Below are 281,903 nucleotides of genomic sequence, written 5' to 3' on the forward strand. Positions count from 1 at the left end.
CTCTGATTCACTGAATCAGGCAGGAGAAAGACCATCCAGTTCCAGGTCATTGTTGTGTGTAAATACTCGAACACACTTTAGACGCATGCTAAGGAGACGCAGGATAAAAAGCCTGTCCTTGAATTATTGGCGCACATACACATAGCTAACCTTCTACAAAGTCATGTTAACGTTTTTCTGACATGATTAAGTTTGAATGACAATGACTTACTCATTCCTTTATTTGATTGCGCTCTCTCTCTCTCTATCACACACACACTTTAACATTTTAGTTAAAACACATTTAAAATTGTACAGCATCTAAAGGATGGAACATACAAAAGCTTTTTTTTAAAGACAAGAAATATTGTATTAATGAATTTAATAAAACATTTAACAGACTGTTTTAAATTTGGAAACATTTAATATTACGAAGAGAAAACACTTACCGTATATAATGTAATTGATAGAATATTATACTATCATTTATATAATTTCAAAATTAATTTGATATATTTGTATATATTACATATTTGATTCAGTTAAACTACCTTGATTTAAATTGAATCGGTTGTTCCATGAATTTAGACAATAATTTTAAGAAAGACAAGCAATCCATATCATCTGAACACCCTGACTAAATCAGGAAATAAGAAAAAATGCCAGGAAAAGGTTCAATTTCTCTTTCTTCTTTGTCCTTAATGAAAATCCAATTAGTGACAGAAGAAACCATGATCCATTGAGTGAATCCAACAAGACGTTCATCAAGAGGAAAACAGAACAGAAGACAACAATTATTCCATATCTACTGTCCAAAGTCAAATTCCTTCCCCACATGAAAGCATTCATCCTTCTGTATATCTGGGAAGCACAGAGCTCTAAATGAACTGACATGTACCAGGGCTTATATAGAATATTTAGTGAAAATAGTGTTGAGAGACAACAAACACTTTAGTATAATGAACTGTTCTGTGTTATTTCCCCCCTAAAATATTTGACATGTCAACATGACAAAAACAAAACTCCTTGAGTGTTAAGAGGCATTTGGCCCCAACTCTGCTGGCTGCCTGCTGGTTTCAAACATCATGGCTGTTTATTAGTTTCAACAGCTAACAGTTGAGATGTTTCATAAGCAAATATAATGTCCCACAGATCCCTCACCATATCCTTGAGAATCAGGCTTATGGTTGATGTTGGATCTTCAAACCCTGATATTCATCTAATCGTTCGTTCTGATCATTGCATGGTTAGTAATCTGGTTTGAATGACACGCACATGTAAGCCATTGTGACATCCTTGGTGTATGTCATTTGCTCCCCCTAGTGCTTAAAAGAGTGCAGTGCCTGTGTAATTCAGTAATTGCTCAGAAGAGGGTGGGTCAATCAAAATAATGTTTAGCATCATGGTAAAACAGATTTGCCTTATCTAGGATTATAAGCGTTTCCTGACATCTTCTTGTCACTGTAAATATTCAAATAAATGTTGCATCAACAAGAACAGTCAGCTAAATTCTCATTCGCTTTGTCATGTTGTTGTCATACCTGAGAGGAAACTACCTGTTTACTTCAACAAAAGGGAACTGATACCAAGTACTCTGTTCAGACTAATCGGTTATACAGTAGCCTACTTGGAGAAAGCAATCTGTTAGCATTCCTGTTAGCATAGCGAATGTGTGACTCTCGGAAGGAAGTACACAACCTGCTTTTTGCTGTCTTTACTCATGGTTGCTCATTCCAAATAGAGGATACTATCAAATTTATGTCAGAGGAAATAAATGCTATTTGATGTGTAGTCATGATATTTACCAACATGGTCTAACTGAACCATAAACCTTGGCTGAATTTGAAATCGCCCCTACCCTCATTCACTATTCCCTACCTATTCCAGTAATATAGTCCACTTGAAGGAGTGAATGGAAACAAGTGAGCAAATTCACACACTGAGTGCGGTGGCATTTTCTTGTAAGACGCTGGAATTCATTCGACGTGACACTCACACTTACAGTGTATGGGTAGCCTATTTTCTAGCGTGAACACTATTGAGGTGCATTATGGGATTGAATAAGTACACGCAATAATGTCTGCTATGGTTTCAGACACCACTACAAATGCCTGTTCCTTCAAATAGTGCACTATGTAAGGGTATTGGGGCAATTTCGGAGCGCTTGGTTCCGACAAGCATGTGAAAAACTCAAAACGCTTAAGAAAGCACAGAATTAACAGATTATTTTGTAGTTTTATCAATATTCTCTGGAAAAAAGTACATGATTATGATTTATTCGACCATAAAATGTATTTGTAGCTCTGGGATTTAACTCACTTTGCGTGAAATTCAATTAAATGAACCTATCAAGCCATCAGGAGAAAGTCTAACTTACTGACTAAGAGAGATAAACTTAAGCCACATTTTAGAAACAGATCTCTTATCGATACTTTTTTACAATTTTTTTTTTTACAATTTACTATTTAACAAAGTATTTTGTGCAAATCCAAATGGGAAGACTTTCTTATCTTACATGTTATGTCTTCACCCATACATGTGACCTTTAAATGATCCAACAATGTCATGAGTCCAGAAGCATGTATGCACTGATGCATGCTCATCAGGCTGGTTTCCTCACTCTAGTGCACTGACTTAGCCTAAGGTAAGATGTGGCCACCACATGCAGCATTCATCAACATACACCAACATGCCTCCACAGTGATGGGGCTGGAAAGGACTTTCCTATGGAAATAAATGGTGTGCTTCTCCTAGACACTGGAGATGTCAAATAGATTCATGCTGTTGGGCTGTCTCTGAGCCCTTTTCCCTCATTTACACTCACTAATTTACATTAGGCATGCAATGTGCCTGCAATAAAGATAAATTAGCTTCCTGGGGGGGGGGGTTCTACTATGGAAGTCAATGGTGCCAAAGAACTGTTTGGTTCCAATCGTTCTTCAAAATATCTTCCTTTGTGTTCAGCAGAAGAAAGAAACTCATACAGGTTTGCAACAATTTGAGGGTGAGTCAATAGTGACAGAATTTTCATTTTTGGGTGGAGTATCCCTTTAATTGTGTATTATTTATATGACTACTTTATTTAATCACAAATCCCTAATTTATCATACAGTAGCCAAGCAAACAGATAAATTAATAAAAATAAATAAATTGTTAATAAGCAAAAAAAAAAAAATGAGAATGATGAATGAGAACAAAAGAGATATTAAAAATGTAAGTCATTGGCTTTTTACAAGAGAAGGTTGCAAATTCCAAGAGTTTACATTTTACCATCCAAAACCAAAAAACGGGGGTCCTAACAAGACCATGCTACAATCACTATGGGGGGCTATACACTGCCTCATTATGGGGCTATGGAGTTTAGCAAAAGCATTAGTCATGGTTAATGCAACATATGCCATTAGAACTAGAAAGGATTTAAAAGGAGAGAAATACAGCAAGAGAGAGACCCAGAGAACTGCAGTATTTCACTAGGGAGAAAATAGTGTTTTAAACTGTCAACAAAATGGACCAGTTTATGTTCTTTTAACCTTGACTTGTGGTTGCCAGGCTACTGTCTCGTACTCCAATGACCTGGCCTGTAGCGTACGGTTTAAGGGATAGGAAACAGCTAGTATGTGGAGAATACAGATGTGTACAGGGCAGAAACATGTAAATGAAGCTGGTGTGCTTGATAGCGAGGGGAAAAGCAAGGGGGAGAAATAGCGTATTTGTATGCAGGTGGTTGCACTGTAAAAAATATATATATATTATGTATACATTATTCGGTGGATAAGTAATTAATTGATAAGTAATTTATTAAACCATTAAGAAGAAAATCAAAGGAAGCCCATTATGTATAGAAATATAGGCTATTAAACAAAATATATATATTGTAAACAGTAAATTCATATTGCTAATAGCAGAGAGCAAATCCAGTTCATTTGCATGTTCTAAAATTAAAGCTTTGCATTATGTCGGCCAATTACATTATTCACCAGAGAGAGAAATAATGCAGCACTAATGAATGTGTCAAGTGTGCCCAAGTTCTGCTGCACCTTTCCAGCTGTTTTAACATCACACACTACCACCAGCACACTGGTGCCGAAATCCCACAGCCCTTCTCTAGTTACTGATGTTTTATTCATTTCATTCTCTCTGTAGGTAAATTCATTTTCTTTGTCCATTACAAAGGAACTCTGACATTGACACTTTCAACACATCCTTTAGCTATTTGTTTGCTTTATGTCTGAAGATGTTTTAAAGGTTTAGAGTTTCTTGTGTGGTGTGATTGCATATTATGCCTAAAATAATTAGTTTTTTACTATATAGTATTAGGCACATGACAGCAGAAATAATGAGTAAAGAGAAGGAAAGGATAATGGAGAAAAACCACTGGGCGGTTTCAGTGCACATAATAAATAAGTGGAGGGGTTGTTTGTTTACACTGATGCAAAATTCCACTTACCTGTCCTCATTGAATGTGGATATGGGGACGTCTCCTCATCAGCTTCTCTGAGGAATCCTGATTGGCCAGTTCAGCTCTTCTGTCACCATGTGGTTGAGTGACGTTGATATCAGTTTATTGTTTATTTATTCAGGATGTGTGTCAACTGCTATAAAAGGAAAGAAAAGAGTCAGGTCCACACTCCACAACTGAAATGGACATCTAAATATACAATATTTACTAGTAGCTCACCCTCCCACAGCCATGTCTGTTCTTACACAATTCCAGTGGATAAGTGGATAATCCTAACCTCTAGAATATCATATTTTGTTTTTTGTTTTTTTTTCCTTCGAAATACTACAGATCAAAATATATAATATAATTTTAATTTATTTAATGAGGTCAGAAAATGATGTCATGCGCCCCTAAAAATCCCTTAGGGACGAGTCTGGCTTATACCAAATCGTGCTAATGCCATGTGCTCATCTTCATCCCTATGGTTGGCATGCAGACAAGGAACACTCTCTTTCCTTGCTGAAAACCGAACACTAGAGTATGTCCTGCCCGTGAGAGAGTAAATGAGAGCGACAGAGTAATAAAAAATAGAGGGAGAGAGGGAGAGAGGGAGAGGGGGGGGGGGGGGGGGGGAGAGAGAAAGAGAGACATTGAAAGAGAGAAAAGAGACAGGCACAGAATCTGCACATCCTCACAACCAGCACACCTTTATCGTTCACAATCGGACTCAAGACTGAACTAAGAAAGCAAAAAAGGTGAGTACAGCAAAATGTGCGTGCATGAGTGAGTGAGAATTTAATGTCTTTTAAATGAAAAAGTATAAAGAAAGCTACACAGTTAATATAAAGGTTCTTTTGCTGGATTCTTAAGAATCATTGCCCACTGTAGTCTACTTGAACTGGCTACTTATCAAAAAGGTTTTTTGAAGATTAAAGGTTTTTGGTCTTAGGTTCTTAAGATCAGAAAGAATATTGGTTTCCAGGTTCTTTAAAAAGCTTGAAACCATGCTGTAGATGATTTTCCAAAGAACTAGTAAATAAAAGTTATTTTTGAAACTTAAAGCCATGTCAATTATGTTTACTCGATTATAATTTACTCATCCTCGTGTCATTCCAACCCTGTATATCTTACTTTCTTCTGTGGAACATAAAAGAAAATATATTTAGAGAAAAATCTCAGTGTTGTTTGTCCATACAGTGGAAGTCAATGGGCTTCAATGTTGTTTGGTTACCAATGTTCTTCAAAATATCAGAAGTAATGCATACAGATTTGGAAAGACATGAGGGTGAGTAAATAATGACAGAATTTTCAAGGGTGAACTAACCCTTTAAAAAGATTCTTATGTGACATCAGGCTGTAAAAAAAAAACCTTATTTTGGGTCTTATCGGAGTCTTTATTTTAACAGCGTAGGCCAGGATATGAAAATTGAAAGAACTGAGCAAAACAAAATAAAAAAAATCAGGCAGACTGACCTTATATATTATAGTAACCGTCATGTAAATGGCAGGCTGGTGGATTTATCTGAATGAATGTAAGTCATGTGATGACAAATGAGGTCATTTCAATCTTCACTCTCATGTATGAGCTGTACTGTCATGCGGCTCTGTAATTATAAAACTGTCTGAGTGATCTACGAAAGTGCATGAAGAGGAGACCATTACTAGACCGGGTAGCATGTGAAGGTCTTCAGCTTCACAAAAATGGAAAGAGGACAGATTAAGGTAACGTGAATTAAAGAGAGCCTGAAAGGAGTGGTGGAGGAGGAGAGAAGGAACTACATGTTGGTAATCTGTCAACTGGATTGTGACGGGAACCAAGATGAGAGGAAATAGCTATTCATGTGCTGAGGTGATTGGTGGCGGTCATCTGATTTTCAACCATAAACCTCTCAGGCTCTAGGGTCGATCCAGGCATAAGTCACCGGCTCAGACAACACGCTGGTCTTAAGTTCTTCTGCTGGCACTCAATAGTCCACCAGTCCTAGCTTGATGTCTGCAGGTCTAATAGGGAGGATGACACAGGCCGTTCCTTCATCTAGGACACACCTGGTGCCTCTCGCTCACAGCTGAGCACAATTATCCTTGCAAATAAGCTAGCAAAGGCTGGGAGCTTTTTATACAGGTCTCACGTAAACAACAGCATCACAGGCAGTGTCGGTTCCTGAGCAGTGGAGGCGTCATTAGAGAAAGTTTCCTTTCACAGAAAACATCGGATTAGCACCAGAAGATAAACATTAATCCAAGAAGGAAACAAGGCTCTCCTGGAGGTAGAGAGCAGAGGTTATATAATTGGGCTTACTGATGCATCACCTGTGTGTCTCTGTGCTGTCAAACATTCATTTAGCCGTCGGTTTGAATCCTGCGCCTCTGTTGACAATCTTGTGTGGGCTTAGAGCCTGAGGATGCCGAGAGGAGTCCGCTTTAATCATGGCGAGCCGGTCAATCCGCAGGGGGATGATTAAAGCAGATCCACTGTCCCTCTCCGGCAGCTTTCCATCTGACAAAAATATAAATGGAAGAATGCCTAACTAAAAGGGATATGACTTTGACAGCAGTCTTTTTTGCTCATGTGTGTCCATCAAATTGATCTGTTGCTTGAGAAGTAACTCAAGGTTTGTTATTTACAAAGGTTCAAAGTTGCTCATAGTGCTAAATAATGAAGCCATTCCCAGGCCCAAATGGAATCAGTTTCATTTTGAATTTTTTTTGTTTAATTTTCTATGGAATTGAATGAAGGCCCATGGCTGCATCTGAATATGCTTACTTCCCTAATATAGTGGGTGTTAAAAGAGTAGTGTGTCCAAATTCATTACATTCATAAAATAGTAGGCAAAAACTACATGGATGACATACGGTCTCCGGTGAGATTATGCAGTGTTTATCCAATGGACTCTTTACGATCCCATGAGGTCATTAGAGATGATTTGTGAATGGCAGTGAGGCGACGCAACATAACAAATGTAATACGTCTAGATTACATTCATACTACTCACATTTTTACTATATAGAGCATAGTTTTTTAAGTCAAAAAGTAAATACTTAAGCTACACTGGCCAGTATGAAAGCTGTCTTGGACTGATACTGACACCTAAGTTTTGTCCCAAATGATGCACTATACTCTATGCACTATGTACTCAAACGTGTAGTGTATTAATTTTATAAGGTTATTTTGTCATTTAACACTGGAGTCTAATAGCCCCTCCCCCTCCGCTATGGAATTAAAGCAGCGACAGTTTAGTACATGAAGTGTCTAACATTCCACACTTTTTTTTCCTCTGGGTTTTTAAAGTCTATTTTTTTCTTTTTGGAATTTTCAGTGTGAACACACTTCTTGCACTATTAAACGAATATCGCATAAGTACGCAAATTGGGACGCAGAGGAATCCAGAGGAATCTTAAAAGAATGTATGGATAAGCAAGATGAAAAGATGGAGAGAAAACAGCATGGCAAGAGAGAGATATATAAGAAATAAGAAAATAGATCATATCACAGGAACTTCAAAAGTAACAAGTGTGGTAACAGGAAACAAAAGAGATGAAAGACAGAGATGTGAAATGTGATGTGAATTTGCAACAAGGAACAAGGAGAAATCAGCATTGTGATTGAAACTGTAAGGGAGGCAGTTGAGTGAGAGGAAGAGAGCGATTGGAAGAATGCAGCATGTCACAAGCCACGTGACATTGTTAATGACATTGATTTACAGGGAGCCAAGCAATGAGACTCATCTAAAAAACTACAGGTGCTATCATAGTGAAGGGTTGGGGTCAGAATCCCTTGCCTCTTCAATTTAACTATATGTATATCCTTTTTTATGATTACATTATTACTATAATAAGCACTAATCAAGTTATATAATCATTCCTATACGCAATAAATGATTCACATATAGTTTTTATTCATACTTCTGTTGAATGCACCTCTTTCCTGAATGTTGGGTGAAGGCCTATCTTTCATGAATGTCTTATGATGTCTGGGACTAATCTTCTGTGGCCCTGAGCAAGAACATTAAATACAGGCTTTTTGTCCGTATGTATACTAATGAGTGTGTTAAACTTAAAGAAAACCCTCATCATATGATCATGTTTCTCTGCTGACCCTATTAATGGGCAGGGGTCAATTTCTGTATGATTCTATGATTTGTTTTACTTCTTTCATACATATATCTCTCAAGAAGTAAAGTAATTGTTATTTCTTCTCTCTGAGGATGGAAGGTTTTATCAGTATGTTGCAGGTCTCATGACACGGGGTGGCTGGTCTCATGACGCTTTTCGATGGGCCCTCCGAGGTCATTACTGGATCTTCGTGACTTGGATGACAGCTATCTTGATTGATGTCAACGTACCCTTCTATCTATGTGTAATTGTTTAGGCTTTATGTCTTCTGAGCCAATCAGAAGTGAATGTTTATGTAATGTATGCCCTTGAAAACAGTATAACTGGTGTACGATTTTCATGTAAGGTAGAATTAGCTTGCGACCTCCTCGTGAGACTTTGACGCTGACTCTGCCAATTAAACTGCAAACTATTCTTCAGTAAATTTTACTCTTTGATTGAACATCACGACTCCTGGTCTTCTTTCATCATCTCTGGTCCTGGGTCTGAAACTGTTACCCCCCCTAACAGTTTGGTGGCGGATGCGCGGGCAATCATTCTGAGGTGACACCCCTGGCAAACCAACAAACAAGGTAGGAAGATTTATTATATTATAGGCTATAGGTCTGTCTGAATGGAAGAGATTTGAAGGGGAACGGAAGAGCTTCACTCCGATGAGGAGAGTGAAGATTAATTATACTGAAGGTTAAAGTATAAAAGGAAGTCGCTGATAGCATTGTTTAAAAATTTAACAAGAGCAGACAGCGCAAGCGAAGCGTGCTCTGTGGGGGCCCCACTGGGCATTGTTGATATAGCAACACCCCAGCAGAGTACGTCCCTGGATTGAAGGTCCAGGGCGCCGTGATCCTACTATATCTCTTCCATCTCAGAAAGGGGATCCCCGAATTTAGTGGATTAGGCAGTTAGGGACTGAGAAATTAGTTAGAAAAAAAAAATATATATATATATATATAGTAACAGAGACAGGGTTGTTTGCCAGGGATGCATCAAGAACGATCCCCTTAAATAAATTATGACCCAAATTGGCATGGATCAGAATATATGATCGGGAGTCGTGAGTGAAAAATACTTTGTGGTTTCTTTGTGTAGAAGTCCAGACTTGTCATTTAAAACATATTTTTCAATTCGCTGCTAAAACATTTTTGCTGCTAAGAACATTCTCTGTGGTGAGTTTCACCTGTGACCAACAATGACAGATAAAAAGGTTATCTCAATTTGTTCTGACCCAAGTGATGAGGCTGAAGAGAGTGCATGCTGTAAACAGCTCTTCTCTGATGCGCTCAAATCAAAAAAATACGCAGAACTGATTAAGAAAATGGTCAGCCAGGGTTTTGATGCTAATTGGGGAGTCACAGAACAGATTGACTGGCTGCAAAAAAAGAAAGAGGCTGACAGAGTGAAGTTTTTGTCCGTGTTTGCCTATTCATGGATTTGTAAAATGGGTGGAATTCCCTTAACCCCTGAAAAGGCAATCCCGAACATGATTAATGGTTGGAAGAGTTTAATTTCCCAACGTGACAGGATGGCTAAAATCCTTGGGAATGAAATAGGCAGTGATCTGTGTAGTTTGAGCAAAGGGCTTGAGGCATTGTGTGAAATGGCAGAAAAGGCTGTAAAAAAGGAGGAAGTTCCTACTCCCTCCGCCCCCTCTTTCCCTTCTCACTCTGTTCAGGCGGCTGCCGCTTCAGGCTCTGCCAGACAGACTGATAACCAAAATAGTGGGCCCTACGCTGAGGTACGCGGGCTGTTGAATGTGGCTGTTGCAACTCCCCCTCCCTACAGTTCAGAGATTCCTTCTGTGCAAGCAAAACAAACTAAATATAACTCTGGGGTCAAAAATCTTAATCTGACTCCCATGGAGGCATTTAAACCTAATGTTACTGCATCCGCCGCCCCGATTCGACACACGAACTGGGCCGGGTTGAATATTGAAATGGGTGCAGGATGTGAGGATGGTCAATGGGTCAGACTCACACCCACTGAGAAAAACAGTTTGCTTGCAGGGTTGGAACCTTTTAAGTTGTATAACCCAAACAAAAGTCTATGGGACAAGCTAGAGGCTGTTGCTAGGCAACAAAATCTAGGCATTGCTGATATCCAGTCGCTGGTCGAAGGGTTAGTTCCTTCTTCCAAATTAAGGGCTGTCCAGGGTGTGAACTTTTTCCCTCGGGTCCCTGCAAATTGGGGTGAGTTTTGTGTGGCTTATTCTGATTATAAAACAGCTGTGAAAGAATTGCTGGGTCGGGGTTCTTTTCCGTGGAGTAGTGTGACCCAGATTAAACAGAGAACCGGTGAAAGCCCGATAGAATATGTGGACCGGTTCCGTATTGCATATGAGACCTACTGTGCTGCTAATAACAATGATGAAGATTTTGATTCTGCTATAGTAATCGAATCAGCCACAGGCGGTCTGAATAAGCAATACAAAGATATGTTGATGAACAGTGCTGTTGATATCCAAATGTGGGCAGATTTGCTCCGTTGGTGCTCTGTGAGCTGGAGCCGTATGCAAGCATGCGATGCTGATACTGTGAGCACTGTGAAAGCGGCTGCTGTTTCAGTTGAAGGGGAGGCCCCTCCCCGCAATGATGTGACATGCTATAACTGTGATGAGTTAGGCCACACTTCCCGAACCTGTCCCAAGTCAGTTGCTAAATGTAGAAATTGTGGAAGGGAAGGTCACATTGCGAAACATTGCCGTAGACCCAAGAATAAAGGAAACGGGAAAAAGGGAGGTAACAAAAATAATGCTTCAAATGATAAACAAGAAGCTTCCCCATCTGTCACTCTGTCTCAAGCTGATCTTGCAAAGCTGAAACAGCTGATAGGTGGGGACTAGGGGTCAGCGGCCTCCGGTAATAGTAATTATGCTGACACCCGTCCATTCATAAACGCGTTGTTAGGAGGCCGGCAATGCATTGCTTTAATTGACACGGGTGCTACAGTATCGATTACTGATCTCGATCTTGAGATCACTTCTGAAACTTTGTATATAGAAGGCCTAAATGGCAAAAAGGTGTTTCACAAATCTGTTTCTGTTCCTCTAACCCTTTCTGATTCTGACAAAGTGTTCTGGACTGAGTTTTGGGTGGGGAAGAATACTGTGGGGACTATTATCGGTGTTGACATTCTAAAAGAACTCGAAGCTGATGTTTTGCTTTCAAAAGATAAGCTCGTGCTCGGCTGCAATGAAACAATTCGCTTATCTCACTCTGGCCCCCACCATGAGAGATGTGCAGTGGCTGAACCTGTTGGTTTCACTGAAACTCGTCCTGAGTGGAAGTTCATAATTTCAAAATTCCCAAAGGTATGGGCCAAAGACAAATATGATTGTGGTCTTGCACAGATCCAGCCACTGAGCATCCCAGGTCCTATGCATGTAGCCAAACGACAATATCCTTTGAAAAATGAAGCTAGGGAAGGAGCTGACATTGTTGTGGATGAGTTAAGTGAGCGGGGAATAATCATTCCATGTTCCTCTCCCACTAATTCTCCAATGTGGCCTGTCAGAAAAGCGGACGGATCTTGGCGTTTGACGATTGACTATACTTCTTTGAATTCAATTTCTGAGAAAGTACACCCTCTGGTGGCCAACCCCGCAACTATCCTTCATGAAATAGGAGCTGAACATTGTTATTTTACTGCTCTTGATATTTCTAACGGTTTTTGGACTTGTCCCTTAGCCAAGGAGGACCAAGGGAAATTTGCTTTTACCAGCAGGGGTCGCCAATGGACCTGGAGTCGGCTTCCACAAGGCTTCTGCAACAGCCCCACCTTGTTTCATCAGGTACTAGCATCCTTCATCGATCCGGTAAGAAAACAAATTGAAAATGACGGATCGGTTGTCCTGCAATATGTGGATGACATACTGATTGCTAGTCCAACTAAGTTCAAACATTTGACTGCTGTCCAAACTGTTTTGAATGCCCTCCAAAACGGGGGATTCAAAGTGAATTTGAAGAAAGCACAGCTAGCTTTGCCTGAAGTGACTTATCTTGGACAGATTGTTGGGGTGCATGGCAGACGCATCACCCCTGAACGAGTTAAAGCTATCATTGAACTTCCAAAGCCACATACTGTCACTGGTCTAAGGCAAGTAATGGGTCTTTTGAATTACTGCCGCCAGTATGTCTGTGAATACACTGAACTTTCTAAACCACTCACAGAGGCACTGAAAGGAGGAAAACCTGGAGCAGATCTGATCGAGTGGACCGAGGAGATGGAGGAGGCTTTTGTGAGTATCAAAGAAACTCTTGCTTCCTCCCCAGCACTGCGACATGCTGATGCAACCAGACCGTTCCATCTGTGGACCTGGGTGGGAAACAGATCCTACTCTGCTGCCCTGGGTCAAAAGGTTCCAGGAAGAAGTTCGTATGGAATGGTAGGCTACTATTCTACTCCTATTCCTGTTTCCATGGCAGGACAACATCCATGTCTGCTGATATGTGATTGTGCCGAGTGGGCAGTGAAAACCACAGAGAACATTGTGACACATCAAAAGGTGATTCTGCACTCCAGACACCAGATTTTGAAACTGCTAACAAACACTCGTTTAGGATCTATTTCTAACCAAAGAAGAGCTAAATGGGAAGCCACTCTTTTGAGTAAAAATGTGGGGATACAAATTGACATTGAGACTGCTATAAACCCTGCCTCCTTGCTTCCAGACGAAGGAACTGTCCATAACTGCGCACGGCTGATTGACACAGACAGCCAAAGCCCACTCCAGTCTGAGCCCCTTTCCGATGCCATGAGTTTGTTTGTGGATGGTTCCAGCTTTCATGAACAGGGGAAACGATTCACCGGCTGGGCTGTCGTAAATGAACATGGTGAAACTGTTGACTGTGGTTCTCTTTCAGGGGGAGGGGCTCAAGTGGCAGAGCTGGTTGCTTTAACCCGAGCATTACAGCACAGCAAAGGGAGACGCGTCAATATCTACACGGACAGTCGTTATGCCTTCGGTACGGTTCATGACTTCGGCCCGGTTTGGAGACGCAGGGGATTTCTAACCACGGCTGGTCTCCCCATCTCTCATCAGCACCAGGTAAAAGAATTGATGGCTGCATGTGATCTCCCTGCAGCAGGAGCTGTTATCAAAATCACGGGACACTCCACTGACAGTTCTCCAGAGGCCAAAGGGAATCAAGCGGCTGATACTGCTGCCAGAGAGGCTGCAAAATTGACTGAGACATGCGTGAGTGTGCTGGCTTTTGCTCCCCAGGAGAGTGAACCCTCTAGAGACATTTTTGAACTTTATTCAGAGGATGACCCTGAAGAGATAGAGCAATGGACAAAATTAGGTGCAAAGAAAAATACAGAAGGATTATGGAAATTCAATGACCGTTTTGTTTGTCCTGTTTCTGCTCGAACTGAACTAATGTCTCTGTATCATGGTTTGGCACATGCTGGTCCTGAGAATTTACATGCAATGATTTCAAAAACCTGGTGGTGGCCAAAGCTGAGAGCTTCTTGCAATGACTTTTGTAAAAGATGCTTAGTATGTCTTAAAGTGAATTCCCCAGCAAAGCTAAAGATTCCTTTAGGACATGCCCCTCGACCTCAGGGGCCATGGACCCACCTTCAAATTGATTTCATAGGTCCCCTGCCCCCTAGTGGAGGCTTTTCATACATTCTGATGATTGTTGATTTGTTTTCCAGATGGGTGGAGGCGTTTCCTCTGAAAAACTGCACCGCAGACGCAACTGCAAAAATTCTGTTGAATGAAGTTTTCCCCAGATGGGGTTTACCATTGCACATTGACTCAGATCAGGGCACACACTTCACGGGGAAGGTAATGAAGAATGTGATGAAATTGATGGGAGTGAAACAACACTTCCACATACCGTTTCGTCCTCAGTCTAGTGGTTCTGTCGAGCGTTCTAATCGGACGATTAAAACTTCATTGAGAAAGAGATTGTTGGAGTGGGGGAAGGGATGGCACTCTGCTATCCCAACCATTCTTTTAAGTATGAGAGCCAGCCCGAACAAAACTACTCAGATCAGTCCCTTTGAGATAATGACAGGTCGCTACATGCGACTGCCCTGGGACGCTCCTCTGCAACATGAGGGACCGTCAGGGCCTTTGAAAGATGCTCTGCAAAATTATCTGAAGGCTTTGGATAACTGTTTAAAAGACACCAGGGTTAGTGTCAGTATCCGACAAGCAGAGAAAGATAACACTGAGCAAAAAGACATGCCTGCGTTGCCTGAGATAGGTGACAGTGTAATGTTGCAAAGGGAGATAATCTCTCCTCTGGGTCCGAAATTTGATGGACCTTACCAAGTTCTGTTGACTACTAATACATCTGTTTTACTCGACAGAGGTGTGTTGGGTACAGTATGGAGACATTGGTCACAGGTGAAACCACTTGAGAGGTGTTGCAACCAGAATACCACCACATAATAACATGATAAATCGTACCTCTTCAATATCTGTCGTATGTGATTTTTCTAAATTCTGGCATTACTGTTTTATCATTTACAGATGGCTGAGCCAGACGACTTATTGAAGCTGCTAATTCTGCAAGAAGAAGTGCGTAATGAGAAGCGACGGAAAATGAGACGGGCTTTTGTTAGATTAGTACTCCCGCTCTCTTTTGTATGTTTAATCCTAATCGCTTTGTCATTTCTACTGTGGATACAGATTTCCATTTGGACCGGTCGATTCCATGCTTTTGCGACTAATTGGGATTGTGAAGAAACTGACAACCGTCCATCCTGGGTACAATACCCATGCCTAAATTCAACTGAGGGTCTAAATTTGATTTCGACTATGTATCAGAAGGTAAACGATAGATGCTATCGGTTGGACGGAAATGAGTCAGTGACCTATTGGCTTGGTCACTCCCCAAATTATCCCGGTAATACCCTCATTATGCAAAAAGGTCGTTGGGTGAGAGATGGAGGTGTTTATGTTTATGAACCGCATTTTAGCTCCATGAGTTGGATTCCAGACAGCATAGCCCATGAAAACCACACTGCCTGCTCCAAACGGATGAATATGGCTAATAGTTATCTGTTGAAACCCATGAAGAATGAGAATAGAGCAGGGCGGAAGAAGCGTCAGACCGTAGCATTAGGGGATTCCCACATGATTTTAGGAGGGAAACCAGTGAAACTTCCCCTTTATCCTAGTGCACCTGACCCTCGACACATAATGTCATATTACCTGCCCAAAGCTAAAGCTGAATTAGGTTCCAATCAGGTTGTCAAAGATGTGGTCCAAAGTTACATACATAGCAACATTGTTGTGAGAGAAGAACCAGGTTCAGACTTGTATCAACAGATCCTGAAGGATAAGGATTCGATGAGATGGAAAGTGTTAGTTCCCACGAGGGTTCACATGGTCCGATGGGACGTAGACAGGTCTTATGGTGCTGTTTGTGATCGATTCGGACGAATCGATAAGACTGATAAAAAGAATTTCGACCTTAATGGCAGTAAAAATGGTTTGCCTTTTGTCAATGCTTTTTCTCTCTCTTGGCCCAAGTATACTAGGTTTGATGATCCGTGGAAGGAGACAGTACAGGTGGAACGTTGTTTAGGTGAAAACATTCAACAATGGTTTGTTAAAACCTTTCCTCCAGGTGATGTTAAGAAATGTAAAACGATGTCGGAAAAACTCACAGGTGTAAAGGTGATGGAAGTGCCTATGGAAGTATGTAATTCCTCTTTTGTTAAGACAGGATACACTTGGACTAGTTTGTATGACGTGTTGCATCAGTACGAGCTCGTTAGGAGCTTTGCTAATAAAACGGCTCTTAAAATGGATCAATTGCATGATTATTTAGAAGGGAAATGTTACAGCCCTACCTCCATGGCTTATAATGTGACTGCCTGGATGCACCTTCATGTGCTTAAATTGACGATTGAATTGATGTATACTAGAATAAAGACTCGTCTGGTACCAGTGAAATATGAGGAGTTATTGTGGGATAATTATCAACCATTCCAGGTGAGGATGTGGCCTCAGTTAAAGGATGTTGCCATAGGGGATGAGTGGTTTGATAGGGAAAAACAATTTCGGCAGTTTTTGGGTCCGATCCAGTTGCATGACGAGTATAACATTTCTCCCAAGAACTGTGCTAGACATAGGTGGACGCATCCCTTGGGTCCCACGTGGCGTCCAGTGGATCAGAGTCAAGATGGTAATGGAGCGGAGGGTTCCCTTTGTGTTACTGAATTGAAGCAAGAAACTGAATATTTTCCCCAGGTAAAGGCCCAGGAAGCTCAGCAGAAATACATTACAGCTTTCCTTGAGCAGGTAAAGACGACTGATCCATTTGCAGGTTATGAGTATTTGAATTCTGCCTGGTTTAAGTCCAAGGGAACTTCTCTTATGTCGGACTCTGAAGCACCATCTGCTATTGCGGTGGCTTTTGTTTTGGCTTTTTCGGTTGGTGCTATATTCACAGATATGGCAGAAACTGTAGAAGAATATGTGGAAGAAGCTTGGGATGATTTGGTGACAGCATCGGAAGATCTAGTCATGGGATTTGTGCACTACGTGCTGTATGCTGTGGGAGCCCTTGTGGGGGTGATGTTCCTCTGTTTGTGTATTTGGTTGTGTGTTCGTTTTTGTTTCTCCTATCTGTGCAGGACTGCATGCAGAAATCTGAATCCTGCTGAGGAGGAAAAGAGACTGCTGATGCTCACGACCCACCTGAGGGACAAATTGGATCAAAACAACATTGAAGCCCTGATGTGAGTGGAAGGTGGGAGAGCCTCTTAACGGGGACTGGACTTTTTAGTATCCAGCATGTCCGTGACGAGGTGAAGAGACAAGTGTGACCCGTCAGGGAAGCATGCGTCACCACTCCCCCTCTCCGTAGTGGCCTCACTTGATAGACCAGACGTGGCGGTATTGGACCACACATCGGTCTAAAACGGGGGACTGAAGGGTTGGGGTCAGAATCCCTTGCCTCTTCAATTTAACTATATGTATATCCTTTTTTATGATTACATTATTACTATAATAAGCACTAATCAAGTTATATAATCATTCCTATACGCAATAAATGATTCACATATAGTTTTTATTCATACTTCTGTTGAATGCACCTCTTTCCTGAATGTTGGGTGAAGGCCTATCTTTCATGAATGTCTTATGATGTCTGGGACTAATCTTCTGTGGCCCTGAGCAAGAACATTAAATACAGGCTTTTTGTCCGTATGTATACTAATGAGTGTGTTAAACTTAAAGAAAACCCTCATCATATGATCATGTTTCTCTGCTGACCCTATTAATGGGCAGGGGTCAATTTCTGTATGATTCTATGATTTGTTTTACTTCTTTCATACATATATCTCTCAAGAAGTAAAGTAATTGTTATTTCTTCTCTCTGAGGATGGAAGGTTTTATCAGTATGTTGCAGGTCTCATGACACGGGGTGGCTGGTCTCATGACGCTTTTCGATGGGCCCTCCGAGGTCATTACTGGATCTTCGTGACTTGGATGACAGCTATCTTGATTGATGTCAACGTACCCTTCTATCTATGTGTAATTGTTTAGGCTTTATGTCTTCTGAGCCAATCAGAAGTGAATGTTTATGTAATGTATGCCCTTGAAAACAGTATAACTGGTGTACGATTTTCATGTAAGGTAGAATTAGCTTGCGACCTCCTCGTGAGACTTTGACGCTGACTCTGCCAATTAAACTGCAAACTATTCTTCAGTAAATTTTACTCTTTGATTGAACATCACGACTCCTGGTCTTCTTTCATCATCTCTGGTCCTGGGTCTGAAACTGTTACCCCCCCTAACAATAGGCATCTGACACAGCTGTGCACATGTATATGAGAGTGAGAGAGAGAGTGAGAGAGAGTGAGAGAGAGAGAGAGAGAGAGAGAGAGAGAGAGAGAGAGAGAGAGAGAGAGAGAGAGAGAGAGAGAGAGAGAGAGAGAGAGAGAGAGAGAGAGAGAGAGAGAGAGAGAGAGAGAGAGAGAGAGAGAGAGAGAGAGAGAGAGATACTGGGGGGAGGTTGGGGAAATGGGGGAGGCAGAGAGAGAGAATATTCTCAGAGCCATTCAAGTGACGAGTGTGAGGGAAGCCATGCTTGGACGGAGACACACTGCGTGCTGAGAGACCAAGAAACAATAAGAGATTTAGAAGAAGACATAGAAAACCCAAGATTCATTTAAGGATTGAAAACATCTTTATCCACCTGAATCAATTTTACAGGTACACCAACAGAGAAAGGGACCAAGAAGAAGAGTGAAGGGTAAAGTCACAATAATTTGCATCTCAGATCTCCACAGGAAACTGCTGTCATTGTGATGTTCATGCAGCATGACACAGTAGATGGGGACAGCTGATGGATGGAGGGATGAGGTGGAAGTGGAGAAGAATAATTGAAGATGGGAAAAAGAAAGAATATGTAGTGGGAGTGATGATATGAGTGGCATGCCAAAGAAGATGGAATACTGTTTACATTCTGAAGAATATATTTGATAGTTTTTGCATCTGGCAGATCATATGTGATTTTAAATTAATGCAATAGTGAGTGCTAGTGGAAAAGCTGGAAAAAATATGTGAAATTGTTAAAACATGGTATCTTGAGATTTGTACTCTGTCACACCTCTGGGCGCAAAATGTCTATTTTATGTGACTCATTTAGTAATAGACACTGACATTTTGAAAGATTGCTCTAATCTAAAAGAATCCATTGAAAAAAAAGAGAAAGAGGGAGAGAGACAGAAAGAAACAGTGCTTGGATATGTGTTTAATTAACTAATTTTAATTGCATTCAACAATTTATTAATATACCATTAATAGTTAATAGACTATTGTATTAATTAATACTGCAGAAATATATTGCAGACAGGGTTCCCAGTCCCACAATCAATGAAAATCTGGAATTTTTTTTAACATGGCTGGGAAATTCATTAAAATTTCTATATTGAATACGTTTTTCCTCAAAGAAATGTTTGAATCATCAGCAAACTGCTGTTGAGTTATTTTCAAGGGGTCATGAACTGCATTATTTTATAGTGTTATCTGGGGTGCACTTATAATGTTAGTATGATTTTTACATCAAAAATTGTCATAATTTAGAAATTAAAGGCATTTTTCCTACCCTGATTTTAGCCCTCTGATTTGAAATCTGTTTTAAGGGGCGTGTCTGTTGTGAGACTTCAGTGTAAACGCCCACTGCTGTGATTGGCTAACATCATTGCATATGAAATAGCTAATAAGTATTAGCTTACATGTGGAATTCTCTCGAAAACTATTAGCACGGTTTTACTATTACAGTTCTCGAGGTTTACTATTCGTGAAAAGTGTTGATTATAGCATTATATTTAGATCTAGCATCATGTAGATCGTGGCATGAAAGGTTGCAGTGGATGAGCATTGTAACTTTTTGAATGCATGCATGCAGCGATCTCGTCATTGTAACTCGATTTCTGCACACTAACGAATGCTTCCATCATAACTAACTGTGCAAACACAATGTAAAAAAGAGATTTTTTGATTCTAACGGGAGTTTTGGCGAGAGTCCAGAACACTCGCGCTGTTTGATTGACAGTTCCAGCGATTGTAAAGGGGTCGTTCTTTGATCGCTTTCTATATATAATTTAATATTTTCATCCTAAAGAGAAACAAGGTGAAGTTGACCGTATAGTCACTGGTTTGATTTACTGGCAATAAACGATTTTGAGACAAAAACATCTGATTGTAGGCCTATATGAATTATTCAGAAATTAATAATTCATGAATTGACGAATTGATTAGACATGTAACGTTACACATACTCCGTACATATCAAACGATCTGTAACAAAGCAATAGTGACACATTATAGCTTTTTTACTCACATACAGAAGTGTGATTCGCCGCTGCTGTCGGATCCAATGGGCTAGAAGGCAAAGCATATTTTTTTTAATTTCAGGTTCTCTGCAAATCCAATGCAGCTACTGTGTTTTTCCACAACCTGACAATGCACAACATTTTGCACTCTTCAAAGCCATGTAATCGCGTCATTTACCAACTACTACTTGTCGTGCTCTAATCAGTGGGGGGGCTACTGAACTTTAGGGTTCGTGATGTCACCAACCCGGAAAAAAGCTTGTTGTAGTCCATACCAGCCGTTTGTTGTAGTTCTTAAAGTCCCCGTGAACCGGAAGTTGCGAACGACTTTTCTCCAGTGTTGTGACGTATTTCCGGGAGAAACGGAAATGAGGCAAAATAGTGGGCGTGGCTTTATTTCCAACTAGCACCTGATTGGATCTAGAAAAGTAGGTGTTTTCATTCAGCCTGTCTACTGTCCGTTGGAGGGTCGTGGTTAGACTATCCCTTATCTACTGCCTTGCTTGATTTGAGTGTACTGTGCTATTTTTATTTTACCTTTTTGTGCTTGATACTTGTATCCCCTGTACTTTTTGTTCATTAAATAATAATAATAATAAAAAAAAAATTTTTTTTTAAAAGGGTCGTGGTTACGGATGTTAAGCAGACACCCAAACCGTCAAACCTACAGGGAAGGTCCTCCAATGCAGAGGGGAGGGGAAATTTCAGATTTTGATTAAAGATTACAAAGCCAAAACATTTTTTTGTGTGGATTGACTTGCATGGATGAATTGTTCACCACAAAACGATCAATTTAGGCAAACAAAGTAAGTATGGTCAATTTTGAATTCATGGGGACTTTAAAAATCGGTTTCTGTAAAAGAAAATAACTCCCTTTGCATTGACCTTTGAGCGTCGTATACTGTAACATTGCAGATGTTGTTTATGCTCAAACAGCAACATTACACACTAAATAAAGTTTACAAAGACTGAGTTTCACTTGGTAAGCTGGATGAAAGGCTTAAAGCCGCACTTCTTAGTTTTCCGGGCATAATTTTTATATAAAATCTCATGTAGCAAATGTGTAGCAATTTAAAGAAGCAAATGTGGAATACAACGACGCAATTAAAAGATCTTATTATCTAATTTGTATAATCCCTGGAGAAAACAGTGTGTGGGGTGACAAAAGAGGGCCTTCGGAGCGACTGGTCTCTCAGTTCTTGATAGAGATGATTTTAACAAAACTTTTTTCTTAAATCCTCTTCACAGCCACTGCTCATTCGTATCACATTATCACAGAATGCTGCTCTATCTTCTGTTCTGGGCGAGTCTATTTCTGTTGATTACAAACGGGTGAGTAAAGAGATAAACATCTGGCACATTGAGACTAAGAATCATCGGCCATCCACATTGTTAACATTTCTCCCTGTCTCCCAGTGAAAGAGGATTCTATGGGAATCAGTATGGTGAGTGGAATGATTCACAACTGCAGCCCACCATACAGAAGCTGATGAAAGGCTACAATCGATACCTAAGGCCAAACTTTAACCGTGAGGACCAGCTGCAGCTGATTAAATATAGATTGAGAATTAAAACATGGATAATACAAACACATTTCTTTGTTCCCACAGAGGGGCCTGTTGAAATTGGAATGAGTTTGGATATTGCCAGCATTGATGCCATCTCTGAGATTAACATGGTAGGGCTACTATTCATGTTTATAACCTCACCTGTAAACTTTCTTGAAGACTAATGGGATTCTGTTCTGTTCACATACTGATAGGACTACACAGCCACTATTTTCCTAAGACAACGATGGCAAGATTCCCGACTGATATTCCCTGGAAATGAAAGTCTGAGTCTGGATGGACGGCTGGTTTCTTTGCTGTGGATCCCCGATACGTTCATCCCTGATTCTAAGCGTTCCTTCCTCCATGATGTCACTGTGGAGAACCGCCTGATCCGCATCTTCAGCAATGGCACCGTGCTCTACGCTCTCCGGTTAACACTGAATCTGAATTTACAACTTCTTACCCAAGGCTGCTGAACAGCTGCACCAGGCAGCTGTATGTGCGTCTGGGGAACCTTCCTACTGAAACGGTTCAATCAATATTCCTCCTTATCTCCACAGCATTACAGCAACCATCGCCTGCAACATGGACCTCACCAAGTATCCTATGGATAGACAAGAGTGTACTTTGCAATTAGAAAGCTGTAAGTGTTTTCACTCTAAACAATCAGATGTAAATGACTTCTACTAATGTTATTTGATGGATTATTCAAGAGCAGGCTGTGCAAACCCTTAAACCTGAATGTGTGTGCATGCATGTTCAGGGGGCTATAATTTACAGGATGTGGTGTTTTACTGGACCCGAGGGAATGACTCAGTGAAGGGGTTAGACACACTGCGTCTGGCCCAGTACAGTGTAGAGAGCTACTACACAACCGTATCTGAAGCTGTGTATGAAACAGGTATAAACATCTAATTTCATTATGAATATCTTGGCCACTTTTATATTTTATTTTACTGAAAAGAACCAGTCAGCCAGTCTTCTAATACATGTCTTTTTCCTAAGCGGCTTACGGCGCAATCATGGTTTACACAGTGTCCCAAAAAAGAATTTGGACACTTAAGCCTGACCTAAAGATGCATGAATGTCACTGCATTAGATAACAAAAGATCATCCAAATTCGTTTATTTATTTATTAAGAAAATAGCACAAGCACATATTTCAAGCAAAATATTGCACAAAAATAGGTTTTAGGTTTCAAATGATTCAGAAAAAGTATAACATATTTTGTCTGCAGATGCCGCTTGGTTTGATATTTTGACACCCTCAATATAATTACTCACCCTCAAGTTGTTTCAAACCTGTATGAATTTCTTTCTTCTGCTGAACACAAAAGAAGATATTTCGAAGAATGTCGGTAACCAAACAGTTGATGGGCCACATTGACTTCCATAGTATTTTTTATTTTCCATACTATGGAAGTCAATGGGGCCCTGGGCCTGTTTGGTTAGACATTCTTCAAATTCTTCTTTTGTGTTCAGCAGAAGAAAGAAATTCATACAGATCTGGAAACGTCTTGAGGGTGAGTAAATTATGACAGAAGATTCATTTTTGGGTAGGACTATCCTAACCAAAAGAAAGGACTATCTCTTTAAAATGTACTGATAATCAACATGATAAATAGAAAGCAAAAACACCCTAATGTACATTACGGATAACAAAAATAAGCCGAAACAAAACTCTTTAAATAAAATATAATCACAAGTGTCATACAAGGACTACTAGGAATGGCCCTTTTACTGTTTTTCACTGAAAATTATATGGTAATTATATGGTAATTCATACATTTTACAGCATTTTACATATAATACAATTATAAACCATGTACAGTTTTCACCATATATAAGGTAATTTGCAGTTAACAAATTAACCATTAACCAACGTACTATTTTATAGTATTTTTCTGTAAATATTTTTTTTTAAAATGTACAGTGTATGAATCACCTGCAGTATTCTGCATCTGTTGCAGGTTTTTACCCGAAGCTAGTGCTCCACTTCGCTTTGCGCAGAAATGTGCTGTTCTTCATTCTGGAGACGTATGTGCCCTCAACATTGCTGGTGGTTCTGTCATGGGTGTCTTTCTGGATCAGTCAGTCCTCCGTACCAGCTCGCACCTGCATCGGCCAGTGATTCCAAGAGTTTATTACTCTAGCAAACATGTGCTATAAAACATTTCTAGATCAAATGAACTAAATATTCTCTACCAAATCTATTTATTTGACAGGGGTGACCACAGTTCTTACCATGACCACACTAATGATGGGTGCCAGGACCTCACTTCCTAATGCCAACTGCTTCATTAAGGCTATTGACGTCTATCTCGGCATCTGTTTCACCTTCATCTTTGGTGCTCTGCTGGAATATGCCTGCGCTCATTTCTGCACCATGCAGCACCAGACCATTGTAGATGTGCAAAGGGTGAGAAACCTGTGGATAGTGCTTAAATATGACTTCTTTTTTATTGTTACAACTAATTAATTACCTTTTTAAACTAACTTTTCATAGGAACTACTCAGAGAATTTGAGGAGTCAAATGGTACGACTCACTTGGTCAATTCAATGTCACCAAAAAAGATGCAGACGGTAGACTCCACTCAGCAGGAGACGCCAGAGCAATCTGTGGCATGTGAAGGGGATGAGGCAGTGGACAAGACACAAGAGAAGGGGTGCGGTTTATCCTCTGTAAAGCAAATGTCTCACCGAGCAGCATCCATGATGAGTGTCGAGAATCCTCACAACATCGACAGACACTCAAGGACACTGTTCCCTATGGCATTTCTCCTCGTCAATATCTTCTACTGGCTCTATTACCTTTTGTTCTAACGGACTGAAAACTCGACCTCCTATCTCCTTAAACAAAGTATTACTCAAATGACTGAAAAAGTGAAAAGACTGTTGACTACCCATCAACTCCAGGTTGAATAGTGCCCTATAACACTGAGCTGGGCTTGTACATGGTTCACTGTTGCATTGAAGCAAGTGTTTCTATGCAACAGTGAAAATGAAGATTACATGAACACACATAAATCACAATAGGGACACATCTGCAATAGGACACAAAGAAGGACGCTGTTGTAGTATCCAGTCTTATTTCTTAAAGGGGTTCTATTATGCTTTTTTCCCACTTTTACAACTTTATTCAGTGTGTAATGTTGCTGTTTGAGCATTAAAAAGATCTGCAAGGTTACAAAGCTCAAAGTCCACTCCAAAGGGAGATCTTTTACTTAACAGAATCCCCTTTACAAGAACTACAACGAATGGCTCGTTTGGACTACAACACGATTTTTCCTGATCTTATGAAGTCATAATGTTCTCATGTTATTCATTTAAATAATCCCCGCCCACGGAATACCCAAAAAAGGGGACGAGGCCTGGCTGAGCTCCATTAGATAAGACAGTGTTGTCGCTACAGTATGTCAAAGAGACATTGTTTTTTTCCATTTCCTTCCTAAGGCTGACAAACTTACTTGAAACACTGTTCCTGAACATTATAACCCCAACGATTATCTGTGCGCTGCACAGTTTATGGAAAACAGCTTGTTTTTTTTGTAAGACGGTTCACCGCTCCTTAGGTACATTTTGTGATTAGTTACTGTTTGTTAATTTTCCGACAAATATCTCGATTAAATGGTGGATAGCATCGTATCTATAATGTATAAGAAAAAACAAATCGCATAATAGAAAAAATATACCACTCTGAAACGTCCTGTGAAACCCGTGCTTGCAAAGTATGTGCATGAAATCCGTTCTGCATGTTCGTTAACATTGTCAGGGTCTGAATCGGGCTTGAATTGGTTTGAATTTGACGCCATCCTCAATATTTACACTAGAGAAGAACTTGCAGTTATGGAGGGGCAGGACATTTCCCGAACACGCACTAAGTGCTGTCAATCAGAACACACTTGGCCAGCTAACCAATCACAGCACATTTCGTATTTCGGAAGAAAGGGCTTCATCGAAATCGGCATGTTCGAGCCACATTGGGGAGAGAGGTGATGTAATAATGTAAATTAGGCCTATGTGAAAAATAATACGTTTTTTGAACATTCAAGCATGAAAGTATATTCTACACAGCACCCCAAAAACAAAATCAAGACTTCGTAAAAGGGCATAATAGGACCCCTTTAAGCAATTGCCTTTACATTGCTGATTTATAAGGTTTCAATGGTTCTTCTTCTTGCTTTGCTAGGGAAATGCAATGCGCTGTAGGGAAGTTGTAAACTTCATAAGCAATGAATGAATGAGCATATTAAATGCCATAAGTAAAACCAATAATGGTCAATGTATGCATGTATGTACTGTGGGGTCCATAAGTTTGATTCCATATTGTAAAACTAAAATTCAAATCTGGAAATAAAGTTTTAATTTAAAAAAAGGAAAAAATAAACTTTTTAAGGTGAAATATATCAAAAATATTTAAGATTCTGCAATGTTTCTAGGGCACAATTCAAACTTACAATTCAAACAACAATTTAACTTATATGTTTCATATACTAGTATATAACCGAAGCTATAGATTGTGAAATTAAACATTTCTCGTTCTTAGTGTTTTTTTAGTTAGCTTAAATAGTAGCATAGCATAAAGCTATCCGAAATGATTAGAGATAACGTTTTTTTCACCCTCGACGATATTTGTCGATAAAAACTTCGATAACAAATATGATACAAGCATAATTCTTTTTAAGAATTAATTATGACATGGCATGCTTGTAATTACAAATATATAGTATGCCTTATCGCTTAATAACAAATTAACAATGTCGCAAAACATACCTAAAAATGCAATTTCTTTCACTTAAACTATATAAATAATCAGGATAAAAATAAAATATTATTACATGAATTAAAGTTTGATTGACTATATTAAGAATCCTAAGCTGGGACTCATCACTTCGCTGGGATCTCTACTTCACCACACCGCCACATAGGCACCGCCACCGTTTCACTGTTCATCTATGACTCCATTGCTTTACTCAGTCAAGCCATTAGGTGGCACTGTCGCGCTAAAGCAATAAACTAAGAGCATCGTCTGGTCAAAGAGGGAAATCCATCAGCCAATGAGGAAGCTGGTTGCCTTTTAAAACTCAGCCGGGAAATTCAGAACCAAAACAAACGACTTTTTTTTGCTCGTGTACGGAGGATAAGAATAATACAGATAAAAGGTAGGTACTCAACACCGTCTCGGTAGAGGTTGTATTTCGACTGGTATGATTTAGATTTTAGAAAGACTAAAGGTTAGTTCAACTGGCGATATATATATTGATATCACTTTTAATAATACAACGTAAAACGAAATTGCCCAAGATTAACTGTTTTGTTACAAATCACAAACGGCATTATTTCAACCGAACAAGTTGCTTTTGATTGTCTTGCTGTTAAGTGAGTGTAGTTTGTATCTTGAAGCTGCAGTGTTTCTTTAACGTTAATCTGTCTCTGTCAACGCTGTGCAAAGCAACAGACATGGACACCATGATTTACCTGGATCAGGAGAACGGCAGACTGACCACTCCATCCATCAAATCTCGCCCGAACAGACTGCACTCAGCTCCAGGTCAGTACCAATGCTCAGACACCAAAATTCATTTTGTACCAGAACCATATGATAAATGGGTGTCAATAATTTACTAGTATAACATTTTCAGATCAGTGCTTGAGAACACCTCTGTCAGGAAAGGCGCGTCTCGGAGCTCCTCTGCAATCCACCCGAAAAGCTTTGGGAGTCATAAATAAGGTTGTTGCCACCCCAGCAGCCACTTATAAAGCAGAGGAGAAAACCAAACCTGCAGAGGCCAAGGTTGGTTCTTGAGATTATGATGGCTTCTTTCCTACATCGACAACTGTATTGTAATCATTTGTACGTTGATTAACGTTAAATGCATATTTCATCATCAGTGTAAGGTGCTTGCTCAGCCTGCTGGTGAGGAGTTGCCAGAGATTGAGAAGTGCTTCCCGTACAATCCAAGCGGTAGGCCTGTCTGCTACTTTATGGCTTTGGAACTGAACTCTCTTGGTGTCAGGCAGCTGTTGATGATTCTGTCCTGTGTTAATTGTGTAGAGTTTGAGACCTACAGTGTTCCAGATGAAGTCTACCTCAGTGGTTTCTCTCTGGCTGGTTTGGCTAAACCGACGTGGCCGGCTGCTTCACTTGCTGTGGAAGAGCTTATTATGGATCAGTGTTTGCCACTCTCACCTTTAAAGATGCCCAGTGGTAATGACTAGGCCTATAGTTTGAAGCAGTTTAAACTTTAAATGCAAAACGTGTTTATGCTCCATTAAGCTTGTTAATTCTTTGTTCTCTCATGCAGCAGTGGAATATGCTGATGAAATGGAGGCCTTCCTACAGACGATAAATGAGCTGACTGTTGACTTGCCCCCTGAGTGTGAATTTTAAATTTATTTTTTTTGAATTGTGAACGTTGTACATTCAATTTTTTTGTTTTTAACTGTTATTAAACTTTTTATAAAATTAATGTTCAAAGGGATCTTTTAATCTGACTCTAAGGTTTTGTTTTTTGAAATTGTCTAATATTGAGAGCTTTTTCTCTCAATCACCAATGTTCAGATCTCAGTAAAGGAGTCATTTCATTCATTAAACATATATTAATTGACAATCAACCTGTGATATTTTTGTGACTTATAAGGAAATGTCAGGTTCTGCAATGGCTTTTATTGGCTTCCTGGATTTTTCCATATTCAAGTGGAATAGGTGCTCTCAGGATATACAGTGTATATTATACACTATAGTGTTAACACTTTACAATGAGGTCTCAGTTAACATGAACGAATGAGAAATGTGTTAATGTTAGCTAATAAAATTGTTTGTTAGTTCAGTGCATTTATATTAACAGATAATTTCGATTTTTAATGCATTTGTAAATGTGGAAGTTAACATTAACTAAAATTAATTATGCGGAAGTATTGTTAATGTTAACAATGAATCCTTATTGTAAAGTGTTACCACATATGCATGCATATTTTATTTAGTGGCTTTTCAATGCCCAGTTCTTAGAAACTAGGACAGTTCTCTTCTTTTGGCTGGCTTGTATAAAGTCTCGCAGTAAAACAGTTTTTATTTCCAACTGATAATTCTTTTGCAAGTCTATAACTGACATGGGAGCAAAGATACATTTTGTCTTTATTAAAAGAATATTCCCATCTCCATGTCTAAAGACATTTAAAGTGCAAATGTTACTCACATTAAAAGGTGGTAAAGAAATGGGGGAGGGATACAAACATGAGTATCAGATACTATGAAGCTAGATTTAAAAAGAATGTTAAAAAAAATATATACAATTTTCAAATGTACACTGTTATTAGCACCACTTGGTTAAGAGCTGGAATTACCCTAGAAATATGAGCAATGGAGTGAAAAAAAAACCTGTACAAATCCGTTACCATGCCTCTTTTAAATTAAAGAGTTTTTAAAGTGGATTGTCTCACATGCATTACCATCCTCTGCTTCTTTTACAACTTAACCACAATTCTTTCTTTCACTTTCAACTGACAAACTTATTTCATCATACCCTCTCAATCCTTCAACACTGATGCCATTTTATGCTTGTCACATGGAACTTCACAAGACACATGAAGAGGACATCATTTGGCTGCAAAGTATTATAATAGAGCTGGTGCTTTGTCATTCTAACTCCACTGTAAAGTTATAAAAGTGGCAGTCACCATAGAGTTGCATATACAGCAGTCTGTTGGTGCAAGTCCTCATATTAATCGTGAAGTCTTCCTGATCAGCAGTTTCTCTAAGTCCCCTTCTTAGATTCCCATTCCTGGTTAAAAACAAAGCATTAATGTTTAAGTTACTCACACATACGGGCCTATTCGGCAACATACAGTATAAGATCTTATTAGCAGGACCCTAAAGTGATCGATGAAACTCATAAGAGACTGACTAATTAGAAATGGACTAAATGCTTTAATGTGATCCCTATTGATGCAGCAAGCTGTTCTGTTTGTATTATCTGCCTTTTGATGCATTGCACTGGATAATGTTGTGACCACTGATGTGTTTACCTTGGCTTTCTGCATAACATTTCCCTTTGTGGATGCATAGATGGAGGGAGGTCGCTTACGCATTTCAGAGGCGCAGTTGACAGGGAGAACCGACTCAATATACTGAGTCTCCGTCCTTTGAGTCTTTGAGGAAAGAAAGAAGCATATTTAACATCAGACAATCCTTTTGATTAAACTATTCGTTCTAATATTTGCCCAGTACCTTGTTTGTAGGTTTAGACTCTGTAGGCGTACTAGGCGCCTCCATTTCTCCACCAGCCAGAGATTTCTTCAGGTTCTCCTTCACCTGCGTGAGCCTGAGCTCTAGATCCACACGCTCACCCTCTTTCACCCGGCAGCTGTCCTCCAACTGGACGACACGCTCCTCTAAAGCCAACCTCTGCTTATCTGCACAACAATAGATCATTACATTTACATACGTGTTTCTGGCTGATCCATTTTGACCACATAGACATAAGGACACTAGTTGAGTAAGAGGAAAAAAATCACTACAACTGTAGTAGGGCTGCACAAAATGGGGGGGGGAAATGCAATTTAAAATGTGATATGTTTTTTTTTTTTTTAAAGAGCACCAATTTTGCTGTACTTGTGTGTAGGTGTTGCACAATTTGGTAAAAAAAAATCATCATCTTTATTTTATTTTAAAATCTACAATTCTAATTCTAGTCTCAATTTATTTGCGATTTGATAGTCGCACAAAGCCATATCGCACATTTAGTTTTATTTTGATTAATCAGTTAGCCCTATATAGCTGTATCATTAGAATAAATCAAATGTTCTGTGTTATGTTAATGGAGCTGGTAGTACCCTCTCAGCGAATAGTTTATTACACTATGAATCATCTAAATATGTATACATTGTAAAAAAAAAGACAAAAGGACATGTATCACATGACTGAATAAAAAATTGAAGTTAAACTGAAGAAGCAAGCATTAAACACCTATTTTGCTAGTAAAAGTGGCCCTAAATTCACTTCTTTTGAAACCAAACCAACTACTGTGGAATAGTACCTCTGTATTATCGCATAAAATAGAGAGGAAAGATTTCTTTCTCACCCGTTGCACCTTTCATTTTCTCCTTTGCCTCTCGTTTCTTCTTCCGCAGTGAGACTAGTGCACTTCTGATACTGTCTATTTCTGTCTCCAGGTCTTCTTTTTCTTTCAAGAAGCGGCGTGCATCCTCCTGTGCCCGCGTTTTCCCATACCTCCCGTATTGATTTGCATCTGAAATGTCAAGTAAAGTTCAAAGATCAGACCCTAGAAGTCTGCGGGAAGGTGGCAAAGCTCTTAGCACTTATTTGGTGAGAGAATGAGTGTGAAAATGCAGAGCCGTAGATCAAACCAAAATGTCTAAAGCTCAGGTTACATTATTCTGACTGCTTTTGATGTGACAGCGCGAGAACTTTTCAAAATGGCCAAAATAAGGTTAAGCAGTCAGCAGGCTGCTAATAAAAACTTAAAACCATCTATTCTTTATGTTAAAGAGAACGCTGGATCTAACAGCTGTGTTTGTTATAAGCACAACCAGCACAGTGCAGAGTGTGACGGGACTCACTGGAGCCGTGGCGCTTTAGGGTGATTTGTGGACTGGGCTTTCCTGTGTCACTGCTGGAGAAAGAAGAACGACGCTTCGTTTGTGCTCCTCCCCTAAACCTCTCATGTCCCTGCTGAAGAAAAGAAGTGTACCAGGTCAGATATTGTCTATATAAACAACTGTACTGCATGCTGCTTCATATGGGTCAATCCACAAAATGAATGCCATTTCTGTTCTCATATACCCAATCTGTAACAAATGATTCACAATGAATAGCTGATGCTAATTGCGTTTTTATAAACATGCCAATAAAATCCACAAACTGTGGAAAAAAAGTTAAATAAATGGTAGCATTCTGTCTTTATGCGCATCCATCCATCATAAAAATAATCCATATGACTCCAGTGGGTTAATAAATACATCCTGAAGCGAAGCAATGGGTTTTTGGCCGTAAGTGCGTTCACGAGAGAGTCGAGTTCCGGCGGAAGGATGACCTCTGACATGATGTATGATGTAGGACTTATGATGTAGGACGTAAGACTTATGACATAGGATGTATTACGTAGAATGTATAACATTGGTCTTATAACGTAGTATGACGTAGGACTTATGACGTAGGAGTTATGATGTATTGTAGGACATAGGATGTATGACGTAGGACCTTTGACATAGGAGTTATGACATAGGATGTATCCATAGGATGTATGACGTAGGCATAGCATAAGCTTAGATGAGAATTGATGAACCCTGAAGCGAAGAGGATAGAGCAAAACAAAATGGTGGTTACGAATTAGAAGTCTTGTAATTACAAAAAAATGTAGGAGGATTTTGAAATAAGAAAAGAGGAGCTACGTCCTACGTCGGATCAGAGGTCCCCCTTCTGCAGGAACTCGACTCTATCGTGATCACGCGTACGGCCGTTGCCAGAAGTCAGTATAGTTTGTAAAGTTTTAAATATGGATATTTTTCTTACAAAAACCCATGCTTCACTTAAGAAGGCATTTATTAACCCACTAGAGTCGAATAGATTACTTTTATGATGGATGTATATGCTTTTTGAGCTTCAAAAACTAGGGCACTATACAATGCAATTACAAAGCTGGGAAGAGCCAGGATATTATTTAATACAACTCCAATTGTGTTCGGCTTAAAGAAGAAAGTCATAAACACCTAGGATGGCTTGAGGTTGAGTAAATTATGGGATAATTTCTTTCTTTTTTTCCCCATAATTTTACTGTTTGGCTTGAGATGCAGTATTACAATATTGCACAATGCAATATGACATTTTAAACAGAATGATACAAAAACTACTGAAGGAGATTTATTTATTTATTTTAATCAGAATTGTTTTTGTTGCTTTTTAAAAAATGCAATTTAAAAAATCTCCTGAAGTAAGGAGATTTTAGAAAAAATTACTTTTTTTAGTATAGTGTGTGCCCTGATCACACAAGTTGAGGCACGCACAGATGGAGAGAACTGATGTTTCTGTGCGGGTGTCCGAAGGTTCAGCACAGGTTTAACAAGCCACTCGGAGGCCAGAGGCCATGACGACTGAACCTGCTATAACCCCTGATTACTGCAGAGTCAGCACACACTTCTCATCTTTCATTAAAGACCAGTCAGGGCACATGGATATAAAGAAGACTTTTCTTCAAACAAAGAAAAAAAAAAGATTTAAAAAATAAGACAATGACTCCACTCATGAGTGTTGTTTACACTTAATGTTTGTGTATGATGCATGCACACGAGTGTTGTGAATTTCTTCAATAATTTCTTATGTGAGACCACAAACCTCTATGGCTTCAAAAGGGACCTCATCATATGTTCGTGAATCTGTGGAGGTTGCCCATCTAAATAAACAGGAAAAGAAATAAGAACAGTTAAGGTAGTCAAAACAACAAGATGACCCAATCTATAACTCCACCCCTCACCACATTAACCCTTAACTCACAGGAAAGAGTGACGGGCAGCCGTGCGGATGTTGGCGATAGTTTCCACATCTACATAGTCATAATGTAGGGACTCGGGGTCGGCAGAGGAACCAGTTTCTGCCAACAGGACTCCCAGCCAGCGGCCCATGTCCTCCGAACAACTCGCCTAACACAACAAACACAAGCAAGAACAAACATGAGCTGCAATCACAAAAAGAGCCAGACACACACACACACACACGAAGATTATAAAATAGACTGTATGGACAGCATTTAATCATCAGACATGATAAAAGAGTATTAAAGAATGAAAAAAACATAACATTTAAAGATAGTAGTGTTAGTTATTGTTAACTAAAACTTAGACCATTAAAAATCTTTTTTTTTCCATTGAAATTAATATATATATATATATATATATATATATTATGAAAAACTTAAACTTAAAGGGATAGTTCACCCAAAAATGAAAATTCTGTCAGTAATTACCATAGACTGTAAAAAAATATGGACAAAGCGTCTGTGACGTCACCCATAGACTTTCTGAAGAACGGTTTTGAGGCTGTTTATGGGGGGTATGGGCGGTGCCATCTTGGAAAATCGTACGATATTTCAAATACAAATGTTCAGAAAGGATACAGAGGTGGTATGATGTGTTGTGTCAGATCATGGCCGAGACGTCAAATTTCAGGAATTCCACTCGGCGCAGCCCGTTATCAGCTGTCAATCACGTGCTTATTTGTCATACATTTTATATCTAAATACGATCTAAACTACCGAGTTAGAAAAAAATTCACCCCCCTCACAGTTGTCAGGCACTCGGGACCTATCCAAAAATACAATAAAAGTCCATGGGACCAACATGTAAACATATAAATTTATGCTGTGAAAACGGACATTTTAACATGCGGTCTATGGATATTTGCTCCCTTTTGGGACCTCCCTCTAGCGGATTTTCGATGTATTGCAGTTTTTCGCACTTCTAGGTAGGCTTCATTTTTCAGATTAGAATGTTGCCGCTTGGTAATTACTCACCCTCATGTTGTTCCAGCCCCGTAAGACTTTCGGGAGAGAATACTTTTTGTGATGCGTGTGACGTACATCACAGAAGTGCTGCGCTGTTACACTACGTGAACTACGTGAGGCCCACAGAGAAGGAAATTAATAGTTGAATAAAGTTGTTATTTTTATTTGGTTTTTGCGCACAAAAAGTATTCTCTTGATAAACTTAAGATTGAGCCACTGTAGTCACTCGGACTATTTTAACAATGTCTTTCATAACTTTTGGGCCGGCCAGTTTCGATCCCTTAAAGCTGCAGTGGGGAGTTTTGAGAAAACATTGACTTAGCCTGAAAATTTGAACAAGCACAACTTACAGGTCCCACCCCCTTGCTCTCTGCTGCGCTACAGCCCTCCCTCCACAGCTCGTCCTCCACAGCGGAGCCTGTCGTGAACGCGCAGGCTAGTAAACAGGGCCACCGATAACAGCGGATAAAAAGTTATATGGCACATTCACTAATAGGAACTAAACGTCAACAATATGCTTTACATTGACTATGGCCTGCCCATACTTTGACTACAAACTTGGTCCTCAAATCATTATGTATTTTGCAATACATGTAACTTTATAACTTGCACTCTTTTTATAAGTTATAAATAGCTAGTAAGATAATGTTAATATAACGGTAACTAACGTTACAGTATGTAAGTAATTATTCTAGCTATATATAATGCCAGATAAGGTGTGCTAGTACATTATTTCAGCAACATGACAAGCCAGTGAATTAGCAGGTTTCAATTGTTGCTTAGCAGAGTGCGTGACATTTTATCTACATGTTATGCGGCTAGAGTTTTGACACCGAGTCAATGGGCTCTGTGTAATTCTTTCTTTTTCGCTTGTTTATCGTCATCGGTATTTTTCCTTTTACCTTTTTGTTTTATGAGCAGGTGTCACTCGAGAAATTGGCAGTTTAGGTTGTTTCTCCGTCATAAGCACAGCCGCAGCTCGCCGGCAATCTTGAGTTTGAACGACGGTACGCGCTCGCCCTGTGCAAGAGAGGGGTGTGATCAGCGCGTACACGAGCGTGATTGACAGTGCTAAGACATTCCTCCTGGCTCTGATTGGTTGTTTCGGACCGGGAGCGTGTATTTCTGCAAATGGCTATAGGACCACTAGGAGGAGCCAGAAGAGTTTGATTTTTTCACAGAGTATCTGTCTCATATTCTACTGTCAGGACATAATGACAGTTTCAACAAATATGTAAAAAATATTTTTTACAAAAGTTACCTACAGCAGCTTTAAGAAGCCTATGGAGGAGTGATCCAGCTCTCAGATTTAATCAAAAATATCTTAATTTGTGTTCCGAAGATGAACGAAAGTCTGGAAAGGTTGGAACAACATGAGGGTGAGTAATTACTGTGAACTATCCCTTCAAATGAATATTAAAGTTGAATAACTAAAACTAAAAATTCAATAAAAATAAAGTCAAACATAAATATTAAAAAATAATAATAAAAATGATAAAAGACAACAAAAAATAACAAAAAATGTGGTCAAATTAAAATACAATTATAAAAATAAAAGCTAATCAAAATATAAATAAATACTGTAATAGTATTTAAATAATACTACTAATCCAATATTAAATTAAGCTATTAAATTAAATATTTAATTTAAGCTATTAAATTAAATATTTATTTATTATTTTTTTTAATTAATTTGTATCAGTTGATTATATATATTTAATTGTGCATGGTAATTTCTATTTAGATTACATTTGCTGTCATCGGGCATTCACTTAAAGTTAATCTTTAAAAATATCCAATAACACTGTTCAATAATCTTTTTCAAATCTCAGGTTAAATCAACATTTTTTATAGTGTATATTATAAATAGTATGATGCCTATATTCACCTGTAGCATTTCAAGTTATTTGTTTTGGTTTTTAGTGTTTTATTTTTATTTATTTATTTATTTATTTATTTAGACAAAATGGTATAGAATAGTATAGTATTTTAATATCAGCAATAAAAAAAATGGTCGGCCAGACAGAATTTTAATATCGGTTCATTCTTATAGTATAGATTGAGAGATGTCAATGAATGATGGTGAGAGAAGAGGAAGGAACACAGATCAAACCCGCACAAACACCAAGACTAAATTTGCATGTAGCTAACCACTAGAATATAGCTCTATGGAGGATTGCTGTGAAAGCTTCACTACCTCTAAAGCTGCCAGCTCTGCACCTCCTTTCAGTATCCTCAGGGCGAAGGGGTGTTTGGGCCCGAGGCCTGGGACAACCTCACAGCCCTTCAGAGCCACAGCGGTGTGGGGGACTCGCTGTTCTGCTTTCTCGTGGTAAAGGTAAAGAGATCCGGCCCGCACACGACACCAGTGTTCCCTCCAGCACTGATTCAACAGCACTCCCACATAACCTAACACACACACACACAGAAAGAATTACAGCAATTATTACAGTACGCCCACTTCTGTTTCATGGTGTAGATTTATTCCACTTCACTGTCTGAGATCAAACGCTAAGAAAGAAAAGTTGAAAATAACAGGTGGAGAGAGTCATGGGTATTGTAATATGAGAGGAGAAAGGGGAGAGAGAAAGATGTGTCTCGTACCACACCGGGGATCCTGGTCGAGAGACATGCGGGCGTCTCCTGGCAGTGGAGGCTTTCTTTTGGAGAAACTGATAATTCTTGTGATCTTTCTTCCTGCAGCTCGGCTTACGGTGCCCGTTAGCTCTGACAGTCCACCTCGCTTGGGTTTACCTGTAAACACACAAACACAGGTTTGATGGTAGAATGAAATTACATGGAAAGATATGTGTGGTCTACAGACACACAATCTGCAGGAATTAGGCCAAAGCTATTAAAGACTTTCACTGGTCCAAACAATTATAATCACAAACAATCCACATCCTGCATAAAGGCTTCCTGCTTGTTAACAGAGTACCTATGACAAAGGAAAAAAGGATGAATAAAGTGTGTGTGTGTGTGTGTGTGTGTGTGTGTGTGTGTGTGTGTGTGTGAGAGTGAGAGTGAGAGTGAGAGTGAGAGTGAGAGTGAGAGTGAGAGTGAGAGTGAGAGTGAGAGTGAGAGTGAGAGTGAGAGTGAGAGAGAGAGAGAGAGAGAGAGAGAGAGAGAGAGATACAAAATTTTGAAATTCAGAAGACATTGTGAGTGTTTCTTGCCAATGAAAACCTTGCAGGCACAATTATATTGGTGTTTTGAGTGGTTGCCAGGGTGTTGTTATGCAGTTTCTAAAGGTGTTATGGGTTTTTCGAGCATTGCTATGAAGGGTGTTTTGACCCTGGGTGGTAGTCAGGATGTTGTTATTCAATTGCTAAAGTGTTCTAACTGTATGGTTTTCAACATGTTTCTAGGTGGCTGCAAGGGTGTTTTGGGTTGTTGCCAGAGTGTTTCTATGTGGTTTATTAGGCATTCTGATCGGCTTAATACATTGCTATGTGGTTATTATGGTGTTTTGGGTGATTGCCAGGGTGTTACTATACAGTTTCTATGGCATTCTGAGTAGTTTTAGGGTGTTTTTGGGTGGTTGCCAGGGTGTTGCTATGTGATAGCCAAGGCATACTGAGTGGTTTTTGACATGTTGCTCTGGGGTTCCTAGGGTGTTTTGGGCAGTTACCAGGGTGTTGATAGCCCAACCCTAAATCTACAAGACATTCTGGTCTATAGAAATTATTCTGGTCCCTCTTTCCTTGTATAGTGTGAGTGTAAAAAACACTGCAAGATGAATTACTTTTATTGTTTTACTTTAGTGGTTTGTTTAAAAAATATTATTAATAATAATGATGATTGCCTTAACAAACACCACTAATAAACATAAAGATAGAAGAACTGTGAGTGGGATTAGAAAAAAAAAACAGGAAGAAAATCTTTGGATTCTAAGGTGTAATCAGAGAAGACCAGCGGGGCAGAACTGAAGATCTCACCATTTTCCCGGCTGTCACGAGCACTTTCTCCACTTGGCACACTGTCAGAATCTGAGGTTTGCTTCTCTGCAGAACACCACTACAGGGACAACAGCACAGCCAGATCAGCAACTAAATACGCCAAATTTGTAAATATACACATCCATAACTATTAGTTGACTAATGCTGTACAATAGGATATGGAGATTATTAAAAATAATCCTGAATAAACCCTGAATTGGTCTAGATTCAGGGTGTTGGACAGCTACAGCAGCAGAGTTCAGACAGGAAACACACTCCCAGTGCAGTCTACCTCTCACAACCGACTGCTAAATTCAGATAAAATGTGTTTCCTGACATACAATCACACATCACTACATTCCCATTGATTCTGCCTCTCACAACAGGTCTCTTAAACTCAGCACATTATTTACAGCTGCTCTGACAGAATTGACCACCCTCAGCTTGACGCCTTTTAATTAAAGCAGATGGAGAGCGAGCCAAGAACATTTCAAACGCTGTCAGTCTGTTTACACACACACACAGACAGCACAGCACTCACAGCAGCACTGGGGATGTAATTACAAACAATGATAGAGGACAGAGACAAATCCATTTGGAGTTATCTGCACTACTGTTCAAAAGTTGGAGGTCGGTACGATTTTTTAATGTTGGCTGCATTTTTTAATAATGCTGCATTGATTTGATCAAACATACAGTACAACTAGTAATTTTGTAAATCATTATTATAATTTCAAATATATGTTTTCTAAAATAAATTTAAAATGTAATTTATTCCTGTGATGGCAAAGCTGATTTTTCAGCAGCCATTGCTCCAGTCTTCAGTGTCAAATGATACTTAGAATAAGTACTTAAAACCATTAATAAAATGTACCGTGTACCATGGCAATACTATGTTTTTAAAATACTTTTTGTAAGGAAATGTCGAGAGGTATTCATCTTACGTGTTGTATGTGGGATTATTTTCCTGAAAAAGTCACAGAAAGACCACTTTATACAGAATGAGCGTATCCCCAAAAGTTCGTTATTGGCACACTTCATATGTCAGTAATGAAGATGAGATGCACAGGAGTCATGAATAAGACAAATGTGTGCTGGGATCTCACCTTATCCATTTCAATCTTCCTAGGAATCATGGGAGATGATGGGCTTTCCAACCCATTCCCCTGGCCTGTAACGTCACGCACCACCTGCAACCACACAAAGATACACACACATAAGCGTTTCCTACGCGTGTAATCACACAGGGGGTCCCTTTTACAAAAGCCATTTTCCTCTTGTGCAATATTGATTCTGGCAGCCGATACATCCATTGTGTGTATGCATAATGGATGGATACCCAATCGTGCAAGAAAGTGAGGGACTGTGTTTACTTGGAGCCATTTCTCGGCCTGCTCCTTGCTCTGCACGGCCAACACCAGCGCCTCTCCACCGGGAAGGGAGAATCGGAGCTCGTGTTTCTTCCTCCGGCCGTCTTTGGGCACGTAGATGACAGTGCACAGGCTGAGTGGTATATCCGTGTAGGGCGACTGGTCTTTAGAGCTTTTATAACACTATAAAACAAGATTCAGGGGTTTACATGATAGCATCAGGAAAAATCAAGGCTCATTTTTATCTCTCAGGGCTTTTTCCAGCTCACCTGGAGTCTGTTTTCACGAATGACAGTGAGCTGTTTGGCCCACTGGCCGAAGCGTTTTTTCCTTAGTAGGAAGGCACAGATATGGCAGTCTCTCACCGGGGCCATGGAGTTCTCCTCTGAGGGCCACTGGTGTGTCAAACGCTGGCCTTTCTCTTCCTCTTCCTCGTCATATGACTCATAAGAACTGCTTAAGGCATCCGAGTCATTATCTGTGGGAGGAGTAATGTCATACTAATACTACTAAGAAGAAATGACATCACTATTTATAGCATCAGGGTTCCCCCGCTTACAGGAGTTCTTGCGTCGTCCGTTCACTTGCGTTGTTGGGTAATTGTTCTCAGCATCTTCGTAATATCCATCTTCAATGGAATTAGGAGGGCTGGAGCTGCCTGTTGATATAAGAGAAATGTGCAGTGCCATACAGTATATTTAAAATAGGCTGTGTGGAAAAACATTTAACATGCTCTCCCTAATCTTTGCGAAGCAATCATAATATCTGAAGTGTTTTTTTTTTGTGTTTTTTTTACCTGTAGTGCAAAAAAAAAAAAAAAACAGTTGACCTCTTAAAAGTAGACAAAGTAGAATCCCAAATTTGCATGGCAATGCACTAATTAGCAATCCTCTGCAAAGTGAAATGTAGATGAGCGAGAACTCCCATCTCTCTTAGCATCTTCTTGCTGAATTGCTTGAATGCACTGCAGTCTGTTTTAGCATCATTATTAGAATTGCCATTGCTTTATTACAAGTGTAAAAACTTTTAGAGAGAGTGTTTTCTTTTTAAAAATATCCAAAACTTGGATATTTCTATTAATTTAAATTGAAATAAAGGGGCAACTATCTTTGTGGTAGTACTCGAGACCTGACTCGGTCTCTAAGACATCGAGACTATATTTTCATGCTTTTGGTCTTGTCATGGATTCGTTTGGACTTAGTCTTGACTCGGACTCCACCGTCCTCTGCCGGTCTTCTTGACTACAACACTGATAGATGATAAGCGAACTTAATTAGCCTACAGAAGCCTACAGCAATCCCTCTCTTGGCTGACTGTCTCTATATCTAGCACCAACAAACATTTGCCAAAAAAAAGTCTTTATGAAATTTGTGAATTTGCAAAGTTTAGAGTTTACCAAACTGAAACTTTGAAATGGAACAAAATGCGAAACTTCTTTACATAAGCTTGTGTTTTTGGTCACCTGCATTTCTCTGCATTTAATTGGAAGTCAATGGAATGAATTTGACCCCATTTGCCTTCCTAATTCCTTGATCAAAATGTATTAATTTGTTCTGAATTGACTTTTACCACCGATGTCACTTGTAACGATGTAATGTTAACCAATAGCTATTTAAACACCGTTTTTGTAACTTTAAATTGAGCATAGCTCCATTCTGGAAAGTAGCACCCACTTTTTACAATCCAATAATTTCATAATGGATAAAATAAATACTTTTTCTTGTTGAATATACTGTAATGTTTCATTAAAAAATGTGTCCTATTATGGAAGTAAAATGGGTTGAGAACTACAGTACAATTAACTTTGACATCAAATGGTTCCCGTAGTGACAAGATCTATCGTCAACACTCGGACTCTGGAAATAACAAAAAGTTGTAACTCAGTCACTCTACAAGTTATTTTGTCTATAGGAATTTATATAGACCATGTCATGTTTCCATACAACGGACATACAGCAATAAGACTCACTGCGGCTGGTTATATATTCTGGCATCTTTCCAGGGCTGAGTGGCACGGCCTCTTCATAGTAATCCTCTGGAGGTGGTGTGTTGGGCAGGGGGGGAGGCGAGCCCGTTGAGCTCTGGTCAAAAAAATGTGGCACACACAATGACTTACTCCATCTGTCTGCCCCATCACATTAATTCACACTTAACATCTGCTTTTCAGTGAGTCCTCACAATATCACAAAGTTATGTGGCTCCATTCCACCACTCTGCAATTTACTCCAATAACAAATGATATGTGACCGCTGCATCCAATCAAAAGCCAAACCCACATGCCACATGGATGACGGTTGAATAAAAGTCAGATACTGGCCATGCAGGACTATTGTGCTATGATGGCATACAAACACACTGACACACACAATGAAAAATCTGACTGCTGGAAGAGTGTGCTCTCTTAATAATAGGCTCTATGGGGACCTCGGCGAAGGGCTGACGGTGACGTGACTAAAAGATAACGGCCTGACCCTGAAAGTGCAATGCAGCTGGAAAGAGAAGAGCAGGTTTCACTGCAGAACGATTAATCTTCCAGCCGTATCTCATCGTGGCAGAGCACAGCCCTCATTACACACTGACATCAGGGTTTATGATGTACTATATATTAGCGTTAGGTCTCAGGAGCGGAGCATTGTGCGTAATCCTCTGAGGGAAGATTTCTTACTGGCTTGGAGACACAGTGGTCGGTCTGGTTTGTCTCTGGCTCTTTCTTTTGATCCTCCATTTCAACTTTCAGGTCCCCAAGGTCACAATCTGTATAAATGTCCAAACACATTTATAAGCATAATACAATGGAGTGAACAGTGTTGAGAGATGTAAATCTCATTTACACTCCCCACTTACCGAATGTATCAAAAAGAGATTCGACAAAGCTGGTTCCGTTTCTGTACACGGAGGTGTTCATGTACATATAGTCTTTTCCAGTGACTGCAAAGAACAAGTATGAGAAAAGAGAAAACATATGTAAGTAGGACAACTGCCAAAAGCTTTTTCAGTCTCATTTATGAGAGAAACAAGGTTGATGTTTATCCCTCTGGTCTTGTCACTGTCTAAATTGCCTTAAGCATATTTTTATTGGTTCTCTGTAAGACTGATGTTTTCTGAGTTATTTTGCAATATATGTGCAGTTCCCTGCTGGACAAAAAAAACAGGTCATAGCTTAATGTAGTCAATCTGACTAAAAGGCTTATCCGAGGTGGTCTACCAGATCTAACTAAGCTAATCAAAATGGTCTACAATAGGGATGAATTTTCCTGTATAAATCCTAAACTCAGCAAAAAGGTGTCTCTCTAACAAATTGATTGGACATCAATGGCCTTCAAGGTCAACCGGCTGGTGGTCCAACCACTAAACCCAGCTTGGACCAGATAATAGCCATTATAAAAACTGATTTTAGATATACCTGAGGGCTGAAGTTGTCTGAGAAGGTTTTTCACAGCCGTTTTCTTCTCTTCTGTAGCACAGCTCAGGGTCTCATGGTCCAACAGCTTCAACAGGACACTCAACTCCGTCACCAAAAGCTCCATTGCTAAAGGTCAAAACTTAGGGTTAGAGGTCGATAAAGACCAAATACAATTGTCAGTGTTTGTCATAATAGCAGATTAATTAGATCAACCATCAACACCTCAGCATGAGCAAGCAAATGAAAACAAGTGTCAGTTGCAGTGGCTTTTGGTCAATGACGTGACACTCATTTTGTTAATTTTTTGAATACATTAAAAAATACAATACACACATATAGTGACTTGTCTACACATCTTTTAAAATTATCATCTTTTTATTTCCTAATTAAGGTCCATTTAGATATTTTCTTTGGTGGGGGAAAAAGGTAGAAAATGTCATCTAGAATGATTCTAACGCTAGATCCATTATTTTTTTCTTAAATATAGTATAAACCTTTTTAAACCATATGCAAACCTAAGAATTTTACAACCCTAATCTGAGATTTTCAACAACAAAAATTCACTTAAAAAAATTCACATAACATACATATGGACACTTTGTCAGTGACCCTTTTTAGAAGAGGGGATAGCAGGCTTGAGATCAACTCTGGTCTTCGTCATCAATCATCCATCTCTGACTCTCAAAAGCTGGGATGACTGAATCAAAAAGGCTAGATGCACAGCTTTTTGTAACTTTATATTCCACAGAGTGTCTTCAGTATGGACACACATCTCAGCGGACAATATGAGTTATGGGCAGGAGGGATGATGACAGGTCAGCAGGATTATAGATTGGAACAGGTTTGGAGCTCAAAACTTCACGCTGGGACTCTCAAGCTCTCATCCAGGTCTCTGTGGGATGGAAACCTCCCTGCTGGTGAAACCAAAAACCCCTGTGTAGAATCAAATACGTACCCTCTGATCTGTGGTGAGCTTCCCATCCTACCTAGCAATCTCACAGAGAGCATCAGAGGAGGGTCCAAACCCAATAAATACATTCATAGCCTGACATCTAAACTCCCCTAAGACAAGTTAAGACAGTGGGTTAACCTCTGGTCTCTTACGTCTAGATTATGCAGAGGAAAGGGCTCAATGACATTGCCGCTAGTCTGCGTGTGGAGCTTTAATCTGAAGGAGGTGGGCTGACATCCCTAGGATATCTCACCAGATATTGCCTCCCACAAACTGCAAAGTTCAAACGGTGTTACACACCAGCTAAACCACATTTTCTCTCCCAAAACCATTACTAATGAGCCGCTACTAATGCTGACTCTATGAGTTTGAGCTAATGCACAGTCAGCAAATTAGTAAAAACATGCAACCAAAAATCTGGACTGCAAGTACGTTTTGAAGAATAAAAAAGCAAAGCATGAAACAATATAAAACAGATTGTCAGCGACACTAGGCAGTGTGTGCCCTGGCAGGAGGTTTGCTAATGTGGAAGGATTCTGACTGTTTTGTTCAAGGAAAGTAATCAAGCCATGTGAACACCTCCTGCCCCAGTGGACATGAGCTCATGAGCAACACTGGGACCACAGTGGTCACAAGCAGAAGGCTGGAAAGAGAGGGAGTAAACAGGGCTGATCATCCATGTCCATCACACAGCTGGACAATTTGGCTTGGACAGAGGGTCAGCTGAGCCAAAGTATCCACCTCAGGGCCTGTGGGCTTAGTACTGATATTAACAGGTGTGGTGGGTCAAGACTCTACTTCATATGTCAGATACTCCATGAGTAATAAATACTAAAATATGGAATTCTTTCAAAAGCAGAGAGAGAAAATGCTGAAATGACAAAAAAGATAGCGAAAGACATGATTCCTGCTGCAGACCAGCTAACTTGAATCGCTGATAATATTTTATATGCTCTCGTTCAAATGTCTTTGGTACAGTATGGTATACTCTGGTCTTCAGTCTCACGTGATCCTTCAGAAATCATTCTAATATGCTGATTTGGTGCTCATGAATCATTTCGTATTATTATCAAAGTTGAAAACGGTTGTGCTGCTTAAAATGTTTGTAGAAACCAGTTTTCTTCAGGATTTTTTGATGAAGAGAAATTTCATAAAAACGACATTTATTTAAAGGGTTAGTTCACCCAAAAATGAAAATTCTGTCAGTAATTAATTACTCACCCTCATGTTGTTCCAACCCCGTAAGACTTTCGTTCATCTTCGGAACACAAATTAAGATATTTTTGATTAAATCTGAGAGCTGGCTCTCTCCTCCATGGCTTCTTAAGGGATTGAAACTGGCCGGCCCAAAAGTTATGAAAGACATTGTTAAAATAGTCAGAGTGACTACAGTGGCTCAATCTTAAGTTTATCAAGCGACGAGAATACTTTTTGTGCACAAAAAAACAAACAAAAATAACGACTTTATTCAACTATTCATTTCCTTCTCTGTGGGGCTCGAGATTTAACGTAGTGAAACTACGCAAAGCTTCTAGGCTGTACATCACACGCATCACACACATGACCAGCGTCGGCCAATAGTGAGCCTACGTGTGACGTACAACACAGAAGCTTTGCGTAGTTTCACTACGTGAAATCTCACGGCCCACAGAGAAGGAAATGAATAGTTAAATAAAGTCGTTATTTTTGTTTGTTTTTTTGTGCACAAAAAGTATTCTCGTCGCTTGATAAACTTAAGATTGAGCCACGGTAGTCACTCGGACTATTTTAACGATGTCTTTCATAACTTTTGGGCCGGCCAGTTTCGATCCCTTAAGAAGCCTATGGAGGAGTGATCCAGCTCTCAGATTTAATAAAAAAATATCTTAATTTGTGTTCCGAAGATGAACGAAAGTCTTACAGGGTTGGAACAACATGAGGGTGAGTAATTACTGACAGAATTTTCATTTTTGGGTGAACTAACCCTTTAAAATAGAAATGTAAATGTAAAAGTCTCGTTTACTGTCACTTTGGTTCAATTTAATGCATTCTTGCTGAATGAAGGTATTCATTTTTTATTCCCTATTAAGACCATAGTTTTCCAGTTTTATATCTACACTCCAGTTCGGAATTGAAGTTGGTCCAAACTGTATGAAATATACTGACATAAACAAGCTTTGGAGTTCTCAAGTATAGAAAAATGTGTGATGGTATAGTTAGAGAAGATACCAGAGTATTTCAGCCTCACGGCTATAGTCCCTCTCTTTTTTCCCCGTGCTTCGCTCATAAACGGCCACCACCCTCTTCCACATCCCCCTGAGAAACGTTAATGAATGATGTGCTTCTAGTCAGATTGTGCTGTGGTCCAGAAAATGTCAAAACGCTTCAGGATCACATCTCTCCATGGGGAAGGTGAGGAGTTTAAAAGCCACAAAGAAACACAAATACTCAAATTCACACAAACACATTCTTACACCCACAAGCACAGAAATTACTCATCTGAAATTTGGGTCAGCGTACTGCTGCTTTGACAAGAGTGTTTTTTCTTCTTCTTTGATTCACCACAGTTGCAAAACCTTTGTTATTGACTAATGTTCTGCAAAACATCTCACTTCCTTTCATCGTGTCCCCAGCTGCCTTACAGGCACTCCCACCGGTGTGTAAGTCTGAGTGTTTTGCTATTCAGACTTGTTGACACAAGACCCCTGCGATCACAAAAAGCCTGAGTTTAACTTTACGTGTTGGCCTCACCATGACCTTCTCCAGGAGACACGGGTAGCAACTAAAGTGGCACAATGCTTGCAAGTGTCCCAGATAAGCTACACTTGTGCCCACTTGGCAAATTATTTGAAGAATGTAGTGTTAAAACCAGCTGTGTGAAAAACATAAGCAGTTCAATTTGAAGAGCAGGGCAAGAATGAGCATCAAGATAGTAAGGGCCAGATTCACTAACAACTTGCACCAGCACAAACCCTCTTTTGACGTTAATAAACTACTGTCGGGATTTACTAAAGACACGCAGTGAAAAAACAGCACTTAAAAGGCGTGGACAGGGTTATTTTTGTGGCTGACCTTATTGCATATGCATTTGTAGGAGTTTACCTTTTAGACGCAAAATTTATGGGAGGAGAGTGTTTAAATGAATCACGCAAGGTGATTAACAAATGTTTGTGCTTGTCAATTTACTGGTATTTAATTATTTAACGCCCCAAAAAAGCTGGTCTTAAACCAGACACTAATTTGCACTACTCTTGGTAGATTATGTTGGTCATTATAGAAATGATCCGGCTGGGTCTGTGTTCTTTAATTTGTACGTTGTCAGTAGATCAAACGCAGAACTTTCCACTCCCACCTGCGATTTTTGGGAATTGCGCTTTCACACTAATTTGCCGTTTAGTAAATATGGCCCTAAATGTGTTGCTATTTTGTGAAGTAAAGTTACAGGAAATGTAACCAGGCTGGTGATCTAATTTTTTAATAGTAACAACAAATGAAGCAACACAAATAATTACATAATAAGGTTCATTAAACCATAGAAACACTTGTTAACAGGTGCCATCAGTTGTTCTCAGTTGTTCTCAGTTCTCAGTCGTTCACAGACCAATTGTCATATAAATATGCTGTATCTAAAACATGCCTCACATGTGCAGCACTTATTGTGTTTGATGTATTTTCTATAAAGAACACAAGAGTCAGGTGAAACTACAAATACGATTTGGAAATCTTAATGAGGGCAGTTAGGACCATCTTAAACCAACATGAGCGCAGCGGAGCATACATGATTCCTACAGAGATACACTCTTACATGAGATCAAACATATTTGCGCTTCTCTTTATCTTGAGCTGCACCTGTGGAGGGTCATTTCTAAAGCCAAGCACAACACGGGACAACGTTCCCACTCCCCTCCAGAGAGCAGCACATGTGGTCCTCTCTGATAATACCACATCAAAACAGCGTAGTGAGAACACAGAAATCCACACCGGCGCTCAAGTCCTCCAGGTTCTCCTGATGGCATGGGTGTACGATGCTTTCTTTTGGATCAACCCCTTGCGAGGTGTTTTCATCTCTGTCTTCGAGATCTCGCAGGCAAATCAGAGTCGATACTCTATTATTCTTTCTCGCTCACTTGAAAGCACTTTACTGACAGTCGTATTGTTTCAACATATTCTAAAAGCCATGTCGAGGAATGTGAAATTGGCGTTGAAAGCTGTGTTTGTAGAGGACAACGGGGCGGTTTCCCAGAACTGCACCAGTGCTTTAGCACTCAGCACCTCACACATTGCCGCAAAGCGAGGAAACATTCCTCACCTCATTAAAAGTGCAGCCAAAGCACTTTAAGATGCCTACCAGAGATAGTAATGTATACTCTATTGTGAAAACCACAGCACTCCTCGACAAAGCTCTAAACACCTTGGTGAAATCTTATTTTACAAGCGTATTTTGCTTAGACAACAAATACAACACCTGTTACAAACTTGTACGGATAATTTTATGAGTGATGCAACTAGATTTACTCGTAAAGCAATATAAAAACTCTACAACTAAAATGCCTAAAGCTACAACTGCTGATGGATTTATTATGCTAAATTCAAGTTGGAATAACTACATTTACTCAAACTAATCAATACGTTTCACTTTAGCTTGTACGGAAATCGTGAAAGCTATTCAATAATGCAATTATCTAGTTCCCAAGCAAATAAAAGACAAACAGGCGAGTGACAAAACACCTACCAGAAACAGCTGCTGAGGAGGAGACAGCCAGGCCCACCATCTCCTTTCCAGAGACAGCTAGATGTAGAGAGTCATACACTGAACAAGTCACAGCAATCCATCAGCTGATAAACGGACTAATTCAAGGTGCATTTCCTTCTTATTTATCACGTTCTTTCCTGTGTCCAGATTAAAAGTGACTAAGGGATAGCAGGGGAATTTATCCTCCCTTTCTGGTCTGTTGGTGTGTGTGTGTGTGTGTGTGGGGGTGGGGTGCTTACTGATGACTGTGTGTCTGAAGTAAGGGGAGGCACCAAGTCCTGATCTAATCCGGTGGGGTTCTATAGCACCTGGGACAGGCCTTGAGTAAATACACACATCCATCCCCCACAGGGGAGAGTATGGAGATAAACAGTTTTATTGCCATATACGAGCATCTATGGCTATTTTCATGGCAAGATTGATGTATTTTAAAAGAAACAAATAGTGGGAACATATATTAGTCTTAAAAATTAACAACTGACAAACAACTTACAGTATTATAACAGACATTATATAGGATTTTTCAATTCAATATTTAATAAAAAAAATATTTCAGGATTATTCTTGTGAAATATTTTTAAAAACTTTAGTGTATAAAAAAAATTGCCTAGTGGCATTTAAACCAGTACATTCCAACAAAATATGTTTTAGAGGAGTCTGACAAAAATGTTGGTGGTACATCTTTTTTCAATAAAAATAAATAAGTAAGTCTGGAATGACCAATTTGGATTGATTTTCAAGGACAGAGAGATTAGTTCCTTGTCTCTTCAGACCAACCTAAAAATGTATATTTTAAAACTTTTGTCATCCTAATAAAACAGTGGTGTGTAATGGAGCGCAGCAGAGCAACATCAAGAATATTAAATATATTCTATGGATGTAGACGTTTATAGGTCCCCCTGAGTGTCCTTGGTGGTTACGGCCCTGCTTCATATAGCTTATTATTTACCATTTTTTGTATACATAGGCAATAAGTTTTAATTTTGTAGAGTAAAGTTCATGTCAAAATATGAGCAATTATAAACATGTGAATTCAGTTTTTCCACAGGATAAAAATCTGAAAAGCATTTGCCTTTTAATCTCATAGCTCTCTAAACAAAACGAAAGTTTTTTTTTTTTTTTTGGGCACTAATAGCCCTTCCCAGTCTGCCACTGGTCGAAAATACATTGGCTTAGTCCCGGCGATCTATTTTCCATTAAAAAAATTCACGTTGTTGATTGAGCCAAGTAGCTTTATTGGGTCGGTTATGAAGATGAGAGTTTTGGGGAGAACCTAGCTTAGTTGTCTCATATAGGAATAACTTATTATTTTTATTAACATTATACACTCACCGGCCACTTTATTAGGTACACCTGTCCAACTGCTCGTTAACACTTAATTTCTAAGCAGCCAATCACATGGCGGCAACTCAGTGCATTTAGGCATGTAGACATGGTCAAGACAATCTCCTGCAGTTCAAACCGAGCATCAGTATGGGGAAGAAAGGTGATTTGAGTGACTTTGAACGTGGCATGATTGTTGGTGCCAGAAGGGCTGGTCTGAGTATTTCAGAAACTGCTAATCTACTGGGATTTTCACGCACAACCATCTCTAGGGTTTACAGAGAATGGTCCGAAAAAGAAAAAACATCCAGTGAGCGGCAGTTCTGTGGGCGGAAATGCCTTGTTGATGCCAGAGGTCAGAGGAGAATGGCCAGACTGGTTCGAGCTGATAGAAGGGCAACAGTGACTGAAATAACCACTCGTTACAACCGAGGTATGCAGCAAAGCATTTGTGAAGCCACAACACGCACAACCTTGAGGCGGATGGGCTACAACAGCAGAAGACTCCACCGGGTACCACTCATCTCCACTACAAATAGGAAAAAGAGGCTACAATTTGCAAGAGCTCACCAAAATTGAACAGTTAAAGACTGGAAAAATGTTGCCTGGTCTGATGAGTCTCGATTTCTGTTGAGACATTCAGATGTTAGAGTCAGAATTTGGCGTAAACAGAATGAGAACATGGAACCATCATGCCTTGTTACCACTGTGCAGGCTGGTGGTGGTGGTGTAATGGTGTGGGGGATGTTTTCCTGGCACACTTTAGGCCCCTTAGTGCCAATTGGGCATCTTTTAAATGCCACGGCCTACCTGAGCATTGTTTCTGACCATGTCCATCCCTTTATGGCCACCATGTACCCATCCTCTGATGGCTACTTCCACCATGTCACAAAGCTCTAATCATTTCAAATTGGTTTCTTGAACATGACAATGAGTTCACTGTACTAAAATGGCCTCCACAGTCACCAGATCTCAACCCAATAGAGCATCTTTGGGATGTGGTGGAACGGGAGATTCGCATCATGGATGTGCAGCCGACAAATCTGCGGCAACTGTGTGATGCCATCATGTCAATATGGACCAAACTCCCTGAGGAATGCTTCCAGCACCTTGTTGAATCTATGCCACGAAGAATTGAGGCAGTTCTGAAGGCAAAAGGGGGTCCAACCCGTTACTAGCATGGGGTACCTAATAAAGTGGCCGGTGAGTGTATATTATTATCACTTTTCAAATTGACAATTTTTTTTTCTATTCCTATTTACCTATTCATTAACCTTTTTACAATATTTTTTTTTTTTAAAGATGAGATGACATATTAATTTCAAATGAATTGATTATTTTATTTTTAAGTCCATTAAACTGGGATAGACAAAAAGTATTATTACATCTAAAACCTGCATTTAGATCCTTCACTGATTTGTATCTGTTGATCTGCTCTGTCTACCTGAAGTCATTTCTAAGTGAACAGGGTGTATCTACTCCCTAGTCCCTACCCTATGTTACAGTGCCCCTAGAGACTGTGTAGTTACACACAAAGGAGGCATTCTGCCAGTGTGCTCAAGTGAAGAGATGGGAGTCTAGTTCTCTTCATTGTGTTCACCCATCCAGAGAGGAGTCGGGTGCTGACATGCACAGACACACATCACCACATGTTCACAGTGACGATATTCAAAGCCACAGGCAAAACCTAAGACCACTCGGCAGGATCTGACATGTTGAATAGCTCAAAACCCACTCACGCACACGTGTGCGCCTTTTTCAAAAAACACAGATAAGCAGGTAGTATCAGCAGTTCTATCTCCTCGCCGCTGAAAGCGGACACTTCTCTGACATTTCCCAGTTGACAGTTCCTGAGGGCATGTTACGTCTTGCGAGACAGATGAGATGCTGAAGGTTTGTGTAGTTAAACTGCAGGCCTGTTGCTAGACAGCCTCGAGACAAGAGAAGCCATTCATCTGTGCTTTAAGTTATCAGATGATACATTCAAACCACAAGTATTATACTTAAGTGTGTTCATTATAATAGCTCTATTGATTCAGCCGTCTATACTAATGATCCTTCTCAGCATTTAGATGTTTGCAAAGGCAAGTATCACTATGACCTTGTTTACACGTGGTATTAAGAAAATCAGTGCTAAATAAAGGTAGCCTATATACGTGGGTCACAATGTGTCAATCTGATGACTGAAACCACATAAAGATTGAGTCATAAACGCATCACATTTTATATATATATAAATAAAACTATTGTTCACTGCTCTGAAACTCCAATTTGGAGAAGTGCATTTATACACATGCATAAGACTTCAAATAATTTCTTCAATATAACTGATATCAAAAAGCAGCAACACAGATCAAGAAATTCAGTTAATACAGATACCGCACTAAAATAACTGAGAAATTAGCTTGAAATATCACACTTTTTGCTTTGATTACAATTCATGTACACTACCGTTCAAAAGTTTGGGGTCCGTTTTTTTATTTTTTATTATTACTTCTACTGAGCAAATATGGATTAAGTATTTAAATTTAAATAAAATGTATATGATTGCAACCAGCAAATCTCCATATTACAATGATTTCTGAAGGATCATGTGACACTGAAGACTGGAGAAATGATGCTGAAAATGCAGCCATCACAGGAATAAATTGGATTTTAAAATATATTAAGATAGAAAACAGGTACTTTAATATTTCACAATATTACCATATTACTGCATTTATCAAATAATAAGCCTTGGTGAGGCAAAAATACTTCTTTACTACATACTACTTATAATATAATATAATATAATACAAATATACTTCAATACTACAATTATTAAACAACTTTTAAATGTTAATGCCGAACTTGTCACTCACTTTTTGTGAGTGAAACACCTTAGCAACTACATAGCAACACCCTGGCAACCAGAGGTGTAATGTCCAGGGGCCTCATTTATAAAACTTTGCGTAGGATTTGCGTCAGAAGTGGCGTACGGATGAAACATAGGACGTGCGTACGCATAGAAATATTCGGATTTATAAAACCGTGCGCACGCACATCCTACGTATTTTTCCCTTAATAAATCACAATCAATTCTAAATGTAACGCAGCTTTTGCGGCTTCATGTCACGCCCATAGTTGCCCATAAATAGTCCGTGAAACGCCCACAAGTTAATATTCAACGATTGCGAAATCGTGGCAAACATAGAGAGGAAATCAAAAAAACTTAACTTCATTCAATGTGAAGTAGAAGTTATCGTTGGCGAGGTGGAAAAGAGGAGAACAAATTTTGTTTGGAGGGCACAGTGTGGGCATTAGCCTACTAATGCCAAAAAGGCACTTGAGTGGCAAAAGGTTGCAGACGCCGTAAATGCTGTAGCCTCACAACCTCGGACTGTGGCCGAAATAAAAAAGAAATGACAAGCTACAGATGTCGGTTATAATCTACTTGGAAATGGGAAATAGTTCAGCGCAAATGTAATTTCTTGCAGCTTTCTGAATGGTTGAGACATACGTCATACGTTATTTTATCAAAAATAAAACAAACTAAAGGCATATGCATGAAATACCTGCATGAATACCATGATTCCGTAGCTGATAAAGACATTTTTACTATGAAAACAACTTTCCCCAGTGGACAAATAATACATCTATCTATTTATCTATCTATCTCTCCCTAATTATCTATCTATCTGACTGACTATCTAGCTATATCTGCTCCGCCAGACGGACACATTGGCGAGAATATCAGTTTTGTACATTATTTCGTTCTGTTTACCATCTTATTTATGAGGATGAATTGTATAACATGCCAATATTATTGCAGAACATATTTCACTTTTCTTTTTGCAAATATGTGTTAATTTGCATTTCTGTTGCAGATCGATCAAACGGGTGTTCGTGTAGGCTGTTAATTGTAATACTTGCTTTGTGACGTCTTCGTGTTATTTAGGAGAGGAAGTATTGCCATTTATTTTACACAACGGTCTACAGTTTCACACACTTTCACGTGTTTCTTCCATCTGCCGACGGTGTCGCCATTTCTCATTTCACCCGTTTTTGTGCGTACGCCTGGGTCAGAGCTTGCGTGAAGGACCGCACATTTTACCGTCAAGTTTGCTTTTTATAAATACCAATTATTGCGTAGAGAGCGGCGTACGCCTTCTTTTGTGCGTACGCAACGTTTATAAATGAGGCCCCAGGTTCAGAAAGTAAGTCCTCCTCAGTATTTTGTTCCAATCACCTGGATTTGCTAATTAGCACAGTTTTCAGCCAGGAGATAGAACTAATTAGTGAAATCAGCTGCCTGAGTTTATGGGTGGAATAAACATTTGGCAGGACTTTTACTTTCTGACCCCTGGACTTTACACCTCTGCTGGCAACCACCCAAGACACCTTAGCATAGGCAACCCTCCCATTTGATGCAAAGTCTTTAGCAGATTCTTATGTGGGTTCATTATGTAGCCTTTATCACAAAGACCTCTAGTTTCTCAGGTAAGTCAACATGTCCTTTTTCACTTTCAAAGAGCTGAATGAATGCCAGAGAAGATCATATCATTGCTAACACCCAGTGACAAGGTCTGACAGAACTCTGCAGACGGTTGTCTGGCTGAGAAACAAGAGACAATAATACAGTGACGAAGCACTCTGACCTTTGACCTTTTCAAAGACACACACATGGAGCCCTTACTGTCACACTGAAAACACAAATCTGGTTGTAAATACATCTGCCAATACATACAGTACATGCAACAGCTACAATTCTTCCATAATAAATAACGTACGTTGGAGGGCATTACGAGAATGCCTCTCATTCCCTCTCGAATATAGCTTGTAAGATGACACAAAGGCAAAACGCTCCCAAAGTCAATACCAGGGGAGGCCCTTATAACACAAACCACCCAGCTGTTATCAAATATGGATATCATGTGGTGTAACAGATGTTTGCGCAGTTTCAGGATGTTTTATTTCCCCCACCGATCTGATGTGCCACCTTGCGTGATCAAAAATGGACTCAGTGGAGATATGTACTGTGATGTCTCAAATCTAAATCATTCTTGTTCATAACTTAAGAATTTATAACAGTAGACAGATTGTCACTGGAATGTGAAGTAGGCCCTACATCATGAAAATTGCTGTGACTCATAAAGGTGAAGGAATAAACAATCTTATCTCGATCTAACTGAATCGATGCTAACATCGGGGGGCCTGGATGGAGTGACAAATCAGCGATCCTCTCCTAACCACATTCAGCAATGAAAATCTCCCTCAGAATTCCAGGCATTCTCAGGTCATCAGTGTCCAAAACTCCACAGGGGAAGGGAGCAAGTTCGTGCACACATATAATGATGATGTCACACTAGAATTCCCACAATGAGAGATAACAAACACAAAACCTCATTTGTTTGGACACCTTGGAATATTGATGTTTGCATGAGACGCCTCTGGTCTGATGGGATGCCGTGGTTGGAAGTACATATTTGAGTGCATGCCACAAATGACAGAGCCTGTTAACAACAGTTACAGTGCTTGTCAAATGTTACAGTCGGACACACACACACGCACCCATCCATCTGTTAACACATACTACACTGTTTCTCTCAAATTCAGACAAAAGAAAACAAATCATAAAAAACAAATAATAAGATTCAGAAGAGTGTGGCAGGGGCTTACTGATAAAAGGCATTATGGAATTTTTTTTTTTTCCAATAAGACCACAGACTGACATGTAATATTAAATCAAATTCTGAGACAGTATTTTGCTCATCACTATTTACATTCATTGTACAACTTCCTATCCAGGTTGGTTTGTTATTTCCCCCCTAACATTTCTTATTCTGTGGAGCACAAAAGAAGATGTTTAAGAATGTGCAACTTGCTCTTTTCTATGCAATTACAATAAATGGGGACTGAAGCATCAGAGCTCCAAAAAGGATACCAAAGTTTTTTGAAGCTTAGCTTTGTGTGACAAACAGACTGAAATCAAAGGCAAAATTAGTGGGCTGCAAACCGCTGTGACAGGGTCATTTAACCCGTGATGAAACAAAAGCAGCAGCAGATCTTTTCTTCCATAATGTGACAAGCATTCTGAATGGACTTGGTTCTAATCATTGGTTGTTAACTGAATGGAGGCAGGTCCGAATAAAAGCTTGCCGTCGGGGGGATTTAAGTGGACTAAATGATTGGAGAAGTCTGGCATACTTTACCATAGAGAAGTTTGTTGTTTTGCCGGAAGATCGAGTTACGACATTTTTATTAAAAAAATTATTAGGTCAAAACAGATTTTTTTTAAATTAAGGGATATACATGGATGAATCGTTCACCATAACATCCATAACACAATTGTCAGGATACAGGCACAGAGACAGAGGTAAGTGAATTCAAACGTGAGTTTATTTACAGTGAATCAAGTGCAAAGGTGAGAAGCAACATTCAGGTGAAGATTTGCTGATGATCGCTATGTGCAGGGCAGATTCCAGGTGAGCATATCCTCCTTAAGTTAGTTGAATTCAAGCAATCACAGTTCATTAATACTTGTCTTTTTCTCTTTCAGGTGTGACCACGGGCAAGTTGAACTCAGCGGGAATACCGGACACTCAGATGAATACCAGATCTCGGGAAACATGGAATCAGACAGGACTTCTGGAGATAGCAGGACAAGGACACAGAGGTTAGTATTTCACAGGTGAGTATACGTTACTTGGTGGTTTCAGGATGATTCAGAGACTTCGGGAGACAATGGGTTATGGTCTATTCCTGTTGGAGGCTTGACAAAGACTGAAGTATCCGTGAGTGTTTTATTGAGCTGGGTGATGAGGTAATTGATGGTGCACAGGTGTGTGTGATTAATACTCTGGGGAGAGTGATCTCTGAGTGGTGGATGGAAATGAGTCTGATTGATTCCTGACATTACCCCCCCACCTCCAGCGTCCGCGCCAGCGGACCCAGGACCCCGACGTCGTGGGGGTCTACCTCGAGGTCGTGGAGCAGGTCTTTCAGGATGTTGTTCATGGAAGTCAGTGAGTAGCATGGGATCGAGGATGTCCTTACGAGGTACCCAACACCTCTCCTCTGGTCCATAATTCTCCCAGTCTACCAGGTATTCGAGTTGACCACCCCGACGTCGGGAGTCCAAGATCCCTCTTACAGCAAAGATGGATTCAGCTTCAATGGGGAGTACTGGGGGATTATCATCTTGAGCCAGATCTGTAGAGGGAACAGGGACAGGTGAATGATGAGGTTTCAGAAGGGAGACATGAAATGAGGGGTGGATGCGATACTGGGCCGGCAGACGGAGCTGGTAGGTAACTGGGTTAATTTGTTTTACTATGGGAAATGGACCAATATATCTTGGACTTAGCTTGCGACAAGGTAGTCTCAGACGGATGTCTCTGGTTGAAAGCCAAACCAGCTGCCCAGGTTGGTATTCGGGGGCGTTACGACGATGAGCGTCAGCAAAGCGACGTTGGCGGTTCAGAGCTTGTTGGAGATGTCGATGAGCTTGATTCCATACCCTCTCACTGTTCTGGAACCAGGAGTTGACTGCAGGGACTTCTGATGGTTCTCCGGACCATGGGAATAATGGTGGTTGGTAACCCAGAACACATTGGAACGGTGTTAGATTTGTGGAGGTTTGTCGAAGGGAATTTTGAGCATAATCTGCCCATACGAGATATCTGCTCCAGAGATGTTGATTAGCATGGCAGAAGGTACGGAGGAAACGGCTGACATCCTGGATCTTACGTTCCGCCTGACCATTCACCTGTGGGTGGTACCCTGAAGTTAGACTTACGGTTACATTCATTAGTGCAAAAAAGGCTCGCCACACCTTGGAGATGAATTGTGGTCCCCTGTCTGACACAATGTCCTCCGGGATGCCGAAATTCCGGAAGACATGCTCCATTAACAATTCGGCGGTTACGAATGCCGTGGGTAAGTTCTTCAGAGGAATCAATTTGCAAGCTTTAGAAAAGCGATCGATGGCTACCAGGATACAGGTATACTCCTCTGAGGGCGGAAGGTCAGTTACAAAGTCAACCCCAATGTGTGACCAGGGTCGTTGTGGAACAGGTAAGGGCATGAGCTTTCCAGTGGGTAAGTGACGGGGGTTTTTGTTCATGGCACAAAGAATACATCCTTGGATAAAGGTCTTGATATCACATAACATGTTGGGCCACCAGTAGCGAATCTGGAGAGTGGAGCAGGTTTTGTTTATTCCAGGATGACCAGTACCAACCGATGAATGTGCTGAGGAGATTAGAGAGGTGCGAAACTCTTCGGGTACGTAGATCTTTCCGGTCGGACACTCTGGAGGACCTGGTTGGTGTTGGGACAATTCCAACAGTTGTTCGTTTAAGTCCCACTGAATGGGATTGACAAACATCTTTTCAGGTAAGATATTCTCAGGTTCTTCGTGGTGAGCTTCGGAGGCATGAAGACGAGACAGGGCATCTGCTCGGACGTTCTTCAAACCAGGGCGATAGGAGATCTGAAAATGGAAACGAGTAAAAAAGAGTGCCCATCTGGCCTGGCATGGATTAAGTCGCTTTGCTTCCTTCAAGTACTGGAGATTCTTGTGGTCAGTGAGAACCAGAAATGGATGTTTGGCGCCTTCTAACCAGTGTCTCCATTCTTCAAGAGCAAGCTTAACCGCCAGGAGTTCCCGATTGCCAATATCATAGTTTACCTCTGCAGGAGATAACTTGTGAGAGAAGAATGCACACGGCATAGGTTTGGGTGATGAGTTTGAATACTGTGATAACACAGCTCCTACTCCGGTAGTAGAGGCATCAACTTCAACAATGAACATTTCTTCGGGATTCGGATGTTGGAGTAATGGAGCTGTGGTGAATGCTGTCTTGAGAGACTGAAAGGCGTGTTCCGCCTCAATGGTCCAGAGAAGTGTCTTTGGTTTTCCCTTGAGGAGAGATGTCAGAGGAGCAGTTAGCAGGCTGTATTGGTGTATAAACCTCCGATAGAAATGTGCAAATCCAAGGAATCGTTGCAATTCCTTAACAGACTGCGGAGTGGGCCAGAAAGTTATTGCCTTGGTTTTGCGATCATCCATCTCCACTCCTCTTTCACTGAGTTGTTAACCGAGGAACTCGACTGAGGTTTGGTGAAAGGAACACTTCTCTGCTTTCAGGAACAGGGAGAATTCACGTAGCCGTTGGAGTACTTGAGAGACATGTCGTTGATGTTCCACTGGGTCCTTGGAGTAGATTAAGATATCGTCGATGTAGATTATTACAAACTGATTCAGGTAATCCCGAAAAACTTCATCCATGAAACTTTGGAAGACTGAAGGGGCGTTTACCAGACCATATGGCATAACGAGATATTCGTAATGGCCTGCTGGAGTGATGAATGCAGTCTTCCACTCATCGCCCTCTCGAATTCGAATGAGGTTATATGCACTTCTCAAATCCAGTTTGGTGAATATCTTGGCTTCTCGAAGTTGTTCAAGAGATGGGGGGACCAGCGGGAGTGGGTAACTGAACTTCACGGTTATCTGATTCAAGGCTCTATAGTCTATACATGGGCGTAGACCCCCATCCTTCTTGGGGACAAAGAAAAAACTGGCAGCAGCAGGTGATGTGGAAGAGCGGATATAACCCTGTTTCAGAGCCTCTCCAATGTACTGTTGCATGGCTTCTTGTTCAGGGATAGACAGGGAGTAGATTCGTCCCTTGGGGATGGATTCTCCGGGAATCAGATTTATGGCACAATCCCAGGCTCGATGAGGTGGTAACTTTGCAGCCTCGACAGGATTGAACACATCTGAAAACTGAGAGTAACATGAAGGGATGGACACCGACAGGTTTTCTACGGGGCTTTCAATGGAGGTTGAGTTCACTGGAATGGTGTCGGGTAAGTTAGCAATGGACGAGACCGAGAGTTCAGCATTCATGGAAGCGCACTTACAACCCCACTTCAATATCTTGCCAGATTTCCAGTTGATATTTGGTTGATGTCGTATAAGCCATGGACGGCCGAGGATTATATCAGTCTGACTATTCTCTAGTACGAAAGGTTCAAATAATTCATGGTGTGTGTCTTCTATACAGAGTATAACAGGTTTAATCTGAGACGTGACGTACCCCTGATTGATGGTTTCACCAGTCACTGCATGGATGGAGTACGGTTTGGTGGTGGCTGATTTCTTGAGCTGGAGTTTCTGACAGAGCTTTCCGGAGATGAAGTCTCCTGCCGATCCGGAGTCCACAATGGCTGTAGCAGAGACATGGAAAGTCGGGGATTTAAGGATCACTGATATCGTTAACGGGGCCGACACCGAGATGGACGTAAAGACAGAACTTATAAGCATTCTAGGGGGTCGTGACGGGCATGACTGAAGAAAATGTCCTCCCACTCCACAATACAGGCATAACCTTAATTCTCGACGTCGAGAGCGTTCAGCTGGAGACAGTCGGTAAGTATCCACCTGCATCTTCTCTACAACTGGTTCGGATGAACATTCAGCGGGGTTCTGAGATGGTAAGCTAGTGGGTTGTTGAACTTCGCGATAGCAGCCTTGAGATCGTTGATGCACACGGAGAGCTTGCTGTATAAACTTCTCAATACCCATGTTGTCGTCATATATCGCAAGTTGAAGGCGAAGAGCAGGATTCAAGCCACGTCGGTAGACAGAGATGAGCGCCTTTTCGTTCCAACCACTTGCGGAGGCTAGAGTGCGGAACTCCAATGAGTACTCAGAAACAGACTTCTTGCCTTGATGCAATTGTAACAGTTTATCGCTGACGGAGGAGTCATCAACTGGTCGCCCGAAAACTTCCTTGAAATGGCTTACAAACTCCTGCACAGACGAAGTAACAGAGGATTCCTGCAGCCACAATGTTTCAGCCCATCTTAATGCAGCTCCCGATAACTGTTGAATTATAAATGCAATCTTCGACCTTTCTGTGGGATACAACTGGACCTGCTGTTCCAAAGCGAGCGAACACTGTAGTAGGAACCCGTTGCAATCTTCTGCCCGGCCGGAGAATGGCGCTGGACAAGAAGTTGGATTCGCGAAACAGATCAGAGAGGAAGCGGAGCTAGTGGAAGTACTGACCGTCGGCTGACTGGAATTCACCACATCGGCTGCAGGTTGTACCGGATTATCACCATGACTGGTAGATTCCATCGCGCTGTTTCTTTCCTTTTTTGGTCAAGCCTTCTGTCAGGATACAGGCACAGAGACAGAGGTAAGTGAATTCAAACGTGAGTTTATTTACAGTGAATCAAGTGCAAAGGTGAGAAGCAACATTCAGGTGAAGATTTGCTGATGATCGCTATGTGCAGGGCAGATTCCAGGTGAGCATATCCTCCTTAAGTTAGTTGAATTCAAGCAATCACAGTTCATTAATACTTGTCTTTTTCTCTTTCAGGTGTGACCACGGGCAAGTTGAACTCAGTGGGAATACCGGACACTCAGATGAATACCAGATCTCGGGAAACATGGAATCAGACAGGACTTCTGGAGATAGCAGGACAAGGACACAGAGGTTAGTATTTCACAGGTGAGTATACGTTACTTGGTGGTTTCAGGATGATTCAGAGACTTCGGGAGACAATGGGTTATGGTCTATTCCTGTTGGAGGCTTGACAAAGACTGAAGTATCTGTGAGTGTTTTATTGAGCTGGGTGATGAGGTAATTGATGGTGCACAGGTGTGTGTGATTAATACTCTGGGGAGAGTGATCTCTGAGTGGTGGATGGAAATGAGTCTGATTGATTCCTGACAACAATAAAACATAGGGTGAAATTTAATTTTATGCCGACTTTATGCGAATGAGTTCAACTTGAGAACCTGATCAGTTTAATTCATGAACAAATCACTGGTTTTGTAAACCAGATCAAATGATTAATTGAAAAGATCTGACTTCAAAAAAGATTTGTGAATGTATCAGTCATCATTATTTCTTTCATGAACAGTCCATTGTCCACAGAATAGGAAGTCCTGCCCTAAACCCATGCAGTCCATCCAAGTTGATCAAGACCTTTACATGTCAGACTGCTCAAACAAACAGATTCACATAGTTTACACTCTGGGAAATCAACCGGATGACTTACTTCTAGTTGTCTCTTTACATTACGCTTGACAAGAGGAAGCAAGTTAACATAAAAAACTGCAAACATAGTTCACCTGAAAATTAAATTTCTGTCATAATTTACTCGCCCTCATGTCATTCCAAACCTGTATGACTTTAGTTCTTCTGCAGAACACAAACAAAGAAAATATTTTGAAGAATGTTGGTAACCAAAGCGTTTTGTGACTTGTGTAGGAAAAGAAAAAATCTTCTTTCATGTTCCACAGAAGAAGAAGAAAAGTCAAACAGGTTTGGAATGATTTGAGAGTGAGGAAATGATGACAAAATTTTCATTTTTAGATGAACTATCCCTTTAACTGTCCATATCTGAAACTATATCCACAATATAGAAGTAAATAACAAATTCTGCCCACTTATCACTGCACCTTAAACCACACACACACACACACACACACACACACACACTCACACACACAGAAGTAGCAGGTGAACATGTGGAACAGTTTAGCCTATAATTCGCTCTGAGATCTGACTCATATACCGTCTTAAATCCTGTGCACATTTGTGTGGAAAAAGGGAAATTACATGTCACTCCTGCTGCTTTATGATAGATGAGAACATGCTTTAGGTTATCATAAAATGAAGCAGTGCACACACACAGTCATAAAGCTGATATCCAATTGAAGGCAAATCGGCATCCTCTTACTCACAATCTCTTGTTTCCAAAGCTTTCAGCATTCCCTTAATGTATTTTTCTAGCTAGAAAATTCAAAAATGAACTCTGTTTTGTTTATAGACCAGCTGTCAAAATGCAATTATTGTATATCATATACAGAAACATTAACGCCAAACCCCCCTGGCCGGTTCACACTAAAGCATGTATATGGATAAATAGCTTCAAGAAAAACAATCTTGCACAATTCAGAGCCTTCAAAACACTCATTGAGGACACTAAATGCAAAGAGATGCAAAACATGAGAGCCCATCTTTAATGTTGCAGTGCTTTGGGGGGGGGGGGGGGGGGGGGGGGGGGGAAGCAGCCGGGGCCTCCCTCAGGTCACAGTGCTTCTTCTATCTACACACAGCGGCAGAGTTATGAAGCCTGAAACTCCCACTCACCTGCTTAAGCATTAACTAGCTTTGAAAGCAAGATTTTGGCTCGGTGGGGAGCAGGAAGCTTTTGTGTTAACACTCCCCTTCGCTCCTCTTTGTAAACCCTTTTGCCTGGGGTTCCTCAGTGCCAGGCCTCTGTTTATGTATGTTTTGTACTGTGTAAGCATGAGAGGTACACATAACGCCATATTTCATGGAAAATAGGATGTGTAGGCTGGGCCTACCTACAACCCTTGTTTTATTGTAGCAAAAGTGTTTGATATTAGGGATGTGACTGAGGAAATTTTCCCACCGGTTAATCGACGTGGGACAACACTGGTTCCCTCTTTTCCACCTTGCTTTTAAATAGCTTTGGAATGCTAGAGCGGGCGTGCAAATTTTACTTGATTTACTCGAATTAGCAGCAATTTGCAGGCGGCAATTTCTTGAATGGTGGGTTCATTATTATTCATAATGAAAAACACAACATCTAGAAAAACACAAGTAACCTTTTTTGCAGGTTCCCTATTAGCATTGGGATTAAATCCAAAATATTGCCTAATAGGCGCTTTTACATTTCGCTTTTGTGTGTGTGTGTGTGTCTTGTCAGTCAGCTCGCCTCACTCTCGTCACGTGATAAATAAAATCAGACTCCTGCTGCGGATCTGTGCTGCGAGTCCTGTGACTCTCGTTTGGCTCACCCTGAATTTTATTTATAGTTTAAATCTATTATAGATTTAACAACGATACAAGTTTAACAGGTTTTTAGCGAGAATTATGTCAAATTAATTACCATAGATTACCCTATAATTTATGGTAATAACATATTATATTTAACAAGACAGTACATACAACAGTAAAACGTTATATAAAAGTATGAGGATGTGAAACAAATCAATGAGGTGGAAAAAAGTCATTAAAATTAGGTAATTAAAATAATATTTTACTTGAGAAGTAATGTATATTAGAATTTTACCTTAGTATAACGACAGTATACTAGGGTAGAAAAGGAGATGTAAAGCTGATTTTTTATGACCTGTTGATGCAAAAATCATTGACTAACATGACTACTGAACTTCAGGGGGGGAAAAGTTCAACAAAACTGTCAAACTTAGCCCCTTTAAAACAGTGCTCGCTGATTCTGCACTACAGGAGTGAATGCAGTAGAGACTGATATCAAATCAAATTTGGTTTGAGAGTAAGCAGGGCCCGAAACAGGAGCATATGAGGTGTCTGTAGAATCAAAAAGGGGAGCCAAGATAATAATCATGATGTCTCAGCATCTGTTTCCACATGAAGACCTATAGGCACTCTTACACTTTCGCCAACAAAGTAGCAGCAACTCCTGAGGTTTGAAATCTGGTCACAATTGAGGTCAGTGTCTCTAATCTCTTTTTATTATGGTCTGTGCCTCTGTTTAATATCAGCTAGAGAAAAGGAGCAGAGGGAAATCCCCCAACGGCCCATCTGAGGTCATCTGAGCCATGGAGACCTGGCACAAACAGTGAGTGGAAGCAGCAAGTAAATGAGTAAGGCAGGTGGTGGAACTCTCACCAGTATAAAGCACACTGTCCCTAGAGCCACGGGGTGAGCTGAAGGAGTCAGGAGTGGTATAAGATGTGGAAATGAGAGCCGCTGACTTTAATACAGCCGGGTCGTGAAGGTCAGCACCCCAGAAAAAGCTGGGACACCAAACCCTCACCATATGGCACGAAGAGGGTGAGTCAGCCCATCTCCAATACAAAGAATGCCTTCAGTCCTGCCAGCCTAATCCATATTGCTTATCGCCCAAAAGCCCCCATGATTTCACTCTGCAGCTATGCCTTATTTCAGCCCTCATTTTTTTTTTTTTTTTTTTTTTTACAGTAAAAAGATGTAGTGTTTCGCTGACACTATTAAGACTGTGCAGGCCTCGGCGCTATTGTGGCCACTGAAAGACTGGCTGCTTTGTCTAGGAATCTTCATGGAGGAGATATTAATTGGAGTGTGTGTCTGTGTGTGTGTGGGGGGGACTTCCAAGAGTTAGGGCAAAAAGAGAAGACTTCCAAGAGTTAGGGCAAAACTCTGACCTCTCACCTCTCTCTATCTGACAACAGGGAGACACAGAGCTGAGAAGCTTGGGTGGGGCACTGATACCATTGCACTGCTACAAAACCTAGTGAGGAGTAGAGGCAGCATTTTAATATATATATTTTTTATATTGAATGCACATTCCTATTGTAACTCCTGTTGAAAAGGTATATGATGGTAATCTAAAATGTAAGAATAAGAAATAAGCACAACTAATTAAATAAAATCTGTAATTTACAGTACTGTTCAAAAGTTTGGGGTCCGTAAGATTTCTTTTTGTTTAAAGAAATTATTATTTTATGCAACAATGACATACTACATTGATCAAAAGTGACAGTAAAGGCATTTACATTGTTAAAAAAATCTATTTCAAATAAATCTTGTGAAATTTGTATTATTTTTTATTTATTTATCAGTTTCCACAAAAGTATTAATCAGCAGAAAGAACTCTATTAAATTCAATTACGTGGCAACTCTCGATGCGCTTTACATAAGGGGTGCTATTTGTGTAGGTTGTTGCCTATGTAGACCGTTTATAAGTCACTTATGAAAAGGCAATCGCATTAGACAGGAAGGCAGCTCACTTAGTTTTGGAACAGCATTCAGTAGTACCAATGCAAATTCCTAAGCAAGCGAAAAGCAAATCCATAAAAAAGCGATAGATTTACAGTAACACAGTCAGCAAGATTTAGCTTCAGATTCACAAGCTACAAATCAGGTTTTGTAGGTTGCTACTGTGTTACTCTGCTTTGATTAACAGTCATTTTCTCTGAACCATGTAGTAGATAAATCAAGCTTGTCACGCCAACACCACCTGCACCTGTATGAAGATGTGCATGGTTAACAAATACAGTCTGGGCAGATAACTTAAGGTGCATGTCCAACTTTCACAGTATATTGAGTACATGTACATTGCCAGATGAGACCATTACATGTGGTGTGCAGAAAGTTTCCTAACGCTGTCAAAAGGTGTCACTGTGGCAACCTCAGAACTTTACAAGTTCGCCATGGAAATCAGTGACTGGAACCTGCACTATGATTACCTGGGGTCTTGTTAAAGACCTTAAATACGGACACAGAACTTGTTAAACGCTTCCTTTATGATGCATGAGAGTTTGGTGGGTGTGCATTGTGTCCATTCCAGGGTTGAGATGTCATTGGCAAGAAGGCAGATGATGCTCATGGAGATTGAATGGGTGGTCCGAGACGTAAAACGGTCAAAGCAAACAAAGATGTTTCTAAGCCAAGTCAATTCTGTAATCACAAAAGCATGCATGCTGTGCATTTCCCCTAGTCAGGGCTCAGGTTGAAGTCGACGGCTGACAGACGATCACAGTATCGCACTAAAGCCTGCTTAGCTATATCCATGTATACAAAAGTGGAATTCCCGTAAGCTGGAGGGAACAGATTGCTTTGTACCGACTTGCAACCATGACATACAACAATCAAGGCCAGACCAGGCTTGCAGATTCTACACGAACACTGTTACTATTCATTTTGCTGATCTCAAGAACTCGGTAGTGCAAATTCATGTTTCATTATAAGATTTACAAGACAAATGATCTTTGTTCTTGACACTCCTAAGCTCTTCCACATGCTCATAGTCTGAAGGAAACAATAATCATGATTCAGTGCAGCGTCTTACATGAAGAGACAATCCCACATACTCAACGAGTCAATGGGGAGAGGTAGAGTCCCCTTCACGCCTACCTGATTCTCTTAAAGCATCTTATTCTCTGTTTACGCACAGTCTACTCTCAGAACTATCCAAAGTCTAATGATTCACATTAGAGCAAATGACTTAACCAGTTAAAAACACACCCAATCTAATAATTGAACTAAACTGACCACATCAATAAAAAGTGAAAAAGTCACAGAAACATCTTTTCAAACTCAAAACTTGACAATGAAAGTGGCCTAAAAAGAATAGTTCACCCTCAAGTCATTCCAGACCTGTATAACTTTCTTTATTCTGCTATATTCTTTCTGCAATATTTTGAAGAATGTTTTGACTGTTTTTGTTCATTAAAAAATCAGTAGGGACCAAAACAATATTGGACCCCCATTGTATAGACCAAAAAAAAATAAAAAAATCTTATTTTGTGTTCCACAAAAGAAAGCAAGTCAATACAGATTTGAATCGACATGAGAGTGAATAAATGAGGACAGAATCAGAATTATAATTTTACTGGGTGAACAATCCATTTAAAACCAAATTAATATGTCCAAATGAACCTTATAACCGACTGAACAACAACAACATGAAAATCTTCACATTCCCATACACCAAGGAGACATTCAGCAACAACATGGGTTAAAAATAGTGACAGAAACAACATTCTTGCTCTGAAGGGGATGTCTGCTGGATGCACTTTTTTCCTTTCCTCCATCCCTTGGGTTTGTGTAAACACTCACATTCTGATAGATCAGAAATATGGCAGGGAATGGGGAAGAACTTCTCTGTATCTTGTAAACAGAAACAGTAACAGCAACTGATGGCACGGCCTTCGCCTTCAGCAAACAGATAAGGTAGGTGGTTCAGAAACACACCTGTGGATAGCTAACCTAACAGGGTGGCAAAAAGCAATACTGCTGGAGATGGACTCAATGTCTCAGGAGAAAGTGGAAGAGAAGAGAGTTGCCATACGTTGTTTAAATGCAAACTGAGGTGCTCTGCTCTGTAATTATGTTTACCTGGTAGTTGTCCCTGTTTTCAAGTGCGTAAAGTTGTGCGTTTTATGATCCTATACAAAATCCCAGATGGCTAAGGAATTGTGTTTTACCTTTTTTGGATTCATTAACTTTGGGTCTAGACAAGATTTGAACATGAGACCAACTAATCTTTCCTTTTATCTTTGATATGTTGTGTAAACTCAATCTTAGGTGGATGACTGGGGTTTAACTTTGCTGGGAGCAGCATTGGGGGGGTATCTGTACATGTACAGCAATCTGTCTCTCCGGACTACTGCCTGACCAGACACAGCAAGTTTGTTCTGAGAGAGCCAGCAGGATTCATCTCATTGTATCAGTGAAGGGGAAATATATATATATATAAATATATATATATACACACTCACCTATATGATTATTAGGAACACCTGTTCAATTTCTCATTAATGCAATTATCTAATCAACCAATCATATGGCAGTTGCTTCAATGCATTTAGGGGTGTGGTCCTGGTCAAGACAATTTCCTGAACTCCAAACTGAATGTCAGAATGGGAAAGAAAGGTGATTTAAGCAATTTTGAGCGTGGCATGGTTGTTGGTGCCAGACGGGCCGGTCTGAGTATTTCACAATCTGCTCAGTTACTGGGATTTTCACGCACAACCATTTCTAGGGTTTACAAAGAATGGTGTGAAAAGGGAAAAACATCCAGTATGCGGCAGTCCTGTGGGCAAAAATGCCTTGTTAATGCTAGAGGTCAGAGGAGAATGGGCCGACTGATTCAAGCTGATAGAAGAGCAACTTTGACTGAAATAACCACTCGTTACAACGAGGTATGCAGCAAAGCATTTGTGAAGCCACAACACGCACAACCTTGAGGCTTGGAGGCTACAACAGCAGAAGACCCCACCGGGTACCACTCATCTCCACTACAAATAGGAAAAAGAGGCTACAATTTGCAAGAGCTCACCAAAATTGGACAGTTGAAGACTGGAAAAATGTTGCTTGGTCTGATGAGTCTCGATTTCTGTTGAGACATTCAGATGGTACAACAGAATGAGAACATGGATCCATCATGCCTTGTTACCACTGTGCAGGCTGGTGGTGGTGGTGTAATGGTGTGGGGGATATTTTCTTGGCACACTTTAGGCCCCTTAGTGCCAATTGGGCATCGTTTAAATGCCACGGCCTGCCTGAGCATTGTTTCTGACCATGTCCATCCCTTTATGGCCACCATGTACCCATCCTCTGATGGCTACTTCCAGCAGGATAATGCACCATGTCAAAAAGCTCAAATCATTTCAAATTGGTTTCTTGAACATGACAATGAGTTCACTGTACTAAAATGGCCCCCACAGTCACCAGATCTCAACCCAACAGAGCATATTTGGGATGTGGTGGAACGGGAGCTTCGTGCCCTGGATGTGCATCCCACAAATCTCCATCAACTGCAAGATGCTATCCTATCAATATGGGCCAACATTTCTAAAGAATGCTTTCAGCACATTGTTGAATCAATGCCACGTAGAATTAAGGCAGTTCTGAAGGCGAAAGGGGGTCAAACACAGTATTAGTATGGTGTTCCTAATAATCCTTTAGGTGAGTGTATATATATATATATATATATATATATATATATATATATATATACTCAAAAAATAATTAATTGGATGAACATGATTTAATCATGCCACCTATATTCCATCTAAACAAACCAAGTTAAAGGAGCTGTATGTAAGATTGTGGCCACAACTGGTACTGCAATCACTTTCAAATTACTGTAGAGTGGTGTAGATAGGCTGCAGGATCCATGAGGAACGTGACGAGCTGCAGCTGCGGTAATTAGAGCAGAGCTGGCAACCCGGATGCCGCAACACTACTTGACTTCGTGATTGGTAGATAGGTGGAGGGTGAAGCATCAGACCAAAACACAACATGTGAACAACAACATCAGTTGAGGGCTGCAACTGCACTTTTTAAATGACAATATCCTGGCCGGACTACTGTTGTCAGTGATATAAGTATTTGAAATGTACATGATTTCTTAATGTCTAGTGACATTTCAGGGTCATTTTATCAATTAATTGAAATACATTTCTTACATACAGCTCCTTTAAGTCAGACAACCTTTATCATGTTATTTGAACACAAAATAGATGCGTTGGTTAAACATGATATTAACATTTCCATTAAACTCATTTGCATCTTTTTTGAGTTATATGTTCATTATTAGTTAATTTAGTGAGATTACTTTTGATTGTTGCTATTTGCTAGCAGCAGCACATATGAGCATCTTAAATGCTAAAATTTACACGCTCCTTCAACCAAATCAGCAGAAAATAACTGAAATCAGTCCACAGCCAAACAAAATGCTCCACTCTTCTCCACCATGGTAACCGACTGTAATTTAAAAGGTTCTAATAATTCCAATGTAATTGAACATTAGACACAATTACACACTATCAAGTCTTCCCCTTTTCTAATTTTCTCAAAAAATATAAAATAACACTTAATTTTAACATTTATTCTCTCTTAATTCAACCATATGCAAAGCATGCTGGGAACTAACAAGCACCGCCCAGTTTCAGTTTATGCAACACAAATCAATCATGTAATCACATGTAATACATATAGTTAAACAGATTGAACACAATCAAATTAAGTTAGGGCAAAATGGCAGTTGGCGTCGCACTATACTGCACCATCTGGATGTAAGAATTTTTTACTTAACATAAATGGTTTGTGTTTAGACAATGCGTTAGGATTTTGTACTTTGTACAGTTGAGACATAATTATGTTGACATTACTAGAAAAAAAAAATTTCAAGTAAAAAAACAATTATTATAAGTAAACTGAATATAAATATATTATGTAAAGTGCACAACCTTCCTCGTTCATTTTTTTGAGTGACAAGAGCCAACACCACAAGCAAAAAGCAGTGCTCTTATTCTTGCACCATGCCAAAACAGCAACTTTTAAAACAGTAGGACTTTCAGGAGATCAAGAGAAGTACTACCGCCTCACCATAGGGGTCCTGTTAGAACACAGCTCCTTATAAAGAGACTTCACTTATTATTATAAACAAAGAAGCAAGAGTAAAGATCTGAGAGCCCTGGTCAAAGAGAAATTGAAAACTAAACCTTGCTACAAGCCTCTGAATCACTATGCCACCCACTGAAGGCTTATGTTCCAGGTGTATAGTTTCTCCTGAACTTTTGAAGTTGAGGGTCTGTATGATATAGATCAACATTACGTTGAAAACAGTAGATTCTTGTGGAACATAAATGATGAGAAACATTACACGAGAGATACAGCAGCTGCTCAAAGCCGGATTTTGATGATGTAGGCCAGGGGTTTTCAATCCTAGATGCCATGGACCCCCAAATATTATTATCTTGGTGCGATTTTTTTAGAATTTTTTTTTTAATCACTACAGCCTATTACTGTGCTGTAAGCCTACTGTAGATGTATTAGCCTATTTATTTAATTTATTTTAATTAATTTATTTTAATCAATTAATTAATTTATTTTAATCAATGTTTTATTTTATTCAATTTATTCAAATTTTTACACTGTTTTTCTTTAGACTTTTTCACGGACCACCCGCACTCCCTTGCGGACCCCTGGACCCCAGTTTGAAAATCCCTGATGTAGGCTACATCTGTCAAAGTAAAAAATAAGGCACTGCAGGGGAGCTGATGGGAATAGTAACAGGAATTTAACGAATCGTTTATTTTGTAAAAATTAGTTTCAACGAATCGGTTCAAAAACAGATTCACCCATTCCTTTACCAAGAAGTAGCCTATTATATCATTGTCATTACATTCCATATCACATTTGCTGCTTATGAAAAACATAGCCTATATTCAACCCAACTCTAAAAATATCAGACAATCAAGTAGGGTATGCTAGTCATTTTTTCTATCGACTCTTTTTCGGCTATTAAAATAGCCTCACTTATTTTTCGCATTCTCGCATAAGTAACATTCTCGGTTCACTAAAAATACTTCCCCGACTATCATGAATTGTACATATCAGATATTAATCAGTAAGTGAGAGTGAACTACTGACTGACTCGACAACTGCTCTGAGCGATTCAGTTCGATTAATGAACAAATCGCCCAGCAATTCGCTTAGTGAACGGGTTCAATTGATTTATAGAAAAAGATCCGACTCAAAAGAATGATTCGTTCACGAGTCAAACATCGCTAACATGGAAACAGGGACGCGGTTTATGCAGTGCACCTTCAATAACAAATGTTAAACAATGTTAAATGTTATATTTGCGCTCTCAAAACATTGATAAAAATGTATGTGTGCAACAACAGGGACAGTCACGTCCTTGCATGAGATGCGGAGTAGAAGTAAACCATTTTATCTAAAACAAACAGTTTAAACTATCTAGCGTCAATAGGTTGGGTTTAGGTAAACAAACTATTTATTTTTTAACAGTCATTTTACTCACGTTTGCTGTTTATTTCCATATCAGAAGAATTAAACAGAATCCCTTGACGTGTTGGAAACGCACATTTCTACCCGTGCACCCTTCGATGTGAAGGCTACTTAAGTGACACACACACACACACACACACACACACTAACTGCATTGAAAGATTCTCAATGAAGTTACAGAGACAGACTTCCCTCCATTATCCTGCTGGGTCCTAGTGCTGCCTCAGACCGGGTTTGATGACAGACTGCCCACTTCTTTCTTTTACTGTCTATGAGTGCCACCCATCACAAAATACAGCAGTTTTACACAAGAAAACAAACTTTTATTGCAATATAAGATGTACATAGTCTGTTGAAACTGACAGATAAATAAAGTTAGCAAGGTAGCAGTAATTATTTTAAAAAAAGAATCAAAAATATGGTTATACTCTAGCTCTCTTCCTTTGAAATTAATAGAACACTTCATAACAATCTATTGGGCAAACAGGCTGTAAACACTACACACAAAGGCAGAAAACATGATGGTTTCACCTGCTTGTCAGTGAGGTACAACACTACTGTCAGTATCCCTTGGCATTAAAGACCCAATGGTTACTGTTAGGTCCTAATCAAGGTTACAGTTTGTTATTTGTCACTTGCTTCAATGGTGCGGTAAAGTGTATTTCCATCAAACAATTGATGAGTGTGAACATGTTATCCCTGTCATTGGCCATACAATCCATGTTTACTCCCCCTGCATTCATTTTATTACCAAATCAGGTGACGTTTTCGCCCTGGTATGATTAAAAAAATATAATAAACCCACTTAAGGTATCACAGCATTTCCTGATCCATCCTAACAGGAGCAATGAAAGTAAACTGCCCTAACCTAAACAACAGAAATATTTTATTAAGAGCAAAACATCTGAAAAAAAAAAGAGAAAAACATTGCACCAAAATTCTTTCCTAGTATGTTTTGTCTTTATCATCTGTATCAAACACAAGCCATATTTATATCTACCATCACAATATGTATGTTTCATCATAATTAGTCAAATAATCCTAGTCTTCTTGTGAGAGAGGTGTACATTCAGTATTCGTTACCCCTTGGAAATGACCTGAACAAAGAACAGCACTGTAGTGCTCCATTTCATCTGCTAACTTCACAAATAACAGTCAGACTTTGGTATTCATTGTCAAGCAACTCATCGCTGATTTCAGTCCAACTAAGCTTATGTAGAATAACAGTGAAATAAAAAGAACTGAAAAATATTATTTTATAACCTTTAAAATTAAATATTACTTAATTATGTACTTAATGGATGTCAGATGAATCATCCACTTTCATAATATAGCTGTATTAATCATATTTACATTCTGTTCACTCACTTTGCTGGTGCATACATTAATAGAGAACATAAGGCAAAATTCTAATTCCTAATTCCTTATTTTTGTCATTCAGAAACAAAACACCACTTTACACTCAAGTAAAAACCAAAATGTTCCCACCATTCTGTTTTTTTTTTTTCTTTCTTTGTCAGGTATTCTAGTCTGTCTGATCATTTATATGCCTCTGTCACAAAGGACAGTTGCACAATTTGTAGGTACAGTCCAGGCATGACTGTATGTCTGAGACACAGGATGTGTTTGTTTAGTTAGACTGGAACAGGTATTCAGGTCTCTGTGTGTGTGTGTGACAAGAACGCTAGAACAGCCGGGCTTGTTTCTTCATCTCATTCCTCTTCCACAGTGCCAGACGGTCAAACTCTACCATCGTCATCCCAAACACTTCATAGAACTCCTCAGGGGAAAGATGCCGCTAAAATGAAAAGGAAACTCAATTTTTGTAAGCAATCATTAAATATTGTTAAATCTTTACATACATACACACACACCTTTGATTCTTTGATGAACAATTTATTTGAAATAGAAACCTTTTGTAGCATTACAAATGCTTTTATTATGACTTTTGATCAATTGAATGCATCCTTAATTTCTTATCTTTTGAACATTAGTGTATTCATAAAATATGTATATTTATAATTTAATATATTCTAATTATTATATATTATTATTACAAACAAAATGTTTTAGTTTACCTCCAATCTGGCCCGATCCACATCCTTTGGCACCCTGTTACGCCCCCTAGTGGTCACAATAAGTGCTTCGTATGGGTAGACCTGTAGCGAAAGTTAGCGATGCATTTTTAGAATTAACTTTAAAATACAGCATAAACATTTAAACTCATATGTATTTATATACAAATAAACATCCTAATTTTCTAAGATAATCTATAGATTTCATAATGGAAAGCTAACTAAGCAGCAGACTGCATTGGTGGACCTCCTTTTCCTCTCGCTTACAACAGTGAAAGGAAATCACAGAGCCTCTCTGGCACAGTAGCTGAAACTGAGACAGGAAGCGGCACCAAGCAGAACAATATAGTTCCTGACCAACCAAGAGCAAAGGGGTCAGACAAACCCCTGCCCTCTCCATGGCCCCTGCAGTCTCCAAGTCACTCAGAGCCGGCTGGGGAATTATACAGTGGCCTTATGACCTGGAAGCACTAATTTCTCCATCCTCCAGTTTCCACATACTTTGACCAGCAGGACGTTGCTTTGACCCACGAGGGTTCATTAGACCGACCGAGTTGACAGTGGGCTAATGTTTCAGAGGTGCCTTTTAGTGTCTCTCCGGGCCCTCTTTAATCCTCTGGTAATGTTGAATCATTATTCTTACCTTGTATTCTGTAAAAAAAAAAAAAAAAAAAAAAAAAAAAAAACTTTTATAGTCAGAACTAATTTCTGTAAAAAAAAAATACTCCCAAATATGTCAACAAAATCATCATTAAAAAAGCTCCTTTACTTACCTCTGATTCCCCAGTCGACTTCACTGCCACTGTCATACTGATAGTAGTCTGCACTCTGTGGCTGGAAAACAAACAAACAAATAGTGGCTAAGGATTTAATTGACATCTCCAACCCAACTGCTTTTTGCTGCTCTGTCCATTCAGTTACTGAATATTAATATAAATATAATGTTAAAAAATAAACAAGCAACGAACAAAAGATTCAAGTAAATGGTAACTTACCCTTTGCAATCCATTCCTTCCATATCCTGGCAAAGAGGCTGACTTGGCTATGTAGTCTTCAAATAATAATAATAATAATAATAAATAAACATAAATAAATAAACGTAAATGTGTAAAACAACCTCAGCATAGGAGATTTTTTTTTAGGAAAGGACAAAATTTAAGCCTGTTAAATTTTGACTGCCTTGTCCAATAGTGCACAGAAGAGGGCGCTAGTAACCAGGCTAAAATCTGTGTTGCAAATATTTATCAGTTATTTTATGCAGACACTTTTATACAAAGCAAATTAACTACAGAGACATTCCTCCTGGGGTTAAAAGCCGTGCCAGAATATTATGAGAATTATAAATCTTGCCAATGGGATACGAGCACCCAGTGTTATAGGACCTTAATATCTTTGTAATCTTGTGTATATAATAAAACTAAACACCACAACTTTTAATTTTCTCATCCCTGACTTTGTTAAATCCAAAAGCAGGACATACTTTAATTTTTAATAAAAAAAACTTTCCATCATATATATATATATATACATATTTTTGAATAGTGATACTGAAAGACCTCAAGAGTTACTCACCATTCTCCGCTGCAAAGTTTGTTCGAGGAGCTGAAGAAAAGAGGGGAAAAAACATTATAATCTCTTTAGTATTTTGATGATCAGTTTTCTGTTAATATGAAGTGCAAATCACTAATTTGGGTCAAATAAAGCCATACAGCAATACAATAGCAGTACACTGTAAGTAACATCTCCCCTTAAACTATCTGACATGTACATTATAGCGTTGAATGAGCTAAATATGCAGTTATTGATATATTTTGTGTTGTGTTTAGACTGAAACTGAGCTCCTTATGTCTGTCATAAGGTCAGACTTCTGTCTCTGAGTCCCTTGAGATTTGGGAACACTGAAAGAACCATTGGAAAAGTATCAAAACTGTCAACAAATAGAGCAGAGAGCAATCTGCTCAGCAGCCACACAGAAACACGGCACATCAAAGTGTTCAATGAGCCTGAAGTGTTGATGAAAGCAAAAAAGCCATGGCAGTGAATAGAAAAGGTAAAAAGAGAGAAAAGGATACAGCAGGGGAAACAAGAGGAAATGATGATGAAAAATGCGTACCCTTCTCTCGCTAAAAAAAAAAAATTCAAAAAGCAAGAGGCCGAAATATACAGCAACTGAAGGAAAATGCTGATGGTGTTTACCATCAGATTCCGCAGCATTAGGTGTTCGTTACCTGCTTGTCTTAACCTTCCATGACTTCACTATCTGTAATCCAGTCTATTATCTCAGATGTATAAATTGGATCTACAATGTCACCCCAAAACTTCCCCTGATTTATTTTTATGTTCTGTACAGTAAATGCCACCCATTTCTATTCATGAATAAAAGACAAGGAACACCAGCACGGGCTGCACCAGGCATTGTGAAGGGTAGCGATGGATATGGGGGAGGGCAAAGCAGGAATAGCAGAGCCAGATCCATGTATGGAAAGAGGAGGAAAACAGGGAACTAAAGAGAGGGAGGGGATGAAGGGAAAATTCCAGATGCTTTGTGCACTTCCCCATGAGATACACAGAAATAGAATTAAAGAGAGCTGCCTGCTCACATGCACATCAGGAGGGATGGAGAAAGAGGAATAGGCAAGATAGAAAAGAGCAGGAGTGAAAGGTTGGTTGCAATGCGAAGAAAAACTATTAAGCGAAGATGGATACAGTTACCAACCCCATTTATCAAATAAACATGGAGAATATTTCACTATGATGCATGAAAATGTATATATTATTTACTTACATACAAGTAAATATTGTGTAAAATCATGTTTGTAAATCATGTCAATTTAATTTTAGCTAGAGATGCACTGACATTAATATTTTGTCTAAATAAATTCACTATAAAATGCACAAATTTTATTCAAAAATGAATATTCATTTTGTCATTTGCAACAGATTACATTTAACAATGTTATTAAATTATTGTTGTTCATTAAGATTAACTTTAAGCAGTATTCGATAAATGGCAAAGATTATATAAATGTAAAATTAAGCAAAATCAGCATGTCAAATCAAATGAAAATGTATTAATAAAGCACAATAAAAACAATTGACCACAGTGCTGTACAAAACCTTGCTAAAAAGACATAGAATTAAATATAAACAGTTTTGACCGCAATGCAAAAAGAAGGAGGAGAGTATCAATTATTTACATGTGCAAATAAATATCGAATATATGCTGATTTAAATTCAATATTGACTATTACCAATAAATTTAAAATCTCTAATATTGGGCAATAACCAATGATAACAATATATATTGCATCCCTAGTTTCAGCAACTTTGTGTATATCTCATTTGCAATTACTATATATATTAGGGCAGGCAATAGATTAAAAAATTTAAGCACTCTTATCTTATTTAACACGTTATCTTATTTTCACGAGTTCCTTTGCCCATATAATCTTTAAGCTAATAAGGTTAAGCGTATTTGGCTTGCTGTCCACAGTGGAGGTGCTCGAGGAAGCAGCTTCAACTGGAGCTTAGATATACCCCCCAGTGGGACTACTAATGCTTGGATGATGAGTATGGTAGCAAGATGCCTAAATTATGTTGGTGGAGTTTCGGAGGTGGAGGGATGCCAAAACAGCTGATGCCAGAGCAAGGTGAGAGATCTGCTTATATGCTTCGGCGGATAATTGAAAGATTAGATCGGTTCACTCCTCCCGAAATTGCGTTGTGAATTTCACTAATTTTATCATCAGATTGTAGGGTGATTCTCTCAAAACTGCATTTTCTGCAAGCCTTTTTCAAGGTAATTGTAGGTGTCTTTCCCCCCCAAAAAGGACACCTACAGGAGACTAGAAAAGGGCACCAACAAATAACCAAATGATATAAGGAGTCCATATAATTCATACATTTATGCACACCAAAGCTCCCGTGAAAAAAAAAACCATTACAGAGAAAAAACATTTCAGAATTCACAGCAACCCTTGACCTGACTGCATATACCTACTACAGTACACAGATCCATTTAGAATTACAAAAAACACAGCAACAATTACAAAAAACACAGCAACATACACATGACAAATCACAACATTATCCTAAATGTGTGTGGAAACAACATGAATGTACTGAAATGTGTCTGTGCCTAAATACAATGAATGTGCGATCAGTGCATCATTATATGGTTTGTTTGCACATCAATATAATGGACTAAAGCTGCACTAGCTAGAAACTGTACTAGCTAACCACTGGTTTGCTTTAGCCTAGAAACAGCCTAGAAACATAGTTTGCGTATCATCTGGTTATACAGCGGTATAATGTTTTGAAGTGTCGTTCAGTCTGTATTTCACACAGCGCGATGCGTGAGGGCTCACACTCTTCAGAAACAATTGCAGAATATGACATTTTTAAATCAAAACACACTGGAATGAATAATTCACTGAAAACACAACGGGAGACTATTTTCTCTCTGCAATCTGATATAATCAGCCTGTTTTTCTTTACATTTGCGTTGTTTTGGACTGATTGTTTGAATGAATTTGCTTACTGGATGACTGGACTGAAAACTTTCCTGGAGTTTAGTGGCTTAAAATGATCTGATCACAAGAATAGAAGCGAAATTGTTAAATCTGATTGCAGACATAGAGGCAAAATGGTTAAATTGTTTGAATATAAATTTCTGCCTAATGTGATAAACTCCCGATTTCTCGTAAATGATGTTAATGATGCAATTTCACACGCTTCAGTAATTTATTTGCGCTAAATTATATTAACGCGTTAAGGATTTTAAATGAATCGCATAACGTTGACAGCCCTAAAACAGGTTGTCAGGTATAGAAAGGTCACAGTGAGACTAAGAAAGAACAAGAACAGGTGCATGGCACTGCATCGGCTGTAATAGTTGTTGTTTTTTGCTGTGTCTGCAACTATTCCTGAAAACCCTCAGAATTCCCCCTCCCAGCATCACAGTCCTGTATCAGTACGCTGGCTGTCACTGTTGACTCAAGCCTGCCTTCACTGTAAAGCGTTCCAGAGCTCCACTGCTTTAATTAGATGGCTCAGTGCCACGACTTCATTGACCACTATGCTAAATAATGACAGCCATACTGAAGGCAAGCAAAGCAACTCCCATTCTGCATGACAGCACACCGCACCTGTTGCTGTCATGCATTTTCCCCAGAGCAGAATGTGGAAAGGGAAAAGGTTATCTTAAACATACACAAACGGTAGGTTTGGTTTTGAAGGATCAAATATATTGACCAATAAGATATGCCACACTCAGGCTACGCTCTGTTTCTGATGACACTACTGCAACCCCCTCCGAACACACCTCTCTATAATCTGCGATTTGTACAGCAGCTCTAGAGGAGCACTTACAGCCGTTAACTGTGTTGTTGTGGCCCATGCTGTGCAACATCTCCCTGCTCCCACTGCGGGAGTTCCGTGCACTGCCCCAGGGGTCGTTGTCATAGGAACCGGAGCGGGCTTTCATCTCCTCCTTCAGGATCATCCTTCCGATACCACCCTGAATCTGAGACACACACAGAGAGAGAGAGAGAGAGAGAGAGAGAGAGAGAGAGAGAGGAAGAAGGAAACAAAAGAAATAATGAGTGAGCATCCTGTGATATTAAGAGATCAGATGCTTATTGGCTGCATTTCAAAAATGGTTAAAGGTGCAGTAAGCGATTTCTGAGAAACATTGTTGATATTTGAACTCGACACCCAAACAAGCAGACCCCTCCCTTCATTGCTCCACCCCTAGAATAACAAACATGCTATGCTTCACAGGCAACCACTATCAGCCGGTATGGATGAATAAGCTGTGATTCAGCAAACAACAGCATACTTTGGTTCTGTGAAGAAGAAAAAACAATGTTACTCATGTATCAAACAGAAACAAAGCAACCACCGTTTTCAGGCCTTCCCACTCTCCGTCTTTCCAGTGCTCCGTGAATCAGCCCAATCGACTTCATTTTTCTCCTATTTACACAGCTAGGACAGTGTACGTACATAATATTTTTTGAGCACACACACAGAACAGACATGTAGCAAATATTCACAAAATTGTTTTAGGTGTTCATTTAAATGTTCAACAGCGATTCTCAGAAATCTCTTACTGCACCTTTAAATGAGACCGATGCTATAACTTGGCAGACTGCTGATAATCAAAACTAGGTGAGGTTTATCTAAATAAGAGCGGAAGCTTTAATTACTAGTTAGAGTGCAAAGAATAATACTGTGAAAATAAAGAGACAGAGTGCTTTGGTGGCTTACTCTTTGAAGGCCGTGACTCCAGCCATCCTCTTCTCCACCTGATGAGTACCTTCTACGAGGAGCACGTAAAGCTGAGGAGGATAAAGATTGAGAAAGTGAGAGTGAGAAAGAGAAAATTAAGATGAAGCATAAAACAGAATAGTTTAAACGTCTAAAGGGAGTCACACGGCATATTATTGACTGATAGCAAAAATACGCTATAAAATATATATGTAATCTTTCATAAAATTTTAACCTTGCATCCTTCAAATCTGCAAGTAATTTTTTGGCTCAAATTTAGTATGGGATTCCAACACAAAAAATAAGAAAAAAGGGAAAAATTAAACCACATGTGATCCTTTGGTCAAAAACTGAAAATGCATATATTCATGATTGCGATATAACACAGCTAATAATAACACAGCCCTTAAGTGTTTTATATTGTCCCAAATTGTATTGATAGCGTAATGTAATATGTGCAAAAATAAATGTTAAAGAACTCACAAAAGCAAAAGACACAACAAAAGCAAAAAGTGCATATTTTCCTGGTTAATATCAATAACTTTAAGCATATTATAAAATCTCACACATTTTATGACTGCTTCTGTATTATTTTGTATTTAGTTAACGAACAGTAGTATACAGTACATTTTATTTTTTACTATGTGAGGGGAAAATCTTAGAAAATGGCAAATGTAAATTCATACATTTACAAAAAGAAAAACTATTTAAAGCACAATAAATGGTAACAAATGTTGCTACTTCAAAAATGGTTTATGCATTTTTTTAAATTGCTCTTTGTATAAAACAACTGAAAAAAAAAATGAGTTTGTTGTATTTGTTTAGATGTTCTTCACAAAGTCTAGTTTCATAAACTGTGCAATTAATAATGCATTATTTAGTAAAAAAGACCTCCTAAAAAAGGATTTCAAAAGAAAGATAGGTCCCACTTTATACTGTGTCTTAAACTATTATGTACTAAAACTTAAATTAATAATTTGATACAATGCACTTATTGTGTACATATACATGTTTTACATTGTACTTATATTTAAAAAAATACCTGCATGTAATTACAGCTGTAATTGCACCTTTGAGCCTTCCTTTACCCCTTAACCCACCCTTAAACCTAACCATACCACCAAACCTGTCCTAACCTTCCCTGTATCCTACCTCAAAGTGTTTTTCAATACAATATGAACACAAAAAGTACATTGTACCCATTTTTATTTATTTTATGTAAGTACATAGTAGTTCAGGACACCTAATATAGTGTGACAGAAAGATTTTTAACATTCATTCTCTAATCTCTACAATGTGTTTATGGCTATCAGGGACTATAGGATCTTTACTGACATCCCTGTATGTGTAAACATTTAGCATGATTGTGGCTGCCAATTGGAAAGCGCTGTGATGCCAGTGAACTGAACGCATAGGACATTATGAATATATGTGTCACCTACATTTAGGAGAGCTGGTGTAATGGTAGTAATCAGACTCTGAGTGCTGGTAGTGTTCAGGCGAGTAGGCTGATGAGAACTTGGAGGATTGGAGAATGTCTTCACTGGTCTTGCTCTTAGTTGCTGGATTGCATTGATTGTCTGTGGGGAAGAGTATGTCAGGATCACAACTTTGGAAAAGCCTGTGATATAACAGCACATAGCAGTACAATCAGGCCCACTTTAAACCTAACATTAGTATGCGTTTTCAGTGATCACACAATAAACAGGTGTAAGAGCATCCAAGACGCTCTGTGATCATGAAAATGACCAACTTTTGTCAGGTCCTGCAATCTGATCACTTGATTTAATGACCAATATTTAATTAATCACTGAACTGCATTTGGAATCTCGTGAAATGCATATTTTCATGTGGCAATTTAAAACTTTTTTTTAGTTAAACCTATTTTCTTCACTTCTAATCCATCCTTTACTGGTGAAATGTTTCTAATAGGCAAACACAGTAGACCAGATACCTTATTTTCCGTCCAAAAATAGCTAAACTAATACTATATTGCGTGTTATTGTTTGTCAAAAAAACATAAAATTGCATTTTGAATTATCCCTCAATGTTTTAAAAATTCAGCAACATTTTCCATTTTGTGCAGTATATTATAGTATATTTGATCTATGTTTAATCACAGTACAGATTTAATGGAGTGGAATACAATTCGCCTAAAAATATCTAGATATATGAAACATGTTAATGCTAGGTGTTAAGGTGGGCTCAGAAAGAAAGAAAGAAAGAAATAAAGAAGCTACAACATTCACATATAACAGCTCTGAAGGAAACACAATCCACAACACTCAATGTAAAGCATCTGCATTCAGAAACATTTGATGTTGAATAAGCACACAAAAAAACACTCTAAAACTACTCATGTGAGAGTCTTGTATTATCAAAAACTACACATATATTGATATATTGCCTTATACATCTAAAGCAAAACCAGTCAGAAACTGCACTGAACTCCCATCCATATAAAACACACACACAAGAAGATTCAACACAAATACAGAAGCACAGGCCTCGCACAATATTACCAATCCTGAATGGAAAAGACGGAAAGGAACTAGAGATCGAACAAACACATAACCAAAAACGGAGACAGACAGATGTGCACAGGGAGAGAATACTTACAGAGTGAATGGTGAACGAGGAAAGTAGAGGTGGAGGGAATCGTATTTAAGGTGGTAAAGGGAAGAAAAAGAAAAAAAACAAGGGAAAAAAAGAATAAGGGAGGAAATATTTGCGTCCCAAAGATTCTTCAGTGAGAATTTAAGTTTGGTACCCATATGGCAGAGACGCAAATGATCTGCATGACAACAGTACGCCTCTCTTCTGCACAAACACAGCTAGACATCCACAACAATAAAACACATTTCACTTACAGATGCAGATCCACCATATGGGTAGCAAATTAGCCCTTGTAAAGTGTTCGTTACAGGCTTGTGATACAAGGATAAACACAAATACACACTTAACACACATATGTAAACTGAGCCAACAAGCTGTCAGAGATGGTTCTGACCTTTCTTAGAGAAAACTTGATAGACTGTGCAAGTATCTGAGCTGGCCAGTAAATACATCTACAGTATTAGTGCAGCTCTGTGCAAAGCTCTGAAACAAATTCCTCTCCCTTACGCACTCTAGATCTCTGTGGTTGTATATTGTGATAATTGGCAGGCCTACACAGAATCTGTGCCAGAAGCTTTGAAGTACTCGAACGGCATCATTCACAAAGTTCTATACATCCCCTGGCCCTTGTGTGTTTGTCTTTTAAATCTTTTAGCTAATTTGATGCTGTCAGGAACAATGTCTAGTGCGCACTGCTCGATTTAACATCATTTCCTATGCTTAAATTTATTCCACAAATTTCACAGATTTTACCCCCCCCAAAAAAGGTAATTTTTTGTAGTGAGGTGAAAACGTTGCAATGGCAAAAACCTAAACTGTTGAGCCCAGATAAAATCCTTAATGTTGATCACTGTATTATCCATGATAATTGGTTTAGGTATGAAATTTGATTTTTTTAAAATAAGATTAATCATAAATAAGAATCATAATTAATCATTTGGAAAATTGCACAAGCCTGTAATGCACATACATACTGAATATACACATACAAATACACACACAGAGACATGCAGTAAAGGGAAAGATGTACAGTACTATTACTATTGTTTAGTTAAAGGGGTTTGAGTTCATGGCATTTTGAGGAGAAACTAACCAACATGCTTGACAAAAAGGTGTGAGATTGTAAATTTATGAATTAACAGACAGAGATATGCACATAAACAACCAACTTTTAAAGGATTTGGCACCAGATGTAGTCCATAAGGTCTAGTCTATTAGACTGCCAAGTCCCTACAACATTCAATGTGCTGTCAACTGTAAGAGAAACAATATGGCTGCCGCCTGAATTCTGTGAATTAGCAGAGTAGGTCATGTTTAGACATTTAATAATAATAATAATTCGTTACATTTATATAGCGCGTTTTCTGAGTACTCAAAGCTCTTTACATGGAAGGGGGAATCTCCTCAACCACCACCAATGTGCAGCATCCACCTGGATGATGCGACAGCAGCCATATTGCGCCAGAACGCCCACCACACACCAGCTTACTGGTGGAGAGGAGACAGTGATGAAGCCAATCAGTATATGGGGATGATTAGGAGGCCATGATGGACTGAGGCCACAGGGCAAATTGGGCCAGGATGCCGGGATTACACCCCTACTCTTTTTCGAAGGACATCCTGGGATTTTTAATGACCACTGAGAGTCAGGACCTCGGTTTAATGTCTCATCCGAAGGACATTTATACTTGCTCATTTCATGCTTAAACAGGTTTACTTTCCTAACAGCGGTTTCTCAACAGGGTTGAGCTCAACTTAGCATTCAGTGGGGCTTCTCTGTGGCATCTAATGCGGCCACTTGATCTAAAGCAGAGGGGGGACATGGCAAGCTTTAATCATGCCTCAGCAAGCCTCATCCTTTTTTCATCACCCCCCATGTGGAAGGAAGGATGCGCTCGAGTCAGTTCTACATTCTTCTGGCATGCAAGCAACGGAAAGCGGGATGCACTCTAATACTTGAGCAAAGGAGACAACTTCTTATCTCGTTCCACCTGACATACAGTTGCAGGGGGAAAAAGTATGTGAATCCTTTTGAGTTGCATGGATATCTGTATATTGCTCATACAATTTGATCTGATCCACAAATAAGTCACAACAGTAGAGAAACACAGTCAGCTTAAACAAACAGACAACATTTCTCATGTGCAGGTCTGATCTGCAATTATAGAAAACATTTGACTGATATTATTGCTGCAGCTTTTTATATATAAGTGCTCACATACTTTTTCCATCTTGCTCTGATTCAATGAAGAACGTATAATAGTTTGTGGATTATTTGTTTTTTTAAAAAAAAGCAGACTGTATTCATCTATTGTTATGATTTAGCTAAAGATCAGAACAATTTCAAAGACCAATTTATTCACAAACCTAGTTTAATCCAAAATGTTCACATACCTTTTCTTGCAACTGTATTAGGCAACTTCTAAAACATGATGTACCATGGTCTATACTTAGTTTGTGCCCGCCAAATCCTATATGAGTGCTTTTTCTTCCACATTTGCAAACTAATTTATTAAAGGCTTTTGTATTAAAGAGAGTGCTGGAGGAGAGCTATGGAGGACACTAACACTAATCAGACACATCTTTCCCATGAGCCCACACTGCCTCAGGACTAAGCATGAGGGAAAACAGGCTGGGGCAGGCCGAGCACACTATACCATGTCTCTTATAGATGGGAGGCTTCCTGTAGATGTTGGGATCCCCTGTGGCTGAGAAGAAAGGAAGAGATTAGAAATAAAATGGAGGAGAAGTAAGTGACAGGCAGAAGACAGCAAAGTAAACTAGGCAGGAAATGTTTTTTGTACTTCCTCTTCACGCTTCCTGGGACCTTTAGGGTAAGGTGAAGGAGAGTGGAATGGTTGAGGAGAACACAAAAAAAGGTACAAAAATGGAGTAGCCATACTATAGATGTATAGTATAGATAGATTCAAAAAGTTACAGAGACTTTGATCCATTAATGAGATTTTAATTTATATTCAAATATACTGCTGGATGAATATGAAAGTGATGATAGCAGCCAATGAGGTGAATGTTGAGGCCTGGCCTACCTGGCACATGGAAATGCTTGGGAGCTTGGATTGTGGTGGGAGTGCTGGACCGGGCATCTAGCTGACTGTAATAGGGTGAACTTCTGCCACTCTCAGTGCCTGCAGCAAGCCCCAGCCAATGACAGTAACAGAACCAGAGCATGAGTGCACACTTCCTGTGCGCCCTAACCACACACACACTCAATCATCAGATCAATGATCCAAGATTAGCCAGGCAGGGACAGTATGCATTTCAAAACAGAGAAAAAGACATACTGTGCCAGACAGACGGGTGCATAGGATGTAGGTGGAATGGTGGGACACGCCCCCTAATAACAGTCAAAAATGTCCCCCGCAAAAAGCCAATATAGCTTTGTTTTTTGTTAAAAGTCAACATGAAATAAAAATCTCTTACTGTGGTCTTGCTGTATATGATTCATTCAGCTTAATCGTTTAAAAAAATTTTTGGGGTGACTCTTGTTGCCCCCTCCAATTAATTCAACAACTTGAAGATGCAGTCATTTTCAGTTGGACAAAATCCTGTCTTCCCCACATTTCCAATGTTGTTAATATTAACTAAAAAATGTAAATGTTGCATTGGCAACTAGCAGAAATAGGTTTAAGAACTAAAATGACTAAAACTGAAATAAAAAGTAAAAAGAATTGAAAAAAAAAAACAGTTTGAAAAAATGACAAAAACTTAAAATGAAAAGTGAAAAAATAAAACCAATTCAAAACATTAATAAATACTATAACAATATATAAATACTATTAAAATAACTCTTTTTTTCACTAAATGTCCCATTTCACTTCTCAATATTATTTCATGTTGACATAATAATCAATACTCACTATCAGTCATGCTATGTCCTTGCTATGTAGCTGCAAACCACACTTTTAAGTATTTAGAAGGCAAAGCAAGATATATATATAGTATATTTTCCAATATACTGGGTATTCAGTATAGTTCTCAAGCCATTCCTGCTGAAAACACCAGCTTAGACCAGTATGCTGGTTCAAGCTGTGCTGGTCCACTATCCATGTTGTTTATCAGCAAGAAATGTTGGTCATCTTGCATAGTCTCTCTGATGAAGCTGGAAGCTGGTTGACAGGAATGAGAGTGTATTTTCTGTACTGCTGTGAGCTTGGCAGAAGGAACTCACCGTATCTGTAGTAGTGCTGTGGAGAGCGAGGCATGATGGGAGACATGCCCTGCCTGCTGTAGGTGGGGGAGTCTATGTACCCTGGACTGGAGGATCTTCTCAGCCTCATGTCCATACCGTCATACATGTCCTATTCACATAAGATGTCATTATTCATAACTCTGATTGTGAGAACCACTCATTTTCATTTGCTCAGTGACCAATATTCCAATCAACTTTCATACTTTTAGTAGGACTGTCAATTTAACACACTTAACACAATTATGTGCTAAATTTACATCCGACAGATTAATAATTTGGTTGCAAAACATATTGCTGTTGACTCAGACTCAGTGATCGGCTTATGTCCAACGATATGGAAATAAACAATACAGTGGCAAGAATAAGTATGTGAACCCCTCAAAAATACCTTGATTTCTACATTGATCATTCATAAATGTGGTCTGATCTTAAAACACAATCTGACTAAACTAATAACAACAATAAAGTTGTACCTTTACAGGTGCTCTGCCCTTTAAATAAAGACACACAAAGCTTGGTTACTAACAAATCTGTTTTTCTCAAGAAAGATTCGTTAGTGTACCATGCCTTGATCCCAAAAGATTTATTTTAAAATGCAATACAGAGATGCACAATGCTAGAAAAGGCTACGAAAGCATTGATAAAGACCTGGGTGTTCATAAATCCACAGTGAGACAAATGTAGAAAATTCTGGACAGTTGCTCCCTAGGAGCAGGCATCCTGAAAAGATAACATTTTTAAGAAGGGTTTTCTGCTAAAGGAGATTCTACAAGTTACTAAATTAAAGGGTTCACTTACTGTGTGAATGATCACTAAAGGTATTCAATAAAAATGTGAAAAGTACAATTGTTTGTGTGTAATTAGCTGGGTCAGATTTTGGGTTATTCTGTGTTTGTCTATAATTAAATTCAATTAAATAACACAATTTATGAGTAATCAATGCAGAAATACAGATAGGGTTCACAAACGTATTCCTGCCACTGTATAATGATTTTCAGACACTTTTTGTAATGTCTATTGAATGATTTACACGTCTGCCACAAAAACATCCAAATTATTTTAATCTGAGGGCTTTTCTCAGCATATACTGATATATGCAATTAATTTTTATTAAATTTGTAATTGATTGACAGCCCTAATTTATTAAAAAATTAAAAATTAAATATTTAATATTATATATATATATATATTTTTTTTTTAACAGTAAATTGGAGTAAAAAAAACGTCTACCTGAGAATAAGGGGAGAGTGTGCCCAAAGACTGTGAAGACAAAAAAGAAGGGGGAGAGTCAGAATAACAGTAAATCAGAGATAAACCTTCGGTCTCTTCCTCCATGACATCTGATGCGTGAGGGAAGTGAGAAGAACAAGAGGACGGAGGTGAAGGAGTCACTGTGGTCTGAACAATCTACTTTGTATTTCCTGTAGAACTCAACATTTTCTACTTAGCAAGGAAGAATTGAATGGATAGTTCACCCAGAAATAAAGATCCTGTCATCATTTGCTCATGTCATGTCGTGGTCATCATCCACTTCCATGTAGAGGAAAGAACAGCATTGACAATTGACATTCTGTTAAACATCTCCTTTTGCGTCCCCTAAACATCATACAGGTTTGGAACAACATGAGTGTTATTGAATGATAGAACTGTCATTTTTGGATGAACTATCCCTTTAAGCGACCACATAAACCGCTAGAATTTTTCAGAGAGCTTTCCAAAAAGCAAACTAAAGCAAGAAGGCTCAACCAAAAGCACTCATATTCACTATTAATAGTGGGAGAATGCACAAACATAGTTATAGCAAACAAAAGCATACAGCCAGCCAACGGATGCGACATAGCTGAAAAACTCAAAGCAAAGCTATGCTAAGCTCAACTAGGACCAGGCCAGTAGACCCGGTGACAGGGGGAGACATGCTAAAAGTAGACTCAGAGTGGCTCTAGTGGTCCTGTAGGGCAGTACCTCCCCATAGCTGAGACGCTCTAGCCTGTCATCGGAGCAGTATCTCTGACTGGGCTCATAGGACCAGAAGTCTGGCCTCTGCACTTCATAAATGGCTTTAACCTTAGGCAGTGCTGCCAAGTCTTTGTAATCAAGGATCTCGTTCTCCATTTTTGCCTAAGGAGAGGGACAAAGGACAGATACACACACTCACACGTCAAACACAATAAGCAGGCCTGCAAAAAACAGCAATCATGACAGGCGACGACAACACCAACAACACAATTAAGTGTGGGAATGAGCCTGCGGCACAGTTTGCACATTTACAAAACCACTTTAAAGCAAGTGCTGTTAGGATACAATTGAGCTCATGACTGAAATTGTAATATAGCACATAAATGCTACAAAAATGTTATGATGCTTATCATATTGTCTCTAAGGTGTAGAGCAAGTAGACATTTAGAAATTAAAATGTACCCTATCTATTGTCTAAATGCATGTTATAGATGTTACTGTGAACAATTCATCCATGTGGTCCATTCATTTTGTTTTTATTGACTTATTGTTAATTGAAAACATCACACCTGGACCTTCTGGTAAAAAAAATTACATACAGTACTACTTATTTACCCTCATCTTTTTTTTATTATTCTACATACAATGAAAATCAATGGGGTCCAAAGGTGTTTGGACAAAACAGTTGAAATTTTAAACATTTTATTCTCTATTCAGTAGAATAAAGAAAGTCATTTAGGTTTGGAACAACATGAGGTTGAGTAAATGATGACACATTTTCATATTTGGGTGAACTATAAATTTGGAATGAAGCTTACTTTATTTACCTCCAATCCCAGATAGTGTTTTAAGGTTTTCTATCTTATACATGTCATTCTCACGCTTGACCTTAAGCAGATTATGGACCTGCAGGGCTTGACAGCACATATGCTTACACTGCATTACGCATACATCAATCACTCACAGAACAAAGGTTACACACTCGGGCCAGCCTTCACTTCCACATGTGATGTCAATGACCACACCACTGCAGAACGCACACAAACACATTATGAACAAGCAAATAAACTCAAGCACAAGAGTCATCCATCTTGGGGTGGCCAATAATACTTACATTTGTGCATTTGACAGATGCTTTAGTTTTATCCAAAGCAACCTTTAGTGCATTCAAGTTATGCATTTTATAAGTACATGCATTCTCTGGAAATTAAACCTATAACTTTTGTGTTCCAAGTGCCATGATCTACTGGTTGAGCAAACACATTAATCTTCATGGCACTTTACACTACCGTTCAATCATTTGGGTTTGGTAAGACTTTTTAAATGTTATTTATTTGATCAAAAATAGAGTAAAAATATTAATATTGTGAAATATTATTTACAATTTAAAATAAATATTTTCTATGGGAATATATTTAAAATGTAATTTATGTGATGATGGCTAAGCTGAATTTTCAGCATCATTGCTCCAGTCTTCAGTGTCACATGATCCTTCAAAAATCATGCTAATATGCTGATTTAGTGCTCAAGAAACATTTCTTATCAATTATTATCAATGTTAAAGTCCCCCTGTGGTGAAAATCAAGATTTTAATCTTGTTTATGTCTGTTGTATTTTTAATATGCTTTAAGACAAACAATGCGCAAATTCATGAGTCAGCACCATTGCTGAGTATTTTCTCCTTAAAACTGCAGTGAAAAAAGACAGTCTCAAAATCGCTGGTGTTTCTGACGTCACAAACTAACTTGTAACCAATCACGCCAACGTTTGATCGTGAATGAGTTGATCTCTGAGTGGGGGCGGGGCTAAATGAGGTAAGTATGTAGAGCAGGGGTGCCCAACCCTGCTCCTGCCGATCGACTGTCCTGCACAGTTTATCTCCAACCCTAACTAAACACACCTGCCTTTAATTTTCAAGTGAGCCTGAAGACCTTAATTGATTGCTTCAGGTGTGTTTGATTAGGGTTGGAGATGAACTGTGCAGGACAGTCGATCGGCAGGAGCAGGGTTGGGCACACCTGATGTAGAGGGTTCAAGGGGAAAAAAAACGTTTAAATATGTAATTTTGGTGATCAAAGATGAGTTTTAAGGGATAAAATTATTGACCACAGGGGGACTTTAAAAAACAGATGTGATTTTTTTTTTAAACCATGATAAAAAATTTTTTTTCCAGGATTGAATAGAAAGTTCAAAAGGACAGTTGAAATAGAAATCATTTGCAACATTGCAAATGTCTTTACTGTCACTTTAAGTAATTGAATGTTTGATGAATAAAAGTATTAAGTTCCTTAAAGGTCCCCTGACATGAAATTGTCACTTTCTGAGTTTTTTTTAACATTAATATGAGTTCCCCTAGCCTGTATATGGTCCCCCAGTGGCTAGAAATTTCAATCGGTGTAAACCGAGCTTTGGCTATCTTTCTCTGCCTTTGAGAAAATGAAAGCTCAGACGGGCTGATCTTGAATCTGCGGTTACCTCCCCTTTCTCTGCTTTGCCCGCCCAGAGAATATGGCTCGCCCATGAGAAAATGAGCTAGTTTTTCCTCGAGAGATATCACGGCTTGCAAACAAGCGAAGCATGGCAGTTGATCAGTGTTCGGATGTTCAAATGAACACAAAAGTATTTTTTAGTTCCTTCATTCGAGCCTCTGAAGAAACAATGGGTTCATTTTATTTTCTCTGGAAATGCGCCGACACAACTTCCCAAAGTTTTGTATGGTCCAAACATTTCACCGACGACTGTTTCCTCAACTTGGGCCAATACAGAGCAGGCCTCGATGAACGTCTGAAAATAAATCGATCGAGCTACCAAGCAGCAATTTCTGATGTGTAGCCTAATTGTTCAAGTTCAGACAGGTAATCTTTCTCTCAAAATTGTTCAATACTGTTTATGCATAAGTCAAGCCAGTGACTAAAATATCAACTTCACATCGTTTCTTTTAGTAGGATGAAAATAATCTTATTTAAATTGTGAACAAATTATACAGAAAGCGATCAAAGAACAATCTTTCCAGTTCCACACAGCGAGAGTTTATCTGGACAACTCATTATGAAATCAATGACGCACGTTACACTGCACAACGAAGCTCTTACTGTGTGTACATCATCGTGTTTGCATTGGTGAAAGCATTAGAGAGAGAGCAGAAACTGCGTTGCAAAGTTAAGATCTTCAGTCTCGCGATCAACAGACTGTTGCTTGCTCAATGCTCATCACGGCAACATTTTATGTGATGGGAATAGATCTAAATACTTTAAAAACTTCTCACGATTCGTTAATCTCGATAGCTGTAATAGTAAAAACGTATAATAGCTGTTAGTAAAAGTATTCGAGAGAGTTTCACATGTAATAAGTAGTTCCCTTTCGAGGGAACTCGAACTGCGTCGGTGACGACACTAGGGGAACGCCCTTCAGCGTAGCACGTCTGAATTTATGAATGAAACCGAATCCAATCCTATTGGCGTTGCGTGATGACGTAGCGTGTGACGGCATAAGCGGATGTGTACAAAAGCACGCCGGCACACAGAAAATGTCAGCTTTTTGCTATTCAGCAAGCGCTCTGTGTTGTGGTGAAATCAGTTTGTCCTATTTGGTGTTGTTTGTCTCAGTTCTGATTTATTGTGAGAATGAGTGAGCAGTTTAAAAATTGTGTGTTCCCGTGCCCTCGCTTTATCACGGCTGGGGACACACATGAGATGTGTGTGGCTTGTTTAGGAATGCAGCACGCCCAAGCAGCTCTCGAGGGGGCTGCTTGCGGCCACTGTGATTCTCTTTCTATGAGAGTGCTGCGTTCCCGTCTGGCTTTATTTTCTGAGGATGGCCAGATGCGCGCTCCCCGCGGTTCAGGTCCCGCATCTGCCGAGGCGATGCGGCGGCTTAGATCGTGGGGTTCGCAAAGGGAGCTTTCAGAGGGGATCGGGACTGCCGAGGCACTTTCCCAATCCTCATCTGAAAGCTCAGATTCCCCTATCCCCCGTTCGGGAGCCCGCTCCGCGGCTTCTCCCGTTCGGGATGTAGACCCAGTGCTGCAGCTGTCTGATTCTGAGGAATTAGATGTGCTCAGCGTCGTGGAGGGGGATCTGCATGAAGCACACACACACACACAAACTGCGCCCAGCTATAATGAGCTTTTGGAGGTAGTGACACGGGCTGTGACTAAACTGCATATTAGTTGGCCACAGGAGAGGCAGGAAGAGCAAGTCAGAAGTAAACTCGACGAGCGCTTCCTGCAGCACCGTGCACATCCTCCACGCCGGTCTCTACCATTCTTCCCGGATTTACACAACGAGTTGTGTAAATCCTGGAACAGGCCCTTTTCAGCGCGCCTGTCTAACCCCCCGATGTTGAACTATAGTGACATTATGGGGGTTAGAGAGAATGGTTATGGAACGATGCCTCGGGTTGAGGAAGCTTTAGCCAGTTACCTCTCACCCGATCTTGCATCGTCCCTTAAGACACCGGCGCTGCCCTCCAAGCCATGTCGCACTACATCTGCGTTGGTGGGCAGAGCCTATATGGCGGGTTGGGCTGGTGCGAGCCTGCACACGATGGCCATTCTGCAGGCGTACCAGGCCGACCTCTTAAAAGACATGGACCAGGGCGAGGGTCCTACTATGGAGGATATTGCCGAGCTTCGTAAAGCCACAGACTTGTCTCTCCGGGTTACCAAGGAGACGGCCCGCGCCATCGGCCGCTCCATGTCAGCTCTGGTAACCACGGAGAGGCATCTGTGGCTTAATCTCTCTGGCATCAAGGAGAAGGACAGGGCTTTTCTTCTTGATGCACCCATTTGTACCTCTGGTCTGTTCGGCGAGGCGGTTAATGCTGTCGTCGACAGATTTCAGGACACTAAAAAGCAGAGTGAAGCGTTTAGGCAATATCTCCCTCGCCGGTCGAGGTCTAGGAAGTCGGCTGCTAGAGTGTCAAAACAGCCACAGCCGTCATCCAGCTCCTATCGCCAGGGCCAAAGAGGGAGTGTCGCTTCTAGAGGTCCCCCTCAAGCAGCTTGGGACCCTAGGCAGCGCTCTCACCCACAGCCTTCTGGAAGGACGGATCTGAGGACCGTCATCCAGTCCAGGAAGGCGAAGGGAAAGAGGTCCTAACTCCTGTGGGACCTCCAAGGGCCGCCCCCCCCGAGAGAGAGCGACCGAGGTCCCCTCTCTCGTCGGGCCCTCAGGAAGCTGGCGTCAGTATCCCGCCGTCTCTGACGCATCGGGACGCGCCAGCTTCCAGCGAGCACACGCTGTCTTTTCTGCCCCAAAGGCTTGCAGTCAGACAGCGTTCGCGCTCGCACACTGTGGGTCGTTGTCGGTTTTCCCCTGCCGGTCTTCCGCTTCAGGGTGCCGCCAAGGGCTTACACAAAACACTGGACACCAGCCCCGAGGGGCTGGTTCCCTTGGTGAATTTCGCAGAGGCATGGCAAAACCTCACGAATATTTCTCCATGGGTCCTGCGCACTGTGGAAATTGGGTACAGACTACAGTTCCAGGTCCGCCCACCAAAATTCAACGGGGTGGTCTGGACGTTAGTGCGCCCAGAGCAGGGTCTGGTGTTGGGACAGGAAGTCAACTCGCTGCTAGAAAAAGGGGCCATAGAGCGTGTTCCCCCACTAGTCAGAGAGTCCGGGTTCTACAGCCGGTACTTCATAGTTCCAAAGAAGGATGGAGGGTTGCGTCCAATTTTAGATCTGAGGCATCTGAATCGGTCTCTGAGGAGATTCAGGTTCAAAATGCTCACTATTCCCATTATCGTGAGTCAAATCCAATCCGAGGATTGGTTTGTCACGATAGATCTAAAAGACGCCTACTTCCACATCTCCATCCTTCCATCTCACAGGAGGTTCCTAAGGTTTGCTTTCGGGGGCGAAGCTTACCAATATCGGGTTCTTCCGTTCGGCCTAGCACTCTCCCCTCGCACCTTTACCAAGTGTATGAATGCAGCTCTAGCACCCCTGAGGCTCGAGGGCATCAGGGTGCTCAATTACATCGACGACTGGTTAATACTGGCACAGTCGAGAGAGCTGGTGATTCGGCATCGAGATGTCGTCCTCGCCCACATCCAGAGCCTGAGGTTGAGACTCAACACGAAGAAGACCGTGTTGACACCAGCCCAGAGAACCACGTTCGGATCGAGTCTATCCTGACCTCAGTGTCCAGGATGAAGCTAGGCCAGGCCGTCACTGTCAAACACTTTCAGAGAGTGTTGGGTCTAATGGCAGCAGCGTCCAGCGTGATACCTTCTGGCCTGCTGCACATGAGAGCCCTGCAGTGGTGGTTAAGAGCCAAGGGGTTTTCCCCGAGGGGAAATCCATTCCGCTTGATAAGGGTTACGCGCAGATGCCTTCGTTCCCTATCAATTTGGAAGAAGCCTTGGTTCTTGTCCCAGGGTCCCAGGCTGGGAGCGTCGTGTCACCGGATATCTATTTCGACAGACGCCTCCCTCACGGGCTGGGGCGCGGTCATGGACGGCCGTTTTACGAGAGGTCTCTGGCAGGACCAACATTCCTCTTGGCACATAAATTGCCTAGAAATGTTGGCGGTGTTCCGGGCTCTGAAGAGCTTTCTGCCAGACCTCCATGGTCGCCATGTCCTAGTAAGATCCGACAACATGTCGGTGGTATCTTACTTAAATCATCAGGGGGGTCTGAGGTCGCGCCCTCTGTGCAGACTGGCGCATCAGATCCTCCTGTGGTCCCAGCGGAGACTGTCGTCTCTCAGGGCGATGTATGTCCCGGGGGACCAGAACCAGGGAGCAGACATGCTGTCGAGGCAGGGGCTGAGGCCCGGGGAATGGAGACTCCACCCCGAGGTGGTGGAGTTAATATGCGAGAGGTTTGGCCCAGTGGAAGTGGACCTATTTGCGTCTCGAGAGACGACACACTGCCCACTGTGGTTCTCCCTCACACATCTAGCCCCGCTGGGGTTGGATGCCATTGTGCAGACGTGGCCGAGGCTGCGTCTGTACGCCTTTCCCCCAATCGCTCTGCTCCCAGCAGTTCTGGAGAGGGTCCGTCAGGACGGAGTCAGCCTACTATTAGTAGCCCCGTTTTGGCCGGCCCGAGTATGGTTCTCGGACATCATCTTGCTTTTGGCAGGCCCGCCATGGCAGATCCCTCTGAGGAGGGACCTGTTGTCTCAGGCGGGGGGCTCAGTTCTCCACCCTCGGCCCGAGCTGTGGAAACTGTGGGTCTGGCCCCTGAGGGGGCACAGTACCTAGAAGCCGGCCTGTCAGCAGAAGTAGTTGAGACTATACTAACTTCCAGAGCTCCCTCCACGAGGAAATTATACGGCCTTAAGTGGAATGTATTTTCCATTTGGTGCAGAGAGCGTGATTTGGACCCAGTTAACTGCCCAGTGGCTTCAGTACTGGAGTTTCTCCAAGACCGCTTTTCTGCCGGGCTTACCCCGTCCACACTCAAGGTTTATGTGGCTGCCATTGCGGCTTTCCACGCTCCTCTGAGTGATGGTCCTCTGGGGAGGCATCACCTGGTCGTCCGTTTCCTCCGTGGAGCCTGGAGGATGAGACCTGCGACTCGCACCAGGGTTCCCTCTTGGGACCTGGCAGTGGTGCTCGAAGGGCTGGCCGAGGCCCCCTTCGAACCATTGGAGTCGGCTGAGGCCAAGAACCTTTCATTTAAGGTGGTCTTTTTGTTGGCTATTACTTCTCTGAGGAGGGTAGGAGATCTCCAGGCGCTCTCTATTTCCAATGAGTGCTTGGAGTTTGCTCCCGGCAACATTAAGGCTATCCTTCACCCCAGGCCTGGCTATTTGCCCAAGGTGCCATCTAATGGGGCACGGCCTTTGGTTCTGCAGGCATTTCATCCTCCGCCTCATGTGACGGCGGATGAGGAGAGACTTCATCTGCTCTGCCCTGTCAGAGCACTTCAGTATTACATCCAGAAGTCCTCCTCATGGCGGAAGTCGGACCAGTTGCTGGTGTGTTTTGGGTCTCCCAAGAAGGGGCTTCCCGCCTCTAAGCAGACCATCAGCAACTGGATCGTTCAGACTATTTCCCTGGCCTATCAGGTGCGCAATTTGCCTTCACCTATGGCCGTGAGGGCTCACTCCACCAGAGGCATGGCGTCCTCTAGAGCCCTCCTTTCAGGGGTTTCCATACATGACATATGTGAGGCGGCTGGCTGGGCCACTCCGCACACATTCATGAGGTTTTACAGTCTGGACCTTCCCTCTACACCCGGTGCACGAGTGCTTTCGTCCTAAGTTGTGCCTGAAGACAGCTTCACACTAGGATGAGCGGGGTTCGTTGTGGCATAGTGGGTATCTCGTTCCCCTAGTGTCGTCACCGACGCAGTTCGAGTTCCCTCGAAAGGGAACGTCTCGGGTTACGTATGTAACCCTTGTTCCCTGAGAAAGGGAACGAGACACTGCGTCGGTTCGCCACGCCTCACCCTGCTTAGAGCACTTGCTTCATAGCAAAAGCTGACATTTTCTGTGTGCCGGCGTGCTTTTGTACACATCCGCTTATGCCGTCACACGCTACGTCATCACGCAACGCCAATAGGATTGGATTCGGTTTCATTCATAAATTCAGACGTGCTACGCTGAAGGGCGTTCCCCTAGTGTCGTCACCGACGCAGTGTCTCGTTCCCTTTCTCAGGGAACAAGGGTTACATACGTAACCCGAGACGCTATTTCATATGCAAGCATGTCAGCCAATCACAGCAGTGGCCGGCTACACTGAATCCCAGAGCAGACACGCCCCTACAAACAGAGCGTTCAAATCAGAGGCTAAAATCAGGCTAGAAAAAATGCCTTTTATTTCTAAATTATGACTATTTTTGATCTAAAAAACACTAACATTATAAGGGCAACCCAGGAAACATATAAAATAATAAAATAACCAAACTTTTGAATGGTAGTGTATGTCAAACATCAGTGTTAACATTAAAAGAATAGTTCACTCAAAAAACGGATGTTCTGTCATAATTTATATAATCAATTTCGATCTGTTTCTCATACAAATCTATAGTACGGCTTCAGAAGATTTGGAATATAGGTCACGGTTTTAATGACTGTGTTTTTGCATTCTATTTGAAGCTTGAAAGAAACCCCATTAAATGACCAACTGCATTTTGCCAAATTTCCACAGAAGAAAATGCACTCATACTGATTTGGATCGACATGAGGGTGAGTGAATGATGACAGAATTACAATTTTGGGTGAACTGTACTTTTAACTTGCACATTAACATGTACACATTATGCCAATTTTTTTATTTTATTTACAGCTCTACCACCATCATTTAGTTGACATTTAGATGAGCTGGACAGTGGATACTTACACAGATGACTCTGCTGGGTGAACTAATGCTGGAGCCTGGGGGAGAGATGGAGGTTTCTGATGTGCGTCTGAGCTGTAAAATAAAATAAGGAAGAAATCACCAGAGCTTCAGAGTAAGATCTGAAGGCATTTTGAAATTCAGTCTGTATTTGTTAAAAAGAAGGGGGGAAAACTCACTCTCAGTTTCCTCTCTGCTCGAGATGACTGTTTACACACAGGATGCCACACTTCTGAACCTGAGACACAGAACCAAACAAATAAGAAGAGAACATTAGCTAGAGTACAGAAAAATTCTTAAACAAGACACCTTAAGATTACTTTATTTAAAAAATAAAAAGAAGGTTTTAGAAGATTTAACCATGTGGATTTCAGTTGCACGTACACTACAGTTCAAAAGTTTGGGATCAGTAAGATTTTTTTTAAATACATTAATGCATTTATTCAGGAAGGATGCAATAAATTAATCAAAAGTGACAGTAAAGACTTTACATTGTAGCAAAACATTTCTACGTCAAATAAATTCTGGTCTTTTGAACTTTTTATTAATCAAATAACCCTGAAAAAATGTACCACTGTTTCCACAAAAAAGCAACTGTTTTCAACATTGATAATAATAAAATGATGAAATTCAGCTTTGTATTTCTGACCAAATAAATGCAGCCAACATTTAAAATATATTTTGATATTATATATATATATATATATATTATTTTGTGCTTTTAAAAAAACAATTTGAGTAGGCACTGACACCATGTCCTCCCTGAAGAAAATGTCTGTAATGTATATGCACAATGAGATTTTTAATCTCTATAGTTTGGACTGCCTAAGGCCTGCCAGCCAATCACATCACTCCTGACTTCACAGGTGAGTCTGAGATTTGGAAGCATATGGATAACTCAAGCTAAGGCAAATACATTTAATGTAATCTCAGGAGAATAAAGGCCATTCATTCAAATGTGGCATTTCAATTTCAGATTGATGGGTTTTTTAATCCGATGCTCCGTCTCTGTCTAGCTCATTCTCTCCAGTTTTCATTCACTACATATCTCTCTCTCTTTTTGCATGATAAAGTAATGCGCTGATGCCTGGATCTGCTGACTTTTAAATACATTTACCTCGAGGCGTGTTCGCTAGCCTGTAACACTCTTACACATTTCAGCGCTGAATGTGAAACAGAACAGACAAACTGTGTAGAAAGACCTGCGGCGCATTCTAATGTCCACCAGCCACTAGCACTAGAAGTCATATGAGCGATCACACAGGGAAATCTACTGAATGGGGCATTAAGATAGATCAACATGAGCCTCTGTGACTCTTTGAGGAATAATATCAGTTTCTTTATTAAAGGAGAACTCCGGCGCAAAATGAACCTTTGGTCCTATTACGCATTGTTACCTAGTCAACCGTTCCCTGAGATTTGTTTTCATGATTATCGAATGTAAATAGTTTTATCTCTAAAAACAGTTTAGCCTATAAAGCTAGTATAACGGTAGTACATTGGGCATAGATCAATGACAAATAAAAATCGCTTGTTAATACCACTAACAAGGCTCAAAATAGCCCCACACTAACACGGTAGCATAATGAGGGTCCCTACCTTCAAACCGAAGCATTGAGAACGTTGTCAGTGTCCAGACAGTTTAATAAGAAGATATTTTTTACATACAGTCAACTTCACGTATACAGACAGGAGCCATCTTTGAAAAAGAGTCTCTACCAGTTGATCTACGAACGCCGATCCAAGTGCGCTGGTGAGATGTGAACGAGCTATAAGTTGTGATAAGGTGAGTGCGAACAGCAGGCTTGGATCGGCGTTCGTAGATCGACTGGTAGAGACTCTTTTTCAAAGATGGCTCCTGTCTGTATACGCGAAGTTGACTGTATGTAAAAAATATCTTCTTATTAAACTGTCTGGACACTGACAAAGTTCTCAATGCTTCGGTTTGAAGGTAGGGACCCTCATTATGCTACCGTGTTAGTGTGGGGCTATTTTGAGCCTTGTTAGTGGTATTAACAAGCGATTTTTATTTGTCATTGATCTATGCCCAATATACTACTGTTATACTAGCTTTATAGGCTAAACTGTTTTTAGAGATAAAACTATTTACATTCGATAATCATGAAAACAAATCTCAGATAACGGTTGACTAGGTAACAATGTGTAATTAGACCAAAGGTTCATTTTGCGCCGGAGTTCTCCTTTAAGGTCTTCCCAATACAGCCTTTATCTCCCACATAAATCTTGCATACAGTTCATGATGTTCTGGAAATGCAGCTAAATATGACAGATTGTCATGTAATGTTCTAAAAGAGCTCTTTTATTAGAAAAGACCTCATCTGTCCTGTCACAAGGATGAACTAGGACTATCCCACAGGAAAGACAGATCTCAAATGAGATATTATTTTTAATAAAGTAAAGTTACTTGACTTTTTTTTTTAAACCTTTTAACTTTTAATATACGTTTCATGTAGTGTTTTAGATGAAGTCTTGTTTGTAGGTGGTCAAATTTAGTTTGACCACCTGTGGTTGACAATCAGCATTTTCTGAAAGTTAAGCAACTTTCACTGGCCATTAGTTAAATTAAAAAAAGTCCTTATTTGGAAGAGTTTCAAGCCCCGTTTTGCACCCTATTCATGGAAAGTGCCAGCTGTTGGCCTTTGTAACCTCTCCTCACCTGTGAGATACATCTCCTCTCCTTCTGTAAACATCATCTGACACCGGGCACAGCGAGCACAAGTGGGGTGGTAGTGCTTCCCACCAGCCTGGACAGAGAAAGAAAGTGACAAAATGTCAGAGGATAGAGGATTTTAAAATAACACGTACAAGCACATAAAAGCTCCACCTACGGAACCCATTATCGTGAGCGCAATAAACACAGTAAACACATGCTCGTCTCAACAGTGACTTTTACTATTACTATACCGTATTAAGCAACAGAGCACTCCTCCTTTATTGCTGTTTTAATACTGTTCAAGACTCATTTAAGCTCCACAGACGTTTAATGACTCTCTTGCTCACCATACACACTTTTAAAGCTTACAGAGATCCTTCAGTGCCAAAAATCAGTAATTGAGAGAACGGTTCCTCTGGGACATATAAAACTGGAACTGGAAAAAAACTGGAACTGCAGAGAATGAACACAATTTATTTTTATTTTTTACATTTACAATGTTTCTTTAGAGTTAGTTGAGAAAAGGGGACAAAATGAGATCAAGATGATGCCCCCAAAGTCAAGTCAAGTCACCTTTATTTATATAGCTTTTTACAATACAGATTGTTTTAAAGCAGCTTTACAGTGATAACAGGAAAACTATGCAACAAAGTTTGTTTCAACTGTACATCAAATCTAAAAGAAATATTTATGTATTATGATTATAATTAGGCGTAAGTTCCAGTCCCTGAATCTGATTGGTCGAGCAGCGTTCAGTGTATGTAAAGTTTGTATTTACATTGTTATGGCAGTAGGTGGAGACAAGTGAAAGTCTTTATGAGTGATTAATTTAATCAGATTTGTTCAAAAAAATGATTCATTCAGGAACAACACATGTAACTGTCTTTATGAACGAGTCACCGATTTGTTTAAAGCTGATTAATTGGAAATTATTCAGAAATGAATAATGTGAGTGTCTTTATGAATGAGTCACTGAATCAGCTTGACAATTTGTTCAGCTAAAGCAATCAGCTAAAAAAACTATTTGTTCATTCGGGTTCACACTGATTCATTCAGGAACAAAACGTTCATTTAATAATTGAATCAATTGAAATTCATGCAAAACTGATTAATTTAGTAATGAAAATATGTGACTGTCTTTATGAATGAGTAACTGAATAAGTCACTCAAAAGATTCATTCAAAACGCAGATTCCTTCAGGAACAAAACATGTGACTCTCTTTATGAGTAAGTCATTTAATTCATTCTCTCAATTGATTTGTTAATTTATTCAGATTCATTGAGAAATGACTGTCTTTATGAATTAGTCAAATTAGTCAACTCAAATGATTTGTTCAAAAACACTGATTCTTTCAGGGACTACTGTGTGTTGCTCAGAGACACAGTAATTATTCTGTGGCTTCATTTGGAACTATTTACATTAGAAGAACCAAAGCAGAAAAATGAACAGCACATGATGCATCTAAAATGCAAGTAGTCTTTAGGCTAGTATGACAAATATTGCAAATACACCAAATGTTGTCTCATTGGGAAGTCCAGAGAAAAAAGGGGTGTATTGGAGAGGAGGCACAGAGCAGGTGGCAAGAGAAGGCCAGTTTATGAGTTAGAGACAGTGTATGCTGTCATTGCTCCAGGAATCAGCAAGCTGTCAGTTTCTAAGTTCTCAGAGGCATGTGATATCACTAGGTGTCTCCCAAGGGGAATGAGTGCAAATCAAACAGGCAGATAAAGATAAATCAGCCTGTGTCCCACTAGCTATAAATAACCTGACTTGAGCTCTCGCTGGAACACCGAGCACTTCACACCAGCCACTCTGACAGGGATCAGAGCAAAGAGAGCGACAGGAATGAGTTAGTTTGTGTGAGTGCACAATCTCACACAAATTCTTTTCAAATGTGTGTGTATTAGCATTAAGCTTCATCAGCTTTGGAACTCTCGGCTGGAAAATTATCTCCTTTCTTATTTGTATGTAAACTACCTCATCATGTTTCTCTTCCCCTGTGACAGTCACATTACTCAAAGTCTCTCTCTCCCTCGCTCTCTGTCTCCCTCTCCAACTCCATGACTCTACGACCCTGTTCAGAAGTGTCACAGAAAATAGCAAATCAACAAAAGATAGGGTGCCAGGTGTACCTGCCAAAAGAATCATTCTTGCTTATGAAGCATCAAAGGCCAGCATATTAGTCCATTACTCTGAAGGACGAGCAACCGGGGAGGTAAACTGGCTCTTCATTAACTCCATCATTTATTCTCACAGTAACTACCCATTGAAACAGTAGTGGTAAAATCTATCTGTCTCTCTGTCTGTCTATCTGTCTATCTAGTAAGCAGTGCTTGTCCATAAAAAAATAACTTGCTCAGAATTTGCGAATTTGGTTTCAACCATGTTGCTAAAGAGTCAATGAGGTTGCTAAGGTGTTGTGAGTGGTTGCTAGGGTGTTGACTACGCCATGTTAGGAGGGAGAAACTGTAGGTTTGATCATAGCATCAAGTCCATAGCTCAAACGATAAGCTACTATATGGTAGTAGGCGTATATAACTTTTAGGAGGAAGCTATAAATATCAGAAACAATAAGAGTGATGCTTGCCTCACTTTTTTATTCTCTCAAAGCCTTCTCTACTCGTCTCTCCAAGGTGTATTCTTTGCCTTCTGTTAACCATAAAAGTTGAAAGTGTTTTGAGAGAAAAAATATGTATATCTAAGGGAAGAGTGCTTCAAATGGTGGTTTTATTCCCTGTCTGTCTGGGCTTCTTTATCCATCTCCTCATATTTAGCCCTTGATCTTTTTATAACGGAGGCTTCTTGCCAGGCCCACTTGATGGATCAATTCATGTTCAGTTCAGGTATAACAAACGCAATCGCTGTCTATTCAGCAGAGTTCTGAGTCAAAAACAATCAAAGACGAGTCGCTCATCACAAAGAACCAGTCAATTGCTCAGGTCCAGTGTTTTCTACAGGATTTCCACAAAGGTATAACAGGTGTGTGTGGGCATGAATGAAACTTCCATGACATTTCTAATACATTTTTTTAATATGTTTTAGAGAGAGGTCTTTTATGCTAATCAAGGCTGCATTGATTGAAAAGTACAGAAACAATAATATTGTTAAATATTATTACAATTTAAAATAACCATTTTCTATTTTAATATTGCAATATGTCATTTATTCCTGTGATGGTAAAGCTCAATTTTCAGCAGCCTTTTCTCAGGATACTTTGAAGAATAGAAAGAATTTATTTGAAATAGAAATCTTTTGTAGCATTATAAATGTCTATATACTGTCACTTTTGATCAATTTAATGTGTCAATGTTGAATAAAATAATTAACCCCAGACTTTTGAATGGCAGTGTAATATTACGCAGGGTAATGTCGTAGAGTCTAGGTTGGGGGTCTGTTGGACACTGGTCTAATGGCTGGATGTAAGTAGGCAGGATGTAGACTCACCTCCAGCACACGTCCACTGATGTATCTGTTGCATGTTTCACACTTTATCCCAAACTGGGCATGGTAGTCTGACTCACAGTAAGGAATGCCGTCTCTGCATGCAAAATAAGACTCACATGAATGAACAAATTCTTATACGGTTACCAAAAATACAACACAGGTGTGTAGGTTTTACAAAACCAGAAAACTATGAACTTGTAGACTTTTTTATTAATGTTTTAAATCTTTCTTGAGCACCTCAAAATCGGAGTGACACAAAAGTCCGTAACAGGAGCAGCTGCTTATCAGTAAATCAAGTATGTATATATACATCCACATTACTTGTCAAAAGTTTGGGGTTGGTAAGATTTTTGAAAGAAGTCACTTATGCTCACCAAGGCTGTATTTATTTGATCAAAAATACAGCAAAAACAGTAATATTGAGAAATACTGTTACAATTGAAAATAACTGTTTTATATTTCAATATATTTTAAAATGTAATTTATTTCAGGCCTATTTTGAAGGCCTAGTATTGGAACTGAATGTTTAAATATTAGTGATTCAATATAGAGTTGGATGTGGTTTTAAAAATGAGAAACAGGCTGCTTTGTGCAACACTATAGGTCTCATTCATGAAACATTCGTCAATATACGAGTAAATATGAGAGTGATTTGCACGTAAAGAGACCTTCCCGAAAACTCATCTCCTGATTCACAAATACTTCGTAAACGTCAGATGTGATAGTGAAATGTGTGTGTGTGTTAATGAATTCCAATCAGTTGTAAATGGGACGCGCGTGCACGCTCATTCTCAATTACCATAAATCCCGCCCATTAAATCCGACTGACAACTATATATGGGCATCATATTATGACACCAAACAAAGGATTTCAACATGTCTTCTCAAAAACGAATGAAAAATAAAAGTTTTATTATCAGAAGTTCATTCAAAACACCACATTTTATTTTCAAGCGTAGGCTACATAGTGGCGTATCAGGTACTAAAAAAAGGAAGCTTGGCAGCATATTAGAGATGCAGTTAATGGAGTTTCATCTGTTAATCAAACAGTCCCAGAAGTAAAAAGAAAAACCGTATGTAATTACTATATATAATATTTTTTTCAAAATGCTGTGTAAATATGTACCTGATTGAGGTGAATTAAAATGCAGCCTTAGTTATTAATGAGCAAAACGTTCGGATGTTAAACTCACTATTTACGCGTGGCTGGGAGCGGGTGTAGATTTCTTTTCGTATTTGGAAAATACGAACATTTTAATGAATCCGAAAATTTACGCCAGAACCACTTTACACACGATTTACACAAAAATTCGTTCCGCTCGTGTTTCATGAATGAGACCCAATGTGTGTAATGTTTAGGTTGAAAGTAAGCCAATAGGTCAACAGAAGCAGTGGTCACTCACTTGCTGATGTACTCCCCGGTCAGGACCAGGCCACAGGTCTGACACCTGAAGCAGCTGACGTGCCACTGTTTCTCTAACGCCAGCAGAGATTGACCCTGTTTGATCTCCTCCTTACAACCTGCACAGTCTAAAAAGAGTCATGACTCATGAGGAGGGGAAGAGAGGTTATATAATGGACTTTAGGCTCATACGTCTTTCCTGTGTCCTGTCGGACTTGACAGGTTTATAAAAAGCATATGAGATACATATCAACAATTGTTATAAAGATTAGGTTTAGTTTAAAAAAAACATATATACACATACTTTCTTGAGCTGTGTAGGCTGTGTAGGGCAGCATGATGTATGCCTGTAACAGGATTTTGAGCACTAAAAGGTCAGTCCATCATTTATTTTTATTTGGAAGATGTTCAGCTATGTTTAGAGTGTTTGTATCCTAACCCACAGCTCAGATTTCTTCAGTTTACCTGTCTGATCAATCAGATCAATCTTTAGACATAGACAGGTATTACAGAACGCTTTCACACTTCTATTGCAACCATTTCTTTCCTCCGTTTCCCTGTAGAAGCTGTGGCTGCATAAACTGCTTAGACTAGTCTTAAAAGATAGTCATCGTAATTTTTTTCTTCAAGACTGGTCATAACGTTTTGTATTTAAGAAGGTTAAATAAAAATCTAGATTGGTTTAATTTGAATCTGAATAGTAGGACTGATTACCTTTTGGCTAATTGCTAGTTAAAGCAGTTCTTAAGACACAGTCTTTACATAGTGGTTATGATTATGCAACCAGCTCCTAAAGTTAATTTTGATAATTATTTTTGTTGTAACCATCATCTGAAAATGTAGTATTATATTGATTTCTATAATTTTATCAAAATTTTAATTTAATTGTTTTTAACATTTTTATTTAAGAACGAAAAAATGAAGGAACACCTGGAATATTTCATATTAAATCAGTTTCTGATGTTTTCGTTACAGTAGGTGACATGGCAAAAATGGGACCATTCATTAAAACCAAAGAAGTTAAATTATTTAAAATGATTATGTTACTACACTATTATGTTGACTTAATTGTGTGATAAAAGAAAAGTAATACCGATTCCCATCTTTAAAAAAAACATTAACATTTCATCCAATTCATAAAATGGGAAAGACTGCATAGCAGAAATGTCCCAGGCATGTTCAGACTCTCTACATTTGTTCAACCAAAGAGCAAACATAGACACAAAGCTCAGACGCTCTTCACCTCTGGCCTTTATAAAACATCACAGCGTTCTGCCTCTGTTTACCCAGACACTACACAGACTCTAATCTGTTGAACAGGGGTCTGTCCTCTCCCCTCAGAGACATGCAGGCCAATACAGCATTATGGAGGGTTATAGCTCCTGGGCCTTTTTAGAAATAAGTCTGCAGAAAACACTCAAGAAATTGAAAATAACGAATGAATACACACACGCGCACACACGTTGTGTTTTCATGTTTTATGGGGATGTACTGTATATTATATCCACTTACACTAACCCTACTCCTTAACCTACCCATCACAGAAAACTGTCTGCATTTTTACATTTTCAAAAAAACTTCACTTAGTAAGATTTATAAGCTGATTTCCTCATGGGGACCAAAACATTTACTTTGTGGGTATATTTTGTCCCCATAATGTGGGGTTTATCAGGCCACACACACACACGTGGACCACATGTTATGCAAATGTTTAAATTGAGGGAAGAGACTTACGACTGGGCCCATGGATTTTGATTGGCTCATTGGAATTAACCAGCTTGAGGGAACATTGCTGACAGACACATTCTTTACCCCTGAACGTCACTCTGTCCCCGATTGGAAAAGGTTTCCTAGAGAGGGAAACACAAACAGATAACATGTTATTAAACATAGCACACACACATAGGTGAACCATAGCCTAAAAGTAATCCCGATAAATAAATAAAAAATTATCACATAAATCCGGAACGCTTACAATGAAGACTAACTTTCATAGTAGAGAAAAGTATTGGCAGGTTCCCACAATGTAGGCAAAACTTATCTACACACACTCCACCAAATTGCTATAGCCTACATTGCAAGATTTAGGTTTCAGGGCACATTCAATTTATCAAAAGTGACAGTAAAGACAAAGACATTTACAGTGTTACAAAAATCTATTTCAAATAAATGCTGTTGTTTTGAACTTTCAATTTATCGAAGAAATCCACTTAAAGGGGCACTTGGCAACTATTTCAACTTAATAAAACCGTTTATTTGAATGGTTCAATAACCTGTTCTGGAGAGAATGGTGACTTGCCCCGCTCCCCCCAGCGTCCCCAGGCGAAAACCAACCAACCTTGCAACATCGGGACAGGCAACCTGTAACCCGTGTTTTTCCAACCTTGTACCCGTGGAAGTGCACTGGAACGGCAGTCAAACCCGTGACTTCCCACCCGTGAACTCGTACTAGATCGATGTACTCCCAGTTACGAGCTCTGACGTCACATAGCCCGCGAAACCATACAAAACAACAATGGCAGCCAGTACGGATGCAGTGTTTCTGCAGGCGGTACACAGTGAGAATACTCTTTAGGACAATATAACGTTGCAGTCAAATTAATAATAATATAATGATAATAATACACGCACGATTATGTATTACAATGTTACTTATGTGTCTGAAACAATAAGTATGTATATTGCGCTCAGGTAGTTTGTCGTGACTGGCCTGGAACGCTACAAAGTCGTGAGTCGTGGTTTGAAGTCGTGATTTCCGTGCTCAAAAACCTGCCTGGAACGCAACATAACGTCCCGGTAAGTTGGAAATAGAAGTCTTGTGAGAAGCGAGAACGAGCGAGAAACAAAAACTGCTTTATGGCAATTCTACATAATTCTATGATACTGTGTATGATGTTTTACCCACTCGGTAGACATAGCTCCACACGATAAAGTTGGCCGGCTCCGATAATAACAAATGCACATGAGCAGCGGGAGGAAGGTGCCGCAAGTGAGTTTTTTTATGACAGTGTTGTGAAAATATACGCCGCACAGGTGTAGGGGGAGCTCGATGAGAAAACATGCGACAACAAAAGTGAAAATCAGCGAAGAAATGACTAGAGTTGCCAAGTGCCCCTTTAAGAAAAATGTATCCTGGTTCCACAAACAATATTAAGCAACAGAACTGTTTCAACATTCATAATAATAAGAAATGTTCCTTGAGAACCAAATCAGCATATTAGAATGATTAATAAGGATCATGTGACATTGAAGACGAGTTATGATGCTGAAAATTCAGCTTTACCGTCACAGGAATAAATTACATTTTAAAATATGCAAAAAGAAAACGGGTAGGCTATTATTTTAAATTGTAATAGCATAATGACTGTTTTACCGTATTTCTGGTCAAATTAATGCAGCCTTGGATAGCAACAGAGACTCTTTAAAACAAAAAAATCTTACTGACCCCAAATTTGAAACTGAAGCATAAATGTCTTGTAATGAAAATCCTGTATGGTCATTGACAGGTATGGTAATGGCAGCCAAACAAATAAGGATTTACAAATAATAAAGAGCAGAACAGTGGATTCAGGTAACATTAAACCCCAAATAGAGTTGAAGAAGGCTTCATTACCCACAAAGCATCAAGCACAGACCAGAGCCGGCCTGTAATGACGACCCAGCTCTCACTAATGCTGTCTTCCCTTCAGACACAAAAAACAAGCATCACTGAAATAAAGGGTCAAAGTGACTGGTATTACATACTGTAATGACTTAAAATGTATGAGTAATGGGGTATATAAGGAAGGACAAGGTGGGATCTCTCCTCATTTTAGTTTTTCTGGTGAGCAACATTGCTTTGCTGATCCACCAAAAAGTCCAGTATAATCCAACCTGGACCATCTGGAAATTCATTGTAGTTTAAGATGGTCTTTGGGCTATTCCTCACCATTCTTCCTAATCTTTTACCAAAGGCCACTGCAAACGAAGAACAAGGCCATGTTCCACTGTATACATAAGCTTAGATCCTGTTTATGGTGAATAGATTATGCTTTATGTTGATAAACGCATGTGTCTCTTTAGAGCACATGACCGCATGTCTCATGACAGCTCGCATAATCCATTGTGTCCACAGCACTACTTTATCTGCTTAGAAATCAGCATGACTGGAAGCTTCTACACTACGAGACAAATCCTATTACAGTAGACTTTTCCACTACTAATGCAGCAATTATGAAACAATCAGGGCTTGACATTAACACCCGCCAACCCGCCAAATGCGGGTGGATTTTGCTCGTGGCGGGTAACACAGTCACTTCAACTAGCCACTTTGGCGGGTTGAATAATTGTAGTCTTTTCAAAAGGCATCTGAAGCGCACTGGCTGCGTGGCGTGCGCGTCTCCGCTGCGTGGTGTGTCCGTTTTTATTTCGACTCCCATGTTAACAGGTTAGAACTTGCACACTGCCTGCGTGACGCGCGTCTCGAGCCGCGCCGAAAACGCGTGCATGCTAGAAAAAAAACCGACGCCTATTTCTCACGCGACACGCAAGCCTGTTGGAAGCGTTTCCAGGCTAAATAGAATAGGAAAATATGTCATGTTGACACGAACACATATTAATAAATGGCATTTTTATGTTTGAAAGTCCATAGGTTTTGGCAAATGCAGATATAATTTAAAAAAAATCAAATATTGCACCTGTCAATACAGAACGAAATATTCTTATAGCCTATTTTGCCGTCTATGCTGCAACGCCCGAATCCCGAGATAGCCCTCCATGTACGTTACCAGCAGACACCAGTCAGACACGTTTCTGCTGTGCAAAGACACAGAAAACGCAACTTGTAACAACGAATTTCCCATCGGGGCTCAATAAAGTAATTCTGATTCTGATATTTTCAGTGTTTCTAATGCTAAAGGTTTTTTCAGTTTAGTTTTTTATATTTTTTATTAATCTTCTACATCCATGCACCACTTTTATTATGCAATAAGAAGCTATGTCTTCATCTTAATACATGGTTTTATAGGAGCTTTAAAGGAGCTTTACACACAACCTTATCAGAGCTAATGATAATGACCTGTATTGTTATACCTAGTCTTGATTTGCGTGTGTACAGTGGTTTTACATTTAAAAGGGTTGTAAATCTAGTTCAAGTAAATTTTAGCACGCCATAGTCAACTTTAATCAGGTAATTTCACAACAACAAAAATGTGGCTAGTAAAAATGCTGTGTGGCTAGTAACTTTGGAAAACCACTAGCCACATTGGCTAGTGAGCAAAAAAGTTAATGTCAAGCCCTGGAAACAATCCATTTACATTAAACCATGACCTTAGAGGAACACCGGCTCTGCCACTTTAAAAGATTACAGAACAGGTCCTTTAAAAACAGATCCTGTATTATTTCTGTCACACTGCCACTGTCTACGGTATATTAATCCGTTTTAAATTTACTAAGAACACAAAGAGTTTTTATTTTTATTATTATTAAATTAAAGATTAATGCAAATGTCAAGATGATATACAATTAAAGTCCCACTCCGATCATATTTTGAGCTATTTTTAAACATTCCCAGTGGTCTTTAAATTATGATTATGCCATTTTTAGCCAAAATCACAAAACTTGTGCCATTTTCTGGGACTTCGCTTCAGCAGAGCGGCAGTATCTCATTAGCAATTCGCCTCTGCGTTGTGGGCGGAGCCGTTAGCACGGAGACGACCCTCCCCCTGCCCGTTGCTGAGAGCTCTGTCTCTCCCGCTAGCTTACACCCCCAATACCGGTGGGGCAACAGTATTATATGCACGTTAATTATTATTATCCGAAGTTAATCAAAGTTATCACCGATCATTATTTCACTCCAAGACGTCGCGTGTGGAGACGCCCAGTGGAGTTACTACGTCACAACTCCAGTCTATTTTAGCCGGCATTTTAGCGTCTGCTACTGATTCACAGCCATTTGAATGTAGAAATACTCAGAAATACAACTTTGAGCTTATTTTTCTCAAGATATGTCCTCTAACATCAGAAAAATACCACAAGAACATGTTAACACCTAGAAAAACATTATTTTCATCGGAGTGGGTCTTTAAGCACTTTTGGTTTTCAACTGGAAATTTAGCATTTGTGTACCTTAATACTGCATGGTGCAGTGTTACATTTGTACATAAACACACAAACCAACACACTGTTCACTGGGCTATGTGAAGTATGGCATGACAAACTCCTCCAGTATTGAGACCACACAAAAAGATGTCTTTGAAATCGACAGGGAAGTGGGCAGACAACAAAAGCACTTACAAAGCCTGTGTCAGACACATGGGTGGAATAATTCCTTTAGTTTCTCCAGTGTTTCAGTATAGCCGGAGCTAGGGCCGTCACGATATCAGATTTTTCACCTCACGGTTATCGTAGCCAAAAAAATTCACGGTAACGATATATCATGATATCTAAAGAAACCTAAAGAAATCTAAACAAACAATGTTATCAGTCAAATTAATCTTTACTTTTTTTTTTTTTTTGTGTGTTTTGCTTTCTTTTTTTAGCCAATGAATCACACTATTGCATACTCTGTTTTTTTCTGGCTTCTTTGACACTGCCTAAGAAATAACCAGGGGAGTGTAAATACTGTCAAGTTCAACAGTAGGCTATTATAAATAAACTTTAACAACACAACTAATACCTTAACCTGTTATAAAGGCATACCCAAATTAAAATACATAGTTCATAAACCCTTTAGATTTCAAACATTGTGGACTCAAACATTTGGCAGCTTGCTGTCATAACTTCAGAGTTAATTAAATCAATGATAAAATTCTGAGATTTATGGAACATTTTTAAGACCATGCTATGTAAATTCATTTAGAGGAGACTAAAATGCTAACTGTTTTTAGTTTAGCACAGTGTCAAAGTACAATTTATGAGAATAACAGCATGTTTTACTTTAAAATCGCTTTATAGAGTCAGTCAAGTGATTGAAATAACTTAACTGATGTAGCTCCTTATCACAAAATGAGGCAGAAATTATATGATTTTATAGCATTCTATACAGTGATAAAGGCTATGTTAGCATTGCATTTTAAATACTTACGAAAATAACCAAGATGGCTTGAAAAACACAGATAACCCGTACTGTTACAAATTGTGTTGTAGTCGAGTCACCAACTGTCGGGTCCGAGTCGAGTCTCGAGTCCCAGTGTTCGAGTCCGAGTCCAAGTCCGAGTCACCAAAGAAGAGTCCGAGTCGAGTCACCATTACCTGAGTTCAAGTCCGAGTCGAGTCTCGAGTCCCGTGTTCGAGTCCGAGTCGAAATTATATACACTTAAGCCAAATCAAGCTACATTTTTCAGGCACTCTTTTTTGCAGCTAGAAATGTGTATGATATCACTAGAATTGCCTTTGACCTTAGTTCAAATCATTGTGAACTAGCTGTGGCACGATTATTTATTTAATTGTTTAAATACATTTTTGGATGATCAGTCAACTGGAATGGATAAAGAAAACAAAAAAGAAAGCCTAATTGGACAGAGGAGGAGAAATGCATTCTTCTTGACGAATATGGTAAAAGAAAAACAATTTTTAAATTTTGAAAAGTAAACTAAATCCCAATGTAACTGTGGCAAAAAAAAAAAAGTTAGAACTACAAACACGAATGAAAAGTGTTCAAAAACTACAGACATGGAGGACGCGCGAGTCCGACGGTTATGTAGAGAGGTTTAGATAAAGGGGTTTGAGTTATTAATTATCAGTATCTAACCTGACGAAAATGTATTTATTCAATGTTGTCCACATTATATTGCATCTGCAGCAGCATTGTGAACTTTTGCAAAGATACGTTTAGCCATTAAAGGCACACTGTGGAACTTTTCAACCTTTATAATATATTACCAAAACCCATTGAGATGGTACATCGACTTACAATAGGTTGAATGACACGTCTGCCGAAGCCTGAAGGTGTCTGTTTCGCTTTTCCTAGCACTATGTAACTTCGGGGTTCGGGTAGGAACCCGAGCACAAAAAGAACTACAAAATTTGACCGCTTTACGGCATACGTCACTTCCCCCACCACCCACAACTTCCTCAGATTCTGACGTGAGTGCTCAACTCGCGTTTGATTCATAGACAGTAAAAGAAATGGACAGAGCGATCTCATTGGAACTCAGTTGAGACAGTTGAAGCCCACTTTTAGCGATTTTTGAGAACTTCTGTTCCTGACGCGCAGACTCAGACCGACTCAAACTAAGCTTGATGACGTGAGCAACCTGTCTGACAGACGTTAATCTTCTAGTAGCTGTGCGTGAAAACTGCCAACGTTAATCTTGCAGAGACGGGGAACTTGAGCAAAGAGTTCTTTGGCGTGAGTGAGCAGGAGTAAGAATTCCGTTGCTTTTATGGACTCATTATCTATGGGCTTCTCCCTTGACGGGACGTCCCCCCGATTGCCTGCGAGCTTCTCCTCCTGTCTGTACGGTAATTTCTGTACAGCGCGACAGAGAGTCGAGTGGTTATGACGCAATCGTTAGCCTATTTTTACTAAATCTGTTTCTACGGGGCCATAGTGTAACATAGAAGGTAATGGAGCCCTTTATACATTGTCGTGTTTCTTTAGAAATAAATAATGGACAAATGGAGTCTTTAAACGCCTCAGATGTAAAGTTATTCGCTGTCAAAGTGACGCAAAAATGAATGGGAGTCAATGGAAATGCTAACGCAAGTGAAGTTCTGCTACAACATGGCGGCACCCGTCCGGCTTCAACTTCCGGTCGATGGATTACCCCCTTGGTTTGATTGCCGTCTGTATGTTTTCGTCATGGCCGAACCAACAGCTACAAGGAAGAAGGCAAAGGTTTTGTCAGAGGACACTAAAAAAAAGTGTCCAGGCATAGTGACAAATGAAAAGCCAGGACGAGGATCACCATTGGTCCAGCGTTCGCTCGCTGGCGTGAGCTACAGGAGGAGGATGGGTGCCCGACCGATGCTAACGCTTGCCTGCACACAAATGCCGTTTCCAAGGTGACACAGATAAATCAAATAAGCAGTGTAGTATTTTCTGGTATTCCGGCCACAGCCGATGGTGTTATGAGTGTAATAAAATGCCCACAGCCCATTGTTCATTTCTACACACAAACACAGCCCGCCACAGTGCAGGGCTCGCACAAATAAAATCGACTCATGTCAAATGTACATTAAATGTAGTGAACGTTCCCACGACTCAGTGCCCACAAACACTACACACAACATGTCCCACGGTTTCTGTAAAACGAAACCAACACACATAAGTTACAGTCAGCTCAGGCCGACGGTGATTTTAGTGCAGTAAATGTGCCCGGCCCGCCGTCCCGCGCCCACATTCACTCACAGACATGTTAGCACTAAGCCGCTCGCTCTCTCTCAGCAGACTGCTATAAGGGAATCGAGCGCGGCCAGGCTGCCCGCCTCAAACACTGCAAGCACACACAATCTAAAGACACGGGAAGCTGACCCACTGTCTATGGGCGGACCGGTTGACTTTTTGTTGACTTTTGCGACAGTGCTGCGGAGCTTGTGGCCTCTAGGGACGCTAGACGTGAAAGTTACAGGTCGAGCGCCACTAGTGGCCAAAAGTTCCGCAGTGTGCCTTTAACTTTTAAATGCATTATTATATTCAAATTCCAAACACATGAGGAGAGTCTCCGCATGAAAGACCCATGACTGGCAGATGAACGTGCGACAACAATTCTCTCCGAAATGGTAAGAAGTTATATTAGATTGAATGGAGGATTTTAACTGTGACGAGATGATTGACAGGGCAGTTTACGGTGATAGGATGCACGCGACAGATCTGTCCGTTAAAGATGACGAAGTAGTATGTCCCAAAGCTTGCCTACTCTTTTGCTACACACTCAAAAGTATGTACTTTTTCTTCACAAAAAGAGTACATACTTTTAGGGCGTAGTATAAGTAGGCGAATTGGGACGCAGCACAGGACTCGAGTACTCCATCACTGGACAATAGTGTGTTAATTCTCTGGATTTCCTGGAACATCAAATGATTTAATAATTAATTAATTAATACAGTTTAATAATTCTATGGGTCTCACTTGTAGACTTTCTGCGCGAGGGCGCCCTCCGGTGTCGAGTATGAATGAAACAAGTTACATGAGAGTTTAACGCTCCATAATGCTCACATCTAGCCTAGAAATCTAGACGCACCCTAGCGGCAGCGAAAATTATTTCGCAGCCAGTGTGGTCTAGCAACTCTCCATAGGCTTTTGAGCTGTAAAAACCAAAAACTGGCCAGGCCAATCACATCGTGTATACTAGAGTCGGCGGGCGGGCTTAACACAATGACGGCACAGTTCATGACGTTCCTCCGCGTGATTTCCATAGGTGATTTTCCTGCTACTTGAAAACAATGAAGATGCAGCGGTCTTTCGAATCGGCTTTGGCCGTGACTCTGGAGGACTTGGAGTTAAGAGAACGTCACTTAAGTCATTCTTAAAAAAGGAAGATGTGTTCGGAGTTTTACCGACCTGATACGGCAAAAGTTTAATATATCAATTAGCTCCGCTGGTGGAAAAACGCATGGGACTCACTCATCCACAACCGTTCGTTGCTCTGGTTGGTTGTAGCGCTATCCTATTGCGTGCAGAGGGATTTTGAAAGGTAACCGTTTATCCCGCGGCCCGCCCCTCGGATTGAGGTATGTCAATGGAGAGTTCCTAGACCTAACATCTTGATGTAGGTCTGGCATGCTAGGCTAGCTCACATCGCCCTATTTTGGATAATAATAATACAACAAAAATATTCCTCTCTAAAGAGATTTGAAGTAAACATCCATAAGTTTTTATCCAAATGAGCACACTAAATGCCTCAAGGGATGTAAATATAACAAAACACAGAAAGGCGTCAGCAGTTGACAGGTTAATGTAACATTTCCAGTTACAGGACTAGCAAAATATTTGTGGCAGGATGATGGACGCGGAAGTGGGTGAACAGGTTGGTGGTGTCCCCTTTTGTGCTCACTGTTGATCGGCAAGTCCTGCAGACTGGGGTGTCTATCAAGTAATTTTCTCTAAATCCAAAGAACTACCATAATGGCGAGCTTACTTTATTTGAAGTGTGGGCAATTGGAGAGTCTTATCAGACGACATGATTTATGACAGATGGCAGCGTTAAGGTGTTGTACTTTGGTATGTCAAACAGGTACTGCCGCTGGATTATTTACTTGTCATATTATCATATGAGTACTATTCATTTAAAATATAACGGTTGTCGCAATATATTGTTGTCACACCCTTAAGATATCGATATTTCATGTTTTGAATATCACGGTTATCGTCAATACCGGTAGCGCATCACCCCTAGCTGGAGCCAATAAGAGCAGGGTCTCGGGATTTACTCTTACTTTTTCATTTCCTTCATTCTCTCTGTCTCTGTATTTTAGGCCTCCTCTTTCACACAACCTACTTCATTCTAAATTTGTATGTGAAAACTGTGTGGGCTTCCTCGTGAGGCTCTGTGCGTGTCTTTCCGTGCAGTCTTTACGCGACCTTGGCATTACCGCCACATCACACTCCCTCCAGACACACACACAGCATTGTCAGCTTTTCCTGCTCTTTAAAAATTTACAGTTTTCGTGCTTTGCTGCTTTTATTCTGTCCACGAACACAATATTCCGACTCTTTCAGGACAGAACAATTATGCACTCCAGTTTAAGAAATTTCTGAAATTCTTAAAATAATTTATAAATTTATTAATATTAATATTTTTGTATTGATAACAAGTAAAATATGTATAAAAGGAAAAAATACTAATCAAGATGGATTTCATTAAGACCTCTTTTTCGACAATATGAAACTTCATTTTTCCATTTTTTTGTACAATTTTGCAAAGTAAATGTATGTATGGTGTACAGAAAATATTTTTTTTGCAGTTAAATAAATGTAAAACAATCAAGCATCCCTCCATCTTTTGTAAACTGCAACAGTTCCTTAAAAATAAAAATTAAAGGCCTATAATGCCATACAGAAATATGAGTTGTACTGGCATCAAAGTATTCAATATATTGCTAAGGGCTGTAACATGACTTATGAATGATCACTGACAGCACTACTGGGACGGTAGCCCACTAAATCTAGAGTTTGGTCTCCACACAGATGGTCTAAATATTAAATGTAACATAATCTAGCTCTCCCGTTGACTGTTTACTTCTTGGTCAGGCCAATAAATGTTTAGGTTACTCCTGCCAAGAGCATCCCATAGGGCCATTTAGTAGCCCAATTGGCAACGCAGTCCAACAAAGCAATCCCAGTCCTCCGTGAAAATGCTTTTTCCTACCCACATAAATTCATCGAGCGGTGTGCTCTCTTTTGGTGTGCTAATGAACTAAAAGAGGAGAGGAGAAGTTATTTAGTGGAACTAATTTCCTGAAGATCAGAACAGACCAAACACACTGTAATTACAAATGGGACATAAACAGCTAAACTAACAGCTCTCCAGCAAATTCACTACAGCCCAGCAATGTGTTCAGAAAAGCTCAAGAAAGAATAAAAAAGGAGAGGAAAAAGCATATAAGAGAGAGAGGAGAGAGCAGTCATCCAATACCAAAACAGTACAGTAAATGTAGAAAATATCATGTTGTACCAAACTGATTCAAATAACAGTGTGTCAGTGTTGGGCAGACAGATAATAGGTCCCCGCAGGGGTGTCTTACAGTACCTCTTATTTTCTTGCTCGTCTGTCTGAGAACAGGCCGTACATGAAGGACAAAAGATGGTGCTTTTCCGCCGCTGCCTTTAACTTTATCTGCTCCTTTCATTTTGTGAGGCAAATATTCACCGCAGCAGCTTCTCCATTTACATTTTTTCTCCCTTCTCTGCTTACTTTCTGGGCACTATTGCATATTTTGAGCCCCAAACCTCAAATTTCTTCCGCATGGAATCATGTTACAATATCCTGCTCAGTTCTGCATTGATCGGTCCTTCTCCACTTGTGGTATTATACTCTCTAGAGCAATTAGTCAAGAGAAGTGAAGATGCCTACACACAGGGTCCAAAATAAACACCCGCCAAGTTGCAAATTCAAGTAAAAGTTTGCTTTGACGAGTACATTAAAGTAAGTTGAAACATAATGCATGCATTAAATCACAAGAACTATAGTCTGACCCTGCTTTTTTAATATCTGACATGAGTCAATCAAATTAAAGACATACAAATCATCTGCTAAAGATAAATGACCATCAGAAATACGGAAAAAAAATATGATGAGCAAAATCACAATGCAAATTTTCTCACTATTTGGAAGGTTAATTAAAAGTTTTACTTTTACTGGACTGAAAGCGAGAGAATGTGGCATAAGAACTCAAGAGTTCACCTTTGCCTTCCCACTTTTTTCATGTGGTCCATCTAACCCTTTAAATTAAGTTAAACCGAAGACATTCCTTAAGTCTAAACTCTTTTTCTTGTCACAGACTTCGAATTTCTTTCAAGGCTAATGATATAAATACCAGCTGTCTTGGAACGTCGCTTGGCTGATGAAATTAGAAGACCGGAAGTAAATGTGGTATAATTGCTTAGTTTATAGATGAGTGGGGGTGCATATAGATGTCAACGGGTGATTTAATGAGTTTCAGTCTTCAGCACATTAGTAAATGAGCATCATTTACTGTACCAGCATCCCACCAGAGCTCCCTCAAGTTTAATCTGTCTGAAGGATTCATTTCCAAAATGGCATGTTAGTAGTCTATGTAGTAGAGGGCTCACCTGCACACACTGCAGACGAAACACTGTGGATGATATGTGCGACCCAGTGCAGAGACCACCTCCCCTGAGATAAAGTCCCCACAGCTGTCACACTTCGTGCCGTACAGGCGCTGGTAGTCTGCTGTGCAGATGTACTCGCCACTCTTCTGGAAGAATCCGGAATGTGCCAAATCACAGCCACACACTGGCAGAAAGAGAGAGAGACAGGAATAGAAATCAACATGAGATCATTGCCATGGCATTTATAGTATAGAAAGTAACAGGGAGAAACAGAGGGAATGGGATTAAGGATGTTGCAAGCCAGGATTGAACTTGTCTTGCCAATATAAGCACCACGGCTCAACACTTGATATACCATATTTATAGGCCTTGATTTAACACAGACAAAAAAAAAAAAAATGTTTGTTTTTAAGACTAGATTGATTTTTGAACCTAGTTTCAAGTACAGAACCAATTAGACTTTATTAAGACCTCATTTTGTGGTGCACCAAGCCATAGTCAGATGTTCTTCCTTCTACTAAAGCTAAAGACACTAAGCTGAATATGATCATCAGGTCTTGTGACAACTTGACAAGTCACACACTTGTGGAGTTCATGCAGTGGAGTTCGAGTACCTCTGTCATTAAAGCAAATGAGGGGCAAACCAAATATTATAACATTCTGAAATGTACATTTTAGCTGACGTTTTCGATCATATTGTTGATTGATTGATTGCTGATTATAAAACTTTAATGAAAAAAAAAATTTAAAGTATTTTTACTATTGGTCCATTTTTGGGACCCCGCTGTCACTCTACTCTACACTGTAGAGAGAGAGAGAGAGAGAGAGAGAGAGAGAGAGAGAGAGAGAGAGAGAGAGAGAGAGAGAGAGAGAGAGAGAGAGAGAGAGAGAGAGAGAGAGAGAGAGAGAGAGAGAGAGAGAGAGAGAGAGAGAGAGAGAGAGAGAGAGAATTGATTGCATGATCTGAACTAAAGATGGCTTGGCTGCTTTGACGTGCTCACTTACAGGAAGTGCTGCATTAAGAGGAGCAGTGTGAAAATGATTTGTACTGTAATGCCTTACGTGCGGTAGCATGGACTGAAAACAAGGGGTATCATGAAAGTAAAAACAGGTTACGCAGTAAAAATGAAAAGTGTTGTAGCTATAACACACTATTATTATTACAGCACATACAAATAATTCAACCTACAAACCCAAACTGAAGATATAAAACCTCTACAATGTAGGAATTTTATATCTCTCAGTGTCATCCCGTTGGGGTTTTACCAATAATTAGGTGATAATGGGAAATAGATTACAGTTTGAGGTACATTTTCCTGAGGAACCATATATTAGCACCTTGAAATGAATCCATACATGCAAACTAACATGAAAGCAGTTATCAAAAAGTGAAAAAAACAAAGAAAAAAAAACAGTTAAATAAAAAACTTGATATGTGCGTGTGTGTGTGTGCCTTGAATATTTTTAACAAGATTTTAGGATAAAAAAACATTTTAAATATTAATATATAGAACGTCTGCCAAATTCAGAAAAAAGATAAATAAATAAATAATGTCAGCCAATATAACTCAGACACACACACACACACACACACACACATGATTTCCATTACACGAGAGTAGATGTTAAAACTTCATGCTGATTTGTACTCGGCTTTCGCCAAGATAAGCAAAACTAAGACGTAGCTTTACAGTAAACTATGCTTCTCCATCCATTTACGCTTCTTTCCATATGGTGGTGTGACTCCCCTTCTGTCCGGCGTTAACGGCTGCAGTGTACTTGGCGCGTCAGCACACGCGACGGCTGCAACTACAGGACCAGCACGACAACCGTCTGGATTGAGCAGAGTAGGGGACATCTCTAGGGTCTTCAAGTGGGCACCTTCCGTCCTCAGTGTTTCGTCGACTAGCCCACGACACCTCAAGAGGGCTCGACAGTGACTCTGGCGTCCCAGAGTCACCCCCCTCCGTCCCCCACTCAACTCAGTCCAGCTTACTGACCTCTACATCCCTCCTGCTGCTGAGACCTAACCACAATCTCACAATCTCTCCGCAACCCGACCATACGCGCCAACCCGTTTGACTAAGGCTGTCGAGCCCCACTGGTGCGTTAATATGCAGTTTCAGTGGACAACGGTTCCGTATGGCATACCACCTACCGCAAAACACAATATCTGCCCAACCACCCGTCATTCACGCAATATCCACAGGAACGTATACAAATAAACCAACATACTCTTCAAGTTTTCAAGAATTCTACGAAACCGTAGCGTGGCGGCCTGCACACAGCCAGCTAGAATCTTTCCGTCTCAACCACAGCCAGTTGCTGCTCCTTTCTGCTGCTTCAGATAAGTTCTTTACTGTGCGACGCTACTCTTGGCCGCTGAATCCGATGTCTCTGAGGAACCGGGTTGTAGAGTGTGCCACAAAACCTCGACAACCCACTTCCACTGGATAAACCTGGACTCTCCATCCTCACTGTTCTGCTTCAGTGGCCAGATGAGCATACCGCAGTTTCTTCCTCTCATATGCCTCATCTATCGCATCCTCCCATGGCACTGTTAACTCTATCAGTTGAACAATGCGTGCTGATCCAGACCACAAAACAATATCTGGTCGTAGGTTAGTGGTGGCAATCTCAGGTGGAAAAATAAGCCGTTGATCAAGATCAGCCAGCATCTTCCAGTCCCTAGCAGCTTCCAGTTGTCCTGGGCGAGAATTGGTGTTAACACCTTTTCTTGGTGGTTGCTCGCCTGGGCGGAGGAATATTGTCTTCTGCGTGTAATGTCTTGCTAGAACAGGTGGCAACTTATTGGTCATGTTACGCTTGCCTTCTAATGCTAAAGCCATACATCGCAGTACTTGGTCATGGCGCCAAGTAAACCGACCTTGGCTTAGAGCCACCTTACATCCTGTCAAAATGTGCCTTAATGTGGCAGGTGATGAACACAAAGGACAAGATGGATCCTCTCCTACCCAGAGGTTTAGGTTCTGCGGTGATGGGAGAACATCATATGTTGACCTAATAAGGAAACTGATCCTACTCTCTTCCATTGACCAAAGGTCTTGCCAGCCCATCTTACGTTGTTCCACACTCTCTCATCTCATCCACTCTCCCTGCTTGGCCTGGGAAAGGGCCTTTATACACCTCATCCTCTCCTCCTGCTTACGCACCTCGTTGACTACCAGCTTCCTCCTTTGAGCTGGGCCTGCCTTGTGCCATTTAGGAGGAGCTAAACTGAGCCCAAAACCCCCTCTTCCATGCTGTACCTGTCCCACGATATCCCCAATTTGAAGGGCAGCCTTTGCCTCTACTACAGATTTCTTTGCTGACCACTTTCTACCAGTTTTTAACACAGGGGCTGCCTCCCTTACACATTTGTCGCGTGACTCTACTAAGGTCATTTCCAGTCTGACCTTGGCACACTTAAACTCCTCGGTTAACGCAGAGACTGGCAGCTGCAATATTCCTTTACTATAAAGTCCCACTCTGCTGAGGCAGCGTGGAACTCCCAACCATTTCCTGATGTATGAACTTATCAACGCTTCCAGCTTATCCACTGTTGTCAAAGAAACGTCGTACACGGTCAGTGGCCACAGCAACCTCGGCAGTAGACCAAACTGAAAGCACCAGAGTTTTAGCTTGCCAGGTAGAACACAGCTGTTTATGCTCTTCAACCCTTCCACTGCTTGTTGTCTAACTTCTCCCACCCGAGCTGTGTCCTTTAGATCCCCATCGTACCATCTCCCAAGACTCTTCACTGGCTTCTCAGAAACTGTTGGTATTGCCTCACCATTAATGAAGAATGTTTTATCTACTACCTTTCCTTTAACTCTCGAGATGCTCCTTGATTTAGAGGGCTTAAATTGCATTCGTGCCCATTCAATATTATCTGTTAACTTCCCCAATAACCGATTAGTGCAGGCTACTGTTGTAGTCATGGTTGTCATGTCATCCATGTATGCTCTGATTGGTGGTAGTTGCATCCCAGAAGCCAAGCGCTCTCCTCCTACTACCCATCTTGATGCCCTAATGATTACTTCCATCGCCATGGTAAAAGTCAGTGGAGAAATGGTGCATCCTGCCATTATTCCAACCTCTAGGCATTGCCATGCAGTGCTGAATTTTGGAGTTGAGAAACTGAATTGCAAATCTCCAAAATAGGCTTTCACTAAATTTGTTATTGACATTGGTACTCTGAAAAAATCAAATGCTGCCCAAAGAAGCTCATGTGGCACTGAACCATATGCATTAGCCAAATCCAGGAATGTCACATGGAGTTCCTTCCTCTCCTTTTTAGCTGACTGAATTCGTTGCCAGATAACATTGATGTGTTCTAAGCATCCTGAGAACCCTGGAATGCCCGCTTTTTGAACTGAGGTGTCAATGAAGCCATTCTTTAACAGGTAGGTGGACAATCTCTGGGCAATAATGCTGAAGAAAATCTTACCCTCAACGTTTAATAGTGAAATAGGACGAAACTGACTGATGCTTGTAGCATCTTTTTCTTTAGGTATAAAGACTCCACCTGCTCTGGGCCATGCTCTGGGTACAACCTGTTTTTCCCATGCCACTTTTATCAATTTCCACAGAATTCGCAGAACTCCTGAAGCACTCTTGTACACTCTGTACGGAACTCCATTAGGCCCTGGAGATGATGAATCCCTTGCCTTTCTCATAGCCTGCTCTACCTCTTTCCACTTAGGTGCACAGACCTCCATTTGGTATTCTGGTGGGTTGATAGGTGGTATGTCTGATGGAATTGACATAGGCTCATGCCTTTTTGCATCTGTATGCGTGTCCTCCAAATATCTCTCTAGCTCAATCCTAGATGTTTTTAAAGTGCCATTCTTCTCACTGGTGAATAACTTCTTTACGAATTTGAATGGGTCTTTATAGAAATTAGCCCTCGCACGTTCCTTCTTTTTGTAGTTTTTCCGTAGGCGCTCAGCTCTGCGTAATGTTGCCAGCTTATCTTTTATGGCCCTTTGTAAGAGATTGAGTCCCTCCTTCTGACTTTGTTCTGCTCTTTTCCATTGCTTCCTCAGCTGTCTCCTTTCTCTAACTAACCCTTCAATTTTCTGCTGCCGTCTAGACATTCCAGTAGTTTGTACTTTTTCCTTCCTTTTTTCCACACCAAACCTCTCGCTTCCATATGCGTAAATGATGTCCCCAAATTTATCCAGCTTCTTTTCAACTGTACCAGTTAATCTTTCCAATGCAAAGCATAGATCTGTGTTTACCGTGTCCCATGCAGTTTTCTCACAAGCTCTTGGCCATCTAACTTCCAGGTCTATGCCCGTTGAGGTTCTTTTCTCTCTTAGCCTGACCGGGTTCACAAGTATGACTATGTTCATCACTAACTGTGCAAGCCCTCCTTCCGTCAATGACAGGGGTGCTGATATCCTGCGAGCTGTGGTTTGCTTCCTGTCGCTGGATTTCATTCGACTGACTTGACTGACTTCGTAAGAAGTACTGATCAATGCGAGGCCCTTGTCCCTTCTCCCTCAAGCATTTCATTTTCCCTTGATGAACCTTCAAACCCCTGACCGTTGTCGCCTTGCTCCAGCCACAGACACAAACTTGGAGTTCAATGACTTTACTAACTGCAGATCTTGAACTAGTCTTACTCTCCATACTCATATCCATTTCCATTCCTAAGTCGTTAACCATGTTGTCCAACATTGAGTAATCTTCCGCCCCCGCTCTCGCAGACTCTAGGGGTATTTTTCTCTTTAATTCCTTGGGCGGGTGTGTCCAGCATCCTGTAAACATGGAGCTGGATACTGCCGACAAGGGTAGCTAACCCTTACCAGCCCCATTGGGGTCTCTTTCCTCCTGTCAGCTGTCTCTCCAGGCTGTCACAAGGTCTTTCCCTTGTTGCCAGCAGCACTATTCACCGCAGTCACTGGATGTATCCAGATCTTCATGATTTCCATTACACGAGAGTAGATGTTAAAACTATATATATAATCAGAAACGTTAATAACAACAACCAAAAATGAAGGTACATGGCCAAATAATTTTTGTATTTATCGACACATACTAGAAGTATTAATACCTTTCTAAGCGTCTTCTTATGGTGACAGATATACGTAAGTCTTTAACCCCTGGGTGAGATGTGACACTGTTGCAAGTGCATGACCATTTCAGCATGCATGCATGCCTGTGAATCTCCCTGATCTCAGCAGGACTCAAATGGCACACTGTTACCACATGATACACACACGTTCAAACGTACACACACACACACACACACACACACACACACACACACACACACACACATGCACACAGTCCCCCAGCCCTCAGCATCCATCATCCTTGCAATGACAGATGTGATTGGCTCATTGAATTGGCAATGATTGCCTTTTGCAAAATGTGTCACCGTACTGTAAATCATTAATTCAAAGTCAAATGTCCTCATAAGTCATTTGTATGTCTTCTTAGTCCTGTATTCTAAGGCACAAGGATTGAAGGACCTTCTGCTGAGAAACTCAAGCAGGTCATTTAGAGAAATAACGGTAAATTGTGAGATGAAATCTGATGCTCGCTGATTATGATAAGGCCTGTGTGATTCTCATTGGTTGGCTTCTGATTGAAAGAACCCATGCAGGAGTGAAAATACTTTCTCAAAGCGCTTATCTGTCCTGATGATATCACTATGTCATTGAACTGCTGCTGTAACACTGAATAGCTGCAAGAGTTGGGCAATTTTATATATACAAAATATATATCTGCAATGATTTAGCTGGGAATGTAACATTATACAACATTGTGAATTTCATGCACTTTTGATTTGCCCATCAATTTCCCAAAAGGCCATGTCATCACACTATATATTTATTTATAATATATATATTTTAAACTCTTACAATAATATATAATTTTTAATAATATACAGTATGTAGATTGTCATGTATTGTAGGACTGCACTAGGCACTAGGACTGCAGCGAAATCTTCACTGTGGTCCAGCAGCTTCAACAGAACTGGGATTTCAACGGTCTTTGGCAGTGTAACCACATGTGCAGGGAAATTATAGCCCTGCTGTGAATGTCTGTGTGTAAGATAGACACTGTGCCAGGCAGCTGCATTTCAGACAACCACAAAACAATGGCATGTTGCTTCAAATGGCCCAACTGGATTGAAACCCTGCAATAAAAGAGAAAACTCTGGAGCACATGACATTTGAAGCCTAATGGAAAATGAAAAAAAAGGAAAAGGCCTTTTCAACTCAAATAACTTCCAGAGACAGACATAATTAACATTTCCGCAAACTCTATAAAGCAGTGGCAAAAACGTATAGATAAGAAACTTCTCGTTCTCAAGTTGTTTTGTAACAGCTATTCATAATTTAAAGTAGTAATCTACATTTAAATGTTAGCTTCATTACAAGCTCTTCGCAAAACATAGCTAACGACTGAAGCTAATTAAAGGGGCAATATGTTCAACTACCTAATTATATCATTTAGAAATTAATCGTGTTTCTGGCACAAAAACAATGAGGATTTCTCAATTTGGGTGATAGCATTAGACTTGAACAGATATGTTTTCAAAATAAAAATATATTAAAGGGTTAGTTCACCCAAAAATGAAAATTCTGTCAGTAATTACTCACCCTCATGTTGTTCCAACCCCTTTCGTTCATCTTCGGAACACAAATTAAGATATTTTTGATTAAATCTGAGAGCTGGATCACTCCTCCATAGGCTTCTTAAGGGATCGAAACTGGCCGGCCGAAAAGTTATAAAAGACATCGTTAAAATAGTCTGAGTGACTACCGTGGCTCAATCTTAAGTTTATTAAGAAGCCTATGGAGGAGTGATCCAGCTCTCAGATTTAATCAATAATATCTTAATTTGTGTTCCGAAGATGAACGAAAGTCTTACAGGGTTGGAACAACATGAGGGTGAGTAATTACTGACAGAATTTTCATTTTTAGGTGAACTAACCCTTTAACAGAAAAATATAGTTAAGTTAGAAGTGCAACGAAGGTTCTTTTCTCTAATTGTCTCCTTTTCAAGCACAATATGTGCTACTTCTGACATGAATGTCAGAGAATAGCTGCCGGTTACTGAAACGAGGACTTGTTATTCCATCTATGATGCTGTTGGTTCATGGAGTTCCCAAACCGACAGCTCTTCACCGAGACATAGAAAACAGACATACACGCTGGGCCACGAGGTACTGAGAGAGGGTTCAGACTAAGAGGGTGAGACAGCATGAACTGAGACCCAGAGGGCCCGTGCTTTGTTCTGGAGCTGTGCCTGTATCCCTGACCACAAGACAATAATCCTGAGCTCAACAAGAGGGATGAGGAGGATGATGAAGCTCTTCGAGGTTCAGCGTGAACAATATAACCAGAGGCCTTTTAGAAAGAGATGAACCGGTCACTGCTGGTCCCTGCAGAGACGCTGAAAGGCCAGTTAGAGTAATGACGATGTTCTTGTGAATATTCGGATTTCACCGTGAGAGCACATTCACAGAGACTTCATTATATTTCTGTACCAGTGGATTGATTAACTGGTGGTATGCAAGACCAAAGTATTTAAGCCAGTTATATAAAATACAGAAATGAAAAATGCAGATGTGTCCCAAAGAGAGGATTCTTCCCTCTCAGAAAAAAAGTTCCAAAGCTGTCACTGGGGCAGTAGCCTAAGGTACAAAAGTGAAAAGCTAGATCAGTTTACCTAATTTACCCCTAAATTGTACATAATAGTACCTTAAAGGTACATATTACTAGTACTTTAAAGGGATACTCCACTTTTTTTGGAAATAGGCTCATTTTACAACTCCCCCAGAGTTAAACTGTTGAGTTTTACTGTTTTTGAATCCATTCAGCCAATCTCCGGTTCTGGCGGTACCACTTTTAGCATAGCTTAGCATACATCACTGAAGTGGACAAGACCATTAGCATTTCTAAAAAAAAATGACCAAAGAGTTTCGATATTTTTCCTATTTAAAACTTGACTCTTCTGTAGTTACATCGTGCACTAAGACCGACGGAAAATGTAAAGTTGCGATTTTCTAGGCTGATATGGCTAGGAACTATACTCTCATTCCTGCGTAATAATCAAGAAACTTCACTGCCGTACCATGAGTGCAGCAGGCGTAATGATATGACGCAGCGCCTGAAAATAGGCTACCTTCCGTCAACACAACGGAACTATTTTCAGGCACTGCGTCATATCATTACGCCTGCTGCACTCATGGTACGGCAGTAAAGTTTCTTGATTATTATGCAGGAATGAGAGTATAGTTCCTAGCCATATCAGCCTAGAAAATCGCAACTTTACATTTTCCGTCGGTCTTAGTGCACGATGTCACTAAAGAAGAGTCAAGTTTTAAATAGGAAAAATATCAAAACTCCTTGGTCATTTTTTTTTTAGAAATGCTAATGGTCTTGTCCACTTCAATGATGTATGCTAAGCTATGCTAAAAGTGGTACCGCCAGAACCGGAGATTGGCTGAATGGATTCAAAAACGGTAAACTCAACAGTTTAACTCTGGGGGAGTTGTAAAATGAGCCTATTTCCAAAAAAAGTGGAGTATCCCTTTAAAAGTATATATTAGAACATTAAGTGCACATATTAGTACTTTAAGTGTACATATGAGTACCTTTTAGCTTTTGTATCTTAGGGTACTGCCCCAGTGACAGCGTTGTACCTTTTTTTCTGACAGTGTTCCATACCAAACTTCCATATCTCCACAGGAGTGTGTTATGAGAATGAAAGAATGATAAAAAAAAACACACACACACACACACATGCACCAAAAATATAATTAAGCTAATGCATTCATGATTGACTGAAATGGATTGATCAGATCAATCTAAATGTTTTTTTTAAATGGACTGGTCAAATAATTAGTAAGGAACATTTCAGGTCTGATAAAAGGCGCACAGAATAGCAGTTCATTGGCTGAGAGATTGGTGGGAGGGACGTCCTCTTTCACAGTTGCCATAGGAAACCTAAACCTTCCACGGTTGCCCTAGAGACAGCAGGGTCCCATACAAAATGCCTGAGGTGTGAGACTGCTTATTTGTGTGGCTGTCCAAGTCACTTTTAGATAACAGACCATCTTCATGCCATATGGAAGGCATGACTTACTTCTAACAGTAAAGTGTACAGCAACATGGTGTAGTGTGGCTTCAGGATCCTGTTCTGAGGTAGGGTGTGTCTGCTCGGGCTGGTGTAAATTCACTAGGGGTTTTGATGGCTTGAAGTAACTTCGTTTAAATTAGGAGCAGATGGATAGTCAATGTAGCCCTCCTAAATATCATCTTAACCCAAAACTGAACGTTCACTTTATCAGATGATATTTGATAATATGAGTTTTTGTCAAAATGTATAATACATAAATAAATAAAATAGGTAAATTATTATTTTTTAAATAAGATCTAAAGGGTCTGCACAAAATTTGAGAGTGAAAAAATTCTTGCAATACAGACCAATTTGAATTTAATTGAAAATATTTCTCTTCAGGTTTATACATCTAACAGGATACACACATACATATTATGACGGGCCAAACAGAAAATAATTATATGTAAGTTTGTTATGAATATGTAAATGTAAATACGAATATATAGATACAAAATTGAATATTATAAGCCATATAAATGTAAATGCAAATATATAGTTATAAATCTGAAAATATATAATATAATATTATGCTATATGTATATTATATTTGTCTTAATTTGCACCCAAATATGCAAGGACGTGCTTTACACACTGCTCATTGCTCGTGAACACTGAACAATAGAGGAGAGACACACTAGCACTGATTCATTCGTGCTGTTTGTGAAATTACAGTCTGACAGCAAGATTTTAAATGATTGATTCGATCTTTTCATCTGGATTAATTCGTTTACTCATTTAACCTTCATTTATAAATTCAGGCTTATAAATACATATTCGGATTTGTCTCTATATATTTGGATTTACATTTATATTTACGAGTCACGACTATGTATGTATTTGCACAGCATGGATGTAAGGTCTTACGGATTTATGAATGCACCGCTCGTTTTAAAATCTTGCCAGTCTACTGATATTTGTGACATCCACTTCAAACATTACAATGCTCAATCGCTCATGTTAACTTCCTTAACTCTACAATAAGTAAATCCACTTCACCAGCTAATTACTCTTTGACAGCAATGCCATAGAAATATAAAGAGCTACAGCAAAAACGGAAGTTCAAACTAAAAAAAAAAAATTCTAAAGATGGCTGAGCAATTGTTTCTCTGCTGCATAAGGTCTATAGAAGCTGCTTTCAAGTCTCATCCATAGGCAGAGCGTGTGTAATGCTGGGCAAGGCTTAAGGCCCATTCTCACCAAGGACGAGAACTATAACAATAAAGATACAAAAAATCATTCTCAATATTAAAGAATAGCAGAGTTCACACCGCAGCTATAACGATAATGGCACAAAGAAACAATATCGTTGGAATCATTTTCAGAACAATTTTATCAAGCCGATGAAAGATAAAATCATTGACAGACGATTTTTGTCCAGTACTGAGTATAACAAACAAAGTGTAGACATTATGTAGGCTAAAGAGATTCACTCAGCTTCATTGATTATAGCGGAACTTGATCGCGATAAATTGAAATGAGTGACAGCTTTTTAGTGACTGCACGCTTTTCAAATTGGCATGCCATGACAAATCGATTCAAATCACGCATACAGCTTGCTTTTCTGTTTGAATTATAGTGGTTTGTGAACGTATAGCCGCTTTAATAACAAACAATTTATTGGAAGTGTTTATGCTGGGATGTTGTTGCTATAGGTGACGCGTAACTGAAAACTACACTGATGTGTTTTTAAAGAGGAAGCGCATCTCCTTAGCCTTACCCTGGAGTTGGTTCACCCTCCACCTATGGTCTCATCCTTTCTCTCTCTCTTTTTCTCTGTGTGTTGAGGCATTTGCTGCTCAGTACTGTGGTCATTAAAACCGAACTGATTAAGGACCAGCGGGGGGGATTGCTGATTATGTATTTATCAGCAGCCAACAGATGCAATTAAAATTCCCTTCTTCAGGACTATCCAGTACCCTAAAACCCAATTTACTTCCAATGACCCTTCTCATCTACTCAACCCTCCATCCCCCCCACACGTTTTACCTAATATTTTCATTTTATTTGCATCAAGTTGTACAATTACATTTTTCCATCTTCATTTGTCCGGCTTCATTTTGCAAACTTAAAAACAAAAGAAAAATTATGATGTTAAATGAATAAAAAACTAAATAAAATAAGCACAAAAGCTGCTGTCATTAAAAGAGGGACAAACCAAATACTAAGTATTTTTCTATTGAAAAAAAGGAAAGGAAAAAAAGGAATATACTGTATAAGTGTATATATACATACTGTACATACAGACTGCTGGACCTCTCTGTATATTTAAATTCACATATAAAACTGTGATCTATATTACTTATTTTACTATATTGTCATCATCTATTTAATTGTCAATTTATTGTGAATATGCCCAGTAATATGATATGATGGTCAGTATCCAGATTCATTCTCCATTTCACCTAAATGGCTTTGGAGATGATTAGGGTTGGGTTTTGGCTATCACTTGAATTTTAACGATCTGATTCAGCTTATCGATTCCGATTCTTATTGATTCCCAGTTTCGATTACAATAAGGTAAAAACATTTAGTCAAACATTTATATCAAACATATTTATTCTGTTTTGGCAAAACGTTTTATTGAAGCTGATTTCCATGAACAGAAATCAACAGCCTAAAGAACATTTTCCTATAGTTTTAACAAAAATACCACAGCAAAAACAACTTGAACTAATATACATTTCACACATTATTTAAGACAAGTAAACAGTAATACAAATAAAGAAACAAATTATTAATATCCCAAATAAATAAAACTGAAAAGTTCAGGTACAGAAATTGTAACCAAATGTAAAATAACACTGCATAGTTTTCTTTTTATAAATAAAATATTAGCCCTTATTAAAGTCACAAAGGTTATTCAGTCAAGATCAGTGAGTGATTTTCTTTTTCTTTTGTTCTTTGATTAACATTAATGTTTATTAGACTTTATTAGACTTGAAAATGGTTTGAAATTACATTAAAATGTGCACACAGGAATCAATAAGCGGAATTGAAATTGTAATTTTATTACAAGTAGGCTATCCGATTCCTGATCTTAAGTATACAATCCCAAAATTGGAATCAATTTTGGATTCCCAACCCTAGAGATGATGCTCTATGATTCACAGCTCAGCATGTGCCTCTGCCTATGACAATGGTCCCCTTGTCTTCCTGCCTATACCTGTCTGTGCCTCTTTCTACCTACTGTGTCGCTTCTCTCCAACCTTGCTGGAGCTAATGGGAAACTCATCAACTGTAATTAATGTGCTGTTTTGACTGAATGAAAGATGGAGTGAGAGTGTAGTGAGAGAAGAGGAAGTGATTAGTCCCCTCAGGGCCCTAACACGGCCCTCCACTGAGCAACCAGATGGTCTTTTGTGGAGTGAGTAACCACACGAAATCAAAGGAGTGACAACAAAGAAATTATGGATATGTTGATAATAGTTAAATAAATCCAAGGGGCTGAAGTTTCCTCAAAAGTGAGACTCAATGGCACTCCCACTTAAGTACTTATCTTCTGTAGTCTATTAGGGCATCATCTATTATTCCGAAGCATGAATAAAAATAAATAATGACACCGCATCAACAAAGTCCTACACATTCATGCTCATCATATCACTAACTAAATGTAAACGAGTCATAAAAACTGTCACTGCTATCCCATTTTCAAAAAATAAATATAATAAAAACTATACTTTTTATTCTGGCTAATCATCTTACAACTGTACATCAACACGATATGCGTCATCTATATCAAACCGGCCATTGCTATCTTTTTTTTTCCAATCAAATAATTGATAAAAAAGAAAAAAATTATTTATATTTTTATTATTTATATTTAATATTGGTATCTAATCATATGTAAATATTAGTAAAGTAACATTTCTACTTTAATTTGAAAAAAGTACAACCTGCTGATATATAAGAAATTGAACATAATACCTATGTAAAAATGAACTGTAAAAATGCTTTTGAGGCACCTGTGTTACCAAGTGATAAAATTCCTCCACTTGCACTCCATCGCATCTCTGCGATCAGTGTACATTATTCTTGCTTCCTGTTAAACCTCTAAACTTGATTTAAACAGACAGAAACAATGTTTTCAGCATGTCTTTGTTTCCATCTCTCCAAGGCTGTGTCTCTCCTTTAGCTGCTTTCATTAACCTACTAACCTCTCTGAAAAATGCCTAATGATGCAGGAGCCCTCCAAAGAGAGACAGTATTCATTCCTCCAATTCAAGCTTAACCTCTTTGAGATATTTTAATCTACACTGCTTTAGATGGAACTTTTATCTGACATGAGCCTATTTGGAAATTACAAAGTAAAACCCCTGTATTATTCACAGGTTGTAGAATGAATGCATATTAATTTATTCCAGATCAATATAGATGGTCCAATTTCCAGTCTGGGGTTTCTCTATGTTGACGTGCAGTAGGCTAATTCCTGACACCTTCTCTTGATCTCCAGGAACAACATAGGGAATTCAGTCTCTAATACTGCCACTGTCCTTCCATCTGTAGGAGAATGTCTCCCCAGCAACTATCGCATGGGCTTAATGATTGGACGGGCATACGTTGCCATAGTTACGTGAAGCTCCCATCCTGCTCAGTCTTCCTCCTCCAGCGGCTGACAACTCAGGAAGAGAGGGGCTCCACACAACACATATTGTAACTGACCCTTTTATCAACCCCATCACAGCTGCTTTACAGTACACAACTACAGCAATTTGATGTTTAGAGCATCTGCTGTCTGGGTTCTGTCACTTCTGTCTAGTCTATTTCTTGGTTTTGTGACAGAGCCCTGACACTCCTGTTTTGTCTTGCCTGTGCCTTGTTTCATATGCTTTCATGTCATGTTTTGTCTTGTGCTGTGTTGCATGCAGCTTGTGTTTATCACTGGCAGCATGCTTTCATGTTGTCATGTTTTGTGTGAACACGTGGCTTATGAGTGTTCTCATTAACTGCATGTTCATGTCTTGTTTTGTTGGGGCACATGGCTGGTGATTCTGTTTACTGGCCATGTGCTCATGTGTTTGTCAAGTTTGGTGGATTGTCATGTGTTTCCTTGTGCCATGTGCTCTCCTGTCATTGTATAGCCCCTCCCATCTTGTTACCTGATTATTAGTTAATTTGCCCCACCTGTGTTTTCAGTCCTGTGCTGGATCGTTGTTTAATGTAACCTCTTGAGTCTAGTCTAGTCTAGTCTAGTCTAGTCTCTTGTTTCCCCCTCAGGGTACTTTGTGTTTTTTTTTTAATTAAATAAAAGCCCATCACCCCTCGCTCCTTTCACCACCCCCACACCTGACACTGACATTTATTTGTCCATTTGTTTGTTTGTGTGACTCTTGGGAGAGTTCAAGAATTTTTAGTTTTTTCAGACTGGCTTATCATTATAGGAATGCATAGGAAACGTAACAGAATCTGCATATGCCTTCTTAGGCCGGATTCACATATAGCGCCTAAAAACGTGTAGAAAACGCTGGGCGCGCCGCATTCCCCTTTTTCCAAAGCGCTAGGGCGGTTGCGCTCCGGTTGGTTCTTGTCACGTGGCCTACTGTGCGCTTATGGTGCGCTTGCGGCATTCTGAAAAGTTGAGATATTTTTATCTCGATGCGGCGCGGACACGCATGGAAAAAACGAGCGCGTCGCACCGCGACCGCGTCGCTTCCATTATGAGCGCGCATACCGCTCGCCTACATTTGAAATAACGAACTTGAGCGCGCAAAAGACGCGATATGTGAGCGTACCCTTACGCAGCCAATTAACTCTCAGCTTTTAAAAAGGCTTAATGACCTGCCACTTTTGTTCTGCAATGCAATGACATTCAAACTTTTCAAAGTCCTGTCCAAATACATTTTGGGGCCACTGAATGTCTCTATGATATAAATAGTTGCACAGCTGTGTTCATTATCTGTTTGCATTCATGTAGGAGAGAGAGAAGAGCCAACTAGAAAGCTAGAAAGGAGTCAGGAGGTCAGAACAAGTGTGTGACTTCCATCCCCCGCACAGCGCTGTTAGTCTCCAATCTGACTTTTATTTGAATAGGGGAAATAAATGCACAACCAGATATAGATTTAATGAGTTTTTAGTGCCTGCACATCTAGCAAGAACCCCACAATAGTAATGCAGAAACAAACAAAATTTGCCTTTGCATGAACATGTGTGTGCATGCATGAATGTGCATGTATATGTGTGTGTGTGTGCTTGAAAGGATGTGTGTACACAATGAGGAAGGATGAAATAAAGCAAAAGAACAAACCTTTAGAGATCTGTTACAAAAGCTGCCTCACTGCAAAGAGATATACAAAGATGGTGCACTCTTATTACTTATAAATGGGAGAAACTGCAACGAGCAATATGGTGGAATACGTCCCAACTTAAATAAAAGAGCAAATCGCTGATTGGTAAAGTTATTGCGTCACTGCAGCTGCTGTTAGAAGCATGGTCCTAAACCTGAGACGCACGCTTAGGGCTGCACATGAGCATTTATGGGACAGTTCATGTCAGATTTTTTTTGCTGACTTGAAATATGTTATTTAATTGTGAGTTCGGCAAGCAGTTTGGATTCCCACATTGAAATAGACAGGACTTGGTCTTGGATGCCCGAAATAGCTGCTTTGCAAATATGGCCGCCAAGTAAACAGACTTTCCTTGAAAGGGACTTTGCTCGCTGCCTAATGTCTACACAGGAAGATACCTTTTGAAGTCGTCATGAAACGGAAGTTGCGATAATCTTTTCTTCTCTATTGCGATGTATATCCGAGTGAAACAGCTTCTCGAACAAGATAAAATGTAGGGCGCATGCATGGTAACGACGGACATACGTGACGGACATAAGTGGCGTGAATACGTGACGTCACCGCGCTACAGTCTGCAGCGAGGGGTATCTCCTCTGGAGACGCGAGTCTTTCCGCTTGCAAATTCCGCCATGCAAATAGCAATTTAGACCATGTGCCGGGCGCGACCATTTTTCCCATCGTTAAACTAGCAAAAGGGGATTCAGACACGCCTTAAGTGCATGTCTTGCGCCCTGCGCTTTAGACCATGCGCTTAGATCGTTAAAATATGGCCCTTTATGTCTATGGACATGTGTTTCATACACAGCAAGTAAGTACCAGTAATATGCCTGGCTGCCTCACCTTTACACAAACTGATCATTGGTGTATCCTTGAAAACAGCTGGTTGAGTCATACAGTACCTGTGTGTACACTACAGCATCCACCTCTTCTCATGGCAAAAGCCTATGTAAACTCCCACTGAAAACGTTTCCACTGCCTCAGCTTCAGCTGTATCTACATGACCTTGGCCCACATGTTTATTCCTGTGTGCTTGAGTGCTTGCTGTTTCAATTAACTATAATTCCAAATGTATCTCCTTTTCTTAATCTCATCCTGCTTGCAAAGGCATATCGTCAAGTAAAGCCAACCAATGTAATCTACTTGATTGTAGCCCAAACCAAATAATTCCATTACAAATTATTGATTTTAGACCGATTACCAAGTCAGTCATGGATTCCAACAGCATGCATTTTGAAATTAAACTGAAACTCTGATGGATAAAACCAACATAGGCTCATTGGAAAAACGTGCCTCTAACTACATTTTTGCAAAACCCCCAAAAATGACCTGTATTAAAGAGACAGCAAAACACCAACAACATTTATTCCTTCCTATTCACACAAATTATGATTACAGGGGCAGATTATCAATTAATAAATAATTATTTTTGGGTGGTTCCTTGCACAATAGAATATTATGATCTCAAAACACTTTTACCATTTAAAACTATTTTACCACATATACAATGCATTTAGAGTAGGTGGTACAGTACTTTATTTTCAAATGGGACAGACCATTAAACTTTTATTGCAACTCACCAGAGATTTCATTTCTGAACTGCAGCGATACGTACAACCAACATAATAAAATGTTGCATGTTCATCTGTTTCGGATAAAACTGAACATGTTTTAGCACCACTTACTGTACATTTCACTTTTCAAAGTGTCACAAAATAAGCTATTTTTCAGAAATGTTGCCACAGGGACGTTTTCTTTTTTTCTTTAAATAAAACACAGACTCTGGAGACAAATAAAACATTATGGACATACTAATCATCCATGTTTAGTTTTTGGCCATAACAAAAGGGATGAAAGCGGATTGTCACCTGTTTATGAACACCGGCAACTGCGACTCCAATGTGACCCCGCTGACCTGTGACAGTACATGCTGAGTGAGCTGAGAGTCCTGTGAAATACCCCACAAATGTTGCCCCTTTATCCAGTTAACTGGGCCTCAAAGCCCCACGGCTCATCAGCACACTCCGTTCTCCCAACCAAACAAAACACAGCATGCACAGAAGCCGAACCATTAGCCACTGGACTGTAAACAAGCCATTCTGCAACAATGACAAGGCATTGTTCCACGCTGGAGAGAGATATGAGCTGTTGAAACAGCAGTTGGACTTCCTACACTCATGGTGCACGGCTAACACTCACGCCAACAATAATATATAACGCAAAATCATGAGATAAGGTGTGGTGTTGAATTAGAGGTGACATACATTATTGCTCAAGGCAATTTTCATGGAAGATAAGCAGCCCTTGGAGAGCGGGCGAATTTAAGTTGGAGAAAGCAAAAAGGAAAAGGACTGTTATTGTTGAGTAACTTCATGTGCTCCAAGGCAACTCGTGATGTCATAATGGAGGGATGGAAGGAGGCTACCATTCTCTTTCAACTCGGTCTCTCCCACCCCGTCTTTCCATATATGAGCCCCCCTCTTCCCTACCAACTATGCCCTAGGGTTTGCTATGGGAGGCAGCTATTGGCTGTTCGTTTGATAGTGTAGCTGAGAATAACCACCAACCACGGGCAGGGTGCCCCTCCACACGGTTACCACAGCAACCCCATAAATGCAACGCAGGGACCATGTGGCAACACCGGTTTGAGTGTAAGCAAGGAAACGTAGCCCTTATAAAAGCTCATTAAACCGAAATGAGTCCATCACTCGAGGGTCTTCCATATTTTGAATCTAACAATCTAAAGGTGAGAGTTCCTGGTCACATCATTCATATTCGTTTTATATTTTAATGTCTTGACGTCACTGATAATTGAGGGCAACGCTATGGGGCATCACTGAGCTAAGATCTTGACGACGTGAGGCCAGAGGATCTCATTATCCAACAGGTCCCTACTTCAGACAGCCCCAGGAGCACAGCCAGCATCATTAAATCAGAAATCCACTGCTTCTAACCACTGATGCCAAACTGCTATTAGGTCAGAAGCAGAGAGCGCTGCTTTAGTTCTTAATGAAGTGTTATTACCGAATAGAATCTATTGGAAACTGTAGGCTATATCTGGAACAAATCCAAGCCAACATGCAAGCATTTCCCATAATTAAAAGATGGCTCTGAGAGGTAACCAATGCATTACGGCCAAAGACTTGACTCTTACCTTGGCAGGTGAAGCATTTGATGTGGAAGTGGACATGTTGCACTCGTACCACCTCTCCTTTGCACACCTCCCGGCAGCGAAAGCAGTGGATTGGTCCAGAGCTCCGTTCACTGTTGCACGAGCTTTGCTGATAGGGTACTATTGGGGAAAAGACAAAAAGGCAATAAGTAACGGACATGAGAAGACCATATCGTTATTGGCTGATATTAGACTTTATAATGTTGTGATGCCTAAATTGACTATTGGTTTTAATTTACAATAAAAATGTACAATGATTTATTTAGTCTCTAAATAAATCATTATAAATGCTAAAACAAAGTAGTATAGTATTTTAACATTTACCATTACACAGAAATAATTATAGCCTTATCAAGATTGGCCAGAATTTTTATATTGGTGCATTGATGTATTTTCTATTGTTAAACCAAAAGTACCCTCAAATAATAGGTCTGAGGGTTACATAAATAATTTCCTTTGCTCTCTCTCTCTTTCTCTGTATTGATGGCTGGATGTTTTGTGCTGATTGTTCTCCTATTAAAGATGCATAACAGGCATTCAAACACTTAGCCAGTGAATAAATCAATTATTGTGCAATCACTGTAGCAACTGTTGTTCTTGCTTTAGTCTAAAAGGATTTAACTGGGGGAAAATGTCGAAAACAGCAAGGGCACATGCATGCCCTACTACCCTGATCTCCATTATTTCAGCTACAATGCTGGCAACAGGGCAGAGCTGCCAGGCCTGCGATCAGATTTATCTGAGAAAGAGAGCCATGGTGACAGCCAGGAACAAGCATTCAAAAACTAACTGACCTGGTAAAGCACACTGGAAACTAGGGTTTAATGAGGGTTTTATGTGCATGTTGGATAAGACAAATGTAATCAGCAAGCAAAGTGTCAAGTCAGGAAGTGATACTGATCAGAAAACTTATTTTTCCAACAATAAATCATGCTTATCAATGTGCCCTCACCTGAACCTGAGTTATTAGGGATGCACCAATATTAAATTTCTGGCCGACAAAAATAAGTCAATAAATATTTTCACGTTATAGCAGATAAACGATAAATGGCCGGCACTGTAATTTGATACTTGCCAAATATATTAAAACAAGACAACTACAATCAAGTGAAATTAAAAGTGAAAATAGGCACTTAGGAACGTAAGAAATTGGACATTATAGTGAATAGAATACAAAAAATCTATTCAATTTGATATCTGCTACATTTAACAGTGTTAATAAATAAAAATATGAATAACTAGAAATTATTATTATAAGTAAGTATTATCAAAATATCTATGCAACAAACAGTTTATTGGTAAAATGGTCGTGTATCTCATTCTGTGGGCTGAAAACATTTTCAATGCAAAAAAAAATGTCTTGTACTAGAAGATATTGAATTTCAATACTATTTATTTTGTCAAAAAAAAAAAACACTTATAACTAAAATCAATAATTTAAGATCAAGCATCACAACAACAGAATGAACAGAATACAAAAAAATATATTCATTTTGAGATTTGCTAAAGATTATATTTAACAGTGTTATTAAATTACAAAAAATCCAAATATCTGTATGATAAGTACATATAGCATATTGGTAAACTGGTCAAGCATCTGAGGGCTTTAAAGAGCATTTTCACTGCAACAAACAATGTTTTGTACTAGAAGATTACTTCGCATATTTTCAGTCTATTGGAATAGAGAGTTTCATTGACTTTTCTTCATCCACAGCTGAAGAACAATGATCCATTAATGCTGTTATGCCTCCTCCAGTGGCTCAATCTCACACTGATAATATTGTGAGCACTTATTCTTTTGGCAGAGCAACACGCTGCCTGGCCGACTTCCAGAGCTCTTTTCTGAATTCTGTGTGTGGCCCTCAGCTCTGCGAGCCAACGGTCTTTTGTCAGTGAAGAGTGCAGTAAAGTCATGACGCTGTTAAAAGCAGATAACAGCCACAAAAGAGCAAATAAGAGATGTTTTGCAATATCACAAAACCAGAAGCATTTATGGTAATGTGTGAGAGCTATTTTCCCCAAAGCATTGCTAGACTGTGAGCTCCCCATAAGCTTTCACATAACACTCAAATAAACAGAGGTGACAGCTCAAAAGAGAATAAACTTCATGCCGTTAAAAGACAATAATGTCTTTCAGGAATCATTCACCTGTCATTTATGGGTGTCGCTGTGCTGGAAGCCCACTTGCAAGAGGGGCCTATGGATGGGTGTAAACAGGCTGTGTAATCCCTGCTATACCACATGCACAGATCAGGGGAGGACATGCACAAAGGATTAAAGTTTTTAATGGCTCCTACATTAGATACCTTTCATTCATGCTTTAGTATTAGTAGAAAGTATTCCTGTAATAGAGGCTAAAATCTATATTCAAATTAATTCAGGTTTTAAGAAGGAAACTGTCTATTATTGATACTTACTTGACAGTCTTCTCAGTTAAAATAAAAACAACAAATCCCCAAACCCCAAAATAGGTCACTCTTGAGTTGTCTTACAGTTTCAATGGTTTAAACATGTTGCCACAAATTCCTCTCGGTTTGCACAAAAAAAAACAAAAAAAACTGAGTTATACTCTCTCTCTCAATAAATACATAAATAATTAAAATGCTGAATGTACAAAAAGGTAGATTCAAAGAAGCCTAGTTCTTCAGAGAAACTTTAGAGCACTGATATTGAGCAATATATAGCAAAAGGGCCGGTTACATCCGATGCAAGGTGTAAGGTGATAACCACAGGACCTAAGGGGCCACTGCTATTTCTGCCCTCAGCAGAGGAGTCTCCTACGGATTATAGTCACACAGGATTGTGGGAGAGTGGAGGTGACAAGGCTGCTCTCAATTCCTCCATAGCCAGGCAGAAGAGAGGTGTAAACAAGACCTTGTGGCCAGACAGAGTCCACTTATCCTTCACAGTAATGAGCACCGAGTGAAGACCTTTAAATCCAGTGATAAAATTAATGGCTAAGTAACACTCCTGTTTCCTTAGTAGAGCCAGAACTCTTACTTGCGACAAGAATAATTCTGACCAGTTCTAATTGTGTTTTTGGTGGTTGTTAACAGCATAGTTTACTTAAAATAACAAATGTATAAATGTACAACAAATAATATATTCATTCCACATATCTAAAACAATATAGAATCTGATATTTTTATCATTTACTGTGATAAATTTGGCTGCAAAATCTGATGGGATAAAAATATAAATATATGGCTTAACAAATAGGGTATCTATCATGCAAAAGTTTGGGGCCGGACTCTGTAAGATTTTTAATATTTTTTAAAAGTCTCGAGGCTGCATTTATTTGATCACTAATATTAAAAACAATAATATTGAGAAATATTATTGAAATTTAAAATACATCTTTTCTATTTAAAAGTATTTTACATTTTATTTTTTTATTTTATGGCAAAGCTGAATTTTTAACTCCAGTCTTCAGTGTCACATGATCATTCAGAAATTATTCTAATACGCTGATTTGCTGCTCAAGAAACATTTCTTATTATTGTCAATGTTTAAACCAGTTATGCAGCTTAAAAATTTGTGGAAACTGTGATCCTGATTATATATATATATATATATATATATATATATATATATATATATGAATAAAAGTTACTGACCTCTAACTTTTGAATGTGTATATCTTAAAAAGTAACACAATTTGTTAAGCCATTATTTAATTTGAATGACCTTTCATTACTTTAAATCTTTGTTCTCATTACAAATCCTTATATTGTTTGTTACTGTTAATTCCTCTGTTATAGGTTTAAAAAGAACATCATAATCGTTCAACACCCACTGGAACCTGCTTAAGAAAAGTGGGAGTTGGAAATCAGGTATTTGGGGTACGTTTACACAACGACGATTTGCTAAAAACAGAACCGTTTTTTCCTTTGCGATTTTCACGTACAGACGACAATGTTCACGAGTTCACACTTACATACAATTAGAGTGGATAAGGTTTAATGCGTATTTGGCGTGCTGTCCGGGGGGAGGGCTCCGAGCTCGGAGTTTGGCCCGAACCCAGAGTACTCCCCCCTATGTAAGTGTTTAGGACTGGAAGTGTGGAGAAGGGGCGGTGGAGGGATGCTGCTAAACTATCAATGGAGTGAGGTGAGATTGCTGAATCTATATATACCTCTTATCAGTGATTGCTGAGTGCACTCCACTCGTGTTAATTAACTGAACGTGCTCCTCCCTAACTTTGTTAATAAAACATCATTTGTCAAAACAATCCCCATTCACAACGATCCGTGAAAACGACTAAAAACACTGTATTATGCTGCCAGCCCAGTAGTGCCATTGCCAGAGAAACAAGCGCGCTGCTATCTTTAGAATTTCGTGTTTGAACTTCCGTTTTGCTGTAGCTCTGTACAGTTCTATAGCATCGCTGTGAAAGAGTAATTAGCTGGTGAAGTGGATTTGTTGTAGAGTTAACGAAAGTTATCAAGAGCATTATAATGTTTGAAACAGATGTCGTAACAAATGTCAGTAGACCGGGTCAATTTTAAAACGAGCGGTTCATTAATTAATCCATACGATCTTTCATGTTGTGGAAATACAAACCGGAAGACAGAACACAACGCTTGCAGTGATAAAAAGGGGTGGGGCTACATAAGGTCTATAGACTGAACTTTTTCACAAATTTGTATTTTTGTAGTTTACAATTTTGAAACTTATTTTCAAAAGTTTGCATTTTCAGGCCCCCAAAATGGAGTTGTCGTGACTCGTGTAAATGCTCGGCCAAAACGCATGAAAAGTTTTCCGTTTTTAGTTGAAAACAGTGTCGTATAAACTGCCCCTTAGAGAATTCAAAAACCTGTTTGCAGTACAGTAGTAGACATGGGCCTCTGGAGAACCTGACTAAATTTGATATATGACTACTGCTACATTCAAGCCAACGCTGCTGTAGCGACAGGAGCTGAACTGACCCTGTCAGAAAAATTATCACTCAAACCAGCCAAACACAAGGTCAGACAGAATGAGGTCTGAGGGCCTCAAGGACTTGCTCCGGACTTCGATCTGCTCTCAGGGTTACTAATGATTTGGGATTTCAACTAAGTTTAGAGAAATGTGTTGGGTCAGGGTCACTGGATGAACATCCCTAGTGTCACTCTATGAGTTATCTCCTTCATGACCAGTAGATGATTCCTTGGATTATTTAATGGAGAGCAGCAAAAGCCTTTAGTCAGTTGCAATTTAGCATTGCTCATTGAGTAGAGATAGACGACACTGTACAGGAAACCAAATATTCTGGGTTATAAGCTTGGCCCACTATAACTGAGCTTGCCAAAATCACTCTGATAGGAACTGGGCTGACTGGACTGATAGAAACTGGAGACTGTAGAGAAGATAAATAACAAAGAAGAGCACAAAATCTATTTAAGAAAATGCCATCCTTAGCGGGTTATAAAATAAAAACAGTTAAAAACAGTTAAAACCATTCCCATGTATGCAAATATCTGTTTGTCAAAGCTAAGTTTCTAATTAAGTAGCAGTTTCTTTTCCATTGTTATAATAGCAATGCGCCACAATCCAGTCAGCACATCCAGACACTATAGAGGGGTTTCACGACGCGTCATCAATCCGGAAGTCGGCCATTTTGGAGGCACAGAACGTGAATAATGCCACTGAACTGAATGGACTCGCAAATTTGGCTGATTATTGCTGCTGAAAAATGGTCGAGTTTTTGTCTGTACCAATCGGTCACATCGGGAAAAAACATGTCGAGTGCTATAGACTGTCAAAAGTTAAAGAGAAGAGTGCAAAAAACTGATGAAAGAAGGCGTTTGTGGTTGAGAGAGGTACAGCATCAGACACATGTAAATGAAGCGTTGACTATGGCTAAAATGTCGACGCAGTTAATGTTAACTATGGCTACATTCACACTGTCAGTCCAAATCCGATTATTTTTGTATCAAATTGGAATCTGATCTAAAATGATGTCCACACTGTGTATCGCAACTGTTCAGATCCGACGTGTGTGTCCATGCATGTTATTTGGTAATATGGCAATGACTTTGCGTTGATGGAGGGGTTGCATTTGCAATATAATGTTAGATGTTGTCTTTTTTAAATGTTACAACATGGAAATGTGTATAGCCGACGCGCTGGACTACTACGGCAGAACTGTAGGAGGCTGGCATATAACGTTAGCTACTGCTTTTTTCCCACGCTCGTCTGCGCCGGTTTCAGAAATAATATTTTTCTGCGCGTCCGGCACTTTGCAACAACACAGCATTGTTTCGGCAGTGACTTTCAGCATGTTTCCTATAAATTACGTTTGCATTTTAAGACATACCACGCGAAATCCGAGCGTTCAGACTGAGTTGATGTCCTGATATGTGATTTGAATAGGATTTCAAACCACATATGGATGTAACTTGAAACGAATTTCATGTGCTTTTTTGGACTGACAATCTGAACGTATCTTATTTCGGGATAATAAATAGATGGAAGAATTGCAGTAATGTTACGTGCTAGAGAAGCTAACTCGTTCGGATCTTTAGCAGCTACCACATAATGTGACCACATAAAACATATTAACTTTAGTTTGTCAAAATGTTTCGCTCTGTCCTGCTTCCCAAGTCCTTCTCTATATGATTTCGCACCTACCACGTGTTTTTTCCGTGGTTTATTAGTGTAACAATGTGTTCAGTAGTACATGAACAGTGCAATCCATGCTGTTGTTTACATCCGAGTGCCTCCATAATGGCCGCGCATCCGGGTTACCGCCCAGAACGTGACGTTGGTGAAACCCCTCTATAGGTAGTACTCTTTCCCTGTAAAAAACAACAACAAAAAAAACACTTTCTATAGCATGTGTCTTGCAGATGTTGTACAGGACTGACAGTGAAAAGCCACTCTGTCTGTGTCCATCTACTGGCTTTCATTTCTGCATGGTCCTATAGAATGAGCTCCATCAAACATATTGGCCTGTATATGTAAGGGGAAATGCATGGAGAATTAAATCTTTAGAAAGGATCTGTAGGAAATTCAACCTTGACAAGTGTTAATATGATAGTGTTTCTCTTTTGTTCCCAGTGCTGCTAAATCATAACGTTGGGCTACAGGAATGACAAATGGGTGCTGACACTGAGCCGGACTGCACTCCAGATGGAATGAGAGTGTGTTTACGGTGCCATAGTGGGTCTACGTCAGAGTAGCATCAAGAGTAGCATCAAGACAGATGCATAGTGCATAAAATTTTATCAGTGGAGCCACCATCATAACTGGGCAATTTTTAAGTTCGTAGCCTCCACTTTACAACAATGTCATAAAATAATCATTTTGGGTTCCCCAAAGAACCTTTCAGTGAACAGTTCTCAAAAGAACCCTTTTTAAAAGAAGACTTTTTCCCATATTAATAACCTTTTCTGTAAAAAGGTTCTTCGTGGAACACTACATTCCAATTAAAAACTTTACAAGTCAATCCTGCATATAATTTATAAAGCAATTTTTGTGATTAATAGAGGGCTTTGTCATAATGACAGTAAATTAATCCAATGTTTTCTTTTATGAGCAGATAACACAAACTTATTCTATATGCTAATATCATGACAGTTAATTAAATTGCTTTTGTTTGTTCCTAATATTGATTCATGCTCATTTTATTATCAACAGAAAGATTTTTTCAGATGGCTGTAAAGGCTAAAAAGGGTGCTGTGTTTACAGATAACTGTTGGTGTTTATGAGGTCTGAACACTGAAGGGCGAGCCGGGTTCCACTTCGTTGCTCTCCACAGGGCAGGCATGACAGGACAGTGGTGACAGAGGCACTTCTGTAAAAGTGTGTGCTAGCGTGTGATTAATGTGAGGGATGCTGAGTCGCGAATGCTGACAGGAGGAGCAGGGTAGGACAACTTCAGGAACCTTAGGCTGGACTCACAGTCACATTCATTGGCAGATTGTTACATCACTTAAATAATATTCATGAGCCAGGATTTTATGTACCCCCACTCTCCTTTTCTAATCCTTCCCTACGCCCTTCCTAATAAACAATCACTATCTATCACTTACTAATCTTTAAGGCACAGAAATCTTTGATATTCACTCTACTGAAGGCAGGAGAATCAAACAGGAGAACAAAGAGAAATAAAGACAGAAAGCACAGGGAATGGAGAACAGATTGAGGGAGCATTCCGCTACTCACTTGTCTGTCTGTTTTCTCAGTGGTGCAGAAAATAGAGGGCAGTTGATAATGGCAGTTGACCATAAGAAACGTAGGGAGCAGCAAATGAAGAGAGACCAAGTGACCTCTGTGTAATTGCTCAGCATTTTCACTGGCTTAAGGCTATCATGCCCAATGTAGTGTTCAACACGCCATTGTGCACGGTTACTGCTCCATTCAAATGCCATGTGTCTGCATGAGTGGCTAAATCAGGTAAGTTTGAGACTTGGTGTCAGTAGACTTTCTACAAAAAAAAAAAGAGCATGTCTATTTGCGAAGTAAAAAATGTTTGATTAGGCTATGTCATGAGCTTTACGTGAATGTTCTGCAAAACACTCCAGGTCTCTTGGACCAGGCATGTCTGTTGTTGGTAGCTCTCCAGCTAGCCCTTTTTTGCCATGGGACACAGCTCGGCCACTGCACTCATTCCCTTGCCATCTGTCTGCATTTTAAAACACTTGCTCTCCATACGGTAACACGCTGGTAGCAGCCCCATCCCCAGCTGACAGGCAAAATGCTTTAAAAGAATGAATAAGGCAAGCTCAATTGGCTGATGTGACATTGTTTTATCAGAGTGAGCTGGTGCTGTGAGCTGTGTGTCCTGAACTAAGGGGTGGATTAGTTCAGAGAGTGGGACACATGTGGCCAAAGCTTGTCCGTCCGCTCATCAGCTGAGAATGCAATTTAACGGCTTGCTGCAAGAATGCAAACCATTTCTAATCACAGAACAGCAAGGCATTTGCCAAGTACGCACAAACAAACAGGAAAACAGCTCTGTTTTTAAAGTTCTGCTGAACATTTCTCATAAAAGAATCATTATTTATGAGATGTAGCGGTCATGCTCTTGCAGCATCAGCTGACTGAAGCACAAGCCTCAAAGGAGAGCTGGTCACCAACATGATCTTGCACTGGCCACCTCTCTGTTTTTTTATTCTCTGTTGGTGTGTGTCTTTTCATCTAACAGATTTATACAGCATGTAATCAGAAATAATGATTTCATTTAATGCTTTTATGATTGGATGAGAGCTAAATGAATGCAGCCAAGCATATCTGACTGGCACCAAACTGGACCCACTGGTCACCAGAGTATGTCTAAGTTTTCATAACATCCTTTCACATCTCCAAATTGGCAGGATAATTTTCTACAGCTTTTTCAGTTCAGTTCAGCTTGTGCAAAACGGTCAGACTAGTTGAAATATCAACTTCATCAAATGTATTTGATGACCAAAGTCAGTTTTGAAGGAATGACAGTCCTACTCATCAATCCTGAGCAGAAGACTCATTTGTAACTCTGAATAATAATAACAATTATTATTATCATTATTATTGTTGTTATTGATAAAATAGCATTATATTTATAAGAGAAAAGAAAGAAATAATTATTATTAATAGCCTATTATTATCTTTTTATATTCGGCTATTATTACAATTATTATCATTATTTCAAATACTTGATTCAGTGAGAATGTCTTTGGGACATGCCAGGAGCAAGAAGTCAAACGCTTGAATAAGACACCGGAATAAGACAAACTGCTCTAATTTTACAAGGTCAAGATAAAGTTTATTTATTTTACCTTAAATTTAGATTTCTATCTACTTCGGTTATTTTGCATTAGTAGTATATCATTAATCTTTGCAATTAGACCAAGGTAACAATGGCAAGAATTTACTCACCACTCGTGCTCATGATGCTGAGACAATAATCCAAGAGTAAATTTTAATATCCAGACAACAGCAGTCGCCTATTGTTCAACCGATACAATCCAGTTATTGAGCCTCAGCTTGTAGTCAGAGTCGAACCGTTAGAGTGGGATAAAAACTCGAGGAATAATTCATACAAATTGTAAAGCTCCCAATGGGGGGCAGTGATCAATTGGTTAATAATGGGAACGGTGGGCTTAAAGTAGCTACTGCACCCCGTGAGTGCAGGGCGGACGACCGACCTGAAATAAAGCGGAATGTTGCCTAGTCACATTCCATGATCTGCTGGCGTTTCTCGAGTATAGCCTGAGATAGTGCTGAGCAGTGTTGCGTACAGTGGACGAGGCGCTGTCACTGTACTCTCGCGCTCGCATCTATGGAAGCGCGCGCCGGGGTGACGTCAGGCAAGCGAGCGCAGAGCAGCGTGTTTCCTCACACCCATCCACAATGCAAGCGCGCGCAGCTCTGCTAAACAGATTTGTTGATTGTAATGGCAGCGCTCTGTTTTTGTCGCTTGCAGCGAAATTGAGGTGTGAGGTCATGCAGGGGGAAAGTTAAAGTGCAGGGTGGGTTTTCACAGATTACGGCATTTACTGTATATGGATGTATAGCGCCCTCTTATGCAGAGTTAGAAAAAACACAATGTAAATAGGCTACAGTAGACAAATTGGATTAATTTAGGAACCTGCCCGCTAACAAAAGCTTCTTACTATGAAAATAATTAGCCCGTTTGGAGCCGAATTATGTTCCAGAGAAAGACATATGACCACGCTATAAATGTAAATTATAATAAATTTTAGTTTGACGTGATGCTCATTAATTAAGACAAACTGATGAAGGCCTAAAGATTTAAACATTGTTAACTGCACGATGTTAGGCTGTTTTTTTTTTTTTTTTTACTATTGACAATATGTTTTCAATTAGGCTATATAGCCTACTATATATTTTCTACTGGGCAATGGTGAAATTATAAAAAAAAAAAAAAAATTTGTATGTGTTTTTTTTAGAGCCAATACAAAAACTTACTTGACTACCCTGAGAAATATTTACTGGAGACTTACTAATTGTTTTATAAATAAACAAATAAAATAAAGATGACATGCTAACTTACTGATTTTTTTTAATTGGCATTTGTTATTAAAGTCATTTCAAATCAAGGTCAGTGAAGAAAACCTCTTTCCTGGCAATCTGCCATTTATTTTACTCTTGGTGTACACTAGTAGTCACTCTTTCATCACTTTATGTCTCGCTTATTGCACAACCTCACTAATCAACCCAGTATTCATTCCTTTCTGAAAGAAAAATATATTCACTCTGAATATACTGTAGCCAACAAAGAGATAATAAGAAGCATGACTAACTTTACACCAGTGCTATTTAGAAAAGTTATAATTCACAAGTTCTCTGTTTGTTCAACAGAATACTCATAGACCCATAAAACTGCTCTGCACCTTAATGGCAAATCTTCTTTTTTCCCCATTATTATTCTGTATTCAAAAAAGCCCTGACCTATGTGGAGGCAGACAGGCGTTTGGATCAAACAGGAAGTCTCTTATTTGCAGATTGTTCTCTTTTGTTCGTCCTAACCTAATGTGTGTTACGAGTATTTTACTGACATGTGTGTATACAAAAACAAGTGCCAAGAGGAAACTGCACAATGGAGGGATGTGACAGGCGCCTCGCACACTTTCTTCCTCTCTCAGTCTGTCTATCTAACTCCAAATGCTCTCTCTGCTTCGCTCTTCTCTTTGCCTGACCATGCATTGCTCTCGGTCTGACAGTCAGATATTTTGACAGGGCCATAAGGTTAGTGTCTGAGACAGACAGTGTAAGCAGTCAGCATTGTTCTGCCTGTCATCGCATCAGCACTTCTTCACTCCCCTCCCATCTAAAGGAGTACTTCATAGATATGTTGTTACATATCACATTTCATCTTTTAAGCCTATTCTGATCACCTGTTTGAAAGTCTATGTAGCCTAGGTCAAATCACTAGCCAGATATCAGTTATCTGTCAGGCGTGTGCCATTTATCACATGACATGATTAAATGAGCATAATTAAATGTACTGACTCACGCCACACAATCAGGGATCATTTAAAAGGTATATTTCATTCACAGATGTTTGTCATAGAATTTTATAACCTGCATAGCTTTGGTTTTACAACCTGCATATCTTTACTGGAGTGTGCGCACAATGCAATCTGTACCAGGAATATGGTATGTATATTTTCAGCGGATGTCGTGGGCCGCTGTTAGTAAGGGTATATATACTGGATTTACCCTTGTACTGAAATACGACAGAGTCCTCAACAACAGGAAGTAGCTCTTCCTTAGGGCACTGGTACAAAGGGGCACTGGAACGCAGTGCCTCCCTGAACTGCCCCCACTGAGAGCTGCCCTGGGGTAGGCTATATTTACTAGCCAGAGCTTTATTAGCCTTTTATTAGTTTTTGCTACACAAAATGCAGTTTGTATTAAAGGGTATTTTCAAGGATGAGCTCCCCAAAAATTCAAGTTGTATCCTAATGTCGTTCCAAACCCGTATTACTTTTTTCACTTGTGAAACAAACATTTGAATATACAGAAAAATCGTAAATATGTATCTTTAAATTGTTCTTAATTTAATTTTATTTCTTTTTTATTTCTTTGGGGTTTTTTTAGCAGGGAAAACCAAAGAAATAGTTCACACAAAAATTAAAATTGTGTCAGTGATTTGAATTCGAGACCCATAAACTTTCTTTTCAATGAACCTGTTGATCCACAAATCATACTAAATCCACTTTATGAATTAGACAAACTGGTTCCTGATTTAAACTCACTGACTCACTGTTTACACTGGTTCAAATTGGTTCACATTTAAGTTCAGTTTTGAATTTCATTTCTATACCTCGCCTGATTCTGTTTACACTAATGCTCATCAATGTGCACTACACTGAATGAAGTATGATGACATACTGTATACTAAACACAAACTGCCAATATTTTTAATTCATTATTTAACGATAATGCAAGCCGAAAGTGGCTGTTAGCCTGAACTGCAACCAAATATCTGAGTCAGTGAGCTGAACTCTGATCAGCCTAATTGATGAGTGAATCATTTTTTGTCCAAATTGTGGCTCAACCTGTTTGATGAAAAGAAAATGACGAATCGTTCATGGCTCCTGAGTTCAAATCACTGACTCATCTTTTTTTTTAAACAGAAAGTGTACACTGATTACTGAAGTATATTCTGTATTGTGATGTATGATATTCACAAAGTGCAAATATTTAAGTTGTTATTTAAGTTTTTTTTTTTTGATAATACTATAGCCCAATGTAATCTGTAAACCCAAACTGTAATCAAATCACTGAGTCAGTGAGTTGAACATGAGAACCCGGTCAGTCTGATTCAGGAGCGAATCCGCTTTGTGGATTAAATGTTTGTTGAAAAGAATAAGATAATTTTGGGTGAACTATTTAAATGTACAAATTTACAAAATAAACAAAAAAAGTATACACTTTGATGCATATGCTAACCACAAAATGCAGAAACATTCCAAAAAGCTTTGGAACACACATGCTGTGGAAACCATCAGCTGCTTGTCTTGCGTGCCATGTTAATGCCGTGACCATAGTTTTGGCACATGGCCTGCTGGCTCCACCAGTTTGGGGGTTTTGATTCTCTAACGTTGATGTGGTATTTAATCCATTTACCAAGACCATCTGAGACTTGTGGCAGGAATTAGCCACACCGTAGTGCACATACTGCCTTCTTTCACAGCCAGTCAGCCAGTCACATGTCTTCACAATATATTTTCTCAGGGTGACTTTTGTAATGGCTCAACAACAGTCTAGAACCTGGAGTCTGTTCCAGGGTTTATATTTAACCAGGAGAGAAAAGCAAGAAATGACTAGCTGAGCCAAGGCCCAGTCTGTTATCTGACCTACTGACGATATAGAGCCAAACGAGAAGCATAGGGACTTCTTGGAAAAATAAATAATAACGATTTAAAGGGGAAAACAAGTTAAGATATTTGGTAACACTTTACAATACGGTTCCTTAGTTAACATTAGTTAACTACATTAGTTTACATTAACTAATAATGAACTGCACTTATACAGCATTTATTAATCTTTGTTCATTTTAATTTCATCATTTACTAATACTTTATTAAAATCTTGTTAATATTAGGTAATGCACTGTGAACTAACATGAACACACAATGAACAGCTTTATTTTTATTAACAAAGATTAATAAATACGACACATGGATTGATCATGGTTAGCTCATGTTAGTTAATATATTAACTATGAACCTTATGTGTCTGGACGTTTGTCTGGATATGTTGTAGAAAGCACCTTTGGAATGTGTGCAAGAAGGCGTATTTGATTGTAATGAAGTTGATAGGGACTCTAGAGGCATTTTGTTTTGCTCTATGAAAAACAAGTCGGACCAGAAGGATTACTTTTCTCTAACATTTGCTATTCCTTTTCTTTTTGTTGAATATTTTTTGGTTGTATTCATGAATCTGATTAGATATAAATGGAAAGATATTCTATTTTCAATCATTTAAGAGTGTTTGTTTGAAGGTTATCTAACACCTTATAAACTGACTGAAGACCTTCTTGACCTGACCTAGAGTCCAACAGAGCAGGGGAGTGAGAGGGCCGGGCTCAAAGAGAGAGAGAAAACGAGAAACTGAGAGAAAGAAAAAAAGCATATCATTTAGGGGAGGAGTTTACATACTTCCTTCAGCAAAAGCTCCAAACTTGTGCCACAAGGACATACACACACGCGCACGCACACACACACACACACCCCATGCCCTACATGAGTTTTACGTACTATGATGGTTAGTTTTAGTCAGTTTAAAAGGAACTTTTCGCCAACTCCATAGAGCACATACTGACAGATCTATGAGGAACGAACACACAGCCGGGAGTCAGCAGGACAGAGGTACGCTCTCTCTCAGAAACTAATCTGTGTATGAGTGACTGTGTACTCAGTTGAAATTGCTGTTAATATATTTCCAGGTTTGAACTGAAGTAGGACAAGTGTTTGAATAGTAGGCTATACTTACTTTTTAACTAGTTGTTGAGACTCTTGGTTGTCTCTACTTATTATTTACGTAGTATATTTGTAGTTTGTAAGTCTGTCTCTTATGTAGAGCATTTATTTCTCTAACAATATACCAGTTTTTTCACTAACTAGGTTTTAAGAACTTGTTTTTCGCCCAGTTTAATAGTACGAGCATGTGCTGCGACATTCTAAACTTAGAGTCTAAACCCTTTACTCAGGTTACAAATCTACCCCGTTTTTTCACTGACATCCACACATTGAACCAGTAACCCAGAGAGAGACCACTAACTACACAGTCTAGGCGCGTGGGACCGTTCAACGTCTTTGTTGTAGCTTGGTAGCACATTGCCTATTGAATGTGATACAATTTAAGCTACAAAGCAGAAAGTTTTGGGGGAGAGACAGATGTTTAAAATGGTTTTCAAATATTTCAGAGGCCACAAAAGTAAAAATGTTCACAAATTTACTCAAAATAAAATTCATTGAAATGTATCTGCCAGAACCTTAACGGAACACTCCGACTTTTTGGGACTTTAGTCTATTCACCTTATCCCCCAGAGTTAGAAAAGTCCATACATACCTTTTTCATCTCCGTGCGTGCTATAAGTCTGTTTGACGCACCCACCGCTAGCCTAGCTTAGCACAAAGACTGGATGTAAATGGTTGCAGCTAGCATACTAATCCAAATAAGTGACAAAATAACGCAAACATTTTTCTATTTACATGTTGTGATTTGTAGTCACAGAGTGTACAAAAAACAAAGTCACATGAGACACAGACATATTTTAACCGTATAAATACTGGGAACTATATTCTCTGAAGGCGACTATATTCTCTGAAGGCGAAGCACTGCTACTTGGGCGGAGTGATAACCGCAGCACCTGAGACGCGCCGTGGTGAGGAGCAGAGAGCGCGTCTCAGGTGCTGCGGTTATCACTCCGCCCAAGTTACGGTTAAAATATGTACGGTTAAAATATGTCTGTCTCTCATGTGACTTTGTTTTTTGTACACTCTGTGACTATACAAATCACAACATGTAAATAGGAAAATGTTTGCGCTATCTTGTCACTTATTTGGATTAGTATGCTAGCTGCAACCATTTACATCCAGTCTTTGTGCTAAGCTAGGCTAGCGGTGGGTGCGTCAGAGGCCTACAGCACGCACGGAGATGAAAAAGGTATGTATGGACTTATCTAACTCTGGGGGATAAGGTGAATAGGCTAAAGTTTCAAAAAGTCGGAGTGTTCCTTTAACAAAACATAGGAAGTACTTTCATTATTTAGTATTATTTAAATTTATATATCACTTAAGGCTATCAAAAACTTAAAGGTGCCCTAGAATGTTTTTTTTTTATTATTTTATAATGTTTCCTGGGTTACCCTTATAATGTTAGTATGTTTTTTAGATAAAAAATAATCATAATTTAGAAATAAATGGCATTTTCCCTAGCCTGCTTTTAGCCTCTGATTTGAACACTCTGTTTGAAGGGGCGTGTCTGCTGTGGGATTCAGTGTAACCGCGGCCACTGCTGTGATTGGCTGACATGCTTGCATATGAAATAGCAACGCATTACATGTGAAACTCTCTCCCGAATACTTTTACTACTGCTATTATACGTTTTTACTATAACAGCTATCGAGATTAACGAATCGTGAGATGTTTTTAAAGTATTTAGATCTATTCCCATCACATAAAATGTTGCCGTGATGAGCATTGAGCAGATGACAGTGTGTTGATCGCGAGAATGAAGATCTTATCATTGCAAAGCAGTTTCTGCACTCTCTCTGCTTTCACCAATGCAAACACGATGATGTAAATACAGTAAGAGCTTCGTTGTGCAGTAACGTGCGTCATTGATTTCATAACGAGTTTGGCAAGTGTCCAGATAAACTCGCGCTGTGTGGAAAGATTGTTCTTTGATCGCTTTCTGTATATAATTTGTTCACAAATTAAATACGATTATTTTCATCCTACTAAAAGAAACGATGTGAAGCTGATATTTTAGTCACTGGCTTGACTTACTGATGCATAAACAGTATTGAACGATTTTGAGAGAAAGATTACCTGTCTGAACTTGAACAATTACACATCAGAAAGTGTTGCTTGGTAGCTCGATCCGAGGCCAGCTCTGTATTGGCCCAAGTTGAGGAAACACTCGGTGAAATGTTTGGAAATTTCCAGAGAAAATAAAATTAACCCATTGTTTCTTCAGAGGCCCAGATGAAGGAACTAAAAAATACTTTTGTGTTCATGTGTACATCCACACTGAGCAACTGCCATGCTTCGGCTGCGCAGTTCCACCTGGCATTGAGGGCTGGCATTATGCAAATATTTGGAGGCGTACATATTAATGATCCCGACTATTGCGTCACAGTCGGTATTGTGTGGAGAACCGACCGTTTTTCAGGGGTGTTTTTCATAAACGTGAATTAAATGAGAACGCGAAAACAGTCCAGTTTGAGATTCACTCTATGTCATGTCCATGCACTGAACTCTTGTTATTTGACTACACCAAGGTAAATTCAATTTTGAACTATAGGTCACCTTTAAGATATTAATAATTTTAACTGAAAATTTCCATTAAAAGAAATGTCTTTAGAAAATAACCCCCTTAAAATCAATGTAGGCTATAATTCACACACTGGGTGTTGAAAAAGCCTTACATTTTTTGTTAAGGCCACAGAGAGATGCTCTATGAGAGTTAAGAAGGTATGCTGAGAAATTCCTCCGGGCTGTTTACAGCTGACTCAGACTCACAAGATTCAATTAGAATCTGACTGGGTTCTCTCTTTATAAAACAATAATAACATGATAAAGATTATTTTGTATAGCTAAGTACACTCTTTGTTAAACCCAGGGACAGAGACAGTAGTGATGACAGGGAGACACATTCAATCCATTTGAGACAGTCACATTAAAAAAGTCTGAGAAAGATTTATCAATATGGTTTGAGTAGCCTATGCTATGCTTGAGTATCTTTTGACATCGCACTAAAACTCTACACGTATACGCAAAAGGGTGCTTCTTAAAAACCTCATTCTTAACAACATTCTTACACCAAATTGCTGGAGTGCTCAATCATCAAATTATAGCTGGAATACCAGGGTAAAACAGCACAGTTACAAAAACAAAATAAGCACTGTTAAATATTTATTTGGTTTTCTTTCCTTTAAAAAGGAACAATGTCTTAAAATCTACACCCACGCTAGATATTTGCAATGAAAGAAATGGCAGAAAGTAATGACGATGCTAGACATAAAGAGGGCTGAGCTTTTCTAAGAGCCAGACATGTTAGAATGGTCAACCTGTAACTGTCAGCCCTAATATTATAACATCTAGGACAAAAGATGAAAGTTTAATTTAGTACCATAAGAAATTGCTGGGAGCAATGCCTATTAATTCACTGGGTCTTTGGCCCCGTATGCCAGCGCTGTGAGAATGCTGCCTCTCTCCCTTTCCAGAAGAACCCCTGGCACAGAGAGGCACTGACCAGCCCACACAAACATGCCTGCAGTGCTTCAGAGTGCTTCCCTCATCTGCGGAGTGGACGCAGAGAGGAAAGGGGAGAGAACGAAATAGATGGAAGTTAGAAATGAGCAGTAGAGAGAGTGAGGTTTATGCACGAGAGGAAAATGGACAGGAAGAGAGAGAGAGAGAGAGAGGAGTGACTCCATCGATAATAAGTGGATATACTGTCGAGCGGGCACTATTGAACCCGTGTTTGAAGCTGGCTGTGTACATCATGGCATGCTGCAGCTGCTGTCCAATTCCATGCCTCAGAAACTGCTTTTCATTTTCAGGTTGGTCCCACCCTGGCTTTAGATTTTTGCAATGAGAAGAGTAACTTTCACAGGGAGGCATCACAGTGTTTCTGTCAGTCATGGGTAATAGATTTACCCATGAAGGTAATGCAGATGGTGTACTTCCCTTAGTTGGCAGTTTGTGTGCCTTGTTGTTTGTGCGCAATGCTGTGATTGCCTATTGTTACTAATTATGTACTATTGTTGCTGTGTGCGTTACTGGTATATTGTTTTGCTGCTTGTGTGATTTTAGATAATTTACAAGCAGCTGTTGACTAATAACTAGCATATACTCTCCTTTTTTGACAATTGTATCAATTTGACAACATTTTTTTATATTTCTCTTGCCAAGTTTTAGGCTGATTCTATATGGGCTAATGATGTTTGGCTATGTTTGTCACTGACTGTTTGCATGTGCACGATCCCCGTCTTAGATTTTGGTCTGTGTTTTGCATGTTTTCAATATTTGAAGGCTGTTATTTTGTCGTCAATCGATCGTGTCAGTTTGATAAGGCATTTAACCTAAAAGCTTCAGCTTGTCATTTAGCTAAATTAATAACACTCCCCTAAACATCACCCTCCCTTTCAATAGCGATATCGCCCGCTGAGCTCGATGCCTTATGGAATGACCCTCCATACACTTTAGCTGCTGTCAGTGAGCTCTTTCCACCCAATGACGCCATGACTGCTGGTAAGAGGATTTCTTGAGTCAAGCATAAGTGTGTCAGCAATGTTTGAATTTAATTATAAAAGAACCCATGGGACAGAGAGTTACATGATTCTATTATAAATGTGGTGTTTTTGTTTAATAAATGATAGTAAGCGACTATTTGGAATATTCTCTCTTTTCAATGCACAAATCTGGGAAGGTCATACCCATCTGGAGATGACGAAGAGGCTATTATTTAAGCCACCTGGGCCTGGCTGATATTTATAGAGTCATTATGATATGACTTGCACTTCCTGTTTATGTCCACAACTTTATGAGCTTGTAAATAGAAACACGGCTCTGATATTTTTATATATATGCAAATTAGCACCAACTGTATCATGGAATGAGGAACTACAGTATATGGTGATAACCATTCATATTCAAACATGGGAAGTGCATAACTTCAGACAGAGGGAACATTCTTGTCCTTAATTATTCATTCATAAACAGGACATCACTCTCTTCTCACTCTTCAGTCATTCAGTGTTACTTTTCTGTAAATTTACTGATTAACCATAAACAGTCATAATTCTGATGTGCTATTAAAGTTCACGGAACTACATACCAACTGCAATTGAATTCTGTAAAGCTGTGTTGACCCCAGTCTCCTTTGTTTTGGAATTGGAGATGAGGAAGTGGAGGCTGAGGCCGAGGTGGAGGCAGAAGGCAGAAGCAGAGAGATTTACTGGAAGAGGAAGGAAACATTCAGCGGAAGCAGCACAGTATCTTCAGCAGGAGAACGCTTCCCTCCAGGTATCTGCAGAATGGATCTCAGTGTCCTGCAGATCTGCATTGAAATAATGGCCTCCATCTCCATAATGGCCTTTAATGGCTAAACTTCTTAAGCATACTCTCACAACTAATGCCAGACTTCCTTAATGTGTACACTCAGCCTATGCCCTAATGGTATGCCTTTAGTGATGTTGTCACTCATAGTGCTGTTCCTGCAAAAAATCCTATTGGTTTGTTAAGCATACTACCGCTGTGATGTTGCATTAATAAATCACACCCAACATCACTACAGCATTCCTGTTGCTGCTAATGCAACTGATCGTAAATCTTGGTTTCTTTGTGGTGGATATTAAGTTAACTCCATTCCCTTTTGCTTCTTGGAGATGTTGTTTTGTTGTTTAGTGGGAGACGCAGATCTAGTGTATCACCTGACAGTGAGCTTCAGGAGGCCTTACGTACAAGACTCCGGGTAGTAGAAAGCAACAGTCAGGATGTCGTCCAGCTCTTCAAGGTCAGAGACGGAACATGAACTGGCACCACTGATGAACTTATTACTATTGATCACGCAAGTTATTTCAATCTTCATTGTATTAAGTGATTGTTGATACTATACACACAGGATCTGTCTGCACGACTAGTGTCCGTTCATGCAGAGAAAGACAGCTTTATCATCACCTTTAAGACTGTCGAGGAGATCTGGAAGTTCTCCACTTACCTGGCACTCGGTTAGTATCAGTGAAACTAACATGCTAGTACTTCTACAGCAGGGTTGCCCAATCCTGTTCCTGGAGATCTACCTACCTGCAGAGTACACACACACACATCCAACACACCTGTCCAAGTGCTCCTGAAGATTTTTTTTAGCTGCTTCAGTTGTGTTTGATCTGGGTTGGAGCTGAACTTTGCAGGAAGGTACAGCAGATCTCCATGAACAGGATTGGGCAACCCTGTTCTGTAGTATATTTATAATTTCTTGAACTATTAAAGCTTAACAAGTAAAACTATTATATTCTAGGATATGTAGCAAGATGTCTTGAAAACTTTCTATGTGACCAGTCATTCTGGCTGGACCCTGCATTGCTGAGCGATGTTGAGATCTGTGTAACAGTGGATGAAGACCACTTAGCTACTCTTTACTTAGGACTTCTGCTACAGGAAGGTAAGGAGCCTCCACTTGCTGACTTGACTTGCAGTCAACAACATCACCTTTAACCAAACAGTAAACAAACGTACATTGAGAAACTGATAAAACAAGATGGATTTACACATCTCTAGTCTGTTCTAAAGTCCACTATTGACACATTGCTGCTTAACCGATTCGGAGGTCACATAAGTTGAAAACAAGATTGGGTAAAAATGTGAAGTGATTACAGTGTCCTCTTGTTTGCAAAGATGGGAGTGTATGTTTTTCATTTTGTAGACTCAACATTTCCTCGAGTTTTGTTTACATACAAAATATCTTGCTTCTAAGAATCATTACTATAGTTACAATGTTAGCCACCTCATTCATACCAAAATTTCCTCTATCTGTTCATAATTTTAGTATTTGATTATGTATTCTACTTAAGACAACAATCTAAGGCAGACATAACCATATATATATTTTTTAAAAACATCAATGTATGGAACAAACTGTTATTCCTTGGAGTTAACTTGTTTAGGAATCCACTTTGAAAATTTGAAAAGTATGTTAGGAACCTACTGAAGAATATAAATCAGGAATAGTTAATGACTAAGGAACGTCTTATTATTGTTTCAGGTACATTCTTTTCCAAGACTTTATACAACAGTGACTGCAAAGAGGAGGAAGAGGAGCTGACCTTGCCCTACAGGAGGAATGACCTGGTCATGGTGAAAGACATAGGACAAGAGGCCATGTGGGAGGGTACACTGCTGTCCACGGGTCAACATGGTCTAGTCCCTGTTCATGATATGCAGCCTCTGCCTTATCCATTTTACCAGTGAGTGACACTGAATTTTGAAGCACATGAAATGTGAGGTTTTGTGGGAAGAAGGAATTGTAATGACAGATTTGTCTGGTTGAACAGCTACTTTTGTTCTACACTTGTTCTCATCCAAGAAACATACTATTATCCCTTACAAATACAGACTGTTCTTCCTAGGTGGTTCCTTAGGAAATATCCTGGAAATGCAGGAGGGATTCCAGTTACAGAAGGCCTCTTTGATCATCCTGTAGGTGAGTATCTGGAAACTATTCCTCAAGATTGCCTTCAAAAGGAATATTCAGCGTTCAGAAAGCTCAGTCAACAGAATGTGTGACATAATGTAGATTATCACAAAATTATTTTATCACAAAATATAATTTTAACTTGTCCCTCCTTTGTTGGGTTACAGTGAGGCACTTACAATGGAAGTGAATTCACAAATGTTAAAATACTCACTGTTTCAAAAGTATATTCTCAAAACGTAAACAATATGCATGATGATTTTACTGTGAAAAAAAAATGTAACATGTAAAGTTATAATCCAGTGTACAAATTTGTTGCCGTGATACTGCAACACCAAAATGACTGTAAAAATGATTTAAACAGTTTTACAGCTCAAATAATACACTGTTTTAACAGTAGAATTAGTTTTTGTGTCTGTTTGTGTTGTAATCAACATTATGCATTAATGCTGTCAGCCAACTTTAGCTTGTATTGAACCCATAATATTTGTTTATTTATTAGACATCTTAAGTTGAGTGTTACTACAAATCTGCCCTTTCTTTTGGCTTCCCTTTTAGTGGTGGGTACCTGTGTGGCAGTAGTGGACCATTACCCAATGGGTAAAGATGAGCTGCACCTATGCCAGGGAGACATAATCAAGATTGAAGGATTTCTTCTCAATACTCTGAACATGTTCATAGGAAGACAGCTCACCAGTGGAGAGATAGGATTTGTTCACAAGGCCCATGTAAGACCTGAGAGTATTGAGCCTCTGTAAGTAAACAGTTCAACTGTATTTATTTATATTCATAGATTCGGCATGTGCTCGAACGAATGACCTTCTCTTTATTTTGTAAAACCATTCATCTAATGTGCTTCTCAACAATACTGACATACCAATTGAAGCAACCAGCTGGCAAATGCTATTTTATTCTGTTGACCTTTGTTGAATGTGCCTCTGTCTAGCTGGGGGTGATGAGGGTGTTGGAAGGGGGGCTAGTGGAGTTATGTGATGATGTGATGAAGCGATCCGAATGAGAGTCATGTGGCTGATAATGTTGTCTTTGTTGGCTTTGCACAGCGATGGACAATTGGTCTTTCTGAGTAAGGAGGAAAGGGCAGCCCTATCTAAACTTAACCCTTGCCTTGAGCCCTGTCAGTCTGATGTACTGGCAAATCTATTCTCCACTGACATTAGCACCGTGTACAGATTGGGTAAGAGATTATGCATTGTCTCTCTGTGCAGAATCTTCATGTTTGGGTGAACTGTCCCTTTAAGTGGGGACAAATCTGTGCTTTCTTTCATCCTGTGTTGATAAAATTACTCTTTTACACTGCAGACAGACTTGATGACTCTGATTTCACTTACATAAGAAACCATCCAATGTCAGGTAAGCCCCTTTTTATAGTTATGCATAACATATGAGGAAATGTTGCTACATACTGTAGATGTTTTTTTCACTGCTCTCATACATTATTACAACTTCCAGTTGTATAGAATTAACCTATATTAATTAATCATACCTTCACAATTTTCCTTTTCTTTCCAACTCTCCTTCTCTTTCATTACATAATTTTCTATGTACAATCAAAAATTCTGACATTTACACTTTGTTTAATCAGCAGAGCAGAAAACTACAGTGGATCAAAGAAAAAGCACCATATCTGAAAAGAGTGACGTAACTCCCTACCACTCGTCCCCGCGGCAATCATTATATGCCTCTCGGAATCATCTGGACCGGGACTCTGAGATCCTCTCTTTCAGCCTGGAGGACACCTTCAGAGAGATGGACGAATATGAGGAAGACCCTCCAAACTTCATGGATGAAGGTATCTGGGAGGCTGATGATGCAGAGAGCTGTGACCCAATCCTGACCCTCCTCAACCTGGAATATTTCCAGGACACTTTACAGACTCTTTACGACCTTTCTTACTCTTTCCTGGACACTTTCTTCAACTGCCTTCCAGAAGACGAGGTGCTTCAACATCTGGAAAACTTACGGGAAGGAGCTAAAAAAGGCAGGATGCTCTGGGCCCACCGGCGAGTTTGCTTCCTCCTTGGTCGGCTATGTGCCAAGAAACTGAAGTTCTCTCAAGCGCGAGTGTACTTTGAGGAAGCTCTAAAGGTCCCTGTAAATGGTTTTGATGACAAGCCACTTCTAATTGCCCTGTACACTAATCTCACTGCTGTTTACCTCAAACAGAAGATGATGGATAAGCTGCCATTCACGCTGGATAAGGCAAGTGCTCTGATTCTGTGTCTTCCCTGCCACAACTTCTGCTCTGTGGATGAGTTTGAGCTGCTCAAACCAATCATGCGCAAAGCCATAATTGAAAAGGACAAGTACCTAGAGGCTCGGACATGCTACCTCTCTCTCTGTCTCTTCATTCGTCTAAGGAAAATAGAGGATGCTTTACCTTTTGTAGAGAGGCTTCAGTTCCTTACCATGACTTTGTCTGCTGAAGTTGAGAGGCCAACTGCCCCAATTGATCTCAACTGGATGCTGTGCAGGCTTTATCATAAAAAGTATTTGCCCTACCTCACACTAGCTTCTTTAAGTTTAGACTCAGGGCAAGAGCATTCCTTGGATGATGCATTCCAGAAAATTGAACTCTTTATCAGAAACTCAGCCAGGCTTAATCCTCACTGGAAGGAAAGTAATTCTGTGCTTCCTACACAGGTCGTGGTTTACCTTCAGCAGGCCTTGTCCATAGCTAGTCAAGGGGAAGACCCAAGGACTCAAAGGGACCTGTGCCTGAGCCTAGCTAGCGTTTACCAGCAGCATGGAGCTCTGGAGAAGGCTGTGCCTTTTGCCCAACAGGCAGCACAAACTGGAGGTCAAATTAATGAGGAGGAGGGCTTCGAGGCATCCATTCTGCTGGCCTGGCTCTTGGTCCTAACGGAAGAACCCATACAAGCTCAGAACACTCTGCACCCGCTGCTTAAGTCTTTGAATGAAACCGACAGTCCGACACAGCGTGGTGTAGTCTACAATCTCCTAGCCCTATGCCTCCGCAAACAGGGCAGAGTTCAGGAGGCAGCAAGAAACTTTTATTGCGCTCTGCAGATCTCCCGAGAGAATGGAAACAAGCGTAATGAAGCACTAGCTCTGGCTAACTTGGGTTGCTTGTCTCTATCTCTAGGGGCTTCGGGCCTAGCAGAGTGTTTCCTGCTCAATTCCCTGCACTTATTCCAGTTTCTCTCAGAGAGTCCTACAGATCAGGAGCATGTCCAGGCTCTTCTCTGGCTGGGCAGGAGCTACAAGGATAGAGGAGGGAGTCAGGAGGTCAGAATATGCTTCGAGATGGGCCTCCTGATTGCTATTAGTGCCAAAAATCTGCACAGTAAGTGTTCAAGATTTGATGTTTTAGGTTGCATCTATACCTGATGCCTACAGTGGCCCCAAAAAGTATTTGGACACTTAAGCCACAATTAAAATTTATAAATGTATTTGCATTATATAACAAAATTTCAAAATGAATGGCATTGATTTTAAAGAAATATAGCACCATCATAATTTCCAATCAAAACATTTCACAAAATGAAGATTGCTAGGTTTCAAAATATAAACACATTGTTCAAAGTCTAGAACACTTTCTGTTTGTCAAACATGTTCATTATTAATATGATGAACTGCACGTGTGGTTAGTCTACTAGCACTAGTTATTCTACTAACCACAAAAACGTCCAAAGTCCAATTGGTTAAATTAATAATAAAACAAATCTCACATGTGAAATTAGTAAAAACAAAACAAAAAAAACGCAGCATTATTTATTTGCAGATGCCATTTGGTTTAAACTGTTATAAGTAATGCAATGATATTCAGATATTTTATTACTTTAGTGTCAAAAAGTGTCTAAATACGTTTTGGAGTCACCTAAATGTTTTAAACCTTCTGTATGTCACAAACCTAATTTCTAAATGAACAGAGAATTAATGTTATGCCGCTATTTCATTTATAGTGTAAGAATAATAACACAATTCCTTCCAAATGCAGGTCAAATGGTGGTGGCAAAAGTTCTAAGTCGCCATTACGCTGACTTGCTGCTGTATGGACAGTGTATTGTTTACTATGAGCACTGTGTGGGACTGTGCAGAACGCTAAAGAATAAACAGCTAGAAGGAGAGTTCCTGGAACTCCTCAGCAACCTCTATCTCTCACTCAACACTGAGAAGTAAGCGCTACTGTAATCTGCACATACTACATAATACAGTACCATTGTCAATACTTTGAAACTTGATCCATTTGAAACAAATGAATTGGTGAAAACTACAGTGGATCAAAAGTAATTATTTTATAAAAATCACTGCAGGTCATCGAGGAAGTCACTTGATTACTCAAAGCAAAGCTTAAGGATCTCCATAGACCTGGGGAAAAGACTGGAAGAGTCAGAGACATGGCTGCAAGTGGGCCGTATCTATTATTTGATCCATGAAGATGAACTGGCTGACATGTACCTACAGGTGAGTCAAAGGATCGAAGTAGGGTATTTTAAAAGGAGTTAAAGTTATTTTTGCATATCCATTTGGAAAAATATCCCACCATTAAGACTATTCTTTAACTTGTTTTAGTCTGGTCATTTCTAAAAAGAAACTTATTGCCATATCATATACATGCATGTTTTTATCAGCTGTTGTGATAACTTCTTTCTCAATAAACAATTTTTTACAGGCAGCAGTAAAGACAGCCCTGAGGATGAATGACCCATGCTTTGCTATGAGCATTTATGAGGAAGCAGGAGATGTGTTTTTCAAAGGACACAGAAACCAACTGGCTGCCCTACCTTTTTACAGGGTAGGTTTCACTATGAGTTCCCAATAGATATTACCAAAACAATCCAATAATGGTTAGGAGATGTATACCATGTGACTAAGCATGGATTCCTACATCTTCTAAATCTATCTGCTGTTTTTAATTTTTTTTTTTTTAAGGATGGGAGTTTGCCATTTGCACGCAGCATTAAAGATGTGCACTCAGAGTTCAGGCTTTTGAACAAACTTACAGAGCTCCTGATGAAGCAGAAGCACTATGAGGAAGCACTACAGTATGCCACACTTGCAGTGCAGGTCAGCGCCACAACTGGTAAGACCTTTACACGCATCTGTTCCTAAAAAGCTATAACCATGGAAATGAAAGCCAATTATGCACTATTCAGAAAATTCTATGACTATGGGCCACATACAATTTGTAGAAAAAGAAAGAGAAAGAAAGAAAACTTTTGTGAAAGTCAGTTTGACTATGTCTTTTGCTTGTAATCTTAACCTATGTTGCCCCCTGCTGGAGACATATGTCCTTTACAGTAGGCCTATACAACATTTGAAGAATACATCATAATACATTTAAAGGGTTAATTCACCTAAAAATGAAATTTCTGTCATTAATCACCCAACCTCATGTCGTTCCAAACCCGTAAGACCTTTATTCATCTACGAAAGACAAATGAAAATATTTTTGATGAAATCCGAGAGCTGACCCCCCTATAGCCAGCAACATCATAACCACTTTCAAGGCCCAAAAAAATAGTAAAGACATAGTTAAAATAGTCCATGTGACAACAGTGGTTCAACCTTAATGTTATATAGAAATATTTTAATTTGTTTTCCGAAGATGAACAAAGGTCTTACGGGTTTGGAACGACATGAGGGTGAGTAATTAATGACAGGAATTTCATTTTTGGGGTAACTAATAACCCTTTAAGCCAACATGAAATCTAAACAGACCGCGTTTAAATGTAAGCACATGTTCCTTAAAAAGAAAGAAAGAAAGAAAGAAAGAAAGAAAGAAAGAAAGAAAGAAAGAAAGAAAGAAAGAAAATACATCAACTCAAATCAAGTTTAACCTCACATGACTTTACTTTTTGGATGATATCACCCACGTTTTTCGTGTCTGTGCCGGTGTGTCCGAGTTAGGGATGGGCAAATGAAGCCTCATGAAGCACAGAGGCTTTCCCCTGAATGTTTCGGGAAAAGATTCGAAGCATTAAGAGTGTTGAAAACAGCACCATCTTGTGGCAGGTCAAATTTATAGCAGCCATGTTTATGAGCAGATAATTACACAGCGCCGTTGTTTTATCCATTAAGCACAATTAAAAGCCTGACAACGCTAAATGTTCAGTTTTCTGATAAAATAATTCACATATTAAAGTGTGGCAATAAAATAAATGTAAACAATTATATTAATACTAATTATAAAAATACCAACAGAGTTGCTTGATGCAAGTAAATGTTGGTCTAATTATTTTATGGTTTCTATGCTGTTTATATGTGTCAGAATATATGATAATGTAACATAGGCTATAGGCTTATTTATATATATATAAGGGGGCAACATAGGTTTAAAATGTAAATGGACTTAAACTTCCAAAAACCTGTAGAGTAGTGGTCTGGGTTCAAAGTACATTCCGACACGCAAAGTGAAGCATTCACGTGACTGGAAAGAAAGTGAGGCTTCGGCTGCGTCCCAATTCGCCTACTTATACTACGCCCTAAAAGTATGTACTCTTTTTGTGAAGAAAAAGTACATACTTTTGAGTGTGTAGCAAAAGAGTAGGCAAGCTTTGGGACATACTACTTCGTCATCTTTAACGGACAGATCTGCTGCGTGCACCTTGTCACCGTAAACTGCCCTGTCAATCATCTCATCACAGTTAAAATCCTCCATTCAATCTAATTTAATTTCTTACCGTTTCGGAGAGAAATGTTGTAGCACGTTCACATGCCAGTCGTGGGTCTTTCATGCAGTGACTCTCCTCATGTGTTTGCAATTTGAATATAATAATACATTTAAAAGTTAATGGCTAAACGTATCTTTACAAAAGTCCACAATGCTGCAGATACAATATAATGTAGACAACATTGAATAAAGAAATTTTCGTCAGGTTAGATACTGATAATTAATCACTCAAACCCCTTTATCTAAACCTCTCTACATAACCGCCGAACTCGCGTGTCCTCCATGTCTGTATATTTTTTATTTTTTTAATAAACACTTTTCACTCGTGTTTGTAGTTCTAACCGAATCCTCGTCCAACGCGCGATGGGTTGTGGGCAATATCAGCCGTCAGAGTGTGCATCGATCTGCACTTCGGATTCTGACCGGAAATAGTAGACCATCCGGTTTCTTTGGAACATTTATTTCAACATACTACGATTTGGGACGTACTAATTCTATTTTCGAATACTATTTTGGACGGATAGTATGCGACGCAGCATTCGTTTTTCGTTGATCACGTGTTTCTCTGAAAACAATACGCGCTCCGGCATGGAGCTTCATGAGAAATTTCGCTGCGTTCTCGATACGCGTTTTGAAGCTTCAGTGTCAAATGTAATATCACTAGTCCCTGTCGGTGCCGGTGTCACTGGGGACCAACAACTGTTTGGTTAGCCACATTCTTCAAAATAACAAAGAAACTTATTTGGGTTTAAAACAACTTGAGAGAGTAAATGATGACAATTTTCATTTTTGGGGGAACTATCCCTTTAATAAAACAACAAAAAACTAAGAGAAAATCACTCATTGCTCTGATAACTTTAATAGCAGCTTCAAGTATCGATGTATAATTGCCGGTGTGGGTGTTTCCATGACGGTGTGTCTGTGCCGGTGCCGGTGTGTCTGTGCCGGTGCCGGTGTGTCCATGTCGCTGCCGGTGTGTCCATGTCGGTGCCGGTGTGTCCATGTCGCTGCCGGTGTGTCCATGTCGCTGCCGGTGTGTCCATGTCGCTGCCGGTGTGTCCATGTCGTTGTGTGCCGGTGTGTCCATGTCTGTGCCGGTGTGTCCATGTCGCTGCCGGTGTGTCCATGTCGCTGCCGGTGTGTCCATGTCGCTGCCGGTGTGTCCATGTCGTTGTGTGCCGGTGTGTCCATGTCGGTGCCGGTGTGTCCATGTCGCTGCCGGTGTGTCCATGTCGCTGCCGGTGTGTCCATGTCGCTGCCGGTGTGTCCATGTCGCTGCCGGTGTGTCCATGTCGTTGTGTGCCGGTGTGTCCATGTCGGTGCCGGTGTGTCCATGTCGGTGCCGGTGTGTCCATGTCGTTGTGTGCCGGTGTGTCCATGTCGGTGCCGGTGTGTCCATGTCGGTGCCGGTGTGTCCATGTCGGTGCCGGTGTGTCCATGTCGGTGCCGGTGTGTCCATGTCGGTGCCGGTGTGTCCATGTCGCTGCCGGTGTGTCCATGTCGCTGCCGGTGTGTCCATGTCGCTGCCGGTGTGTCCATGTCGCTGCCGGTGTGTCCATGTCGCTGCTGGTGTGTCCATGTCGCTGCCGGTGTGTCCATGTCGCTGCCGGTGTGTCCATGTCGTTGTGTGCCGGTGTGTCCATGTCTGTGCCGGTGTGTCCATGTCGCTGCCGGTGTGTCCATGTCGCTGCCGGTGTGTCCATGTCGCTGCCGGTGTGTCCATGTCGTTGTGTGCCGGTGTGTCCATGTCGGTGCCGGTGTGTCCATGTCGCTGCCGGTGTGTCCATGTCGCTGCCGGTGTGTCCATGTCGTTGTGTGCCGGTGTGTCCATGTCGCTGCCGGTGTGTCCATGTCGGTGCCGGTGTGTCCATGTCGGTGCCGGTGTGTCCATGTCGTTGTGTGCCGGTGTGTCCATGTCGGTGCCGGTGTGTCCATGTCGGTGCCGGTGTGTCCATGTCGGTGCCGGTGTGTCCATGTCGGTGCCGGTGTGTCCATGTCGGTGCCGGTGTGTCCATGTCGGTGCCGGTGTGTCCATGTCGCTGCCGGTGTGTCCATGTCGGTGCCGGTGTGTCCATGTCGCTGCCGGTGTGTCCATGTCGCTGCCGGTGTGTCCATGTCGCTGCCGGTGTGTCCAGGTCACTGCTGGTGTGTCCATGTCGGTGCCGGTGTGTCCATGTCGGTGCCGGTGTGTCCATGTCGGTGCCGGTGTGTCCATGTCGGTGCCGGTGTGTCCATGTCGCTGCCGGTGTGTCCATGTCGCTGCCGGTGTGTCCATGTCGCTGCCGGTGTGTCCATGTCGGTGCCGGTGTGTCCATGTCGTTGTGTCCATGTCGGTGCCGGTGTGTCCATGTCAGTGTGTCCATGTCGGTGTGTCCATGTCGGTGCCGGTGTGTCCATGTCGTTGTGTCCATGTCGGTGCCGGTGTGTCCATGTCGGTGTGTCCATGTCGGTGCCAGTGTGTCCGTGCCGGTGTGTCCATGTCGGTGTGTCCATGTCGGTGCCAGTGTGTCCGTGCCGGTGTGTCCATGTCGGTGCCGGTGTGTCCATGTCGCTGCTGGTGTGTCCATGTCGGTGCCGGTGTGTCCATGTCGCTGCCGGTGTGTCCATGTCGGTGCCGGTGTGTCCATGTCGGTGCCGGTGTGTCCATGTCGGTGCCGGTGTGTCCATGTCGGTGCCGGTGTGTCCATGTCGCTGCCGGTGTGTCCATGTCGCTGCCGGTGTGTCCATGTCGGTGCCGGTGTGTCCATGTCGTTGTGTCCATGTCGGTGCCGGTGTGTCCATGTCAGTGTGTCCATGTCGGTGTGTCCATGTCGGTGCCGGTGTGTCCATGTCGTTGTGTCCATGTCGGTGCCGGTGTGTCCATGTCGGTGCCGGTGTGTCCATGTCGGTGTGTCCATGTCGGTGCCAGTGTGTCCGTGCCGGTGTGTCCATGTCGGTGCCAGTGTGTCCGTGCCGGTGTGTCCATGTCCGTGCCGGTGTGTCCGTGTCGGTGTATCCGTGCTGGTGTCCATGCCAGTGTGTCCGTGTCCGTGTGTCCGTGTCACTGGGGACCAACAACTGTTTGGTTATCCCTTTAATGTTAATAACACATTAGAGAGAAAATCACTCATTGCTCTGAGAACTTTAATAGTAGCTTTAAAAACTATCGATGTATTATTTATACAGTGAACTCTATGTAGTGTTTTATTTTTTCTTTCTTGAATGCTTATGTTAAATACATCTACATACAAATAAAGCATGTGCCGGTTTTCGGACGTGCCGGAGTCGGTGTTTCCATGCCGGTGTCCGTTTTCCGTGCCATTTCCTGTGTCCGTGTCAGTGTGTCTATGTGGGGGTTTCTGTGCCAGTGTCCATGTGCCATTGCCGGTGTCCGTGCCGTTGGTCAGGTGCCAGGGTCCGTGCCGGTGTGACCATGTTGGTGTCGGTGCCCTTGTCATTGCTGGTGTCCGTGTTTTCGTGCCGGTGTATCCGTGTTGTGTACGTGTCGATGCCAGTGTGTCGGTGTCCGTGTCACTGGGGACCAATAACTGTTTGTTTAGCCACATTCTTCAAAAAAACGTCTATTTTGTACGTGCCGGTGCCATTGCCGTTGTTCATGCTGGTGTCCGTGCCGGTGTGTCAGTGTTGGTGCCGGTGTCCATTTCCATGCCAGTGTGTCCGTGTTGGTGTGTCCTTGCCGGTGTGCGTGTCGGTGTGTCCATGCCGGTGTCCGTGGCGGTGTGTCCGTGTTGGTGCCGGTGTGTCCGTGCCGGTGTGATAAAGCATAAAGCAGTTTTTTTAATTTGTATATTATATGTTGTGTATATGTAATGTGTATCTTTGTTCTTATCTTACAAAGACAGTAGTTTGGCTGTAATGCTCAGTCACTTGCAAAATAGCAAAACCAACATAAAAAAGAATCGTGAATCGGGATTTTCCTGAAAAAAATATCGTGATATGATATTTTTGCCACATGGCCCACTGCATCCTGTTTCACTCTGTAATGCATCACATTGCAGAAATCAAATGGCTTGCAAATGGCTTTTGGGACGTTTCAAAGTACATAATGCATTGTTTTCTTTTATGCTGTACTGTCAGAGGAGCTTCCAATTCAATTGTTTTAACTGATCGTTTGAATAAATATTAATTTTAAATATCAATAACATAAATATCATGAACATTTTATGCCCAACAACAAATATTTGATCAAAATGCATCATTTTAGTCAGAATTATTGCACTCTGTCTGGTTGACACACATGGGCGCTTACTCGGTGACTGCTAAGACAAACTGTTTAATGAAATGGAAATATGCGTATGACTTTTAATTCATAATTTATTTAATCGATACAATTAAGTAAAGCAAATCAAATCAAATAACATTTTGAGAATAACTAAATTCTCAAGCACATCAAACAACAGTATAAGCTTACTGTCAGCATCTGAGGCGGCATCCGGTCTACATTAAACTCTACTCTTTATGATCCTCTTTGAAATTGAAAGTGCTCTAATGATTTGGACGGCTTGTACTTTTCCCACTGCAGTTGCTCAGCCATTTATTTATTTATTTATTTATTTTAATCTATCTTTTCATACATAATTATGTTGATATATAGTTAGCTAAAACTGGGGTTACATTATTTTCTGACAGAAAGGAAAAAGTAGTAACCTGACATTGTTTTGATGTGTATTTCTTACAGATGTTACTTTGAATGAGAGAGTGTCCTTCCATCGTCTTGCATCAGTGTACTTCTCTCTAGGGAAGTATGAGATGGCTGAGAACTATTACCTGAAGTCTCTTTCACTCTGCCCCACTGCATTTGAACATGATATTGAAGTTCGGTACTATGTTAAAGTATACTGCAGACTGGCTGATCTGACCCTATACAGATTAAAGGTGAGAATCTCGTAATGTTTAACATTTTACATGCATTGAATGTAAGATAAGCAATGTACATGTTTTCATACATAAAAATTATTAAAATGATTTAACCAGTGTAGACAGGCATGTTTGTTTAAAATCTGCTTATGAACGTTTTATGCCGAAATAACATTCACCAATATTTTGGTTGTGTTTTATGCAAATTACTAGCTGCATTCACGTCTCAGAATAATTGTTATGCATCATTTAAAAAAAAAATTTTTAACAAAAGTTTGTTTTATTTATTATTTTGTGAAAACGTTTTTGCCCATATAAACTATTAGTGGAAAAAAAACCAAAGTATCTATAAAAATAATTTTAACAGTAGCATTCAGGGTATATGCATTTCATGAAGAATGTAAATGTTTATTGCTATTTATGCTTTAGGATGCATTTGATGCCATGGGCTACTACCATTTAGCGTTGGCAGCAGCCCTGGAGGACAAAGAAAGCCTAAGCACACTGTACATAATCTACATGAAGCTCGCAGAGATCCATGCCAACTACATGCCTGATGCCGAACTATGTAAGAACTATATGGACAGAGCGCAAAGTCTGAGGAGGGAACTGGCAGGAGACACAGAAGAAACACATCAAGACCTGGCTGAGACAGCATCTGACACTCACACCAACGCTGGTCAGTCAGACTCCAGCAGTGGCACTAGTACTCTCACAGAGTCCAGCATGACCGACACCGGCCACACAATCGATGCCCTGAAAGAGTCTGAGCTCATATTCTCTAACTTAAGTCACAAAGAAGACACAGGCACTAACACATCTGAGGAAACAGACTCAGGGCCTGCTGACAATATCAATCCAGAGACTACCTGTCCTGATAAAAAACACATTCATGAAAGGAGAATGAAGGAGGGCTTGACTATTATGTTGTAATTGATATGTCCATAAAGCTATAACTCTGAAATTGTTTTTTTTATGTTAAAAAAATGTTAAATGTTGAAAATCATATAATATATTTTCTATTAGTGTTTTAAGAAGAATGTTAACAAATTTGCATAATTGTAAATATGTATTTGTATATCTGTAAATATTTTTGTTTTTTGTTTTTTACCCACCCTGGACTTTTAAAACTATTGGGCTACTTAATTAAAACTCAATAAATTCTTTCAACGTCCATGGCTGAATGTACATGTTTCCATAGCATGTGCATGATCACCATACAAAGCACTCATTGTACCTCAACCAGAACTGGCTTTATGTTCGATTATCAGGCCTGCTGTATGTATGTACTATAAATTGTGAAGTCATTCATGGGTAAATCATGGGTAAATTGGCACTTAATTAAAAAAACATCTTAAACGTCAAATCTAACTATAAACATCATCTTGATTTTTAACCACAAGCGACCATTCAGGATAGGCTACAGTTCATTAATTTGCCACAGCACATGTGCTTAAGGCCCATAAAAGTGTTTTCATAGACATGTTACGACTTATACATCAAAAACAGTTTACTGTGCTCACTGGTCACTTATCTTTTGCCTTTCGGTGCGTTATCCTCAAAGATTAAAGCTCCTCAAACATTTTGTGTTATATTATCCTCCACTAGAGGGAGATATTGGCTGTGGTGAATGGTGATTCAATCACTTTACTGAGTATAATTCCTCTGTGGTTAAGATGACGAGGAAGCATAGGAAGCTGCATTTAACCATTTAACCAACTGAGCCGTTGATTTAAGTAGCATCCTTCATAAATATATTTTAATTTGACGCTCTTTTATACCTTTTTCCGGAGAGATGAATGCCTACTTTCCATTTTAAAAATTATAGCAATTTCTGTGAAAATAACATGGTCACTAGGCCTACAGTTATTTTATAACTATACAATCACCATATATGCCATTTTCTCTATGCAGAGAGAGAGAGAGAGAGAGCAAGCAAAGTTCCATGCTTTTAAATAAGTTGTTTCCAGTATAACCACATAATTTGGAGCAGCCACCTCACCTATGCATTACATAGGCAATTCAATTGTATTATAACTAAGATGTGTTATCGTTTAAAATGTGACTTAAAAGACCTGAAACATTCTTGATAATGTAAGCTTGGGTCCCAAATTGCACTGAAACCTAATTATTTTAGAAGCATATTTATTCAAGGGTCTTTCATGAAGTTACAGGAAACACCCAGTTAGCCTCTTCTCATAATTGAAGGCATCCTTTTAGTTGTATCCCACAATGAGCACACGGCTTAGCCTACTCACACTGGTAAATACTGTGTGCTATCTATGTGTATGTTTTGCAATAATTTTAGCTAACAAATAATGTATTCCAGTCACAGAGAGAGGACTAAAAGCTTTCTGAAGGGACTTGGTTAAACAGTGCCTTTCATCAGGTTTTAAATTAATATGAGCATTATGTTCTTAATGAATTTCTGTGCTTTCTCCTACTGTAATGCAGTGTAAGGTCCAACTCTCTCAGCAATTGTTTTAGTGGCTGGGAGTGAGTCATTCTGATCTGGCACATATAACATGCAGAGTGAGTTGGATCCAGTATAACAGGCTGAATTGCAAACAAGAGCTGCGTGCAGAGTGCCAGCATCAACCACTCCACAGATGCTGCACCTCTGGTTTTTTTTTTTTTTTTTTTGGAAATATGTAGGCCTATCTTATGTTTACAGAGGCTGCATTTATTTGATTAAAAATAAGATAAGACACTTATTGTGAAATATTGTAATATACTTAAAATTGTACTTTATTCCTATAATGGCTAACCAGAATTTTCAGCATCAATACTTCAGTCTTCAGTGTCACATGATCCTTCAGAAATCATTCTAATATGCTGATTTGGTGCTTAATTATTATTGGTACTCGGTTATTAATAACAGTTTTTGCTACTTATATTTTTGTGGAAATCATGTAAAGAATTATTTGATAAACAGAAAATTCAATAGAACAGCGTTTTTTTATATATAAATATTTTATAATATTATAAATGTATTTACTGTCCCTTTTGATCAGTTTAATGTGTCCTTGCTGAATGAAAGTATTTTTTTTCTTTATGTTTTTTTATTATCGTTTTGAGTGGTAGTGTATCACTGTTTCCACAAACTTATTAAACACGAAAAACTGTTTTCAACATTGAGGATAATGCGAAATTTTTCTTGAACACCAAATAAGCATATTAGAATGATTTCTGAAGGATCATGTGACACTGAGGACTGGAGTAATGATGCTGAAAATTCAGCTTGGCCTTTACAGAAAAAAATTACATTTTAAAATATATTAAAATAGAAAACAGATATTTTAATATTACTATTTTTAATGTATTTTTGATTAAGTAAATTCAGCCTTGGTAAGCATAAGCGACTACTTTTAACAATAATAAAAATGATTCCAAATTGTTGACTGGTAGTGTATAGGGCTGTTGTTAAATCACACTACCCATACCGTCCTCCCTTATCTTAGCTATTACATTCAGAAAATAGGCAGACTTCATGGCAACAAGTATCTTGGCAAAGTGATGTGGACTGGTGAACTAAGTTAAAGACTTCAAATATATCTCTGGAGATAGGTTCTCCTCTGATGAGCTGTAGTTGGTTTCCAATAAATCTGTGCAGCGTGCCTCTTGCCAGGGCTGTCTCACCCCATAAACCACAGAGATACACTAAGCATTACCTTTAGCTGAGGATCAGTTCATTTCCACTGATTTCAAGAAAAAAGAGAACATGCACAGTGTGATTTTATTTGAATGTTGTTAAAAAAAATGGCCCCATTACAATTATAGCTTTTCCCACAAATATTTTTAATGTTGGATTTGTCACAGTCTGATTGTAATGAACTATAGTGGATCCAAGGTTAGTTAGTTAATTAGTTTTTCCAAGGAGGAAAAACATTGTAACACACTCAATGGCTGTTGATTCCTGTGGGAAATCAGCATTGTTTCTTTGCTTGTAATGGCTGCCAGGAGGATGCTGATTACAACTTAATGGTGGCCCCTTGCTTTAAACTTCATTGAGCACTCATTACAATTAGCAGTAGTCATTATAGACCTCTGTCTTATCATCTGCAGATGTGGTTTGCAATGCAGCAGATTGTGTGTGTGGAAAGTGGTGTGTTTGACTTTATGTCCCTTATAAGGTGTTACACACTAGCTGGTTATGTTCAGGAAGGGCTGACACCTTAAATTTGTCAGCTGTTCTCTTACCTCCTCGCTTGCGTTTGCGTCACTGGGATTTCCTATTGATTGTTCGTCGCTGAATTAAAGGTAGGGTAGGCAATTTGTTTTATAAACACTTTTTGTTATACTGGTTGAAACTCTCTTCACATCCTGATAGTAATCAATAATAGAAGTGGTTTACATATTAAAACATGTATATTTCTTCTGTGGAAGTCACAGGACCAAAACATTGTTCGCCAGTCATTGCATTCGGTTCAGCAGCCACTTTTTACAGTTCTTCCTGAACTAAAACAACAAGTTTATTCTGCGTTCACGCCACGTCTTAACCATAATTATGAGATGGCAACCCGTGACGTTCTACCTGGAGCTGTTCACATCCTCAGACTCTGATTAATATCAACATTATCAATGCTGAAATGAATCTGCAGCTGTCAAGTGGTACAACTAGAGCTCTGTAAGTTGTTTACGTTATGGTAAAGTTATGTGCTTTGAGTAGTGATGCACCGATGTGAAAATTGTGGCCGATACCGATAACCGATATTAATATTGCTGTTATGGCCGATACCGATATTTACCGATGTCGATATCTCTGTATAGAAAACACATAGCGAGGATTAGGGCTGCACGATATTGGTAAAAAATGACATTGCGATATTTTATTTTTCTGCGATATGTATATTGCGATATAAAAAACATTTCACCAGATGACTTGAATAGCTCTATTTGGAAAGAATGAATCATTCTAGAATGACTAGGGTGGTTTTTTCATGGAGTAAATCCGCATAGAAACTAATATTAATAGATTGTTAACTAATGTAGTTTAATAAACGGACTTTAATAAATGGAACCTTATTGTAAAGTGTTTCCGATTTATGTCTCTTGAGTTCAGTGTTGGACAAATCAGTTGTTTTAACCATTCATTAAAGTGAATCGGTTCAGAGTCATTAGTTCGCGAATCGGACGTGCCATTAACGCACCACGGCACACATTGTGCGTGTGATTATCCAGGCAGTTTAGGACATCGCACAAGATTTGTCTCAACACAGAAAACATTTCATCACTAGATAGATTTTTTTTGTTTATTGAAAGTGTCATCTGAATGTGTGGAAAGCTTTTCAAAGAAGATAAGGCAACGTTATTTTAGCACAATTAAAAACCAGTGGTAGTTCAGAAAAAAAACGTCAGTCTTCCGACCTTTTACCATCGTGTTTTCTCAAAGATATCCAGTAATCTCAATTCATTAATATGCGCGAGCCGCGAGGGAGGGAGATAGTTTAAAGACAGTTTGAAGACGCGCGCGCGACCGGGGCTTTCACTCTCTCTGCTCGTTCTCTCAGTTAAATAAGCGCAGCAGTCACTCATCTACATCACTCACCAGTCAAATAAGGCTTTTGCCGGACAAAAATACGCCCAGTAAGGCTGACAGAAAACAGCGCGCAAGTTCCAGTCTTCTTGCGCTTGATGTTTAAACTGACAGGACATGCGCTCGTAATGTATGCGCTCCTGCAAAAACAAACATCCCCGCCCCCACACACTCACATCTACACACGTCAAATACACAGGAATGATTAACGGCCTGTTCACATCGGCCCTATTTTGACATCAGAACGATACCGATGTGTAAAAAATTGACCATATCGCCCGATATATCGTGCACCACTAGCTTTGAGACATGAGGTAATTTAAAGGAGCTGTATGTAAGAAATTTATTTCAATTAATCATAAAATGGCCCTGAAATGTCATTAGACATTAAGAAATCATGTACATTTCAAATACTTATATCACTGACAACTGTAGTCCGGCCAGGATATTGTCATTTAAAAAGTGAAGTTGCAGCCCTCAACTGATGTTGATGTTGTCATGTTGTGTTTTGGTCTGATGCTCCACCCTCCACCTATCTACCAATCACGAGCAAACAGTCGTCTATAATACGTCTAAAAGACGTAATTGTTAGACATCCAGAAGACGTCCTCACAGGAGCCAGAATGAAAGTTTTTTATACGTCTTTTCAGGACGTTGTTTAGACGTCAATTAAAGACGTGCTACAGACGTAATTTTTAAACATCCAGAAGACGTCCTCACAGGAGCCAGAATGAAAGTTTTTTATACGTCTTTTCTGGACGTTGTTTAGACGTAAATTAAAGACGTGCTACAGACGTAATTGTTAGACATCCAGAAGACGTCCTCACAGGAGCCAGAATGAAAGTTTTTATACGTCTTTTCTGGACGTTGTTTAGACGTCAATTAAAGACGTGCTACAGACGTAATTTTTAAACATCCAGAAGACGTCCTCACAGGAGCCAGAATGAAAGTTTTTTATACGTCTTTTCTGGACATTGTATAGACGTAAATTAAAGACTTGCTACAGACGTAATTGTTAGACATCCAGAAGACGTCTTCACAGGAGCCAGAATGAAAGGTTTTTATACGTCTTTTCTGGACGTTGTTTAGACGTAAATTAAAGACGTGCTACAGACGTAATTGTTAGACATCCAGAAGACGTCTTTACAGGAGCCAGAATGAAAGTTTTTTATACGTCTTTTCTGGACATTGTATAGACGTAAATTAAAGACGTGCTACAGACGTAATTGTTAGACATCCAGAAGACGTCTTTACAGGAGCCAGAATGAAAGTTTTTTTATACGTCTTTTCTGGACATTGTATAGACGTAAATTAAAGACGTGCTACAGACGTAATTGTTAGACATCCAGAAGACGTCTTCACAGGAGCCAGAATGAAAGGTTTTTATACGTCTTTTCTGGACGTTGTTTAGACGTAAATTAAAGACGTGCTACAGACGTAATTGTTAGACATCCAGAAGACGTCTTTACAGGAGCCAGAATGAAAGTTTTTTATACGTCTTTTCTGGACATTGTATAGACGTAAATTAAAGACGTGCTACAGACGTAATTGTTAGACATCCAGAAGACGTCTTTACAGGAGCCAGAATGAAAGTTTTTTATACGTCTTTTCTGGACATTGTATAGACGTAAATTAAAGACGTGCTACAGACGTAATTGTTAGACATCCAGAAGACGTCTTCACAGGAGCCAGAATGAAAGGTTTTTATACGTCTTTTCTGGACGTTGTTTAGACGTAAATTAAAGACGTGCTACAGACGTAATTGTTAGACATCCAGAAGACGTCTTCACAGGAGCCAGAATGAACGTTTTTTATAAAAAAATTTTGGACATTGTTTAGACGTCAATTAAAGACATGCTACAGACGTAATTGTTAGACATCTAAAGGCAGCCAGAATAAAAGTTGTATTAGTCACGTTTTCTGTAGTATAAATGTCAAAGAAGACTGTTAAAGACCCATATTGAAACGGAAATCCCATTTGTGCATTTTGCAAGGATCCAACTTTAAAAAATCTTTACTTCAAAACAGTGGCAGTGAGTTAGTTCTCACTGAGAAAAACCCAGTTACTCATTGTTAATGGTTGTCGTGTCATGAAACTGCAGACACACAGACCATAGACCTAAATAAGATTTGAAAGAATTTTGATAATATTGAATACTCAATTGAATACGGGAACTGTGTAGTGTATATACAAGTCTTGCATTTGTATATCTTATCAATATAATTGTAATAAACTGCTTACCATTTGCCTGTAAACCAAACTGATCACTCCAAGAAATCAACTATTTAAATCTCAAAATATATATTTTATTACTATTTTGTTCTACTGGACCAAAACTTAAAAGCCAGAACAGTAAAGTTATAAATTAACACAATTTCCCTTTAAATAATCTATAAAATGTTGTTAAAACAGTATAACATATCAATTAACAAAATGTGGCTGCTATAAGCTTCACAAGCTTCATTTATAGCGGCAAGCCCCGACTCTCCCGGGGGCATGTTTCAGATGATCGGCTGCAGACTTTATTTGGGCCTCTGTTGCAGCTGGGTCCCATTTCATGACAGCAGCTACAATCAAAGCAAAAAAATACACATGTAAAATAAATAAATACAAACGCCACTGTTGTGGTTTAGCTTGCAGCAGAGATGCATAGAAAATTTTAGTACTCGAATCAATGAAATGAAACAGTTATTAAATCACAAATCAAGTAAAATTACATCAAGCCTGATATAAAGCATTCCACACACACATACATATATATATACACACACACACATATACATATATATTTTCGTATTCGTATTGAACCGTTCGGTACGAGGCTTTCGGTTCAGTGTGCATTACAAACCGAACGGTTTGTTGGACTATTTTTCCTGCTGACCAAAATTTCGTTATTTAAAATGTAGGGGCGTGGCAAGCGTGCTCATAATGTAAGAGATGCTGCCGCGACCACAACATTGCCCAACATCAAATAGCAAACGTAATGTAAGCGGAACGAAACTGCAGCTGCGCTACTCGTTATTGTGTGGTTGACGGATCGTTTATCAGTTTGGACCAATCCAGCGTCTTGATCAAGCGACACTGTTACTACACAGCACTAAGAGATCCAGTAAAGAAAGCAGTTGAATTTGCCACTGAAGTAATAATATCGCAGCGAGATCTAGTGAGAAACATTCACATTTCTCCGTTATTAACGGATCAAACAGCGCTGACGTGGAAAACAGGAATAAACATTGTGCCATGAATGAACTATCCAGTGCCCACAGATCAGCAACATTCACCATGGATTTACTGTAGTAACACTACTAACTGTAACCATGGAAGTTTGGCAGGAATAGTAGGCTATAATGCTTTCAAGTAACGTTACGTCGGTTTTATTTCGACATTATGAATAAAATTGCTGCCCTCAAATGTTAATCTGAAATAAAATAAACCTTTGTTTATAACTACTACAATATTACAATTAATTTTTTTCAAGGAGCAAGGAGCTGTTTTTGTTTTATATGCTCCTAAGAAGAGTCAAGTGTAGCTCCATCACTGCTCAAAGTAAAAAATTATCATACTTTGATGAAAAATTATTAAAAAAATTAAATCAAGGAAATTTCTCTGGCTTTTCTTTCTTTTTGCTGTATCAAAAACGTACCGAACCGTGAATTTTGTGAACCGTCACACCCCTAACATATATATTTATTTACATTTGAATAGTTATCAAAGACCTGTTTGTGAAAGGTTTTTTATTTTTATTATTGTTTATGTTAAAACTAGGGGTGTGACGGTTATTATATAACCGTGAGACCGATGGTTATAGTTGAACACAGTCATTAGAACTTGTGGTGGCAATTTTAATGATATTCATTGATCTTTAGTTAAATATAGATGATTCAAAGAATGTCACATGTGTGTCTCTCACTTGTAGTGAGAGAGGATTCTGTTTATGTACCTGGGGAGGCAGAAGAGGGAGACACTCCAGAGAACAGACGAACAAGGACCTCTGACCTAGATGTCAGAAGGCCACTTAGTGCAGGGGAGCTTAGTGGGCCAACTAGTGACGTCTATGGAAAACTACTGGGAGGAAGGCTCTGGGGGGAAGAAGGCCTTGAAACTAAGATAAAAGCTAGTTCAGTCTGTCTGGGGGTGTGTCACTCTTCTGCACAGGGTAACAACTGTGTATTAGACTGCTCCTATTCTTGCAAGAATAAATACTTCTATTTTATATAATTTGACTCTGAGTGTCTCTTACGCAGTGATGTTTGTTTGAGATGAATTTTTGCCACAATAAACTCTATAACCGCCAAAACCGTGTTATTAAAATATATTGCAGATAAGGTTATACTAATATCAGTGTTGGGGAGTAACGGAATACATATACCAGCGTTACGTATTCAGAATACAAATTATGAGTAGGCCTAACTGTAGTCTCCACAGAACAAAAAAAATTGTAAAAAAAAAAAAATTGGGTTTGCATTTATGAGGAAAAAACAATGTTACGGACATGAGCGCTCTGAACGCGGCACTAAAAGATGCTTTAAAAATTTCACAGACACACCAAACAGAAAGCACAAAACCTTTCTTTAAAGTGCATTTAGTTTTGTATTAATTGTATCTTAATTTTAATCAATGTTTCATCAACCAATTGCCTGGATTTAATAAATAAGAAGTAAATATAGCAGACGATAAACACGGAGGCGCCGGCGTGTGAACTGGAGCTCGTCTCATAAATGAACCGAAACTCAGCATATAAGGTAGCCTACTTGCCTCACAGACAGGTCTACTTTTAAACAGAACAATTCAAAACGTAAGAATACAGACTGCTCTCTGCTTATGTAATAAGCAGATAATCCGTATGAATTGTGTATTTCTCTCTGGCGCGTTGACTACTGCGAAGATCGTGAGTCAGCATCGTCAACTTCATCTTTGCAGCCGACACTGGCAAAGAAAACACTTGTTTATTAATAAACAATTAAAATATCTCATTGCTATATTTTACATATTCATAATCATTACTTTTGCCTGTTCTTTGTGACAGATTTTAGGTGCTTATTGGCAGCACCAGCCTTACATGTTACACCACCGCATCACCGCACCCACCAGAATAGGCCTGTTTGATTTTTTTTTGTTAAAGTCCCACTCCGATCATATTTTGAGCTATTTTTAAACATTCCCAGTGGTCTTTAAATTATGATTATGCCATTTTTAGCCAAAATCACAAAACCTGTGCCGTATTCTGGGACTTCGCTTCAGCAGAGCGGCAGTAGCTCATTAGCAAATCGCCTCTGCGTTGTGGGCGGTGCCGTTGGCACGGAGACGACCCTCCCCCTGCCCGTTGCTGAGAGCTCTGTCTCTCCCGCTAGCTTACACCCCCAATACCGGTGGGGCAACAGTATTATATACACGTTAATTATTATTATACGAAGTTAATCAAAGTTATCACCGATCACCAATCATTATTTCACTCCAAGACATCGCGTGTGGAGACGCCCAGTGGAGTTACTACGTCACAACTCCAGTCTATTTTAGCCGGCATTTTAGCGTCTGCTACTGATTCACAGCCATTTGAATGTAGAAATACTCAGAAATACAAGCTTATTTTTCTCAAGATATGTCCTCTAACATCAGAAAAATGCCACAAGAACATGTTAACACCTAGAAAAACATTATTTTCATCGGAGTGGGTCTTTAAGGATTTGTTTACTGTGTGTGATTCATTTAATGGAAAGCTCAAGTCACTGCTAGTTGTCTGGCTGTTAATTCTAAATAAACGTAGAGCAAGTAGCAGTGTCTGCTCGTTTATTCAAACTAAGTTGTCCTATAACAGACGAACGTCGCAACGCTATGTTTTTTTTTGTTTTGAAAACCAAATCTTTTGTATGTGAAAGAGCCATGCGTTAAAAGTCAGATGGCACAAAATATGAACAAAATAAATAAAATAATTGAATATTGAATTGCATAGCATCATATTTTTCTCCATTGCATCGTATTACATTGAATCGCATCGCGTTGAGTTGAAATCAAATCGCACCGCATCGTAATAATAGTGAATCGCATTGCATTGCATCGGTAGCTGCTTATATGTAGCCTATCTTTAATGTATCGTATCGTTGGCTATGCATCGACATGCGTATCGCATCGGCCTCAGTTATGGAGATGCACATCCCTAATACCTACATAGGAAAAGTAACTACATTTACATACTGTGAATCGTTTTTTTTAAATCGAGAATCGTTTTTGCATCGAAAATCGCTATTGAATCGAATCTTGAGCCTAAAAATCGGAATCGTGACATTTTCTGAATCGTACACCCCTAATATAAACACACATAGCTGTTTGCTTGGAACACCTCTTTAATTGTAAATTTATTAAATCACATGTAAGGTTTATAAATAGTAGCTAAAGGAGAGTAAACTGATACCCCCTTTATTTTCTCTACCTTATGCCGTCCGAAAGGGTATGTGATTTTCTTTCTTCAGATGAACACATTTTAGAAAAAATAAACTAGACTTTTAGAAAAATTATCCATCTCTTGTGTTTGTGTTAAATACTGCAAGTGAATAGACACCAAAATGCGGAAGGTCGAAAAAGTCCAAGAGCATTGTAAAGCTCACATGATAAATGCAGAAAACATCTTGTGTGAACAACACAGCAGGCTGTACTGTATGAAGTTTCTGGTGCATGCACTTGCATTATATTGGCTTACAATAATGGATAATTTTTCAAAAAATCTTTGTGGAAAATATACATCTGGAATGGCACGGGAAAAAATAGATTTTTTTTTATTTTGGAGTGCACTGTGCCTTTAAAATTGACTACGGTTTTAGATACTGCAATGGATACTTACTAGTGATGGACTTGTTTCTCTGTTGGTGCCTGTTCTGCTCCGTAAACATTGTTCCAATGCTTGATCTAAAAAAAAAAAAAAGTTAAAAAGTGCGTTAATAAATTATTGATCTGGGTGACATAGGACCATTTTGAATGTGTTCCTTAAATAAATTATACAGGTTATGTGTTATATAAATCTGGAGAACCCTTACTAAAATTAACAATGTTTTGTGACACTAACCAAATGGTAATAAATTATTGTAATCAATCCACCATAAAAAAAACATGGTTTCTACACCTTTACTATAATAAAAACCATGGTTAATTTAGCAAATGTCCTTAAAAGAACAGCTCATCCAAAAAAAAAAGAAAAGTTCTCTCATTATTTAGCCTACTCACCCTCATGTTGAAACTGTATGAGTTTCTTATGTAGAACCATAATTAAGATATCTTGAGAAATGCCTTATTTGTTTTTGTTTTTCTCATACAGTTGTTTTATTCCCAACATTCTTGTGTTTCACAAAAGTAAGTTAGACATTTATTTTTGGGTCAGCTAGGCCTGTATAAACTCAAGAAGATAGAAGATAAAACATTGTCTGGAGGGTTTGAACCAGTGTGCCTTTGAGCAGAGTGTCCATGTTCTGCCTCTATTTCACGTGTATTTTATGACAATACTCACCATCTGAAGATCGTGTGGCTGGATAATATTTAACGTTACTCCCAAAATGCCTGGATCATGAAGGAAACACACACAGCAATATTAGCTATTTGTTTTTACTTAGGCTACTAACAGAGACATTTACAAAAGCTTGCAAAATTGACTCACCAGCTCCAAGACAATAACGTTAGGCCTAACTTTAACGTTAAATCCCGCGATCAACAATTTAAAAGCCTAGTTTGCAGATTCTTCTAGACTCGAGTAAAGGAGTGTGGTTCGAGTTCTTCTGTCTAAAGAGACAATGTTCTCAGTTCACTCATTGTAAAGCTCCAATGCTGAGTTTTATTTTATTTTTTTATCATAAACTAAGTTAGCTGACAATACACATGCTAGCTCAGCACATAATTAGCCTAATACATTGGAATACCGTACTAATATCAATATTTCTCTAATCGCGTTTAGATTCTCAATTTAATACACTATATTTTGATGTATTAGAATTTGTATAAAATAAAAAGTTATTTACGTTACCTTCCGTAGATTGCAATATGTCCATTGTTCGTTGTCCATATTCCTTGTTTGTTCTTCATTTACATCCCGCAACTCGCTCAAAATAAACATTTAGCAGTCCGATGTAAAATAATCCATGTTTTAAACAATGTAAAAGCCACAAAACCGAAGTAGGTCCCGAGCAGGAGCACAGACACCCACTCACTTCAACTGACGTATTCAAACTTGACTGGTAAAGGCGCGCATAGTTGTCATTGGCCAGATTCCTGGATGACAGTCAGAATAACCAATCATGCTCAAAACAACTCGGAGAGACAGCCAATAGTGTGAAAACATTGCAATAACAGGACAATATGAAATGTTTTAAAAGAAAGAATAGGAAAAAAATATACACGTGCTATTTAGTTGTATTTGTAGGCTGGCTGTTATATTTAATCAATTGTTTAAATGTGTTTTCATTGCAGTGCATGATTAAAAATGAAAGATAAAAAATGAAAGATAAAAAATGAAAGATTAAACAGTAACTTGTATACCATATATAATAACATTTATTTATCACTGTTCTGATAAACAGCAATTTATCAGAACAGTGCATAATGAGTGTCCTTACATGCAAACCGAAGCATTGAGAACTTTGTAAGTGTATAGACAGTTTAATAAGAAGATACTTTACACAGACAGTACAGTTAGCGCATACAGACAGGAGCCATCTTGGAAAACAGTCTCGACCAATCGAACCACGAGAGTGAGCGAACAGTACGTGTAGATATTGAAGATAAGATAAATTATATTTATTTTTTTATTTTCTCTGTTGCGTTAAGTGCTTCTCTTATGCGAGACTGTTTTCCAAGATGGCTGCTGTCTGTATGCGCTAACTGTACTGTCTGTGTAAAGTATCTTCTTATTAAACTGTCTATACACTTACAAAGTTCTCAATGCTTCGGTTTGCATGTAAGGACACTCATTATGCTGCCGTGTTAGTGTGGGGCTAATTTGAGCCTTGTTAATGGTATTAACTAGCGATCTCTTTTTGCTTACTCGATGCCCAATATACTAGCGTTATAAGCTAAACTGTTTTTAGAGATAAAACTCTTTACATTCGATTATCATGAAAACAAATCTCAGGGAACGATTTAGTCTGTACCAATGTGTTATTACACCCGAGGTTCATTTTGCGCCGGAGTTCTCCTTTAAGCCTGTAGTCCAGACTAAAATGCACGTTTGAGCTGTATTACCTGAAAGCAACTTGTAGGCTATACTGACATATCTTATGTCAGTGCCATTGTTTTGTCTCAAGATGCACACCAGTAATGTTTTTTTCTTCTAAGGTACATTTTTAAAAGCTATAATTGAATGCCCAAATTTAACTAAGGCCTAATCCTGGCTTTATATCTAAACCCTGTCTGTGAAACCGGGGGTTAGAAATTAAGGGGTTAACCCTAACCTTAACCCTTGTCTACAGACTTTTATTTAACAGCATGGATACTCCAAGGTGTTGACTGCAGTGGTTAGGTCTTTAGCATTGATAAAGGACAAAGATCTTCTCACTGTGACAGTCTGTAATGTATTTTAGCAATGATTGTTTGTAAGGATTGTCCCTAAAATAGAGCTATTGATGCATTCAAGACATGTCATAAAGATCGTATTTACGAATTGAACACACATGAACGCCACCACAATGATGAAAATAGGAAGTTATTTACTGTAAAATTAGGATATTTTTTTTACAGTGCAGTATGAACATCTGTTCTGAACTAGTTCTGGCTGTCAGTGGACGTTTAGATAATGGCCAGATTGGACATCTTTTATTTACGTAATTTATTGACTGTTTCTGGATGTCAACGGACGTCCAGATTATAGTCAGTATGAACGTCTTTTCTCAACTAGTTCTGGCTGTCAGTGGACGTTTAGATAATGGCCAGATTGGACATCTTTATTCACGTCATTTATGGACCATTTCTGGATGTCAACGGACGTCCAGATTATAGTCAGTATGAATGTCTTTTCTCAACTAGTTCTGGCTGTCAGTGGACGTTTAGATAATGGCCAGATTGGACATCTTTATTCACGTCATTTATGGACTATTTCTGGATGTCAACGGACGTCCAGATTATAGTCAGTATGAACGTCTTTTCTCAACTAGTTCTGGCTGTCAGTGGACGTTTAGATTGTGGCCAGATTGGACATCTTTATTCACGTCATTTATGGACCATTTCTGGATGTCAACGGACGTCCAGATTATAGTCAGTATGAACGTCTTTTCTCACCTAGTTCTGGCTGTCAGTGGACGTTTAGATAATGGCCAGATTGGACATCTTTATTCACGTCATTTATGGACCATTTCTGGATGTCAACGGACGTCCAGATTATAGTCTGTATGAATGTCTTTTCTCAACTAGTTCTGGCTGTCAGTGGACGTTTAGATAATGGCCAGATTGGACATCTTTATTCACGTCATTTATGGACCATTTCTGGAATTCAACGGACGTCCAGATTATAGTCAGTATGAATGTCTTTTCTCAACTAGTTCTGGCTGTCAGTGGACGTTTAGATAATGGCCAGATTGGACATCTTTATTCACGTCATTTCTGGACTATTTCTGGATGTCAACGGACGTCCAGATTATAGTCAGTATGAACGTCTTTTCTCAACTAGTTCTGGCTGTCAGTGGACGTTTAGATAATGGCCAGATTGGACATCTTTATTCACGTCATTTATGGACCATTTCTGGATGTCAACGGACGTCCAGATTATAGTCAGTATGAATGTCTTTTCTCAACTAGTTCTGGCTGTCAGTGGACGTTTAGATAATGGCCAGATTGGACATCTTTATTCACGTCATTTATGGACCATTTCTGGATGTCAACGGACGTCCAGATTATAGTCAGTATGAACGTCTTTTCTCAACTAGTTCTGGCTGTCAGTGGACATTAAGATAATGGCCAGATTGGATATCTTTATTCACGTCATTTATGGACTATTTCTGGATGTCAACGGACGTCCAGATTATAGTCAGTATGAACGTCTTTTCTCAACTAGTTCTGGCTGTCAGTGGACGTTTAGATTATGGCCAGATTGGACATATTTTTTTAAGTCATTCATCGACTAATTCTGGATGTCACCGGACGTTCAGATTATAGCCAGTATGAACGTCTTTTCTCAACTAGTTCTGGCTGTCAGTGGACGTTTAGATTATAGCCAGATTGGACATAATTTCTCATTGTCATTAATCAACTAATTCTGGATGTCAATGGACGTTCAGATTATGGCCTGGACGGACGGACGTGATATCAACCTGTTTTGTATGTCCACAGACGTCGCTTGCTCAGTGGGTAGTGTTGCGGCATCCGGGTTGCCAGCTCTGCTCTAGTTACCACAGCTGCAGCTCGTCACGTTCCTGCTGGATCCTGCAGCCGATCTGGCAACCTCGAGTCAGGGAGGAGGGGGAGGGGATACACAGCTCTACAGTAATTTGACAGTGATTGCAGTACTAGTTTTGGCCACAATCTTACATACAGCTCCTTTAATTCTGTCTCTCGTCTCGTGATGCTTTGCAGGCGCTGCTGTGTGCGTACATGTGTTTTGAAGGAGGCGTGGCTTTGGAGACTCTCTGAAGGGAGGGTGGGATATCATGCTTTTAAATCTAGCTTGCTATTGCTAGCCTGTCCGAAATTGCTTGCACTACCTTTAATGCTAAAATGAGACATTAGTTCTGTCTGTGCAAATATACTAGTTTGATGAAGCATTAACATGTTTTTGGACCACAAAATAAGACTATGCTACTGCTTCTTCCATGCTAATTAATTCCAAACAATAAAGGTTATAGAGCCTGATGCCATTAGAGCGATTTTATGTTCCACAAATAACATTTTTTCTTTTCTTTTTTTCTTCCTTTTTTCTTTTTGGAAACCTATATGTTTTATGAGTCAGTGATGCTTATATTATCTTATCTTATACTTGTCTTATTAATTTATTTATTTGTAAAAATGCAGCTCATACAATGGCATAATAATGTATTGATTTTCTGTAATACAATTATTAAAACTGAATAAAATAAAATGTCAGGATGATAATAAAATTATTATTAATATTAAAATGAATAAAAAATAATAAACAAATTTATAAGGACCATTTTGTTTGCATTAGATGCGTTTGTCATTTTATCCTTATGAAATTGTACAGCACTTTGGTATACTTCTGTGATTTTTAAGGTGCTTTATAAATCAATTTTGATCTGATTTAGAATAAAAAAATGAAAAGAAAACCTTGAGAAGTAGTTTAGCAAAACATTTTATTGTTATTTTTTAAGAAAGAAGATGACAGAGGTTTTTCAAAACCATTTGAAACCATGAATACAAAGAGTACAAAGTTGTTCTAATAACTCAACACATTTAAACTAGTTTTTAGTATTTCATCCTTTCGTGTCATTGACCCTTAAATAACACATGAAACCAATAAACTGATATATTAGTAGTACATATCATTTTATTGGTTAATATATAAGTACATAATGTTATTTATTTATTTATTTTCAGAACACTGTTGTTTCAACCAATGTTTGGGTCAAATATGGACAAATCCAATGGTTGGGTTTGTCCATATTGGACCCAAATATATGGGTAAAAACAACCCAGCAGTTTTTTTTTTCGAGTGAACCCTTTATTCAAATATAATTCTTTGTAATCGGTTAACAAAGGTACTACAATTGCGTCATGAGGAACCTTTATTTTTAAGAGTTTTTCTGCAAGCTGGGCTAAAAGTGAAATAGAGACTGAAATTTCAACATGTTGGAAGACCATTCAACAACCCATCTGGTACTGTTCTATTCTTGTCCCCGTCTCATTTGCCCAGGCAAATAAAACACCAAGATTGGCTAAATTGCTTCATTAACACCTGTTTTCTGTAGCATGACATCATTTTACATTTCACATGCCTACATGATGCTGTAAATTATGAAAAACAGATGTATAAGACGTATGCAGAGGTCTGGCACTTTAATTTAAAACGGCTTTCTGCTCTGAATAAATGATTTTTGAGTGTCTGTTTTATATTCAGTGGCAGAACATCAAATGACTGAACTGCATCCAGTAGTATAAAAAAAGAAGAGTCTCATGGTTAACTTTAGTTCTTAGTTTGTAGAGGATCCAAGCTCTGTTTCTGAAAGGGGTTGTTCACCACTCACCCTCATGTCATTTCAAAAGTTTTTTTCTTCGTCTCCGGGACACAAAAGAAGATATTTTGAATTGTTTTTGCCCATGCAGTGAAAGTGAGTGCTGTTCAAAACAACATTGGACCCCTATCTTAGTCTTATATGTTTGGAATAACATGAGGGTGAGTAAATGATGACTGGATTTTAATTTTTGGGGTTGACACTCCCTTTATTCGTCTTATGTCTTATAATTTGTCAAATAGTCACATTGTTACATTTATTACCTGCAAAAATGAGAAATGTTTGACATCTTTGAAGCAAGTTTTGTGTGCATATTAGCACACAACCATAATAATTAATGATTTCTTTAATCTAAGTCCAGTAAGATTGCCCTTTGTGTAGAATTTATTACAGTATCTCACTATATAAAAGACTTTTATAAGAAAAAGTCAGCACATTTTCTTCAGGGTGAAAAAATGTAAGTGCCTCCAGTCAGTGCAATGGACATCAAAGCACAGATTGTAAGACCAGGAAACTCATAGCGATAAATCCCCATGTGGTGTAACAGAAGTCGAGAGCAACACCTCCTGCCAGCCTCCTCCACTTGGTGTCTCTTTGAGTAATTCCACAGACACTTATGTCTCCATTTCTGTTACCATGTATGGCCTCTGTGTACTCCTTTATGACAATGAATCCCGGGCATTTATTCATTCCGCTTATACATTGCAGGCATTTCAGAGCTCTAGGACTTGTATCTGAGAAGTAAACAAAAAAATGATAAGGGAGTGAAAGAGAATGACATATACTGTCGGGATTCGGTGTCTAATGGGTCTGATTTCAGTATGGGCAGACAGCCAGGATAACAGACGGTCTTATGATGACAGCAGCACGTAATTTGCACTAATAAACAATACCAGTCCTGTTTCACAAAGGCAAAATATTATATTAATTCTGGAACTTAAAGTCCCCCTATTATGCTATTTTAAATGTTCCTAATTTTGTTTTGGAGGTCTCCTACAATAGGCTTAATTTTCTCATAATATAAATTGCACATCACTTCATTTTTTAAAGAGTCTGAAAATGATCCATTCAAAGATTGTCTTTCTAAACCCCTCCTTTCCTCAAGCCTACTCTGCTCTGATTGGTCAGATTGACCTGTCTGTTGTGATTGGTCTCCTACTTACAGCACGTGTCAGAAATAGGGTCGCCCTTAAAGGGTTAGTTCACCCAAAAATGAAAATTAAGTCATTAATTACTCACCCCCATGCTGTACCAACCCCGTAAGACCTTCGTTCATCTTCGGAACACAAATGAAGATATTTTTGATTAAATCTGAGAGCTGGATCACTCCTCCATAGGCTGCCAAAGGGAATGATACTTGACTGCCCAGAAAGTCATTAAAGAAAATGTTTAAATATTTCATGTGCCTACAGTGGCTCCACTATAAGTTTATCAAGCGACGAGAATACTTTTTGTGCGGAAAAAAAAACAAAAATAACGACTTTATTCGACTATTCCATTGCTTCCTTGTGGGCCTGAGACGAGAGTTCAAGAGATTTCCAGGACGCATGCGCGAGAACTGACATTCTTCTTCTACTAGAAGTCGCAGAAAAAAAAAACTCCACAGGAAGTGAAGTCAAGCAGTCTGATGGACAAATCATTAACACAGCTGGTCCATGTGGAAATTACAGTATGTCGGACAGGAAATCCAAATGTTCGCCTATCATTTAGCAACCTGAAATATGGCTTAACATTTGAAACATGCAAGTAGTAGCCTAATGTTAGCCACTTTACTTGGCCGCTCACTCTATTGTTATCCTAGATAAATGTGTGCTATTATTTGGTGCATATCCAAGTGTTCATGCAGAGATCACTTTTCCTGATAACAGCGAAAAGAACACACAAATGGCCGTACAGATAAGAGTACATCATTTGAAATGGGTCTACTTTTATTTGTGTACACTCACAATAACAACAAAACTTGTGCATTTGTAAAATAAAGAAAACAAACAGGATGCTCTTTCTGCAATCTCGGTCACCGTGTGAACTACTTTCTGGAGCGCCTCACAAAAATGAATCGAAACTCAAACAAGCATATACTTGCCCCACAGACATTCTATACTTACCTAAAGGATTATGAACACCATACTAATACTGTGTTTGGCCCCCTTTCGCCTTCAGAACTGCCTTAAAGGTGCCCTAGAATGTTTATTTTTTATTTTTTATAATGTTTCCTGGGTTACCCTTATAATGTTAGTATGTTTTTTAGATAAAAAATAATCATAATTTAGAAATAAATGGCATTTTTCCTAGCCTACTTTTAGCCTCTGATTTGAACACTCTGTTTGAAGGGGGTCTGCTGTGGGATTCAGTGTAACCGCGGCCACTGCTGTGATTGGCTAACATGCTTGCATATGAAATAGCTAGTACGCATTACATGTGAAACTCTCTCCCGAATAATTTTACTACTGCTATTATACGTTTTTACTATAACAGCTATCGAGATTAACGAATCGTGAGATGTTTTTAAAGTATTTAGATCTATTCCCATCACATAAAATGTTGCCGTGATGAGCATTGAGCAGATGACAGTGTGTTGATCGCGAGAATGAAGATCTTATCATTGCAAAGCAGTTTCTGCACTCTCTCTGCTTTCACCAATGCAAACACGATGATGTAAATACAGTAAGAGCTTCGTTGTGCAGTAACGTGCGTCATTGATTTCATAACGAGTTTGGCAAGTGTCCAGATAAACTCGCGCTGTGTGGAAAGATTGTTCTTTGATCGCTTTCTGTATATAATTTGTTCACAATTTAAATACGATTATTTTCATCCTACTAAAAGAAACGATGTGAAGCTGATATTTTAGTCACTGGCTTGACTTACTGATGCATAAACAGTATTGAACGATTTTGAGAGAAAGATTACCTGTGTGAACTTGAACAATTACACATCAGAAAGTGTTGCTTGGTAGCTCGATCCGAGGCCAGCTCTGTATTGGCCCAAGTTGAGGAAACAGTCGGTGAAATGTTTGGAAATTTCCAGAGAAAATAAAATTAACCCATTGTTTCTTCAGAGGCTCAGATGATGGAACTAAAAAATACTTTTGTGTTCATGTGTACATCCACACTGAGCAACTGCCATGCTTCGGCTGCGCAGTTCCGCCTGGCATTGAGGGCTGGCATTATGCAAATATTTGGAGGCGTACATATTAATGATCCCGACTATTGCGTCACAGTCGGTATTGTGTGGAGAACCGACCGTTTTTCAGGGGTGTTTTTCATAAACGTGAATTAAATGAGAACGCGAAAACAGTCCAGTTTGAGATTCACTCTATGTCATGTCCATGCACTGAACTCTTGTTATTTGACTATACCAAGGTAAATTCAATTTTGAATTATAGGTCACCTTTAATTCTACGTGGCATTGATTCAACAAGGTGCTGAAAGCATTCTTTAGAAATGTTGGCCCATATGGATAGGATAGCATCTTGCAGTTGATGGAGATTTGAGGGATGCACATCCAGGGCACGAAGCTCCCGTTCCACCACATCCCAAAGATGCTCTATTGGGTTGAGATCTGGTGACTGTGGGGGCCATTTTAGTACAGTGAACTCATTGTCATGTTCAAGAAACCAATTTGAAATGATTCGAACTTTGTGACATGGTGCATTATCCTGCTGGAAGTAGCCATCAGAGGATGGGTACATGGTGGCCATAAAGGGATGGACATGGTCAAAAACAATGCTCAGGTAGGCCGTGGCATTTAAACGATGCCCAATTGGCACTAAGGGGCCTAAAGTGTGCCAAGAAAACATCCCCCACACCATTACACCACCACCACCAGCCTGCACAGTGGTAACAATGCATGATGGATCCATGTTCTCATTCTGTTTACGCCAAAGTCTGACTCTACCATATGAATGTCTCAACAGAAATCGAGACTCATCAGACCAGGCAACATTTTTCCAGTCTTCAACTGTCCAATTTTGGTGACTTCTTGCAAATTGTAGCCTCTTTTTCCTATTTGTAGTGGAGATGAGTGGTACCCGTTGGGGTCTTCTGCTGTTGTATTCCATCCGCCTCAAGGTTGTGCGTGTTGTGGCTTCACAAATGCTTTGCTGCATACCTCGGTTGTAACGAGTGGTTATTTCAGTCAAAGTTGCTCTTCTATCAGCTTGAATCAGTCGGCCCATTCTCCTCTGACCTCTAGCATCAACAAGGCATTTTCGCCCACAGGACTGCCGCTGGATGTTTTTCCCTTTTCACACCATTCTTTGTAAACCCTAGAAATGGTTGTCCGTGAAAATCCCAGTAACTGAGCAGATTGTGAAATACTCAGACCGGCCCGTCTGACACCAACGACCATGCCACGCTCAAAATGGCTTAAATCAGCTTTTTTTCCCATTCTGACATTCAGTTTGGAGTTCAGGAGATTGTCTTGACCAGGACCACACCCCTAAAAGCATTGAAGCAACTGCCATGTGATTGGTTGATTCGATAATTGCATTAATGAGAAATTGAACAGGTGTTCCTAAGAATCCTTTAGGTGAGTGTATATGTCAATAGAAAGCTTCAAATGTCTGCTTTTTAATGAACCAATTCAAAATCGAAAACAAATATTCTCTGATTATGAAATTCAAAAACTGTATTAATTTATTGGTAGACTAGTGTTTTCTGAATCAGTGTTGGCTGCAAAATGATGTTGACAATGCTCCAGTAGCAGTATTAACATGCTAATGTGCTTAGTGCCACATCCTGTTGTCATTGGCATGTGCCAGTGGATAGTGGCATGTGTCACTAAATCTTGTGACATGTGCAGATGGGATTGCCTTATATGCCACTGACATGGCCAGTGTTACACTTACTTATACTGACACCTTCCGGCGTGCATGCAGCATCATGCCAAAATAAAGGTTTAAAGTAATGGATACAACTGTTAATGCGGTATTTGTAATGACCCATGATAGATTTATTCTGTGTTTCCTAGAATGCGCAGTTTGCATGATCAACAAGTTGTACTGGTATTAACATTCAGTGGCACCTGCAGATTTTTTTAAATCACTAAATTAGACTATTTATTTTGGGTTTTGTGTTACAATTACATCAATATAGCTGCTAATCTCGTCTGACAGTGACTGAAGGTGCCACAACATACTTTTAGGAGACAATAGCTTTATTTCTCGTCCACTTTGATCTTTAAAACTTTGCAGCCCTTTTACATTCACAAACAGCTATATTACACAGTGCATGAAAGGTAATTTTCAAAAAAGTATAATCGGGGCACTTCAAGGTTGTCGCCTGATATAGACAGTCTGGGGATTTATCTAAAGTGGAAACAAAAGGCTTTAGATATCCAACATTTAAGTTTCAAATGGGACTTTAACCTATGGCATACAGCCATGCTGTAAAAAGGTAACTTTTACCTAATATTATTTAGATTTCTTCAGGCATGCCGCATGACATTGAATTAATGTGTTAAACGTCTGAGCGTAATAATCAGATTAAAAATGAGAGAAAATTAATGAAAGGGAGGGAAAAGTGCATTCTGTAGTAATTTAAATATACAATGTGTTCACATGTCATTAATATGCATGAAGAAGAGCAAACCAGAGTAGACTTAGAACCTGCTGATGATTTGGATGTAAATATATTTGCTCTCTTCTTCTTTCAGTAAAAGTAGGGTCTTAGCATTCGATTTCTGTGAAATGTGGAGTGCACTTTGTGAAGCAGGTCTTTGTGCAGTACGTCAATAGGTACAGAAAATGAGTCGGTCTTTGAAGTACTTTGAAAACCTGTCATTCATTCATTATTAACCCCCCAGATGGAAGCCTTATTGATGATCAATTTTGACAAACAAATCCTCCATTATAGATTTTGTATGCAGAATCCAGTTCAAACCAGATCATTATTCCATCTGCCTCTTATTTTAATTAGTCAAACCTCATTAAGTTCTCAAAATAATGCAAGATCATTTGTGACACAAAAAGCTTAACATAAAGTCATCAACCAAATTTTGCACACACAAAAGAACTAGTGCATCAATACTAAAATCATTTTCTTAATCAACATTTTGTCTTGCTTAAAGCGCCTAAACAGTTAGACAGTTGAACACATGCGTGTAAAATGTACTTGCATCTCAAAATGCTTTTATGACGCAAAATTAATGTAAACACAGTCAGTTGTGTCTTAAAGGGTTAGTTCACCCAAAAATGAAAATTCTGTCAGTATTTACTCACCCTCATGTTGTTCCAACCCCGTAAGACCTTCGTTCATCTTCGGAACACGAATTAAGATATTTTTGATGAAATCTGAGAGCTGGATCACTCCTCCATACTAGTCCATAGGCTTCTTCAGGGATTAAACTGGCCGGCCTTGAAAAGTTATTAAAGACATCGTTAAAATAGTCCAAGTGACTACAGTGGCTCAATCTAAAGTATATCATGCGACGAGAATACTTTTTGTGCGCAAAAACAAACAAAAATAACGAATTTATTTCAACTATTCATTTCCTTCTCTTTGGGCCTCTAGTCAGTTAACGTAGTGTGATTCCGTAGAGCTACGTCACACGTAGGCTCACTATTGGCCGACGCTGGTCATGTGCGTGATGCGTGTGACATACAACAACAGAAGCTTACGCTATTACACTAGTGAACTGACTCGAGGCCCACAGAGACGGAAATGAATAGTTTAAATAAAGTCGTTATTTTAGTTTTTTTTGCGCACAAAAAGTATTCTCGTCGCTTGATCAACTTAAGATTGAGCCACTAGTCACTTGGACTATTTTAACGATGTCTTTAATAACTTTTCGAGGCCGGCAAGTTCAATCCCTGAAGAAGCCTATGGACTAGTATGGAGGAGTGATCCAGCTCTCAGATTTCATCAAAATTATCTTAATTCGTGTTCCGAAGATGAACGAAGGTCTTACGGGGTTGGAACAAAATGAGGGTGAGTAATTACTGACAGAATTTTCATTTTTGGGTGAACTAACCCTTTAAGGGGTTAAACAGACAGGACAAAACACATTTTATATTTCACAAGAGATCTGTACATTGGTGTGAATGCAGCTTGTCGGATCTCCCGCGGTCTATGATGTCATCAGTAATAATAAAACTACAGTAAAGACAAGAAAGAGAAAAATCACTCACAGCTCTTGAAAGGAAAACGTTCAGATATACTCTTAAATACTGAAAGCACTCTTTGTTTATTTCTTGTAAAATGTTTTTTGTTCCTCTTTATTATTTACTAACTTTTATGTTTTGGAACTATATTCGTTTATATAGGCTATTTAAAATTCTTAACATGCAATTGTTTTAATTACATTTTTTTAAACGTTAAAAAGTTCTGTTTTGCAAAAACACATTTGTGTGACCAAGTGTAAATGGAAAACACATGAAGTGACCAGGTGTAAACAGGCCCTACAACTTGAGCTTTTAAACCCCACTCTCTATATAAACCATATTATTTTAAAGTTATTTCTTCATAAGATGGCAGGACTGCGAGTCACAGCTGGTCGACTGTAGTGTTAAAATCACATGGCGGACACTGTGTTCTGGAGGGAGAAAATGAGACGCTGGATTACTCTAATGGCAAAATCATTAAGCACAAGAGGGACCCTCGGCTCTTACTTTGTTAAAATGGCTCCTGTGAGTGACTCCATAATCTCTCCTCTGAGTGCTTTTGTGGTGTCTCATTTCAGCTCCCCTGTGTTCGTTTGTGTGCGCGGCTTGTTTTTATGTTTCACCACTGCATATGCACCAGCGTTAGTCTTCATGTGTGTCTGTGTGCGTCATGCTGCTGATAGCTAGTGTTTATGTTGTACTCTACTGATGTCTCCCACTCCTCATGTTCAGACCATTATGGCACTATTACAGTGCGAAAGTTCTTTGTTCTGCACGTCCATGATGACAGCTGTGGCATGTTGCTGTCGGATTTAGAGATTTCTATAATATGCTACAAGCTAATAGCAAAAAATGGCAGATGTATCAAACGTGGGAAAGGAACACTGCATGCGGCTGCATGTAGGCTGTTTGTTTGACTAGTATTTTTCAGATATTTTTCTTGGACTCGGAGGCTGAATTAAACCATGCTCTAATGCTGTGCTGTTTTAACCCCCAGGGCAGGAGAATGACTTTATTGGGGTGGCCCGTGAAAGTCTCAGAGACCAGTGCTTTTAGACTGTGTGGTGCCATGGTCAGTGTCCTACTCCTTTGCTGGAGAAAACCTGCTCTTCACAGTCAGTTTTGCCTCTCTTCGGTGTATCTTTTCAGCAGGATTGCGCACTTTTCCAGTCACAACATGATTCTATTATCTTGGAAGCTTGTAAGGAGCTGAGATACTGCAGAGAAGGAGATTTGGCCCGTAACGTGAGCATGTGGAATCCAGAGAAAGACATTATGTTCCAAATCGTATATTGACAGCGAAACCGTATGTGTGCCTGGCAGACGTTTTGAGACTTTTTAAGGGCCGCCAATTGATGAAACAGTTTTATTTGTGGTGGAAAGCCGAGCATGATTTAATAACGGAGACGTGCTGCCTATAGCTCAGCCGAGGCTCAAGTGTAATTGAGGTAAATGATCAGATCAGTTTGGAGAGCACTCGTGAATAACAACCAGAGAGGCTCTTGTTCAGTAGTTCCAAATCCCATTTAATAACCAGGCCGTTCTGAAGCAGGTTAAAGTCTTGTGTCCTTATGAAACCTTCTCACGGTGGGATAGACCTTGATTTAGTGGTGAGAGGGTCAAAGAAGAAGTTGTTCAGACTGGCTGTGTGTTTGTTTGAGGCTGCTGATGTCAGGTGAGGTTGTGTTGTGATGTTGCTGTCTGTTGTTTTGCTAGGCACAGGCACAATGTTTTTCCAAGAGGTGAATCTCTGGAAATCACATCCATAGAGCCTCTCTAACTTCTAATGTTACTGCTAATGTTTTCACACGGTTCTTTATTTCTCAAGCAGGCTGTAGTAGATCATTATAAAATAACACTGGTATTGATTTGTGGTCATCATATCTGTTGTTCTGTCACTGTTTCAGTTCATTTGTGTCGTCCCAATGTGCTTTTAAATGTCTTTTTTATCCTGTAGTTTTGGAGATGTATAAAAATCTAAATATAAAAATAATAAAATACCAAATAATAAAAAACAAAAATACTGTTTGCAGCAAATGCCTCATTTGTACCTTTTTTATATATCCGAATTAGTTTGAGAAACAACTGATATAATCAAATAGCTCGAATAATTCTTATGACCTTTGAAAGAACACACTCAATAACAATAACATTTTCCTCTGAGATGGTATATCTGTTTGGCTAGTTTGCACTATTCTAAATGATTACATAATTTCCAGTGATGTTTTTTTTTTTTTACTTTAATTTTGATTGATTGATTGATTGATTGATTGATTGATTGATTGATTGATTGATTGATTGATTGATTGATTGATTGATTGACTGAACATTTTACAAGATATTTATCACTGCAACATGTTTAATGTGACCGGTTACGTATTATAACATAATATTTTTATGTTTAGTAGTACTGTATTGGGTTTGCAAGGTAATTAAGTTCCCTGAATTATAATCCTTTCATATTCATCATACACATACATTGATCCATTTCTTGATGTACTTTTTCACCTTCACTAATGGAGTTGATGGTGAAAACCTTCCTGTATTTTCCTCTCTGGTGGCTCCATTTATGTCGAATTTCCCTTTCGTTGAATCTATTATGCTCTTTTCTAAATGTCGCAGCAGGCATATGAGCCAATCAATCAAGGGAACATTTACAACTATGACGTCATGAATCATTGGCCTTTTAATGTATCACTCTTCCTATATGGTTCTGTGTGGCCAAACACCTAGGCATTTCTTTGCCATGTAATTTACTGTATCCAGGCTGCACTTTTGTTCACAGAGATATGAGGTGAATGAGAATGAATTCTAATGGAATCTGATATAGGCCTAGTAATAACCTTAGAATGGAAACATATTACAATATCACAGTCTATTCCAATCACATGCTGCAGGGGCTCGTTCCCATACTGAAATAGACATGGCTGAGTTGCAGCCACGCATGCAAAGGGTGAAGTTATTCTTAAGGGGAAGTTTTCCACGTAGCACAGATGGACACAAATCATACTCATGGTGATTCGCTGATTGATTTACTCTTGAATGGTGAGGGGAAATTCCTTCTGATGGCCTAAGATAAAAGGCGGCTGATAAGTGTTGAATCTAATACTATAACAAAGTCATACTGTATAAGCACTCATGGACTGGCTGAATAAAGCTACACTTTTTGTATCATGTAGCTATGCTTAGAAACACTTTAGAAGCATTTTTGGATTGCTTTGTTGGTACAGAAATATACTAGGAATTCATTTGAGTGCATTGAACATTGAAAACCTCAGTCACATCCAGGCATACATTAAATACATAATTTATTACATAATACAAATGGCATGACATATGTATTTCATAAATACCACTAAGACAAATATGGTTGAACGTATTTCACTGTAGTTCAACGAAACAGTGATAAATCTTGTGCGAAAGTAGCTCAAAGGAATCTAGGTAAACATCGAACAACATTATATACAGTACACATGCCATGAATTAAGCTTTCCTAAGAGGGTTGTGGAGTGGGAAGTTTTGTTTGAACTTTTGCCTACTGCAGTGTTCATTATGATTATGAAATCTGCTCTTATCATTAAGGCAATATTCAGGGCATTTTTAATCGCATCTTCATGCATCAGTAAGAGGCTGTCCACACTGTGTCTGTACTTGCAAATGTGACAATTAATTTCCTTGCAGGCACAATGTCTGTTTCAACTGTGGAGCAGAACATTTTAACAATGTCTTGTTCCCATTTTAGCTGTACAGACTCAGAAGATGGACTACAATATGCACCAAGTAATTTTTTTGTTTATATTTCACTGGCCAGTGTGACACTGGAAATTTATAGCGGTGAATACTATATTTGCATAACTGCAGCATTTTGCAAAGCAAACATTTTTGTTTCAAATGTCGTTGTATAAATTCCCTATTCGCATGTGTCATTCTTTATCATTTTATTTAAGCCTTTAATAATAGGGGGTTTACAATAAGTAGTGTTTGGCTGGTCATGTGATCTCAACATGGCGGCCACCTATATGTATGACCACCTGTATGTACGCAAAATGGCTTTTTCTTGGCGATGATATGACCACACAAATTTGAACAGATTTGTTAAACTTTCAATGGTAAAATTACTTGGTGTACATTAAATGCTGAAGGTGACATCAATATGATGTATGTAGCGTGACATTAACTCCAGAACATTGCTTAATCACTAAGATGAAGGTGCAATTCATGAGGGGTTGCATTAACTGTGAACCATATCTAACTCAAAGACATTAATGAATGTAAACACTTTACTCAACAGGTTAACTGTGTCCACAGAGAACAACAGGAAACGACAGAAAATGGCATTGCCACAATTAGGGAGTGCACAGATATTTCATTTAGCACAAGATAGTACAGGTCAGAGTTTCTCACGGTGAGCGACATGCAGAGAAAAACCTTCCCAGAAGGGTGCAGTGTTAACAAATTTGTACAAGCTGTCGCATTCAGTTTCACATCCTGAAAAAGGACATGCATGCTCTCTCTGTCTCTGGTAGTTTACTGTTTATAGAAAAACTGCATTATTGTAATCTCTATGGTCTTTTAAATATTTACATATACAGTGAATTTTTTTTCGTTTATGTTTCAAATGTCAAATCTTGGTCAGATTTACAAAGCACCCTTTTAAGAAGCTATAGTTTTAAACTGCTCTTTGATGTAATGCTTCCATGGAACAGAAATAATGATTGATCACTACATTTTATCCATTGAAAGCAAACATAGAAATGTCTAAAATCCTCAGAGCACACACAGAAATTGATAAGGACCACAAAAAGCCACAACTGATTCGAAGAGATTTCTTAAAGATCAAAGTTCACAGTTTTTGACAGCATAAGCAGGCTGCACAGTAACAGTAAAGATAGTTCACGAACATTAATAGTTCACGAACATTGACAAGTTTTGAAACTATTTACCACTTATGCAGTTCATGATATGCATGGAACATTAGATTAAACGCCTTGGTCAGAAATGTGAGTGAGGAACAGGGAAATTGCTGTGTGCTTTGCACTGCGTGCATTAGATGAGCCTGACAGGAAACTCGATACCTCTTAATTTATTTATCTTTCTAGATAATGTTTTTGGTAATGAGGGAGTCACATAAGGACTTTGATAAACACTGAATCTCAGGTATTTACACAAAGGCCTGTTGGACTTTGCCTACTGGAAAATGTTAAGAACATTCCCATGGTGAATTAAGGATTTGGCGGCATTCAGGACAGAGCCTGCTAAGAGACCTGAAATGACAAATCACAGATAATAATCGAGCCACTAGAGAAGTTCTGTTATCAGACACACGCGTTTTGTGGTTTGGTGCGTCAGCATAAATTGGTTTATATTTAGTGACTTCCATCTAAGGATGCTCAGCTTATCAGTCTCATGACTGAAATTGTCATTTTGCTTAAACAAACGGGGTTGGCCATGTGGTTTCATTTCCTTTTGCATTTTGGTAAGAGGTGTTGTCTCAGTGCTGGGTTGGGTGAATTTTAACACAGACATTTTATAGAATCCAATTTGAACCAAGTAACAAGTAAAAATTGCTTCAAAAAGGCAACCCCTGTTTTACTCTGCTAATCTAATGAAAGCAGATCATTCTTTAAAACTGCAGCTCAGTTCCTCAATTTATGCAAGATGACTCAAGAAGGAAGTCCCTCTAGTGAACAACCAGTTCAAAGTGTCGTTTATCTTGAATGTCATAGAAGTACATTCTTTCTGAACATTTCTCTCCATTTAAAACTGAAAGCATTTTTAACTTTAATTTTGTTGTTGTTTTTTGTGTGCGCTAACCTTTTTGAGCGAGGTCATGGTGAAATGAACCGATAAAGTGAATCTAGAAACAATGAGGTAGATGAAGAAATTTTTTTTTTAAATATGTCCTTTTTTCCATCACACACCCACCATTGGCCACTTACCAGAGGAGGCGTAACCTGTCCTTATGTGACATATTGAGAAGTCACATTGGAATGAGTCAGGACTCGCAAGGTGATTTATAACACACTCATTAGGTTTTTACTGCAGTTCCCATTAGAGTCTGTTTTATCTGCTGACATGCATCCGTCTTTCTCCGAGTTGCCCTCAGCTGGGTCACTGTCCTCTGAGCTGCCTTTGCTTCGCCCTCTGTGTTCACTCTTCCAGCTATGCCCACTATATATATATCCATTGGTTGGCCTAACGTTAGGGTAGCGTGACCTGTTGAGGCATAGGATTTCCTTGAAAGCGTACCTGAACTCTGGACTCCTACAGTAGATCAGTGGGTTGAAGGCTGAGTTAGCGTAGCCTATCCAGTTTAATATTCTGAATGTCAAGTTGTCCACATCACTTATTGTCGCTACCACGTTTAGTACAAAAAACGGCAGCCAGCACAGTGTGAATATACCCATTATGATGCCCAAAGTCTTCAAAGCTTTATGTTCCTTCAGGCAGAACTTGGGCTTCTTGGCGGTCCTCACCTCGCAATGGCTGCTCACCACATTTTGCTTTTTGGCATTGTTGTTCTGAGCGTGAAATCGCCCTTCACTTTTGTCAATCTTTTTCAGTTGCTTTCTTGCTTCCTGGAAGACGCGGCTGTATACGAAAACCATGATGATCAGGGGGATGTAGAAGGAGATTATGGACGAGATGATAGCATAGGCAGTGCTGGTGTAAAATTCACAGCATGTCGCGTTACTCATGCAACAAATTGCTTCATCTGTGCCAGAAGTCCACCACTTCATATAGATTGGTAGGAAGGAAATGAGCCCGGCAATGACCCACACCAGCAGCACAATGATGCGAGCTCTGCTCTTGGTCAGTAAGGACTGATAGCGGAAGGGGGATGTTATGGCGAGGTAGCGATCTAGAGCGATGACACAGAGCGTTTCGATACTGGCCGTGACGCACAGAACATCAGTAGCCGTCCAGAAATCACACCAGAAGCTGCCGAAGTGCCAAGTGCTCAGGATGACGTGAAGGGCGCCGAAAGGCACCACCACCAATCCCATGACCAGATCAGCACAAGCAAGTGATGTAATGAAGCAATTAGTGACGTTCTGAAGTCGTTGGAAACGGCCGATGGCTGTTATCACCAACACGTTGCCAAAGACGATGGCCAGGACAAGAATGGACATGAGTGTGCCCAGAAGCACCATCTGTACTTCGCTTTTGGTGGAGTTGTTCAAATTTGTGATGTTCTCACAGTTGCTTTCATTTGCATTGGGCTGTGTGTTTCCCATGACCTGACAGAGATTGAGAAGTAAAAGCAAGAAATTAATTCTAAATTAGTCAATAAAAAATAATAACACAGGGGTTTGTGCATTTGAGTGGTAAACCATGTTAAATGCAAACAGTTAGTAAACAAGATTAAAAACAGTGCAATTCCATGCAGACAATGCCATTTTTTACAAACCTCCAAAAAAGACTTCCACTTCTTCCATACAATGTTTAAGTACTCTTTTGAGGTCTGTAGGGTTGTTATGAACGAGTAGATCCTCCCTTCATTATGGCTTTCTCTTGCATGCTTATCTCTCTCACACTTTTGCTCTCTTTCTCTGTCACCATAGCACTTTTCTCAACCTCTCTCACACACAGTCACTCTGCTGAGCGGTGTTACGTTGAATGTGGCTCCCAGGCTACTTGTCAGAGCCCTTATAACATTCTGTGATGACATCATAGCTGACTTCCAGCCAATGAGCTCTGAGAGTGAGGTGAAGGCTGCACTGCTGCAATAGAGGATTAAGTAACAACATTCTGACAGCTACAGTGAGACTATTTGAATTGCATTTCAAACTGTTCATGCAGACTTGTTTTTAAAAAAATTCTGCCCTGATACATTATTTCATAGCTTTTATGACTGTTCTGTTCTGTAACTCATGAGATGAACATTAATGTACTGTAAGTGCTTTGCTTTGACATTGATAAAATGACTTTTAAAAAATGACTGTAAAAAAACCCAACTTACTTGTTAAAAGTAGGCACATTTCCTATCCTAAATCCTAAAGTAGGATTCATTGTTAGTATTAATGTTTAATCTATTATGCAAATTTCATTTATCAGCCATTCTTATCAATTAAAGAAATTTGACACAAAGCTAACAATATTCCTAGTTTACAGTGCATGGTTTATTAGAAAGCTAGATCTAATGCTTGTGCTTAAAATTTGTGCTTAATTTCGAAGGTCTGCTAGGTTTTAAAGCTTGAGCAGTGTACATCCATGATCCAGAAATGAAAATCTGTGTACGTCTTCACTTTGTGGATTTTCTGAAACACAATGCCCTTATCATTGTTTGAGCTGCTGGCTTTGCTTCCTGTGGGTCAGACCTGCTGAGCCGGTCTGGACAGTGTTTACATGCTAGAGAGAGTAACAAGATCTTGGTACCAATTACTGGTGTCCATGTATCATCTGAATGTCCAGAATCATCTGAGTCATATCTTTATATTTCCTGTAATCCAGAAATGCCAATTGCTTAGTGCCTAGTGCCTAGTGCCTAGTGCCTAGTGTGTGTGTGTGTGTGTGTGAGTTTAGTTTAGTAGAGTTTAGTCGAGTTTACTCCAGCCCTAATTAAACACACCTCAACCAGTTAAGGTCTTCAGGATCACTAGAAACTTCTAGGGCTGTGTTCGAATTCGCCCCTATACTATACGCCCCATTCACTATTCCCTACATTACTCCACTAATATAGTCCGCTTGAAGGAGTGAATGAAAACGAGTGTCCGTGCGAGTGAGTGAGTGAATTCGGACACTGAGTGCGACGAAAGGGCTACTGCTTTTGCATTGTGCTTGCTGTTTAATAATTATTTGAAACTAGGCAGCTCCAGTAGTGAAAAGATTTACCTTGAATTCTGTCATGTAAACTAGCATGTATAAACCTTAATAAACTAATTAATAATCAATAAAAAAAATTATACCCGTGTAATATTACACTGTTCCCACATTGGACCAGCTCGGTTTGGAAAATGTATGATTCATCTGCGGGTGCCATTTTCTGGCGAGACGCAGGAATTAATTTGGTACGACCCTCACAGTGCTTTATGGGTATTCTCTAGCCGTAAAGGCGTACATTAGTTGTACACTCCTTGTTGTGGTGCATTATGGGATTGAATGAGTGCACTCGATAACATCCACCATGGTTTCGGAAACACTACAAATGGCTGTCCCCTCAAATAGCAAATTCGTACACAGCCTAGGTGTGTTGGAACTAAACGTGATCCTCCACGACTACAGTGATTTCATGGGAGCAGCAGGTTAAATGTTTTGCCACCTGTGGTTTCAGACTGAATAAAGAAGCTGCAAGTATTATGGGTGTGATGCTTGTTTGTACAGTTGTGAAATAAATTGTGATAACTTCTTGTTGGCTCAATAGATATGGATTGTTTTATTAAGCCACTGAACATTGCAGAGTTATTTATGGTATTTATCCGTATTACTTAGTTATATTGTAAGTCTTTATTATACAATTGTATTATTTAATTTTAGTATTGTGTTAAATGCTTGTGTCATTTTTATTAAATATATATATATATATATATATATATATATATATATTTATATTTAATTTGTTTTATTTCAGTTTAGTATTAGTCATTCAACTTAAAACGTTTTTGTTTGTTTAATTTTAAGTAATAATTTAATTTTAATTTAATTCGTGTTTTAATTTTTTTTAATCATTATTTCAGCTTTATTTCAATTAACAAAAACATTTTTATTTTAGTTAACAGTAACACTGTTGAGTACAGTGAGTTTTGCATTGTCTGCCTCTGTGTTATTTGATACTTCTGTTTTTGGAATGCTTGGTATATCGTTCCTCAAAAAAGACCATTATAAAGTATTGCTTGCTTGGTACCAGCTCATCTTTGCATTTCCAATGCAAAGATTTAGCAATTTACAGTTTTTTACAATCACTTTGTTACTATTTTCAGAACCTTGATGTCATTTTTCACAACTCTAGACACAAAACTCACAACCAATGATCAAAAAGCACATTTTTCAAAACTCCAACCCTTTTCTCAATTGCTTGGATACAATACACATAAAACTTAGATCATTTGTTCATTCAACAAAGATCACCTGTTCAATATGACACAACTTAACATCAAAGTACGACTATTTCAAAAGGCAATTCACACATTACATTTCAAATGAGTGTCTATTCATTTCCTTACAATGATCTAACTATCAATTGATACAACTGCTCAAAATGATAAGTAACTGTTGCATTACTCTTAATGCATAGTTGTATGGAAACAGACACACAATCTTCCATGTTTACAGTAAATCATGAAAGTTTCAAGATAATGAGATTCATTGTCACCAATTAGCATGGCATGAACCAATTAGACTACAATATCCATGGATGTAGCCTAATATTTTATCATACTGTAATGCTTCATCAGACACTGTGTCTATGGTGCCAAATACTGTACCACCTTTTCAGACTATGTACAGTATTGACAGTACAGTACTGTATAGATGCAGGCCCTTGTAACTGCGTGTCCAATTCTGCCAATCACAGCAGAGCAGTGTCAGGCCTGGACTCGCCATGCCAAAGGTTTTTTCCAAGATGTCATTTTCCAACATCCATTGTGATGTAGATGAGAACCTGTGGCCAAATCCACAACACAGAGTTGATGACAGTGTAGAAGTACAGTAATCACTCCTGTTTAGTTTCTTACAGCAAGTTGAGGAACACTGCATTTGATGTTTTACAGTACTGTCTTTTCTTTTCTATTTCATAGCTAATTATTTTTGCTTTGATTCAAAAAACCATGTTGTGATTGTACTGTAGTGTTTTGCATCAATATATTACAAACTTTGTTCACAATGATTCCACTGTGTCTGTAATATTCTCTCTACTACTGCAGTACTTTTACAGAGATGTATTTACTGTACATGTAGAACCATAATGAAACCTGTATCACCTATTTTGCTCTACAATATTTAATGATTGTACGAACAATGACACAGTGAAACTATCGGTTGCTTGTGTGTGGGTGATCTATAGTTATGTTTCAATGGTATTTCACAGTTAATTTGTTTTTTGAACCAATGATTGTGCAAGTGCAAGATTTCTTTAAAGATGTGAATGCACAATGCAATGTTTTGAACATTAGACAGCCTGTGTTACAAGTGATTATCGTTTTGAGTTTTGTGTCTAGAGTTTTGAAAAATGACATCAAGGTTCTGAAAATAGTAGCAAAGTGATTGTAAAAAACTGTAATGTTTCAACCAATTACGTGTTAATTACGTGTTTAAATGGGTGGTACAATTCCCTTTTCACAAGATGTAAAATAAATCTCTGAGTGTATTTGTGAAGTTTTACCCCACAGATATTTTTATATAGCATGTTAAAGTTGTCACTTTTTGAGGGTTAGCAAAAATGCACCGTTTTGTGCCCTTTAAATGCAAACAAGCTGCTGCTCCTAGCACAGAGGGCGGAGCTTCGTTAGCAGCTCCGATTACCTCGCAGACACATCACTAAAATGTCAGAAACTGTTCTGCCTTTTATGTTTAAACCGGAGTCAGACAAAGATGGAGAGACTAAGAAGAAGTGACAACATGTAGAATGCAACAGGATGTTGCTGATGTGGAGTTAACCATCTTCAATTAGCATTATAATCTATAAATCGCTTGTATAAGAACTGTTGTGAGATGCACACAGAGTGACTTTCTATTGCATGTGAAAAGAAGGATGCTACAGTTTGAGCTGACTCACAAATGTGCTCGACGACTACAACCACTCTTCCTCTTTTTTTTAAACATGGACTGTGTGTTCCCGGGGGCGGGGTTTATGTACATTTTAGGGTTGGTGATGTCACTAACCCGTGAGATATGTCTTGTTGTCCTTACCAGCCGTTTGTTGTAGTCCTTAAAAAACGATTTCTTTAAATGCAAATATTTCCATTTGCTTTGAACTTTGAGCGTTATAACTTTGCAGATGTTGTTTATGCTCAAACAGCAACATTACACACTAACTAAAGTTAGAAAAGTGAAATCATAATCAACCACCCCTTTAAAACATCTTAAAAGTGTTTAAAGTGTTAGCATTCGTGTCGTTGAGGTTTCAGTCTAGGCTGATAATCCAAAAATTGAGGGTAGGAGTGATCTATGAACTGGAGAGTAAAGAAGAATTCATTGTCAAGTTTCAAATGTACTGAAAAGTGCTTTTTTGTAACAAAAAAGTGTTTGCTAGATAAGATATCTTAAATCTGGATGTCCTGAGTTTAAACAGAAACAACCAGGAATTACATTCCCTCTTTTTTTTACGAGGGACAGACCAAGAATTGCATGCATGACCATGTCAACCAAACTGTTTTGCATATCAAAGTTTATGCAAATTTGATGGACATCCACTGTTCTACACTACTGTTCAAAGGTTTGTGGACAGTAAGATTTTTAAAAATGTTTTTGAGAGAATTCTCTTATGTCAATCAAGGCTTCATTTTTAAAAATCAAAAATACAATAAAAACAGTAAAATTGTAAAATATTATTACAAATAACTGTATATTTTTTAACATACTTTAAAATGTAATTTATTTCTGTGATGGCAAAGCTGAATTGTCAGCTCATAATCAGTTACATTTAGTTTCATGATCCTTCAAAAATCATTCTAATTCGATGTTTCGGATCTCAAGAAATATTTCTTATCAGAATTGAAAACCGTTGCTTCAGGATTCTTTGATAAACAGAAATGTATTTAAATTATAATTTATTTAAATTATAAATAATTTGCTACATTATAAATGTCTTTACTGTAGGGGTGGGCGATATGGCAATTTTTTTTGTGGAAAATCACGATTCACGATTTTATCACGTTTCTTTTTCATGTTGGTTTTACTATTTTGCAAGTGACGGAGCATTACAGCCAAACTAATGTCTTTGTAAGATAAGAACAAAGATGCGCATTACATATACATAACAAATAATATACAAATGAAATAAACTGCCGGCACGGACACCGACACGGACACACCGGCACCGGCATTGACGCCGGCACTGACACTGACACACCGGCACGGACGCCGGCACCAGCACGGACACGTCAACGGCACAGACACCAGCACGGAAACTCGGCACTGACACGGACACCGGCATGGAAACCCGGCACAGACACAGACACACCGGCACGGACACGACAATGGCATGGACACAGGCACTGACACCCGGCACTCACACAGACACTGGCACGGAAACTGAACCGGCGAGGAAACCCGACACATGCACTAGCACGGAAACCCTGCACGTACACACTGGCACGGACACATAAGCACGGACACTGGCCCGGACATATTGGCACGGACACCAGGACAGGCACATCAGCAAAAAAAAAACAGCCCGGACACATCGGCACGGACACGTAGGCATGGACACCGGCACGGACACCACCACAGCCACATTGGCACGGACACGGCACGGAATCCCGGCACAGACACGGACACACGGACACAGCACCGGTACAGACACCAGCACGGACACCAGCATGGACACACCGGCGTGGACACCAAGACTATAAGTTATCAAGCTTATTAGAAAAGCGTACTTTTCATATTATACGATTTAGAAAGAACACAAACAGTTGGAGCAGAGTGTGTTGCTCTTGACAAATAAGGAGCTGAAAAATCCATTGTCCATATTAACTCATACAAAAGCTCATTTTGGTCATGAAATATTCTGTGAGTCCATGATTCATAATACAATCATTCTACGCAAGTCTGTATGTTGTGGTTTTCGTGAATCAGCGACAACATCATTGTTACAGTTGGCTTCGCTCACAGCCGACTAGAGAGGCCTAGAGACTAGGACTAGAGAGGCCTTAAATGTTGTAGAATTTAATCTTAACTAATCTCAGTGCTGAATACTGATCTGCATGTGGAAAATATAATTGGAATCAACGGTTTATTTTCCTAATATCTCTGTGATCTTCCAGACATAAATAAATTCCAACACCCCCGTGATCAGCAAATCCAGATGCTGGCTGGCAAAGTTATAAAGGGCACTGGTGAAAAACGGATAGTGGTCTTCCAGAATGTGCTCTATGGAGACATTGCCGCCAGTGAATTCTGCAGTGGGAGCGGTGTTTTCATGTTGTTTCTTATTGGCTTGGTATGTATTGGCTCAACATCATAGCTCACTCTCCGAGAGCTGAAATCCTCAAGGAGAGGAGGGGCGTATGGATATGTCCTAGAGGAGTTTTTTGTATAAGACTGATAATGAGTCGGACAGTTGCAGGCGGAGACACTGTGGTGTTTTTAAAGTATGGAAATATTCTTTTTTTTCTGTATTATCATTTCTGAAAGCTAATGTTCGTGATAAATCAACAAGTATGAATGAACTTCATAATTAATCACCTTTGGCCCACCCGTTTGAAACACTGCCATTGCTGAGATTTGAAGGATGCACTGTTGTATGCCACTTAAGTGCCCAAACTGCAGTTTCCATTGAACAGAATGGAATAATAACTTGCCAGACTGCTTTGACACTTTAAATAATAATTTATCAGTCTTGCCAGATCCTACAAGAGAACCAAGCAACCTGGCCTGAAAATAACTGTGTAAAAACACAGTGTGTGTGTGTGTGTGTGTCATTCTGATGAAACGTAGTCTCTGATTATTTCCTTATCAGCACCTTGATGGCTTGTGTGTAGGCCTGCAGTGAGTTTCTTTTGGACAGTGGTTGTCTACAGAAAAACCCATGAGCACATTTATGCAGCATTACTCACTGCTTCTGTGAAGTGCATACTGATTTTAAAAGCACTGTATAATTTTTCCCCCATACCCTTGAAACTGTCTGCTGACTTTATCATACTATGGACATTAATGGTTATGAGATGGTCTGTCCTTATGTCTGGTCCATATAAGGCCTTTAAACCTTTATATGATGGTGTTAGTGATATTGAGATATATTCAAGGACATGTCTATATGAACAAAAACATTGCAGTGAAGCTCAGCCCCTGGCCGTTAATAACAAGCTTTCCAGCCTTATTTAAAGTGTGAACTACCTCAAGGGATAAAAACATCTGGAGGGCTACTGGTTTGATATACTGGAAGAATATCCATTTGCCTTATTTTTTATTTTATTTTTTAAGCAATCACATGCTGCTATTTGCACTTTACACTATTCTCTGTTCACACATGTTTAAGGAATAATAATGAAATATATTGATATCCACTCTAAATAAATGTCACCGTGATTTTGCCAAGGAAGACATGTTCCTGGATCAACATAACCCTATCCCTATATTACCGCTACCCATAACTTATTCACAAATCATTTCCCTCTGATTTTAGGGATAACACTGATGTAGAAGCACCCAACTCTGGTTGTAAGCCCATACATTATACAGAAATACAAAATATAGGTCATATTTTGTACTTCCAAAAAAGTCCATACAATAATATTGCTGTACAATAACATATAATATGCTATTAAATCTGTCATATTTTTTCACAATACATGGTGAACAGGTCTTTACTCTAACATTTTATTTATTTATTCATTCATTTTATTTTATTTTTTGCTACTGGACCATAGTGATAGTAAGAGGTCAGACAAAGAAGGAATATTTCTGAGATCATACATGTGTGTGTGTGTGTGTGTGTGTGTGTGTGTGTGTGTGTGTGTGTGTGTGTGTGTGTGTGTGTGTGTGTGTGTGTGTGTGTGTGTGTGTGTGTGTGTGTGTGTGTGTGTGTGTGTGTGTGTGTGTGTGTGTGTGTGTGTGTGTGTGTGTGTGTGTGTGTGACACATTTTACACCATGAAATAGACAAATTAAAGTCTGAAAAGGAAAGTTGAATGCATGAAAGTGGGAGCAGGGATGTGAGCCAAAATGAGGGCAGTGATGGACCTAAGCAGGAAAGGAAAATACAGTATAAACAACTGTGATGTTTCACAGAGTTGCCCTACTTACTGAAACTCTTGTTGAGAGATACACGTATGTAAATGTGCTAGAGAAGCAGACAGATGGTTGAGTCATTTCCTCCCCCATTCTCTCAGGATACCTGGGAAATATCCGCTCTTCGATAAGACACTCATTCATTCTCGGTATACTTTCACATTAATGTGAAACAAATCAGGCTAGTTTTCCTAAATTAAATTGTGATAAAGTGTTGCTATTATTTTAATTGTGCAAAAGTTTTTTTGTTGTTGTTAATATTTAATGAATGTTTTTGTGTTTCCTGTTCAGTTAAATGCAACATTTTTCTGTGTGTCTCTTCATTGCAAATGTTGTGGACAGTTTGTCCTCAAATTCTTACAACAGCGCCTGAGGCAGTGAACACCTTGTAATGACTGGGTGTTTCTACGTAGAGGATTTAACTAAAGTTAACAAACACCACCTGTATTTATTTAGCCTTGTTTTGGTAGCCCTTTCTATCAAATTGCAATAACGGAGCCCTCTTAACTCAGAAATGCCATTTTTTTAGAAACTACTAAATACCATTGACAAGAAGACATATGTGCACTATGCCTTGTGACTTAACCCCATTTCTTGAGTTGCCATGTTTCCAAAGAAGTATTGTCAAAAAGCACACAGCATTGATAAGAATCAAAACTATCTCTCAGTATGATAATGATGTGCATACATAATTTATAATAAGCACTGCAATATTCCATACAAAATAAGAATGGTCACTTTTGATTTCATGGTGACTAAAGCAGTAGTCGACACTCAAATTGCACAGACATCAGACAAATTTCAGAGCCACAGTGTTCAATGCATTATTTGTATTGGAAAGCATTCAACAATCCTTGGCATTTACTCTCCATAGAGCTTCGATGAAGGCATCGTATCCCTTGGAGATGAAAATAATCATGGGAAAAGAAATTAGATCAAATTGCACTAATATAATTCATATCCCAATGAGGGGAGGGGCTAGTGTGTGAGCAGCAGTCACACACCAAGTATGAATCTGTAATGCATATTGTGAGAATGACAGGAGCGAGCATGATTAATTGACGTAGATAAGAATAAATGGGACTATCAATAAATAAACAGCACTTAATTTCTCAGGTGTCGATCTGGGGTTACCAGTCCTATTTTAGCGTCTTCACCAATATTTGTCTCACTCTGAAATGAAAGAGCAATGAATAAATTTCCAACATTTAAAGATGAGAATGGACTTCATAAAAGGCTGCATGTGAGGACATACATTATGAATGTGCCTCTACCTCGGCCTTTCACCTACATTATTCGATTTTCATTATTCATCCCAAACTATTGCATATAGATTTTTGAAATGAACGACTGCCTGTGATGACAGATTAAATGCTTCCCTTTTTATTTTGCCAATCAATTGAAACATATCCAAGCGATATCTAATAATTACATCTTATGTTTTGGTCATGGCACAGACTGAGACGATCAATTAAGCGTATGACGATAAGAAATAAAGGTAAAGCAATACAATAAGGTCTCATTTGTTAACATTACACTCTAAAAAATGCTGGGTTCAACCCACGTTTGGGTCAAATATTGACAAACCCACGGTTTAAAATGTAATTTAAAAATGAAATGGTTGGGTTTGTCCATATTTGTCCCAACCATGGGTTGAAACAACCCATCATTTGTTAGAGTGTTTAATGTATTAAATAACTAACAGTTATTAACACATTTTTAGCTAAATAATAAAAATAGCGTTCATAGTTCACATAGCATAAACTAATGTTAACAATACAACTTTTGATTTTAAAAATGTATTAGCAAATGTTGAAATTAATATTAGCCTAACTAATAAATGCTGTAGAAGTATTGCTCATTCTTAGTTGATCTTAACTAATGTAGTTAATGTTAACTAATGAAACCTTATTGTAAAGTGTTACTGAAATAAATATCAAATCTAATGAAACAAGGTCAGTCTCTTTTATTGTGTGCATGTTTTCCTTTCCTTGTGTTGTGGGAAATAGGAGATCTCACATTTTCTCCTGAATTTCCCTGTCTACCAGACACTTCCTCGATGTGGCCACACCCAGTCACACTTACCTCCTGACCCATCGACATTCTGGTTTTAGGGCTTGCCAACAGTAAAAGGTTGTTTTTGTTGCTATGTTACGGGCGCCTTTCCAACATTTATAAATAGCATTGAGGCCTTGCGTGCTGTTCCTCTCTGTAGGAAGAGCAGAAGCAGGGGTTGCTGTAGGTTGAGGTGAGCTCTCAGCGGGTGAGTGCACATAGGGGTAATTGTGCATGCAGAACTGCAGAGTTCCCACCAGATACTCCTCTTACACTGCACCACGGTGATGATGCGATTTTAGTTTTTTTTATTTTTTTTTATTTTTTTTTTTATTTCAAAGTGTTTTTATTGTTTTAAATGTATATAACACAAAAAAACAACAACATACATTCTCTTATGTCATACAAGGCATCCCCATCCACAAACCTCATACTTTATATACATTATCTCACATATCCCCTTTCATCGCAGATTGGCATCCAAGGTTCGTACAAATACTGAGAATGCACACAGAACACAAAACAAAAAAAAAGGAAGAAAAGAGAAAAGGGGGAGAGAAGGTGAGACGAGAGCATACATTTTAATCTAAAGAATTAGGATCAAATGGATTTTCATAATAGTCCAAGAAAGGTTGCCATACATTCTGAAACCTTTCTGCTGAGCTTTGGACTGTAGTTCTTAACTTTTCAAGCTGGAGGAAGGACATAGTTTCGCACACCCAACGTGAATGTTTTGGGGGTGAGGAAGATTTCCAATTTGTAAGAATTAGTCGGCGGGCTAACAGTGTAGAGAATGCTATTAATTGAGATTGGCCTCTTGAAACCCCAACTTTACTATGTACCACCCCAAATATTGCAATGATAGGATCTGGATCAATCTTCTTTTTATAAATGTAGGTGAATGTATTAAATATCTCCGACCAGAATGTGCCTATGCTTGGGCATGACCAGAACATGTGAGCCAGAGAAGCAGGGCCTTGGTGGCAACGTGTACAGTTGGGATCCACATCAGGATATATTTTGGCCAATTTGGTCCTAGAGAAGTGCAGGCGATTAAATACTTTGAATTGTATCAACCTGTGCCTAACACAGATAGACGATGTGTATATTTTATGTATAGCTCTTTGCCAAATTTCGTCCATCAATTCTGTATTTAGATCCTCCTCCCACTGTACCTTAAGAGACAGAAGAGATGGGCAATTCATGTCCTGGATAGCAGTATACAGCTGGGAGACACCACCCGAGAGATGGGGGCTTGACCGTCAGACAATGATCAAGAGGGCCGATATTTGGTTTTAAGGGGAATGAACGAAACTGGGAACGGACAAAATCGCGGACCTGAAGATACCTAAAAAAATGTGTTTTTGGTAAACTTAATTCATTAACCAAATAATCAAAAGAAACGAACGTGCCATCTACAAAAAGATCTCCCACACTGTTTATGCCTTTTCTAGCCCAGGTGAGAAAGGCCGTATCTATAAGCGATGGCTTAAAAAGAAAGTTTGAGGATAGAGGCATAGACACCAAAGGTTGTATGTGACCAAAATTCTTGCGAAATTGGGTCCATATGCGTAAGCTGCCTCTTACAATAGGATTGTCCGTATGTGCACCCACTGCCACTGGCAGTGGAGCACACAGCATTGAGGCCAAAGAGACGGACGCGTATGAATGTTGTTCCATTAGACACTGTAAGACTGTAAAACTTGTTGGAGAAACTGTCCTGACCACATGGTCTATTGAAACAAAGGAACTTGCTGAAAATTAACATTCGACCTCCCCCTCACGCAGTCTCACCTGATTTCATTCTCTCACCCAGTAACAGCTAAAACCCACACAAGTATATATATGGTTTAATGTGAATGATTATTGTGTTTAGTATCATTTTAAAGGTCTCAGGGTGGCTGGTTCAGATGTCTCATTCCAAATAAGTAAAACAAAAGGTAATAAGGTTTTTTAGAAGTTTGGAGAAACTGGCACACAAAGAAAGGTGGACAAATGGTCTTTCTCCCCTACCCCCAAAATAAGGTGTAACCTGAATGCAAATTACCATTGTAAAGGAGTTCTGGCTATTTAATGGAATGCAGCAAGGAGTCGTGGCTTTTTCTGTATTTCAGATAGCCCATGAGGTAGCTCATGTAGTTCTTAAATGTTGGGTTTGCATCTATTTCTCTAATCCTAAAACATTTGATGGTTTGCATTGATTATCTTTCAATTGATTATGGAATTGTTATAATACACTTACCTGACATAATAAATTGTTATATTTGATTATTCTAACAGACTTTGACTTTATTTTCATTGGAGTTAAAAGGAATAGTCAAACATTAACGTATATTTAAAGATGCACAGATATCATTGAAAAACTTTTTCATTTTATGGAGTCAGATGAAACGAGTTAATACATAAAATAAAATGTATTGCATTTAATTAAAAAATCCCTTTGCCATTGGAAGAGACGGAACGCGTTGAGACCTTCACCGCTAATTTGAATGCCGCCATTGGATCAAATTAGACGGACTTACAACACCAACTCGGACTACTCCCACTAATAGAAGCTCCATACCATATTACTAATTTGTGAATGTTTGCCGCCCAATAATAGTATAAAAAATTTGGTAGAGCTAGTCCAGCATTCTCCTTGCGTCTCTCGAGAACTGTTTTCCGTACGCGAGGTATAGTTGTGTTCCATATAAATGTACTGATGTGCCTGTCAAGCTCCTTAAAGAATGATTTGGGTATGAAGATAGGGACTGTTTGGAATAAGTACAAGATCTTAGGTAACGTTACCATCTTTATTGAATTAATACGTCCAGCCAGGGACAGAGGCAGAGTAGACCAACGATTAAGGTTCTCCTTGATCTGTCCTAAGGCTGATTTGAAGTTATTTTGGAATAGGTCCTTATATCTACTTGTGACACTTACTCCCAGGTATGTCATGGGGCCCTCTGTAGTCCTGAATGGGTATGAGTCAAAGGATCGATTCCGAGCCAAAACATTAATTGGAAACAAAACACTTTTGGTGGGGTTAATCTTGTACCCAGAAGATTTACCAAATTGAGAAATGATGTCTAGGCATTCTGGGATTGAAGTCTCCGGATCTGATAAAAACATCAGCAAATCATCGGCATACAAAGACACTTTATGAACCAGGCCGCCCCTCGTGATACCCCGTATATTGTTATTACATCGCAATGCCGCAGCAAGTGGCTCAATGACCAGATCAAAGAGAAGAGGGGACAACGGACAACCCTGTCGTGTCCCTCTCTGAACAGTGAAATATTGCGAATTAAAGTTATTAGTCCTCACTCTAGCTTGGGGTGCTGCATACAACGTCTGAATCCAAGAAACAAAGACCGGACCAAAGCCGAATTTGATTAGAGTTTTGAAAAGGTATCCATACTCAATTCGATCTAAAGCTTTATGCGCGTCTTGTGAAATCACTATTTTTGTCGAGTGAATCGAATGTTTAGAATATATTATGTTAAAGAGGCGACGTAAATTGTGAAAAGACTGCCTGCCCTTTACAAAGCCTGTCTGGTCAGGATGCACAATTTTTGGTACTATAGATTCCAATCTTAAGGAGAGAATCTTTTTAAGTATTTTATAATCACATGTGAGTAGGCTGATCGGGCGATAAGACTCGCATTTAGTGGGGTCTTTTTCCTTTTTGGGAAGCACAGATATTGTGGCTTGGGTCATAGACATAGGCAGCTTCTCTTGTTTGAGTGATTCATTGTAGACGAGGCACAGTAAAGGTATCAACTTAGGGGCAAAAGCCTTATAAACTCAATTGGATACCCATCTGGGCCTGGTGCCTTTCTATTTTTCATTGATCTAATTGCTTGACTAATCTCAGTTTCGACTATCGGCTGCTCAAGGATGGCCTTATCCTCCTCATGTCACGGTAGACACATTCTCTGTCCCTTCTAGTCTCGTGTTTATGTTGTTGTATGAGTGCACGTGTGTAGTGGGCGTGAGTGTATGTCATTACCTAATCCACTCCAGCTGATCATCATTACATCACCAGCTGCAGACACTCTCACCACGCTTTATATGCTCACCGTTGTGTTCTCATCTTTGTCAGATCGTTGTTTGATGTCGTCGGTGTTGGTGTTTCTAGTCTTCGTGTTCCTGCCCAGTGTTCCCGTTGTTCGTCGTTCTGGATTTCGTCACCTTGTGGATTGTCTTCTCACCATCGTCTCATCACGGCACTTTCACTAGTCTGACCATCGAAGTCCCTGCGCCACCCACTACCATCGGCTTGTACTGTTCCAGTTTGTTTGTGACATTTACTTCCTTATTAAAAGAGTCAACTCGCGTTTGCTTCCTGTTGTCATTTGGATCATTATGACAGAACGATCTGACCAAAGAATGGAAGCAGCGAGCGCGCCTTCGCCTACTCTGGAGGAGTTCGTTCATCACAGCATTCAGAGAATGAATACACAGGAAAGGGAGATCGGCGACACGGGTCGCGCAGTACAAGCATTGGTGGCGCAGGTGTCCGAGCTCACCCAGCAGATCCAACGCCTACGTGCTCCCGCTGCGCCACCCGCACCAGCCGTTCCCCCCACACCACCAGAGAACCCCTCCCAGTCGGAGCCACGCCTACCCATCCCGGAAGCCTACTCTGGAGAACCGGCTCATTGCAGAGCGTTTTTGACCCGCTGCACCATGCACTTCGCATTGCAACCTCGCACTTTCAACACTGAAGCAGCAAAGGTAGCCTTTGTTTTGACTTTACTGACTGGGAAGGCGGCACTATGGGGAACGGCGGTGTGGGAGAACCAACATCCGTGCTGTGCCTCGTTCCTGACACTCTCCGCCGAGATGAAGCAAGTGTTCGACCGGGCCATGTCGGGAAGAGAGGCAGCCAGAGCCCTGGCTGAGTTACGGCAAGGTGAGAGATCTGTTTCCGATTTCTCTATTGAATTCCGGACCTTGGCGGCGGAGTGTGGATGGAACGAGGAGGCGCAGTGGGACATGTTCCTGCATGGGTTGGCTGACCGCGTCCAAAAGGAGATCTACGCCCTGGATCTTCCCACCACACTCAACGAACTGATCGACCTCGCGCTGCGGGTGGACGCTCGGTTGTCAAGGGTCGAGCGCCGGGCTCCGTCCACTCGCGCGCTCGTAGGATTCGAGGGTCCACGATCCAGCGGCAGGGACGTGGTCAGCCCAGTTTTCGATCATGAACCCATGCAGGTAGGTCGAGCTCGGCTTTCCCGGGAGGAGAAGGAGAGGCAGAGGTCCCAGGGCCTTTGCCTATATTGTGGAGGAGCGGGACATTTTGCTTATAACTGTCCAGTAAAAGGCCAAGCCCGATAGTAAATCTGAGGCTACTATCGGGTGGGATCTCCGCCAGGAAGCCCTCACCTACGTCTACATCTACCTCCACGCTCCTTCCGGTAAGACTAAGATGGTCAGGCCACCAGCACGACTGTAAAGCACTTCTGGACTCGGGGGCGGAAGGTAATTTTATGGATCACTCTTTTGCACAGAAATTCCTGATTCCACTCAAACCCCTCACACACAGAATCGCGGTCCATGCACTAAATGGCCAGGAACTCCCCACCATATCCTTTTCCACAGAAGATATTACCCTCATCACTTCCGGCAACCACTCCGAAACTATTTCTTTTTACATACTGGACTCACCCCTGGCACCCGTCGTCCTTGGTCACCCTTGGCTCATCCGACACAACCCCCGAGTGGACTGGCATCATAAGACTGTGCTGGAGTGGAGCAAGGAATGTCATAAGTCTTGTCTTGTGTCTGCCTGTTCGTCTGTGCCTGTTTCTCTGTTTCAGGAGGAGACTGGGGATTTGTCTAACGTGCCCGCAGAGTACCTGGACCTGAAGGAGGTGTTCAGTAAGTCTCGAGCTGCTTCTCTTCCTCCGCATCGTCCCTATGACTGTGCTATAGATTTACTGCCAGGTAAGTCTCCGCCTAAAGGCAAGTTGTATTCTCTTTCTATTCCTGAGAGAGAGGCTATGGAGAAATATATTTCTGATTCTCTAGCAACCAAGTTCATCCGCCCTTCCTCTTCTCCGGCGGGGGCGGGGTTCTTTTTTGTGGGGAAAAAGGATGGTTCTCTGCGACCTTGCATTGATTACCGAGGGCTGAACAACATCACGGTAAAGAATACTTATCCTTTGCCGTTGATGTCTTCAGCTTTCGAGAGGTTACAGGGAGCATCCATCTTCACAAAATTGGATTTGCGTAATGCTTATCATTTGGTCCGCATCAGGGAGGGGGATGAGTGGAAAACTGCGTTTAACACCCCCAGGGGGCATTTTGAATACTTGGTCATGCCGTTTGGGCTGTCCAACGCCCCAGCAGTTTTCCAGGCACTGGTCAATGACGTGTTGCGAGATATGATCGATCAGTTCATATATGTCTACCTGGACGACATATTGATTGTTTCTTCTTCTCTCCAGGAACATGTGCAACACGTCCGACGAGTGCTTCAGAGGTTGCTAGAGAATGGGCTTTTTGTCAAGGCGGAGAAATGCGATTTTCATGCACAGTCTGTTCCTTTCTTAGGGTACATCGTCTCGTCTGAGGGAATGCGGATGGATCCTGAGAAGATTAAGGCTGTGGTGGATTGGCCAAGTCCAGATTCCCGTAAGGCCCTGCAGAGGTTTCTGGGGTTTGCCAATTTTTACCGGCGTTTTATTCGCAACTTCAGCCAACTAGTCGCGCCTCTGACTGCCTTGACCTCCCCCAGAACTACGTTCAGGTGGTCAGACACAGCTGAGGCGGTGTTTGCCAAACTTAAAGACCGCTTTGTTTCGGCCCCCATCCTCGTTACCCCTGATTCTTCACGTCAGTTCGTGGTGGAGGTCGACGCGTCAGAGGTGGGAGTAGGTGCAGTGCTATCCCAACGCTCTTCCTCAGACGACAAGATGCATCCCTGCGCGTTTTTGTCTCATCGTCTGTCCCCTGCCGAACGGAATTACGACATTGGTAATAGGGAGTTGTTGGCAGTTAAGTTGGCATTGGAGGAATGGCGCCACTGGTTAGAGGGTTCGGGGGTACCCTTTATTGTCTGGACCGATCACAAGAACCTTGAATACATTAGGACCGCTAAAAGATTGAACTCCAGGCAGGCTCGGTGGGCACTTTTCTTCGGTCGTTTTGATTTTACTCTTTCAAATCGTCCGGGTTCCAAGAACATCAAACCCGACGCTTTGTCTCGTATATTTGATTTTTCCGAACGCCCGTCTACTCCCGAGTGCATTTTACCCGAAACTTTATTCGTTTCCACACTCACATGGGAGGTCGAATCGAGGGTCGAGAAGGCCTTAGAAGGGGTAACGCCTCCGCCCGGTTGCCCACCGAATCGTTTATTCGTACCGGAGGGATTACGGTCGGATGTTATCCAGTGGGGTCATAGCTCCAACGTGGCTTGCCATCCAGGAGTTAATCGTACTAGTTATTTAGTCAAGCAACGGTTCTGGTGGCCACTTATGGCTCGTGACATTCACGATTTTGTTTTGGCTTGCTCGGTCTGTGCCACTGGTAAGACTTCCAATCGACCCCCAGATGGGTTACTTCAGCCGCTGCCGGTTCCTTCGAGACCCTGGTCCCATATCGCTCTAGATTTTATTACCGCCCTCCCACCCTCCCAGGGTAACACAGTAGTTTTGACTGTGGTGGACCGATTCTCGAAGGCAGCCCATTTTATTCCCTTGCCCAAATTACCCTCAGCCAAGGAGACAGCGGTGACGGTCGTTGATCACGTCTTTCGGTTACATGGCCTCCCGAGAGACGTGGTTTCTGACAGGGGACCCCAGTTTGTGTCCAAATTTTGGCAAGAGTTTTGTAGGTTACTGGGGGCGACAGTTAGTCTGTCCTCTGGGTTTCATCCCCAGAGATATGGCCAGACCGAGAGAGCCAACCAAGATTTGGAGAGGGTGTTGCGATGTTTGGTCTCCAAGAATCCTTCCTCTTGGAGTCAACAACTGTCTATGGTGGAGTACGCACACAACACGTTGCCAGTGTCAGCCATGGGCCTATCTCCGTTTGAGTGTAGCGTAGGTTACCAGCCACCTATTTTTCCCAGTCTGGAATCCGAGGTTGCGGTCCCCTCCGCTCACGCCTTCGTCCAGAGGTGTCACCGCACTTGGACTAGAGCCCGGGAGACTCTACTCCAAGTGGGGGCGCGCACCAAGGCCAAGGCCGATCGCCACAGGTCAAAGCCTCCCGTATACGTCGTTGGTCAAAAAGTGTGGCTTTCAACCAGGAATATTCCACTCCGCACCGTCTCTAATAAGCTTGCACCCAAATTTATTGGCCCATTTCCTGTCACCAAGATCATTAGTCCGGTGGCAGTCCGCCTCAAGTTACCTCCTGTGTACAGGAGGGTCCATTCCGTCTTTCATGTTTCAAAGATTAAACCCGTGTTTCATTCTCACATTAATCCGCCTGCCCCGGTTCCTCCCCCACCGCGACTCGTAGATGGGGAGACCACATATTCGGTTAACCGAATTCTGGACTCTAGGCGGAGGGGACGCGGATTTCAGTACTTGGTGGACTGGGAAGGTTACGGTCCGGAGGAGAGAAGTTGGGTACCTGCCAGAGACATCCTGGATCACTCCCTTATTGATGATTACAATCGACAGGTAAAGGAGTCTGGGAGCGCCAGGAGGTGTTCTTAGGAGGAGGGGTACTGTCACGGTAGACACATTCTCTGTCCCTTCTAGTCTCGTGTTTATGTTGTTGTATGAGTGCACGTGTGTAGTGGGCGTGAGTGTATGTCATTACCTAATCCACTCCAGCTGATCATCATTACATCACCAGCTGCAGACACTCTCACCACGCTTTATATGCTCACCGTTGTGTTCTCATCTTTGTCAGATCGTTGTTTGATGTCGTCGGTGTTGGTGTTTCTAGTCTTCGTGTTCCTGCCCAGTGTTCCCGTTGTTCGTCGTTCTGGATTTCGTCACCTTGTGGATTGTCTTCTCACCATCGTCTCATCACGGCACTTTCACTAGTCTGACCATCGAAGTCCCTGCGCCACCCACTACCATCGGCTTGTACTGTTCCAGTTTGTTTGTGACATTTACTTCCTTATTAAAAGAGTCAACTCGCGTTTGCTTCCTGTTGTCATTTGGATCATTATGACACCTCAGCTATAGTCAGGAGAGTTACATTGTCAAGAAATACATGGTCACTAGGATTGTCTGAAGAATATAAGGATGAATAAAATAATCTGAATTGCTCGTTGATGTCTTTGGGGTCAAGCTTAAATTCTCCATCCGCAGTTTGTATTTTTGTATTAAAATTGGCAGCAGAGTATTGACGCAGCTGGTGAGAGAGTAACCTACTTGCCCGCTCTCCATGCTCGTAAAAGTTTTGTCTAGATTTCAGAAATTTCTCTCCTGCCTCCATAGAGGCAAGAAGATCGAATTCAGTTTGTAATGCTATTCTTTTTTTTGCGGAGGTCAGCTGTAGGGGCTGAGGAGTGTTGCTGGTCAACATCGTGGATTAGATTGATCAACTCATTGTAGCGTCTAAACCTGCTTGTATTAAGACGGGCAGTGTATTCTATTATTTGACCCCTAATATATACTTTAAGAGTTTCCCAACGTATTAAAATATCGGTGTCTGGCAGCTGGTTAGTTTCAATAAAGAAATCAATCTGTGTTGAAATAAAGTCTACAAATGTTTCATCAGACAACAAAGATGTATTAAATCGCCAATTACATTGAATTGGCCTTCTAACCTGGAGCCAAAGCTCCATAGTGACTGGCGAGTGGTCAGAAATAACAATGCTTTCATAGCTGAAAGACTTAATTGATGAAAGCATTTTTTGATCCAGTAGAAAGAAATCTATCCTTGAGTATGTTTGATGAACAGCGGAGAAGAAGGAAAACTCCTTTAACGTAGGATTTTTAAATCTCCATGGATCTACTACGCCACTAGAACCGCAAAGAGCATTTATAATAGTTGCAGATTTAGAGGGGGAAGGAGGGGCTGTAAATACTTTGGAACGGTCTAGAGAAGGTTTAAGAACCATATTAAAGTCTCCTCCTAGAATCAGATGATGTGTGCCCAGCTCTGGTATACGGCCAAACAGTTCTTTAAAAAAGTCTGGATTATCCCAATTTGGAGCATACACACTAACTAGGACCACCGGCACGTTATAAAGTCTGCCCTGGACAATCACAAAACGCCCGCATTTATCACTAATAACAGTGGTTTGTATAAATTGTACATTTTTGCCAATCAAGATGGCTGTACCGCGAAATTTAGAATTTAATTCAGAGTGGTAGACCTGTGATACGCATCCTCTCTTTAATTTAGGAATGTCTGTTGTGCGAAGGTGTGTTTCCTGTAGGAAAATTATCTCTGCTTTCAATTTGTTTAATTGTGAAAACACCTTACTTCGCTTTACAGGATGATTGAGTCCCCTCACATTCCAGCTCACAAATTTAGTCGCATGTCTATCCATTCCATCTGCCGAACCCATGGCTGATAAAGTCCAACTCAGTGCTATTGTGAAAACTCATCGCCAACTCTAAGAGAGAGACAGAAAGTAAAGGAAAAAGGAACAAAAGCACAAAGACAGAAAAAAAACGAACTGTGCAGAGTAAAAAGAAAACTTTTAAATCACCCATTAACAACACAAACCCCTGCTGGTCCCTCCCCAAATGAGAGACTGCACCCCAAACCCCCAACCTCCTAAGCCACTATGAAGTTTCAAAAGAAAAAAAGAAAACTTACCGAATGGAGCTGAGGCCCCACATAAACCTTATAGTAACCATTTAGCTGAACATCTATAACATTAACAAGACTATTTAGAACAATTACTCAAAATCCCTGAGTACCTGGAAGGAGAGGAGGAAGAAAAAAAGAAAAAAAAAAGTTATCAGTACTTTGATTTCAGCATAATGTTAGAAAACGGTTCTAAATGACACATGAAAAATCAAGCAGACAGACATAAATGAATTATTGTATATAAAGAAAAATAGAACATAAATAATGGCATAAATAAATATATAATAATAATAATAGGCCTACTTTAAACCAGTCAAATTATCCATACTTGTTTCCTACATATATTAGAAGACCATTCTTAAAAAAATAATAATAATAATAATAATAAATAAATAAAAAACCTCCTCAGTCCGCATATGCAACTAGCCATCAGTACACCCACTGACCAATGCCACTGAACTAAACCAATGTCCCATGGCATTACATTGCGGCGATATTGATCCCCAACAACAATTGGTTCACTCCAATACTCCCACCAAATAGCCGGGAGACTCGAACATGTAGCCGAACAGACTCCCATATTAGTCACTTTTAAGTCCCCTGACGAAGGTAACTGCCTTTTCTGGGTCAGTAAAGCTCTTCTGCTGGCCGTCCCGAGTCGTAATCCTCAGTTTTGCAGGATACAACAACCCGTATTTTACTCCCTCGCATTGCCGTAATAAACTGTCTCACCTGATCGAAAGCCGCTCTCTGTCGCGCCACATTCTGCGTGTAATAGGGGAACACTCTGATAGTGTCGCCATTTTCAGATACAAGTTTTGGAGATGTAACAGCCTTCCGTAGAATGCTTTCCTTCTCTTGATAGGGACACTTGACGACAAAAGCTCTCAGTGGCTGCCCATCTCCCGGGGCCTGCTGCAAAGTACGGTGAGCCTTATCAATAACGGGCGGTTCGTACAGGCCCATCACTTTTTGTAAAAGTTTTGCAACGAAGGTGCTCGCTGAAACGCCTGCCTCTCGTCCTTCTTTAACCCCAAAGATGCATAGATTACATCTCCGTGATCTCGCTTCCAAATCCTCAGCCGTTGCCGCCAAACTCACCACCTCTTTTTTCAGTTCAGCCACCTGCTGCTCCAAATTATCAATAGCATCCGAGTGAGTGTTAGCTGCAGTTTCCAAGCCTGCGGTGCGCTCCTCTAGCGCGTTAGTTTTGATGTTAGCCTGATCGATTGCACCCTTTAGCTCGTCTCTCAAACCACTGATTTGCTTGTGTATTTCTTCATTTTGCATCTCTGCTTTCTCATCCATTTTTGCCAGCAGTTCGTTTCTTAATGAATTTATTACTTGCAATATAGCAGACTGCCCCGAGCTCGTGCTTTCCGCTGGTTCGCTAGCTTTACCAGCCTTCCTCAGGTCTGGCATATTTATAAGCGGTTCAACTCGATTAACAGAATAAAAACAAAAATTCTCCCGTTTTATCAATGCACACAGTGACTGTATGGCTTCAAACAACGAAAAAAGTGTCTTGTTGACGAATTTTAAGGTTCATGTGGGAGAGCTCAGTTAGACACGTCTACATCTCTTCGAGGCCCAACCGGAAGTCTATATAATTTATTTATAAAACGGATAGTTACAGTCCTTGATTATGATTGATTGCGCAGCATTCGAAGCAGTTGTAAAATGCTTTAATTATCTATATTTATTTGTTTCACAGCAGAGCAGAGATTTATTACTTTTCTGTTTTTGTTTTTTTATTTGGAGCCAATCGAATATTCATTTCTTGACTTGTTTGGGATAATGTGTTGCTTCTGTCTAGCAGTCACTATAGAATTCTCATAAAAACTTTACTGTTTGAGAAACACTCCAAAAATGGAGATCGCACTTTCTTCCTCTGTAAACGTGTAAAGCCTGTATTTGTTTGATAAGGCCTTTGCTACTCCTTGCGCGTCAAAGATCACTGACGGCTCCAGATTAGGACCATTAGGTTTGGATTAGATGAATTTATATTATAAATTTTTCTCATTTTCTTGTTTTCTCTTACTTTTATTTCTTATCTCATTCTTTTTTCAAATTTTATTGTATTTTATCTTATCTCTTTGAAATTGTACACCACTTTGGTAAAAAGTTTTTTAAGGTGCTTATATATATATATATATATATACACACTCACCTAAAGGATTATTAGGAACACCATACTAATACTGTTTGACCCCCTTTCCCCTTCAGAACTGCCTTAAAGGGGTCATATAATGGTATATGCACTTTTACAAGTTGATTGTACTGAAATGTGTGTTGGCAGTGCCTGTACACAACCATCATATAATGATAAAAATTCATCCAGTGTTTTTGTTTTAATCTTCCTATGTTTTCCCCTGTCTAAAATTGAGCCGTTCGTTTTTGTGACGTCAATAAAACGGACGCCCCTCCCACGATTGTTGATTGACAGCACCGTTTCAACACAGACCCGCCCTTGCTCGTGAGCGAGCTGTCAATCATAGTCCACGTTGATACTGGAGCACTGTCTATGAGCAGAATGGAGTCTAAGCGGAGTGGTGTTCTATTCTTGGGTGCAATAAGGAACACAGCAGTCATTTTAATGTTCCTAAATCTGAACCACTGAAGACGCAGTGGCTGAGTTTGTTTTTGAAGGGAATATTCCCCACGATCAACGTCAATTTGCACGAACCACTTCACACACCAGACTGCTTTATAAACGAGGAGGGTCAATATAAAGCTGGTTTTTACGGTGGCCGAGAGAGCTCAACGCGCTGCAACTGAAGAAAACACATGCAAATACAAAAAAACACATGCAAATAAAATAAAACGCATGCAAATAGAAAAAAACGCGTGCAAATAAAAAAAAACACCCGCAAATTAAGAAAACATCTTCATCAGTTTCACAACACACGTGTGCTCCAAATACTCACAACACCACCAAATACAAACGCGCTGCAAAAGCTCACAACACAAATACAGAAAACGCGCTGCAAATAACACAGAGCACAACGGAAATGTTTCCAGAGGAACCAAATAAGTGACGAACCCGGCTGGGACGTGCGTGCTGGCAGTGGCATAGATATCCATAAATCTATGCGTGCTGGTGCTTACAGCTTAAAATTATACTTTATTTATTTATTTTTGCAAAACATACAGAGATTACATTTTTTTTATGACATACAACTTGTATACAATGTACAAAATGTATTAACAATGTGTTCAATGTCATCAGAATACAAATGAGAAAAGAATGAGCTGGAAACTAAAATAAATAAATAAAAAAGATAAAGAAGAAAATCATGAAGGAAAGATATTTATCTATACATCAGTTACACTGTACAAATTGTTTCATGTTATTACATTTTCATAAAGAAAAGTTTCGTAAGAAATGTTAGGTAATGTAGGGTCCAAAATTTTAAAGTTGAGACACACAGATATAACGCATATTTTAAAAGCTTTTTTGTAAACTAAAAATAAAAATGTATTTGCATCCGTTATGTTGACAGCATTATATTTCTGTGGTAAGAACAGCTCTTCAGCTGATGGACGCTGTGCTGCGTTGTCATGGGAACATCCCAGGTGAAAATAATAAGGAAATTAATTTCAATTTCAATTTTATTAATGGATAGCCCCTTGAGATGCAACATCTCATTTTCAAGAGTGTCCATACATATAGACATAAAACTATATGTATGGACGCATAGATTTATGGATATCTATTCCAGCACGTCCCCTGAGCACGTCCCAGCCGGGTTCGTCACTTATTTGGTTCCTCTGGAAACATTTCCGTTGTGCTCTGTGTTATTTGCAGCGCGTTTTCTGTATTTGTGTTGTGAGCTTTTGCAGCACGTTTGTATTTGGTGGTGTTGTGAGTATTTGGAGCACACGTGTGTTGTGAAACTGATGAAGATGTTTTCTTAATTTGCGGGTGTTTTTTTTTATTTGCACGCGTTTTTTTCTATTTGCATGCGTTTTATTTTATTTGCATGTGTTTTTTTGTATTTGCATGTGTTTTTTTGTATTTGCATGTGTTTTCTTCAGTTGCAGCGCGTTGAGCTCTCTCGGCCACCGTAGGTTTTGCTAAGAAGCTGCTCCTGAAAAAAGGATGAGTACCAACTATTCGTGTTCCTGCTGAACCTCCAGAAAACTGAAGTGATTGTACGTTTTGTTAACCTTTATATTAATATTTATATGAATCTTTGCACATCGCTAGCTGCACGGTTCACGATGAATCCGGCTAAGGTTTACACTCAGGGTACATTACGGTATGTTTTCTATGTACGACGTTCTCAATATAATTCATAATCCCACGTTTATAATGAACAACGCGTTCTGGTTTTTGTGTTATTGTGTTACAAATGGTGTACGCACAGAACAGAGGGGCGGAGTCAGCAAAGCTCATGATCATTTAAAGGCATATGCACTGAAACGGCGTGCTGAAAACAGAGCTGTTTTTGAACAGGTAAAATAAGTGTTTTCTTACAATACTAATGAGAATTTTTAATTAAGGTATATTACAAACTTTTAATTTAGACCCTAAATAATCATATTAGCTTGTACAAAAATGGCATTATATGACCCCTTTAATTCTACGTGGCATTGATTCAACAAGGTGCTGAAAGCATTCTTTAGAAATGTTGGCCCATATTGATAGGATAGCATCTTGCAGTTGATGGAGATTTGTGGGATGCACATCCAGGGCACGAAGCTCCCGTTCCACCACATCCCAAAGATGCTCTATTGGGTTGAGGTCTGGTGACTGTGGGGGCCATTTTAGTAGAGTGAACTCATTGTCATGTTCAAGAAACCAATTTGAAATGATTCGAGCTTTGTGACATGGTGCATTATCCTACTGGAAGTAGCCATCAGAGGATGGGTACATGGTGGCCATAAAGGGATGGACATGGTCAGAAACGATGCTCAGGCAGGCCGTGGCATTTAAACGATGCCCAATTGGCACTAAGGGGCCTAAAGTGTGCCAAGAAAACATCCCCCACACCATTACACCACCACCACCAGCCTGCACAGTGGTAACAAGGCATGATGGATCCATGTTCTCATTCTGTTTACGCCAAATTCTGACTCTACCATCTGAATGTCTCAACAGAAATCGAGACTCATCAGACCAGGCAACATTTTTCCAGTCTTCAACTGTCCAATTTTGGTGAGCTCTTGCAAATTGTAGCCTCTTTTTCCAATTTGTAGTGGAGATGAGTGGTACCCGTTGGGGTCTTCTGCTGTTGTAGCCTCCAAGCCTCAAGGTTGTGCGTGTTGTGGCTTCACAAATGCTTTGCTGCATACCTCGTTGTAACGAGTGGTTATTTCAGTCAAAGTTGCTCTTCTATCAGCTTGAATTAGTCGGCCCATTCTCCTCTGACCTCTAGCATCAACAAGGCATTTTCGCCCACAGGACTGCCGCATACTGGATGTTTTTCCCTTTTCACACCATTCTTTGTAAACCCTAGAAATGGTTGTGCGTGAAAATCCAAGTAACTGAGCAGATTGTGAAATACTCAGACCGGCCCGTCTGGCACCAACAACCATGCCAAGCTCAAAATTGCTTAAATCACCTTTCTTTCCCATTCTGACATTCAGTTTGGAGTTCAGGAGATTGTCTTGACCAGGACCACACCCCTAAATGCATTGAAGCAACTGCCATGTGATTGGTTGATTAGATAATTGCATTAATGAGAAATTGAACAGGTGTTCCTAATAATCCTTTAGGTGAGTGTGTATATACGTATATATATATATATATATATATATATAATTCATGTTTTGTTTTGTTTGTAATTAAAATGCAACCCAGGCCAAATGTCCAATGGATTTTGTTCCATGTATTTCCAAAACCGTCTCTCTGTAGTGTTTTCTTTTTTTTCACTCTCTGTGCAAGACTGGTTAGCTTCTGTTCATCTTTGTGTCCCTATTCATCAGCTTTGGCCACGCTAGAATGGCTTTGCACCCGAGGCAGTGTAGATATATTCAGACAGTGGTTTTGTTTCTGTGTATCAGTCCAGAGCTTAGCAGTCTTTTCCATCTGAGAGCCTCACACACGGCAGGGTCCCACCCCCACTGAAATTATGTCTCCTGCACCCAATCCCTCCATCTCAGAGTGGTCCCATGTTCTGAGAAAATGAACATCCAGAGATTTATAGTCTCACTTTGACTGAAACAGATTACAAAGTCCAGTCCTTTTTATTTAATTTTCTCTGTCCTTTTATTACGTGAACTTAGGTATTTGACCAGTCGCTCAGGCCCAGGAAGAGTTTAAACAATGTGTAACATTATATCTTCCAAAGCCAAGCCTTTTAAAAGTATGACAGTAAATCTTTCCGCCTTCAGCTCCTTGGAATGTAGAATTGTGGTCATGCGTTATGGAGCTGCAGAGGACAGTGCAGTAATAGTGTTAAATGAAAGTCTTACAACATTCAGTTCATTTGTGTGGAAGCGGGGCTATTAAGATATGAAAACTTTAGCGTAAGTTCTACCGGAAAGACTAAATTTTTACGTCACTTGTTACCTTCTCATCTATCCAATCGTGTTCAAATACTTGTAGTATAAACTAATTTTCAAAGGGATAAATAAAACGAAACTAGAAAAGGTCGGTACTTATGCATGTCTGAGTTGGTAGATGCTTACCATCCTCCCCACCACCACCACCACCACCAGGATGGTCCCTTCCCCTTCATCCTCCCCACCACCACCAGGATGGTCCCTTCCCATACCTCCCAAGGGGGTCGGCTGCGCCCCTGCCTTCGTCTTCAGACAGGAAATGCAGATTCCGTACCCTCGTATTGCGAGCTACAGACGGGGCCTACGCCAAAGAACTTTATATCATAATACTTGGTTGCTGGGCTGTTAATAAATGCATACTTGTTACGGTATTTTGCCTCCCGAGTCTTTCTGGTAGAACTGTTTTTATGTGATTCCATCACAACACCTGCATTAGCAGACCGTAACAGCGAACTGAACATATGCAGAGACCAGCGCTGCCCTATCATGACATTTCTGTAATTCTTCACATTTGTTTAAAGACTAAAGGAACATGAATGGGAACATTTTGCACTAGAACTATGAAAAATTCTTTACCCTAATTATAATTGCTATAGGGCTATTGATTTTATCTTGCTGCAAATAATGTTTTTCCTGGAAATCACACACATGATCATTTTTCCCTTCAACATTTTCCCTTCTCATTGGCCACATCTGTACAATGCTTTGACCAAGTATCCAGATTTGTATTTCCTTAAGAGAATACATGTGATTGCATGTGTGTTAATGAAATGTTTTATCAACGCTGCTTTGACATTGATATGATACTGAGCATTTGTATTGTTCACCTGCACATACGATTTTACCCAGTAACTTTGCAGTGTAAAGAACGATAACTATAATGATAACTAAATAAGCTTTCACACCAGCAGACAATATTGTTTTGTTCATTGTAGCGCGCACTCCAGTTATGTTGTCTGTCACTTTAAATGCTAAAGCTCTTTAAAGCACAATGGATTCTGACGCCTTTCAATGTTTTTATTGTTCATCAGCTGAAGAAAAAAAGTTCTGAAAGTGATTCCAACATTATCATTCCTCTGTGCTGTTATAGTTGTGGTGTGGACCCATGCTATTCTTTTATATTTAGAACTATTTTTAGAACTATCGTTAAGTTGTTGGTGTTAATGGGCCTTAACGGTGTCTACATATTTAAAGGAAGACAAGACCAATCACAGAACATTTTGCTAATAAATGTAAGAAAGTAGACGAGCTGCAAATATTTAAATGAACTTGTGCTATTCAAGATATTACAATGCTAGTGTTACATTGTTACCTGTTTATATACTCTTTGATAATTTTTCATATTTATGGTGGGTATGATGTTTTACGTTATCATATTTTCAAATAAATTTTTAGTATTTCCAACACCAAGGATTTCTAAAATGTCAAATCCAAAGAACAAACTTGTGGTACTAGAGAACTTGCTGAACTCAGAGATACTATCTCAAAAGTGCATGTCATTTGTTTTAGATTTGAATGTTCATAACAAATATTTTATTGACATGTCACAGGACATGGATCATTAAGGAAGCAATGACACAACATCAATAATGGAACTTGCCCAGTGTTTCACATTAGATTTGTGTACCATGACAGTGATACCAAAGGCATGGAAAGGACTGCTCTATTCACAGACTCTCATACACAAAGAAAACTATAATTTTAGATTAACACCATCACTTTAATTACAAAAGCATTACACATTGAAGTGTATATGAAAACCTGAAGGCAATGCCAGGTCTTCTTTTCTTTTCTTTTTTTAATTTTTTTTATTGTTGCATTTTTATATACATGACAACCAGATCCATTAGGTGTAATATCCAACTGAAATACATGTGGAAGTCCTTAGTATAGAAAATAACCTTGTAAATTATGTACAGCTCAGAACACCTGAGCCCTGCCTGCAGTGGTGTTGTGTAACCAAACACAAGCACTTACACAGACAGACACACCAACAGTGCACATACACTTAGTGTGCTTAATGGTCCTATTGAATATGCACATAGTCAAAATGCATACAGTGCATGGCCCCAAAATATTTGGCCACATTTTAAAAAGTGACAGTGTCCTTGCATCAGCTAGCAAAATATCTAAAGTATATATAAAAATATAGACAATTTTATAACCATTTTTTTCTACTTCTCAAAAAGTAGGGCAACAAAATGTGATGAACTGCATATGTAGTTTCCTGAAGTTGAGAAATACCACAGATCCCATGCACTTTGTGTTTTGTATATTATGCAATGACATTCAGACATGTTAATTGGGCCACAGAAGGTAAAAAAAAAAAAACATGTAAAACACATAGCAGTATGAACTTGAATGATTAAACTTTTTAATTTTGAGGTTACCTAAAATGTACCTTTATGATTAAGAAAACATATTAAAAGTTATGCTAATCCTTTATGATTTATCAAGTATTTTCCTATAGCAGTAGCAGATCAATTTGTGCAGGATGTGTTGAACCGTTTACCCTGGCCTTGAACAAGGACAGGATGTGACATAAGGTCTGAGCAAGGCTGGCTGACATAAAAAGGAGAACAATGACAATTACCAACAGTGCTGAGCTAAATACATGTACTGTGCATTGGTTACACCTATACAAGAGACTTCCAGTGGGTGGAGTCACATTGAAAATACCATGATTAGCACTTGACCCCTCCTCCTAGATAAATACCACACATGCCATTACATACAACATTCAAATGATGTCTTTTCAGAGTCATTACAATGGCATGATTCAGTTCAACTTGACAAAAGAACGATTTTATCTGCTAGCGCTGTACTTTCTGTAATTTTAGGCTGAATGGTCATAAAATCTAGTGACCGGAACATTCAGCTCATCCAGCCTGCTGTCTGGATAGAATACGTTCCAACATCTCTTAGCAGATAGTCTGTCCTGCTTTCCATAAACCATCTGCCAGCAGTTTGTGTCTACAGCTCATCAAAGTCAGGAATTTTCTGGAGAGTGTTATCAAGTTTTCAGTGGAAAAAAACTGCTCCCTAAAATAAGGCATAATGTGTCTTTCATGATGATAAAAAACATGTATGTGTAATCTTTAGTCACACTCTGGCTCTTTTCCTAAATATAGTGAGCTGCTTCATATTAACTACATAGGCAGCTGCTTTCTAAGAAAGCAGTCTTACTGTCATGATACCTCATAAATGACTTCCATGTAGACTTCTGTGCATTGCCTTCTATGCGCATGTGTAACGGATGTAGGCCATTAAGAGCTGTGCGTGTAAACCTCACTCCTCTGGCCTTAAGAGGCACGTTAGCGACTAATGTTACAGGCTGCGATCATTAGCACCCTTGGTAACATGTCCACCTCCCATGCCGAAGACCCCCAGTTCGAATTCCCAAAGTGATCTCATTCGTGTTTATTTTTACGTAAAGTGTGGTTCTACCACACGTACATACTTATGTTTTCATACACTGTAACGTACAATATGGACGTATTGACAACATTTAAATGGATCGGTACATATTTGATGTTTTTTAGCTGTAAATCCGTAATAATGTTTATGTTTAAAAGTTGTCAATACGTCTATATTGTAAGTTTCGGTATATATCCAAACATACAAAATAATTATGTTTTGCACCTGAAAATGTTACATATTGATACATATTAACAATGAGACCAGGCTGACATGTACTGCTTTAGAATTTAGCTAAAAGGTTTTGGCTCAATAGAGTTCTGGAAGAAAACCCTCTTCAAATCTGGACAAACTTTAGGTAAACAGAAGTCAATTAAGAGAATGTCCTAATTGCATGTCTGTTGACCCTGCAGACAAGTATGTCAAGCTCTTTATGGAGACTAATCTAAACATGATCTCCTGTTCTTTCACAATGTCATTGGATCTGCATTTTATATGTGACTTTAAACCCTGTTGACCTCAGGCACACCCACACCCAGGGGTCATGAACATGTGTTGTGTGTTAGAGTGGCCATTCTGATTGTAAGTATATGATGGGAGCAGCAAGGAGGAAGAGCTTTATAGTTGGACAGGAAGTGAGTTGTAATGAAGCTGGAACCATGCTAGATCTGAACCAGCACTGGGAAACTGGCAGGTTTGATCAGTCTTCAAAGGTCAAGGTGATGCATTGTGTGTTTCACATTATTAATTACTATATTATATTATTACACAGTGATGTGTTGGATAAAAAAATAACGTACTCGGTTACCTAACGTAACCTCGGTTCTCTCTAGAGAGGGAACGAGTATTGCGTAAGTTTAGATTACACTACGGGTAAAGTCATCTTTTCTCGAGATATTGAAGCCAAAAATTATCCTTAATTTTGCATTCTTTGTCAACGCAGTGCAGCAGCTAGCAGACCTAGAGCAGGCTGTCTAGCGCGCTCATTGGCTGCTCTGCGGCAACTGCAGCAGCCTACCACTGAGCCTGGCGTGACGTCATGCCCAATGGTGGCGCTTCGCGCCCACTACACGTCACAGCCCGCCAAGTGGGTGTGGCTTAGCCTATAAAAGCACGGCTCAGAGGCTGCTTCCCTGGTTTCATCATCTGAAGCGAAAATCGCTTGTGGTGCGAGCACGGCCGGTTACGCAATACTCGTTCCCTCTCTAGAGAGAACTGAGGTTACGTTAGGTACCCGAGTACGTTCTCCTACGAGAGGTTCTCTCGTATTGCGTAAGTTTAGCTTACGCTACGGGAACCCCTTGTCAACGCCGTGCGCGCCAAGCATCCACTCTATGAGTCCTAGGGAATCCGGTGAACACTGAAAAGAAGGAAATCAGGCGGCCAGCAAGCGGGCCGACACATGTATATACATAAGCACCCATGGGAAATGCAGAGCGGCGCTGCCGGTCTGCATGTTACATATCAGCCCATATTAGTGCAGCTCAACCAGGAGAGCTTGAAAGAAGCCTGCGCACAAGCATGTGGGCAGAACATACACATATTAGACTGACAGAAGTCTAGCCTGCAAGGGCGGGAACTTCCAGGTTATAGAATCTCACAAATGTAGACGGGGAGTGTAGAGGCCACTCCCCGGGGGGAATATTGTCTCTGGACAGTCTGTCCGGGCCATCGTTCAGATTCCCCGGCACATGCGCCGCTCTCAGAGAGCGCAGAAAGTGCTGGGCCCAAACAAGGAGGCGTTCCGTCAGATCGCAGAGGCTCCTGGTTCTGACACCGCCCTGACGGTTCACGTAGGACACAAAAGACATGTTGTCCGAGTGGACTACAACGTGTTGGTCCTGAATGAACTGGAGGAAGCGCTTTAGCGCGTTCTCGACCGCCAGCATCTCCAGACAGTTTATGTGAAGGCGTTTCTCTCGGTGTGACCACAGGCCAAAGACCAGTCTGCCCTCGAAAAGGCCGCCCCAACCTGAGTTGGAGGTGTCTGTCGAGATGACCTTTCGGTGCGAAAATAACTCCCATAGTCACCCCCTGCTGGTACCATTCGGCCACTAACCAGGGCTGCAGAGCTGAAATGCAGCTCTGAGACACTCTGATCTGCTTGTAGCCACGCGTCCATCCTCGGTGAGGTACGCGGGCGTTCAACCAGCGTTGTAACGGGCGCATGCGCAGTAAGCCCACCTGAAGCACTGCTGCAGCTGAGGCCACGCGTCCATCCTCAGTGAGGTACGCGGGCGTTCAACCAGCGTTGTAACGGGCGCATGCACAGTAAGCCCACCTGAAGCACTGCTGCAGCTGAGGCCATACAACCCAGCATGCTCTGAAATGTTTTCAGGGAGGCGGTGTTGCCCTTCTGGAAAGATACGGCTAGGTGTCGAACATGGCGTGCGCGCTCTGTCTGAATCTGAAAATAAGCGTCTTTCAGATCGAGAGATATAAACCAGTCCCTCGGGCGAACTTGCGCGAGTATTTGTCTGGTTGTAATCATTTTGAACGGTCTTCTCATGAGAGCTTTGTTCAAAAGTCTCAGATCTAAGATAGGTCTCAGACCTCTGTCCTTCTTGGGTACGAGAAAATAACGGCTGTAAAAGCCTGACTCAGAAGGCGGTACCGGTTCTATGGCCCCTTTGCACAGCAGTTTGGCTATTTCTGCGCGGAGTAGATGTGCTACTTCCGCATTCACTGTCGACTCGGTCCGTGCTAAGAAACGCAGGGGACGGTGAGCGAACTATAGTGCATAGCCCTGTCTTATTGTGCTCAGCACCCACTCTGAAACCCCCGGAATCGCTTCCCATGCTTTTGCATGTGTGGCCAAGGGGAGAATGGTCTCCGGGTCCCGATCGCCGCACACTGTGGGCTTGGGGAACTGAACCGGAGATGTGAGCGCGGCGCGCGCGCCCTCGGTGCTTGAACAAAGCGGCTCATTGACAGCCGCTTTCGGCTGTTTCATATGTAACGACCCGATTACACTGAATGGGGAGCGTTTTATGATAGCTTTTTGAAGCGCGAGCGGCGTTTGAGGCGGAGCGATTGACAGTAATGCACGAACGCTCGTGACATACATTCGCAGCCTGACCGGTATGAGCTCGCTGACAGCAATGACACGCTGTTTTATATATGACGCCCCGGTTACCTTGAACGGGGGACGTTTTCTGAGAGCTTTGTAGCGAGTGAGCGTCCACGTGGGAGAGCGTCGCGGAGACACTGGTGTGGAGTCTCGCGGAGAATGGTGCATTCCACGATTTAGAAAGTTCCGTGTGGAGCTCTGGCAAGAAGGGTGCAGGCCTTGATGCAGGTGGCTGATGACGGCGTTGAAGAAAACAGCCGTCGAGGTGATTAGGCGCGGGCTCCTTGGGCGGTGACCACTCGAGGCCGAGGCGGTCGACGGCCTTAACAAGGAGGTGCACTAATTCAGCGTCCACACCCGCACGTGTCCGTCCGGACTCCTGGATCAAAGAGGAGGAGGAGTGGAGAGAACCAGGCCATTCCTCACTGTCCGAGGCCAGGATAGAGCAAGAAGGATAGAGCATCTTCTTGCGCTGTCCAGCAGATGGCGGGGTGACAGCTTCGGCACCAAAGAGGTCTGTACGAGCCTGCAGGGTCGACATGGACAGCTCCTCACAGTGGTTAAGCCACACCCACTTGGCGGGCTGTGATGCGTAGTGGGCGGCTCAGTGGTAGGCTGCTGCAGTTGCCACAGAGCAGCCAATGCACTGCGTTGACAAAGAATGCAAAATTAAGGATAATTTTTGGCTTCAATATCTCGAGAAAAGATGACTTTACCCGTAGCGTAAGCTAAACTTACGCAATACGAGAGAACCTCTCGTAAGAGAACCCTGCCTCCGGCCAGCTTTTGTTCATCTTTACATTCTTTGTGTAAGCAGTGTTTTCAGGCAGGCTTGTACTCAAGGTCATGCTGCATGCAAGAGTTTATGAAAGACCATCTCGAAGATTCAGCGTATTTAGTCAGTTCAACAGTTTATTTGATTATGATGACTCACTGAAAGTGCAACATTTCCTAGGCCACTGTGCATCATATATCCTGAAACAGATGCAAATCGGCTGTCTACAGAAATATGAAGTGTTTTGTGCACAATGTAAACATGCAAAATTTTGTTTTGGTAAAATATTGTTTTTTTCACAACACATAGAGTGTTATAAATAAGCCATCTGTGGGTGTTAAGAAGAACATTTTGACTTCCTCTTTGCAACTGCTGACAGCTCATATCAGGTCTCATATCTTCAAAGAGTTCTACTTAGAGGTGGTTTGGTGATGCAATTAGTTTTATAGACCATTTACTCAAATTCGTATGTTGACCATGCAATTTGGAATGCATTAAAAAAAATAGAGGAATTTTCAATAATTATCTCAGACCAGACTAATCTCTGAGTTTAGTAACATCCTCTGCTATGCGTGCAGCATTAAGGATGCTGATGAAAGCATGTGGTCATGTGGTCTGGACTTTTACAAGCTCACAGGCACTTTACGGTGCACAACAGGAAACATAATAAACCCAAATAAAAGACCAGCAGCATGATAAGTACTGATACAAGTGACAAAGGAATATTAAGAAATGTGAGGGGAAACAAAATGAGCAATAAATTGATAGTAATTATCAAGTCAGAGTACATAAAATGCATTTAAACATTTCCATGTGGCTTTTATTTTATATCTTAATTTGTCTTGTCTGTGGCCAATATTTGGCTCTTGTATTCTTGTTGTTTTTCTATTGGTTTATCCTGTATTGGTGTTCATTGATCATTAGTCTTGTGTAGTGATTGGTTATCTTGGATTGGTTGAGACCCCTCTTGTGTCTTCAGAATTGTATGTAATTCAGTTTTTTGTTAAATTCCAAGTTATTCCGAGTTATTTTGAATGGAACCCCTAAAGAAACATGGTGATGTGGAAAAAAACTAATAATAAAAAATATGTAGAAATGATATAAGATGTCTGGAAAAACTAAGGGTTCCTCTCTCAATATTTTATTTTCACACAGTTTTGTTTGTCTTCTCTAATTTAAGTTTCATGCATAACCAAACACTCTTCAGATGGTGATCACAAGCTAGTTCTCCTCTCGGTGGAAAAATGTGGCTTGATCAGATAATTTTGTAAAGGGTTAGATATTCCTGGCAACGCTCAGAATTTATCTGCAAAATATCTGAAGACCAAGTCATGCCAGAGAAAGAAAGATCAGAACATGCCTGGAGTGTTTAACATTGTCCATAAGCTTTCAATATAATTTTTAAAATAATTCATGCTTGAGAAAATCAACAACTATTTCATACAACTAGATGTGACCATTATAAACACAAGCATGTCAAACTTTACAGTTATAATAACATTCTCCAGATTACATGACACAGTGAATACAACTAAGCTTACTGTTTCAAGCTGTGGAAAGATTTATGCTCCGTTTAGGCAAGCTGATTTAATGATAACTTTCCATTTATGTAATGCGTTGAGTTTTACTTTCAGAGCAGACGTTGTGTATATTGTGTCTGAAAAGCTTGGAAGGTTATCTTGTGGTCAAGACTTTAATTTTAATCATGTGTAAATGAAAGGCGTTTTAATGCTTGAAAGCTAACATTTTGTTATAAAGGTCTCATTAAAACTGTTTTAGAAACTTTTTAGAAATGTTTTGCTACTTCTAATATATAGATTGCATTGCATTCTTAAAATATGAAGTCTATCACAAAACTATGATATAAGAAACTTTATTCCAAAAATGTCCAAAATGTGATTAGCTTGTAATTTCAACTAAGGCTATTAAATAAATAAATTATACATAATACATAATTTGAGATGTGATGGAAAAAAACATATATGAAGACCTCCGATGCAAAAGCCTCTAAAAGCCACCTCTGTCAAAAATTAGATAATAATATTGAGTGAATGCTCTCCACATAAACGTTCATCAAAATAATACTTTCACTTCAAACTCACTAAATCCCAGCCTCAGCCCATTCAGAAATGCCGGTAGTTGGGTAGAAACCTATACATATGGAGCTTGATAAAAATGTTAATATTAAATAAAAACTTTAGATGGATTTAGAGGCTTTTGCATCTGAAGTCTTCATATGTATGTATACATGGTAAATATATTCGCTGTTAGTAGAAACGGTATTTAAAAAGTATCAAACTATTGACAGTGTGAAAAGTGTGTTAAACACCCATTATTTCAATAGATTTGTACTAATGACAGATGAGAATGAAAGTGGCCACTTCAGAAGTTTATATAAAGCTCACTCTTCAGTCTCTCACACAGTAATGCTTGGGATTCCATAGGCCCAAGTATAATGTGAATGTGGGTCAGCATTTATATTTGCCGGACATTGTCATGGGACAACATGCACAGTCCAATCATAGACATGTTTCTGGGATAGGCACAAATCCCTTCTCAGTGATAAAAGGTGGCATATCAGGCATATTTGGAGGCAGAAATTAGTTTGGGAAAAGCTCTAAGTCACCATCCGTTAGGGATATTTGCAGGTCAGATGTCTAGAAGTTGTAATAGTCCCACTGCTATTTTCATACTCTTAGATAAAGTGTCACGAACTGCTCCAAGACACGAAGGTTGAGATCCAAATGCAGCTTTAATGAAGGGGCAATCCAGACACGTAATCCAAAATACAGGCAATAGGTCAAAACACAGGTAGGCAGTCTAAACAAACAAACAAACAAACAAACAAACAAACAAACAAGCAAGACAAAACAAGGCAGGGGTGAGAAGCAAAAGAGTAATCCACAGAACAGGCAAGAAATCCAAAAACCAAGAGACATGAAACCAGGGAAAACACTCGGAAATGCAGTGCAACAAAACTTCGCAGTGAGTGAATGAGTGAACATGGTATAAATAGGCTGATACTAACAAGGTAATGAGATACAGGTGAATGCAATCAGTGATGAGTCCGGGCAGTGAGTTCTGGGAAATGTAGTTTGTTAGAGTGACAATAGTCCAGGGTGAAGTGCCCTCTGGAGGCTCTCAAGGGCACTCCAGCTGGTAACCGTTACATAAAGCACATGTCTGGGCGTCATTACAGGGTCTACAGGATATTTATTTGAAATCAGTGACTGAATATTGACTGAGAAAGTCTTGTTTAAATTATGGCATTTGCAGACAGTTGCAGCACGAAGCCTTGGGATGAGCTCATTGGCTTGGATAATTAGAAATACAACACAGGAGAAGTTATGTGACGTTTCACCAATAGACATAGTTTTAAAGTTTTTCTATAACAAATACTGGACTGTAGCTCTGTAGACTTCTAACTCGCCTAAACAAGTTAATCCTAGGTGTATTTCAGACAGAATTCAGGAGATGATTTATTACCACCAGGGTCTTTTACGGTGCAATAGAGCAGTGTTTCAGCTTTTCTTTTTGTTTTGTCCTCTGTTCCCCCAAAGGCCCATCATTGTCGCTTAAGCCCCTTACATGGTTTATTTTAATTTCTTGCCTTAAAAAGGAACGTGAAGCATTGTTGTATTAATTACAAAAAAAAAAAAAATTATGTTAATGCTGATTATTTTATTTTAAACTGCTCGTTAAGGCAAATATCCAATCAGCCAATCACATGTCAGCAAGTCAATGCATTTAGGCATGTAATCATGGTCAAGACGATCTGCTGAAATTCAAACTGAGCATCAGAATGGGGAAGAAAGATTTAAGTGACTTTGAGTGTGGCATGGTTGTTGGTGCCAGACGGGCTGGTCTGAGTATTTCAGAAACTGCTGATCTCCTGGGATGCTGATCCAGTGGCAGTTCTGTGGGCGAAAATGCCATGTTGATGCCAGAGGTCAGAGGAGAATGGCCATACTGGTTGGAGCTCATAGAAAGGCTACAGTAACTCGAATAACCGCAGAAGAGCATCTCTGAACGCACCACACATCGAACCTTGAAGCAGATTGGATACAGCAGCAGAAGACACACCGGTGCCACTCCTGTCAGCTAAGAACAGGAAACAGGCTACAATTCGCACAGGCTCACAAAAATTGGACAATAGTAGATTAAAAAAAAATTGTTGCCTGGTCTGATGAGTCTCGATATTTGATGTGACATTCAGAGAGTAGGATCAGAATTTGGCGTAAACAACATGAAAGCGTAGATCCATCCTGCCTTGCATCAACGGTTCAGGCTGCTGCTGGTGGTGTAATGTGGTGTGTGGTTATTTTCCTGGCACACTTTGGGCCCCGTAGTACCAATTGAGCATTGTTTAAACGCCACAGCCTACCTGAGTATTGTTGCTGACCATGTCCCTTTTATGACCACAGGGTATCCATCATCTGATGACTATTTCCACTAGGATAAAGCACCATGTCACAAAGCTCAAATCATCTCAAACTGGTTTCTTGAACATGACAATGAGTTCACTAAACTCAAATAGCCTCCACAGTCATCCGATCTCAATCCAATAGAGCACCTTTGAGATGTGGTGGAAAGGGAGATTCGCATCATGGATGTGCAGCAGACAAATCTACAGCAACTGCATGATACTATCATGTCAATATGGACAATGGTTTCCACTCACCTTGTTGAATCTATGCCATGAAGAACTGCTGGCAGCTATCACCCTGTAACCCAGGACTGGTTGCCCACTGAAGCAAATGGTTGAGCCTGGTTAGTAACTGGATGGGAGACCTCCTGGAAAAACCAGGTTGCTGCTGGAAGAGGTGTTTGTGAGGCCAGCAGGGGGTGCTCACCCTGTGCTCTGTGTGGGTCCTAACGCCCCTGTACGGGGACACTATACTGTCATAAAGTGCACCGTCCTTCAGATGAGATGTTAAACCAAGATTCTGACTCTGTGGTCATAAAAAATCCCAGGATGTCCCAGAAAAAAAAGAGTAGGGGTGCCAAATTTACCCATTGGCTTATATATATATATATATATGTGTGTGTGTGTGTGTGTGTGTGTGTGTGTGTGTGTGTGTGTGTGTGTGTGTGTGTGTGTGTGTGTGTGTGTGTGTGTGTGTGTGTGTGTGTGTGTGTGTGTGTGTGTGTGTGTGTGTGTGTGTGTGTGTGTGTGTGTGTGTGTGTGTATAAAATTTTAAAATTGGAAACGGTTCAATTTTAATACTATTCCACAATATTATTTTACTTTACCGTACTCTGAGGTGAATGATTCTTTAAATAACCAGGGCATATGGATGGTCACCTGATTTAATTTTCCATTGTTACGTCATGTCGGCCTCAGATATATTCCTGTACCTGTAGAATAATTAGCTGAACGTCTCTTGCCAGGTGAGCCAGATATAGAGAGAGTTGTCGTGTGAAAATGAGGTAACACACCACTCGTATTGATTTCATGCTTGGTCATGTCTAATCTAGTCCAGCCCATTTGGGAGTTATGTTAGCATGGGTTTCATTTGATCACAAACTCAAAATACAAGTTCTTAAAAATGGTCTAGATCTCAATAAGTATGTGCACATTGTAATCATAATTATATGTGAGTCATGTTTTTGAAATGTTTCGTGATAACTGTCGTTGGCTCCACCTGTTCTACCTGAGGCATGGTTGATAGAGTTCACACCTGTTTTTACTGAATGTTTTCCTCTTTTGGAGCTTTCATTTAAGTTCTTCTTCCTTTCTTTTTTTACTTTATGTGTTTTATTTTTGTGGTGAGGTCCATAATTTAACAAGAAAATAAATATTGAATTAAAACTGGCCTCCAATTAAATGCATGGTCTGCCTCCTGAAGCAATTTTCTCAGGAATCCTAAACATAGAAAAATGATAAAAGGCTTTTCAGTGTGCAGTATTTTGTGCCTGCAAACTAAGCCTGCAATTTATGAGCATTGTGCAGCTCTTGAGCGCATGATCCGTTTAGTTTTGCTGAGAACAAAAGCCTATTGACTTCATCAATAATCTGCAGCAAAAGATGTCTGTAATTAATACCATCTCAGCCAGATGCACATCCCGGGTTTCCATTTGTAGCATGACAGAACAACAAAGTCAAACGATTCTATTTGCATCTTTCTGTCATTGAGTGCCATTGATCAGGTTGCTTGAATTAGGTTATGGTAATAGAACACTTCATCTGGAGGGTTGAATTAAGCCTTTTAATATTGTTAAAATAAATGGAAGACATTGACATGATTCAATGCAGATCATCAAGAATGTGAATGAAGTCAATGATACATTTTCGTGGAACATTTGTATCGATTTGTGAACTGAGGTTGCTTAAAGATGGTCATTAAAAAGTCATTAATAATTCAGAACTGCAGAGTTGTCTTGTTTTTTTTAATTGCTCTCCAACTGCTGCTAGAGTGACTTATTGTCAAAATGTAACTGTGAGATACCGGTACAATATATTGTCATATAAATTAAAGCCATGAACTGTTACACAATGTATTGCGTAACTGGGAGCCTAGTGTGAATGGAGTGAGCAAAGCCTTTAGAATGGTTTAGGGAACACTTTTTATATATAACTCTATTCCAAGGTAAAGAAATGAACTAGTATTTGAAGTTCTGTCTGAAAACAAGGTCAGTGATGTGAATATGAATACCTTGTTCTCTAAACTGTCTACTAAGCATCATTTTAGTGAAAACTCCTCTCTAATTCAAATATCCTATCCGTACATTGCAAATATACTAACAGAAATTTGTACTATCTTTAAATATATTAAAAGTATATTAGCAGCTTTTACCTATTTTCACAATACAACTTTTAACACACTTTAAAATAATTGAACTGTAGTATATTTTAAAAAAATATACTTGATAGGAAAATTCAGTTTATGTTTTTAAAAGTGTATTTATTTGCACTTTATTAAAAATATATTTTAGGTATATTTTAACTGTGTGCTGGAAATGATCATTGTAACAATGCATCGAAAGTATCCTTTCAAAATACATTATAGTAGCCCTATACAATAGTATGTACAAAGTATAGCTAAGTATTATTCGTCTATTACTGTGCATTAAGAGAAAGTGGAGACAAAGTGTGAAATTTGTAGTAGAAACTTTGTTTAAACCCTTATATAAACCCTTGTGGGCAAGTGTACCGACATGTAGCGTCATTGTGCTTCGGGAGACCCGAGTTCAAGTCCCGGCTAAGTGTATACTTGAAGTTTTTCCAATTTAGTACACAAAAGTACACTAAATACACTTAAAGATGCTTTACTACAATTTAATTACAACTAAAATATACTTAGTACAAAATGAGTTGTTTCAAAATAGCACACTTTAAGTTAATCATTGAAACACTTGAAGTATACTAAATTAGTCTGGCTGCAAGTATACTTGGCTTTTTTTTTTCACCAGGGTGAGCACACAACTTTCCTCAAAAGTAATTTCATTGGTAAACTTTAGATTTATCCCACCCAGAACCCTTACAGAAAAGTGACTGTTTTAGTTACATTTAAAATATATTCCTCCCAAAAGCCTTACAGGTGAGTGGTTTGGGAACACTTCCCATAAATCCTGATGTACTTGTTAGCCTACATCATAAGAAGAATGGCATCTACGCTAATATATTAGTCTCTTTGTTTATCCCAAGTTTTTCCGCAGTCTACCGGACTGTATATTTCTGTATTATAAACTTTAAGGCCGGACAAGTTTGTTGAGGGTTGTTTTTTTAAGGGAAGGACTACATGCCTGCGCACATATAGTCAAAACTGCATACCTACAGAATGAACTCTTAATACGCATGTACACCCCATCAGCGTTTTTAAAGTTTGCGTAGAGTGAACTTAAGAGTTTTCTGTTAAAACGGTGTCGTGTTAGCGGCCCCTAAGTTAATAACTAATGATCGTTGCGACCAGAGGTGTAGTGGTAAAAAAAGAGGTGGGTAAACTATAAGTTCTGGTGGACCACGACGTGGTCACCCGGTAAGGTGGGCCACTGCCTACCGGTGTATGTGTATCTCCTGATGACATTGCTATATACACTGTAAACCCGGATTTCATATCTAATCAAACATTTAAAGTATAATGTACTTACATGACTCAAATCGATTAAGTTTTGATTGCATTACTAGCAAATATAAGTGTGTTAAACTAATTTGTAGACCTAGTTGAGTTTGTGAATAACTTTAAGTGAAATAGCTTAAAATTCCCAAGTTTTAGTCATGCAATGCACGATGGGAACGTGAAAGCCGTCACTTTGCCGCCGTGTCTATGCTTTTTTCTGAGAAGACGACGTCATTTTCCTGCCGCACACCGGACAGTCCAGTTGCTGCTAAAACTCGCCAGAGACGGTAAGTAGCTTTGGTCTCGTCCTCCCGATGTCAATTGTTTAGCTAACGTTACTGCTGAGGAGTCAGTCAACTTAATGTGTTTGCGTGTGGATATAAGGGGATGTTGGTGAGTAGTGGGACGCTATAGGTCGGCAGCCATTTTCACCTGCTAGCTAACGTTACAGTTTGAAAGTTTTTTTTCACTTGGTGCGCCGTTTGTGAGAAGTCCAAGTGAAGCAGTTTGACGTCGATGGACATTAACGTTATCACCCGTTAAGGTACCTATCTTGCTAGCTAAAAGTTAATTAAGTTACTTTTATCACTGGAGGGGCTTTTTGTGACGGTCCTTGACCAGACAGACGTTTTCAACGTCAAGGTCAACGGACATCACCTGTAGCCACTGGTTTGATGGCTTAGCTAGCCAAATTGCCTTTCTCGCTTGACGCGCTGTTTGTGAACTTGGAAAACTGTCGTTTTAACCAGTTCAACGGGACATTTTTCACCTGTAAGGGTAGCGTATTGGCGGGCGCCGCCCCGCTTTGAACCGCCTCTCGGCAGATTAGGGCCCTTACATAGTCAACGCATCGGTACGCATACGCGTGCGCAAGGCTACACATCGCTACGCTTCGGCCGCCATTATGCGTCGATGCGTAGCCAAATGTGTCATCCTAGTTTTTGATACGCGACGCGCCGATGCACGCAATACTATGCGTTGTCGGTGGGGGCGACATTGCAAGTAATGTACATAAAAAGATATATTATTATGTTTACAGAAGAAGAAGATTTGAATACAATGGCGGGCGAAGAGGAAAAGTTATGCGAGCTTGTTCGTATACATCCTTTGTTGCCGCCGATGTAAAATCAGCAATATGCACTCCTCTTCAGTTGCCATTTTGATCTGAATATTACGTGACCCGACTCTAGACTCTACTACCCCCTGCTGCGCGATCGGTGTATTGCATTTCACGCATCGCCGGTGACGCTTGTGTACTATGAAAAGGAGCGCGTAGCTCGCGTCGCTCGCGTTGCTTGCTCGCGTTGCTCGCGTTGACTATGTAAAGGCCCTAAGAGACACTGCGGACGAAAACCACGCGCATTCATGGCGGGGAAGGGAGCACAACGACGTTGTAACGTTGCTAACTTTTTTCCTTACTGGAGGGGCTTTTTTGAGCAGTGTAAAACCGTTGTTGTAACCAGTTCAACTGGACGTTTTTAACCTGTAACTTTAGCGTCTTGATGACACCGCCCGATCCACGCTGAACGAGGGATACGCACTCTTTTTGCCCTAGTATTAAATGTGAATGACAACTTTGACCATTCATTTAATTATTGTCTTATGCATGACATAGGCTCCGCTTTAGTGATTATTTTACCTTCAAGCACTTAAGTGAAAGTGAATTGCAACCGGTTTATGCAAACTAAACTGAGTATATTAGCAATACACACCCCTAATAATGACATTATGGCTTTAATGTTAGCTTATTTAAAAAAAATACAGGTATATTGTTTCAATAGAATAACGTTACTGTAGCTTATATTAGTTCCCTTGTCTCTTATTTTCTTTGTTTTATTGTGTTGCAGGTCATGGGAAGAGATTCTTTTGAACCCAATATCCTGAGATTAGCAACAAACTGAATATCAATCTCTGAAAAATATCCTTTGGAAGTGTAAGTATTGCGCTCTTAGCTGTGAAAAGAGAGCACAGCTATTTAAGCATTATAGGCTAAAACATGGAAGTTATGCAAGAACAGAGCCTTTTCCTATGATAAATACATGTGCAGTGTTTCCCACAGAATTAGATTCTATTTGCGGTGGTGTGGTGTTTGATTAAGGCACAACTGCGGTGGTGTGGTGTTTGATTAAGGCACAACAAAAGGGTTAAATATATCATATATTACACATTTCCATTGCCAACACTTAGTGTCAGATAACTTAAAGACATTGCTATTGCTACATTGCTATGCCATTGCTACACTTTCTATGACTGCTCCACTGACTTCTTGTTGCAAATTTTGCTCATACACACACACCAACCTGGAGGTGGACACAGACACACACACACACACACACACACAAACAAACCTGGAGATGGAGGTAGACACACTCACACCAAAAAGGACATGGAGGTGGACACACACACACACACACACACTAAAACTTACTGACACACTCAGACACAGGCTCACACACACTCACACATTCAAAAAGACTCGCGTACACAGATTCAAACACTGACTCAGACTCACACAGGCTCTCACACACACACACACACACCGACCTGGAGGTGGACACACACACAGACTTACACACACACACACACACACACACACACACACACACACACACACACAATGATATTGATATTGTGGCGGGCCACCACACATTAATGATTGTATGGGAAATCCTGATGTGATTATCCTTAGCAAGATATGTTTTAACTCTTGTGTCATCTATCTTGCAGACCACTGAGCCAACAGACATCAGGTGCCTATGTCTTCGGGGACTGCCTGTCATCTTGGCGGATGATTCTTCTGCCTTCTTCAAGACATGCTCTGTAAGTTAATTTGTTTTGTAAATGTTGCAGGTGCATGCTCCTTTGGTCTAATTTTTAGCTGTTAATGAACACTTCCATTCATTTTCAGAATTATTTGATCAGCATCAGTGTCTCCATTAATTCTCTATTTAATGGCCGAACAAAGATAGTTTACCCACTTTCAGTCCCAGTCCTATTGAAAAAGTAGAAAATTTCTCCCAATAACTAAGGTTGTATGAATCCTTTTACAATTGCCCAATTAGTTTTTGACTTTACTGTCACCGGTTGGAACTTGTGAAATTGTTTTTGGGTCTAAAACTCAAATGGGAAGTTCTGATTGCACTTGTTAGATTCTGGTTGCTCCAGTCATCAAATATCTTATTGTGTATGTTACTTTCAACTGGTAAAGTAAAAAAAAAAAAAATTAAGGTGAAAGGTACTGAGAGTCATAAAAAAATGTTTCAGCACGACTGTGACTGAAAGTGGGTAAACTCCATATTTTGGGCAAAGTGTTGCAAACTCTACAGATCCGAATATGGCATTTGATAAAAATTCAAGACTGGTATCGTCCTTTTAATATAAATTACTTTCAGTGTGGTTCATATTGTACAATGCTTTTCATTATAAACAGTCACAGGTTATTTTTGGTGGACAAAACACCATGGTCTAACTGGCATGTTTATGTTCTCTCCTTGTCTGAACGTTTGTTTCACTGTTAGGATGTAACTGACAAGGACTCGTACATTGAAACTCCAGTGGGTATTCTCTGCCTTGGTCAAGAAAATACCCAGCTCAACCCATCCAGAGTAGGGATCATCTTGGAAGGGTCTGTAGTAATGGATGAACTGGCCAACCTGCCTCAGGCCTTCTGTGTCCTTTTTGGACTGATCTATGCCCTGCACCTGGACTACCCCAAATGCATGAAAAACACTTTCAACTTTATTCAGCAAGTAATGCTCAAACTGGGTAGAAGTGAGCTGGTACCCAAAATTCAAACTTTGAAAAATCAGCTGGAAGCATAAAACGGGGTTCGAAGTGGCTCTACTACTGTTCCAGATTTGTTTGCCACAGTTTGTAATGTTGGAATTTTATGAAAATGTTTACCGTTGTGTATGGTTTGAGGTACATGTGTCCTGTGGTATTTGCACTGATTTTTTGCACAAGATTCCATGACACAGGCTTTGATCAAATTTAGTTGGGTATTTTAGTTACATTACCAACTAAAAGGCAGATGTCTTGGTGCATTTTGGATTTTCAAGATATATAGTGTAGGTATTTTAGTCATGTTTAGTCATATAAATGAGAATGTTATATAAATTACATATATATATATATATTAGTAACTATATAAAAAATTTCCCTTACAGGAGTGTAAGCTATAATACAGTTTTAATGTGATTTGTTGTGATGATGTACACATGCTTGAGCACGATAAGTGTTTTTGTTGGCATGATGGTGCTTTGTTTTATGCAATGTTCAGGGCATGAATGACACATTTTGCCACTGTTTCAGTCTTATGATTCAAGGTTGTTCAGGGGGCAACAACCTGTGAGTTAATGCTGTTTTCAAATAAAACGGTAAAAAAAATTACTTTTGTATTGCGTATTGGTCTTAATTTAAATGTTCTAGTTTAGTAAATTCAATGAATACAAAGGTCTAGTTATTTTAACTTAAAATAGTAAGTGGAGTTCATGTGACAAGACAATTAATATTACAAGAGATTGTAAGTTAAATCAACTTGGCATTCAGTGTTTTGAACTTAAAATAATAAGTCCACCCTTTCATTCATTTAAGTTAAATGCACTCAAGTTTTCATAACTCATTACTTAAAGTTTTTAAGGCAACCGGTTTCCTCAAATTTTTTAAGTAAATTCAACTTATCCGGGTTTACAGTGTAGGGAGGGCTCGACATTAAGCCCTTTCATACGCTTAATCTGTCACTCACTTGTCCGAGTAAAAAAGTTTCTCTTCCGGATTTTTTTTATTTTTTTTTATTTATTTATTCTGAAACAATATTCTCATCAGTGTTCAATCAGCTTTGATATTTAAATCGGCATATTGTAATATCTGCACCTTTAAAGGGCATCCCCTCCCCCAATCTTATTAAATGTATGCTTCATCTTTCATTTTAAATTCCTAAATTTGATCAATAAATTCAATTATTTCGAATAATAAGACACTATAGGGCTGATCAAATTAAATCATTTACACTGAAAAATTACAATTGCATAAAATAATGTTATGAAATTGATTTAAATTTACAAATAAGAAACTTTGGAAAGAATGATCTACTTTTAAACATAACACGAAACCGCCAGTAGGTGGCGGCAGGCGACCGTCTTAATGAGTGAGTCACTGATTCATTCATTCAAACGATTTGTTCAAACGGCTGATTCATTCAAGAATGAGACAGATGTTTATGAATGGGTCATTGAATCTTTGACTCAATCGATTTGTTCAAAATGCTGAATCATTCAGTAATGAAAACAGGTCGAGTGTTCCTGTGAGATGCGCCGTGGTTCTGCTGTGATTTTTGTTTGGAACTATTTTCGCTGCTGAAACAGAACAAAAACAGCCAATATTGCATCTAAAATGTAAGTGACTTAATTTTAACTGTTTATTGAACTGTTGTAGGAAATCAATGGCACATTTTCAATCGTGATGGTGTTCAGGAAAAATAATTGAGGTTGCTAACATGTGTTAAAAATATAAAAACTCCACATTTAGATTTTTTATAGGCAGTATGTTGTTAACTGAGTGTGTGTGTGCGCTCATTTGTGTAGATTTCTCCTCCAGAGGCTGCGCGAGCGCCAACAGCGCAACAGAAGCGTCAGTAATAGTCAACAACACTGACAGTAATGCAGCGCAATATGAAAGAGTTCGTCTTAGGTTTAACAACCTATGAAACTAATAATGAACAATATGAAACTAAAACGACATAAGCTTAATTTATAGCTATTTAGAGGTGGATAAACGCACTTTGGAGGTGGGTAAACGCTATTTTCGAATATTGGGAGGTGCGTAAACGGCGTTTACGTGCGTTTAGCCTCCACTACATCCCTGGTTGCGACGGAAGTGAATCAATCAAAACTAACTTTAGCTGGAAAATAACTTTATTCTAGAGCTGCCATAAAGCCAAAACAATTTGTTACTTTAATTATCACTGTAAAGCCGCTTTTTGGAACAATCTACATTGTTAAAAGCGCTATATATATGAAGATGACTTGACTTGACTTTGATTGGTTTCAGGCCAGGTTGGCAGATAGAGAAAATAAAGTTCAACCAATAATTGATTGTTTGTCTATATTAGGTATAAATAGTATCGAAAACAGTCAGAAAACAACAATTTCAACAGAAAACAACAGATTGCATACTTTGTCTTCAATAACAAATGTACATTATTAGACAAATAAAACTTAGCTATACTTTGTACAAAATACTATTGTATACTATAATCTATTTTGAAAGTATACTTTAGCAAAACGTATTTTGAAAGTATACTTTAGCAAACAAAGTGCAAATAAATACACTTTTAAAAAATAAACTGATTTTCACTTCAAGTATTTTTCTAAAATATATTTTTTAGAAAATATACTAAAGTACAATTATTTTAAAGTGTGTTCAAAGTTGTATAGTGAAAATAGGTAAAAGCATATTAGTATATTTGCAATGTAGGCCTACTATTGAAAAAGGGAATATATTTCAAATACAATAGCCTACTTTTTTTTTCACTAGGGAAGAAGTGTGACCGACCGGAGATCGGTTAAAACACAAAAGTCTTTGCAACAGGGGGTGGTGTGTGTGTGTGTGTGTGTGTGTGTGTGTGTGTGTGTGTGTGTGTGTGTGTGTGTGTGTGTGTGTGTGTGTGTGTGCGTGCGTGCGTGCGTGCGTGCGTGCGTGCGTGCGTGCGCGCGTGCGTGGTGGAAGGGGATCATTTATAAAGAGTTAGATATATGGGAGACCGGGGCTGCTATACACAAAATAAGCAGTACATATCACAAATTGATTCACAATAAAAAATAAAAGTAAACATCAGCAAGCAAATGCTTTGAGTTGAGCTTTAAAAATGTCATAGGTCTGTGTTTCCCTAAGTTCAAGAGGAAAAGAGTTCCAAAGGGTAGGAGCATAGACAGAAAAATCCCTGTCATCCATATATCTTAAGCGGGTTTGTGGAACAGTCAACAAATTAGACTGTGAGGAGCGCAGTCTGCAAATTGGGGTGTAAGGAATTAACAATGCAAATAAATGAGGAGCCATGCCATGTAATGCTTTGTATGTCAGCATCATAATTTTAAAATTGGATTCTGACCAGGAGCCAGTGCAAGGACTCCAAAACAGGAGTAATATGATTGCATGTCCTGGTCCCAGTAAGGATCCTGGGGGTTGAGCTTTGTACATATGGTTTGTATTTTAAGTTTGTATTTAGAAACTCAGGCTAAAAGAGCACTACCGTAATCTATCCGAGAGACAACAAATTAATTTATCAGATTTTCAGCTACAGAGGGCGCAATCTTGCAATTTCTGAAGTGGAAAAAAGATGCTTTAACAGTGATTGTAACAGCGCGAGCGCCTCCGCATCCCCTAAACACAATTACTACACACACAATAGGCGATGTCTTCACTACCTATCTGGGCCTTAAAAGTGTTGCAGTCTATGGGGGGATCAGAAACCTCTCGGATTTCATGCAAAATATCTTAATTTGTGTTCCGAAGATGAACCAAGGTCTTACGGGTACGGGTACGAGTACTGAATGACAGAAATTTTATTTTTGGGTGACCCTTTAAGGTCTTGTATTTGTGCCAGATAAATACTCCTCTGTATAATTAAAAATCATTTTATAGTTATATAATTGGAAAGTTATTGTCACGGAAACATCTTTGAGCTTCTTTCTTATAGTAGCTTGTAGTTTTGCAAACTACTTTTACAGAGGGGTATATTGATTGCAGTTTAACTTAAATCAGCTTGTTGTTTAGAAAAAGTCCCTTTATAAATAGCTTCCCCAACACTGAATGTTACAATATAATACACCAATAGAGTCACCAACCACCAAGTTCCTGTTTTCATCACAGACAGACTCTTATGACCCTATAGAGGACAATAATCTATTCAAAAACCTAAAATGTTGACCTTATCTTTTAAATCGAAAGCACTGCTGTGTGATGTGATGTTAGACATGATTGTTGTGTGACCGTAATTATGACTTTTTGTAACTAAGGAAGACACTCTGTCTCTCATTGTAGTTTTTTTAATTCTGGGAGAGCAGCTCACTCTTGCTTACAAGCTGGCAGGATTTATTTTTACATCAACATTTTCCCAGCATGAATTCCATAACATAGTCAACCAGGCCTCCCCACCTCTTTCCACACTTTCTTGTTTAATTCCTTCTGCTTTGTTTGCCTCAACTATAAGCGCCAATTTGCATGCTTTTAACTCCCATACCAACCCAGTGCCTGTGAGCAGAGGATGGCTGTTTCAAAGGGGCTGAAAGGAACTAAGGCATCTTTGAGTTTGAAAAGCATTCATCTGCAGAAACAGTTGAGGCAAGTGGAGAGAAGGAGGTAACAGCCTTGTGTGAGACACGAGCTGTTACATGGAGAGAGAGTGACTTTAAAACCGGAGTCCTTGTCTATTCTCTACTACAGCCGACCGCCCAATTAGCAGCCGATTAGATGCTCCACATCCATTTCACGCTTCGGTGGGCATGGTAGAGAGGTTCTTGATTTGTTGTTTTCGCTGTTTTCTTTCAATACTTCGCTCTATCATTATGTGTGTGTATAGTGAGTGCATGTGTCCTTTACTCTCTTCCCAGTAGTTATACTGAAGCCATCAAATGCCCTCTGTTGTGTCAAGATGCATACTTGAAGAAGGACATTGGGTTCTTACATCCCTTCCTTATGCCTGTCTTTAGTGTTTCGGTGCATATTTCTCAAATATTGACTTTGGAGCAAACTCATCTTATGTTCAGTCGGGTTAATGAATTGAAGGATAGTCTAGGCCACTCTGTTTAAGCCTCTAAATTGATCCTAATTACCTCAGTGGTGTGAAGTCCATAAAGTGTCTGCGTAATGGCCATTGACTGGTCATCAGAAATATCATCAGGCTAACTTATGCCCTCACATTTACAGCAACGATAAAATTATGCTTCATATCACTGACCTTCAATTATCTCTCTCTAAATGTCAAACCATCCAGAAGTGTTCGAGTCCAGCATTTCTCATTGATCTGTCTTCGAGACTAATCAATCTGAAGCATATAATAAGTCTAATTTCATTGTGATATTAGTAGTGCTGGCAAAGTGCTAGAACTTTAATATGAATGACGGAAGTACCCGGATTTTGGCGTGTTCGCACCACAGGAACTAGGAACAATTTTAGTTCTAGGAACTCCTTTTGGAGGAACTAATTTAGCTCCTACTTCAGAGTAGGGTCTAATCCAGCAATATAGGAATTACCAGTGATGTTAGTGTACGCTGATTGGCCGAACGCACGCAAAACACCAGCACCCGCCATTTAAATTAAAAAAGCTGTGTAAACTCACAGATTATAGCCTATATATTTACTCCAAGAACTAACTCTACGATCATGGAAAGATTGGCCTCTTAACCTTTACGCTCAGGAGAAAATCAACCACACGGCATACTCTAATACCTATACTGTCTACTTTCTATGTAATATCATATTAGACAGGCCTGTTAGACAGATCGCAAACTAATGAACACGGAGAATGCGAGCACTGTGTGCTCAGGCTCTGGTGTTCTCAGCGCCGTCAAAATAAAAGTCACAACAACAAGCACGGCTTACGTCACTTCAGAGTTCCTAATGGCGGTGCGAATGCAACCAGGAAAACGTTCCTATATGGGAACCATTAGTTCTCGGGGAACCACCCTGGTGGCAAGTTCCTAGAACTAAACTCCTAGAACTGGTGCAGAAGCCCCTATTAAGTCTAAAACAATACTCAGGGAATTTTTAGCATTCATTCAAGTGCATGGTGGTGAATCATAGACAGTAAAAGAAATGGACACAGCGATAGACTTCAACGGAGAAAAGTGAAGTCAATTAGAAGCACTCACTTCCTGATTGCCAAGCGCACTGCGCAGGCTCACACTGAGCTTGATGACGTAGATGTGACGTGAGCAACCTGTCTGACAGTTGTACGTCTTCTAGTAGCGGTGCCAAGGGGAATCTGAATCATTCCCTTTTGAATCTTGCAGAGCCGGAGATCGTGAGTATTAGCTGTCCATGAGCTAGCAGCAGGAGCAACTTTACAACTCTCTATGGGCTTCTCCCTTGACTTTATGCCTCCACGTCCCCCGATTGCGGTAATTTCTGTACTGTGCGACAGAGAGTCGCGTGTTATGACGCAATCGTTAGCCTATTTTTACAAAAAAACTGCTTCTACGGGGCCATAACGTAAGATACAAGGTAATGGAGCCTTTTATACATTGTCGTGTTTCTTTAGAAATAAACAATGGACAAATGGAGTCTTTAAACGCCCCAGATGTAAAGTTATTCGCTGTCAAAGTGACGCTAAAATGAATGGGAGTCAATGGAATGCTAACAGCAGGTGAAGGCTTGTTAGCCAATGGCGGCCCCCGGGGAGACTTCAGTTTCCGGCTGGTGGATTACACCCTTGTGGTGAATACAGGTGTAACTGGTGTAAAATGCAGAAACCACTTTTGGAGTTAGTCAATATGTGGTCAAATCCCATTTGTAGTTTAAGCACTAAAGTATACAATACTGACAACTCAATATGTTTAACAATGAGTGTTACACTCAAACTATGACATTTAAAAGGATAGTTCACCCCAAAATGAAAAATAATTTATTCACTCTCATGTTGTTCCAAAACGGAATTACTTTCTTTTTTCTGTGGAACATAAAAGAAAGATATTTTGAAAAATGTCATAGTGTTGAGGGTGAGTAGGACCGGAGGGGTTCATGCTAAATATCCAATACTGAAACTGATAAGGTAACGATATATCTCACTTCTTTACATTAAATATACAGTTAAGAATGGTATTTTTGGCTAGAACACACAAGAAGATGTTGAAGAGTGTTAACCAAATTACATTAAGGGGAGTAAATAATGGCAGAAGTTACTTTGTGTGTGTGTGTGTAGACTTAGTTTTTAAAAATTTTTACCCTCATTTACATAAGCACTTGAAAAACTAAATCATCCAACACTAGCTCGACACCCTGCTGAGTTAATAGCCCTACCAACTTTACGACCTCTGGGATCAACAAATAGTTTGTAATTTCTTTGTGGACTGGATCCTGCTGAAATATAACAGAATCAGTGAGAAATACTTTTCTAATGGATTTTTTTTTTATGATCAGCTTTCATAGTGAATTTTATAATATATTTTTCCTTTTTTTGGTTATAAAAAAACCTCTTTTTTTCTGCATTTCACTTCTGTTCTTGTTTAGTTTATGCTTAAAAATGGCATTGTCCTAAAAAATTTTTTTTACAAATGAGGAAATACTTTCGATATTCCTCATTTGTAAGTCACTATGGAGTGCCTGCTAAATGAGTAAATGTAAATGTCAACCACGGAACACACAGCACAGCGACATGTACAGCATTTAAGTGTATACAGTATACATACAGTGCTTGACAGTATACAAAGAACATTATGGGTCATACTGTAATATGGGCAGTGTGACATGTGAGCAGTGTATTCAAAGCAGAGTATATGTTTGTGGTTCATGTTCAGTAGCTGATATGTATTTCCCAGTGTATAAACATGTGGTGTCGCTTACAGATTATAAGTGCAAGTTTTGACGTGGAGCTGTCCAGAATGGCATGGTGATTCTGTACTAGGGTTGACTGAAACTTCCCAGCACCATATTGAGGTGTTTGTAAGCTGAATATATTATTCATCCAATCAAGCTAAAGAGGATGAGGGTGCCTCTCATTCATTGTATTACTTCAGATGCTATTTTAAAGTATATTGCTGCTGGTAAACGATAAAAGGATTGCTGGTGGGTCAGAAGCTGTCATGTTTAACAACTTTGATACAAACAAGAAACAACACTCTTCCATGCAATTTCATTCACAGCAAGCAAACGAAGAAGATAAATGCTTAACTGGATGTCCAATTCACTGCAAGGCCCCCATAGTGGTGTTTTTGAATGAATCTTTTAAGGAAATTAATCATTGTCTCGTATTGAATGATTTCTAAACAAACAACTTTTAATTAATTGGTTAAATGAATCATTCATAATAACACACCCAAAGACAAATCTAGCCTGCAAAAGGGCAACCGAACAGATTGCCCTTGAGCTCGTATGTGTCAGATTAAAAATATTTGACTCACTTGGATGAATCAAAATCCCAAATCACTATTACTTAGTTCTGCCCCTAAAGATTGATTTCTCAAAACCAGACCAAAATATTCTTTACAAGTCAGTTTTAAGTGAAGTGACCCATACTCAGAAGTCGTCCTTTCCATTTAACCCATCCAAGTTAGTGCTCACACATTAGGAGCAGTGAGTAGTGAACACACACACAGTGCTGTGGACACTCACTCGGAGCATTGGGCAGCCATTTTTGCTGCGGCGCCCGTGGAGAGATTGGAGGTTAGGTGCCTTGCTCAGGGTGTTGAGGGTGGAAGACATTTTCCTGTCGGTATTGAGGATCAAACCTGCCACCTTCAGGTTACAAGTCAATAGCAATTGCTTTTTTTGTTGTGGTTCCTCTTGTTCTCGTGTTTCCTTTTGAAGCACGTTTGACTCAATGTGACAGTTGTTTTTTATCAAAGCTCCATGAGATCCTCCCATGCATGAAATCACTGAAGTTACATGTGCTGCATTCCAAGGCCTCTTCCACTGAAATCTGCTCTATGTGTGTTCAGGGGAATGCAGAAGTAGTTAGGGTTGGTACTCTCCATGCCTCTGGGAGCAGTTTACCTTGTTAATCAGGTTGCTTTGGCTCCAGATACTAAAATAGACAGACATCACAACATCTATGAGGGGAGCATTCGATGGGAGGACATTACAAACTGCCTGATTTGCTAATGTTATGAGTCACATCATATCCGTCAACCAATGAGACTGATAGTGCTCAGATATGTCTTTATATAATGACTTTAGTGTTTCTCTCATGTTCTTTTTTTCACTGTGCCATTAGCTCAAAATATACTCATGACAACATTGAAGTAGGCTTTTATTTGATTTTTCCTTATCTTAATGAAACTGATTATAACTTGATATGATGCATACCTTTACACCTCTTTCAAACCATCTCTCTGTCCAGAATCCTCACCTCATGATCATAAAGCTGTATTTATTTTGCTGTAAGTGGAGACTGCCAAAGTCCTGCCCCAAAGAACTTGTCTGTCTATGCTATAGGTCATGCGTCAATAAAGGGGTTTGGTTTCCTATACAGATCTTTGCTTTTTCCAGACAATACATACCCTTTCTCTTGATTGTTCAACTCTCCTTTTTTGTCTTGTATGGGATTTAATAAATGCACTTAAGGCACATTTTTTTAGACTAGCATTTGCTTTCTTGGCTCTTTTATTTTATGTTTATTGAATTTTTTATTTATTCATTGTTTATCTTGTGTACTGCGCTTTGAGAAGCTGCTTTTAAAGGTGCTATTTAAAATAAAGTTTATTATTATTTAGCAAGGGAGCATTAAATGTATCAAGTGTCATAAGAGACTGTAAAAGGGATCCACTCGAGGCAAGTTTGAAGGGAACCCAAGTGCAGTTTATTACAAACAAAACCAAACATAAAACAAAAACATGGCATGGAAACTCATAATGAAGACATGAACAAAGACTTACCAACAGTGGTTTACAAGAAACAATACTTGACAAAGACACATGGCAAACATGAGGGCTTAAATACACACAAGACTAATGACAAGACAAGGGACACCTGTGAACAATGAAACAATGAACCAATGACAACATGACACATCAGACAAGGGAACACATGGCAGGATCACATGACTAACAAGGAATCACATGACAGACGGCAATTGTACGAATTTTACGAGGTGGCTTATTCCTACTAATTCATACGACCTCACTCGTACAAATTCGTACGATTTTTGCTAATTCGTACATGTTTTACGAGTTACCATAATCGTATGAATTTGTACGAATGACATTCCCCTGACCCCGCCCCTAAACCTACCCATCACGTGGGTTTAGACAAATCGTACAAATTCGTACGAGTGAGGTCGTATGAATTAGTACGAATTAGCCACCTTTTAATCACTCGAATTGGTCGTGAGATAGCGTTGGAAAATTACATGAAACGTGACCAAGACAAGACCAAATCGTGACAGCGACATATAGTGTTACAAATAAATGCTGGTTTTTTTTCTGTCAAATAATCCTAAAGAAATATGGTTTTCAAAAAAATATTAACTGTTTTTAACGTTGATAATAATATGAAATGTTTCTTGAGCAGCAATCAGCATATTAGAATGATTTCTGAAGGATCATGTGACAGATTTTTCAGCTTTGCCATCACAGAAATAATTTACATTGTAAAATATATTAACAGAACAAATGTAATTTAAATAGTAATAATATTTCACAATATTAGTTTTTGTCAAACGAATGCAGCCTTGATGGGCATAAGAAAGTTCTTTCAAAAACACACACACATACACACACACACACACACACACACACACACAAATCTTTCAGCTTTCAGAGATCCAAATATAAAACATGAATTCATTTTTGCATGATAAGATTCTAAGATTCTGTAAGCTCATTTATCTGAGCTCTTTGTCATCCTCATTGATCAATCACTCACATTATGATTAGTAAATAAATGAGGCATTTGTTTGTTTGCAGAGTAAAAATCATGAGTCCCTGTTTTTTGCTCTAAATCCAATCTGACAAAACATGTATTGCCTCCAATGAGAGCGAGAGAGGGAGCGGGCGTAGCTCCTGTCCTTTAAGCAGATGGAAATAATTTTTTCCCAGCAGCATAGCTGATATCATCATCAGCAGAAGAACACATGCAGTCGGCACAAGTGGTCTGTTACCTCTGTGGCCTGCCATTATCTACAGGAATGTTGTCTGTTATCTCAACAGCACCCTATCAAAGCGCACTTACACAAGCACAGCATGACCAAGGTAAGAAGCCCTCACTAATGTCTTTTGTACAGACCTGTGAGAAACCTAATGAATAAAAAACACATCCTGACCTGGTACATATGTATTAGTAGGCTATAATGTGAACAATAAAGCCCCTTCTCCCAAAGGAGAGCTGATGAAAAGGAGACCTTGTTAGATGAATCAGAGCTGGAGTGGATTGATTGAGAAAATTGGGTTGAATACAGGGCTCCCCAATGTTCAAAATGGTGGTCGATATTATTAAAAATTGTGTCCTGCAGCCGGGCATACACTGACTGTGTGATGTCTGTGTGATTTCAGCAAGGTTACCTACTCACACACGAGTAGATCGCATGCAATGTAAAGCCAAAGCTCACGTTTTATGTGCTCACACTATACGGTCCGATCATCCAGCTGCGACTTGACTGCTCACATATAGGCCTATGTGTGAAATGCTCACTCGTGTGTATCCAGAGATATTGTCAAAACAAGCATCAGCTATCAAGAGTATTTAGCATTTTCAATGTATGTATTAAATTATTATTAGTATTATTGTATTATTATTAGGGAAGGCCTACTTTTATTATTAAAATTATTGGCTATTATAATTCATTTGCCACGCAATAATTTTATTATAATTTTATTATTTTATAATTGTTATTATTATTACGCGTCCCCGCATAACCGACATGCATGTTGCGAAGATTAGATAGAAGCTTACTCCTCATTGAAAATTGTCTAAAAACATTTAGGTCGATTACAATGAATTATAGGCCTATAATTAAAATTATTAACAGTCTATGTCCGAACACTGTAATAATCAGTCATCAATGAAAATGAAAAACAGCTTTATTTAAACAGCTTGTTTAACATGAGCATTTAACAAATTAATAAAAGAGACACTGTAGATAGCCTACATCGCAGGTGGTTTAGAAGACGTGGGTAATATGGTTTATCCATTTTGCAACACGAACTGGAGGTAAGCAACAGTTATTTGCAGCTAGTTTGATATCTACAGAACTTAAAGCAGCACTAAGTTGGAATTCCGTTTTTGTCAAACAGCGACCCCTAGAGTCGCTGTGGAGTACTTGTACTGTCGTGAATAGCACTCACGCAGGGATGGCTCGCACTCACGGCCGGATCCCCTCCCCCTGTACACCGGTACCTGTTCAGTAGGATGGACGCTGTAACGAGTGGAAATAAGGTATGGCCCCTTTAAGAGTTGCGCGCGCCTGATGCTCATTTTATCAGAATTGTATCAGATCTGTTTTTTGCCGTAAAGCAATTCGTTACCTCGCGAGACCTGATATCACACGATACTTCCTAACACTGAGGGCGGCGGCCCGCCGGCCCAAAGTTGCAAGAGTGGTTTTGCGGCTCACAGGCACCAGGGGGGTGCGAGACGACCACCATTCAACACGAAATCAGTAATATAAACATTACAATGACTCCAAAGCTGTTCGGTTAAGGTAAAAAAGTTACTTAGTTCACCTTTAAAGATCTCCCTCTTTTCGTTTTCTTTCTTGCTGCATTAAAGATGAAATGGTTAAACTTCTGTTTTCGCGCAGCCGCAGTGAGGGAAAAAACACTGAGTTTAGGGCAAACGGTTCGTGGCTCTGCTTCAACTGTGCCGCGATATAGTCATGAGGAGCGACCAACATTTCTGACATGCCAGAAATTCATCCGACCATCCGATTGCGTGTCGGGAGAGGTTAATCGCCTCTCGTTCCCCCCTGTACACTTCACGAACACTGCACGACAAAGCTGAAAATCGGCCCGACCCGAAAAAGAGTCGCACGAGTCAGTATTCGGCTCAAAATCGGATGAAAATCGCACAGTGTATGCCCGCCTTTGGTCTAGTCAGTCATGCTTGATTGAAAAGAGATATGGATTAATAGACCAACAGATTGACGTGATTGGCAATAGTGCCATCAGTGGAATTTTTGGCAGGGTTAACGGATTGGTGACCCAGTGAGTTTGAAGGGGCAGATGGATGACTAATGCACCATGATTGGAATTGAACTGCCATGGACTGAAATCTCAAATGGACTGCAAAAAGTAGATGAACTATATCAACTGATGAAAGTTTGGCTTGGCAATGGATATTTTATCTTTGTTTGCCCAAACCAATAAAACATTATGCAGACTTATAGGCCTTAACAGCTTAAATACCCTTAACAGAAGCTGAATCATGAGTGATTACATACGGTCATCCAGGATATGGGTGTTTCTTCAACTTTCGACATTTTAGTGTCCCAGAGGTTTACTGTCTTTTTGTATGAATATGTTTGTTTATTTTACATGAAGGTCATCTGCTACTTTTAAATATGCTTTTTAGTCATATAATTCATGTTTTATTCCTTTTTTAGACAGACTTTTGATCTTAAATTATGAAAATATTAATTGATTAAAACTTAAATGATTTAAATAATTAAACTAAAAAACATTTTAGCATTTATGATGTAAAAAAAATCATATTTTATGTTTTTTTTTCACAGTTGTGGCTTCATTTCTACCACGATGAACAATTTTGCCAGTCATACAATTTTCAAAATGAAGAAGAAATTGTGAGATTGTGGTTAGGTCTCAGCAGCAGGAGGGATGTAGAGGTCAGTAAGCTGGGCTGAGTTGAGTGGGGGACGGAGGGGGGTGACTCTGGGATGCCAGAGTCACTGTTGAGCCCTCTTGAGGTGTCGTGGGCTAGTCGACGAAACACTGAGGACGGAAGGTGCCCACTTTAAGACCCTCGAGATGTCCCCTACTTGGCTCAATCCAGACGGTTGTCGTGCTGGTCCACTAGGGAGACCACACTGTAGTTGCAGCCGTCGTGTGTACTGACGCGCCAAGTACACTGCAGCCGTTAACGCCGGATAGAAGGGGAGTCACACCACCATATGGAAAGAAGCGTAAATGGGTGAAGCATAGTTTACTGTAAAGCCAACGTTATCTCACGACCAATTCGTACGAATTCGTACGAGTGATTAAAAGGTGGCTAATTCGTACTAATTCATACGACCTCACTCGTACGAATTTGTACGATTTGTCTAAACCCACGTGAAGGGTAGGTTTAGGGGCGGGGTCAGGGGAAGGTCATTCGTAAGAATTCATACGAATTTGGTAACTCGTAAAATATGTATGAATTAGCAAAAATCGTACGAATTTGTACGAGTGAGGTCGTATGAATTAGTACGAATTAGCCACCTCGTAAAATTCGTACGAATTGCCGTGAGATCGGGCTGGTAAAGCTACGTCTTAGTGTTGCTTATCTTGGCGAAAGCCGAGTACAAATCAGCATGAAGTTTTAACATCTACTCTCGTGTAATGGAAATCATGATTTCTAATATTCTAAAGCAGTCCTCCGCTGCTGCAGTTGTACGGATTCTTAACGCGTTTATTGCAACTACATTTCATCTTTTTCTCACCAAATAACCAGACTAACGAATGGCTCGACACAACCCGTACGTACCAGGGGAAGAGACGGGTTTCTTCTGGGTAGACTGCAGTTCTCAAGTGCCAGGGGGTCCGTGAAATAATTAGCTATAACCTACAATATTTTCCGGACTGTAAAGTCATGTTTTTTTCATCATGAAACACGCTGTGATTTATTCCAAAATGATTAGGCCTATATAATGCATCTAACTTCAAATTATCTAAATGTTGACTTTCAAAAGGAGGCGCGCCAAGAAGGCTATTCGCTAGATATTTTAGTTCACGCTCCCCTCAGTATATACCTAGCGAAAAGCCTTCTTGTAGTGAGAACCCAAGTACAGTTTTTATTACCAAATCTTGAACAAATACAAAAATAAACAAACACTTGGCTTGAAAATGAACATGAAACAAACTAGAACATGGACATAAACTCACTAAACAGGAGTACCAACAACAAAGACAAGAGACAATAGTAACATGAGGACTATTTATACACAGACAGACACTAATGACTAACAAGGAACACCTGTAAATAATCAATCAATGAACCAATGAGAAAACAGGACACATGACCAGAACAACCATGAGGACAAGGGAATCACATGACAAAACCAGGGACCCAGGCTGCATTCCACTCCAAATTTGTATGCCCTTCACTCCCTAACTTCCTTCCGTCTCGTTCACTCGGATGTGTGTCATTACTTACATTGCACGAGTGGCCATTACTGGCGGAACTCGTGTATTTAAGGTTTAAATGGAACACACTAATGGAATTCACTATGGTGCTGATTTATTATTTAAACTTTTTAGTTTTTACTTATGAATTTGTTTTATGCACCATTCTATATGCATATAAGTTGTTGAAGAAAATATATAAAATCCTATAGGTATATGGCTGTTAAAAATAAAATTACACATACGAAATAAAAATATCAATAGTAGGCTATAAGCTTTGACTGTGAACATAAGGTAGCTACAGTACAAGTATTATGCGATATAATCTATACATAATATATTGTACACAATTATGCAATTAATTCTCAAAATAATTAATATATCATGTATACATGTGTGTATTTGTATTTGTTTTGTTTCATGTGATGATTGTTTGTTTGTTTTTTTGTTTTGTTTTTTGGATGTTTTGATTTTATGTAAAAGCCTAACCAGGGACGCGGGACGCAAACTCTTTATGCTATATGCCAACGCATTCTCACCCCAAGGCGTCACTAAAATGACCATTTTGACCATGCTTCAATATTCGACGCTTTAGGCACCCTTTAGCGTCAGTTACATGACGCGATCCTAGGGCGTCATCTTACTGACGCTTTACCTAAGCGTCAGTTAGATGACGCGGGTAGGTTTAGGTCTGGGGTAGGGTTAGGATTAGATAGCGTCATCTAACTGACGTTAAAGGTAAAGCGTCAGTAAGATGACGCCCTAGGATCGCGTCATGTAACTGACGCTAAAGGGTGCCTAAAGCGTTGAATATTGAAGCATGGTCAAAATGATTCCCAAGGCGTCAGTTTCATGACGCCTAGGGATGAGAATGGGCTGTATATGCCCTATGTACACAGCATCGGTTGTCTATGTGTAACAATGCTTAGTGTATTGTCCCTGTTAAATAAACAAATAAAATAAAATAAATAAAATCAAACACTACAGTTAAGCGTGATCTGCTGTGACGTCACAATCAGGTTAAATTGTGGGATATAAAGCTGCTTGAAGTGTAGGCCTACATCGGAGTAGACTCGTTCCCTCTGTCAAAATCGAGGGGACGAAGGTCTGTCCATATAAACTATCCTCGTCCACTTCACAAAGTGGAACTCACTTCAAAATGGTGGGAGGGATTCCCCCGAGGGAAATGTGAATACGCGAGTGTATGTCTAAAAGCAAAGTGGAACGCACCCCTAGACTAAGCCAAATGACAAAATAAAAGCAGCCCGATCTCATGAAAGTGCGTATCTATACCACGAATGTTATTTCTCGTGCCATTTATACGCCAAAACTGGTTTTTGCGTGCATATGCTACGCAGTTTTCGCGTGCATATGATACGCACTTTATGGCGTGTAATACGCACGCATCCCCCACCCCCCCCCCCACCCCCCTAATCCTACCCAAGGGTTTTCAGTGCGTAGCATATGCACGCAAAAACCAGTTTTGGCGTATAAATGACACGAGAAATAACATTCGTGGTATAGATACACACTTTCATGAGACTGTGTTGAATAAAAGACATGAAACAAAAACAAAACTAGACATGATACCAAAGTCCATAGTTGAAGAAACAACTACATACTTTCATGTGTAAATGTGTATACAGTATGTCCCATGTACCATTCCAGTTTGATTTATGACAGTCACCTTCTGCAGTCACATGATACTTTATCTAGAGTCTGGGAATGCATTCCAGCAGGGGCACATAGTGCGAGATATGCTCTGGTCAAGAGCGACGTTTGTCACACAACACCGTCGCATGCTGAAATGTTGTGGTTACTGCTGGAAGAACATTGTGACACACCAGCAAGTTTTTAAAAAGAGGAAGGGAAATTGACACGAAGAAAAAGTCACAAATACAGACACATGCAAAACAGTCTGAGACATGTTCTGAATGTGAGTGACTTTAGTAAAATGTGCCCAGCGTTTCAGCTTGATAACAGCAGGCTTGTTTAGAAAATTGTACTGGTGCCTGCCGTGCTCCTGAGTTGTTGGGAGATGAGCCTAAAATCACAGATGCTGCATACAGGGAAAACCGTCTCTGCTGCTCATCCCTGTGGAACGATTTGGAAGAATATACCACCTGTTTGTTTATATTTGTTTATGTGCGTGTGAGAGTTTAGTAGCAGATAGATGTTTGGTTATAAACCCGACCTTGTTCCTTATTCTGTCCAGTTAAGGAAGTTTAATGCCATCCAAATGTGCTGCCTCTATTTAAAACATCATATTGATAGCCAAAACAATGTTTCCTTGGAGTCTGTAACAAAATACACTTCTGTTTTATACTTGAACACCAGGGTAACAATATATGCGTGTCTTACCCGCATTTATCTGAGATTAACAGGTTTTGCCAGTCAGCTGAAACTGCTGTGTCACATTTCACATTTAAACTGAATAGAGGGAATTCAGTTTGTTAGTGGAAGATATCAAGGGTTAATCAGATCAGTCGTAATTATTGGTATTTCATGTATCCCTGCACCGTTGAGATTCAACAATCAAATTTAGACCCGAGTCATAGGGGTTGATTTAATGTCTTGTTTCTCTTCTCTTTGAAAGAAATGTGCTATTCTGTACCCAGACTCACAGACGAAACTGAAGGACAGATACCTCTGCGGTGGCTCCTTCACATCCACTTTCATAAATCCATAAAATCCAATAGGCATTTGATAGAGAAAAAGGTCAGAGATGTTAATAGAGAAGGACACGCACCATATAAAGCGGCTGACCAAAGGTCCCATTTATCCCTTAATTCCATGTCCTTTTGTTCATTTACTTTTAATTCACGTTAATGTATCTCAATAATGAATAACTTCCACTAAGCACATTCATGAATACCAATTATCCCTGTTGCAGAGTTATGACTAATGTGGCAAATGAGGGACAGGTGTGAGAATAATACATTAAGCCTCCTATTGCTGGCAGACATGAGGCATGAAACTGGGGAGAAACACAAACCCACTGTAAAGGGCTTCCAGATTTTCTGAACACAAACCTGGCAGAAAGTAGGCCTATTATAACTCTTTAGAATGTGAAATTAAAATCATTTCCATATGCAGGTTTATTAAACAGCGTAGTATCGTGAAAAAAAAAAGTGCCTGTGGGCACATTTTTGCACAAAAAAGATGAGAAACGTCCAAGACTGGCACTAAATACTGGGTTCATTTTTCTCTAAAACAGTTAAACGTGACTGTGGCAACATTTTATTATGTTGGTCAATGCATGTATTACGGCAGTTCTGAAATGAAATGGCACTAAAAGGTTTGAAAATAACCTACTACCTACATTAAACCATACACTAAACCTTACTGATAGTGTTTAAAAGCAAATGTGAGGTAAAACATTTGCTGAAGCAGCCATGCCATTGTACTTTCCCTCTACAAAGCTTCGAGCTTTTGTTGTACTTGAGTCGACTCATACCTGAGCTAGCGCATATCAAGTGCTCAGTCAATCTGCCCCTATAATTATATTTTGTGTGAAAAGGAACAAAAATGTTGGTGTTTTACTACTGCCTCAATTGTTCATGTCAGCTGGAAACTGCAGTGAAATCTACATTTTTGCAGAAGCCAGAGCCTGGGTAGGGTGAAAATTATCTGCAATTGATAAAAACATTGTTTCATTATTTCCTTACATTCATTCAGACATTCAATTGATGTTTAATTATATGGCAACATACAGAAATAATTTTGGAGATTGGATTCATGATGTATTACGAAGTGAGTTGTCCCTCGCTGTGGCCTGTCCATTGAAGAAACCGGAGGAGATTGTGTGATATTGTGAGATTGAAAGTAATTGTTCAGTGCTAAATGAAGGTGCAGCAACCTTGGTTCCTTTACGGTGCTAACAATGACCGACACGGCACAAGAGATTGGTCCGCTGAAGAACAGAGCAGCTGTGGTGGGATTTTTCCACTTCACGGTTCAGAAAAGCATGAGTGTTCGTGGGTTTTGGTTAACCTTGTTAGTGAAAGGTGAAAGGCCTGACTCATACAGGATTGCTGTTTTCTCAGCCCTCACCATATAAGACAGATCAGACATCAATGAACACTTTTGAAGAAAACAGAACTACATGAAACTCAAATTGTCACAAAACTTTAGAATTAAAAACAAATGTTGAGAAAAGCAATAGTCTTGTCTACAAATGTGAATCTAAGCTCCTTTTGGTTACATGCTGTATAGCTATTAATCATAACCTGTTTTTATATTCGATTGTTTCAGGCCTAACAATGTAGGCAACTGCGAAAAGTAAGATGAATGAGTTCTATGAGTTAATACATTTTATAAACTCTGCAGTTATTATAATGAATGCATAATACGCAAAAAGTATTTGTGCAATGCAACTATGTCAGTGATAAATTAATGTAGTCTTGTCTACAAATTGTAGTCTTGCTAAAATGTCCATCTGAGCTTCTTTTGGATACATGCTGACTGTATAGCTAATAATCAGCACCTGTTTTTGTATTTGCTTTTTTTACACTTGCAAATTAATTAAATTCAGCTCACAATCACACGTTTGTGAAAAAAGTGAGTAGTCTAATTTAACAAGGACAGGACTGGGGAAGAAAGAGCACTGACCATCACCTCCATTTGCCACTGTAGGTGTTTCATATCTTTCCCCGGAGAGACGTGTGATTATGACATCATGACATCATCAGTGAGGGCAATGGTGGCAGCCTTCTAATTAAAACTGTATATAGAAGTCTAGTTATAGTGTTTGTACTATTACTGATTTAAATAAATTGACAATGTGGAAATAAATGGATACATTTTCCCTTTGATTTGTCAGTGAGTTAAGGGATGGGAGTTGAAAAGAACTGATCTTTAAAGGAGTAGGTCACTTCAGAATTACAATTTTCTGATAATTTACTCACCCCCATGTCATCCAAGATTTTCATGTCTTTATTTCTTCAGTCAAAAAGAAATTAAGGTTTTTGAGGAAAACATTCCAGGATTTTTCTCAGTGGACTTCAACGGGTTGAAGGTCCAAATTGCAGTTTCAATGCAGCTTCAAAGGGCTCTACACAATCCCAGCCGAGGAATAATGGTCTTATCTAGTGAAACGATCTGACATTTTTCTAAATAAAATTAAAATATATATACTTTTTAACAACAAATGCTCTTCTTGCACATCCACGACTTCACACATTACGTAATCACGTTGGAAAGGTCAGGCGGTAATCTGACGTAGGCAGAAAATGTAGGGCGAAAAATCTCACTTTCTCCTCCAACGTCAAAATCATCCGACAACGTTGTTTTACCTTTTATTTTAATTTTTTTATTTTGTAAAGGGCGTTTGACTTAGTCTTTGCACGTTCGCTTTGTAAACACTATGTCTGTACTTCCACCTACAGTACGTCACGCTTGACCTTTCAATCATTTCGCTATATAAGACCCTTATTCCTCGGCTGGGATCGTGTATAGCCTTTTGAAGCTGCATTGAAACTGCAATTTGGACCTCGTTGAAGTCCGCTATATGGAGAAAAATCCTGGAATGTTTTCCTCAAAAACGTTAATTTGTTTTCGACTGAAGAAAGAATGACATGAAAACCTTGGATGACGTGGGGGTGAGTAAATTATCAGGAATAATCCTTTAACTGCACTTATTTGAAAGCCTATGGCAGTTGTGTGTGTTTTATTCACACACAAAAAATGCTCGTTGGAGACATTAGTTCGGGATCTTGGAAAGGGTTCTCAGTTTGATTACATTTCTTTAAAGTTTTTTTGTTTTGTTTTGTGTAATCATTACTTAGAAAGACACTTATGTATCCTTCCATTTACTGTATAATTTGTCTCCTTTTTTGCCCCTTTTCAAACCTCTCAAATTGTGTCTGTATCAAGATCATCTAAACAATGTGAGTGATTTTTCCACCCTCACTTATCTTGCCAATAAATAATTCACACATTTTAATTTTGGAACAAAAATCATTCATTACCAAATCATGAGGTGCCGATGAGATAATTATATGTGTTTCTACATTATCATTGATGCTTTATGAAACATGAATGGAGATGATAATGAGGGGTATTTACCAGGCCTCTCTTTGTGAATTAAACATGGCATGGCATTATACATGAATTAGACATGGCATGGCATTATAGATCTCTAATTGTAAAAGGCGTTGTTTTACCTTCCACTTAAATGACCTACTTGTCACGGATTCAGCGAGACCATCACTCCAGCCATCAACACCAGATTACCACACTCCGCCCACCCGTTCACTATCACCAGAGTTCTGATCATCAGCACACCCTATTTGTACCGTCATTCTCTTCACCTCATTGTCTGGTCTCGTCTATGACAAGCCCCACAGACTCAACCCGATTACTCACCTGAGTACTTACCTGTATTACCTGATCCGTCTTCTGTCTGCCGTCATCCGTTCATCTTCATCTGCCTAGATCTTCTGTTCGCCTGTTCACCAGCCTCCCGTGCCTGCACAGAGAACACAGTGTTACCTGCCAACTAAGTCATCATCTAACCATCTTCTGCCAGTTGGCTTACCTGTGTTGCCTTCCCGCTCTACTCTCCCTACCACTCCTGCAATAAAATTTGTTATACAAACTTACCTCGTCTGTCCTCCTCTGTTTGTGTCACCACTATAATGAAGTCATTTTTGTAACTTCCCAAAATATACATTTCCTGAGAGAATGCCTGGCTTCATAATGTGGCCATTTCAATAAAACAGTGAAATGAGTTTTCATTTTTCGGGGCTAAAACAATGTAGGCAATTGGGAAAAGTAAGATGAATGAGTACTGTGACCTAATGTATTTTATAAACTGTGCAGTTATTATAATGAATAGATAACTAGATGCACAATATAAAAGTCTTAGTGCAATGCCATGTATATGCTTTGTGCAATGCCATGTCAGTGATAAATGAATGCATTTAAATGGTCATAATCAAAATTTCTGAAAGTAGGGATTGCTGCTAAACATGTAGCGCCATTGAAAGATAAAACACTGCCTAAAGCATGTCAGTTGTTTCATAGTCTTTAGACTGACTGACTGAGAGTAAAATGATCTCATCAAGCCACAGAATTGCAATCAATTCGGCCAATGGAAATGTGATTTTGTCATTATGTCTAAACCATGGTATAGAATAAGGAGTAAATTCTCAGAATGCAGCAGAGCTTTTCTTCTGCTCAGCTCTGAGATAGAACACAACTCATTTACATCTTATTTTGCACAGTTTATTTTGTATGCTCAAAACATTTGCATTGTATAGGGGGAAAGGACCAAGTATTCTTTGTACAAAAAATTATAATAATGCACACAGAATGAATTAGAGCATTGTTATTAAGTATGCAAAACGTTGTATTAATTTGCATCAGATATGGAGGAATAAAACGAGCGTCCTTTAGTGCTCCAAATATACTGTGACAGTTACAGTGTTTTGTATTGTTCCATATGATATAATATGACAGGTACTGTACATGTACACTCTGTACATACTGTACACTCAAAGTTAAACAAGGATGGTAGAAATGAAATACTTAATCTTATTGAAACTAAATGGGTCATTCTAGAATTGGTGCAAACTGCAGTCCCACAAACAAAAAAACACATTTAAAAATCATTAAAATATTCAAATCTTAGATGTTTACTAAGATCATTCTATAATCTATTGAAATCCACAATAATATGTAGAATACCAGTAGGCTTAAAGCTGCAGTCCGTAACTTTTTTAAGTTAAAAATAATCCAAAATAATTATATTAAAAAAAACGTATTCTGCCAGTGGTCAAAACTATCTGCTTGCCATAGCTAGATTCAAAACGGTTAGCTTGTAATACTGATTTTAATTCCAGTGGTTCTGGTGGGTTTCCGCGGGAAATTCAAGCATGTCTTTGCGTCATTACGTCACACCCGTACACATAAAGAAGGAGTTTCGGCTGCCGGCTATACTGCGCATGACGAGATGTTTAGATGGATAGGCTTTTCTCGCAGCACTTTACATAATTAAACTTATGGCGGATCCAGAAAGATCCAAACAACAATCAGATTCAGCAGTTATAAAACCCAAAAGACTTTGTACTTCGGATTTAAGGTGGAAAGAGAAAGAAAACGTCTCATGCGAACACAAGGATTTAAACATCGGCGGGGCTTTTGAGAAGTGCGTGAACTCCGTGTTTTGAAGGGGTTCAAAACGGAAGAAGAGACGGCTTTTTTCTGCTGAACAAGTAAGTTAAGACATTTCAATAGTTCAATCGTGTAACAGTGCGTTTTCTTAATTCACACAGTTATGGAGTTTCTTTTGTTGTGCCTTTCTCGTTTTGCTATTATGGAGAATATGAATTCTGAACTACACAGGTAAAACACATTAAATTTAACATTAGTCACGCAATGCTGATGTGATGTTGTTAACATGAACAATTTGAGAACAAAGTAGGCTATAATTTGCACGGTTGCTGTAAATCGCGTTGATTAAATCTAACAAAGCTTATCATGTCGAATGCTTTTTCCCCCTTAGTTGGTCAGAACAAAAATGGATGTTACTTACTTGTTCAGAAGACATTTTCTTATGAAAATTCTTATGTTGGTCAAACTTTCAAAAAGTGAATCTGTGATTCTGTATGACAGTATCCACACAGCGCGGTGACTGACAGCAGCACTCGCCTCAAAACACTGTGTTCATCCGCGCTGTTTCATGCCGATTTACAACCCACGTAAAGATGATAATTCCGCGAATCACTGCAGTTACACATTTCGAACAGAGAGATGGCGACAAAGAGGAAAAGCTACGGACTGCAGCTTTAATATATATAAAATCATCATTTATTGAGTACTTTCAATTTCAATTCGGCTTTCCCGAACCCTAACCCCTAAATTTGAACTTTTTGCATTTTTTTCCATTGTTGTTTTTAAAATAGCTTATTGATTTTTTTACAAGTAAAGTTAAAAATATATATTTATTATATAATTTCTTTGTAAATCATGAAACTTTATGTAAAAAAAAAAAAAAAGAAGTGTCCTGCGTTTTCATGTCACTACTGAAACAGTGTATGTTTTAGTCCACTGGCTGAGACTGACTTTAACCACACTCCTACATTTTTGATCAGGAAATGTTCCTGTGTCCCTTTCTCTCATAGCTATAGTGAGGGAGTAGAGGGTCCCATCATTTTTTAGGTAAATTTGTTCAAAATTCTGAAAATCTGTGTGTAACTTGAAGGAAAGTCACTACCAAACTCCTTTTTTCTGCAATTAAGCAAACTTTTTTGGGTGTTATTCCATTCTAAAATTGTCACGAACGAAACATGTGCATCATTGGGTTTTTTTGGGGGGGTTTTTGTGGGTGTTATTCCATAAACATTTGTTTTTGTGTGTACAACTGTTCATAACTGTGCTAGCTAACCATGTGCTGTTTAGCATCTTTGAGCTAGGCTCAAAAGTAGCCTATAAAATTGTCACAACCAAACCAATCATGTTTTGGTTGTGACCTTTATTGACAAAAGGGAAAACAGAATCCTTTATTTGGGAGAAATAAACTAAATTTGTACAGTTATGCAAATCATTAGTATTTTAGTATGTTTTAGTATGCAAGTTAAAATTCTGTAATGTGATGTGGTCGCTACCACAACATTACTGTCACTACCGAAAAGTGACCGAAACATGAGATGTTTTGTATATTGTACAAAGTAAGTAATATTGAATTATTATGTTTTGATGGTGTTTGGTATTGTAATTGTTATTGATTTACCTGTGAATTTCTTTTAAATAGCAAAAAAAGGTAAATGTAAACAAAATCCAAGATCCAATATATGAGAATTAACTGCACAATTACTAGAAATACAAACTTGGATATTTGTGCATACAAAAATGGTGGGAAAAGACACATTTATTTCAAGACGTTTCCAACTCTTTGCACCAATTCTGTATAATGGCCCATATGAAAGAAAGGCCATCCTTATTCAGTGGGTGTTATATAATTTAATATAAATATATTTCCTACTTGTATATTTCTTCAGTAAAAAGAGTAGAAATGAACTTTAAATGTCATGCTGAGCATCTGAAGCTTCAAACAGAGGCAATGGACCATTTTTACAGAAATAGAAAAGAAACCTTGAACTCCACCATCCATGAGCTCTTTTGATTTGTCAGCTTTCTCAATGTTCCTCCTTACTCCAAAAGAGCTGAAAGGGGGACACATTAGGACAAAATACTGGATAGCACAAACACAGCTCAGCTCACAATGCTATTATTGTCCTTTCATATGACTGTAAGCATAGCAGAGATGATGCTGACTGGATTGTATTTTACATTACTTTTGTTTTATATTAAATTTGGTTGTAAAATCAACAAGATTTCAAAGGCATTATTGGGTGAAAATGTTGCAAATTCTGTTTTTCAGATCAAATAAGTTGATATGATAAACTAACCTGACTGTTCGTTGACCCTGCTAAACAGATGCTGGAGTATGACAATCACATGCAATGTGATCACAGCAAGGAAATGTTAACATTCACAGGCAATCGTTTATATATTTTTTTACTTATGATGCAATTGAGTCATAAGATTCAGTCTGGACATTTGACTTCGGGCTCACTCAGGTTTTTTAAATGATTTACTGTACGTAGATGATTTGAGATATGTCTAAATTTAATTTCAAGAGAGCAAGAAGAACTTTCTGGCTCATTGACTAATGTTTTTTGTTTCAGCTGGTGCTTTTGCATGCTAACAATATCTTTAGAGAAAGAACATCTTTTAAACTATTATAAGTCCTGCCTACATTACAAGCTATCATTATTGCATTAGAAGCCACAGTTATAGTGTGATAACACATCATGAGCAAAACGATGCAATGGTATATGTATGCAATAGAAATGACATAATACAAAGAAAATGCACTAACTGTAATATTCCAACATATCAAGTTTTTCTTATGAAGTTTCTGTTAGGCTATTGATATTAAAAATGCATTTAAAGTGTGTTTAAAATTCCAGTTGTACAGTAAGTGCATTGTCTCCAAGGCACCGTAGCTGTGGATTGACAACGGTAGCAATTCTTCTTAAAAAGAAATGTTTCACCGGCTTCTTTTCATTAAAATATCATTGTTACTTTATGTCTCTGCTGGGAAGTCAGATCAAGTTATTTGGGTAAGGAATGCATGGGAAATTAAATTAATGTGTGTTTATTTAGTACTGGCGTTCCAGGAGAACAAGAGTTTCTTGCACATCCTGATCAACAGAAGTGGAAGGGCATGAAAACAGCTCAAAGGCCGTGTCCCAGATGGCACCCTCAGCCCTTGCGGTCCTCCTCCGCAGTCCTGTCCCATATGGCACCCTCAGCCCTCGCCGTTGTCCTCTGTACTGTGCCACATGGGCTGTAAGGTAACAGTCCGCTGTTGACTTTTGCACCAATGTAAGCTCGTCAAAAGGGTTTAATGAAGATGCACACGAGAAGCTGGTGAGCACATTCCAGAAAAAAAAATGGGACACCCTATCTCTTTACTCAGAAATCACTTTATTTATTCTGTTTTCCAGCAGAAAACGCAATGACAGCCTACTGTTGGGTTACGCACACACTCCACAGCCACAGAATGTGTGAAACAGGCCTCACGGCATCCAGCTGTATGCGCCTATTGCATTCAACAATACAACGACCTGGTGACCTCCACTGAATTTGAGAACACTCTTTGAAAATTAAAATGACAAATGGGAAACCCTGCGGTCCTCATCAAGTGCCCTATTTCGGACAGTTCCCTATAATAAACACCAGTTCTGAATAGAAATGTTGTTCCGTTATTAAGATCAAGAACTTCAGAATCAGATCTGAAAATAGTCATGTAGTTTTACTTTTGACTTTCTAATTATTATTGCGTGAGCGTTTCTCTGTCAATATAAGATCTCATTGTCTCTCTGGAAAAAAATGGGGCAGTAACTTGAAAGGGACATCTTTGTACCTTATTTAGCCCTAAAAGTTGTATATCAGTACATAAAACTACTTTAAGGTACTAGGGGTAGATAAGGAACAAAGTTGACCCTTTAGGGGTACTGCTCCAGTGACAAGCTGTTATAATTTTTGCACATTTTGTTCTGACAGTGTTGCAAATTGCAGAGTCATTTGACTTATTTTGCTAAAAAAATTAAATAAAATACACTGATAGTGAAATGCTTGTCTAACTTTTCACTGAACTCTTCAGTCCCTATTCTAGGAAATGTACAACATCATAGAGTTGTACAATAAGAACCAGAGTCGACGGAAAAGATGCTGCAATAGCAGTCAATGCCTCCTCTCATCTGTTAAATGGCCATTTAAATGAGCCTTGAAAAATCAAACTTTTGCTCACTTTCCAGTATGTTCTTGACATATAATTATCAAACCCTTCGTCAGCTTGTGCTTGTGCCTCTCATTTGAACATTGATTTCTCACACCTAATACCCAATTAAGACAGCTAATACCCTAATACTCTCACACCTAATACCCAATTAAAAGACAGACGCCTCTGTCTTTTTTTTTTAAATGTATAAATATGTGATCAATTTGTATTCCATAAGATGCAAAGAACAGGTACATTGTGTAGTTGCATATGGGGAAGTCAATATGTCCCTCTCTGTCAAGCTGTAATATAGGATATGACAGAGTGTGATACAAAGTTGTTTTCTCTTTCTACACACCATATTTTACAGCACAACACACCTCAATGCCTTTCCACCTTGGCAGAGGGAGATATACGAAGGTAATTTGCATTTTCAAACCTGTCTAGAGTAATTTAAAAACTTTGTTGTGAAAAGTCCCCCAGGCATATTTTTGAATTTTCGTCAAAACAGCTGTATGTAGCCTAGGCCTGCATTTTTCCCCCAAAGCTTGGTGAGAAACATGGTAACTGATGGGCTTTTTTAAGGCTTTAGAGTAAATCAAAATGTTTTAAACTTTATTTTATTTATTTATAGCTAAATGTATTTAGCCTATTATACTTTTAACCTTTCACTATAAACCTGTGGTAACATCACTGTGATAATTTCACTTCAGGTTTACAAGGAGCCTATAAAACTGACAAATAGATTTGCAGTTGCATAGTGGATGTAGGCTATTA

The 281,903-nt window shown here is 39.6% G+C and overlaps 6 protein-coding genes across 19 annotated transcripts; 3 read left to right on the forward strand and 3 right to left on the reverse strand.

Moving 5' to 3' along the window:
• The first annotated feature begins 18,521 nt into the window (after positions 1 to 18,521).
• gabrp (gamma-aminobutyric acid type A receptor subunit pi) lies at positions 18,522 to 25,204 on the forward strand. Of its 3 annotated transcripts, none has more exons than XM_056261793.1 (10): positions 18,522 to 18,753; positions 21,587 to 21,670; positions 21,755 to 21,867; positions 21,949 to 22,016; positions 22,101 to 22,318; positions 22,449 to 22,531; positions 22,652 to 22,789; positions 23,858 to 24,010; positions 24,113 to 24,306; positions 24,394 to 25,204. In XM_056261793.1, exons 2-10 carry the CDS (start codon positions 21,618 to 21,620, stop codon positions 24,709 to 24,711), a joined length of 1,338 nt encoding a protein of 445 aa, XP_056117768.1. In that variant the 5' UTR covers positions 18,522 to 18,753; positions 21,587 to 21,617; the 3' UTR covers positions 24,712 to 25,204. The 3 variants fall into 3 exon arrangements, with proteins under 3 accessions (XP_056117768.1, XP_056117767.1, XP_056117769.1); XM_056261792.1 differs by having other exon boundaries at positions 18,522 to 18,713; XM_056261794.1 differs by lacking the exon at positions 24,394 to 25,204 and having other exon boundaries at positions 18,522 to 18,713; positions 23,858 to 24,014; positions 24,113 to 24,196.
• Positions 25,205 to 27,329: 2,125 nt separating this feature from the next.
• pttg1 (PTTG1 regulator of sister chromatid separation, securin) lies at positions 27,330 to 28,303 on the forward strand. The gene is made up of 5 exons (XM_056261883.1): positions 27,330 to 27,439; positions 27,531 to 27,682; positions 27,781 to 27,853; positions 27,944 to 28,096; positions 28,194 to 28,303. The coding sequence occupies exons 1-5, from the start codon at positions 27,349 to 27,351 to the stop codon at positions 28,277 to 28,279; spliced, it is 555 nt and encodes a 184-aa protein (XP_056117858.1). The 5' UTR covers positions 27,330 to 27,348; the 3' UTR covers positions 28,280 to 28,303.
• Positions 28,304 to 29,005: 702 nt separating this feature from the next.
• afap1l1a (actin filament associated protein 1-like 1a) lies at positions 29,006 to 72,551 on the reverse strand. 2 transcript variants are annotated; one of them, XM_056261796.1, is made up of 19 exons: positions 72,454 to 72,551; positions 43,115 to 43,240; positions 42,556 to 42,639; positions 42,377 to 42,465; positions 41,681 to 41,792; positions 40,271 to 40,369; positions 39,981 to 40,189; positions 39,715 to 39,894; positions 39,448 to 39,531; positions 38,342 to 38,420; positions 37,008 to 37,157; positions 36,601 to 36,812; positions 33,398 to 33,543; positions 33,239 to 33,296; positions 31,468 to 31,579; positions 30,969 to 31,136; positions 30,116 to 30,300; positions 29,914 to 30,036; positions 29,006 to 29,669 (listed from the first exon to the last, which is right to left on the reverse strand). In XM_056261796.1, the coding sequence occupies exons 1-19, from the start codon at positions 72,470 to 72,472 to the stop codon at positions 29,643 to 29,645; spliced, it is 2,262 nt and encodes a 753-aa protein (XP_056117771.1). In that variant the 5' UTR covers positions 72,473 to 72,551; the 3' UTR covers positions 29,006 to 29,642. The 2 variants fall into 2 exon arrangements, with proteins under 2 accessions (XP_056117771.1, XP_056117770.1); XM_056261795.1 differs by lacking the exon at positions 72,454 to 72,551 and adding an exon at positions 48,778 to 48,998.
• Positions 72,552 to 73,961: 1,410 nt separating this feature from the next.
• Positions 73,962 to 150,068, reverse strand: ablim3 (actin binding LIM protein family, member 3). Of its 5 annotated transcripts, XM_056261801.1 has the most exons (23): positions 149,530 to 150,067; positions 139,672 to 139,809; positions 120,094 to 120,277; positions 108,114 to 108,229; positions 106,381 to 106,507; positions 104,978 to 105,071; positions 101,536 to 101,623; positions 99,038 to 99,096; positions 98,862 to 98,933; positions 89,571 to 89,726; positions 88,839 to 88,868; positions 87,588 to 87,717; positions 86,446 to 86,544; positions 86,056 to 86,106; positions 82,225 to 82,362; positions 80,783 to 80,853; positions 79,886 to 80,039; positions 76,088 to 76,117; positions 75,511 to 75,566; positions 75,289 to 75,349; positions 75,159 to 75,166; positions 74,519 to 74,599; positions 73,962 to 74,238 (listed from the first exon to the last, which is right to left on the reverse strand). In XM_056261801.1, the coding sequence occupies exons 1-23, from the start codon at positions 149,540 to 149,542 to the stop codon at positions 74,125 to 74,127; spliced, it is 2,070 nt and encodes a 689-aa protein (XP_056117776.1). In that variant the 5' UTR covers positions 149,543 to 150,067; the 3' UTR covers positions 73,962 to 74,124. The 5 variants fall into 5 exon arrangements, with proteins under 5 accessions (XP_056117776.1, XP_056117774.1, XP_056117773.1 ...); XM_056261799.1 differs by lacking the exons at positions 73,962 to 74,238; positions 74,519 to 74,599; positions 86,446 to 86,544 and having other exon boundaries at positions 75,073 to 75,166; positions 82,225 to 82,344; positions 149,530 to 150,068; XM_056261798.1 differs by lacking the exons at positions 73,962 to 74,238; positions 74,519 to 74,599; positions 86,446 to 86,544 and having other exon boundaries at positions 75,073 to 75,166; positions 149,530 to 150,068.
• Positions 150,069 to 154,304: 4,236 nt separating this feature from the next.
• Positions 154,305 to 174,647, forward strand: sh3tc2 (SH3 domain and tetratricopeptide repeats 2). Of its 7 annotated transcripts, XM_056261806.1 has the most exons (19): positions 154,305 to 154,493; positions 158,417 to 158,521; positions 159,009 to 159,107; positions 159,756 to 159,881; positions 160,244 to 160,371; positions 160,480 to 160,585; positions 160,876 to 161,019; positions 161,620 to 161,821; positions 161,984 to 162,057; positions 162,607 to 162,802; positions 163,110 to 163,243; positions 163,369 to 163,419; positions 163,652 to 165,373; positions 166,028 to 166,205; positions 166,344 to 166,494; positions 166,703 to 166,825; positions 166,963 to 167,113; positions 173,382 to 173,578; positions 173,990 to 174,647. In XM_056261806.1, exons 2-19 carry the CDS (start codon positions 158,497 to 158,499, stop codon positions 174,491 to 174,493), a joined length of 4,311 nt encoding a protein of 1,436 aa, XP_056117781.1. In that variant the 5' UTR covers positions 154,305 to 154,493; positions 158,417 to 158,496; the 3' UTR covers positions 174,494 to 174,647. The 7 variants fall into 7 exon arrangements, with proteins under 7 accessions (XP_056117781.1, XP_056117780.1, XP_056117783.1 ...); XM_056261805.1 differs by lacking the exon at positions 158,417 to 158,521; XM_056261808.1 differs by lacking the exon at positions 159,009 to 159,107 and having other exon boundaries at positions 173,990 to 174,646.
• Positions 174,648 to 204,775: 30,128 nt separating this feature from the next.
• On the reverse strand, positions 204,776 to 206,868 carry adrb2a (adrenoceptor beta 2, surface a). Its single transcript, XM_056261884.1, has 2 exons — positions 206,762 to 206,868; positions 204,776 to 206,591 (listed from the first exon to the last, which is right to left on the reverse strand). Exon 2 carries the CDS (start codon positions 206,586 to 206,588, stop codon positions 205,365 to 205,367), a length of 1,224 nt encoding a protein of 407 aa, XP_056117859.1. The 5' UTR covers positions 206,589 to 206,591; positions 206,762 to 206,868; the 3' UTR covers positions 204,776 to 205,364.
• Between the last annotated feature and the right edge of the window lie 75,035 nt (positions 206,869 to 281,903).

This window comes from Rhinichthys klamathensis, unplaced genomic scaffold (genome assembly GCF_029890125.1).
Source record: "Rhinichthys klamathensis goyatoka isolate OS25496 unplaced genomic scaffold, OSU_Roscu_1.1 h1tg000186l_1, whole genome shotgun sequence".
NCBI classification, from domain to species: domain Eukaryota; kingdom Metazoa; phylum Chordata; class Actinopteri; order Cypriniformes; family Leuciscidae; genus Rhinichthys; species Rhinichthys klamathensis.

What these genes read in the sequence shown, in the direction of transcription:
- adrb2a (XM_056261884.1), bottom strand. Translation starts at nt 206,588, where the DNA reads ATGGGAAACACACAGCCCAATGCAAATGAAAGCAACTGTGAGAACATC.
- ablim3 (XM_056261801.1), bottom strand. An exon ending in GAGCAGAGAGGAAACTGAGA is followed by an intron (nt 98,934 to 99,037) that starts GTGAGTTTTCCC and finishes TTTATTTTACAG; the next exon opens with CTCAGACGCACATCAGAAAC. An exon ending in AAACTTTGCAGCGGAGAATG is followed by an intron (nt 75,567 to 76,087) that starts GTGAGTAACTCT and finishes TATTATTTGAAG; the next exon opens with ACTACATAGCCAAGTCAGCC.
- pttg1 (XM_056261883.1), top strand. Translation starts at nt 27,349, where the DNA reads ATGGACACCATGATTTACCTGGATCAGGAGAACGGCAGACTGACCACT. An exon ending in CCAAACCTGCAGAGGCCAAG is followed by an intron (nt 27,683 to 27,780) that starts GTTGGTTCTTGA and finishes TTTCATCATCAG; the next exon opens with TGTAAGGTGCTTGCTCAGCC. An exon ending in CTTCCCGTACAATCCAAGCG is followed by an intron (nt 27,854 to 27,943) that starts GTAGGCCTGTCT and finishes TTAATTGTGTAG; the next exon opens with AGTTTGAGACCTACAGTGTT.
- afap1l1a (XM_056261795.1), bottom strand. Translation starts at nt 48,817, where the DNA reads ATGGTGGGCCTGGCTGTCTCCTCCTCAGCAGCTGTTTCTG. An exon ending in CTCCTCAGCAGCTGTTTCTG is followed by an intron (nt 43,241 to 48,777) that starts GTAGGTGTTTTG and finishes TTTGACCTTTAG; the next exon opens with CAATGGAGCTTTTGGTGACG. An exon ending in TCCCTTTTGAAGCCATAGAG is followed by an intron (nt 31,580 to 33,238) that starts GTTTGTGGTCTC and finishes TCTTTTCTTCAG; the next exon opens with CAGGGACATGAGAGGTTTAG.
- sh3tc2 (XM_056261802.1), top strand. Translation starts at nt 158,209, where the DNA reads ATGAGCAGTAGAGAGAGTGAGGTTTATGCACGAGAGGAAAATGGACAG. An exon ending in TGGCTGACATGTACCTACAG is followed by an intron (nt 166,495 to 166,702) that starts GTGAGTCAAAGG and finishes AATTTTTTACAG; the next exon opens with GCAGCAGTAAAGACAGCCCT. An exon ending in GCAGGTCAGCGCCACAACTG is followed by an intron (nt 167,114 to 173,381) that starts GTAAGACCTTTA and finishes TATTTCTTACAG; the next exon opens with ATGTTACTTTGAATGAGAGA.
- gabrp (XM_056261793.1), top strand. Translation starts at nt 21,618, where the DNA reads ATGCTGCTCTATCTTCTGTTCTGGGCGAGTCTATTTCTGTTGATTACA. An exon ending in CCTAAGGCCAAACTTTAACC is followed by an intron (nt 21,868 to 21,948) that starts GTGAGGACCAGC and finishes TTGTTCCCACAG; the next exon opens with AGGGGCCTGTTGAAATTGGA. An exon ending in ACCAGCTCGCACCTGCATCG is followed by an intron (nt 24,011 to 24,112) that starts GCCAGTGATTCC and finishes TTTATTTGACAG; the next exon opens with GGGTGACCACAGTTCTTACC.